Genomic DNA, 251999 nt, shown 5'->3' with positions numbered 1-251999 from the left:
CACATCAAAAAGGAATCAGCTCAGCAAAGTCACGATTATTTAAAAACCCTACAGACAGTCACAGCTCCCATTGAGCCTGCGGAGGAGGTGGCTTTCTCCTGTGCCAGGACCGGTTTCCCAGCTCACCAGCCCAGTGGGAATGAGGCTTTGCCTGCCAGCCCCGCTCTGTCACAAGGTCCCCACCCTGGCTGGCCAGGGGACAGGGAGTTGCAGTACCTACAGCCCCTGGACTGGGAGAAGTATGGAAATAGCCTGGAAACTGGCTCTGGGTGGATTTAATCCCATCTGATTTCCCCTTCTGTGAGCTTCTTCCAAGCTTTCTGACATTGTTTCCACTCCTAAATAAGTATGTTTCCAGCATGGGATATGCTTTTCTTCATCAAACAGGGAAGGACCAACCTTTTCATCTCCCTCTGCTCCAAAAGTCCTGAGCCTTAAGTTAAACAGGACACAACCATCCTTGGGTGGAGATGTAAATCCCACATTTCAAAGACCAATTTTAAGCAATCAAATGGGGCTGTGGGACACCAGCAGAGCTGTCAGTCCCTGCAACCATCCAGGGTGCTTGGTTGTCACCCTTAAAGGTGATGCTACCACCACCAGCTGGCATCAGTGCATCACTTCCAAGCCACTTCCAATTGCATAATCTTGTATAAAAGTCACATAAAATCAGGGTCTAGGGATGGAGACCCTACAGTCTGCATGGAAAGGGTTTCCTCACCTCTACCCCACATCTCTGCCATCCAGTCCAGCCCTGGATTTCTGCCAGTGGTCAGTGTGGCCATGGAGGACAAAATGGTCACTTCCTTCACACCTTACCCAGTTGTATCTCCTGTAACTTCTTTTCTTCATCCAGATAAAGGGAAACAGAGGCTTCCTGCAGCCCAAAGATACTGCAGATACTCAGCATGTTCTAGGGCAGGGGAGGCTTTCCCCAGCCCATCCCAGCTGGCTCTGCAGCTCGGATCTCCCAACCCACCTTCACCCTGCTCTATTTATAATACTTCACACCTGGGGGGCTAAGCACCAACAGCTCAGTGAGGAGAAGAAAAACAAAGATGAAAAGGGGTTTTAAACCCCTTCTGTCTAACTTTTACAAGCCTCCCAGCAGCTCAACACCTCTCAGCATGAGCCCTTGGTCCTAGGAGGATGTCATTGTCCCTCCAATGCAGGCAACAGAACCAAGCCACAAAATAAAAATACTCCAAGCCCCTTCTCCAGGGTTTTATTTTTCTGCCAGCAGCTGCCAGGAGGAGTCATGCTGCTCAAGGAGGTCAGAGGGTATTTTCTCCCCACGGATTGCCTTGACCCAGGGTTGCATGGGCCCTGCCCTCCAGCCAAACCCAGCTGCCAGCAGCCACAGCCGGGCCAGGCGCCCGCGGGGCTGTGGGGACCTTCCCCCGTCACACTGTTCCCACAGTCCCAGCCTTCGAAGGTTTCACCTTCTCCCAGGCGGAGCAGCGCTAATGACAAGTGAAGGATGGTGCCACACCTGCACAAAACCATTTTTGGAAGGACACCTGGGGAAGAAATGTTTCCCATGTCGCTGCTCTGTAATTAGCATTAATTACCAGGGCTTGTGAAACCTCTTCCCCATTTACTCCAGGCAGCATCAGACGGAAACTGTGGGAATCCCGTATGGCTGAGTCAGCCAGGAGCTGGGGAGGGGTCGATGAGCCCCCACGGGGTGCAGAGATGAGTCCCTGGGGTCCCTCCTTCCCTCTGTCCCCCAGCCCATGGGGACAGGGTGTTGGCCAGGGGGCTGCAGGCCTGGTTAGCACACCAAAAACCAGCTGATACTCATCCATCTCACCCTTCCCAACAAGGTGCTGGTGTCCTTCCCCTGCCAGGGCACAACCTGGGACATCCTAGGGCTCGTGGGTCTTGCATGCACTGCCCTTTAGAGCAGCCTTTAAAGCATGGCAGAGTGGGAAGGTCCCCAGCAGAACATTTCCTCGGGTATTTGCCTCTCCCTCAGCTCACTGCTGTCAGCAACACCCCAAGGTGTTATTACAGAAGAGGGGAAAACCCACCCCAAAAACCTAACCCCAAGCAGCCACTCTGTCACCACCCACTGGCAGAGTACTGCTGCCTGAGTCATTTCTTCATTCTATTATTTTTTTTTAATAATATTAATGATTAGAATGAGTCAGGATGTTTCATCATCTGGAGTGGCTTTGGAGTCATCTCACCCTGCCCCAGTGACTCCTCGGTGGCCTGGGGCTGGGGACACATCCAGCCTTCCTCCCCGGGGTGGGGTGCAGCTGCTGCAGCCTCACCCCCAAACTGGCAGCTTTTGGCTCCAAAATAAATTGATTAAAAAAAAGAGGAAAAACACCTTCCCCACCCGCAGGGGCTGTTTTCTCCATGGCTGCTTGCAGCAGCTCAGCGTGCTCCAACATGCTGGGGGGACATGTGACCCTAGCCACCACCCTGGGTGGGGGTCCCAGTGGCATTGGGCATCACGATCGGGATCCCAGGGCAATGCCCAGGTGACCCTCGATTTTCCACACACCATCGTTGCTCTGACTTCCAGGGGTGGTCACAGCTCCCAGCACCACGTGGGACCCTCATCCCTCCCCGGGGACCTGGGCGTCCCCTCACCCTCCCACTTGACCTAACCTCCTGTCCATAAATGGAGAGGTTTGAGAGCTGTCCCCGGGGTGGAGGAGGAGAAAAAAGGAGAATAATGCCAAGAATGCAGGACACAGCTGAGGAGCCCAGTCCCAACCCCTCGACACGGGCTGGGGGCTATGGGGTGGCCACCCTGGGTGCTGAGGCAGCCTGGCCAATGCCCAGTCCTGTCCCTGCAAGCCACCTCACTGTAGTCACTGGAAAAGTACTATTTTAGTTTCTCTTTCTCTGCATTTCTCACCAGCTGGGGACTTTCCGAGGCTGGGCTTTCCATCTCAGCAGCACAGAGCAGCCCTGGGGTGCAGAGCTGTGCCCTCACACCCGAGGAGTGTCCCTTTGCAGTAATGTGTCCCCTGCAATGCTGTCACCATACGGCAGCATGTCCCTTAGTAGATGATGCTCCCACCCCTGCAGCAGTGTCCCCTTCCAGTGAGGTGTCTCCCTGCAGAGACAGATCCCCTCTCACCCTCTCTCGTCACCCCAGCACCTGTGGGAAAGCCACACTGGGACGGATGTGAGATGCAGGGTGGCCTCAGAGGCGGGTGGCACGGAGGGTGCCAGCAGCCACGCGCCCCGGCTGGCACTGCGGGCCAGGCCTCCGCTCGGGGCAGGAGTCCAGCGCCTTAAAATAGAAAGTGAAAACATTTGGGTGCCCCGTCCGGATGGGCGAGGGGGGTCCATACCCGCCCCTACCAGCCGAGCGCCGCCCCGAGGTCTCACGACCCACCCTGCTCCCCAGCCACCCTTTCCCCAGCCCGGCAGTGCCCATCCTCAAGGTCAGGGTGGATCCCTTTGGGTTCTCTCGGAGAATTGCTCCAGCGGCTCGCTCAAATCCTCCATAAAAGGAAAAACAGCCAGCAGGTAGCACTGCCAAACTTAGTCATCCCCAGTCCGGAGCTCGCAGCTCCGTCAGCAGCAATTTCCTCTCCGCGCTCCCCTCTGCGCGGGGGGGACAGGGAGGAGCGGCTCTGCCCCGACCAGCGCCGTGCCGAAAGCTCCGGGCTTGGCCGAGGGCTCTGCCGGACACGCTGGACTTGGGAGATGCTGCCATGGTACCGCACAAGATCCAGGGGGGAAAGGCACACCCCAGAGCAAACAGAAAGTTTGGCACCTGGTGCAGTGGTGCCGCTGTTGGTCAGGCGCCAAAATCTCACTTTCTGCAAGAAATTTGCCCCTGAGCACGGATGTGTGGATGTAGCTGGGAGCACCTTGAAGCACCTGGAGTCTGCTGGGCAAAGCCTGTTCGCTGGCCATGGGACAGAGGCTGTCATTAATGTAAGGGATCTCCAGCCCCCCCAGGACACAGGGTCTGCATGCTGGGCCCTTCCTGGTGGTGGGATGGCTCCAAGGGTGACCCCCGAGCTGGCCCAGAGCAGGACATGGGGCATCCCTGAGTTTTCCCCATGCCACATCCTCCAGCCCTGGCTGAGGAAGCAGGGCTGGCTGCCTGCTGTGCCCCGGGGTACTTGAATGAGCCTGAGAGGAGTGCCCAGAGCCCAGCATGGCTCTGCTCATCCCGGCAGGATTGCCCACAGCATGGCACAGTCACCCGGGATTATGTCACAGGGAGCAAACGCCCTGGGGTGTGAGGAAGTGGCATTTTCTGCTATTGCCCCAGGAGACAGCCTGGGTGGCTGTGTCACCTACACATCCCTGTTGCCTCACCATCGGGACATGGCAACCCTACAAGGTTTGAAGTCTTCCCCCGACCAAGGAGGGGAATCAGACTGCTGGCATTCCCACTGCACGATAGGGTAAACACCTCAAAACACTCTCAGAGAGGCTGTGCTCAGCTGGCACCAGCTGGCACCAGTGCTCTGCAGACAGGCTGGCTGCCCCAGTGAATGATTCACCCCAGCAATAAAAGATTGGAAACATTCTGGTGATGTCTCACAGCACCACAGGGCCACGGGGTGTGCAGTGTCCTGGGCTGAAGGGAGTCCCAAGGGGTGCCCAGGGATGCTTTAGGGTACTCTGTACTTTCCCAGGGCAATTTCCCCACATGCTTTGGTGCAAGGTCTATCTGGGGGCTAGGTGCTCTCCAAGCCGCAAAGAGTGGTTAGTGAGGATGATGCCGAGACTGTAAGATGAGGTCTCTTGTCTCTGTGCTGGGTACCACGATGTGGATCAGGCTGTGATGGAGTGAGTGATTATACCATCACTTTGTGAACTCAGCGCGCGGTGAACCAGCCTGAGCGGACAAGCTGGCATCTGCTGTGAGCAGCACTGAGCCTGTGGCTTCACCAGCAGGGATTTGGTGGCACTGGGACACCCAGTTCTCCGTGCTGTGATGCTCACTGCCACCCTAAGCTCAAATCCCACAGCACCCGCTGCCAAACCTAGCTCTGCTTTGTGCTCTCAGTGATGCCCAAGAAGAACATTTTTCCTGGAGAGAAACACGACCCCAAGAGCAACGCTCCGGCGGGGCCGAAGCAAGCACAAGCTCCCACCCTCGCTCCCTCCGCGCTTTGTTCGTCTCCATGTTGTCCGTGCTGCCGCGGATGGCCGGGAGCCGCCGGCCCGCCCCGCTGCAGAGCGCGGCCGCGCTGCTGGGTGGTGCTGTTGGGATGCGCACTGCGCGCCGCGGGGCGGGATGCGCGCACCGGCACCGGCACCGGCACGGGCACCGCGGGGTGCGCGGGGAACAGGGGATCCTGCGTGCCACGCTGAGCAGAGCGCATGGGATCATCCGCGCTGCGCAGGGGATCGCGCTCGCCGAGATGCATATGGGATCCTGCATGGTGCACATGGGATTGTGCACACCGAGATGCAGAGGGCATATGGGATTGTGCATGGTGCACATGGGATCACGAATATACACAGGGCATATGGGATCGTGCACTCTGCTCATGGGATCACAAGCACCAAGATGCACAGGGCATATGGGATCGTGCACTCTGCACACGGGATCACAAACACCAAGATGGATTGTAGCATGTGGAATCATGCATGCCAAGATGCACAGAGCACATGGGATCATGAATGTCAAGATGCACAGAGCACACAGGATCATGCATGTCAAGATGCACAGAGCACACAGGATCATGCATGTGGCACACGGGATCATGCACACCAAGATGCACCCTGCATGTGGGATCATGCACGCCAATGCATGTGCTACACACAGGATCATGCATGCTGCACGTGAGAACACGCATGCTGAGGTGCATGTTGCACACGGGGCATGGCCAAGATGCACACACTGCACATGGGGTCGTGCTTGTGGCACACAAAGAGGCACAGGCTGCACTTGGGGCCACAGATGAGCCACATGCTGGTTGTGGGATAATGCACACCAAGATCCATGCTGGATGTGGGATCATGCATGCCAAAATGCACATGCTTCACACGTGATCGTGCATGCTGTGTGTGAGGCCATGCACACACCTAGGGTACAGACTGCTCACAGGCACTTCAGGGTGATCCCAACACACGTGGAATCATGGACCAAAACACACACTGCACATGGGTTTGCACACACCAACACACCTGATGCACAAGGAACTGCATGAATGACACGTGGGATTGCACACACCAACATACACACAGCCTGTGGGGTTGCACACACATGTACACTCCACAGGGGGTCAGGTACACTGAGGTACATCCTGCACATGGGATCATACATGCCAAGGAGTGTGCTGTGCATGGGATTAAACATGACAAAATGCATGTGCTACATGCAGCAACATATGTGTCACACCAGCACTTGCATGCACACGGCATTGCACACACCAACATGCACATCCCATGTGGCAGTGCACACCACCTGCACCCTGCACACGGATTGCTCCTGCCAGCACACATGTTCCACAAGGAGTCACAGGCTGCAGTGGACTGGCCACTGACCAAGGACCCCATCCAGCTCTGGCCCCCCAGTGCCAAATGTGCTCCCCACCAAAGGCCTTCTCTGGTCCTGCAGAGCCACAGCCATCCCTGTCACTTCTGGGGACCCTCAGGGTGGCTCTGCACAGGGGACAGAGTGCCTGCCCAAGGGTGCCTGGTCTCCAGCCCAGTTTTGGGGTACACACCCGGGTCTGAGGGCTGCTCTGCTTCCCCACCTCACATCACCAGGGTGTTCTCCTTCACCGTCCATTTCCAGCTGGGAATGGCTGGACTTAACTCCACCTGGGGGATGGCAGGAGGGGCTGGGGAGGGGGCTACCACTGCCTTCACTGCAGGGAGGGCTGGACAGCTGGGGCCCCAGCCCCAGCACTGGCCGCCCAGAGCCCAGGGCCTCCCCCCCGCAGCCGCCGGCAGGATGCCCAGAGCAGGGCCCCTGTGCCGAGGTTTTGGGTTTCAGGGCAGCCTCCCCGCCTGCATTCCTGCCTTCCCAGGGGCCTCTCACAGCCAGCCTGGCCAGAGCCCCCCCAGCCCCAAACCCTCCTTGTGGCCATTTGCCCAGGGATGAAGCCAGCCTGTCAGCCCTGGGGAGCAAAGGGAGCTGTGGGACAGTGGGGATGGAGGTGACAAAAGCCCCCCGTTCTCACTGCCACTGCTTTCACTCCAGCAACTGCCAGATTTCCTGAGCTGGAGGTCGGATCTGGCCCTCCTTTGCAGAGGACACAGGAAATCATGGAATCCATTCCCACTAGAATTACTCTCAACTCATCAAGGGGCTCCAGATTCTGGGACTTCCCCCACCTCAGCCACCCCTCCTTGCAGATGCAGGAAGAACACCTTCAACTTTCAGCCCAGATGTGGTTTTCCACAAAGCAGATGGCAAACACAGCTGGGCTCCTCATGCCTCAGTTTCTCCATGTGCAGAACTCTTTCCAGCCCCCCCTACAAGGATGCACAGGCGGCCCAGACACTGAAAGGAGGTGGGAATGGATGTGCATAGGGAGAAAAATGTGGGGCTGTGAGGACTCTTGGGCTGTCCCTTCCCTCCTGCCTTCCAGCAACCATTCCATACCAGCTGGTCAGTTAGTGTCACTGGGACAAGCAGGGCTGGAGGCTGCAGACCTCCTTATCCTGCTGCTGGGAGAGTCTGCAATGCCCTGAGAAAATGCAACAGGGAGCAGGATATGGAGTCACCTGGAGACTCAGTTCAATTCCTTTCACTTCCCACATTTCTCAGCCCAGTGGCCCAACTATAGTCCCATTCCCTTCTTCATCCAAAAAAAAAGAGGTACTGCAGTGCCCTTGCACCAGCACCCACAGGAATCAAGGAGGGCCAGGTGGGAGGTGCAGGGCTAATCCCCAAAGGCCCCGTTCCTAATCCTGACTAATGGACTCTTTTCACCATTGACAATGGAGTTATCCATCTGGAAGGGGATCTCCGGGCCCAGAAAGGCACAGCTGGTGGGGCCAGGGCTGGGCAGGGAGTTTGACCCCTCCCCCCAGCCCCAAACCGCTGCTTCCAGCCCCTTCCCTGGCCAAAATCCCACCTCTCCCCTGCAGGTAAGGGTGCACGCTCTGCTGCTGCCCTGCATCCCACCCCACGGTGTGCCAACACCTCCACCAAGGAGTCAAACAACACTCTCCCCTCCTCTCCAAGTCACAAGCTGTAAAAGCCCCCCTCTCATCCCTTTATAGGGATCCCCTGGGGCATCCCAGCTGACTCCTATTACTGTGACCTCATCCTTGAAGAGATGTCCCTCCTGCTCTGGGGGTGTCTGGGGGGAATCCACAGGTCCTGCTGGGGCTTGACCTCTGTTTCTCTCCGGGCTCAGCTTCAGCCCCCTCACCCCACCAGAGGGGATTTGTGCAGCCCCCGAGGGGCTCTTGGCACCAATCCCCTGCAACAGCATCCTGCAATGTCCACATCCCCTCCAAATCCTGGGAGAAGATGGGGAGATGGCAAACACGAAAACACGAGCTGTCACCTCCTCCTCACCCCCCATCCACAGTGGCTTGATCAGAGTCTGCTTGTCCCCTGTTGCTGACATCTCCCTGCTGCGCTCTGACTCATTCCCAAGGCTTCTCCATCCCTCTCGTGTGCTCTTTGGGATGTGCTGTGCTCCATCTCCAGGGGAGGATGGAACCACTGCCTGGTGTTGGGTCCTGGCAGAGGTGGGGATCACCATCCCAGCCATGCTCACTCCAGCTTTTTGGGATGCTGCACATCCAGAGAGCAGCTGTGCCCTGGCAATTCAGGCAGCAAACACCTGAACCTTCCCTGCCTTCCCTTCCTCTGCCCCCGAAACCCTCTGGCAGTCCTGGACAATGCCCTGAGCAGGGGCAGCATCACACACAGCGCAGAGGCTGCAGTGGGAAACATGGATCCAGGCGTGACCGAGTGAGGAAATCAGAGCAGAAAGGAGCTGCTGTCGCACGCTGAGTCACCTGCTCCGCCCGGCGCTGCCGAGTGCCTGGGCAGGGTTATTTTGGAGCTGCGTGGGAGACGCTGATAACACACTTTCTCCTTCCCTGCAAACTCCTCTGTGCTGACTCTGCGCTGCAGTAGGGAATTAAAAGTGGGGACAGGCAATAGGGCTGGCAGTGGTCTTTCTCTGGGCCTCCTGCTTGGGGTCTCATGGCTACAAAAGCTCCCTGGGCTCTCACTTGCTCTGCTTTCAAGCTGGCCAGCAAGGAAGAGATATGTTCTAACTTTCTTTTTTCCTGTTTTCTTCTTCTTCTTCTTCCTCTTCTTCTTCTTCTCCTTCTTCTTTTTTTTTTTTTTTTTTTTTTTTAAGCTGGAAAGCATCCCCTGGTAATTGATTATTTTGTCCCACAGAATGCCCTGTGTCCCTCGTGTCTTGCTCCTGGGCACTTGCATGGGGTTACAAGAGCCTCGTGTCCCAGCAGAGCCCTGGGGACCAGGCAGGGCATCGTGCCCAGGACAAAGAGCATCATCCCAGCCACAGAGGTTAATCACTGCCACACAAAAGGTCTTTTTCCTAATAAAATTCCTTCTCCTGCTGGATGAACCAGCCTCCACCCCACCTCCACAGGGTCCTTGGGGGAGACAGAGGAAGGGGCAGGTTTTCGCTTTAGTTTCTGCTAATGTAAAAACCACGCCAGAAAGCACCAGAAAATGAGCTGGGGCAGGAAGAGAGGGACAAATTCCCAGTGCAGACTGTCCGTGTGCTCTCATCCACTTCCTTCCTTCATTTGCCTGTGTCCTACATCCAAACTGCTTGAAACAAGGTGCTTCAAACATTTCCATCTTTTGCTCTCTGGATGCAATTAAATTAGGCTAAGGGGATAAATCCAGCTAATAGAGCTAAGCAAGCCACATGACCAGTGCCATGACTGATCCTGATGTCCAGGAAACACAGAAGCTCCCATAAAACTCCACCAGTGTCCCTTGCTTCCTGAGCAAACTCCCTTGGGGCAGCATCCTATGGGAAAACATCCCTGGAGCACAATCTGCCTCTCCAAGCCCCTCTCTTAGGGCTGCTCTTTGTTTCCCCTGGTGCTGCTGCTTTTTTTTAAACAGTGCCTAATACAATTTTAATGAGGCCAGAGCGCTTGCCAACTGTCGGGAGGGCCGTCAGAGAACCTCTGCTGAGCTGGCTGGTGGCATATGGCAGCGAGGCTGGGGCAGCCAGGCACCCTGGGGTGTCCCCATGGCCCCCAGCAGCAGCAAGGGACAATCGGGGACCTGGGGAAATGCAGCCTCCAGCCAGGGGGTTGGGTCTGCGCCTGTGACTTTTTCCCAGCCCCAGTCCAGTGGTCCCTGCTCTCTGGGTGATTTTGGCAGAGCCCTTTATCGCACTGGAGGACAGCTCGATGGCTGCACGAGGTCACCTCATCCTGCACAAGGGCTGCCCTTGTCACCAATCCTGTCCCTCATGGGATGGAGTGGCCTGGAGAGATGATGACCACCAGCAATGCATCCCCAATCTCTGCTGAGCCCCTCCCTGGGGTCAGTGGGCATCTGCATCGTGGAGAGGCTTCCCAGGCCAGCCTTGGCCACCTCACAGCCACTGCCACCACCAAGTGGGACATGAACACCCCCAGGATGTGCCTGCATGTGCCATGGACACTGCACAGTGTGTGGGTGTCCCAGGGAAAGCAGGTGGCCAATGTCCACTGCTGGGAGTGAAAACAGTCAAGCAGCCCCTCACAGTGAGCCCCCAAACTTGCCCCATCAAGGAAGGACAGGCTGGCAGCTGGGATGTGGCTTGAATCCAGAGGACAGATGTGCCCTGAGGGAGGGACCCAGTGACACCAGCTTTGGACACCCTGTGACACAGCTGTGCCTGAGGGTCTGTGTGCTCTGGAGGGCTCTGGACCCTCAGCCCAAGGCACCCCTGGCTGCTGTGCCCAGGGCTGGTGCTGCTGCCTCCACACTGCCCCTTCACCCGGGGACATCTCCCGCTGCCCTGGGATGGCTCCGCTGCCCTCCTGGGGACACAGGGCTGGAACAGCCCATTGCTCCCTCTCACTCTTCACCAGACACTGCTGCATTTGCTGTCTCTGTCCCCCCTGAGCCCCCGTGCCTGCCCTGGCACCGTGGCAGCGTGCCCTGCATCCCACCCTCTCTGCAGTGTCCAGCTCTGCCTTCCCACCATCACCAGCTCCAATGGAAATCCCGGGCTCGCTAGCAAACGAAGCTGAGCTGCCGCAAGAAGTGTCCAGGCAAGCATGAAAATCCGAGAGGGCGTTTCTATGCCTTCGGCAGGCAAGGCAGAGGTCACTCCATGACCGGGGCTCCTTTTCTCCTGGCTTTTCTCTCCTGGAGCTGGGATCTCTTTGAAGTCCCAGCGGGTGAGTCACAGAGCCCCTCCAAGGGGACGCGGCTCCGGAAAGCCCTTGTCACCATGCCGTGTGCCAGGGATTGGGTCTCCTGGAGGGCTGGGGGGATGACCTCAGAAGCGTTTAGTCACCGTGGCTTGCAAAGATGTTGGGAAACGCAATGTGCAGAGGGAAACCCAATGCCTTTCCTACCGCTCCAGCGCACCGGCACACACGGATGAGCTCGGGAGAGGAGCTTTGGCTGCTGCACCCCCAATCAGGGTGGCATTGGTCACCCTTTGCCACCACAGTGACATGTGGGGAGGTCTCAGATTGTGTTTGGGGCTCTCCCATGGCCCAGGAGCAGAGGGTGCAGGCACGGTGGGTGCAGGCAGGGTGGGTGCTCACTCCAGAGGGACAGGACCTGCCGAGCCAGGCAGTGCCATCCACCCACACAGTGCCACCATCCACCAGCGTCACCCATCCATGCCACACTGCTGGGTGGTGGGGAGAAAACAGGGTGGGTTTTTCTTTCTCTGCATAATTGCTTTCCTTTTTTTTTTTTGTTGAGGAGAAAAGCTGTTTCTTTGCTGGCCTCATCACCATCTGCCCGTGGCGGCCGGGGAAGGCAGAGCCCAGCAGCTGTGGGTCCAGGCAGCTGCTCAGCCTCACGGCCAGGTCCTAATGCAGAGAGGCTTTGAGCCAGGGCAGCAAAAGGGATTTGCTGGACAAATATGGATCTGCCTCGCTGGAGCTTGAGGGGGGACCTGTTTCCAACCCAGACAAGAGGCTGTGGGGTTGGCTCTGGTTGGAAATGACCTGTCTGGATTTGCAGGGCTGGGCAGCAAGGATGAGCACAGAGCAGGTCTGGCCAAGACTTCCAGGAAAACAAAGCCCATCCCAACCTGGCAGGTTTGCCCTGGAGCAGTTGTGCCAGTGACCCCCGGGCAAGGGCGGGCAGTGCTGTCCGGGGGTGGAGCAGAGGCTCTAACCAGTACAGCCAGTGCAGAACCAGTGGAGCTTGAAGGGCCTCGGGAGGTGGGGTGGGTTACCATCCTGCCTGGGTTGGATGAGCCCGAGGGAATTCTTTGTGCCACCCCTGAGCACATAGTGTTGTGCCCTTGCACCCGTGCCACACTCGGGTCTTCACCTCTCTTGCTTCAGTTCCCTGATCCAGCTGAAAACCATCCCATCTGTCCTTCCCATCATCCCTTTCTCCCATTTTCTGGTTCTGCACGTTCCCCCCAACCAGCTTCAAATCAGCCACCCCAGCCACGCTCTTATTTATTGGTTTGTGTCCCTGTTGTAGACACTAGAAATGTCCCTGTCCCCAGGGAGCAGTGGGAAGCACAGGCAACTCCCTCCAGGCTGGATTCTTCCCATCTGCAGGTCACCCCTGCTGTAAGTGCCACCAGACCATGGCCCCACAAGGACAGCTACACTGCCCACCCCGAGAAATGGCCTCAAAATGCCCCCTTGTGCAGGAGTGACTTGTTTTTCCTTCTGGAATTGCTGTTGGAGTTCAGTTCCCCAGGGCCAGGATGCTCCAGCTTCACTGGTGCCTGGCACAGAGTGCTGGGGTGGCTCAGAGATGGCAGGAGGCCACAGCATCCGTCACCCTTCTCCCCATCTGCCCCCAGCCCTGTGGCATGGCCAACAGCCCAGGAGGGACAGAGGGGTGCAGAGGAGGTCTGACAATGTGCTGGAGTGGGATGGGAATGTGCAATCAGAGGGATTGCAGGAGGGGGACTCGCAGCTCAAGTTGGTGCTGTGCAGTGCAAGGGGTGATCTCATAATGTGGGGCATCCTGCAATGCTTAGGGGGTTTTGCAATGTGTAGGACCCTGCAATTCAAGGAGGGGTTTGGTTTTACAGTGGGGGTCCTGCTATGTGTTTTTGGGGGTCCTGCAATTCAAAGGGCCTCTTCCTGTGCCTGGAGGGGTCTTTCCATGATGGACTTGTTCTGGAGGGGTTTTTCCACGATGGACTTGTCCTGCAATTCATGAATGCTCCTGAAATGCAAGGAGAGGTCCTGCCATGCCAAGGGGTCTCTCAGTGTGTAGAGGGTGGTCTTACATTTCTAGAGGGCTCTTGCTATGCCTGGAGCAGCCTTGTCATGAGGAGGGGACTTGCATTGTGTGGGGCTCCTGAAATGCAGGGAGGGGTCTTGCCATGCAGGGGATGTCCTGCAGTTCAAGGAGACTCCTGAAATGCATGGAGGGATCCCATTTATACACCGGGAGTCTTGCAACTTGGGAGGATCCTGCAATTCACGGGGGCTTTTGTAATGCAGGGAAGGGTCTCTCCGTGCAGGGGGGTCCCGCAGGAGGGAGGTGGCGGTGATGTCCTGCGACTGGAGGGGTCCTGCCGTGCCGCGGGGCCCCGCGGCGATGCGGGGGGCGGGCGGGGGTCGCGGCGGGGGGCGGCACGGCGGGCGGGGGGTGCGGGAGGCGGTGCCGCGGCCGCGGCGCTATAAAGGCGGCGGCGGCGGGGCGGGCGCGGCGGCGGCGGCGCTCGGTGTCGTTCGCTCGGTGTCTTTCGCTCGGTGTCGGTCGGCGGCGGGGCAGGATGACGGCGAACGGGACGGCGGAGCCGGTGCAGATCCAATTCGGGCTGATCAACTGCAGCAACCGGTACCTGACGGCGGAGGCGTTCGGGTTCAAGGTGAATGCCTCGGCCGCCAGCATGAAGAAGAAGCAGATCTGGACGCTGGAGCAGGACGGGGAGGACTCCAGCGCAGTCCTGCTCAAGAGCCACTTGGGCCGATACCTGGCGGCCGACAAGGACGGGCGGGTGAGCTGCGACAGCGAGGAGCCGGGCCCCGACTGCCGGTTCCTGGTGCTGGCCCACGGCGACGGGCGGTGGTCGCTGCAGTCCGAGCCCCACCGCCGCTTCTTCGGCGGCACCGAGGATCGCCTCTCCTGCTTCGCCCCCGCCGTCTCTGCCGCCGAGAAGTGGAGCGTCCACCTGGCCATGCACCCCCAGGCCAACCTCTACAGCCTGGCCCGCAAGCGCTACGCGCACCTGGGGCCTCGCCGCGACGAGCTGGCCGTGGATCGCGACGTGCCGTGGGGCGTGGATGCGCTCATCACCCTGCTGTTCGTGGACCAGCGGTACAGCCTGCAGAGCTGCGACCACCGCCTGCTCCGCAGCGACGGCCGCCTGGTCCCCGCCGCCGAGCCCGGCACCGCCTTCACGCTGGAATTCCGCTGCGGGAAGGTGGCCTTTCGCGACGGGGAGGGCCGCTACCTGGCCCCCTCGGGGCCCAGCGGCACCCTCAAGGCGGGCAAGAGCGCCAAGGTGGGCAAGGACGAGCTCTTCGCCCTGGAGCAGAGCTGCCCGCAAGTCGTGCTGCGAGCCGGCAACGACAGGAATGTCTCCACCCGGCAAGGTAAGAGGGGACGGGGGTGGGGGGAACGGGACGCCTCGGCCGCCCCGGAGTTTCAGGGGTGTAGCCGCCTCGGGGTGCGCCTGTGCTTCCCTCGGGAATCGCCTGCCCCTAGCAGCCCCCTGAATCCCTCTGGCATCGGCATCCATCGGGCATCGCTCGCCCTGAGCAAGCCTTTGCATCCCTCCGGCATCGCTTCCCCTGCATCACCTCCGAATCGCCACCTCGGAGTGCCCCCCCGCAGCCCTGCCCCCCAGCCCCCAACATCCGCTGCTTTCCTGCAGCAGCCACCCCACAGGATGCCCCCCTGCATCCCCCTGCCATCGCCCCCTTCGTGTCGTTCTCCCCCTGCTCAAACCCCTTCTCACACCCTCCGCAGGAGCCACCAGCGCCCCCGGGCACCCCCTGCACCCCTCAGCCCGCGGTCCCTCCCCCAGCGCCCCATCACCATCCCCCCGCACCCCTCCCACAGCCCTTTCCCTTCCCCCTCCCGCATCGCCTGCCTGGGGGCCCCAATCCCTCCGGCACCCCCATCTCCTCACCATCGCCTCTGCAGGGCGCCCTGGGGGGCAGGGATGGCGAGGGGCCTGCTTTGGGGTGCGGGGAGGGACAGGGAGGGGGCTGGGAGGGGTGGATGGGGTCTTCCCTCGCAGTGAAGGAGGCAGGGCTGTATCCCTCGCCTTCCTTCCTCTGGAGCTCATTGTTCGCCCAACAAAGCCTCCACCAGCCTCCCCCTTGCCCGAGCACGGGTGAGCCATGTGCCCTGCGGAGCAGGGAGGCTGCGGGTCCCCCCGGGGGCTCTGGTTCCCCCCAGAAGGCTGGAGTTGTCCGGGTGGGGGGCTGGGTGGCAGCGTTACATAAAGGGCTTTGCCCAAACTCCCGCATCCTGCATCCCCCCGCACAAAGGCAGCCCTCCTTCCGCACCGTCCCTGTCCCCTCCGCCGGTCGGAGTGGCCACGGTGCCACCCGCCTCGGGGATCCGGTCACACTCAGCTCCCCGGGCACGTGGCCTCGAGTGCCCAGCGAGCACCCCAGGCCGCACCCCACGGGTCCTAGCTGGGATATGGGGTCGCCTCTCTGCGGGGCTGGGATGCCCGCTGTGTGCCGAGAGTGCCCCGGGGCTCATCGCCAGAGCGCCAGGTCAGGCCGGAGCACGCCGGGTGCGGGATGGGTGCGAGCATGCAGCAAAGCCTGGAGGAACAGCGGGGGATTTTTGGTGTGTGTATGTTATATTTGAAGGTTGCTGCTTAACGCTGATCCGTGGTTGGGCAGCTCCGTGCAGGGAGCTCCCTGCTTTGCTCCTGTCCGAGGGCAAATCCTGGGCTGCAAAGCAGCCCCTTAAAAATTAATAATAAAGCCTGCCAAGATGGGCAGTGGGGATTGTTTTCCCAGGCGCTGGGATTTGGGGAAGAGGAGGAGGATGGCGGTGGCGGGAGGATGGCGGGAGGCTGCCGCAGCGCCGTGGGGGAAGGGCTGCTGCAGCCCTTTGTCACCAGAGATGGGGAAACCAGATGTGGGGCGAGATGAGAGGGACGGAGTGGTGGCCGTGGGGGACCATGGTGGCGAGGGAACCCATGGAGCGGGTGGGAATGCTGCCGGCCGACCCTCCGGCTTTGTCTGATTGGGAAGGGATGGGGGAGCAGGAAGGGGGGGAACAAATCTCCCCAGCAACAGAGGGCTCTGGGCTGTGCCCGGCCCCTTTCCAAGCAAAATACAGCGGGAAGCGCTGCGCTGGGGCTGCACATCCTTGCTCGAGTCCGTTTTGGCTGGAGAAGCCGTTTCCACCCGGTTTATCCGTCCCGATGGCTGTGAAAGGCGGGGAGCTGCCCTTTTCTGGGGCTCATCCTCCCTTCTCCCATTGTGAAAGGGCCGCGTCCCAAGGTTGGCCAGAAGGCAGCCGAAAAGCAGCCGTCGGAGGAAGCGGCTCCAGACAGCCCTTTCCCCCGCCGAGCTGATAAGCGCCGTGCTGCCGGCAGATGCTGCCATGGCCACTGGGGATGGGGGATGAGGGATGCGGGCAGGGAGCGACTGTAGCTCGGCACAGCCTCGTGGGAAAAGGCAGCTTGCTCCTGTGTGGAGTCAGGGGGGGAGCAGGGATGGCAGTAGCTGTGTCCCCTCTGCCCCAGGGGAGGAGCAGGGATGGGGCCATGGGGTTCTTCTGTGGTTCCCTTGGCTGGGATCCAGCTTTGGAACAGAGTTGTCCCACCAGTGCCAAGTCAGCTCCTGGCTTGGAGTCTCCTCCCTGTCCCGGGAGCGGCCCATGACAGCATCCCCTGCCCGCAGGGCGCTAGGGACCAGGGCACCAACCCCCCGGGGCAGGAAGGGATGGGTGCCAGCCCTGCCTCTGCTCCGGCACGGGGGCTGGGGACATCCCTGGCATCCCTCTCCTGCCTCCAGCCCCAGCAGGACAGGATTCCAGGGTTCCATGAGAGTTCCCATCTCCCCAGTGCACCTCAAACGGAGCGGAGCGGGTGCTGCCAGCAGCGAGCAGCCTCCTCCCCGCTCAATGGCTCCTTTCTAGCCCGGCTGCGGCAACAAAGGGCCCTTTGTGGGCGTGAGGGTCCCGGGGGCAGAGCGCTGGCGCCCTCCCCGCTGGGTCCCTGCCAGCCCCCCGCCCTGCCGAGGTGTGCCCTGTCCCCCACCCCCATCGGGGACAGGGTGGGCTGGCTCGGGAGTGAGGAATTCCAGGAAACAGGGTCTGGGGAGGAGGGCGAGCGAGCAGAGCTGTGCCTGGACATGCCGTGCTGGCAGAGGGGAGCTCTGCCCTGGGGCCAGGACCCCTCCCAGCATGGGCTGAGCAGGATTTTCCTCCCCCCAGTTCATCTTGGTGCCACGGCAAGGACGGAAGATGAGGCTCCAGGGCAGGGGGCACGAGGGCTTGGATGTAGACTTTCATCTGGAGATGCCAAGTGGCCTGTTGACACTTGGGGCACACCACAAAGCCACAGGAAATCCACAGGGAAGGAGGGGTGGGTTTTTCAGGAAATTCGTGTTTCACCCCTACCCGTGACCCCTTTGCAGAGCTGCACCCCCTGCAGAGGAGCTGCTGCTTCCCGGGGCTCCGGGCTGTTGGGTTTAGACACAAACCTGTTCGGATTTCTGCAGGGGTGCAGTGTAAGCCCAGCTGAAGGGCAGGGAGGGTGCAGGAGGAGTCTCTGAGCTCCTGTGCGGTGCAGGGCTGGGTGGAGGTGCCAGAGCCCCCGGGGAGGGAGCCCAGACCCGACCTGTGCTGGCATCCCAATCCCATCCTGAATCCTGCTGCCCTGAGGGGCTGGGGGCTCTGCAGGGTGGAGGAATCCAGGCTCGGGGGTTTTCAGACATAACCGTGGGGTTTTTGAGAGTTGGAAGATGGGAAAGGTGCTCCTCTCCATGGAGCTCATCCCACTGACTCTCACTAGCTTCCCAGGATGGGAGACATTCTGTGTGAGTTGAGTGCAGAGGGAAAGTTTTCTCCATGCCATAAATGCTCCCATGCTGGGTCTGCAGCCCCCCACGGTGGGGAGGTAGTCACAGCTACAACAAACTCTGCTCATTTAGCGGGAGAAGCTCGGCTCCGAGGGAGGGACAGGAGGGTGTGTGCCTGCTCTGGGATGGCCACAGGCCTCCTGGTACATCCACACTCACGGCTGGAGAGCAGCGAGGGCTCGGGCATCAATCCTGCAAACCCACGAGGCTGGAAACCTCGGCAGCCAAGGACTTGGGGAGTCCTGTCCTGACCCTCTGAGCCGCTCAAGCTCAGGCACTTGGCATTAGGAAGCCCTGGAGAGACAACATTCCTCAGCCTTCCCAACCTCTGCATTCTCCCCAAGATCCCTGTAGCAAGGCTGTTGCAGACGGAGCCGGAGGACATCCCACGCCAGGAATTTTGGGGAGCGCGGGCGTACCTCCACCCCCTCCCGAAGAGCCGCCGTGCTCTCGCCTCCCTCCCGCCTCCAGCTGTAATTAGCAGCTCCGTCAAGGTCAGGAAGAGCAGTGCCAGCTCCAGACTGTAAATTTACCAGGAGCGTTAATTAATCCGTGATTGCAGAGGGAGCGGCCGGGCCGGGCGCTGCGGGAGAGCGGCAGCGGCTCCCTGCCACAGCCCTGGGCTGCCGCAGCAGGGGGGTGGCAGTGGGGACAGCCTGTCCTCCACCGCGGGGACATCTCTGGGACCAGCCATGGTGCTGCCACCTCCAGCTCCCCCCATCCGAGCCGCCAGCTCTCCCTCTTCAGCCCTTTGAAGGCTCCTGCTGCCCCAGCCCAGCGCATTCCTTTGTGCTGAGTCGCTGTAACCCAACCCGCCGCTTTTGGGGAGGGGGCGGCGGGAGACCCTCCTGCTGCCGGGTCTTTCCAGGCACCGGGGAAAGGCAAAGCTCTATGCAAGGCGAGTGTGGAAAACGAGCTGGCAGAGGGGTGGGGAGGCTGGTGGGTGCACTGTGCTCCGTGCTGGGGGTCTCTGGGGAGAGGGAACAGGGTTTGGAGGCTCCTGGCACTCGCTGTCCTGTCTCCAGGCCACCCAGCCCTGCTCTGTGGCACACAGCATCCCCCTGGCTCTGCCCAGCCTGGTCCCTGCAGGTCAGCGAGTTCTTCCCAGAAAAATCAGCGAGGGGAAGCACCACCTTCACTCCTCCCCCCCAAACCACAGGGACCCACAGCTCTCACGGGTTTGGGGGGCCCAGGGGTGCTGCCGGCCTCGAGGGATGGGCTGTGTCCCCAGACACCACCTCCCCACAGCCCAGCCTCTCCGTGAGCCCCCGCAGAGCCCCTCTCTCCGTTTTACAGCTCTGGATTGGGGCTGGAGCTGCCTGGCGCCGGGCTGCAAAATCAAAACCAAATGTTGCCACAACCGCCGGCTCAGCCCCCGGCAGCGCTGGGAGGCGGCGAGAGTGGGATGGCTCTGGGAGCCGAGGACGTGGCCAGTGGGGCTGGGGATGGTGGCTGTCAGCGCCCACTGCCCCCTGGGCTGCCCAAATACCCCGGGGAGCAAAGCACCAGGGTGGCTGCTTGTCCATCAGGAGAGTCCTGGCATCGCAGAATGGTTGGGTTGGGAGGGATTGTGGGCAGAGACACCTTCCAGACTGGGCTGTTCCAAGCCTCATCCCAGCTGGCACTGAACACTTCCAGGAATAGGAGCTGCAGAAGTGCTGGAGGATGCCTGGTGAGAGGGGGAGGCTGTGAACAGAGTGGCAGCCATAGGCCAGTTGGGAAGTGGGAGATAACCTTATGGCAAACAAAGTGAAGCCTTCAAAGCCTGATCCCTTTGGGAACAAAGCCTGATCCCTTTGGGAACAAAGCCTGATCCCTTTGGGAAAGGTGGGAGATGGATACGCATAGCAGAGGCTGCTCCTGAGCACTGGGATGAGGCCTGATTTGAGACACAGATGTGTGATATGGAGCCCCAGAGAGCTCTGTCTGCTGTGTCAGGACAGCTGGGTGCAGCTGCTGGGATGTCCTGGTGGCTTTCCAGAGCAGCAGGGCCACCAAGACTGCAGTCCCTGAAGCCCTTCCAGTGACTGCACAGCACTACTTGAAATCACAGCAGCTGAGAAACTGGGATGCATCATGGAGGTGTGAGGGGCTGAGCATTTGGCCAGCCCTGTGCTTGTGCTCCAGACCCTTCCCCAGCTCCATTTCCTTCTCTGGACTTCCTCCAGCACCTCAATGTCCCTCCTGTGGCGAGGGGCCCAGAACTGGACACAGTGTGGACTTGAACCCATGACAGCCCTGCTGCAGGTGTGTTTGGCTTTGGGAAATTCATCCAGTTCCACTAAATTCCCATTTCACTCAGCTCAGCAGTGAGGCTGAGCTCTGCATCCCAGCTCTCTCCCCAAAACCCAGCACAGAGCTCAGCCACTGGCTTTGGCTACAGCTTGTGGCTTGCATCCCCAAAGCATTTTTAGGCTGAAATCCACCAAGCTGGAGAGCTCTGGAGCAGTTTTGGCCCCACTAGCCCTGACTAAGCAGGTTTGCTCAGGCTCAGTGCCTGAGGTGGATGCACACGTGGCTGGCAGTAGCCCAGGGCTGTGGCTGGTGGCCCCAGGACCAGCTGCATCCACCTCTGCCAGGGAATTGCTGCTTCTTCAGTGCAGGGATGGGCCATCCTGTCTGGCAGAGCTGAGGGACAGTCTGGTGCTGATGATTTTGGGGAGTTTGGGAATGGCAGGGCTTTCCCAAGCCTCTTGTTCCTGCACACCTCATTGGCACAGAGGGATGTGACAGTTGTGGATGAAAAACTGTGCCACGGTCCTTAAACACGCCATGAGCTGGGATTCATGGGTGCTGCAGTGGCCTCTGCTAATGGGCTGAGTAACCTGGCTGTCACCTTTGGGAAAAACTGCAGCCCTTTTCCCTATAAAATATCTATGTTGGTCTTTGCTTGATTGTGATGGAGCTGCTGAGGCAGGAGTGGAATCTCACGGCTGCCCAGCCCTCGTTTGTGGCCTTAACACCAAATAGCCACATGAAAACCTAGATTTGAAGGCAAAATGCCAGAGGGGAGATCCATGTGAGGGATTTGGGAGCCACCAAAGCTCACCCAGGAAGCAGGAGTCCTTCTCTGTTGGGTTTCCTGGGCTGCCCTCCACCTGGACCTGCAGGAGGTGGGTTGTGGTCCCACCTGCCCCATCTCCATCTGTCTCTGCTCTGCAGGGATGGACCTCTCGGCCAACCAGGACGAGGAGGGTGACCAGGAGACCTACCAGCTGGAGATCAACAAGGACACCAAGAAATGCGCCTTCCGCACCTACACCGGGAAGTACTGGACCCTCACCTCCAACGGGGGCATCCAGTCCACTGCATCCACCAAGTGAGTGCCCCTGTCCCTGATGGTCTGGGGACATGCCTGGGCTTCAGGGAACTGTCTGCATCTCCCAGGGGAATTCAAGGGGGATTTTCCAGTCTGGGTTCTCGCCCTGAACGCTTCCCAGCAGAGGCAGCGCATTCCCGGGAAAGCCAGGGTTGGGTTGGGGCTTGCCGCCCACGATGCTCTGGAAGTCCCTGGGGCCACATAATCCTTCCTGGCCGGCTGGGGCTGTCGAAATGCTTTGCCCTGCAGTTCAACCCTGAAAGCCAGGCGGAAACCCCAAAAGTGCCTTTGGCTGCCTGCCTGCCTCCTGCCCGCGGGGCGATGGCTTCCCAGCGGGATGGCCACCACAACACGCTTCATCCTGCAAAAACAGATCGAATCAGGCTCTCCTGATCCAGCCATGGCCCTTTCCAAGCCAGCAGGGTGGCAGTGCAGGGTCCCTCTGTGTCACACCCCGCTGACTGCCCTCTCTGCCCCATAGGAACGCGAGCTGCTACTTTGACATCGAGTGGTGTGACAAACGCATCACCCTGAAAGCTGCCAACGGCAAGTATGTGACAGCAAAGAAGAACGGGCAGCTGGCAGCCTCCATGGAGACAGCGGGTAAGGGACCCTTGGGGACCCCACACTGGGGTAGCAGGGGATTAAAAGGCTCCCCGCCAGAGCCAGGCTCTTCTTCCAAGTGATGCTTGGGTAATAAGTTTTCTAAGTGAGTGTTTGATGAGATGAGGGCACAGATGGGGTGGGTGAGAAATGGGTGTGGAGCTGCTCCTCACTGCTGCCTGCCAGCTTTGGGGCGGCTCTGTGTCCCCCTGGCTGCTCTCACAGCCTCTGTCCCCTCGGCGCAGGCGAGACAGAGCATTTTGTGATGAAGCTGATCAACAGACCCATCATCGTCCTGCGCGGTGAGCACGGCTTCATCGGCTGCCGCAAGGTCACCGGCACCCTGGACTCCAACCGCTCCTCCTACGACGTCTTCCAGCTGGAGTTCAACGATGGGGCTTACAACATCAAGGGTGAGTCCCTGGGGATGGCTGCGGGCTGGGGGGTGGTGGCTTTTGGGGTCCCTGTGGTGGCTCACGAGGCCACAATGTCCCCTGTCCTGCAGATACCACCGGGAAGTACTGGATGGTGGGGAACGAGTCGTCCGTCACCAGCAGCAGCGACACCCCCGTGGACTTCTTTTTTGAGTTCTGCGACTATAACAAAGTGGCCATCAAAATCAATGGCAAATACCTGAAGGGCGACCACGCCGGGGTGCTCAAGGCATCGGCTGACACCATCGACGCCTCCACCCTCTGGGAATATTAATGCACTTTAGGGTACCTCCCGTTGCCAACTTCTATTTCCCTTCCTGTCCTCTTTTCCTTTGGGTTCTGTTTCTCCTCTCTGTAACAGGATTTTCAGACTGGCTTGCCCTTCCCTCCTGCCGTAGAGTTGGTGCGTTAAGTGGGAGGTGGGTCTCCGTAAATCCCTGTAAGAACTGGAAAAGTGGTGGGGCTGCCTGCCTATAGCTTTGTAGAGGGGTCTGTCTCTATTCCCCCCATCCCTGCCTCCCTCCAGGTTTGCTGGGCTTGGAAACAGCTGTATCCCCCTCCTGGCCTCGAGCATCACCTTAGGTAGTTTATTTTCCTCTCCTCGATTTAAAAAAGGGAATAAGATCACCTCTGTGCTCGCTTCTGCCATATCAGCACTGGCACAGCCTCAGACTGTGCTGCCAGTGTCTCCCAGAGCATCCGTCCTGTCCTGCCCTGCTCCAGCCAGGGGCAGAGTGAAGGTGTTGGGCTCAGCCAGCTCCTCCTGGCCCACCCCAGCAGCTTCTCTCCCCTCCTGGATTTTGGGGCAGGTTCATCCCCAGCTGAGCTGTAAGAGGTGACCTTACATATCACAGCATCCCTGGGGACGGGGCTGGTGGGTGCCAGCATGTGTCCCTGAGGAAGGGCCAGCAAGCTGCCCCTCCCCAAACACCTGGAAATGATTCTTTAGGGTGATCCTGTCTGGAAAGCCTCAGCCTTTCATCTCATGGAGCCCCGTGCTCCTCCTGTCCCTCCAGCCCTCCTTGTGCTTCTGGCTCTGGAGGAGCATCCCAGACCCTGATGGTGGGTCCAGCCTGCCCCAAGGCTGGTCCTGCTGCTGTGCCTGGAGGGGAGAGCATGGGGAGACACAGAGCCAGCCTGTGCCAGGGTTGGGGCTCCATCCAGCCCATCTCCCGTGGGCTTTGGTCCTGCCAGGAGCCGGGCTGGCCAACGTGACCTCCCTGGGGTGGTGGCTGGAAGCATAAACTGCAGATTTTGGTTTACAGAATAGAAAAGTTCCTTAGCAAACTTTGCACAGTGATATTTGCTCAGTACCTTTGTTGTTGTTTTTTTCTCTCTCTCGTAAAATACTGGAACAGTGAAGCGAATCACTGAACACCTAATGCTGAATTAGGAAGTGCCCGTTCCCGTGGGCACCCCGAGGGGGCAGCTCCCGGTCCCACCACCCCCAGGGCACCTGGGCTGGGCTCTCATGAATAGCAACCCTACTGGAAAAGGAAAAAAGAAAAAAAAAAGACCAAAACAGTATTTTTGTTAGTCTCTATTTATATATGCTCTCCATGGCACTGTGTGACCAGCTGTCATCTGTACTAGGTCTGCATTAGAGTTTAACGCTGTCTGTAACGGGTGATGCTGCGTGTTCCTTAGGGTGTTGAAAGGCACTTTATCCTTTGGGGCCTTCCCAGGGCCGGTATCTGCTCCCTACAAACACACCAAGGAGCCTTTTCCCGCGTGGGCCCCCTCTGCAGAGGGGGTTGCTGGTCCCACCCCACGCCAAGGGTGCTCTCGGCCTCGCCGCCGTGCCAAACCAGGGCCAGGCAGGGGCTCGTCAGCCTTAAAGCCATGAGGAGGGATCCCTCCCCAGGAGCTTGGTGCTAAACTCAGCTGGGAGGGCGAGCAGCTGTCCCCAGGCAGGGGACAACTCCGGGCTGGGGTCCCTGGCAGGCGCAGGGGATCCCAGCCGGGACTCTACCTCGGCTCTGCGCTCACACCCAGGGGCTCCCGCGCCCCCCGGCACCGCCTGTCCCCCCGGGGACCACCCTGCCCCTGAAGGACCGAGTGTCTCGAAGCCCTGTGTGACCCTATGACTTGACACACACTTTCGCTGGCCTTCACCCCTCCCCGTGTCACCTCCTCCCCATCCCCGTCGCAGTCCGAGCCACGTAATTCCCGCTCCGGCTTCTCCCGTGTGACACTAGGTCAACATCTCTCCTGTTTCCTCTTATCGGGTGTCGTGACTCTCTGAAAACATCTCACTCTTGAAAATTTAAGTTTTGGGTTTGTTTTTTTTTTTTATTTTTTATTATTATTATTTTTTTGTAAGTGCCATTTGTATAACTTAAAAAAAAAATAGCTTCAAATGGAGAAAAGATGAATTAAAAAATAAAACCTGCATTCGGATTCAATCTGGTGTGTGGTTTGTTGGGGCAGAGAGAGGTAAGAGCCTCAGTGTGGAGATTTGGGGTGGTGGAGCTTTTGGGGGCCAAATTGACAAAGATTGAGTTGGTTCTAGAGCACTGAGGAGCTGGTGGGAAGGGAGTGGTGACCAAGAGGCTCCAAAGAGGTGTTAAGCCAAAGCCACCCGCAGGCTGTGTCACCTCTGGAGATGCTCAGAGGAGCCTGAAGCCACCAAGCCCATGGGCATGTAGGGGTGGGTGACCTGTGGATGGGTCAGGAGCACCTCATCTGCCAACCAGCCCCGCTGCCCTCGCAGCCAGGAGCAAAGCTGTGCCCCAAAGAGCTTTTTCTCCTCCTGACTCAGGTGTTTCACCTCCACAGTATGGCCCAGATGGGGGGAAGAGCACTGGGATGGAGGGTTTGGGTGCATGGTTGGGTGGAGATCAGCAATCAACTTCTACTCAGGGATGTGGAAAAGGGGATGATAAAGGACTAAAGTGGGAAGGGAAGCCCAGCCCAGCCCTCATGTCCTGCCAGAGGAGCTGCAATGTGCCTCCAGTCTGGTTGGGCATCACCAGGTTCCCATCTGGCTTTAAAAATGAAAAGCTGGTTTGGAAAAAGCAAAGTTTGGGAACAGGGGGCTGCCCAGCACCCCCCAAACCTCCCTGGGGGACAGTGGGAGGGGATTGCCTAGAGGGACCTTCACCATCAGCTGGGGAAGCTGAGCACTGCAAGGGCCAAAGGAAGGAAGGAAGGAAGGATGTTCATCTCTGACTATAAACAGGGAGAAGTCAGGGCCATGCAGGAAATGCTGAGCAGCTCTGACTGCTATGCTTGGCCTCGCTGTGACATGTGTGTGCACCAGCAAACCTGGCTGTGACACCCAGCTGTGACACCCAGCCAGGGGAGGAGGCAGCTCTGTCAGGGGGTGCTCACCCCAAAAAGGGGCTCTGGAGCTGTGCAGGAAGGACTCTCACCCTTCCCCTCTCCCCCAGCTGCCAACACTCATTTCCTTTTCTCCCCTCAAGGCTGGATTCTGCATTTACCATCATTCACCTCCACTCCAGCAAGAGGGGAAATCCCCTCAGCCTTCCCCCATCCTGGTTTCCATTTAAAGGAGTGACTGGAAACCATTTTCTATCCCATCCAGTTTTTCCTCGGGAGCACATGGAACAGATTAAGCTGTTCCAGGAGGGTCAAATGGGTTTTGCCTTGGGACCTGGGGAGTTTTCACCAGCACAGGCTGGGATCTGGCCCCACTCCCTGGCATTGTCCCAGCACCAGGCTGGCACAGGCAGGGTGGGAGGACAACATCTTGGCTGTAAGGAAAGCACACAGGTGAAAGCCAGAGTGCACAAATTTATTTACAAAAATTCAAATTACAATATAATACAGGAACTTTTTACACACAGAATATTAGAACTGTTTACTACCAGAATGTAAAGAAAAATATTTTTTTGTTTTTTCCTCCTTTTTTTTTTTTAATAAACCACCTATTTATTTTCAGCTATTGTTATACAAAGTTGCAGAACATGCACATCTTTACAGGTATTTTTTTTTTTCTTTTAATACAACGTTTTGCTAAGTGCAAATACTAAGTTTCTCTCTCCACCTTTAAGGCAAGTAAATGGACACTGCAATTAGCTGTAAGAAGTACCTGTTATGGGATCAGCCTGGGCACAGCAACCTCCTTAAGCAACCTTTGAACAAGTGGTTCCAAAGACTGTGGGGCAGGGGGGAAAATGGGATGCAGGACTTAGAGACCAGGTCAAGGCTGGATTGGGTGGCTCAGTAAGTTCTGAGCTCTTTTCTTTTGCTTTTTTTTAAATAAATCAACACAGATCCAGAAACAAGTTGAGATCTCCTGGGTTAGGGGGGAGAAGCTGGCACCTGCTTGGGCTGCAAATTTTTGGTGCAATGGGTGTTTCCTTGGGGAGAGCAGCAGTGCTGGGCACAGTGCATCTGCACATCACAGACCAGGCACTGATTTATCCTCTCGGACACAAACAAGCCCTTGGCTTTGGCAGGGGACACAGGGAATCCTCTCTTCCCCCATACCCTCCAGGCTCCTCCAGGGCCACAATTGCTGGATCACAGGATCACAGTGACAACCTCCCCTTGCCCCCTCTGCCTGACACCTCCCCAGCCTCTCTGCTCCACGTCTGCACTTCTCTCCATGAAGGCTCAGCTCTCCATGCCCACACATCCCTGGACATGCACACAAAGATGGGAATGGATCACCATTTTTTGCTGGGTGACATTCCTATTTCCTTCCTAGTTTGGGCCACTGGTTCAGCAGCTGAGCTGTGCCCTGGCTGCTGCTCCCCTGCACTGCCTGATCACCTCACACCCACCAGGTGCCTCAGAGAGCCTGGAGGGCTCATCCAAACCAGCCCTGGAGCCCAGAAAATCTCAGCTATTAAACAGGATTCCATTCCCATAAGGGAAGCCACCACTGCTTCTTCTGACCTGGGTCTGTTTTCTCAGCACCTGATGGGACAAAGCCTCCCTCCCCAAATCCAACAGGATTCTTGCTCCTGCCTGCCACGGGAATCAGTTGGTGCAAGGCTGGATTTAAACCTGGTCAAAGCCCAGCTGAGCAGCAAGTGATAAAGCTCCTGCAGCCCCCAGACTGCTGCTGGGAATAAACCAATCCCAAATAGAAAATTCCAGCAGCAAGGGGATAGCAGTTGGTTATTAATGCTAGAGACACCACGGCACAGAGGAGCCAGAGTGCTCCACATTTGACCCACAGGCAACGGAAAAAACACTCAGCTCCAAAAGGCATGGAAGGCCTCCTGTCTGGGAGACCTTCCTGGGGAGAACAGTCCCCAAATGCTGTCCCAGGCCCCTGTCCAGGAGCATCCCACCAACACCCCATAGCCAGCAGTCCCTGCATGCCCAAGAGGATCTGGGGTACTGGAATGCTGCACATGGGGCTTTGGCAGAAGCTGTGAGGTGGAGAACAGGGAATTTTACCTGAAAAAACAAATCAACCCACAAAACACCTGGATGCTGAAATACAGGGGGGAATAACAGGAGGGGAAATGCACCCAGAGAGTTCCCAGCAGGACAGAACAGGATGAAGGCCAGAACAAAACATTTGGAGAACAACAGCACAACTGGGCTGCTAAAAGCCAGCCCAACATTCCTGGGAAGAAGGTTTTTCCCCACTCCAACCATTTTCTTTTCTAGATGGGGCCTGTACCACACAGCACAGCCAAGGGCTGTGGAGAAAGGGCTTTGTGCCACCCTCCTCCCACAGCCCAGCCTGCAGCCCCCACTCCTCACAAGGAAGTTTTGCTTTTCCCTCACTTCCTAAGCCCAGCAATACTCAGGTTTAACTTTTAACACGCTTTTCCAAAGCCAATTAAGCTGACACACACATTTTTGTGAGTTATTTGGTGCTGTGGAAGCAGCCAGCTTTCTGCAGTGTGAGGCTACAGCTGCCCATTGGGTTGTGGGGGTTCAGACATGGGGGCTCCCAGTTTGCTGCAGCTTCAGGGAACATTCTCAATTTTCCTACCACAGGACACACCATTGCCTAAATGTCTATGTGGGTGTTTCCCGGGTAGTTTTTGCAATAAAGGGCAAGGCTTTGGCTCCAGGTGGTTCCAGCAGCTGCCTGAGCAGCTGGGGGAGGTTTGGGATGCCAGATGAGAATGGCAAAGCAAAGGCCACGTTTCAGAAGCTGAGGGGCTCCTACCTCTGGGGGGAAAAACTGAGCCTTTCAAAAGGGGCAAGTTCAGTCCAGCCGAAGATTTGGGTGCCCAAATCTCCTGCTACTTCCTAACACCCCCAAACAGAACATGGCTCTGGGCTTCCAACCAAAACTTGGCAATGAGATGGCTGCTGCAGCCCCTCGCTCTGCTTGGAGAGTGAGGAACACTAAAAATGCTACATTGACTTGCTTTTGAACAACTCATTTCTGCTGGGAGGTGCCAGCAGGATACAGGGATGATGGAGAACACAGGAACCCTGGCCCTGTGCCTCTCCACAGGCAGGAGGCTGGAGCAGCCACCTCCTGATACCTCTTTCCTGAAGGTCTTACTCGGATGCCAAGTGTCTCCTCCCTTCCCCCAAGGCTCACTCTGGCCAGTAGGAAGGCAGGATTTTTGGAAATTCCCCAAGGAACTGTAACCCTGTGTTCCACAAAGTCTCTTTTCCTCCCAACAGCTGCCTGAACAGGCTTTGTCAAAACAAAACATCTGGACGCCCAGCACAGGGGGGAATTCCACCCCTGGGAAATGTAGCACCAAACCCTGTTGCAGCACAGGTTGAAATGTTGGATTGCAAAGGTTTGGAGAAGCCCTAGAGGGGGTGCAGTGCAGGGACACAGAGTCCCCTGGCTGCTGGCTAAACCCCAGAGGGGCTGGAGTGGGCAGGGGGGTGACATTACGGGGAGGCTTCGCCCTGCAGTGACTCTGCTAAGTGCTGCTGGGGGCAGCTCAGAACCTGTGCCGGGGCTGAGGGCCAAAGTGCATAGGCAGGTTGTGCTCCAGCTGCACGTTGATCTGGGGAAAATCAAAGTTCACCCTCATGTTGGGCAGGGGGGGCACGTAGGGAGCAGGGATGGGGCCGATGTTGAGGGGGATGTTGTTGTACATGGGGCGCACGGGGGGCAGAGGGAAGGGGGGGTGCACAAAGGGGTAAGGGGGCATCCTGGGCTGGTGGAAGTTCTGAGGAACAGGCCTGGGGATGACTTCGATCCTCTGGATCTTCTCCACGGGCTTTTCCACGGGCGGGCCGATGCGCTTGAAGCTGTTCTCTGCACGGGGAGGAGAGCAAACAACAGTCACCCCACAAATGAGGCTCCCTGAGCTCAGTGGTCTGACATTTGCCAGCAGCATCCCCCAGATCATTCCAGATCATCCCAGAACATCACTGCTGGCCCTTCCCTTGCTCCAGGAGCCACAGAGAGCAGCACAAGCTCTCCAGGCTGGCTCCTTTCACCAACACCACCCCACCAAGGGGGAACATTTTGGGATGTGGGGCAGCCCCTGTGCCTTCCGTGATACAGCCCAGAGGGTTTGCTGCCCCTCAGCTGCTTTGCCAAGCACAGACATCCCCAACACCACATGAGAGCTGGAGAAATCTTGTGCCTGCTCACAATCCCAGCAAAAGTCTGCAGGCAACAGCACTTTAAAAACAGAGCATTCCCAGCATGACAGAACCCAGTGAAGGTCCAGAGACCCATCAGTAGTTGGGAACCCTGTGCTGTCCCATCATCCTCAGGCTGATCCTGACTGTGACTTACCCCCATTCTTCTTCCTTTGCTCCTCTTCAGCCTCCTTCTGAATCTCATGGATTATCTTCTCATCATCTTCCTAGAAATCAAGGAATACCAAGAGTCAGTGGGATAATTCCTGCTGCAGCAGCTTTCTGTTCTCTCAAGGCTGCTTTTCTTTTCAGCATGTGTGGCTGACCTAGAATTACCCAAAAGCAAGGCTGTGATGGAGGAGCTGCAGCACAAATAACCTAAAGAGAGCTGCAGCACTCTTCAGAGTATGACCAAGATGCTTGGATCAGCTTTCCAGGGAGATCAGCACTAAAATCCATTGACTTGATGGAAACCAGAGAACTTCGACCCAGCTCCACCCCTCTGAAGAGCTGTTAATCTTTTAAATGGCAATAGTCTATTAAATATTTACATTATACTAGCACTTGTAGAGTTTTTGGCCCAACAGCTGGAATTAACACAACTTAAATCCTGGCTCTAGTAGTTAAATGGTGCCATTTAGATCTTATCTGTAACTCTGAGAAGGGCATAAATCGAAATATGTTTCTTTAATGTCTGTCTAGAGGTTATAGCAAGAATATTCAGAGCTGCTGCTCACTGAGAACACAAGGACAAGCCAGAAATTGAAATTGTCCCTTTGCCTCTCATCAGCTTCAATTCTCTTAACTCAAAGGAGCATCAGGGAGATCAAACGATGCAGTGAAGCCTCAGGTGAGTTTCTGCAGTGCAGAATCAGCACAAATCAGCTCTCAGGGTCACAGACCCCCCAGCCCTGAGGACAGAACTCCCTCAGTGCCAGGCAGGTCCTGCTGTCCCTGCAGGGTTGAACTGCTGCTGCTCTGAGGCTGTGGGGATGCAACCCAACCTGGAGCTTTCAGGGAGAGCAGCTAAAGCTCCAGGACAGTGTTTGGAACCCCAAGAACCCCACAATGCACAAGACTCTGCTTGTTTTAGCCACCCTAATTCCAATACTGCCAAAACACAAATTTCTCCCCGAACGCTCTTAACAGCAAAAATATCCCTTATTTTGAAGAATGCTCTGGAACTAAATCCAAATTATGCTTCATGCATGCAGCTACACTGAAATGATTTTAAGCTTCCCAGTCCCCAGCTGACAGTCCTGCACATGAACAGCCTGGGAAGCTTGTGGAGAAGCCCCCTCCTCCACCACCAGATAAGGTTTCCCTGGGAGACTGAAGTTATCTTAATGTGCAGAAAGGCAAAAACTCAATACTTCCCTCCCTTTTATTATTCTGTGAGCCAATGGTTAAAATTAAGACTTTCCAGGACATGTATTTTTTTTTTCTTTCCCAAGCAGGCTGCTTGCATGGGCTGTTAATTACAGCCTATCTATCTCCATAAAAGCTGCTGAACAATGGCTCTTCTGAGCCTATATGGAATGCCTAACTACCCCCCAACTATCAGTTTTCCTGGCTGGAAAACCACCTGGGCATGCTCCACAGGCAACCAAACATTCCCTGCTCTTTTGCTGCCCCAGCAGCACTCTCAAAGCTTGGTTTCAAACTCTAGGACTTAATTTTTTTTTTTTTTTCCTTTCTCAGACTATTTTTTTTTTTGCCATGTCGTTGAAAATGGAATACACAGACACCACTCCTGTTTTATTACCACTTACTGGAAAAGATGCATCTGAAGGTTTACATGACAATAAATATATTTTAAACTCAGCTGAGCAAGATCACCCAGTATCTCCCTTCCTCACACAAAGGCATAAAGCTCACCTTAAAGCCTAGAAACGTGCCCTTCAACTTAAAAAAATGTTTTTACTTTAGTCTAAGTCTGTGATTACAGAGTAAACTTCCCTGAGAGGAAGTAAACTTCCACCTGGGATAGTGGAAGGTGTCCCTGCCCATGGCAGGGGGTGGAACAAGATGATTTTTAAAGTGCTTTCCAACAAAAAAAAAAAATCTATGATTAACCCTGTGAAATGGTGCTTCCCAGAGACACCCCTTCCTGTCAAACCCATGATGCTGCAGCTCTGCTCAGCCCTGCAGAAGGGGAATTGGACACACGAAATTTAACTTTATCAGACCCTCCTGCAGCCAGGGCTGCTCCAGCCTCCCCCTTTAAACTGCAGCTGACCTCCCTCTAATGGGGCTGGACACATCCATCTGCCCGGGGCTGCAGCCAGCTGCACTGGCCCAAGGTGATGCTGGATTCGATTAGTGCAGCTCCCAGAGCACTGAGGGAAACTGGGAACAGCAAACCCCATCTGCCAGACCTCCAAAGTGACCCCTAGAGCTCCCCAGGACAGCGTAAAACACTTCCCACAAGTGCAGCAGCCACAGATCCCCATTCAGCTCCAGCCCCTCGGGGCTTTCAAGAGGGACAGAGCTCACAGCACACCCTGGATGCAAAAACCTGCCAGGAACAGACCTGGATCAGGATGAGGAGTTCTGAAATCACAAATCACAGCAGAGCCACAACAAATCACATCTCCAAGAACAGAACTTATCAGCCCTGTTGCTTCTCTGCTGATAAAAGTCTGTTTTCCCATTGGAAGGTTAAGAAGTGCTTATACTTAATCCCACATACCAAGCCTGGGCTTGGAATTTTTTTTTTGCACCAGTATTTCTGAAAAACTGATATCCATTAATACCAAAAGAGCAAAAATGCACTGCACAACAAGCACCATCCTACTTAAGAGGCTGACATTAAAGTGATCAATACAAAGCACAGTACAATATCTGCAGTATTTAGGAAAGATCCACATCCCAGATAGAACAAAACAATTGATAATATGTAAACAGCAAGATAATTTTAGGATGTTCTGAAAGACAGCTGATGCCACAAGTTTTGCCGAATATATATTGTGCAGGTCAGAATTTAAAAAAAAAAAAAAGTCCTGGTGCTATTTTAGTGAATCTTGCAAAACATTTCTAATTCTTTGGAAGCAAAGGCTGGTTTTTAATACCACAGTAATTAGAGGGATGACAGATTCATCGAGGGGTAGAGCACCCACACCAAAAATTAAGATTTCATTAGCACACTTATGGCTGGTTTTGTGGTGAGAAACCTTTTAACATCACATGGGGTGGAGGCTGCAGAAGGATTTCAAAAGCTTCTTGTGTCCATTTCCCTGAGCGGGTTCAAGTCCCTTAATAAAGGATTAGATTATAATTTTAATGGCCTGTTCACAGGCTGTGTGGATTGAAGGCATTTATCTTGTCAAGTTAACAGTCATCTTCCTGTCAGCTGCCTTGCCTACAGCAAGATGAGAAAAAAAAAAAAAGAAATCAGAAAAAGAAAAAAGCAACCCCTCAACCCCGAGGGGGTCTCAGCACTGGGCAGTTTTTTTGAGCAAAGATGTAACTTGGTTTTTCTGCCAGAGAGGAAATGCAGAGCAATGCTACAACGTGGCCCTTCCCCACACTGTGCTCTGCTGCATCACGGGAGAAGGGAGGTGGCCAAGAGGAAAATGCAAAGGATCTCTGAGATGCATTCACCCTTTTTATCTGCAGAAAGCAGACGTGGTCATTAACAGCAGCTGTGTTTCCAAGTGATGAAACAGGACCAGGCTTTGGCCCCAGACCCAGGAGCCATCCCATCCCACAGCCAAGGCAAACAAATGCTCATCCCTGACCAATCTGGGATCCTGCCCTTGCCATCCCCCACCTGGGAGACGATCTCCATGGAGGAGGCTTTTCCTTTCAGCCCTCTCCCATTGAATCCAGGCAATGCAGCGAGCACAGAGCCAATCACAGCAGAACGGATGGCTCTGGCTGTGGATGGATTAGCCGAGGAGCTGGGCTGGGTTGCTAAGAGAGGCACCTTTTCATGGCAGGGAGGCCTGTTACAACAATGCTGCTGCAAAGGAGCCTCACCCAGCATCCACACAGGGCCCTGCCACCAGCAGAAAGAGCTGCTGGAGAAACAAACTGCCCTTGGGAACGAGAAAACACAGCGGCAAAGGAGATAAAAGCTCAGCAAGTCACACAGAGACAACCTCCCCCCAAATAAAACCTCCTCTGCCCAGAACAAAAGTGCCATCCAGGGAGCTTTTGAAAGCTCTGTTTTTATCTCCTGCGCTTCTCGTTATCTTTAATTATTAAGTGTCACCGGGAAGCGGCTGCCGCCTCCTGAAAAGAGGGAAAACAAGAGTCCTGGTGACTATTTCTGGGCTCTGCAGCCCCTCCCCTACTTCAGAAACTGCTTCACCACCGCTGCCTCCCCCTTTCTGCCCCTTCTCTGCTTTCTTTTTTCCACGTACGTGTGGCCGCAGCCGTTCCTAATAAACTTGAAATGATTTTTCACGACGGAGGCTTCCAAAGGACTAAGGGGTTTTGTTTCAAATCATTCCCAGATCAGCTGCGGAGAGCCTGAGCAAGAACAGGCATCGGCTGTCTCCGGCGTGTTCCTCCATGCAGCAGGAAGCAGGGATAAAAGCAGGCTGTGTTGTAACTGGAACAGGGCATCCGCAGTGCTGCAGGAAAAGGGGGGCCAGCATGGGGCTGAAGAACATGCTGGTGTTCAAGAAATGTAGAGTTATTTTAGCAACAGGCATTCCATACTGATGGCTTTCTGTGAATTCCCTGGATTAAGCATATGCTTACCATTGAGGCGTTTTATAGCTGTTAAAAAAACCCCCCAAACTCACCGCAAACCCCACATCCCAAATTTAGGGGAGCTTAGCCTCCCCCCCTTCCAAATCCTAAAGGCAGCACTGTGCACTTCATGCATTTCCTTGATGCATTTGAAGTTTTACAGAGTCTTCTCTCAACATCATCTTTTTATAACACCAGAAGGAGGGATAATTACAAACACCTCATGATGATTAGTCTTCTGCTTTGAACTTTAACGATGGGCCTTTGGGAGGGTTTTAAGAGTTTACTGAAAACATCTTAAAACTTTAAAGCAAAAAAAAAAAAAGCCTCTGTGCAATATTACTGATAGCCCAAAGATGAGTATTAAATTCAAAATAATACATTCGAGAGCAGAACCTGGTTTGGCAAAACAGCCAGAATGGATTAATCACATTGCATCCCGGGATTTGTAAAAACTGGATGAAATGCACCCAAGCAGCCTCAGGTTTGCTACAGATATTTAGAAATCAGGGCAAACACAGCCCTTGCATCCCAGAGCCAATTCACAGCATCATAAAATGTCCTGAGTTGGAAAGGATCCACAAGAACCATCAAGTTCAACTCATCACCCTGCACAGGACACTCCAACAATCCCACACTGTTCCTGAGAGCATTGTCCAAGCACTCCTGGAGCTCTGGCAGCCTCAGGGCTGTGCCCATTCCCTGGGGAGCTGTTCAGTGCCCAACCACCCTCTGGGGGAAAACCTTTCCCTGACATCCCACCTAACCCTCCCTGACAACTCCAGCCATTCCCTGGGTCCTGTCCCTGCTCACAGGGAGCAGAGGTTGGAGCTGCAGCCCCCATGAGTCTCCCCTCAGTCTCCTCCAGCTGGACAAACCAAGTGACCTCAACCACTCCTCACACAGCTTCCCCTCAAGGCTCTTCACCACCCCTCCTCTGGATGCTTTCTAACAGCTTTATTCCCACTGCTCCTTCCCGAGCTTTGTCTCCAGCAATGTTGCATCAGCCCCTCCTGCAGCTCCTGGGGAGCAGAGCCAGAGCCCACATGGACTGTGGGACATGAGGACTTTTGGCCATGCTGGGAAGCTCCTACAGGGGTGCAGGGCACAGATCACCTCCAGAAGAAACACAGGGATTAAACAATTCCTGCCTGGCCCCCCTGGAAGCTGCTCACCACAGCCCGACTGCAGCTTGTCTCAGAGCCAGCAAATATTGCACCGATACTTCTAAATCAGACTCCAGCCTGATTACAGCGTAGGGACAAGATTTTAACTAACCTTTAATTATGGGAAATTTTGAAGCCTCTGCTTTACTCTCTCAAGATCATTTGAGACAAAGACTAACAGATGCTGCCGTTCCTAGAGGACTGTCTTTAATTTGTTTTTAACCCAAGCGAATGAATAGGTTTACTTATACTTTCACAAGAATTGTTTCAGACTCGGAAAACATTAAACATTTGGAAAAGAACAAAGGTTCCCTATTTTAAAGAAACCTGAATTTTGCTGTAAATAATAGGGACTTAGACCCAAACCAGATCCTTCAAAGGTCATGCCTTGGATGGATGTTATCCCTGGCAAAGGACAGGACACTACTGATGCAATGGTGTTTTGCTCTTTCAAATATCCATGTCAAGACTTAAATTCCTTTTCCCTCTTTACATCTACCAGGATAACTCTTGTTTCCATGTCCCACGTGAGACACAGATCACCCTGTGAGGGTTGGGTTGGTGTCACTAAGCCCCTTAGGAGGGAGGACCATGCACACAGCTAACCACCACCATTTCAGCTTCAAGCCAACAGCTGAGTTTCGTGTTACTCTTCGCACTGCAGCAAGAACAGTCACCTAGCTTCACCTCCCCAGCCCACCAGCACTCCATCATCCAAAGAATAATTAAATAATAAAAGAGCAGGCAGTGCCAGCTCTGTGCTGACAGTGGGAAATTTTTCTTTGCCACAACATTGGTTAATTAGAGAGGTGGAAAGGGCCTGGTGACAGTGGCCTCTTTGTGCTGCTTATTTATTTATTTATTTGAAAGTACAGTACGAGCTTTTTTGAGAGGCCTCATGTTTTCTCTGGCTCTGAACAAATGCCATCCTCCAGCACAATCAGCAGCCTGACAGGAACAACGGATGCCAGTGCTGCTGAGCCCTGAATTGCATCCTGCTGGAAAATGGGGAGGAGTGGGACAGGAATCCAAGAAACTCAGAACCAGGTGTCAGAAACACCCCAGGGGTGCCTGCAAGGAGGTGTCTGTGTGTAGTTTAACAGCTCACATTGACAGGATAGTGCAGGGAATAAAAGCAGGCAAGCAGAGGATTTGGAAGCTTATGCTGGTTGTGACACTGCTGGGAGATCCCCAAGAGCCTGGAGGTAGAAGGGAGAGATTTAGAGTGGCTTTTCCCTGGCTCTGTGCAGATGCAAGATTGTGCATATTCCCTGCAGAAAGTGAGGCTGGGAGCAGCCTGGAAAGCTGCAGAGGCCCAAGACAAAGAACCACTAGGAAAAAGGAAGCTCAGGAAAGCCCTGGGAAGGCAGATCCACATTCATGTTGGTCTACGGCTTTGCTAAAGTCAGGAAATTCAACTTCTCCTCCTTCCAACACTCCTGGATTTCTAGTATTGAAGACCTCTGTTTACAGAGACTTACTTGCTGCAGCAAGTTTCCCCCAAGGCTGGCACAGACACGAGCTGTATTAAATTACTACAGCTTCTCTCACAGCTCACTCCATGCTTCAGCTCTCCCTCTGCAGCTGTTGACAGCAGCCCTGAGAATGGACCCAACAACAACTCCAAGCTTGTAGGCAGTTTCCCAATGGGTCCATCTCTATGATAGGATTCACAGCCAGCAGTCAGGTGATCTGAGCACCAAAAGCACAATTCCCCTTGCCTCCAGATGCCAAGCCATGCCAGCACCATGTCAGCTGCAAAAGTAGGAATGAATCCCAATAATCCCAATGCTGGCTACTGTGCATGGTGCCAGCACCAGCTCCTTCCACAAGCCTCGCTCTCCAGAACAGCACTCAGAACACTTCCAGCCAAAGCCCTTGTCTGATTTTTTTGAGCTGTTTTTTTCTAAAGCAACACCAGCTCCTTCCAAGCTGCGGTCAGATGCGACTCTGTGCTGCTGCAGGATCCCAGTGTGGTTTTTTAGCTGCCTTGGGAAAGGAAAAAAGTTGTGCTGGCTAAAACCATTTTCCCCCCATGGAATGTGTCCATTTCAACACACCGGTGTGGACGATGATTGAAACCGGGCTGAGAATCATTCACAAAAATCCTTCACTACTTACTGTGGGGTCTGTCCAGAGGGAGCACTTGGCACAGTCCTGGCAGGGTGCCCCAGGAGAGCGGGGGTGCTGGCAGAAGTGGTCGTAGCCGTTGATGGCAGCCCGGCAGAGGTAGCACATCTGGGCGCCGCAGCGGCACGACATGCGGTTACAGCCCTCCGACTTGATCAGGCCTGTCCCACACTTGTGGCATTTCCTAATCCGGGCAGCTGTCATCTTCTCCTCTCTGCAAGATGAGGGAGAATTAGCAAGGGGGTGTTTGCACTCACCAGCCTGTGGTAAAATTATTGTTACACTAGCCCAGTGAGGCTTTAACCCCCTCCTCTTTCCTCCTGCTCCATCCCCAAGTCCACTGCTGTTCCAAGGAGGTCTGGGCTCAGCTCCACTTGGAGCCAGCCCATGACAACTCGAGAACAAAGTAAGTGAAAAAAAGTCAATCACTGGCTGCATGCTGCAGCCCTGATCCTGGTTTCCATGAGAGACAAAGCACCAGGCTCTGGCTTGGGAGGAATTTGAGATGCAAGTTCAAGGGCCAAAGGGCACATGGATGCTTGAGTTGGCTGAAGGAAAATACATCCAGGGAGATAAAGTTCAGGAAAAGCAAACACTTGGCTGTCACCCCTTAGCTTTTATGTTTGCCTGTTACTCTGGCTACAAAGTTGCCATGACCATATATTTTTTTCCCAAGCTTGGCTGCTATGCCCCACATTTACTTAGTGTTTGTTAAATTTAAGTCAGTAACTGAAAAATAATCACATTTCCCCACAGAGGCTCTTTTCTCTGAGATTCCCTACATACATTTTCCAGAGGTTATTGCTTTAGGTTGAAGAGATGAGTTTTCATCTAACAGAGCACAAGTGGGAATCCAGGACAAAGCTCAATCCCTGTTCCCAAGGGACACCCTGGCAGCAACACACACTCCAGCGTAGGCTCAGCTCACAGCAAGACTATTTTGGCACAGAAATGAAGAAAGGCTTGGTCATTTAATTAAAAGACTTAAGGATATAAATTATCATCCTAAGGGCCAATTTTCTGACCGCTGGAGATCACGTTACACTTCAATTCACAACCTAGAAGTGAAATTTGATGACAGAAGGGCAAAGACACTGTGTTTTCATGGAGGGAAACACAATTCTCCTGGCACTGGGGAAGGATCATCCTTAGCCAGGCATCTCCACCCAGCTGCTTCAGTGCATCTGCAAAGTCAACATATGTTTGGGAGATGGCAGGGAGGGATTTTTGAGGATCACAGCAGCAAACCAGGCTACAGCACAGCCCCACAAACTGCTCCATCAGCACAACCTGAGGAGCAGGGAATGGTGAGGTGGGAACTTCCCTGCCTTGCAGCCACCCAAAGCTCCCACACCATTATTCCCAGCATGACCTGCACCCAGGCATGTGGAGATGTGCTAAGAATAGACACAAAACCCCAACTTTAGAGTGACTTTCCTCTGAGCTGCAGCTGCTCTTCCCTCTGCCACTCAACAGGATGCTGTCGATGCAGATTTTTTTTTTGGAAACTTTGAGCATGGCAGGAAGTTTGGCCTGAACTCCAGCTGTGTTTCCTTTTCCTTATGCAGGGCTTCAAAAGGAAGTTTTTATTGTATCAGGCAGTTAGACTCATCTATCCACAGACACAATTTGCTGAAGGTTTTGAAACTGGTATTTTTTTTCCTTATTAGGGACATACAACTCATTCCTCCTCCCTCTCATCCCTCTTTCCTACAGGGAAAGGATCAACAGAGAAAAAAAGTCATATCAAATCTGTAAAGATTTTTTTCTGAATTAGTGACTGTGGGATGAGCAAGCAATAGTCATTCAAATTCCAGTGGTGGAGCTTTCCAACCTCTACTCAAGCCAGAGAGACTCTAAATCAGAGAGGAAAGGATTGGGCAATGTGGGCAAGTCCCACTTGGCTGCACAAAACATTTAGTTCCACGGATGAAACTCCCCTTGTTTCCTAAAAGCAGAGGATTTTGTCATTTACTGTAGATAAGAGACAAATCAAACTGCAAAAGATTTAAGGGTAACAGTCAGGATTTACACCTGTGTATTTTAAAATGTGACTCCACTATGCAACAATTCCTACAAACTGGCTAGAAAGAGGGACAAGCTTCTGGAAGAAAACACATCCTCTCCCACAAAGCAGCAGCTGAGCAAACAGTGCAGGTCTCCACTCCAGATTTTCAAAGGGTAATAACGACCTACTGTGACTCAATCCACTCCTCTGCCTCCCTACACCACCTCCCTTCTCCCCCCCAGCAATGCTAATGGGGGTTTCTCACCTCGGAGAAGGACCAGGTGCCAGCCTGCAGACACTGGGCCAGCCAGAGGAGCAGGCTGGGCTGGTGACAACTTTCCCACGTTCTCAAATTACCAGCTGGATTTTCTGCCAAGTATCTTTCACAGACAGAAATCCCATCCTGGGAGCCGTCTGACCCCTCAGCTCTGCCATCCCCAGAGTGACACCCAGCAGAAACTGAAGGACAGTGTACTGTGATTCCCAGTTCATCCACCTCCCTGCTTTCCCCTGGGTGTGGAGTTTCACTCACATGGATGTCCTGTATTTGATGTCATCCTTTTCAGCCAGCTGCTCGCAGGTGAGGTTCATGTGCTCCTTCCACAGCCCCTGGCACTTCCGACATGTTTCCTGAGGAGGATAACAAACATTAAAGGAATTAAAAAAAAACGACCCAGTACACCACTAACAGCTTTAGGAACTGTAAAAATTCCCCCAGCAAGCTGCAGGTTCTCAGGTGAGGATGGGGCTGGCAGGATGGTACAGTGGTCTGCAGGTCTGTCCTCCACAAGAGACCAAAGTCCACAGATAATAGGAGCCAAGGGTCTTTCCAAGGCACAAGAAAATGGATATAAAATGAATCCATAAATTCTAATTCACCTAGAACTCATGGAACAGCTACCAGGTTCACCGATCACAAACCAGATGAGACTGCAGAAGTGAAAATGTGGTGCCAAAGGACATCAAGTTCAACTGTTTCCTGACCAAAATCCTTCACCTTCATATAGAGGGCTTCTAATTCCACTGCTGATTGAAACCTTGCAGTTTTGAACCTGATCAAAACCTCAGCTTCATCAGGCACACAAGCAAATATCATACATATATTGTTTTGTAAAATCTCACAAAATAAATGATTAAACAGCTGAAAAACACAGGATGTGGATAAACATCAATAAAACCAAGGTGGAATATGAACAAGTATTTACAGACTTAACCAGAATAGCTGGATTAAACTTATAGCAAGTGGCTGAACACTCTTGTTCTTGCAAACTCTTTAGCAACAAGGATCTAATTCAGAGATGGTAAAGCTGCATGGAGCAGGATTGCTGTGGAGACACAATTGGGAAGGGAGCTTGGAGCAACACTGAGGACAGAACTGACTTTTTGGTTGGCTGGCTGAAGAAAACCATTTTGTTTTGGGTCAAGGAAGAGATTTTCCTTTAGTTTGAGGAAGATTAAAAAACATCTAGATCAAACTTGAAAAAAAAGAAGTACAGGTTTCATGATCCAACTGTTTCATCTTCAGGATGGCTGGGGTTCAGGATCTTAGATCCAACTTCCCCCTGGCAGGAAAACCCATCTGGCTATGCAGCATCCTCTTCCCCTGCACACCAAAAAAGGTCCCAAAAGAGCTTTGCCCAGCCCTAGTCTCATCATCAGCAAAAGATGACAACAGCAAAGACAGATTTTACTTGATTGCATTACCTTCATTTTATTTTAATGAAGAAATTGGACGTTTATGTGAAATACGATAGAAGAAAATGCTTCAAGACACACGTAGGCAGCAACACTCTTTTGATCGTGAATCAGACAAACAGGATGGAGGCCAAAGCTTCCAAGGAAGCCACCCTAGGAGGGGGATGCAAAATGGGGACTTGTTTGTATCTGTGCTCGCTGGGAGATGCCCAACTGCTCGTGCTTTCATCTGGAGAATGAAAGGCTCCCTGGCCTGGCTGGTGAGCAGGATGTGTTTGCAGACAGCAGGGTAAGGGCTGGAGCGAGTGTGTGACTGCATCCCAAAAGCTCAGCAAAGGATTTTTGTGATCACTCACCTTGCAAATGCACCCCTTGGCAGGCAGGCACTGGGTTTAAGGGGCAGTAAATGCCTCGGGTTCTATTGATTCTCATGAATCATTCATCACACCCTGTGTTTTCCTGCTAAAGCTGTTAAAACAGGCACCATTTTGTGTGCATTTTTGGCAGGCCACATCTGGCTGTTGGAGGCACAGGAGGATCAGACCTGGAGCTGTTCACATACCTCCATGAGGACCCACCTTCCCCCTTACTCCCAACACCTGGCCACATGCCATTCCAAGATCAAAAGTGCCTCAGGTTTGGGTTTTTTTAAATGTTCACCAAGGGTTAAAAAGAGCCTTTGGAGCCCTGTAACACAGAACTGCTTCCACACGCCAGCAACAGCGATTTAACAGCTTTTTGCCAGGAGGGCTGGCACACTTTCCAGCCAGAAGCCTGCTATTCCCAATTACTTAACTCCAGGAGCCTCCTCTGCTGCCGAAACGATGCCCTTCTGAAGCAGATGGTGCCGCTTAGACCCTCATCCCAAGTCATTCCCTTTCACTCCTGCCTCCAGCCTGGCGGCTATTGGAAACAATGCTCTCCCCAGAGCCCAGGCTGCTGTTATTTGCCAAACAGTTGTCTCCTGCACTCAGGAAAAGGGATTTCTGTGCAGGCAAGGAGAAAGGGAAGAGGCACAGCCATGTAGATTCCTGGGACGGCACGACAGGAGGTATCCGGTTCTCACAGCGGGTGCCACCGCAGCTGTGCGCATTTCTGGGATCTCCCCCAAGTCGTGCTGTCCTCAAGGAGCTGCAAACCCACAGGCAGCTGTGCCTGTGCCAATGCACCCCATGAAGGGGACAGTCCTGTGGTTTCCTGACTCCCGAGTGTCACCTGGTGCTGCCTCTGACTGAGCCATGTCCTCTCCGTGGGAGGCTTGGGAATATGTGCCACACACGTGTCACTAGCAGAACTATTGTGATTTTTCCACTTATTCTACCCAAAACAATGGCACATTGTTGGGGGTTACAGGACCCTGTGTTGGATCCCTTCACACCAAACTGGGGAGGGAGGCCATGGGTCAGACAGCTCTGCTCCAGTGCCTTAACTGGAGTCACAGCTCTCGCCCAAGAAAAGTGACCTTCTTTAATTTTTACTAAGTCCAACCCAACCCACTTGGCTGATGAGGGTTTTGCACATCTCACACAATGACAATTCTGAACTCTACAATTTCCACAAAAGGTTCTTTTACTTCAGAAGCAGCTCTTTGTTTGATAATGGAACATATTCTGCCATTGCCATATTAATTAACCTGAACACTCAGTGGATTACCCAATTTTTTGCAACAAACCTAGATTATTTCCATGGAAAGAGCAGCACTTGGCACCAAGACTGGCTACACCAACATAAGACACCACCTAAACCCACAGAAAGAGCAAACCAGTCCTTCCCAGTCCTAAAATAATCTACTCCAAGTGTAGTGGCCAAAAAGCAACTCAGTCCACCAAAATAAAGATCCTTTCCAACTTCTTCAGCAAGTCCCTTAGCAAACCCTGCTGTACTCAGGTAGGGATACCTGTATTTTAGTTTTAACAGCACTTCAGCTGAATGCATCATTTCTGGATGGTGTGAATTCCACGTGCTCTCCTGCCTTCTCTCAGCCCTCTCCTCCTTGCAGACAGGTAAAACTAAGGCAGCTCACCCTTCAGCTGGGAGGGATGGTGGCTCTGAAGAAGCCTTGGCTTTAGGAAACAGCTCCAAACCAGGCATGGAGACAGGAGATTAAGTATCTGCTGCTTGTTACATCTGCCCCAGCTTGGCAGGCAGCCTGGGACAGTCCATTACTGCTGCGCTGGGCCGAGGGAGGATGTGATGGAGAGGGTGTTTAATCGCACCCTGTAATCTCCTCACTGTACATCTGTTAGAGGCAGTGGCTCTGCTTCCTCTCGCTGCCCGCCAGGAAGCAGCCAGGATTAACACAAATATGTTTGGGTTCAGGAGGATCCTTTGTTCCCAGGGTCAGCCGTGGATGTGCAGCTTTCTGTGCTCAGGGCCAGCCTGGCCAAGGGTGGACACTTTGCTTTTAGTGTGGGCAGAACAGACCTTCAATACCCTTGTTAATTGTACCAGCACCTAATGGAGGTGGCAGAGAGTGTTTTATAGGATTTACCATCTTCCTCAGCACTTCTGCTGGTACTTCCAATGGATGCTGCAGTTTTAAACACAGCCTAGACTTTTTTTCCCCACTCTATCATCAACTAAAAATAACTCTCCAAAGTCCATCCCACTCATCGGGGGGCAAAAACCTCAAGTAATCAACTTTTCCTTGCCAGTCTCCATGTCCTCTTGGCCACAGTCGGTGCTGTATGCAGAAACAGAAATCACTTTTCCTGACTGCAACCTAAACAAATGCCACATGGACAAAAACATCAGATGACCCACACAGATCCCAGCCCGACTGCCCACGGCATTCCCACTGTAGGAGTTTACACAGAGCCACTTACTGACTGAGCAAAACGCAGAGAGGGTGGAAGAAACTCGACTTAACATCAGGCCCTGGCTGTTGTCACCGCCCTGCGCTCACAGTGGTGGCTCTGAGCCTGGCTGAGAGTTTCCCTCAGCTCTCCATATGCTGGGTAATTAAATCCTTGTGCTGCTGTGATTCCCTGCATCCCCCAGGAAGGGTGAGGTGCACACTCCAGTGGTCTCTGCCGATGGCACACGTGGGGATGTTGGCTGAGAGGGAGGGAAAGCAGCCTGGGAGAAGCCCCAGTGATTGATTCGCTGCTTCCTCCTGCTCTTGGACACACAATAGCACAGGCTGACCCCAAACAGGCCAAGTGTTACCCAAAAGCAGATGTGAATGCAAGTGCCTCAGAACAGCACCTCAGGGCCAGTCCGTACTGTGCTGCTTTAATTAAAGAGCAGCAATTCCCAACCAGATGAGTTAATGGGAAAACAAAGAACCACAGAGTTTTCCTGCCCACAAAGTTTCACTATCCATAAAGCTGCACCGACCTTAACTAAAAATGGATGCAGAAGTAGCTAAACAAATACAACCTTTAAGCATGGATAAGCTCTCATGAACACGCTCCTTCAGGGTTGTTTCTGGGATTTCCTATATGCTAAGCTGGGATAAAGAGGCTGTAATCCAGCCCAAGACAATCCATTTGAGTGAGAGACCCCTCTTTAGAGATGTACAAACACCCAGCACAGGGAGGGGAGACACCAACTCCAAGGTCCCTGACTGCTCAGTGCAGGGAGAGCTCCTTCCAGCGTGAATTCCTGTGGCAAAATTCTGGTCCTGAAGCTGCACACAGCAGGCATGATGGGCAGCAGGTACCAACCCAACCACACAAAATCCAGGCAGAGGGCAGAAATGAACACCACGCCTTGTCTGGGTGAAGGAGCAAGGGGCTGGGAGGATATCCGTGGGTTTGGAGCTCCCCCGGGAGCAGGGCTGTTCCCCAGGCAGCGCTGCCGCTCAGCGGCGGCTGATCACACGGCAGGGAGGGAGAGCAGGAAGGGAAACCTGGGAAAAAATGAGATTTCCTCTCCTGAGCACAGCCATGAGGCGTTCGGCGAGGGGAGAGGTCACAGGGAGAAACAAAGCAAAGGCACAGTGTTGGACTAGGCTGTAAGAACGTGTTGGGGTGTAAAACTAGAGACCTAAGAGTGATCAGGAGCTTTAGCTGGATAAAGAAAACATGCATTTATATCCAAAACCCACCAAGAACCATAGAACAGAGTCATTACGGTTGGAAAAGATCTCCATCGAGTCCAATCTTTAAGAAGGGTGGTTGAAGCTCTTATATAGCCATATATTAAACCCATTATAAAAAATTATGACCCAAACCCAAGTCTTCTGTTTTGCCTGTTCTTGTTAAATTGAGCATATTTTAGTCCCTCCCCATCTCTCAGATACTGGAAATACTCAATGCCCTTCTTCCAGGCTGGTTCCCATGAAGGTTTGGGTCATCTGTGTCAGAATCCCAGAACCAGAAATGTGTGGCAACTCCCACCTCTTGCCTAAGTCAGTAGGGCTATTTTGTATCTGTAATTCAGACATTTCTGAAACACACAGACCAAACCAAAATAAGCTTTTCCCTCCCCAGAGCTTAGCTTTAAAAGACCAGAACAGCTGCTGGTGTGGGTGAAGTGGTCAGAGACCTATGGAACAAAAATAACTACAGCTTCACACAAGAAGTGCTGCTCAGCATCACTATGACCCTGTGGCTGGCCAGAGGTGGAAACTGCATTAGCACAAGAAATTGCTCCTTGATCTCACACTCATGATAACCAGAGTATGAGAAACAAGCTCTTTCACTGAGAAAGGTCACATTTAATTTGAACTTCAACAGAACTACTTTTTTTTTTTCATTATCTGGAATGTTTATAAAGAAGTATGTTTGTTTCAAAGCTACTTTCTCTCAAGCTCCAGGGCTGTAAGAAATACATCAAAAGGTGCAGGCAGCAGGTTGGCTGCAGAAAAGAGCACTGGAACATTTGCATCACACATCCATCCCACCAGGATGCCTTTCCCTGAGCTGAGGAACAAGTGTTTCTCACAAAGATAAACCCTCCTCACCAAATTTTTTTTTTTTTCTAGTTTTTTTTCAAAAGCTAGTACCCAACCCTGAGCAGTTTGGTATCACACACAGCACCTCTCCAGCTCAGCACACTGAGAAGTTTGGATACAGCCAGAGGGGATTGTGACATGCCCAGAGGTGGTCACTCACCAACCTGAGTCCACCTGTAGTGCAGGTAGAGGAAAACACTGCTTGACCACTTTAAAAATTGGTTAAATATAGTCTGGGACCTCACACTGAATATGTTGGCTGAATCACTCTACCTGAGGTCATATCACTCCTTCCCAGAGAAAAAAGTTAAGAGAAACTCAGCCCATGCTACTGGAAACACATCTGTAGCTGTCAAGCACAGCTTTGAGATCTGCTGGACTGATTGCAGATAACAGCTACTGCCTTCCCAGCCAAGGTAAATAATTAAATACTAGCAGAGGAGTTCAAAGCCTCAGCAGCTGCCCCTCCTGCTCTCCCCCAGTGCACATTCCCGAACTCCATTCAGCAGAAGAGATCCAGGAGGTTATCCACCTAATCCTCTGCACAATCTCACAGAAAAAGGGATGCTGCTTCCAATAGCTGCAACATTAAAGTGATGAAATCTGACTGTGGACCTGGTGGAAACAATAGAGACCTTGGGAGAGGAACAGATTTAGATTTCAAGATAAGCAGTTTGATTTTTAAAGGGTAGCTCAGGAAGGTCACTCCAAGGGTTCCACTCAAGAAGGTTAGGGCTAACAAAAGCAAGGTATCTTATTTGCAGAGGTACCTGCTAACGATGCATTGTGAGACTGAGAGAAGGAACAATTACTGAAGTTAATTTTGAAACTTCCCTCTTACACCACCACATGATAAACAAATTCCCCCATCACCCCGCCCCAGATACAAACCCTTTGGGTGGCAGGAACTGGAGAGAGCTTCTTCCAGACATGTCCTATTTTTTTTCATGGTTTTCTCTCCCCCTACAGTCTCCCAGATTTTGTTGTAACACAAAAAGATCAGCAAGAGGAACTCTGTTAGAGAGACGTCCTCTGCTCCATCAACAGCTGCATGGAGACCCAGGTTTATGTAACACACCTACAACCTTTTTTTAAGGAGCAATATAGCAATTTTGAGAGTAATTTAGCAGCATTAACACACTTTGTTTTTAATTTAAAGCCTTTTTAACTGCAATCTCTACCTACGACAGAAGTTCACACTCCAGATGATCACAACACCAGCAAGGGATGGGGAAAGGTGAACTGAGCAGAACAATGCTGGTAAATAGCCCTGGTCTGGGTACAAATTCACCCTCAGAAACTGGGCAAGCACAGCTTGTGTTGCCAGGGAAATTAAACCCAAACGAGGGGAAATCCCCAAAGTAAGGTGTTCCTAGCTTTAAATAGGTCAGAGTAAAACAAAAATAAGTAACAAAATGTTGGGTGACAAGGAAGGACCAAGAAAATAGAAAACAAAGGGATACCTGGCCTTCTTGAAAGCTCAGAAATTCAGCTGGTTTACTGCTTTAATGCCTGTGTGGTTCAGAGTTATTTTTACCTGCTGCTCCCCACACGAGCACTGTGCAGACAGGTCACATTTGCACCCCTGAACTGAACCACACTGCAGCCAGCCCCGTAACTATAATATTTATAGCAACAATATTTACCACAGAGCAATGAAAATGGCCCTGTGAACTGCTAACCTCCATTCTGCACCTTCACCAATGGGACACTGAGTCAGCTGCAGCTCATTTGCTGTGCTAAAACAAAGCGGTGGAGAAACTCAGCATTTGCTGGAACACCTAAAAAAGCCAAAACCACTGAGAAGTGCTATGTGGTAAAGAGTTCACACCTGAGCCCCACTGCAGAAACACACTGGATTTCCTCCTGCAGCATAAAATCAATTGTTTTAAACCGCTATCAGAATAACAAGAGCAATAATAAAATATATCAAGCAAATGAATATACACCAAAACAAAGCAGAAAACTAATCAGGGTGTCATTATCACTAAAAAGATGTGCTGGCAACTTACTGATTCCTCTTCCAGAGCCCCTGAGTGATGTTCCCATCCCTCCTGTACTTAAGCACCCACCAGCTGGGCCTGGGTTTCTGTTTGGTGCAGAAGTGGTGAAAAAAATCCTTCGAACAACAATTTGTGGGTAGTTTTTAAATTTCTGCTAAGGCTCTTTGGCCCTGCATGATGCAAAGTGCCATTCCAAGGCTGCAGGGAGCAGAGGGACACTGGGAAGGACCCACAAGGAGCAGGGCAGAGGGGACAGAGCCACCCAAGGCTATCGAGCCAAGTGGCTGCTGACCCCCAGACCAGCCTAATCTTGACCAAAGCCGATCAAGCTGCCTTAACTCCCGTGGGGGACAGGCAGGTTAATGGAGCAGTGCTGCAATGTCCTGCCAAACAAGGGTAATTCAGGACATGTTTTGTCTTCTAAGTAAAAAAATTGTTTAGCCTGTAATTTAATTTTCAGTTAAGTCATATAATCCCTTTCAATTCACTTTTTTATTAGTAGTGGAAAAAATGCGAGGCTTGGAAACGCTTTGGAGTAAGAGAAAAACCACCTCAGATCTGCAGACATTGAAGCTAAGCTGAGTTAGCAACTCCAAAGGGAGCCCCTGCACCTGCAGCAGCTCTGAACAACAGCTGGTAATGCAGCAAGACAAGCTCAGTTCCACACAGCCGCGTGACACCGGGCAGGAGGCCGGGAAAACGAGGCTGGGAACAACGCCTGGAAGCCCTGCAAGGTTTGTGGGGTCCCAGAGTTGTGTCACACACAGCCCTTCACAACAGGAGTGGGATGGAAAAGCACCCTGCAACCTCGGCGTTGTGAAATCCCCAAGTGAAGAGTTCCCTTTCTGCCAGGCTCACAAACGCCCATTGGAAAGACCGGTTCCCCTCTCCCCCTGCGCGAGCACATGAGTTTAATTAAGCACGCTGTTCAACGATTTGCATGGCATGACTTGTCTGCAAACCAGAGATGTCGCAAGCCTGTTATCTGCAAAAGCAGAAAAACCCTCAAAAGCCCCAAAAAGCACAAGTCACCTCATCTCCAGGGATCCGTTTGAGACCCAGCGCTCATTCCCAAGCAGCAACAGTAATTTCTGCCATGACCCAACTACAACGGCAAAAAAACCTGGAATATTGTATGTTAAACTGCTGATGACAATTCAGTTTTGAGGGGAGAATCTTGGCTAGTTCAGGACAAGGAAAGACATCCTAGCACCCCAGGCCACAAAGGAATGATGCTCCTGGTGCAGGATGGGGGTCCACTGGTCACCTTAACCACACACAAACCATCTCTCTCCTCCTACACCCATACAGAAGGAAAAAATACAAGAACTGCAAGTACAGAGAGCTTTGGTATGTCTGGATGTAGGTAAGGATCAAAACTGGTGTGGGGTTAGAGTATCCAAAGGATGGATTATTCAACTGTGCTGTACATGCAGTTCCTCTGAAAGGATTAAGTCCAACACCCTCACAGGGGTGCGAGCCACAGACAAAAATGCACAGGATGGGATACCCAAAGATTAAATCAACCATTTTGGCAGCACAAGTAAGATATTTAAACACAGACCAGCTTCAGCCATTTCCCCAGCCCCAGAGCAACTTCCAAATCCTGTTCTCATTTTCCCGGGATGTCTATTGTAAAGACAAGGAGAGGAAGGAAAAAAGAAAAAAGTGTGACTACAAACACACCATCGTTAACACAGAGTTGAAGAATATGCGGATGCTACTGAAAACCACTTCCAAAGTGATTCCCCAGCATGTGGGGAAGCATTTGGCTCCTGCTGATCAGTTAGTAACCCTGGGGAAGAGGCTTTCCATGGCAGCAAACCCCATTATCAACCACCAAGGAATGGGAACACCTTTCTCCAAGAGAGAAATCCCAACCATACCCCTGCAACTGGACATGGTGATCTAGGGAGGGGTGGCTGGAATGAAACAGTCCTGGGAGCATCATGACTCTCCTAACTAGTTACTGTCTCTTTTTTGTCCTAATTTCAGAGCTCAAGTGCCACATAAGAACCAAAACTAAAGAGTCAGCCAATAGGTTTTGCATAGAAGAAACACAAGCTGTAACACTTAAAAAAGGAGCAGTTTACCTGAGTGCCAAATGAGCCATTTGCATTAACCTCGTGAAACAGGATATGAAGCACTTTGTAGCAAGAAACAGGAGATTGACTTTATTAGAAAAATACTTTTAAGGTTCAAATTCATCAAGCCATTTGCAGCCAGGGATGATTTGTAAAAGACATTGTTGGCTGACAAAGCTGGCTTTTGGCTTTCCAAGCCATCAGCAATTACTACCCAGAGGGACATTACCTGTTCTCAGCTAATGAGTGACACCAGTGCCAAGCATTAGGAACAGACATTAACTGGGGTAGAAAATGGCTCTTTAGGGTTCAGGAAGAAAATTATTCTGACACATCCATAAGAAGCCAAGACAGTTCACTTGGTGTAAAGGAGATGGTAGAGAAGAAGTGTGTATTGTTCTCCTCTGCTTATCTAGACTCAATCAGAGTTATCTAAACTCAATCAGACACCAAAAACCATCCTGGGTTTGGACCAGATAAACCTCTCCCCACGAAATTACAGAGAGTCACAATTCCTAATTGCTGTCTTAAGCAACAAGAGGGAAAAATCTATGGCACCCTTCAAACAAACAAACCCATCACCTCAGGGCCGATGTTGTAACTTGGTTTATTTTAGCCTAGAATTTACTATGTTGCAAATGCCATCCCCACCCTTTGGGATCTGGTAAGACCAGCCCCTTCCTCCTGCCTGACTTCTCGCTTCCACTTGTGACCCAGGATTTTATTGCAAAGGGAAACCAGGGTTATTGGCCATAAAAGGAAAAGACCCATCTGTCACATTTCTGCAGAGAGGAGTCAACCAAGAGGAACTTCAGCGACTTCCTTAAAACTCCGGAAACACCAGAGGCCACTGCCGGGACCCTTATAAGGATTAAAGGGCTTTTCTCTGCTTCCGTCAGGGATGCACGTGGGCACCAACACCAGACAGTGCAGGAGCACAGATGTCTCCTTTTGAAGGAAGACAAAAGGGAAGGGAAAGAAAAAAAGCACAGTGAACAGGCAGTTTGGGGAGTTCTGCCCTAGGCTCCAATGCATGGTCGAGGGTCTCTGTGAGGGCACTGCAGATGTGCTCTTTTCCTTGGTGACCCAATATGCTCCTTTCCACACAGTCCTACTGATGCATCTGCTGGAAAACAGTGCTTAACAAGCTGAAAATTTCATTTACATCAAGAATGCATTTGGCCTTTTAGTTGTGGCATGTTTATGTTTGCTTAGTAAACCTTTATGTCTCTTCCATCAGATATTATTCTGAATTCCTGACCTCAACCACAGGCATGCTCAATCCAAAAATAAGAGGAGTCAGAAGTTATTTTATTCAGTAACATTAACTTTGCCTTTTTTAAAAGGAAAAAGCATTCTTTTACTTTCACACCACTAACCACAGCCACACTTAAACCTAAACCTACTTAACACAAAGATGAAGGTGAGATGCCCCTGCACTGAAAATCGCCTGCTGGACCTTGCATTTCAAATACATCAGTGACAAAAGCTGACAGGACAATTTAATTTTTGTTTCACTTTCGGAATCACATAAAACAATGCAGCGGTATTGGGTGGAAACCATAAAACTGATTATGAGCCCAGAAGTAAAAGTTCACCTGAGCTTGTTTGTCAGGTTTTAACAGCACAATGGTGTTTGGGGAGAAGTCAGTGCAGTGCTCATGGGACATGTCAAGATCCCAAGACATCATTTATTGCAGATTTTTTTTGCAGGGCAGATTAGGAAACTACACAGTTAGAGCTTTGTAATTTTAGGATAAGCCAAGGAATCACTGCTTTGTAGATGTAGTGGTTTCAAGTCTTTTCCTTACAGTGGTTCCCACATGCATGACTGGTGCATTGCCCCTTCCCAGCACCAGCCTCATAATCCAGAGGAGTTCCAGCCAGAATGGAACCAAACAACACTCAGGATGTTCTCTTCCCCTTTATACAAAAAAAAAAAAATACTGCTCTGTCCCACACCACACCTCAGAACAAACTGCTTCACTCTGGGCAAAGTCTCCCACTGATCTCCAGAAAAGTCCCACTAGTAGAGCTGATTCCAGTATTTGTCTTCAATTTCATTTATCCATGTTCAGGTACATAAGCTGAACCTTTGGTAACACATTCTAGAACCTTTCACCTCTGTGAAAGGGTTTGGTGTGGTGAGTTAGATGCTGCCCAGCAGCCAGGGTGAGCAGCTATTGAGATCCTCAACCCTCTCCCCTTTTTTAAATATATAAACACTATTGCCTGACTTCACATGAGCACCAAGAGGATATGTTATAACAGAAAACATACAAAACCTTCAGTTTTAGGTTTTGACCACCAACCTAGAACTTAGAACTAGTAGCTTAAAAGACACCTTGGTTTATAGCAGTCCTATTCTAGGACAGGAGAAAGTTCCCCTTCACAAGGCACAGTAAACTACCAAAATAAATACAGGTCAGAGAGGCATCACACAGCTCCAGGCTGCAAGATTTCTTTGGCTGTATTGTTTAAAACAGTCTTATTAAATCTGATCTTTACAACCTACTGTAGGGCCAGTTGGGTCCCACTGCTAAACCTGAGGCTGATGTTCCCTTGCCAAAAAGGCAGCAGCCTGTGTTATTATCCCAACAACTTCCAGTGCCAACTTATTTTATAAAGCAAGACCTTCAGCACAGATCTTACTCAGAGGAGAAAAAAAAAAAAAAAGCAGGTATAACATCTGACTTAACATCTGACTTCACTGGTTTTGAATGCAAAACCCCACAAGCCCCTTTTGACACGAGGCTCCTAAAAATAACTCATCCTTTAAAAAGTCCGGTTATTTTTATACAGTCACAAGAGTCACTGGATTGCTTCTAATTATCCCATCCTTCCTTGGAATGTCTATTTGTGCTCAACACAACTGGCTGCGACACCAGTGGAATCATAACACATCTTGAATTAGAGGCAACTGGGTAAGTTTGGTTTCACCTTGAGAGAAGTTTTGAGAGAGGGACAGTTAAAAAAAGCCCATTTTACTGTGGTCTTCAGAGTCTGTGTTAAAAAGGTGCCAATTTAAAGTAGAAACAGATCTTACACTGACCATGACTGAAAACTAAACCTGTCTCTAACAAGGATTCACAGCAGGATTAGAAATGTTCCACCTGAACAGATTCAGCAGGCAGATTCCTAAAAAGCCTCTACAGCTGGATTAGTCTATTGGAGTCCACTATCTTTGCTGTAAATACATCCTTACTGCCTCTGGCTTCCAGGAGACATTTGGAATTGCCTCTGAACTTTGCTCCAGAGAGTGGAGACACAGAGGAATCTGCTCAAGGCACAACAGAAATATGAAGTTATCCATCTGCACCATGCCCAACCATTCCAGACTGGCAGCTGGACCCTCACTGGTAGCCAGGCTATCACTGCAGGTCCCTGAGCCTCCCACGGTGCAGTCAGCACTCAGCTGTTACTGGAACTCATTGCTGAACATTCAAATATTTGCATGGAAAACTTGCTGGATGCTTATTCATAGGAGGCCTGGCTCCTGCCTGGTTTCCTTAATGCTCCTCCACACCCCGAGGGGAAGAACACTTCCAGAATTAGCACCTAGGACCCCATGTTCTTCTCCCAAGCTGCACCTCAAAGCTAGAACTCAGACCTTATCTTTCTGCTATTATTTAATGCTGGTTTTTTCCTCACACCATCTTTCGGCTATTGTTTCACACTATTTTTTTTTCTCCTTCAAAAACGTGATGCTTTTATCTGAAGAGTCATCCATTGCAATTTGTATTGTCATGGCAACAGGACTCCCTCCCCTGCCCAAAGCCCATCCCCAGGCTCATTGTGCTCATTACCAGACGGGCAGGCAGCATTCTGCATACAGATGAACCTCTCAACGTGGGCTGCTCTCCCTGCAGCTGGACTGACACAGCTCCTGCTATGGGGCGATGGTTGCACCAGAAGAAGGGAAAGAGTCTTCCTAAGTCAAATTTCCTCTATTCAAAGAAATAAGCTTTACTCAAGGCACTTTTGTAGTATGCACATTTTTGTTGTGCTGGGTAAGATGAAGAAAGCCAGGTTCATAACCAGTCCAAGCAGTGCAAGAAAAAATAAGAATATTTAGAGCAGGTGTAAGAGGGCTTTACTAAAGCAGCCTGGACATACTGATAAAGAAAAAGGGGAAGAACACTCCACAAAGGAACACAGTCAAGAACAGGGCTCTGGAGCCCTCTTATGGCAGCTCACTCTCAGCTTCCTCAGAGCAGAATTCCGTGTACGCCTCACAGTGTCTGTGAGAACAAGGATGCAATGCCATTGAGACAGAGTGGGAAAGAGCATCTTCTGGTTTTGACCCCACAGATATTAAAACCTCACACTCCCAGCTCCCTGAGTGGTCCTTCTGGGTGTGCAAAGACTGGACAAGCCCCATGTTTACAGTGGGACTGAGACCAATCTCCTCCAGAGCTAAAGTGCTGCTTCAGCAGCAGAAACATAAGGAAATGACCAAATTCACTGCTCCAGTGCTAACAACAACTCCATGGGGATGTCAACCTCACCAATGCCATGCAGAAAGGCCAGGCTGGTTTCATACCAACCCTTTCTTGACTTCTCCAAGCCAATAAGTTCTGACATAGCCACAGAGCTCAGTTCCAAAATCCCTGCCCAGCAGCCACTCGGGGAGCACACAGCAAGGAGGGGGCTCACCTAAAGCTGGGAAGAGCACAGCTGCTGGGCTCCGAAGGGGTTACAGAGATTCAACACCAGGGAAATATTTATGGAGAAAAGATGCTGAGCTGTGCATGTTTCCCAGGCTGGGGATGGTTTTAATTTACCTCTTGCAAAGGCTGTGATTATTCGCTGCTGGTTTTTGTTGAAAGCAGCTATTCGAGGCTCACCTACTCCCTCTGGTGTCACAGCTTTGCAGCTGAGCCAGAACAAAACACCCCCTAAACTCACACAAACTACAAGGAATCCTGGTTTTTCTTCCCTTCTGGAAAAGAGGAAGCCATATTTATAAGCATTAGTTATTACCCTTCCCAGGCACAAAGCAGTCTTTGACTATAGCACGCTAAGGACAATACAGACATCTTCTAGAGCTTAGAGCTACAGCCAGAAAGTTTCCTTTTTTCCAGCTCTTCCCTTCAGAGACTGATCTCTGCTGACTTTAACTGAACAGCAGCATTCACCACACTCCTCACTAGATTTTCCTCTGTTTATGGTCAGCATTGACATGCCTGTGTTAAAGTATTAGTTTAGATATTTTTACAAGACATTTTAAAACTGGGAAAGTATCCTCACCATTACTGGACTGGAGTCAGGCACCCAAGCTTCCTGGGACTAGCTGGACACTGGGGGAGGAAGCTGTATCTCACCAGCCTTCTCATTTCACTCCACAAATTCCAGAAACCCTTACAGCCCCACAGACAAAAGGGATCCAGTTTTCACCATGGTTAAAAACTGCCACCTCCCAACCAGTGCTGCTTCCCCAGGCATTTCACAGATGCCACCCTGCTGCTGCATGGCTCTTCTGCTTCTTTCTTCCAGCCTCAAGCTGCTCCTCCTCTGCTTTGTCTTTATGTTTCTTCTCCCTTCTTTCACTACTGAGCTGCCATAGCACCGAGAACAAACAGCTCCTTATCCTCCCTTTTTTATTTGCAGCTGCTTCTTTTCCCATTCCACTTGGGAATTTTGCATCCCCTCCTGCACTGTCTGCCCCACACCTCTTCCCCAAGCTGGCAGCAGCTTACCCAGCCTGGCAGAATCCCTCCTCAGCCCACGTGAGCAAGGTTTCCAAGCTCTCCTCATAAAGCATCTACTCCACATTCTCCGATTAATACATACCTCGAAGGGAACCATAAATATTTGCCTGGATTTTCTGTTAATCTTGCTCTGACACAGCTATTAGGATTACTGGAGTGTGGGTTGATAAGCAATGAGGTGAGTGCTGGAGTGTTTCGGGAGATGACAGCAACATCTCGCTGTATTTCACTGATGTGGATGCCTTGGTGACCTGCACTAATCCACTTGGAAAATTACTATGAGAGAACAAAGAGTCTTAAAATATGAAGCTAAGGGAGGTGGAGTGCTGCAAAGAGAAGTTTATTTCCAGACCAGCCTTTCCTAAATATATGCATAAACATCTGTATTCTGCGCTAAGTGGAGAATCACAAACAGAAACGAGCAGAGAATACCCCAGAGCAGGACCTCCCCACACACCCACGTGAATTGATCCAGCAGGAGAAATCCAGGAGCCCTAATTTATAGCATGACCTTTCTCTCAGTACACACACACACAAAACAACTACCCTCAGCCTGAACAACAGCCATTTAACAAAGCACTGTGCCAAAACAAAGGCTGTTTTGCTGAGTTCGGGTCAAAAGCAGAGTTTTGGACGCAGTGATGACCTACAGCCCTTTTCACACAGATATCAAAATGCTGCTTAGTTTCTCCACTAGCATAATCAGCATGACCCAGTGTAATGTCAGGAGAAGTTCATCCAGACCTGTGTTGTTTGGAGGGCAAGGAGGAAGCTCCTTACTGACAGGGCAAGAATGCTGCTCCTCACACTGCTGCTCTTTGTGGGCCAGCGACAATCTGCACCAGCAGTGGTACTTCATCTTATAGCTCTCTATAAATTCTTCTTTGAATTTGCACTGTGGCCTTTGAATCACAAGTGTTCTGAGGTTGTCTCTCCCCTGGCAGCACTAATTAACACACCACAGGATTCCCAGGAGAATGTTACCTCCTGAATTCAGGCTCCCATTCCTTGCAGTCCTTTGGCTGTGTGGCTGTCAGCCAGCCACATGTTCGCACCTAGGCTGGCTTAGCCTGGCCAATCTAGCTGGATCACAGCTTGAAATGGTGGGGCTGCAGCCTAATGATGCTACAGCAAGAGATTTCAACTCAGAATGAGCCAAAAGTGACCATTAAATAGGATGTCCTATAAAAGCGTCTATTCCCTTTATTCCATTTACAACTAAGTATAAAGTCTCTCCCTTCCCCCTTCTCAGTTAGGATATCCAACCTGATCCAAAAGCTCCAAGATGACTCAGAGCACGGGTTTTCAGCCTGCTCTGCCTTTTAGACTTTTAATACTATCTTCTCATTATCTGTTACATTTAAAATGTTACACACATCTCTGGAGGTGTACCCTGACACACTCATCAAGTGATCTCAACATTTCTCCTTAAAGACTTAGCTTTAACATCTTTCTGTAAGGCAGATTTCTAGACTGCAGAGAATAATTTTAAACTTTTTCTAAGGGTCTTCCTACCTTCCTGTCATTCTTGACTAAGAACCAGAACAAAACACTCGGTGCCACTAACATCATAATATAAAGAAAATGTGATCTGACTCCATATGCCCAACAAGTAAGTCCAAAGACTACAACAGCTTTCCGGGTAATTGGCACTGCTTGCTTTTACTTTTCCATAGTGATGAGGTACTTCAGAAAAATGATCCACTCCAAATTTTTGGGATAGCATGCCATCAGGGCTACAGAAAGCAGCAAGAAAGAAGGTTGGTCGATACTGCAAAGGCACTCTGCGCAGGGAGCAATCTGGAGTTACACATGCAAACAGATCACGGGAATTTTGCATATTCCTGACAAGCAGCTGTAATGATTCCATGTGGGAGACAAGTCAGAGGACTGTCAGAGGATTTCAGTCTGCTTTGGTATGGCTGTGCAGTTGCACAATTCATTACACACAAGAATGGTCCACCCAATGGGCTGAGTAAATGCCTTTTAGTTTTACATAACCAAATCAGCCAGGCCAGCCTTTCCCCCACACCCTATAGCTCCCCAGTGCTTCTGGGCTGTTTATCCAGTCTCACAGGCAAGGAAAATTTAGAGAATGGGCATCCAGGAACAGCAGGAGAGTGTGTCTGTGCAGGCACACACAGCACCCACACTCACACCAGCACTCACTTTTGCAGAGACTTCCTGGGCACGGGAGATGGCAGATATCCCATTTATCTAAAAAAAATGCTGGAGAATAACCCTTGATTTCAGAGTAACAACTGATCAGTGTCTTAGCCATGGCAACTTGCCACCTATAAACGGATGCAGGGAGGGATAACATGTCTCTTATTCAGCAGCTACTTCATTCCCATTTAACTTTCAGAGCTCGCAGGAGGGAACAGAAAAGCCAACAGCTAATGCACAGCAGCTCTCGCCTCATCAGGCCATCTCATTCCTGCTCACAGCTGGACCTTGAGGCTGCCCCTCGCAGCGACAGAGATTGGAGCCAACTGTAGTGTGAGAGCACTGCTACACACACAATGTTCCCAGGCATTTCCCCCTGTATGAACCACCATTGTTGGGATAGAGATATCTGATTTATACCACACGTTTTAATTTATCTCCTTATGGAGGTAAGGCACGAGGAAAGTCATTGCAAGCGTCACAGCAAAACGTGAGTTCCAGCGTCAGACAAGGAACCTGATCATGTGTTTGGTGTGTATCCAGGGCTTCCACCTGGTCCTTAGGGGATTCTCTGCATTTTTGCATTGCTTTTACTCATTTGCACACCTTGAGTTCACCATAGTGCTTGGGATGGAAAGGACCTTAAAGCTTAGCTCATTCCACCCCCTGCCACAGGCAGGGACACCTTCCACTATCCCAGGTTGCTCCAAGCTCTGTCCATCCTGGCTTTGGACACTTCCAGGGATCCAGGGACAGCCACAGCTTCTCTGGGCAAATATAACTACACACAAGGCACTGCAGTGCTTGTTTTTTTAGATCAGGGGTCAGCTTGGACTAGGTAAAGGGTGCTTTGCTCTCAGAGACCAGCTCAAACCAGCTGTGTTAAGTCTCCTGTGCAGAACACGGTTTAGTCTGGCAGATGGAGATGCTAAGTAAGACTCATTAATCTGTTAGCACTTTCACCCACCCACCGAAATCCCAGTGGTCTGAAGTCATGGTTTTCTGACAAATCTAGAAATCTATAGCTTGTACAACAGCTGCAACCAGAATGAAGTTCCAGGAAGGAAAAAATGTTTCCTTTAACTACATGGGCAGGTCAAAATTATTAAAGGGATCTCAGAGTACATGAAGTTTCTGAAAGTAATGCACCCTAGTTTGTAGTACAAAACTGGAAAAGGCAACTAATGACTCCTGCAAAGCACTTGTTCTTCACTCTGCACACCTGAAACACCACAAAAGGTTAAAGCTTCAGGATAACAAAACCCTCCAAAAGAGAAGTTTTTCTTAAAAAACACCCTGGGGTTGCTACTTGTAGACAGAACAGCTACAAAACCAACTCTTGTTCACATAAGCTCATCTCATAAGCTGGTATCTCAGACACAGAAAAGTGGAAGACCAAGGCTCCAAACAACAAATAAAGCTCAGAGGTTGGCAAGCCATGTTCAGGACTGGCTGGTGCTGTGCCTATCTCCATATCTAGAAAGGTTCAATGTGCTCATTCTGGGAGGCCAAGAAAAACTAAATATAGTAGCAGGCTACCAGCAAACACCCAGCCTGGCACAGCTTCCAGCTACCTGAAAAATCCATCCCTCCCTCTCTGCACAGCCCACTCCGATAGCTGCGATCCTTTCCCTTGTTTGGGGAGAACATGCCGTAAGGAGGCACTTCCAGGATTTACTTACATGGATAATTGAACAAACAAACTAAGGGATGGAGGTAATGCAATAACAGCACCGATACTTCTCACTCAGGGGGATCATCTGGCTCTTTCAGGTTGGGGTTTTTTATTAAGCCTGACATCCGCTTGCAAACAGGAGGGAGCATCCTCCCCTCACGTGCCAGGAGCCAAGGCAGAGACACCATCCAAGAGCATCTGGTTTGTTTTAACCTCTGCCCTTAAAGGAGGACCCAGAAAGGAAAAAAAAACCCAAACCCTTTAAGCTGCAGACTGGCTTTGTTGGTGTGTATGAGGTTTTCAATCACAAAAAGCCTCGGGGAGAGCTGCTCACCTCTTGGCTTCTGAATGGCATCACGGATGTCGTGTTTCAAACTGCAACCCTGAAGACAGACCCCAATTTTGACCAGGCTTTGAGATTTAGCTTAAAGGCATGCATGCTCCCTACACAAAAAAATGAGGTCAAAGAAGCTTCTTTTGAAAAAATAAATAGAGCAATAAAGCATTCTTTCAGATTGGCTTCACAGGGGATAAATCACTGAACAAATACAACCATCTTATCTCGTTGGCAAATGGCACATTACAGCATCCAGCTTCACGGGAAATGCGCTGCTTGGTCAGAGAGCAAACTGATTTCTCATTGTCTAGGAAAATGCTGCTCTTTACTTTTTACATGACTTGTTTGTTTTTAAAGAAAACACATGATCTCTAAGCAGTGCCAAGCCTGCTTTGCCTCCTGCCTCTCGACGCTTTCCTGGATGCCTCAGGACTTCCTAGCAACCTCACAGAAGAAACACGATCCATCTCCTCTGACCAGGAGGACAACTTGTTTAAAATGGTATCCCAACAATATCCTGGCTGCCCTCCTGCCATTCCCCACGTGGATGGGACACAGCAACCACGGGATCCCATGAACAATGAAGGGAAGGAGGTGAGGCAGGCAGGGCTCTCCCAGCACATAAAGTTTTCCCCAAAGCCTCCATTTTTAGCCTCTTTGTCCCTTCTAAAATCAAACACTGACACGAAGGACACCCAGTGAGGAACGAGAGCTCGTGGCTGGCTGTGGCACCCAGCGGCAGCGATGCCTGTTCAGCATTTTGGCACTGATTTATGACAAGTGTACTCGCATTTCCATTAGCCACAGCTCTCTCAGTTGACCCCCTGGGCTTGGAGAGGCAGCCTCGACATTAAACTCCCATCAGCTTTCAGTCCCACTGACCTCATCCCCAAAACTCGCTGCCATGTTTTACATCAGCCAGGGCCGACGCATTCCATTAATGCTCCCCTGGCTCGGGGAAACATCTGCTCTGTTTACACTGGTAGCAGCACAGAGACCACTTAAAGCATCACCTTTGCTCCCCCAGCCCACGGCAGGAGGAGCAGCCACGCTCAGGGCAGGCTCTGGACCTCCTGACCCTCGGCACTCCAACCTGGCCATTAGTTATTCAACAGGGCACAGGTCACTTAAAGCATCAAGGCATGGGAGAGGTGTTGGGTAGTAGCAAGGAAGGTGGATTCCTTCAGGCCAGAAGTGCAAGTTTGAGAGGGGAATTCGTGCTGACCCCAGCAGGAGATGAGCAGGCTGACTGGAAATGAGGACAGATGAAAGAATGTCGGAAAATGATTAAATGTTTAAAATCTCCATGGTTTTACAGATTCAGGCAGAGATGCAATGGATATGGATGGTTAATGGGCCACGTTAATCAAATGTGCACCTCTAGGGTGCTGCTGAATGCCAAAGCCACCCTCACACCCCTCCAGCTCCACAACCAGGGCAGGGGTACCTGCAGGGTGGTTTGTCCCACAACAACAGGGAGAGACAGGATAACTTCCTGAAAGCAAAGCACAATTCATTCAAAACAATTCCCCCAAAAGAACTCCAGGAACCACCATACACACCACAGTTTAGCAGCAGCCATCTGGGAAAGCCCAACAATTCTGAAATACCTGTTCAGGCAGGGGATGGTTATCTATCAGTACTGCATGCTGGAGGCTTAGGGCAAGTCTCCACCAGATCAAGGGGATGTTTCTACATATTTTCCCAAGGATTTCAGACAGTTAAGACCTCCAAAAGACAACCCCCCAACACTTGTTGCTGTTATTGTTCCAGTGTTAGGTAAAATTAAATTAACCCCCGGTGCCTTCTGTTGCTGCTGGAAGCTTCCTTTACTGTTAATCACACAGTCAAGGCTATAGCTGCTAACAAGGCCATTAGGACATAAAAACATACAGCAGCCTTGGAATATCCAACAGCAACTGCCACAACAGAGGCAGAGCACACCCCATACAGGACATTCAGCAAGGGCTATCAGCTTTTGTTACAATGAAGTCAGGAATAGGATGGGTTTTTCCCATCATTGGTCATCTCACCAGTCCATGAATTTGCAGACCCTGAAACTCACAGAGGGCTTAGATCACTATCCAAACACCCCTATAAATAAGCAACAAATCTCCCAAACCACCCTTTAAATTTTTTTTTATTTTGAAGCTGCACACTAATGAAGCCTGGTTTGATAGAGACTGTGCCATGCAATTCAGTTGACTTAATCCCACCAATCCTGAATGTGATGACAGCTATTGGGGAGGGAAAAGAATAAAAGAATCAAAACTGTATTTGCCCTTGATCTTCTGCAATACATTAGAGAAGAGTAACATAATCTGCACAAATGCTCCCTGTTTTTCAGCTCATTCCCAGTGTCCAAAGTATCAGCAGGTCACAGCTTTGCCAATTCTACCACAAAGCTGAAACACTGACTTAAGAAAGGATTTTTATCTAGTCCCCTTTCAACCAAAAAGATGAAAATTCAGTCAAAGGGGAAGATGCTGGCACTGAATGAGACAAATCAAATCGTCCCTTTCCGGTTCCTTAATTCACATGTTAGGGGACAACCACAGCTGGGACTTCCAATCTCTGGAGCAATTAAAGAAAATTAAATTCAGGGAATGAAGCCTTATGCACTCAAAGCTTCATTAACCCTCTTGCCTTTTAATTAAATATGTGCACATGAAATTTTGGACAGAGTACTTGCCTTACTGACAATGCTCAGTTTCAGTGGCAAATCAGTACTTGCCTTTTAAAAAAAAAAGAACACTGGGATTGTAAACTCTAGACCTCCCCAGCTTCACAATGGCTTTATTAAATACAGTAGAAATTATTGCCTATCACCAGCTCCCACTTCATGGGAATGTCTGCTCTCCCTCAAATGCACCAGCAAAGCTCTGCTTTGGGCTCACTTCAAGATAACAGGCAGCCCCACCAACACCACGGATAAAACATGAGCCAGGATTTAAGAGCCCTACACTTATTACGATCAGTAAGAGAAATAAAGTTGGCGAGCTACAGCAGGATAGGTTTTACAGCCCACGAAGAAGAGATTAGAGCAGCCAGCCTCTCTTTTAAATACTGCTCATCCTTACAAAAGGCTCAGGCAGGCGCCAAAGGCGGTGTGTGACTAGGACAGTTTAAAGGATAATCTTTGAAAGGGGATATTGTCAAGTCTGCCCAGCCTAAATATCGAGCTGGCTTTGTGTGAGTTACCATCTGACTTGTGGGGGAGTCACGCTGCTCCTGCGCTGGCCTCTCGCCTTCCTGGGAATGGCAGTGAAGCAGCTTCGAGTTCATGGGGATGTGTGAGCGCCTGGCAGGGACTGAGCTCCCACTGCTTTGATGCTTCCCCACATCCATCCAGAACAGGGGCTTGTAAGTGATGCACAGGCAGGCAGTCAATGTGCTGGAAGCAGCAGCACGGACAGGGAAGACACACATGATCCCTTCGTTGTCTCCAAGAGACTTCTCAGGAATCTGCCACCTCGAGCCAGACATTTCACCCTGAGATGTGCTCTCATCACCAGCAACCCAAGTTATGCCTCTGGGAGGGATCAGCCTTCAGTGTGTCTATTTTCTTTGTAAGCATGTTTTTGGGAGAGGGACTTGTCTTTTGCCAGCACACACTGATCAATTCTGGGTTTGTATTTTACTGCTGACCGATGCATTTCAGCTGTTGTGACTATTCAAAAATGACAGCGTGCGTTTAGAGATGACCTTCTCTGACTGTCACTTACCATAAGAGTTGATACATTTTACAGTCAGTGACACTCCCCTTTTCACACGTGCCCCCCTCTCAAGGGGAAAGCTAACACAACAGACAACTGTTCACACAAAGCCTCCAAGGGACGGCAGATTCCCAAGTGGATGCTCTGCCCAATTGAGTGAAGAGGCACAGCTCCATTAATCAGAAGCTGGCAATTCCTCATGCCCAATATTCACAGGTTAATTGCTGCATCCCTAAAATAATGTTCTGGTTTCATAGCAGCCATATTCTCTCACACAGAGCAGAGTGAGCTGTTTGCTGCTGCAGGATGCCCTTGGTGCTACCAAGGACAATCTGAATGCACCGAGCGTGACAGGCTCTCGCTGAATGCAAAAATAAACGCAGCCACTTTGCCTCCTCAGCCTTTGACACCAACAGGGGAAGGGGCTTCCTACTACAGCAACGAGAAGCATGTGAATTTTGTGATGCTTGAAGTGCTGCCAGGCAGAACACAACCCATCACTCCATTTCTCTGCTCCTGGAAATTACAGGTCCATTAACCCTTCTCTGCGTGTGAGATGCTTTTCCCATCTGCACGCAGCAAATAAGCAAAGAGGATGTGCATGGTGAGTGGGCACAGGTGTGCTCTGGGGTGAAGGAGGCATTTCCAATGCAAACCTGCTCTCCAGTTCTGGTGCTATCATTTTATGATGACAACATTTCCTGACCCAGTTTCTATCTTGCTCCCCGTTCCTCTGCTACAAGTAGTAATTAGTAATGTCAGTGTTCTGGCTGAATTGCTACAGTCCATTAATAATGCAAGAGTAGTAACAGAGAGAGAGCAGAAAAGATGCTTGAAGGTTAAAACCAATGAGAGAATGCATTTTGGGGGGCACTGGAAGGGGAAGGGAGGAGAGGAGGAGAAATGCTGGCCTACTGAGATTTTAAACCATACACTTCAAAACGTATCATTCCTTTCAGATGGAAGTGGTGGGTGAGTCAGTCATGGCTAATTAGAGGATAATATGCAAATAGGAATGACACACAGAGGTGATTTTTACTGAATTAGAAGTAAACTTGTGTTTCACCTTCCCTTTGCCCCTCTAAACTTGCTGCCTCACCACGTCATGTTCCCATTTCTCCGTTACTCATGTTCCGGAGGTTAATGGTAACCTGGGATTCCACACATGACACACACAGAAGTTTCCTCTCTGCAGAGGAATTCTGCAGAGACCAGCCTGTACCTGCCCATCTACAGCCAAACCTTTAATGCCTCTAATCCATCTGCTCTGGGCACACCTTAACCCCAGGCTCTGCTGGAGCTGTTTATGACATGTACTGTGACCCTAAAATAGAGCTGGGTTTGAAGAGGTAACCCAGCATCTCCTTGTGCTTCCAAGGCCAGGGAATCTTCCCCAACTGACAGCAGCTCCCTGGACAGCAACAGCTTCACCCCCACCTAAGGCACACAATCCTCCCCATTACACTGAATAAAACTGCTGGAACTACATCCTAAACTGCATCACCTGGCAACTCGGTTTTTTCCTTTTATTTTCTCCTTCTTTCCCTGCTAAGTCCAGCATAAAACCAAAAGCAATAAAAGAGCCTATAGGTTTGGTGGGGATTCCCTGGCTTTTCCTAGAATGAAAGGGCTGAAGTGTCCTGCATGCTGGGAAGGTGGCTGGTTTGGGGCTGACTCTGGTCCAACACTGAAAAGCAGGGATCTTCTACAGGAAGATTTGTAAGACAACTGAACTCATTCTGAAATATGTTCTCTCCTGGTTTTGGCATTTACAGCTTCCTACATGGTACCAGGCCTCTTGTGAGTGATGATGTACAAACCAACCCATGTGCTCTTTCCATTAGCTGAAATCACACACATCACTCCCTCTTGGAATATATATTTCAATAAATCAAGCTTATCAATGTCATAATTTAACTGCAGTACAGCTTGTTCTGACACTTAAGAGAACTACTCCAAAGTCCTTCAGCACAAAGGGCTTGGATGACTACCCAGAAAGCATAAAAAGCCACCAGGCTCACTGAGATTAACTCATGGAAGAATATGGCAAAGGAAGAAAAAAAATGGGAAAGATCAGCTTCAGAACTGCATGGTGCTTTGGGCCTTTCAAGTATCACTTCCTCTGTGGAGAGGAAGTGAGAGAAGCTGGAGGTTCTCAGATACAAACAGCTTCCCCTCCACGACAATGAGAGAAAAGGATGGGTGTTTTTAAAAAGAAAAAAAAAAAGAAAAAACTAAAGCAGGCCAGCCCTGAACACACTGTGACCAAATTAGGAAACAAACTCCACTGACAGCCTCCAGAATGGCCATGGTCTGCAGCAGCCTTGTGTTAGCTCAGGAAGTCTGATGACTGTGTCATCTGCTGAAATCTGTTTATGTGCAAACAGAAAGCAGAAGCAAAACACCTCCCCACACTCCCTGCTCCAGGTTAGGCCATCTCAGGCTCCTGCCCAGAGGAGTCATCAGTGCCCTGACAGGGTGCTATTCCAAACCTCCTCTGCTGACTCACGCCCCTCCAAAGATAACTCTGCCCTGGAAGCACTAAGGTACAGCAAAATGAGGTGTATGGGGTTTTTTAAGTGCATTTTTTAAGTGGTTAGCTGTGGCAGATGAAGCTGAGGTTAGAGATCAGTGATTACTACGACAGGAATGTGAGGGGGAGGAAAGAGAGGGAAGATACAGCTTCTTGAGTAAGGTCAGAACAATGTTTTTAATTTGGCTTGGGAACGGCCTCTTTTCATCCCCTCCAACATCCATTTCCACTGCAGCAGTGAAATGATAAACCTGCTCCAACACTCTGCAAATACACTAGGCAGGGTTTTAACCTTAAACTGCTCTAGAGGGACCTGTACTGAGCTCACAGCAGTCCCAGGACAGCTTGGTGGCACCACTACCTGCTGTGGGGACAGACAATTGACCAAGCAAAGTTGCTTCACTGTTTAAAAAAATCAAACAAATGAAGGAATCTGAGCACTCTGGTCCATACAGAGATTTAGGGTTTCTCCCTGATGTTAGGGCGACCATGTTACATTACTGCCTCTCTTGTTCTCTGCATGAGATGGTAAAAAATATCTTGTCCCTTCCACTTTCAAAGGGATTGAGGAGGAAAAGGCAAAGCTTCCAGCTCATCTTGGCCTGCAGCAGGTCTCTGCCTCAGCACAACCACAGCTTTCAAGGGTCCTTCAAGTCCCAGGAGTTTGGCTATGAGACCACTTGGCCAATTTTCCACATTCAAGGCAGCCAAGGGTCTTTCCCACCCCACCCAGGGTGCTCTTATCCAATTCCTTGTAGATTTCATCACTTATCTCCTAAGACAGTCATCACATCCCTGCACTAACCATCACAGATGTGCTGCTGCTTTCGGCGTTCCTTTTGCCTGAATAGCTGTAGGCAACCTATACCCAGGGACAAAAGACTAAACAAGATGCTGAAGCCTAAATTTCCATCTCCACATGAAGTTGTGCTCAGTTTATTACTTCTGGACCTTTCCCCAGCAAAGGACAAAGCTATGAATGGAAGGTAGCACTGCTACCTCGTATGGACCTGACACAGAGGCACTCACTGGTCAGTGAACAGCCTTTTCAATTGCCTTTTCACTGCCTGGATATTGCTGTACAAGGCAGACAGCAAGCACAGGAGTAAGCTTTGTTGCTTGAAATTGCACTGACTTACACAGTCCATTTTTAAAGGGACTGGTTTGAGTTCCTGCTTCCAGCAGCTTTTTTCTTTTTTTTTTTCCCCTCTCCTGCAAGAGACAGATACCCCATTTAATCTGACCTCTTTCCTCAGGTCCATTTCCAGGCTGGGCCTCACCCTCTCCTCCTCTGTCAGACTCATTTATCAAGTGAAGCATTTCCACATACCACTGCATAAATAGACTTGACCTTGTTAAAGCAGCAGCAGCACCTGAGCTCCCGCTGATGGAGTCTCTCCACCCCACCATGGCAATTAACTCCTACCCTCTTTCCAGGTGGGGTATTCTCAGAGCTTCTACAGCCCCTTCCTATGTGTCTCAAAGAGGGTGACAGGTATGGCAAGGAGTGATTTGGGGCTGATTATTGTGCCTCCTTCTCTGGAAAGGTGTGTTTAGGAGCAACTTACTGCTGGCACCACTCAATTCTTGTAAATGCTCCTGCCCAGTCCAAGCACACAGCAAAGATCAAGGTGTAAGACAGCACCACCAGCATGTGGCTTTCCCTTGTTCCCCTTGCAGTTCCTCCCAGGATAAATATCTTGCCCAGCATAAAGCTGGGGATGAGAAGATCTCCCAAACTCTCAGCACTCCCCAAGAAACTCTGACCCTCTGGTTTCAATGGGACAGTCCACGTGGTTCAGCGCACGTGCCTTTCCTCCACGGGACTGTTCTTTTAAGGTTTGCTGTACCACGAGCTCTCTCCTATTATCTACCTCCCTTTAGAACCCGGCAATAAAACCTACAGGGGTGTTATCTGCTGCCTACAATCACCTCAACCCCACCTTCGACCTTGGTCCCTCCCTCCGGCCCATCCCTTTGCGGAGATAGGGAATGAGCCGCGCTCGATAGCATCGCGCTCGCCCTGCCTGCGGCTCGGCATCGGCACTGCTGCTGCAGCTGAGCTTCAATGTCCTTTTATGGAAGAAAAATGAAAATCGCCTGCCCAGCCGTGGAGAGCCTGAGCTGGGCTGAGCTGAGCTGACAGACGGAAACTCGCCATTTGTTGTGGTTTTGGCTCCGAGAGAACCCAGCGAGTTCCCATGCGCGCTGCAAGTTTAAAAAGGGCGCAACTGAGAGCTCCAGAGCAGGAGGTGTCAGGGATGCAGTGCTCAGGAGGAAGATGGCAGAGCCATGGAAAGATGGCTTAGAGCATTCTGCTGGCACGGACATATGGGAGACAGGTCTCCAGATCAAGTGGACACAGGCACGAGTGCTCCATTCCCAAGCCCCATCCCCTAGAAGTGTCCAAGGCCAGGCTGGATAGGGCCCTAAGCAAACTGATGTAGTGGAATGTGTCCCTGCCCTGGTGGGGGAAAATGTGTGAGAAACTGGATGGTCTTTAAGGGCCCTTTCAACCCAAACCATTCTGTAGTTCTGGGAAGACATTCAGCAAGGACCTCCACATTACATTTCCTTTTCTTCCTCATCCCAACAAATTTTCCTAAGAGACACATGAGAATGGCAATTCAAGGAGTTGGGACCTGAGGTCATTGCCACCAAAAAGAAACTAGAGAGGGGTCTGCCACAGCAAATGCCACCTTCGGCTCTGCTCTGCATTAAAGCTGTGGGGCTAAGCTCCAAGTAACAATCAAATCCAAATAAACAGGCTCAAGGAAAAACATACGGATAACAGCAACGAGAATGTCTGAACAGAGAATGAGATGGGGCCACGGGACTTTCAAAATGTTTGCGCTGCTGTCAGGAAGCTGAATGAGACAGCAGACTTCAACAGCTGGGAAAACATGTTGCAAAACAAGGAGAATTAAGTAATTCTCCATATGTATATCCTACTCTGAAGCATTCTGGACAAGCTCAATTTCTCCAAACAGGACAATTTTTTTTTCCATGCTGCACGCTCACCCTGCCAGCGACAAATCCTGATACAGTTTAAGCCTAAACCCACAGCACATCTGGAGTTGGGCAGGGCAGCTCTGGGCCCAGCCTTTAGCACAGAAGTAATGGGCACTGTGGTATGTGTTGGATGACATCCTTGGACAGCTATGTCATCCTGAACACATCCCCTGCTGCTGGGTGCTGGATGACACAAACACTTCCCCCTGCACTCTATAAAACACTCCTAACCAGATCATCGGTGCGGCTGCCTCGTAACCCACCTCTGAACCACAAGCAGCAGTGTGTGCCTTGCTGCACCAGGTACAGGGTTCAAGGGTATCACACTATCCCCCATCACCTCCTTCTGCAACTTCAGGTCTTGTTGATCAAGCAATAATTTATTTCAGCAAGACCCCTCCCGTCAGAGCCGCGCAAACCGCACAGCACGACTGGCGCTCATCACTGGTGGTGGTTGTACCCTGTTAAGAATGGTTGTGTTCAGGCACAGCTCGGTGCAAGTTTAAACCTGTCTCACTTCCAACAGAAAATGAAGGCTAAAAGCAGCTGGGTGCATCTGTTCCTAGCCAGCACCTCCAAATCAATCCCGAGACGTTGAACAGCTTAAAAAGGCGTGCCCTAAAATGCGGAGTCTCAGTGCTGCAAATGAAAACACATGAGGATTGCTGGTGGCCAGGGAGGCTAAACTGAAGATGAAAAGCAAAAGAGCGTAGATTTTATCCATCTGAGATAGGCACATCAATGCTAAAGGCAGTCCCCAAACCCACTGTGGATGCACAGGAATGGCAGCTGCCCAGGCTGAGGGCAATGCCATCCCACACCACACAGCCACATGCCATCACCACTTACACCCAGCCAGCACTGAGGCAGACAACTGGCTACCATAAAGTAATAAAAGTTCCATGCTGTGAAAAGGAGTTTTAAGAAAAAGTCTTGGAAATGCAAGTCCCTGCAATGTGGCCTGGCTATGAAATGAGTGCTGGGGGTTTCGAGCTCTCCCTGCTCCGTGCATGCATTATTTCCATGGCAACGGCAGCTTTCAGCTCCCCATCTCTTGCTGGCTGAAAGCCCTGCAGTGCTTTGTGCTGAGACTGCAAAGAAGGGAAACCATCTCCCTCTCCCACAACATGGCGCCAGGGACGGCAGCAGCAGCTGGGAACAAAAGCCTTGTCTTCAGCATTGTGGGGTCTTGGGAGGAGGGAGGCTGAGCAGAGAGGATGGACTTCCTTTCCTGGTGAGAAACAGCACTTCCCCAACCATGGAGAAGTGCACACTCACCTCCCAGTGCTGCACAACTCAACCAGCAACATGTGCCTTTCCTTGTTTTACCACAATTGCCAGTTTTGGGTTGCTCTGTAACGCTGGGAGGAGAAATGTGCACCCTTAGACAAGAAATTTGAGTGCTGCTTCCATGCAGGGACCCCTCTAAGATGGAGGTCGAACAAGCAGGCTGGAAAACCCTCCTGTCCCCAGGCAGCCTGGCTCCATGTGCAGTCAGTAGCTTATTTTAGAGAAAAACCTCAACACTCAGCCAAATCTGAGTGAAAGATGCCTCTGCCCAGCACCAGCTCAGACTGCACACACACAGAATGCATCTGTAGGGTGGCTCAGACAACATTTTCCCTTGGCTAACTAAGCTTTTCCTCCACCCTGCTGTTTGTGATATTAAGATTCAAGCCCTGGCCACCTAACCAGGAGCCAAACTTGACGCCACACAGCTGGAGCCACAGTGGCCCTGGCAGATGGTGCCAGCTCATCTGCATGCCCCCCATGCAGCAGGGCACTCACAGGGGGCACAGCAGCTCTGCCTCTTGCTCAGGTTACAATTAGCCACATCTTGGTCCCTGCAAGGTGCAAATGACTGGAACTACAGGTGAGATGCACAAGCAGTGACCTGGGTATGCGTAGAGTTCTTACTGCAGAGCCCAGCACAGAAACACAGTCAAAGTGAAGGCTTGCAGATGGTTCACATCACTTGCTTTACAACATATCCATAGCTGGCCCAAATATGAATGAACCTCCCTGCAAGATTTAATGGAAAGCCTGAGGGTATCAACATGAACTCCCAAAGCAAGACAAAGGATCCAGGTGATGGAGCACAGGGATACAACAGGTCCACCATCTGGTCTTCTTCTCCCCCACCCTCAAAGAGCTCTGATGTTTTGGGAGAGACATATTTTGACCTTCCCCTTTCCACACTTCCCCTTGCTTTGAGTTCAGCTGTGTGAGTGCAGCCCTTCCAACGAGAGAGGGACTCCTTCCAGGATCAGTCATCACCACCACTGAGTCTGCCAGAGGCTCTGCTAGCAAAGCCAATGCATCCTCTCCAACCTCTGTGGAGTTCCCTAGATTAGCCCTTTCCTCCCTTAGGGCAACCATTTCCTGCAAGCAAGAGCATTAACTGAAATTCTTCATTTTGCAGAGAGAGGAGATAGCGGGAATACGAGGAACCACTGCAGCTGATGCTGTGAGACACCACATCCTGCTATCCAAATTCCTCACCCTCGACTTCAAATCCTAAAGTCGTTAAAGACTTCTAAGAAGAGCACAAAGCTACTCAGCAGATTTTCAGCTAATGAATCAACACAAGCTGTCCAGGAAACCAGAAATCCAGCCCACTGGAATGCTGTAACCCCAGGGAAGGGGGGAACAGGCAGTACGCTAGGAAGGAAATGAAACAGCAAAGCACTAGGAAAGGAACATTTCAGCACTGATCCCTCTTATCATGGTTACTCTGCTGCATTACACATTTTAGGGAAAAAGCGACTTCAATTCATTTTGCACATTGAAGGGCTCATGTTTTTCAAGCCCAAATTCTGTTCTGTAGTGCTGACATATGTACATTTTGAAAACAACTCGGGTTTTGCAAAAGCAGTTAGAAAAATTGAGATTTAAACGTGAATCAACATTGCCACCTAGTGCCTAGCAAACCTCCTTGCCCTGACACTGGGACAATCCATTGGCACTACATTGCCTTCCCAGTTGTGAAGGGTAGATGTTAACAAAACCTATCTGGAGATCAGGATCTAAACTAGAATTGTGCATCTTTCACATGTAGCTTTTTCTGCCCCAAGTAAGTTCAGTTTTCACCCCAAAATGCAGAGTTCAGTGCTGGCACCTTCAACTTCTCCTGACAACGGAATTTAACCTTCTATTAACTTCTCAATACAGGCAAAAGGTGACACCACATCAACGAGAAAACACAAAGCTCTGGCAGCTATAAGCATAAGGTTAATGCCCTCAGGAGGTATTTCAGTGATTAGCAGGAATCTCAAATCTCATGAGAATTCACTGTTGTGGCTACAGTGATGCAAGAGGCCTTGTAGCTTCGCACCAAGCACTGATCCTGCCCTGCCTTACTGGCATCAAATGTAAGCAGGGTTCTGCATCTGTTCATGAGACTGGGAAACATTTCTGTGCTTCTGTTTTCCCCAGAACTGATAGTGCAGATGCAGCAAGTTTCCCCCATTCCATCCCCCCCTGCTTGGCCCGGTGATTCTCCTGTTATGGCCACTAGCAACTGGGGAGAGCACAAAGATCTGCCCTTTGAATGGTTGACATTTCAGCCAGCTCTTCCAACAAGTTTTTTTGTCACTTCAAACCAGATCTGTATTCAAGCTACCCCATAAGAGAAAAATGCAGATACCAATTCCATCAAAGATAGCATGTAAGGTTGCTCCAGCTCATTCTCCAGAAGTTTTATTAGATAAAACATTAGAATTTGGTTTTGACTTACGAACACCCAGCTCCGTGTTCAACCAGAACATTTCTGTACATGCAAGACAACAACCTATGACATCCTGAAGTTTTTTAGCCTACATCTTCCAAGAAAAGACAGGAATCCTGCTCCTTTTATCAACAGTGCCCTAAAATTCATCTGTCCAGGCACCCAATTTTATAGAAGACCTTTAAGATCCAACAAGCACTTTGACTGCTGCCCTATGTAGTCCATGACATACTGCTACTAGGAAGGATGAATTGTCCTCCAAGCTCTCATGCCCAACACTCCAGAAGAGACCAAATGTGAAGTATCCCCCAATTACCTTTCTGCAGCGGGGATTGGGGCAGCTGAACCGCTTCACATCGCTGTCCAGCAGAGCTGGGAAGTTACAGAAGGGACACCTGTAGCCCAAAATAAGATGCCATTAATGCAGAGTGCCAAACATAGCTTTGCTGAAAGCTGATTTAGTCAAATAGCTGTGTGGAAGTTACTAAGGCTGCCAACCCAATGCCTGTTGCCAGAATGTGCTGACTATTGCCTTTTTGCTCATATTTCTTCGATCACTTCCCCGTTTGCAATCAAAATATTATATGCTCAGCACTGCTTTTAACCATGTAATTTAGAGGATCAGCATAGAGCTGGCAAGCAAGTCTTGGGGGAGACAAGCCTATTGAATTTTAATCTGCTCCTAGTCAAAGGCAGAATAAAAACAGACCTGGGAAGGCAGAAGTCTGAATTTATAATCCAGCTCTTTAAAAGCTACCTATCTCAGAGTCAGCACAAACGTAGGGTTTCAGGGAACAATTTTCTACAGCAGCAAGTGCAGCATTCTCTGTGGGACACTCACCTGACAAGCTCATCTGCACAGGCAGCAGCCACCTCCTCCTCGGCTTTCCGCTCGTAGTATTTAAAGAGGATGTTCTCTGGAAGCACTTTCTCTAGCTCACTGGTGGGGAAGGAACACGTGCAACTGCCTTCCATGCAGCTGAGCTCTGACTGGGGTTGGAAAGAGAGCTCAGGGTCAGTATGACTTGAGCAAAAACAACTCAGGATCCAGAACATTTCCAAGCAAATCAGTGCAGAGCCTTGCTCAGAGAGAGAAAGAGCTAAAGTCAGCTGATCTCAGAATGATTTGGGTTTTGGGACTTTAAAAATCATCCAGTTCTAAACCCCTGCCATAGGTAGGGACACCTTCCACTAGACCAGGTTGCTCCAAATCCTATCTAACCTGGAACACTTCCAGGGATGGAGCAGCCACAGCTTCTCTGGGCAACCTGTGCCAGTGCCTCATAACAAGAATTTTCTCTCCCCGGTATCTCATCTAAATCTGCCTAAGATGACTGCCAGAGAATGGGTTTGCTATGGAAAGAACAAGCCTAATTAAACAAATCAGGCCTCAAACAAACACTGGGCAGGAAGATGCTGTTGCCATAATTCACTCCAAGGCCACTGTGACCACGTATCAGTCTGTTATTATTGTACAGTCTCTGCAGAGAAGCAGCACTCCCATGGTGCATTATTTTCAACAAAGTCACAAAAAATACAGCTGCCAGTTTATACATTCACATGAAACGGATCCCAGAGTGCAACAGCATCCCATGGTTAGAGCATCATATCCTGAGGCAAAGGAGCACACACACTTCAGAGCAGGTTAATGACTTGTTTATAGCTCAGCTAAGTATTAGGATAATTGCCAGGTAAATCAGAGATTAAGGAGGTTAGTAGTACCATAGAGGAACCAACCCCCAAATTAAGTTGGGATCACAGTGATATTATGAAGGACAAACACTCTTAGCTAGGAGGAGACTGGCCAAGTCAGAGGTGAGTATTCTCTGTCCAGGTACCACTGGTTTATTAAGTAGAAAATAAAAACCAGACAAACAATTGCTGTTACCATGAAGATTCTAGAAAGTTCTCCAAACAATCAAATTGCTAAGCATAGAGCAAAAACAAAAAAAAAAAAAAAAAAAAGAGGTTAGTAACCCTGAAATCCTGTGCAAACATCCCATTGTGAAGTTGCCAGCTTCACTTGATGGCGAGACTGACTTGGATTTCAGGACACCACTCCATTCAAATACTTCCTGGGAAGCACAGTTACATCTGTTTTATGCAACAACACAACAGAAACAGCAATGTCATCTCCCAACAGCAATTATCCATTTCCCCCTTGTCCAGTGGTGAAATCCTTACCTTCCCAGAGCCAAAAACTGCCTCCTGAGCATATTTAATTAGGCACTCCTTGCAGAACAAGTGACCATCTGCACACTGAGTCAACTCTTCGAAGGCAAACTCCCCGTAGCAGCAGCGGCACTCGATCATCTGCCCGTCCTGCAGCCACCAGAGGAATCAGCATCAAAACATCAATATAGCAACACACACACAACTGCAAGCCAGAAACAACGCCAGCATTAATCCTAAAAAACAGCTACAGATATACACCATTCCATTCCAGACCCTACTGGGTGGTCAAAATTCCCTAAGTGCAACCAGAAACTCAGTTTGAAGTCACTTCATGTCTACATGTCCTGCTTGATAGGTTCCAAAAAGCTACAGAACGTGCAATGATTAATAATTCTTAGCTCACAGGCAGAGCAACATCTTGGGTTTGGGGAGCTGCAGTTACTGGGAAGCAGCTTGAGCGTACACACCACTCTCATGGGGAAAACCAAGATCAGATCTGTTACTCTCTAAAGGAACATTTACCATCTGCCTGGGCAGACCCTGTCTTGGCCTCTTCACTGTGGGGGTGGAGAAATTTGCCACTGCTGGAAAGTGAATATAGCCCACTTCTCCAAAGTTTGAAGAGGAAATGGGTACTGAGACCAAAACGTAACACACAGCTGCTGAACTTTTCTCCATTTACTGTTTGAAGTGAAAGAGCTGATTTTCAGGTTTTAAAGAATTCTTTCTGCAAACAAGGAAGGCCTTCCCACTGGCCAAGCTCCAACAACAGTGGATCTGTTTTAAACAGCCATAATGGTGGGAGCAGGAGCAAGCTGCTATTCTATTGCAATGTTTGTTCTGAGCAGCGAAGATACAAGCTGAATTACTAGAGATCATTACATGCATCAATACTGTCTTGCTGGCCTCAGCTCCTGTCTACCTTTCCTAAAAGCCAGCCAACACACATCACACAGGTTTTGCCAGCTCAGCAAAAGCAGCACAGAGAAATGCAGCTTCAGAAAAGCTCCATTCCAGAGCTAAAAGAATCTGTGAAGTAGGAAGTGCAAAACAGTGTCTGTGCATAAGCTGAACTCAACTTATTATAGATACTGACCTTCTGATACTGCTCCTCATTCATCTGCAGAGCCAGGAGGAAGTCTGCATGCTGCAAGAGAGACGTGCATCTGTATTTACAGAATAGATAAAGCAATTTTCCAAACTCTCCACTCATTTACATTATCTCAGGACTCACAAACCACCATAAAAGGCTCGCTGTCTGCTTGTAACATCACTCAGCCCATCCCTCCAATCCATTAAGCTATTTATGATTCAGCTGAAACAGATGGAAGAAGCAAAGGCAGCAAGAACAAAGAACCAAATTCTGTATTATGGAGGGCTGCTGGTTCAGGTTTCCATGGGCAGGGATGATCTCACCCAACGGGCCCCTCCAGAGAACACAAGCTTTGTGTTTCAAAGGAGACATTATCCATCTGCCTAAGAGACAAGGATCTTTAAGGAGCTGCTTTAGAAAGGACTGTGGGTGCAGAGCTGTGAATTCAGTCTTTCCTCAGCCTACGAGGGGAAGACAACACAGCAGTGGGTGTTGCAGGTTCTGCTTCAAAACACAAAGTTCTCAGCACAGGACAAACCGTTCTGGAGCCACAGGACTGCCAGCCTGGGGAAGGCAGAGTGAGTGGACACTGCCTTGGGCCTGGCCATTACTCACCACCAACACTGAGCTGCAATTACAAGCCCTAAAGCAGCAGAGAAGCCTGCTAACAATTAGAGGAAAGAGTTAATTGGTAGAGTTTTTACCACTTCATACCAAAAAAAAAAACCAAACCCCAAATGCCCAGAATGGTGTTTGCACAAGAAGCAGCTGCATATTTAAGTAAATATGAAATTCTGTGCTTAGCTTCTTTCCTTTAAAATTGAGCTTCTTGGGAAGAGACACAACTAATAACAGGTAGGGAAAACAGTCAGTTATTCAATATTTGGTTCAGCATTTGAATTTCTGTAAGAGGCAGATTTTTCATGTTTAGGGCCAAAACCTCAACGGTTGTTGAAGATTTGCACATGATCAAAGCAGCTCCTCTCACTCACCTCTGCCATCTCTTTCACTTTCTGCTCATAGAATTCCTGCTCCAGTAGCACTGGTGGGAGAAGGGAGAGCTTGTCATAGGACCTCCAGTGGCGCCTCTTGTTCTCCAGGAAGAACATGCGCTTCTCAATTTTCACATCCCCTGAAGCAGAGTTAAAGGCTCAATAAAAAGGGATGGAGCAGCCAGAAAAAAAGCTTAAATCCTCCTTCCTCCACACACATCACCAGCTGCAGACTTTCAGCAGCTCATACCAAGCAGAGGCACTAATGAAGAGCATCTCCAAAACAGATACTGGTGACAGAAACTCAGCTCTTTTGGGACCACATCCCCTTTCAAGAAGAGTTGCTTTCTGCTGTAAGCCAGCTCTGCTTACAATAATGATGCAGAGAGCACAATACACACAGCTTGGCATTTACCTTGCTCAAATTTGAAGTCTATATATGAATATTGATTCATTTCTTTCCTCCTTTTTCGTTTCCCGCTGGTTTCAGGAGACAGCTCCTGCCACTTTTTGATAGCATCTGAAAAGGCCTAGAAAACAACATACAGGTTTAAATCCTGTGCCTGGAAGAAAGCAGTAGCACTTAATTCAAGCTGAAGCACAGTGAAAACATGGGCATAGGACTGATCCAAAACTGGAAAGCCAAACATTTCAAATAGAGGCAAATATACATCTTTTCTTTGCTCATCTTGTTGATTTATGTACTCAAAGTAATTATTTCATAAAAACAAAGTAGGTGAATGATACTTCATAACAGCTCAGCTGTTAATGTAAGAGTGGGCACCAGCTGTATTAAACAGAGCTGGTTTGGCTCCTTTTTTTTATTGTTGGGTTTGGCTTTTTGTTTAAAAAGGTGAAGTTCAAATAGTCAGTGCTCCATCAATCAAGTGAAGAGAAAATAAGTTTTTGTTTTAGTTAAGTCCTGGAATAGTAGAGAAAGACATTCGAGCACGGGCATGTCAGAGGAGCAGAACTAAGTAAAAAATTTGAAGTCCCACTGCCACTGAATTTGCTGATACTTCAAACAAGTGTCTTTGCATCTCCATGACAGTGAAAGTCTCTTATAAGGAATACAGCACTGATGCCCCAAGTCATAATAAGAAGAAACAGGACAGTGAGACTCAGTCTTTTCATGCTTTTCAATTCCATGCAGTCAGTTAACCAGCAGCAGCAGTTAAATGTTTTAAGATTTAGCTAAATGTCTAGGTTTTATTGGCAATTATACTGCACTTCAGTGGCAATGTACAAGAACACTTCCCAGTTTAATGTATCACCCACCATCAGCCAGCTAGCATTTCCCCAGCTCTCCCATTAGGGAAAGTAAAAACTTCCTGCAGCATTCTGTCTGGCCAATAAATTTTGAAAATCTCTACTAAATGGATTAAAACTTCTCAAAAGGAAAGGAAGATTATTATAAAACCCCATAACCACACAGCAGCAGATGGTACAGCAAGGCCAAAGCCATCACAGTGCTCACTGCAGACACAGGAGATAAGCCCAGGAAAGAAAACAGACTTGAACTGGAGCACCTTTCGTGTGATTGCATAGTGTCCCTTGAGCTCGTGCAGTGCCCACTTGATGTCCTGGCTGCTCAGCATTTTGAAGTCTGCCATGAGGAGATCAGCTGCCTGAATAAAGCACCGCTGGTCAAGGGGGGCAAGTTTGGAAAAGTCAAAGTAGTCCACTTTAGGCACCTAAGGAGAAAATGAAAAGGATTAAAAGGCTGCTATAAATACAATCAAGAACAACACAAATTGCTCTCTCAGTGATCAGGACATTCTGCAAGACCACCCAAAATTCAGGTTATGTGGCAGCCAGCTCTGAGCACCTCTGTTAATCACCAGCTTAGAACACTGTGTGGGTGCAAAGCCTACTGGCCCAGGCACCCCTGCAGGTGACCTGCACAAGGTAAAATGCAGTTCAAAACTATGGTGTGTGGCTGCTTGAGACAGCAAGGAGAGGAAATATTTAGGTTACTATGAAGAATGAACAAGTTTACTAGCTCAAGGTAGAGAGATGCTTCCAAGAGTAGAAAGAGGTATTCAACATCTCTCCCAGGACACAAAGAGCTATTTCAACATCCTCAAAGCAGCTCAGAGAGAATTTTTTGTCAAATGGATGTTTTAAAACACAAATAAAATCAAGCAGCTGTAGGGAGATTTGCAGTTAGGAGGCTGCAAGGCAATGCCTAAAGGCCTCACAAGAGAGACCCGGGGGCCAAGGCCACTTCATGTGACAGAAAGATTGTGGAATTCTCGTCTCAGTTATCAAAATGAACACTTGAGATGGGGCAGTGACAGGCAGGCAGGGCAGAGAGGCTCGCTGGAGGCAAAGGAGCCAACACTGTGCAGCTCTGGCACAGCCAAACAGGAAAGGCTTGGGAGTCATCTTGCAAGCAACTAATTATGGCCATTTAACGTTGCCTTACACATACCCAGAGGCCTCCTGTGGAAGCAAGGCTCAGTCAAGCACTCTGCAAACACACTCTAATCAAAGCAGACATCCCAAGGTCCACTCAGGCTGAACAGACTGCCCAGAGGCAGCAGGAGATGAGGATACTCTCACTTGCCTTTGTCTCATCTTGGCTGGCAAGCAGGCTGCTGCTGGGGTTTAAAACCACTCTGCCTTCCTTCTTTGGGTAATCTGGATTTTCCAGAAGGAAGTTACAAAGTCTGAAAAGACAAATATAGTTACTTCAGGGTTGGGGAGCTCAGGTTCGTATCTCATTTGTCCAATTTTTAGTATCCTATAATTATGAGGCTACACAGGCAAGTCAAAGCCTGACCACGGGTGGTCCTGGACTAGAGCAAACTGCAAGGAAATGACTGAGAATTAAGCAGAAAATAATCAGCTGTGTGGCTGCAGAAGGGAAAGCAAATAGGTTTGTCTTTCAACAATTAAATTTACACACAAGAAGCTTGTATGGATGAGCTACTAATCATCTATGGAGAAAAACAGTATACAATCTGTAAAAAACCCATGAAAGGGTGATGTCTTCCTCAACAAACTATTATTACAGATTCAAATTTGAATCAAAGCCTCTATTCTCAGTCTTCCTTCACATTAAAGCAGCCAGAGCAACCTGGTTTAGGGGAAAGTGTCCCTGACCATGGCAGGGGGGCTAAAACTAGGTGACCTTTAATGGCCTTTCCAACCCAAACTATTGTGTGATTCCGTGATTAAAGCAGAGACAAAAACATATTTGAGCTGTGTGTACATGGAATACAAACTCTAAATACAGGTTTCATTGTAACAAAGACTGAAATCACACCAGCATTACCCAAATTCCACTAGAAACTAGTCTGGTGAGAACAGCACTTAGAAAATAATCACTAAAATTGCTGAAAAAAATTGCCTAACAGCCTGTAAATGCAGCATTCCTGAGGTCCTACCACAAACAGTCATAACTGTCAGGTAAATGTAGTTTAACTGAATATTTTAGCTTAGAAAAGACTCAGCAAGGGGTTTCCAAATGCCCTGTTGCTGAAGAGCAACAAATACTCGAGAAAGCCTTCTGAAAGGGCAGCCTGAATCAGGCTCCCACAGCTTTTTCTCAGCCCTCACCAAGCAGCTGTGCTGGCTGGGGCAAGTAACACAAGCTGTTCCTCAGTTTCCCCAGCTGTAGAATAAGATCCTTCTGAAAGGAACCAGGACAAGCAATTAACATTTGTCAAACTATTGGAATGAGAAGGTGCTAGGCTGCAGCAAAGACATAATTGCAGCTAATTTACATTCCTGATGTCAGAAATCAGTCCCTAATTAAGAAATCTGAACTGGCTTGAAGCATTAACCCACTATCAAGGCACGATTACTTTAGCCCTGCTTTCACATTCAAAGCAGGGGCATTTCTTTTTGTTTAATCAGGTATTGACATATTGAGCCAGAAGCTTTTGACTGAGTGTGAAAACTCCTGCACACAAAAGCTGAATAGATGATACCCTGCTAAGAGGGGCTCCCACATCTTATCTTTCACATCAGTTGAAAGTTTTAAGAAGATCATTTCAGGGGGGAAAACAACAAAATATCTTGGCATTTAATAGCTTCCAGCTCCCACCTCCCGCCATCCCTTTGGTAAAAGATAACTGTTTTAATCCAACAAAACAGAAACTTCAAGGAGCTCAGATGGTGGCTCTAACGAAAGGGTTTCAGCTGGGGCACGGCCAGGGTCCATTTGAACTATCCTGCATGTTGCCATTTCAACGCTGAGGATTTTGGGGGATGTTGACCTTCAGCGTGTGACAATTAGTTAAGTGGGTCCTGGCGCACAGCACACCCACACTCACGGCTCTGTTCATTAATATCTGCACCACAGGACACAGAGCTGGTTAAAAGCCTCATCCCTGCCCAAAACCAGCCACCCTTATTTATTATATTTCAAGCCTGATTCAGCTTGACACACCATGGAGATCAAAGAGACCCTGGCAGCGCGGCTGACCAGTGCTTTGACCCATTTGTTCTCACACAAAAGCTGCAGTGACAACTCAAAAGATAGTTTGGTTAAAGGAATAAAAATATGGAGAAGAAATCTTTATCATCCAGTAAGTGGGTAACGCACCGCTGAGCAGACACTGTAGCTGGCCTACAGGGAAGCCTGGAAGCACCTTTTCATCTCACTGGGTCTGTGGCACACAATGGGAGAGAAGAGATTTCGGGAGCAAAAAGGGAAGGAACACATTAAGACCGACAGAAGCCCACAGTGGGATTTAATTCCATCAGGCTTCGCTAAATCCCCGCAGGACACAAACCCGAGTTTTTTCACACAATCTGGGATGGTCCTGCAGCCACATGCACAACTTCAAGAGGCCAACTACCCCAAGGAATGGCTCTGCTGGTCTTCTGGATCCCCACCACAACCACCTACCCTGAGGTGCACCCAGTCCGTGGTGTGGGCACCCCAAAGGTCCACCACTGCAGGGAAAGCACTTTTAAAAAACCAGAAAGAAATTATAGTCTGCTGACTTTCTAACCAAGAGCCCTCCTTTGAAGACACGACTTCACAACACAGGCAAAGCAGCAGAATAGGAAATCTATGCCCAATGGATGGGATCATCGTTAGTTGCTCACCAGTTAACTTCTTTATGGCCCAATGACTAATTCTAAGCCTCACGCACTTAAATGCTGCTTAATTAGTGCCCTAGTTAGCTGAAAAGGGCATTGGATTTGTACAACTGAATACTCTGGCAACCAACACCTACTCCTCATTCTTGTATGACACAGTAACCAGTTTGGACATGCTGGAGATAAGTGACAGTTGCAGAGAGAGAAAGAGAGGCCACCAAGCATCAGACACCAATCACAAGTGATTTACTTCAAACCATCTCCCCTCGGTGCTGCTCGTGCCAGCACACGCAATCCTTTGCTCCCCAGCTCTGCCCAGAAGGGTAGGGAGATGATGCAACTCAGCAGTAAGGTTAATCACTTTTTTTTTTTATGACTTCCAGATATCTCCAGTAGGATGAATATTATGGTATTCCTGAGCAGTTCATAGAATTTGGAAAGCAACGCTTCTAACATTGATTTTCCTTTTATTTCATTTTATTGGTCATGTCTCTACTCAGTTTGACCAAAATCAGTCCCTCCACAGATCTCCAGAACCAACCCTACCAGCCCTTAAATGTGTTTGCTCTATTCTATTCCCAAAAAGCGATGTGAGAGAATTCAAACAGCACTGCTACTACTTGAGCAAGTAAAGGGGATAAAAGCCAACATCATGACACTAAATAATGGACTCCAATCCAGTGTCAGCTTTACCTGAAAAAATCCAACCCATGAAATGGAGGGAGTGATTTTCTCCAGCTCAAAACTCAGCAACCCACCTCCATACTATGTTTTATACCTTAATCCTGACACTCTTTTTAAGAACCCTAGTTATCAATAATTTGCTTGAAGATATAATTATGTCTTATCTTAAAAGCAGAGAAGCTACAGCACAGCATCAAAATAAGAGAGGATTTAAGAACAGCTCTATTAGAAGAAGAAAAAAAACTCTATGCTCTTTAAGACTATCATGGCATTGCTGAGTCCCAGCCTGGATGTGCTCTAGAGCAGCATCCCTGGCAAGGTGGGAACATGAAAAAATGCAGTTGTATGATACACTGTGGTTCTTGGCTCTGTACTTACACATTTAAGTCATAGCAGTTCTTGATGATGATCAATTCTTCGATATATTCCTTCTTCACATCTGGGAATCTTGCTTCCTACAGCAGGAAAAGCTAAAGGTTATGTAGGTATTAGAGGAGCTGTGTAACACACATACTAACAGCTGCTGAATTTACCAAAGGATGAGGAGTGTCCTTCTTGGTGGCTGTTGTCACAGCCAGTGTCCCTCAGGCTAAGCTTCACACATGGAGCATGTGGAATTAAACACAAGTCTTCATGCTGCTTATGCAGTTATTCCTTGGTGCTACTGCTTGGAAATCCACACTGGTGGCTTTAACAGGGGCATAGACCAAACTCTTTTAGGGGCTGAAAGCAGCCCTGGCTCTCAGCCATGTGTCTCTAAGCTTTCTCCACCTCACCCTGCATCCCTCTGCCACTGTTCAGTGTCTCAGGTTTGCTCGTTTAGCTTTACATCCAACTCTAAACCAGCTCTACAGAGCTGGGTTAAGAATCAACCAGACAAAACCAGATGAGCAGATCCAAGGCCTTTCAGGGAACAGACCCAGATTATTTCACCTCAAACCAAAGTTCTCCAAGACAGCTCATCACATGCTCCTCACCTGGTGCACGGCTGAATCTCAGCCAAACAAAGAGGATTTGCAGCTGTGTGTTCAGAGCATGTGAGACTCCACACACCTTGAAAAACCTGTCTGAAAACATCATGCACACAGGAGGCAGAGGAGCCCTGGGAATACTCACTGTCTCTCTGATGAGCAGTGCAGTGAGGTCCTGCTCCTGCCCAGCAGCTCCTTGTTCTGGCACATCCCCCGAGCCAAGTTCGTGCGAGCCCTGGGCGGGGAAGGCTGGCCCTGGCTGCTCCTGCTCGTTGTCTCTCCCTGCCTGCTGACCTGATTCCTCGGGGGGATGTGCTGGCTGTGGGGAGGCAGGGCCTGGAATCCCATCCTGCTGTGGCTCTGGCCTAGGGAAGGCTGGCCCAGGAGCCTTCTCTCTGTATGCCCTCAAAGGTCCTGGATCTGCCTCTGGCTGTCCTTGCTGAGGAGCACAACCATTTGCTACAGCCTGTGGCTCATCTTCTGGCACTGGGATGTGCTGGGCCTCTGGCTGGCTGTTCTCCTGGATCTCCTCCTGCTTCTCCTCCTGTTCCATGGTAGTTTTAGCAGCTATTTCTTCAAGTTTCTGCTCTGGTTCCACGTCCTCCCCTTGCCCTTCCTGAGCTTCCATCTTCTCCTCCTGTTGAGGTGGAAGGTCTGCATTCTCCAGACTGATGGTTTCTGTGTTATCAGCAGGCTGTGGACCCATCCTTACTGGTGGCAGCAAACTTGGGCCAGGCTCCTGGTTACTTGTGAGTTCAACACTGGAGCCATTCAGCTCAGATGGTCCAGGCTGCTGCAGGGCAGCATCCACAATCCCATCCCTGCTTGGTCCAGCAGTGCTCTCCACCACGAGGTTATTCCCATCTCCCTCACAGGGCAGAGCTGAATCCTGCTCATCCTTCAGGTCTGTGCTCATTGAAGGCTCCACAGCACTTTTAGATCCTCCTTCTCCCACGGAGTTTGCACCTTGCCACGGAGCAGCAGGTCTGATGACATTGGGACGCAGAGGCTGCTGCTGCTTTGGGGTCTGGAAAGGACACAGAGAAAGTAGGAATTCTTGTCTGTATGTCAGAATCCTTGCTCCTAAGAAAACTTCTGATGGGAAACTGATAAACAGTCTGTTTAGCAAGACGCTTAATAAGGCAAAGAACTGCAGGCTGTTTCATCAGTCTGTCCCCAGGTGCTATGAGAACCTTTGGCAGAACTGGGGATGCACAGGACTTTCAAAATGGAATAACTTCCTAATCTCACCTCAGTACCCACATCCCTTCCAGTAAAATAGTCTGGGAAGGAAGAACTAACTGATGACATATTTGTGTTCTCACCAATTTATTTAAACAGTCAGGAACTAAAGCTCAAAACATTAATCTCTGGCCTTGCTCCTGCCTCTGGCAGACAGACTGCTGTATGCCAACAGAGCATGAGTGTTCTCTGCTGCTGTTTTCAAGTAAGAAGCAGAAAGGTCAGCTTTGCAACCCATTTTCTCAGTGCTTCTGGTTAATTTAACAGAAAAGTGGACTATGTTCTTAATATAAGATAGATACGAAATGCTGCAAAAATCTAAGTGCCTGCAACAGCCCAACATGAATGCAAACAGCATAGAGGAATATAAAGCATACAAAGCATGTATATAAATCAAACAAGGCATGGTTTGAAAACACCATCTATGGAAGACCAAGTCCTCCTGCAAAGCACTCTGCCTTTCTGGATTCAGACAGACAGCTTTATGGGAGCTACAACCTTTGTCAAGTAGAACTTTAACTACACAATGCAGTTTACAGTCTGGTTCTCCCCTTCTGTTTCCAAAATATGATTAAATTAAGCCAGCAAAAAGCCATCATTTTACCATTACTTCAGATATCCTAAGGAGATTGCGGTAACCAGGCAGGTTAATCAAAGAAATGCATCAGGTATTTGCACAAGACTTGGCTGTACAGGCCATGAATGAAAAATTACCTCTGCTAAGATGACTACATCATCATCATCCTCTTCCTCAGTCTGCTGCTTTTCTGGCATTTCCAGCAATAAAGGCAATTCTTCATCTGAGGAATCCGATATCGTGATAAGACTTTCATCCCTGTGGTTTATCCAGTCTGCAGAACAGTAAGTAAAGTTAGCTATTGGCTCAAGGTAAATAACTGGAATTACAGGGCACATGTAGGAACATCTGAGAAAGCAATTTCCCCGTTTGCTCTGCAGGAGGGAGCATTCAGAGGTCACCAATTCCTCTGCAAGGCATTGTTACAAGCACTCCTGCATCCCTCAGCCTCCAGCAAAACACCTGCACAGCTCCAGCTCATCACAACAGCACTGCAGGGACAGCCACTGACACTCACACAGAGTATTCTACCCCAAACTCCAGCACAAGTCAAGCTGCTGCAAAAGTTATTACAAACAAGGCATGTAGGGAATACTTTTGCAGAGAAAGCCTGAACTTTCAGTATCTCAGGGACATTACATTTTCTTTGTTAACATGCAGTGCATTCTAGCAGAGAGATAAGGGTCTCCGTGCAATTCAGCCTTTTCTGAAAGAGTGGGACTTTGCAGGAGCACCTTATGCAGGGCTGAGATAAAGCCTGTGGCTGTGGGTGTAGAAGATATCCTGCTATTAGATGACAGCCTTGTCCCTCAAGGTTTGTCAAGAATGGAATATAGATGCTGCTGGAACACAGGAGAGATATTCAAGGCAGAAACAGAGGGTTTCTGTACTGCACAGAGAACACACATTTTATGCTTTCCCTAAAATTTGACAGGTTTTGGCTTATTTTTTTTTGCATAAATGCTCATTTATCACCTTTCAGGCACACAGAGAAAGCATAATTTTGAATTCCACTCTTGGAAGAATGAGTGCCAACGCACACAGCCCTATGAGGGCATGGATTTAGAGTCAGCCTCCCTCCTATGGGATCCTCAGAAGGATGGATCCTCCTTGGATCTGCTGGAACAATCTACACAGTGTTCCCAAGAAGTCAGCAATCTCCCTTAAGGCAGTACAACATGAGAAAGGCAAGAGCCAAATACTTTGCATGCCTGCAAAACATGAAAGAGTTTCTGTAGGTGGCTAAGTCAGTGTAACAGAGCAGTGTGTGACATGACAGAACAGACCCCCAGCAGTTCCCTGGAAGTTCAGTGCCTGTGAATGCTGCTGCTCATAAGCAGAGTTTCACAAGAGCGTTTTGGAAAAAAGGCACAGATCAGTACTCACCTTTCCCTCGGTGATTGCTGAAGCTGTTCAAGTTAATCACTTCTTCATTCCCACCTCTCTCTGCCATTTTAAACAGCTGTACCCAAAAGTGTCAATGCCCCAGCATGGCAGTCAGGCTCACATGAGGAGCTGGAAGATAAAATAAAACCAGGAGGGAGTCAGGCAAACTCAAATGCAGCCCGAAGGGGGCTTTTCCAAGACTTAGCTGCTAGGGGTTCTCCAGGGTCTCTCAGCAGTCTCTCCACATGAATATTTTTCTGTACCCCTTTCTCAGTACTGAAAGGAGATATTTGTTATCTTGTGTTCCAACAGTTAAGACAGACAGACAGGAGACATAGGGATTCTTACAGCTATGCAATCACAAAAATGGAGGATAGATGCAATTCTATCCAAGCAGGACTCAAACCCTCCTAATCTGGGGATCTTGTCTTGTTTCCAACCAAAATCTGATGCACCAACCCACATAGTGGTGTTTCTGCCACCATCAACTGTGAGAGGGACAAAATCCTCTTGCCTGAGCTGTGCCAGGGCATCTCCACATCAACCTGCATCTCACACCCCAGATGATGCCACTACAACCATCCTTCTCACACTTTATGCCAGGGAAGTCACACACAGCCCAGAGGGGAACAGCCAGTGGGGACACCACCATGCCAGCCTGAATTCCCTGAGTGCTGCCAAGCTGAGGCACAACTTCAGAGCCACCAGAGATGCTCCAATCTCACTCCCACAGCCCCCATGTTATTGGCATGTCAGGAGGAAGCTGCACCCTGGGCAGGGCAGTGTCAGTGTGTGGTTTGTGCCTGCACTGTGAAGCTGCCCAGGAATGAGACACATTCCAGAGAACACTTTCTTGCCACCATCTGCCATTTTAAAGAAGAGATTTCCCTGATTTACAGCGAGGATTTGGTACAAATTCCAGGAAACACCATCTGCTCTCAAACCAAAAGGAGAGCATGACAGGAATCAGGTTCCTTCACAGGACTGGGCTTTTTGGAATTAAACTTTGCTACCCCCACCTGTTCTCAGAGAGGCACAATGAACTGGCCAGAGGCTCCCAAACAGGATTAGGGGGCCACAGAAATCACTGCAAACTAAACAGGAGGTTTCCATTTTATGCTCTGTCAGCTTCTAGCTCTCAATTCCCACTATCACAGAGAGGCTGAACACATACAGGAACTCCAAGCACAATTTGCTCACTGGAAGGAGAAAGGAGGTTTTTTTATTGGAAAGTATTCATCTCCTTATTGCAGCACAGAGGAATCTGTACTATTAAATATTTACTGATGCATAAGTTGGAAGAAAGTGGTGGGTCTGCTATAAAATCCTGTTTGCTAGTCCACATGAGCAGTATAAATTCCCCCTCAGTAATTCTACTTAACTTCCTCTGCAGGGAACAGGATTTGCAGCTAGGACAGTAAAATGAAGAGATCAGTTCAGATGCACAAAATACAACAATAAAAATTAAAATATATAATTTAGCACTTCAAAAAGCCCAGCAGCATGAGCTCAGTGCCTGAAGGAACCTTCTCCAGAGGGAACCTCCAGAATAAAGGTTTCAAGGCTTGGCTACAAAGAGCCATGCTCACCTGGTCCCTGCACTGCTCATTGTCCAAATTGGAGGGAGGCATTTGGTGAGGGGAAAAAGCAAGATATTGGGAGGTTTTCCACTGAATTCTTCATCTTCTGCCTTTTAAGGAGAAATAAATCTTTCTTTATTTGCCAGAGTGGCATGAAGGTGCTGTTCCACCATCACAGGCAGGTGCTGGAGCTGCAGCTCAGGAGCTGGGTCACTGTAAGTGCACTTGGTGCAAACCCTGGCCTTTCTGAAAGGTCACATCCACATTATTACACTTGTATTTTCCCTGGTACTCATGAATAGCAATCACCTAGTCCTGCATAGCACTTTTCCATCCTTAGCTGCCTGACTCCTTTAGCAAAGAAAATCAACTCACTTCTTGACATTTAAAAGGTGGAGAAATGGAAGCAGGGATAGGCTCAGCATGGCCAAGGTCACCAAACAAACTCGGCAAAGGATCGCTCTGAGACTGCCTGGGGAGGAACAAGGACATTTGTGAAAGCCACAAATCAGCCCTTGCAGCATCAAGTGGTGCAGACAGGGGCAGGACAGGTGTCTGCTCAATCTGCTGCAAGCAAAGCTGAGTGGTTGGATATTTCTCCCCTCTGGGGACTCTGGTGCATTAGCAGGGCTGGCTACGTGAGGGTGGAGTGACACTGCAAATGCTCAGCAAAGAAAAAATAAAAATCTTCTCCCAAATAGCTCAAATGGTGCTTTGTCCAATGCTGGCTAAACCCCAGCTGTTCACATCCAAGAATGATGGATTAGCCACAAGACTAACATCAAGGTCATATTTTCTACAGGCCACTCTGGTTCCTGTAGAGAGGAACTTGCACACTTCAACTTTCAGCAGTGAGAAGGAGGTACAGGGAATAATCTGAAATTAAATTTGGGATAAAAAACTGTCTGCACCTCTGTACAAGGAAGTGTGCACATATCACCGAAAGACTGAGTGGTTTAAAAGCAGGAATATAATAAATAGCATTAACTGTAATACATAGTCAAGGCAACAACAAAAAAAGCCAAGCTGGAAAGAACTGGCAATTCTTCCTACTTCAAAACAGACTGAATAAAAACTCAAGCAGCTTAATAAAGCCCTGCTTTGAGGGTAAAAGCCAAGCTTCCACCAAGAGCTAGCAATTCATTTTGTCAATACTCAATACAGAGTTGAAGTTTAAACAAATATCCATAAGCATGGGCCAGTTCCATCTAGTGGCATGAATAAGAAGTTTATTCATGTTTATAGCACTAGGCGTCCAAGAATGTGAAGTAACAAGATCAAAGCCACCCTGGAGTCTTGCCCTACATAAACAACAATAAAAAAGCAAGGAAGACAGATGGAAAGAAGCTACTCCACACTACCTCAGTGATTTCAGTGCCTATTTATAGGCAAAGAATAAGGCTACCTATAAGCAAGCTCTAGCATGCCCATCAGCTTTTCTGCAATACAGTCAAGGACAGGAAACTAGAACTGTTTTAACAGCAAAGCAGTCAGATAAACACTTTGCAAGCTTCTTAGTTTTTTGGTTTGTTTTTCTTAAAAGGCTCCCACCTGCACTGCAGCACATCAAGCTGGATTTGGGACTTGAATCCCTGTAACAGTCTCCAGGTGACAAAATTCTCATCACGATTTCTAAGACGCCCACTGACTGTGCAGTGAAACCCAACACGCTGAAGATGTGGTCCCACCCCATTTCACCTCTATATTGCTCCATGTACTCATAACTCAGTCACAGATTATCCAGAGTAGGAAAGGATCAGAACCTTACAGACACCCCAACAATCTCACCCTGTGCCTGAGTGCTGTCCAAATGCTCCTGGAGCTCTGGCAGTCTTGGGGCTGTGACCATTCCCAGGGGAGCCTGGTCAGTGTCTCAGCACCTTCTAACACAGCACACCCAAGTTGTTTCACTGTGCAGACAATAAAATCCTCCCCATTATGGTTTATCCTACAGCAAATTTAGAGGAGAAGAACCCATTAACAGAACAGCTACTGGGAAAACCAGAGCCCATGAGGGACTTGGGTTTAACAGTTCTCTGAGCTGATGAGACCTCAGACTGACAGCTGAGGTCACAGGGACTTCCCGGACAAGCTCCTCAAACATGCAAAAATATCATCCACAAAACCACTGTTTTCAACCACTACTGTGAGGTAAGGGATCAGCTGCTACGAGGTGAAGCAGGTCTCAGGAGCACACAGAATGCTTACACAAGGATTTCCAAAACCCATTCAAAATCCTTTCAAACACCACATGACATATTTTTAGCCTAACCTAAAAATAGCCCCCCATCGGTGCTGTGCATATATTTAATCTCCTGATATATGAAGGCGTTTCTGGACTGCAGTAACTGGAGCAGAACTCAAATCTGCTCCCTCCACCCCACATTTGTGCTGTGATGAGCATCTTCAGATGGTGCTGGAATTTAAACTGACAGTCAAGGGGAGACATCCCCCTTCTCAACACAGTGTAATGTATTTTTCCCCACCACTTAGAGCATTTGAAATCTTGAACTCCCACATACCCAAGATGGGACTAGACTCAAAGTGGTCTTGTCTGGCTCCAGCTCAAGGCAACAGGACTAGAGAGAAAGCAGGGGAGGTAGGAATTGAGATCCCAAACGAACAGGGGGGAGGGGGGGAAAAAAAGAGCAACTTGAAAGAGATGTCAGCAACATCAAATCACTGTGTTTTAGCCTCTCCCCCACACAGAACACCACTGTTGCTCACCTACATTGACAGAAGAGCATCAACTCCTACTTTGTGCCTGCGGGCACCAAACGTGTCTGCTGGTAGCCTGCGAGCAAGGTGAATTTCTGGCTCATTTCAAGCTGCTAAAACAAGCTACTTAAATAATGCAGGGCTTGTGACAACCAGCAAAATGAAAAGCTAAAAATTCAGTCCTTAAAATAAAAAAAGCACAACAGAAGGGAAATAAACCAGCCTGACTTACTGTCAAGCATTTCAGTGAAATATTTCAAAGGGTTCACGATGTGCTGGGGGCTGCTCCTTGTAAAAGGCACTGAGCAAAAAGAAGTTAACAGTGGTTGATCATGTTAAGCAGCATCATCCCAACTGAAAATTAGAAATCCCCTGATCATAAGCCCAACAAGAACTGCTGGGCACAAACAAATCCTATTTGCTATGCACAAGGCAGCTACTGCCACTGCCTCACACCCTGCAAAGGGATAGAGCCAGAGGTCAACACGTGGGGCTGCAGCAGGGCTCCTGCCAGCAGGTTTGCTCAGTTCCAAGCCCGGGAGAAGTGGAAAAAGCATTGATCCCAGCCCAAAAGCCTTCCCCTGGCCTCTGAAGGGAGGAATGTGTGGGAAGTGGCTCGCAGGAAAGACAACCTGGTTTCCAGCAGCACAACCTGCTACAGGTATTGGCCAAAAGCTCCTCTCAGGAGCACAGACCAGGGGTAGACTTATGACAAGAGCATCCACGCAGTTCTGCCACCAATATTTAGACACATAGCATGTGCTGAAGAGAAACAATAAACCAGAAGATCATTTAATAACAGAACTGGCTGGTGAGTTACAAAGTATTCCCAAAGTGTTTCCCACATTAACAGCTGGCTTGGTTTACCAAATGATTTTAAACATGTACACTCTCTGAGAAGACAGGATTCCTGAGATCTGTGAAAAATCAAGGAACAAAAGCTGAAGTGAACAACAAAAAGAGCCAGGTAACATTTCTAGGGCAGAAAGCCAGACAATTGATTTCATCACACTAAAACATAAGACAATACAAGAAGCATTTTGTGGCAAGTAAGTCCAACCTGAATGTTCACCTCCTCTGACAGACAAGACACTCAACACACACAGAGTTCAGAAATTATCCCACCAGAGCAGCCACTATTTCCAAAACCATGCCAGCCTACAACTGGCTCTGGCACAGGACATGAATGAAGATGGAAAAGAGGAAAGAATATGGCAGCAATCACAGCTTCTAGTTACCCCCCAAAGTTCCCTGTTCCTCACCCTCTCTTACCCATGGAGAAAAGCACTGAGGGGAGTGATGCCCTTTCCTGCCAGACTCACCACTGGTGACTGCAGAGTCAGCAGTGTGACCAAAAGCACATCAGGAGATGCTCCAAAAAGAGAGGCTACAGATTAACACAGCACGGGCTACATCTCTGTGTCACTGCTCCAGGCAAATGAAAATTGCTTACTCAGGAGCAATCAAGAGAGCAGATATTTAAGGCTTACTTGGCTTCAAATCCCCAACTAGATTTTTCCCTACTTTCTAAGTCCATTCAAGACTTACAGGAAACATCTTGGCTGTCTGTACATCATAAGATTTCTCATCAGCCTTATTTGCAGTTCATTCCATCAAGGTCACAGTATCATAATTATTAATCATAATTGTTTGAAGTACCCAATCACCATTTTTATCTGAAACAGGAAGTACAAGAGGAATGAAATGAGCCCAGTTTTACCTAATTCACCTAATAGCTAGCCACATACATTGGCATAAGTTTTCCTTCCTAAACTACTTGCATTTCCCTAGCAAAATATCTGCTCTGTGAGCTACTCTAAAATGTACAACTGTTTAGGAACAGTTGCATTCATTTTTCCAAAACTAGGCAACACAAATGAAAGTTTCCCATTCCTTTGAGCTATTCCCTGGTGACTGGCATCAAGGTCAACTGCTGGACACTTCAGTCACTTCCCACGACCCCCATCAGTGCCTCTGCTAAATAACAGGGCTCCAGATCATCACATCTCCCTGACCAGCACGAGACTCCTCATTTTGATGCATGCAAAAAACCACTCTCTGCACAAGAGGTGGAAAGCTTTGGATCTGTCATTTCCCCCTGCCTCTCATCCAACTGAGTTCTGAAAAAAAAAAAAAAGTAAAATCTACAAATTCTGCTTGGAAAGGAGAGTTAATGCCATTACCTTGAGCAGCTCACTTGAAGAGTGAAGTGAAAATTCAAGGTTTTGAGGGAGGAAGAGGCATTCCTGGAGTTAGTTCCTGTAAAGGGCAGTACCCTGCCTGCCTCAGACTTCTGGCATGTGCAAGATCATCCAGTGTAATCCCCTAAATCCGAAACCTCCCTCCCACATCACAAACACAGGTGCCAGTTTGGCATTTCATGTTCAAGCAACAATTCAGACCCCAGCAGCTCAGCACTTGGCTACAGACTTACACACAAACCCAGCCTTCCCAGGCTCACAGCCTATCTCCCAAACCATTATTTTAGAGAACTGACTTGGTCTGATTTTGTGGCATAAGGGTGGGGATGAATGGGAGAGCATGGAAACCACGTGATTTGCAGCTTTGTTGCATCCAGAGTGAGTTTTACTTCCAGTTTCCTTTCCCTGAACTCACACGTCCTTCAAGGGAAAAGCCAAAAGCTGCTTTGAACAGCACTGAGATTCAGACACCAGTGGGTTTAAAGAGCTGGACTCCACAAACCCCCAGGTGCTGCACATACCTGTCACAGCTCCACACAGAACTAACTGCAGCTGCCTTCTCCTCCCCATAGGCCCAGCAGCCACATGGAAAAGAGCAGGAGAAAAGTCCTGTGTGCTCCAGGATATGCAGCAGAGTGCTCCTTGGTTACTTGTACTCCATAGAGCCCTCCAGGAGAAAGGACACAGCATTTCCTCTCCAAATCCTCAGTAGTTTTCCTACCTTTTTTCTTTTCTTTTTTAAGGGATCCTGAATGCCACTTTAAAAGGCTTAACAGAACAAAGAAATCCAAGTGCAACCTTTCAAGTAGTTATTTAACAAGCTGGATGCATGTCTTCAGGAGCATTCAGGTTCCCATCCTGGCACTGTTTTCACTGGAGAGGAAACAGAAATAAAGGATTTAAGGTTGCTGGGACAGGCTGTGGCACTGGCATTCACACTGATGAACAACCAGCAGCCTGCTCAGCTCACAGCCCTGGTTGCAGGGGCACTGAGAGCAGGGAGAACCAGGCTGCACACAACCAGCAAACTGCTGTGAAAAGTAGCAGAGGGATAACTAGACCAAAACCAGGAGGGCTGGAAAACACAAAGTCAGGTTTAGCTCCAGTAGGAGCCAGAGGACTTGAAAATCACAAGAAACTGATAGGCTCTGATGGGATCCTGGATGTTGAGTAGTTGCCCATCAGGCCAACTCTGGAAACCACCTAAGCTGCACTTGGGAAGTTGTGCTCCAGAAAAAAATACAAGCATAATGCACCACCAGGAAAAAATGTGGAAGGGTGTATTTTTGTATTTTGTTTTAAATGTGACCTGAACCTATCACAAGAGACTTTTCTTTCAAGCACAGCACACCTCACCTCGTTCACAAAGCTGCTGACAGCACAGAAGCTGAGACTTGACCTTGAGGTGGCACAAAGGGAAAAAAACCTGACTGACTGCAGCAGCCCACCTTGGCAAAAAGAAGGTCTCTGTCAATCTGCCCAGCACTTTCAGAACTACTGACTTAAAAGCCTGCCACCAACCATTCCAGGTGTCAAACATCCCAAAGTGAGGGACTTCCAAAGAGAATGACTTCACAGGTCAGATATTCTGGTTATAACAGCTGTGCCCTTTCAGAGGGCCACATTAAGCACCTGCACTTGCCACAATTCCAAAGGTCAGTGGCCAGAAGCTGTGGCTTCATGTTCAGAAGGGTTTCACTGCAATACTTAAGGATGGTCATGTTCCCATACCACAGCTTGTTTCCTCATCTCCCACTGAGCTCCTCCAGCATTTCTTACAGCTTTGAAAGGAAATGTCCTGGAAAACATCTTTTGTAGGATTCAGATCAGATATCCTCCACATATCCACCATGGTGGAATTGGGAGAACAGAATTAAGGTAGTAAAATAAACTGCAAGAAGGGGGAAGATGTTAAGCTGCAGCCTAAACTGAAACTATGCAGCCACAGCCGATACCTGACTAAAGCTACACATGCTCCTAGTCCAAGGTCAGGCACTGCCTTTGAAAGATGCTTTTACACAATCAATTAAGGGTTTAAATATACACAAGAGCCAGTTTAGAGCCAGACTGGGCCAAGAGGCCAAGCTCACAGTGATAAGTCTTAAATGGCCTTACCTACTGGGAGTAAAATACTGACAGAAACCTTGTTAGGCAGGTGCAGCACCTGAGCAGCAAGTCCATGCTCTGCACCAATTTCTACTGGAAAGAGTAAAAAATAAGCTGCCTCTTGCATCCAACAACTGCTGCAGGAGAAACACTGCCACAGAAAAACTGCAAGTACATCCTTACTGCTCCAGCATTGCAGATCACCAGTTGTCAAAAGATTTTTCAGCCAGCCAGCAACAGCCTTTGTAAAACTGGGTTTAGTTTTGTTTACAGCCACGAGTAGCCTTGTGGCCAATTCCAGCCCAGCAAGCTCTCAGCAGTGAAAACCCAGGGCAGCCTTCCAGGCTCATGACAGTTGTCCAGCCTGACTTCATCCACCTCACGTGGCAGTGGCCACTGTGGAGTTTGAGTATGTTAAAACAGCAGAAAAGCAAAGAGGATGCACTTGAGGAAAGTACCATTATATCAGAGCAGAAAACAGTGAAATTAGATTGTGGCAGGATTTAGAAATGCTCCACATGCAGCCTGAGTCCTTTCTGAAACTACTGAAGTTCACAAATGAATGAATGATGAGCTAAAAAGCAAGGAAAGAAGAGCTGCACATTAATTCTCCAGGTCCCCAGTCCTGCAGATTAATGAGACTGTGAGGCACCCGCTAATCTCACCCCAAGGCAAACAAACATTTCCCAGGCACAGGACTACAAAAACCACCAGAGGCCACAGCCAGGAGGTCACACAGGCTGCACTCAGACCAGTTGCTAAGGACAGACTGTTTGAGGCAGTGAATCCTGTGTCCACCCTTAGTCACCACACTCGTGTCCAACACTGGGTGAGCCCTCACAGCGGAACAGAAATTCTCTTCCTGGGTGTTGCAATATCAGACAGATTATTTAACCACCTGGTTGGAGGGACAGTAAAAACAGCCATAAACTGCTCAATGAACACAAACACATTGAGCTGAGGAGCATTCTCCAGACAGTGTCCAAGGCAGAGGTGCGTTCCAGCCGTTGGGAGCTGGTCTGTGCTAGTCCTGGCAGATTCAAGGGCACCTCCCAGTTGATACACAAAGAAGCCTAAAGCACAACAGGATTCTGCTTTAACAACCTACAGAGAGGGCATCAACTATTTACATTAGCCAAGTTACTGCTCCCAGGTCTTGCTCATCCGTAGCTAGAAATCCCAGCAGCACAGGAGGTATGAAACACCCTATCCTGCTGATTTCCTGACAGAAAAAAAAAAAGAAGCTGCTTCCCTGCCTCCCCATTATGCTGCTGCTGTCATCTCCCTCAAATTGCATTTCAGCACACGACAGCAGAGCAGGGAGAGGAGGAAAGTCCTCAGCAGCATCGTGGCTGTGCTGCAGGCAGCTGTCAGCACTGCTGTCCCTTTCCTCTGCCATCCTCCTGAAATGTGTTTGCCCAACAGAGCCTGTACTTGCCAGGGGTACATGGGGTACTGCTCCTTCCACAACTGCCCTTCAGAGGCCTTCAAGAAAAACAATCCACAAGAAGTATCAGGGAGAGGTTTTCTTTCCCCTTTCATCACACAGAAATGCATCCTGAATTTGGGATGGGATTTGGAAGTAGAAGTATAAATCTGTTCCTAACTCCAGTTTTGCAAGGCCTGCAGAAAGTCAAGCCCTGCCTGCCTTCCTCCAAGGAACAGCAGGAGCAGTGCCCACAGCTTGGTAAGAGCGTGTCAGGCTGGATAAAGCAGCACAGGAGCCTTGTGTGGGGAGTGCTTTGGACAAAACATATTACTTGAGGCCATTTTCTGTCCTTACATTCCCCCAAAAAGAGATTCTAGCTAGTGCAAATCCCGACCACCTTGTACTGCAGAGCAGCACCACGTGATGCCTCTACAGATCCCATCCAAATGTTTCTTTGAATAATGCAAACAGTAGCTTGGCCTCCTTGCAGGGGAGAGCAGGCTGAGGGTGAGCAACACCATGCTTGGCCTCCGAGGCCAGCTGAAAACATTTCAGGTCACCCTGACACCCACACACACTCCCAAGTTTTATTTCAGCTCATCAGCTTCGCTGCTCATTACAAGGAGCAACCATAGCCTCCAAAACTCACCCTGGGAGCAGTCAGGCACCACCAGCATCAGCACAGGAGTGGGGCTCCCTAAAGCCAGCAAGGAAACCATGTTTAATTTAAATTCCTGCTGACCTGGGTCAGGAACACCATGAGGTGACATCGTGGCTCAGTGTAGCAGCTGCCCCGTGTTGAAATCCTTCCCTAAAGCCCAATGCTTTTTCCACTTAATCAGGCACTGACAGTTCCTCTCATGAACGCAGGGAGGGAACCACAGCAGGGCTGGTAATTAGGAGAGAGGTGTCATTCAGAAGGAATATCATTTCCCATCCTCAGGAATTAAGGCTTCTCGAGGATCGTTACGAATTTAAAACCACTGCAAGCCCTTAAGCACTGACCCAGAGGAAAAACATCACTCCTGAGATGGTCCAAAATAAACCTGAAATTCTATAAAAGTGACATGAAGGCTGCTGAGAACGAGATTATCCCAGCTCAGTGAGACATTCCTTATTATCTCTCATCTCAGTGCTTTGGCAAGGATAACTTATTCAAACCACCAGGATGCTGCTAAGTGGCTTTTTTAACCCTTTTTCCTGTTTTCTCTGCCTACCCCTCCCCAATTCCCCACTTCCAGTAACCTGCTCTAAAACAAAACTACTCCAGACGAATGTTGACCAGCTCCTCATTCAGCTCCATTTCAAACACAGGAACTCCCAGTCAGTACACAAATAACCTTATCTCCTGGGCTGCTACTGGCAGACAGCTGCTGTCCCTAGGCAGCTGTGTGTTTCACACCTTCTGCTGTATTTAAAAAGGCACCTATCCCACTGGGATAGATCCTATTGAGAGTAATCCCAGTTACACGAAGCAGCTTGAAACCTCACCATCACTTCACTGCACACACAGACTCAAGACTATTAATGCCTTGCCTTTAACTAGTTACAATGATGTCCAAATTCAATAATTTAAAGGGAGTCTTAAAATATCTCCAGATCAAATCCATCTGCAAAATAACAAAAACACAACCCCAGACTTCCAATGAGAGGAATTAGTGGTGCAGTTCTGACTGTCCCAGAAAGAATGCAGCTAGTGGCAAGCCCTAACACCCAGCACCGCCGGCACTCAGACACAGTAAACCACTCACAATGCCTTTAGAAAGATATAAATAAAAATAAGACACCCATTCCAAATTAATGAATGGGAGCTTCTTCCAGCAGGCACTAAACAACACCCAAAGGGCTCCACATCTCTTGCACTTGGGTTTGTGCTACTACAGGTTGCTAACCAGCTCCTGGCCCCTGGGATATGCTTCCTGTCTCTCTCCAGCTGTGCCGGAGCCGCCGGAATTGTGTGTTTGCCCCACCTATTTTTGCCACAGGACTTTTTAGTGATTTGTGTCCAATTTCAAAGCACAAGTCTCGCCGGCGGCAGGAACGCCCACTGCATTCTCAGGCAGACAAAGCACTGGTCTACCCAGGAATTTGGACTTCCGAGGCAGCTCCTGAAACCCCAGCCCGGGAACAGGCTGCCAGCACCCTGCTGGAATCCACACTGTACCTTATCACCACTAACACCTGTCCCAATGCTCTTCTAGGAACTGCTGTTCCTGCCCTGACTGCCTGCAGCCAGGCCAACCAGCAGGAAAACATCCTAGGAAGCAAGAAAAAGAGATGGAAGAAGGCCTGTTACCACAATGCAGCACCTCCAAGCAGGCTGAGTGTCTACAGATCTTCAGGAAATGTGTCTGAGTCCTTTCCCAAGCCTTAGTGTTCCAGGCACAGACTCCTGTCAAGATGATTGTTTATTAACATCCAGTCACACCACGAAGACACCCAGCACATGAAATCTATTAACATGTTTACAATTGCAGAAGGCCTGATGTCAGGCAGTGGAATTTTTGCACAGCATTCATCCTGGAAATCAAAAGCACATATTAAAAGCTGTAAATCCTACAGTTCTGGAATTAAAAGCTGTCCCTGCAATCCTACTAGTCCTAAAGAAAATGGGTTCTACCACATGGTTGAGCTGCACATTCCTGTGGCCCTGCACCTGTTCAGGGATGTTCCAGAACCTGCTCAAGATTTGGGTCTGCCAAATGATGGGTCTCAGATTTCCTGCCTCACCTTCCAAAAAGGTTGCTGGAGGAAAAACCCTCATGTCATCCTCTCTGAAAGCAGGAGAGGCCACTTCAGCTGAGCATGCAAAGGCTGTCTAAATGCCTGATGGGGGACACCTGCCTTTCCCTCCATGCTACCACTGGAAAGCTGCAAGAGGTCCAAAGCGCATCAGGTGGGAGAGCAGAAATTGTTAAGAAAGAGGAAACAACCACCACAGAGACAGAACAGAGAAACAGAGATCTGCCCATAGGTCTTAGCACCAGGACTGCCTGTGCCTCTCAGCCACCAAGGCACTGAGTGATTGCCTCTAGAACTGCTGCCTGAAGCAAAGCAAGAGCTTGCTGTTCCATAGGGCAGGCACTGAGCTGGGAAAGAAACACAAGGAATGCTCTGAAAAGCACATGGACATCAAGCTTCAGTCCCTCAGCATCACACCTGGATTGTGGAAATAAAAGTGCACAGCAGCAACATCAGCTTTTCTCTTTCCAGGCATCAGAAGTCTCAGGACAGTGACCAAACCACAAGAAACTGAACAGAAACATCAACAACTAAACTTATTTGTATCAAAAGCACTAAGCACCCGTCAGAAATATTCCAAGGTAAGGCATTGGAGGACACTCAAAGACAACACTCCAGGTCATAAAGCACGGGTGAGATGAAAGGAAAAACCTCCCAGGGGGACTCACAGGTGCAAGCAGCCGTTATCCACCCAGGAACACAGCTGCAAAGCCAGGGGATACATAGCATGACAGCAACTCTTTAAGCCAACCTACATTTTGCCCACCCCAAAGCACTGCCCCGGGCGAGCTCACACTCTTCACACACACACTGGAATTCCCCACAGCTCTTCAGCCTCAGAAGACTTCGGTGGGAGCTTGGCCTGCCTCCAGCCTTTGGGGGGAACAAGGTCAGCTCCACAGGCAGAAAAACCCATTACTTAAACCCAGTGTACATTAACACTTCCAGGCTGGGCTCTGCCTACCACGCCGAGCCGGCACTCGGATCAATAGAGAAGGAAAGAGGAGGAGGAAGAGGAGTATCTCTTACACTGATCCCTCAGCTCCGAGGACAGCTGTGTTTGGGGTTTCTTTCCCGCAGCGGCTCCCACAGCAGATGCCTGAAATGTCGTGATGTCCCAACGGCACCGACTGCTCCCACACTGCACAGGGGTCACAAGAGAACAAGCTTTTACCCTCCTCTCCCCACCAGCTCCGGCTTATCCCCGACACAAACCCCCGGCCCGGGGTAGCGGGACAGCCGCCAGGAGCCCCCGGAGAGCAGCGCCTGTCCCCGGGTGTCCCTTGCCGCTGCGGGGGACACAGGGCTGTGCAGGACCCCAAGGGACCTCCTGACCCCGGGGAGAGGGAGAACGGACCGGCCGTGAGGGGATGGAGGGGGAGGGAAAGAGCCCAGTGCTGAGGGAAGCTGGAGGGGGAGCCCCCGATCCTGAGGGAAAGCGATTCGGCCCCAAATGAAACTCGAGGGGAACGGGGGGAGCCGTCCCTGAAGGAAAGCGCTGGGCGGGGGGAACGAGCCGTCCCTGACGGGAAGCGAGGGGAAGGAGCGGCCCTGAAGGGACGCGGGGAGAGGGGAGGAACGAGCCGTCCCTGAGGACAGGCCCCAGCCGGGAGCAGCGCCCGACCCCGCAGCGAGGGGGTCCGGCGAAGCCCAGGGACGCCCCTTGTGTCGGCGGGGCGGCGGGGCTGTCCCGGCACTCACCGGCCTCCCGGGACGGGAAGGTCCCGCGGCACTCACCGGCCCGCCGCCCCTCCGGCCCCGCTTCATTTAACCGCCGCTCCCGCCGCTTCCGCCCGGCCCGCGCCACGTGACCGCGCCGCCCCGCACCATAGAGACACAGCGAGGGAGAGACAGAGCGGCGCGGGGGGACAGGCGGGCCCGGCCCGGCTAACCTACCATAGAGAGAGGGGGCGGTCGGCCAGCGCCGCGCCACGCCCCCTGCCGGGCGGGCGGTGTTCCCCAGGGGAGGGGGCGTGGCCCGAGGGAGGGGCGGGGCTAAGAACCGCACGTGCATGCGGGGCGGGGCTGAGGTAGAACTTTTTGGGTGTTCAGTTTTTGGGAGGTGCGGGACCTTTCCGCGGGATCCCCGCCTGTCCCCCTCAACCCTGGAGGTCAAGCGAGTGACAGGGACCCCCCGGGACACGGTGTGTCCCTCTCGGGTAATTCCTGTAGGACGAGTAGAAAATTGAACTGGGGGATTTAAATGAGTTGCCACGCAGCCAGAAAAGAGGCAGCCGATTCCTTGAGCTCTGTAAGATTTCCTGAGAGAAATGGGAACATTTTAATTGTGCTTTCAAGAGGTTCGAGTCGCAGAGAAGTGCTGGAGCGGCCCCTCTGCAGCACACCGGAGCAGGTTACAGGGATCCTCCTCTCCCTTAGCAATGCCTGGGCACCAAAAGGAAAGCAGAAACCGGGAAAACTTCACAAAAAGTGCATATTAAAGAAAACAGCAGGACCAGTGTTTGACAGAGCACTGAAGGACGGACACGATTTCCTGCTCCAAGTCATGACATTGCTCAGTCCCTGCCGCTGGCTGACACGAGGGGTGGGCGACAGCAGCTCGCCGGTCATTTGTTCACATTGTGAAATTACTCAAAGGATAAAAAGCATTTTGTTTGTGCTCCCTCCTTTTAATTTTTTTTAAAAACCAAATTATGGTCGGAAGAATCTCCAGCTTTCAGCATCAGCACACACCAACACCAAGCACCATCCTCACTCCCATTCTTCTCCACTTGCAAAACAGTGGTGATTAGGAAAAAAACACCAAACAAGAAAGCAAGGATTCATCAACATTAGTGAATCTTTCTCCAGCTTTCATTAAGAGACAGATTATAATTCTTTCTGCAAACTGAGGTTTTGGAAAAGTATCAGGACAAATAATAAGGTAAGAAGGGGAAAAGGTTAAGGTAATTAATCAGCTAAAGAATGAGTGAAACAAAGTGTTCTCCAGGCAGAGGAGGACTTTCATCTGGGCAGTCCATACAGATCTGTTACATCAGCTGGATTTCTATACCTTGTCCACTCTTTTCCTCTGATTCCCACAAATATTTTAACAAACCAAAGAGTGGCTACCAAGAGTTTAAAGTTGTGAGTTTATTGCATATGTAACAAAAATGAACATGACCTCCTGGGTCCAGCCTACTATACAATCACTGTTTATTCCAGCTGGTTCCATAACCACATTAAATAGAACTAGTATTTCTTTAAATACTTTGATTTAGACATAAAATGAAACATTAGTGTACAACTTTCATAAAATAAATCTGCAATAAAAACAGTGGGAAGAATAACAAGGATAGCAGCAATACTTAAACATGACATTACAAAATAATAAATTAAAAAAATACATTATAAAGTGGTTGAGGAACAACAACAACAACAACAAAAAAAAAATTAACAGATTAAAACCAGATCCATACTGTGTTTCTGGGAACTTGCTGTGCCACACGGCCCCAAACCTGGGCACTGGCTCCAGAGGGCCCGGTGGCTGGATCAGTAATTTACAAAATCTGTTGGATTTTACAACCACCTCAACTTGAACTGAGGACAAACTGCTGAGCGAGCGCCGATCGCACCGTCTGGAGCTTCGAGCAGCCTTTTTTTGGAGCAGGGTCTTGTCTAACATAATGCCCAAGTGAACACTCACACCCATCCAACAGTCTCGCTTCTTCCCGCTGGAAAACACGAGCAGAGTGGTGGTTTCCTACATCCCTGAGCGTAGAGTATAGGCTGAGGAGCAGTTATCAGGGCACTGCAGGGCTGTGCCGATGGACCAGCTGCTGGCTTTGCCGTTGGACAGGAACAACAGACAGGCTGTACCTTGCATTTCCTTCAGGTCAGATCCAAGAGTGTCCGCGCACAAGGTGGAACGTGGAATGACGAGATGAACACGGGACTCGATGGTATTCTTTGGGCAAGTTTGAGAAGTAACAACCAAGTTCAAGTGCTGGCAGACCGAGTGGGAATGGACACGCAAATTCAGACAGCTGAGGTTATCCCAGACCTCTGAGAGCCACTGGCTCAAGCCATGCAAACTCCTGGTGGCATTTTGTTCTTCCCTGGCCTTGGAACTGGGCACAGGAAGAACAGGCCATGGCTCCAAAGCCATTCTGCCTCACTTCTTGCTGTTCCTCCATCCACCCAACCAGCTTTAAGGCCTGCCTCAAATGCACGTACAGAACAAGACAAAAAATGTCTTCGTCATCACTGAAGTGGCACAAGATTGCAAAGACAACACAACGGGAGAGGTGGTGAAGCTGTTGAAAAGAGAACTGAAATAATTAAAAAGACAGTGCCCTATTCTCGTTACTGTCAGCACGGAGGAGGTACCTTGACAAGGGCTTTTAAATACAGCAAAAAACAGACGGACTTTTCGAAACAACAATCCTTTCCTATTCTTATTTTGTGCATTCAAAAAAACACTGACCTAGCAAAGACATTAGGAACTATCGTATGTCAACTGGGTTGCTGACATAAAGCTACTTGACCTAGAGATCTCCAAATCAGGGGCCTTTCCCTTCACCTCACTTGGTTTGTACTGAGCCAGCTGTGCTGCAGGTGTGATAGGATTTTTGTTAGGGGTGGGCTTTAGCATTTGGGTTTGGGGTTGGTTTTTTTTGTTTTTACACTTTTTCAGTGAAAAATCCACATGAGACTGCATGCAAAGCTTTTGGGCAATAATCCATTTTGCATTTTTCCTATCTGACTGCTTTATTGCACATTTAAATGTACTGAAAGGATTAAATACACTCTATGAACAGGTTTGACTTCAAAGCCTTTTGGAAAATCCAGGGATGTGAGGACTCTGCTACTCAGCCCAGGACTGCAGGGATGCTGTTGCATTTCCTCTCTTCTCTGCAAGAGTTGTGTAGTTTCATTTACGTCCCAACAACCAGAACTGCAGAAATTGGTCTCCAAGGGCCAAAAGATCCCTACAGAACATGGGGCTGAACGTGCCTCTCCTGTACAGTCCTGTGGGATGAGCATCTTTAGCCACCCTGTGCAAATCTCACAATTTTACACCTCTGATGCAACTCCCAACAATGAATCACAAGAATTATGGTCAATGGCAAAAAGAAAACCACAAACAAACAAAACAGAGAAAGATGCCAGGGTTTTGACAAGTGTCTACTTTCTGTCCTATCACAGTTTAAAGCTATTATCAAATTCAATTAAAAAAAAGACAAAATAGAAGTATTCCAGTAGACATCTCCTAAGGACAATCTCTTACCCACAGCTGAATTTCAATGCACTATTCCATAAATGTAACATCTGTTAAGTGTTTCAGTCATGAATCTCTCTAAAAATCAGGCTTGCCAAACAAAAAAAAAATCCTATACAAGCAAGTCTGCTTAAGTTTAGACATGTTTGATAGATAACTGGGTCTCTCTGAAGCCGTGTTATTTGTTAAAATACTGTCTCATCTTGGTGTGCAAACTGGAAAAATGTTAGTGATTCAGGTATTGGATTTGCTTTTGTTTCCCCTGTGTTAGAGAACAAACCTTTTAATATTAGTTTCAGATATTGGAAAAAATAGCCTTATATGGCTCTCTGGAGAAATTTTCATCCCTACAGAACTGAAGTCATAAATTCTTCCAATAGCTTTCTGTAACATTTAAAATGTATTCACTGTATAGTTCCCCTTTTACCTCAATCTCCAAATAAACCTTTCCCAAGGCCAAAAAATTTGAAGCAGGGGTTTGCTCTGTTAACTTGGCTTTTAGTGATTTCCATGTGAGTCCTAGAATTTAAAAGTTACACAAACACACCTTGGTAAAACAGTGGCACAGAAATCACAGCTTTGGGATTGAATGGATTTTTATCCTCTGTCTCCTCCTCACAAGGCTTCTCTGCAAGGTACTTACATCTGAACAAACTATGGAAAGGAATTCTGCAGGAGGAAAGAATTGTTTTTATGTGCAAAACAATCAGATTTCAGCCAGGACAACCAAAAAGAAATCATACAATACCATTTAAGCTGTCCCAGATTCCTTCACTTTTCTCAAGGTGAGCCACAGCTTCCACTGGGAGCTTCCTGCTAAGGCAGAACTTGGATTTCTATCCCTTTCAGTTAAGTGTTCATATGGAGGTATTTTCTGCTAGAAGTTTAGTTTTTAAATAGATGTTTAAAATGTGCAATGCAAATTCTGGTGCCAGTCAGACACTCTGCACCTGCTGGACTCTACAAAGGCTCAAGCTTGATTTAAGACAGACTAACCAGGTGCACCTACCAGTTGCAAGTCCTCAGCAAATTAAGCTCATTCTCAAATACACTTTGATTCTCCTATTAAAAAAGCCCCACAGGTCACTGACCCTATCACAATATGTGTTACAAATCTAGCAGAATATCCTGTGTAACCAAAGCCAAATGCTGAACTTGGCTGCATTTCATTTCAGGGGGGGATGGAAGAAGAGGGAAGGGGTTATTGTAACAAAGGGGAGAAAATAGAGTTGGGAACCACCAAGAAAAGCCCCGACCCCACCCCCCTCATCCACCAGCGGTGGAAGGGAAACAGCCCCATCTCTAAGTTGTCAGAGTTCAGATGCTTCAGACAGCTTAGCAGGAAGTTCACAGCAAGCTTCTTCTAGCTTTTGATTTGGTGGTCCATGAGCTAGCATCTGTTTCCTTTGGTTGCTTTTTCACTCCACAGCAAACCCACATGTCTCTTCCACAGCTGTCAACAGCTTCTCATAAAGCTTCTCATATGACTCATAAGGCGGAATGTCGATCCGGTTAAAGCTGCAGGGAAAGCAACAAAACATTGATGGATCTCAAGTGCTTATTGGGGAAAAGACGTGAAGAAGCTACATATAGATAGAAATTGTAAAAACTCAGCTGCCTCTGTGGCCAAAGGAGACAAGATGAAAAACAACTATTTCTACAGCAGGAATGCACAGCTTAATAGGGCAGCGTTGGGGAGGAGGAGGAGGAAGAGGCAGATGCAGGAGACTTGCAAATAAAAGCAAGACATCAGGCAGGCCCACTCCCTGCCCTGCCTGCAGACAGTCTGTGCTGCTGCTGAAACCATTTCCTGCCTCTGATGGAGTGACATTTCCGTGCAAAGGCTCAGGCTGTGCCTCTACTGCACCAAGAGCACGAGTTTCTGACATTTGACATCTGACAAGACTTCTTTGTAATAAAGAAATAAACTTACAAACGTCTCACTAAACAGAATAATCACCTCTGGAATAAACGAAAACCACAGATAGTACAGAAGACAAATCAAGCTTTAAGAAAAGTAAATTACTTTGCTGGCTGGAGAATACAGATATATCCAAGCTAACAGAGCAAACTTGAGATCATCCACGTGTTCCACATGCCTAATCCCCGCCCAGGACAGACAGAGATGACTCCCTTAAATCAAGACAAAGAAAGAGGTGCAGGGTGTTTCCATCTTACCAAGTGTGGGCTTTTGGAAGGTTGTCTGTGTTTGCATCTATTAAATGGATGGTAAACAGTCTGGGTCCTGCAGCGCCTGTAGAACCTTACACAGACATTCTAGTTAATGCACTTCAACAAAGCATTATTCACACACACACATTTTGCTGCTTATAAAAAGGCAAGAGAGGAAATTACAGTTCCAGCTGCAAGCCTAAGTATGTCCTAGGCTAAATCTGTTGAGATATTTGCAGCTGATGAAGGGATGGCAGAAGAGATAGGGCTGTTTCTGACAATCATTTTACAGACTGGTATTTTGGAAAGCTGCTAAATTTGATATTAATAAAGCTGCACCATCAAAAATGAAAATGCTTTAGTGCAAGAAGATTTTTCTTGTAAAACAGAACTAGTATTTTAATTTTGAACATCAGTTTACTGTCAGCCAACAAATGGAATGTGACCAGGAGATCACAACAACCAAGGACACTGTCACCTTCTTGATAAAAACCTGCAATTTTCAGAAACTTGCTTTAAAGCCTAATGGTTTGTTGCCAAACACTGAAGGGAGTACAATTTTCACATGAAAAAATTCTTTATATATATGCCCTATATCCCTGTGCATGTTTGCATGGAATGATTTGAACATCAGAGCACAGAGTTGTAGGAGATTGATGAGCCAAAACTGACAACAGTCAAAGCACTGCACAGTAACAGATTTATCAGCTCCCATCACTTTCAGCAACAGCCAAAGTGCTCAGCAGCAGCTGAGCTGCTGACAAATGTAAAACTGCTCTCAGACTCTAAAGTTTTCAAGTGCTTGACTTATCCAGTAATACAATATTTTACAAGAGGCCTGTAAATACCACACCACTTTTTCTCCAACCCCAGATTAACTCAGCCTCCACATCAGTCACCTTGTAAAGCCTTGAAACCTTGAAGTGGGACACGTGTTGAACCTGTCACGAACTGCAGCAGCCTTGCTCTTCTTTCTTCATCAAATGTTTCCACTGCTTGCCAGAACCACTTGACAATGTTGCTGTCAGCCATGCAGTGCTTTAGGCGGGTGTTGGACTTCCAGTCATTCAGGTCTATCTTATCCAGGCCTCCTATGATCAGCTGTTAAAAGATTAGAAAGAGATTTAAAGTTCAGTCATTTCAGGTTTGCAGTTTTTTATAAAAAACACGCCCAACCATGTCACAAAGCCAAAACCTCCTCACACTTGCAGTGTTCTCCTTCTCAGACCACCTGCCTTGAGCATTAGTTCTTGGAGAGACACTATGGTGTATTTGTCTTTTCCTGTTTAAGTAGCTCTCTCAGTAATATCAATCCAAAGAATGTCTAGAATAAACCTAAAAAGGTTTGGTATAAACAAATACTCAGCTTTCTGGTATGTAAAATGGAATAAGTTTTGTGTTTTGTTTGTTTTGATTGCTTTGGTTTTTGTTTGTTTTTTATATCAGTGCTTGACTGTGGATCAAACTAATTACAAAACAATATTCCATGTGGATAAAATATACCTCAAGTTCCTTCTGGTCAAAAGGCTTAAGGAGATGTTGAGGGATGAGTTCATTAAAACCTTTCTGCAGAGCCAGGAATTGTGCCTCTATTCCTCTCATGAACCGCCAGTTCACATACAACCTGTGGGGGAGGAGGGAAAAAGTCAGGGGTGATGAGCTGGACAGGACTGGGATTTTCATAGCAGAGCTGGAAAATGCTCATTTTACAGAAGACCTTTTTAAATACACACATTTTGTATTATGAAAGAAGTGCTTGTCCATTCCTTTTGTCATCAATAATTAATTACTGCACCATCAATAAAAATCAAAGCACCATTCAGAACTTCATCTTCTCAGGTCTTCCAGTGAAAAAATCATGTCATTTATGATTCATTTATGAAATTAATGTCATTTATGATTCAGGTATTTCCACCCAAAATACTTATCTCATTAGTTTCACTATATACAAAGATTCTGTTTACTACCCTCTTCCCACTACATTTGCAGGATATATTTCTGTTAGCAATACCTGACATATTCCTTCTTGTTCTCTTCTGTCACTGGAATATTCCTGCCATTTGGTTTGAGTTCATGCTGTAAAATCCTCCCGAAAGCGTTGTGTTCCACACAGAACGTATGGTCCAGGACTGGTGTGATATCATTCTCTCTGCCAACGAACAGAGGGTAAACTCAGTATTTTTGGTATTTGGGTAACTCTCAGTGGTGATGCTGACAGTTATCTGAACACTTCGGCAGTCTTCAGGCTAAACCTTAGTTACCAGCCACCTGCGTTTCACACACTAGAGGAATATTGCCACAATCACCAATTTCTGTATGATTTAGTGCACGTTAAAGAGCCTGATCAGATATGGGATATTTGTCTAATTCTCATAGGATCAGGATACTGAATTAAACCCTGTATATAGAAATACACACTCATGTAACATATACATATAAACTCAGCAATAATCTGATTTTCTGTAACATATCTGTGAAGCACAGAAGAGATCACATGTAGGCAATTTTATCACCAGTAGTTTTAAATACAAAATTCAAATCAGCATTTAGGAAAAGAAACTGAGATAATCCAAAGCAGTTCTGAAGAGTCCCAAAGCTACAGTGAACATTGGATCTTGTTCTGTAAGCATGCAGAAGCCCAAATTACTTCCATTTATTTTCATTTTAATCAAAGTTGACTTTCTTTTGAAGAAGGCTGCACTTACCCTCAGAGCTCTGTCCTGAGTTTGGATTTTGATACTGTAATAGTCTATCATACCCATGCAATCTTCAATGATTTAGTATCTACTTTACTGCTAGGAGAGTTTGCAATGAGAACTTTTCCTCAAGAACGTTTGATATACTAAGCATAGTTTGATGACTATGTACAGATTGCCACCATAAAAAGTTTTTTGCAAACTCTTTCTCTAAAGCATCTCACTTTGCCAACAAACTCTACCCCATTTCCTCTACAGCGAGACGATTGCTAAATTCAGTACTTACAAGATCCAGACTAAACTTTTGTGTAATTCTGGGTCAACAGATTCCAGATCGGAGAGCTGGATGGGCTTCCCCAGCAGCTGTTTGTAAAAGGGAACTGTGAACCCCCCGTTGATATAGTGTCCATGGAACACAGCCAAACCCATTATCCGACCAACAAAATGGAAATAAGACAAATGGTCCTGCAGGGAGAGAGGAAAATCAGGCTTGGGAAGACACTGACATCTTGTGGCACCCTTGGTGGTTTGTTCATTGTGAATTACCTGCAGCCCTCTGGGCAAGAGCAGTCACCACTTTTCCTCATAACATAACCAAAACCAAAGCACTTAATGATTATAAAACCTTAAAAAAGTCTCTGTGCATTACCTGATTAATGAATTTGGTTCAAGTTCTCTAGACCTCTCAAAGGGCAAAACTTGGAAAAAGAAAATCCCAGTGAAACCCCCAGAATCCAGGAAGATAAGGATTCCAAACATTAGTTTATTCTTTGTTTAACCATCCAAATGTATCTGCTCTTGAGGAAGCAGGGCAGGTGCTTGTTTCCCTCATTTCTTTCATGTTCCTTTTAAACTAACTTTTGAAAACTGAGGTGTAAGTCCTATGGTTGACATTCTTCCAATCCATCTCCCTCATCTTCCAGTGCAAATGTCAGGAAATGTCATGTCAGGAAGAATTCCCTCTACTAATACAGAACTGCTGCTCCTTTTAGGGTCTGCACCAATACAAATCCTCCAGTAAGAAAAAAGCAAGCACAGGAACGTAGCAAGCAAGGGATACATCCCTGAAAGTCATGGGGTGGCACTGCTGGGAATGTAATGCTGTGTGCACAACCACCTGTGCTCACAGTGAAGATGAATTTCATCTGCCTTGTCCTCCCAGAATCACTGGGCAAACCAATCACTACTGAGGAGTCTCAAAGAAATCAGATATTTATGAAAGGATATCATGCTTTTAATTTCTGAACAAAACCCCTCTGCTTCGTACTGTATCAACATAAGACATTAACACCTTCTTATTCTGATTTACCCTGCAGTTTAGACTCTCCTTGTGGAAGAATGGCTATAAGAAACTGCAGAGGACATCTAATAAGTAGGAATATTGCTCAGAAATTAGTACTTACGGGATTGATAGAAGAGTCTGGATTGATTTGCAGCATGTAAATATTATCTGTGGAGTACTGGAAAAGTCCATAGTAAGGATTCAACATTTCATGGCACAGTAAATACAACCACTCTCTGCCAAAAAAAAAAAAAAATTTAGAAGGGTGCACCTTCCACTTAAGTTTTAGACAAAATAGTATTTGTGAATTATCAGCTATGAAATGTTTATATCAAAATCAAATCATCTTGTGCTGCCCTCCATTTGTAGACAAAAAAGGTGTGATTAAAACCCCACAGTATCCTACTCCACTCAGGGCAGACTTGGTTTAGTTTAGAAGCACTGAAGGGATTAACATCAATTAGAGAAGCTACAGCAAGCTGATAGGCAATGCCATCAACTAATTGAGTCTAACAAGCCATGCTTCCAAAAAAATCCTGCCTTTGTACAGAGTTCAGCTATTTGGAGCCTACAAGATCTGCTCCTCTGCAACCTGTACAGTGTAAAGAAATATTAAAAAAATCTGTTGATTAGAATCAGCTCAATCACTGAGGATCTTTAGAAAAGCTGGTTTTCTGCCAGCTTGGTGACTGCTTTCAGCAGAGACCAGAAAGGACAGAGACCAAGCGCATCAAAAGGAGGTGTTGGGTGAATTCTCTCACCTCACTAACACACAAGGATAGGAGCAGAACCAAAGCTATTTCTGACTTCCCAAGTCACCATGACAAATACCCTTTTGTTGTTAAATTTGGACACCCTTCCCAGGTCCAAAATATTCTGAGAGAACTCTCAATTGTAATGCTTAGAAGTGGAGCTGTACTGATCTGAAAGGGTCAGTTGCAACTAATGGGCAATTTTGAAAGACAGCAGAGCAACAGGATGTCAACAGTGGAGACACCCAAGGTTGCCTTGGGTAAGGCAGCTCAGGATGTTCCAGCTTCTTTCCTTTGTCCAGGGATTGATTACTGAAAGATACCTAAGTGGGCAGCCTTTGTGGATTTGAGAAATTTCTCAGTGAATTTACAAAACTCTGAGCCACCACAAAGGTGAGTGTTTTTTCAGTGATGCCACAATCAGCTCCTGAATTTCAGTTCTGATGCGACCCACAGGGAATTATTGTCATTTTTAAGAGGGAGGTAAGTCCTTGCTAAAATTTTAGCCTTTGTTTAGGATTAGATCATCTCCACTCCTGCTCCAACAGATCAGAGAACTCTCCTGAATGCAGCTGAGACATAACAAAAAGGAACCCCTACCCTCCCACAATCCATTTGTGGGAAATCAGAGAGGTGTGTTTAACAAAACTGTTCCTGTGATGTGGATCTGACTTCAGGGTCTGTAAATTCTCTGAGAGACCTCACAATTTGAGCTGATCACACTTTCCAATTCCATAATTTGCAGTGGGACAACTGTTAAATCACACTCTTCTACTTTCCAATCTACCATATAAAGACTGAAGCTACCAGCCACTGTCCGTAAACTAGACCACAAATAATTAACACATAGTGTTAACAGATAACTTGAAAGGGAATGATATCAACCATGGGGCACTTAAAGGACAATTTTACACTCAAGAGGTGTCAGAAAACTCCCAGAATCTCACCTTGCTACTCCTCCATAGTCCAGGCCTTCCTCACCTCGGAATTTCACCATAAGCCTCTTTTTCAAGTCCTTTGGCCTCATCTTCATTATCTGACGATAGGATTCCTGTATATGCATTTGTACAATTAGATATTTTATTTCCTTCCTATAATTAAGTCAGTTAAGATTTCTGCATTTCTGTAATACATAGATTGTTACTGAACTACAGAAAACATGACCCTGTTCAAGGGCTAATCTGAAGCAAATTCCAATGACAACTCTATGAAGCAAAGTTGTTACAATCACTGATCAGTTTTACGGAGCTCTTCAGTGACAAAAGCTGCTGTTAATAGTAAAAAATTCAATCAAATACCTCAAATATTTCCTCTCTGGATACTTCAATGCGACAGTGACCAGCCTGAGGTTGCTGAAGAGAGAGCTCATGTCTAAGAACTTTCAACTTTTGTACCAAGTCTCTTTCATATCTCTGTGCAGGCAACTCCTCACCCTCTTCCAATGATCCCTCATTTGGAGCTGGCAGAGGCTGCTGGCTGGGCTCCTTTAGCTGGCATTGATGGCTTTGAAAAAAAAAAGGAAAATATTTATTCTGGATACATAACAATAAGGAATATGTAAAACAATGATGGAAGAAATGATTAAGATTCTCTAAGAGGAACGTGGAGTGAAATGTGTATTCAGCTGGGTACTTTTGTACCACAATTACTAAATTCAGGGATGTAAGGAACACAGATACTTAAAACAAGTTTCAGCATTTTTGAGCTGTTTTTATGTGGCAAAACACTGTGGAAGGCTCTGGAGCATGATCACTCTGACTGAGCAGTAATTAAACTTTGTGTGGTATTCTCCCATATGGAGACAACTTTCAACAGTGTAACATGGAAAGAGATCTCTAATGAAACAAACAACAGCTTCATAAAGGGAACTCTCTCACAACTGCAACTGATTTTATTCCAGCTCCATGCAAAATGAGGCTGGGGATTCCTGACACAGTAAAAATATTGCATCTGTGGTTGTTAAAAGAGAAAGATGTACTTGTCCCAAATAGTTGCAGCTTTATACACTCAACTATCCTTATCCATCAGTGCTTTATTTGGGTTGTGGAGCAATTATTTTTTAGATACAGAGATTCCCCAGCTGGCTTCAAGCACAGGAAAAAGTCTGATTTTGGGCACAAGTAACACTGCCAAGCTGCTTCCAGGGTCAGTTCCACAACAGTTCAGCTGCCTTTGCATGATGCAGAGCTTGAGCTTACTAAATCCTGCTAAACCCAAACTGGCTGTGCACAGCACCCGTTGATCAGACTCCAGCTGGCTTTATATTCCCATTGTCTGGAGCTCAAGGGAGCATGAACTTAGTCCAGATCCAGCAGAGCCAGCACAGAGCTCGAACTGCTCACCCAGACAGACATGAGCTGACTGCTGGGGACTCCCTGGCAGACCCTCTACCCCACACCCCAGCAATTCCAGAACTGTGTAATTTGCCCCAGCACAGCTTGGGGCAATTTTGTCAATCCAGTTTAAAGAGATTAGTGTTGTGCTAATAAGAAGCCCTTCCTTAAGCCTGAGGACTGCAGAGGAGAGTAAAAACCCTTCTGAAGAGTCTCAGCAAAAAACTTGGATTAAACCAGCACTGAGAACCAATGCCTGGACCCTCACTACAGCACTGGTTGCATCTGTTCCCCAGTAGCATTCAGGGTTTCAGCCCTTCATGACTCTCAGACCTAACAGGATTTATTTATCAGGCAAAGCTCTTACTTCATGATGTGATGTAGTCGTGGGTCTGTGAATTGTGTGGTTCTGTTGTTATGATCTACAAAATATATTCTTCCTGAAACTGTACTTCTGACTTCCCAGCCTGGAGGCAAAGGTCCCAGTTCATCACAATTCACACTGTTAAGGTCTCTAAAGTGAAAAACAAAAGATATGTTAATGCACATCTGAAGTTAAGATGAAATTAGTTTCCTCAAGACCTAAAAAAGTTGAAAATACCTAAGGCTCCAGCCACCTAACAAAGGAAAACACTAAGAGTGGCAATAAAAGGAAGGAAGGAAGGACACCTGAAGACTATTTTTAGGCAGAAAACCTATTGGAAAGTAAAGCATTCTTTAGACAGCTGGCATGGATTCAGGGTTGAAGGCACCACTCAGGGGGAGGTATTTCCTCACCTAAATCTAACCATGCAACATTTGTATCAATGAGTTAACTGAGAGGCTTTAGAAAGGTAGAAATGCTTTGTACACTGAAGGTGCTTAAGTGTCAGAGTGAGTATAAACCAAGGGGACACCAAGGCAGACAGACAAGCCCTTGTTAGGCTCCTTAGAGGAGATTATGGTGGGGACCATTTGCTGTGATCAGCTGTGCATCTGAAAGTCCTGCAGAGATCTGATTACAGCAAGTTTTAACCTACATCTCTGCTGCTTGCCAAGGTTAGGTTTTTGCACCACAAGCTGGTGGCATGGAAGTCACCTTTAACTAAAATAGGTGGGACCTGTGACTCACAAGACACTGCTGTGTCCACCTTCCATTGCTGCTCCTGAAACCCTGGCTCTAGGATTTGGGGAGAGAAGCAGCAGGACCTTTCATTAGGGTGACCAGCACGACTGGAAGAAGACACAAGGTTTTGGGCACACGAGCCTGACACGACTGACACAAATGAACAACCACTGTCATTGCTTCTTCCAACAATGCCAGCTAATCTAACATCAGCTATTTTCTCTCTCTCAGCTTTATTTTTCATTTCCTTCCATACACTGTGCTTTTATCACCACTTTTGCCTGCACTAGTTTATATCATTTTTCTAATATCCTGTATCACATTCCTGTATTATCCAGGCAGTGCAGCAGCTCAGAGTTACAAACTTCACTCTTGAATCTGGTGTGCAGGTGGCCCATGAAACAGCCCGGACTCAGAGCTACTCAGGAAGAGCACCAGACCTTACTCACAAAGACCTGGATTAACTGCAGGTTAAGGTTTAAAGAGGCTTTACTAAATTAATCATGTGAAGGATTCAAATTTTCTAGCTGCAAATCACTGGCCTAAAGCATAAAAAACATCAAACCATTTCAAGTTTAAAGATAACAAGTAATCTCTCCTTCAGTTATACATAAGTGAGCACTAACAAGTTACAAGCTGAATACTCAAGAAACAATTATTTTAAGGAAGTAGTCAGTTTTTTCTTCAATTTGCAGTCCAAATTGTTTTCAAACAAAAAAAAGTAGGGAAGATTAAGAAATTTGTAGCTTCACCAAAAAACAAAGTCACATCAGCATTTTAGGAAGAATTTGCCAAACAGGAATTACAGGAATTACTGAAGGCGACATATTTTTTCGCTTTTTGTTTTACATGATTCACAAATAAATAATTCTTTCTTTCAAAAGGAGTAATCTTAAATGTTTGGTGAAAAGGTAATTAGAAAGACCCAAAACTATTCCTCTACTGGGAGCTCTCCCTTTAAATTCAGACAGACCATTTAATGGATTTTTGCTTTTATAAATCCAGCACTCAGCCACACAAATACACACCAATCCCCCTGACTTGTAACTACAAGTACATACCTTGGTATCCTTGGGTCATGCCACGTGCTCACTCCAGTCTGTGTGTGCAAAAAATAAACCTGTCCCTGTACCGTTGTTCTTTGCTCTGTAAAATAGGAAAAAAGATTAGTCTAAATTACAAATCTTAAAAAAAAAAAAATCTGAATAAACAGTTTAGAGACATTAGAATATTTTCTTCCTAGGAGAAAGTACTGAAGCCATCACACTGATCTCTTGCAGCATGGACTGTTTTGTCCTTGACAAGTTTACTCTGACTACACATTTCAACATTCTTTTGAAACTCACAGATCCCTGCACCAGCATGTTTTAGTTTTTATTTTTATTGTTAGATTTTGAGACAATCTAAACCCCCAAACTAGATTTCTTTACTCCTAGATTTGGTGTGCTCTTTTCTAAGATTTAAGTTCCCCTTATCTCATCCTCCCTAATCTTCCGTACTATTGGTTTCTTTGTTGCTTTTATATATTTTCCTGATCTTTTCTCAAATGTGGGCTCAAACCTACACAACATGCCAAGGGGGGAAGGAATAAATAGCATTACTGCTCTAGTTTAAAGAGCTCTTTACATTCGTTCTCCCTAGATACACAGCCAAGATTAGCAGTGAATTTTCTGTAACAGCATCATACCACAACCTCATGTTTAATTTACCATCAACCCCTCAGTGTATCCTGGCGTAGCCAACTGCTAATTAGCCAATCTCAAACTCCCATCTGCACTCAGCTCCTTTTCCAAAATGCAGAACGAGATGCACGTGGATGCTGCCTGTTCCAATGGGCAGAACACCTCGATGTATTAAAAGAAGGGAATTTTTTGGTGATGTTTTTGGCAAAACGAAACCCTTCAGTTCCACCGCGGTGGGACACTCACCGTAGCCTTCAGGTAGCTCAGGTGACTGGTGGCCGTGGGGTCTGTTCTGAGGGGTCTGGACGTGAGCTCTGACCTCGGGGGTGCGCAGCCTCTGCGCCTGGAGCCTCTGGTCCTGGCTGGGAGACTCCAGGAAGCGACAGCCACCTCCTCCCGCCGCTCCCGTCGTGTCTGTGTAGGGCGCCGGCTCCTCCATGAAGCAGCTCAGCGGCCTCCCCGGCCCGGAATCTTCATAAACCGTTCTGAAAATGGGGAAACTTCAAGAGTTTCCATCACAAGAGAAGTGAATGCAGAAATAACTGTTTCTCTCTCCCCACAACTTCATGTGCTGCAATTTTTAACCCAAGATGCGCCGTTTTCTTAATGTTTTTATGCCCAAATTTCTCAGCGTTGGTAACAAAACAAAATCAAGTCTTACCCAGTTTAGCCTGTTTTCTTCAAGCTGTTATCCAGTTACAACCTTACCACCTGATACCCATTCCCAGAAAATAGTCACGCTGATACTTAAGTTTCTAATGTTAGTTACAGTCTTGCCATTATCCTAATTACGTGTAAAGAAAACAATCCTTACCCTTCATTCTCCAAAAGTCCTCTGCAGTCTACTACAGAACCTCCTGTGCCTATTCTGTCCCGTGTCTGTAAACTGACTGAAATAAAAAAAACACATACTCAGGTCAATAAAAGGAACAATGCATTCTTAAAAACAGCAAAAAGCCAAAAAATCCACATTTATACAGGGTAAAATATTAATGAAATTTCTATCTTACACACAAGAACATATCCCTTACCAAAATTCCTTTTATTCCCTTAAAGCATTACTAATTTTTTAAAAAGGAGAAGAGAAACTAGAAGGTCATCCCCTCAAACCTTGAGTTTTATTTCTGTAAATATCAAACATGTCAGGTTCTACATCTCGGTTTCATGAGGACGCAGAAAGGGAAGCCGGAAAAAAATTGCTCACCACTAGATGTCATCTTAGGGTGAGAATTTGGAGTTTGCCAAATATATTTATATATCACTGAAAAGCTGGGGTTGGATGGGGGCAGTATAACATGGGGTAAATTTGCTATAAAACAAGCACAGCCTTGTTGAAATTTGGAAATGGCTTGCATGAGTCAAAGCTATCCAACCAGCAACTTGTAAAACGCCTTTTAACTCCTCCAGATCATTTTTTAACACCTAAGATTCCCTTTGCCTGTCACCTTGGCTAAATTCATCATTTCACAGTGACATTCACCCCTCCAGAGCTGCAGCAGAAGCTTTGCCAGATGCAATCCCTGTTTTTAATGTTGTTTCCCATCATCAGCTGAGAGGAAACAAACTCCTGCATAGGAGTGCAATGAAAATTTTCAGGTTATATAATTTAATCCCATTAAAATCAGAAGAAACAACACAGAACAGGCACAGAAGCAATGATTAGAGGTTTCACTTCTAACATGACCTTTGTTCCCATGGATATTTACCAAGCAGATGGAATTTAGCTGGGATCATTCTTACCCACTATTTGGCCTCGGACAGCATCGGTGTCTGTGGGGTTGAGTTTGCATAGATCCAAACGCTGGTCTGGAAAGGAGAATTGGAAAAATCAACACTATTCACTACTCAGGTACAAGGTATGAAGGGTTCTTGGTCACACCAGGTAGGAATTGCTCTTACATCCAGTATCTTTTAGCCTGCTGATGGCATTGGAGAGGAGTCGGACACACCCCAGGAAGCCAGCTCCCTGTTTCTTATGGATTTTTTTATGGTTCCATACACTGATGGTTATGGAATCTGTTTTCCCAACATATCTAGAAAAATACATATTAAAAGAGTCATTTTAGAAATAATAAGCTCTTTTTACTCCACAGAACTGATGCTGTAATTGGTACAAATTCTGACACATTTTAGTACATCGGTCATGCCTCTTTATTATAAATACACAAGTGCTTATGCCCAAAATGCTGTTATTAATGAATTACTGCACTGTGATTTCACACAGCATGGGAAATTGATATTGCTGCAGCATGAATTTAACTACAGCCAGCCTCATTAAAAGCTAAACAACAAGTCGATTAACATGCAAAACTTTAGAATTTATGGTTCTCATAATTTGAAGAAAATAAATCATTCCAACAAGGATAATTTTCTGTAAAAGCTGGATGGCACTGCTCCAGGAGAGCTCACTAAGCCCTTGTGCTGTGTACCTGCCACACAAGTATCTTGAAATTCAAACACCTAAAAGCAAAGTACCCCTCCTTTATTAACAGATAATTTCTTCTTGAAAAAAAGTCAGCTTTCTGAGAGGGCAGGGCTAGATGGGATAGTGGGAAGAAATTCTTTCCTGTGAGGGTGGTGAGGCCCTGGCACAGGTTGCCCAGAGAAGCTGTGCTTGCTCCATCCTGGAAGTTTAAGGCCACCAGGATGAGCTTGGAGCAACCTGAGATAGTGGAAGGTGTCCCTGCCCATGGCAGGGGGTGGAATGGGATGATTTTTAAGGTCTCTTCCAACCCAAACCATTCTGAGATTCCATGAAATGTGGCTTTTCTTGCTAACACAAAATGAAACTGCAGTGCCACCCTTGCATTCCATTAACTAGATTAATCTCTGGAATTCTGTTTATTTATGACCTTACAACCAACTCACAGATCGTAATGCTGGTTCCATTTGGGGTCCAACGTGTTCTTCACAGTGTCAGTGGAATGGCACTGACCTGACCCATCCACAACTATTTTAGCAAAAGGGTCAGGAAGTCCTGTGGATGGGAAAAGGTGCTGTTAAACACACTCCTTTGCTTTGCAGCTTCCAAGAGAATGCAATCAGAAACTCTCCCCTCAAAAAAGGCAAGTTGCCATTATCCTAAAAATATTTAATAAATCCTGTGTTTGAGATGGATGCTCTCAGCACCCCCCAGCACAGAGCTGTGAGCAGCAGCCTGCCTGTGGTTCCATCAGCCAGACTTTTGGGTGGAATTTGTGAGCCCTTAGTGTTTCCAACCCTGAAGTCCAAACAATCTTCAACTCAGAGTAACGTGTACTCCTGTAGTAATGCAGTGCTGCTGCGAGAAAATGACAGAGCAAATGACACACACAGATAAGCCTCCACAGTAATGCACCATCTCCAAATAAATCTGATTAATCCAGAGAAGAAAGTTACACAATTAGGACATACTTACTGAAGAAATCTTTCTTTGCGAGATTCTTGGCACATAATACTGCAAAACAAAAAAGCAGATAAAGAAATCTTAAAACCGTAAAAAAAAGCTTTCTGGTAATCATATAAGCTAAAATAGTACCTGATCATAATTCATTAAAAAACACCAAAATATTAAATGTGAGCATTATTTTCTTTATCTGGGATTGGAATATTTACATATAAATATGGCTTTATATTTGCTGCTTTAATTCTATTGTTACAACACACAGAAGATTTAATGAACATCCCTTTGCATTAAAACCTAATTTTCTTTACTTCATGTTTACAAATGCTAAACCAGATTTCTGTTGTTATTTCAGAATCCAACCATTTTAGAACAAGGGCTAAACATTTTCTGAACAAAGAACAGTTCTGGGATTCCTGGAAGAGACCTCTCAGTGCAACCTCCTGCTCTTTGCACACAAAGTAGGAGATACATGGGGAAATAAAGCATGGGAGGAATTCTGCAACAGCAGAAGCAATCTGTAAATACACAAAGGTTTGGGGATAGGTATGACAGGGCCTCACTCAGGAGAAAAATAAAAATACTGAAAAAAAATCTGCATCAAGATGTTTTCCTTTGAAAGAGCCACAAATGAGACATCATTTCCCTCTCTCAAATTCTACTCACCAGCACAGCAGTTTAAGAAAAAATTAGATCAGGAAATTCACATCAATCTCCATTTCTAGCAGGTCTATTACCAGCTAGAAGTCTAATTTTGCTTTTCCATAAGGAATGCTCACTAGGATCTCAGCAATCCAAGTTGTTTAGTATCCATTAAACTCTTTTAACAGGCCAGGAAAAACAACTCCAGAGCCAAAGAGGAAAATATTAGAGCTCTAACTTATCTCAAACTAAGATCCAAGAGAGGAAGGTAACTATAAAAGACCTAATTACTTTTGAGGGAGTCTCTTTTCTCCAGTGGGAAAAAAGGAGATCTTTCAGCAGGAGAATGGAGGCTCAGAAGACAATCAATAGCCAATTCCCCTGGTATGGACAATTTCTCCTTCTCATCTCCATCTCCCCTTCTTCCTAACTTCCCCTTGGTCTCACTGTAATTCTATACTGGGGAAAGGGAAGGTGCAAAGGAACAAATACTTTATTTATTTATTTTTATATATTTCTACTAGAATTCCACCTCTCAGTTCCAGAGAAACATTCCCTACCTAACACAGGCAGCAGAGTGAAAACTGTCTCACCTCACGTGTCAAGCAAACAGACCAAAGAAATCCACTATTTAACCCAGAAGCTCATGGAAAAAAATACACAAATCCTCCGCCTTAGTAATAATTAAGCAGCCGCACCAGGAAAATATTTTTAGAATGGATTAAAAATTACTTATTTCTTACACTGGCAAGCTGTATAATCAGAGAAAGCTTCTCTTGTATTTTTTTTTAAACAGCTGACTGAAAAGAGAAGTCTGCAGGACTATAGTAATTCAGTTTGAAACAAAACAGGATTAGAGAATCACCATCAGCTGCTCTATGGAAGCACGACAGAACAATCTTTAATTTCCTCTTCCTGCTGCCAGCGTTTCAGAGGAAAAAATACCCCAAAAAAGAGACTAAGTACAGGTAAAATCAGAACTTGAGCGTGTTAGTACCAGCCAAAAGGAATTCTGAAGTTCCTGGGAGATTTTTAAAATCAAATAACTCTACTCTGCCATTCCCAATTTTAAGAATAATTTATTGAGCTGGGGAAGGATGACATCTGTAACTTTCTGCATATGGTCTGTCCATATAATTATTACCTTTATTATATATTTCAGGTGTGCTTTCAAAATAGCAGTATGAATTTCTAAAGCTATTATTGAAGAATTATATTTTTCATTTAACTCTTTTCCCTCTGCCACAGCCTTTCAGTCTACAGTAGATGAGCACAGCTGCCAATTTTCCACTCACAGCCTGTGAAACCCTCAATTTTAGGTTGCAAAAATTATTACTCTTTCTTGTAAGAAAAATATTGGCACAAAAGCTAATAGCTGAAATAAACCTTTATGGAGCAATCTCCAAAATCAGGCTGCCCGAGATGGACCATTGGCTCTGTTCCACTATTTGCATATTAAACCCACTAGAGCAAAAAATATTTGCAAGAGCTGTATCACTTAAAAACCACAGAATTTCTAAATTCCAGTAAAAAAACAGGTGGCAAAGGTCAGCAACGGGAGACTTGGATGTGAACCCTTGCCAGCAGCAGAGCAGACAGCCCCTCCCTGCTGTGCAAAGCTGGGAATGTGCCACATTTCCTCCCAAAACACATCGTCTCCAGTAGGAGAGGACCTGATGGCTGCTGCTTCAAGCCCAAAATTCAAGGACTCGGGTAGGTTTAGCCATAAAGGCTTAAAGAGTTATTAATTTTATCCCTGGTTCAGAGGTGGTTTAGGAGAACAGGACAGAGCCTAAACTGCAAAGAAGGCACTGAGGTGCTCTTTGCCCAAATCTCGTCTTTGCCCATTTTCCAAACTGCTTTTTCTTTTGGTTTTTCCTTCTTTTCAACAAGAAAGGTTCTGGGTTTGTCAGCAAGAGCGATCTCCCTGCATTTGTTGCAACATTCCAAAAGGTACTCGTTCTCCTGACTTGGGTATTTACATTCTGCCTTCTCAAAGTCAACCAACTTGTTTCAGCCTGACACAGGATTTGTTTATGCTCCGCTCCCAATTGTTGCACGGCTCTGAAGAACTTTTTTTAATACAACAGAGCCCAAACAACACCGAAACAATGTCTTTACATCTAGATTGTAATATTTATAAAGGGATGGGAATGTTTTTTTAAGTACCTGGCATTATTGAGATAATTTCAAAGGCCAAATTAGCCAGCTGGGTGAAGTATTAGTGTGAAAGCATATTTGGCAGGAGGTGAAGAAAGGATGAGCCTTAGACAAAGTCAGTATTCACCCTGGGGATGTAACTTGAGTGAGCTGAGAGGTTCCTCTGCCAGGCCCTGGTTGTCCACCCTGCTTCCAAACAGAAATGAATCATCTGCTGTGGTTCAGGAGGTGCCGCAGGAGCAGGATGGGTGTAGCGAGGAGAGCCCAGAGTGGCACCAATGTCTGAACAACCCAGCTGAGAATTGCATCAGAAAGCTGCTAATTCACCCCGAGACACCATCCTGCAGCAAGGGCAGCACTTGCAGGGAGGCAAAGAAAAACAGTCTGGGAGAGGATTCATTTTAAACATTCCCAAGTAAACAGAGCCTGACTCTCCATCAGCACCAGATTTATTCACATACAGCACAGAATGTCGCAGTTTGGAAGGGACCCATAAGGATCACAGAGTCCAACTCCCAGCATACCCCATCCCTGCTAAGAGCACTGCTAAGATGTTACAAGTGTTTCCAGCTGCAGTGTACAAACAACAGAGTTTCCTGCAGGGAAAAAGTAAAATAAATAAGGCAAGTGATGAAAATATTCCATAGGCCCAGCCTGTACCAATGCAAAACAGCAGGCAAATGTGCACCTGGGACTGCATTCACTCACACTTTGCAAGTTAAAGGCAGGAGCCTCCATGCTCAAATTAAGGTCCTTTACATGTGGATATGATCTGAGCTAACCACGGCCTTCAATTTAGTATCCAAGTTAATTTTGGAGACAAGACAAACCAGCAGTGTGTCCACATCTTCCTCAGGAAAGGTGGGTGGGGGGAGGTCCCAGTGAACCATGCTGGCAAATACACCTTTCAGCCATCTCTGGCCTTCCCTTGGATATTCCAGGTTAATAATTTATGCTTGTACAAACAGGCAGCCAGATTCCAGGATACATTCGTTTTACTTTGTGACAGAAGATAAACACAGGCCAGCAGGCTCATGACACAGAAAGGACTTCACTTAATATTTCCTTCTGTGTGGACCATCTTTAATCATAGAGATATGCAGCATAATCATTACAAGCAGCAAAGGCTGGTTGGTTTGTTCTAAGATAGAAGCAAAGAAGAACAATGAGGCTTTACACGAGAAAGTAATAAAGATCTTGACATAAAATGAAACCAAAGTTATTGCACACCACTGAAAAATGAAAAAGGTTGCAAAGCAGGTCAAATTTGATGCACCCAATAATGGAAATATCTCTGCTAATGCTTCAAAGGCTGCTTAGGTTTTGACTTGTGAAGTTGGAGGTGCCCCAGCAGGACAGTCCCCTGTGTGTGCCAGCTCACAGGCTGGTTTCCACAGCAGAAATCCCACCATACTTAAAAACAGTTTTGGGAAGGCTGCATGGCAAAAATAATGTGCACGAAGTGGAAAAAAACTTCCCAAAAAAAAAAGGAGAAAAAAAGCCAAGATCAGCTATTCACCACACGCTGCTCTAACGCCCCAAAGCTCAAGGCCCACAGTTAAAATCTTTGCTGAATCTGTTATGTGAAATCATGTCTCGTCCAAACAGACCAGTGGATTTTGTGGAAAATACTCTGAATGCCACAAGCCACCCCTTCTGAACTGCCCTGAGGAATGACTCTGCTAACAGTTGTGTTCTCTGCACATAACCTTAAATGAGACTTCACTGCAGATAAGGGCTGGTTTTATTTCTACTACCAGACAACCCATGAAGGTTTTACATGTCTGGTTTTTTTAAGGGTGACAATAATTTATATGTGGATGGGTACCAAAAAATGGGTTTTATGGGAAAGAAAAGATGGCTGAAGTGTGTAAAAGTGCAGTCTCTCTATGGCCAGCCACAACACTAAACTGAAATACACCACTTTATTCACAAATTGCACTTTAAATTGTTACCACAAAAGCCAAGGTTTCTATTCTAGTCATTTTTTTGTTTGCTTTAGGAATACTTTTGGTCTCTCTCTTCGTGTGCTCGAGACTGAAATGAATAAATCCAGACTGCTTTAACTTCTCAGTAACCGAACCTGAACCACTGCAGTGCCTGCGAGCACAAAGAGATAAACAAACCCACAGCCTTCCCTTACATTTGCCAAATAAGCCAATTAGCTGTATGGAACTAATTTCATCCTGACATGCACCCTGAGTGGCCTTCACTAACGATCTCAGCGTTGTGGTGCCAATGAGATTTGCAATCTGAGACACAAGCCAAGCAAAAACCCCCGAGACCCCTCTGACTTCAGGCCCTGCATTCATGCCCTGACACTGGAAGGCTCTGCCTGAACTCATGCTAAACCAGACCTTGACTACCAGATTAAAGCAAGGCTTCATTATAAAACCCTCAATTCTCAAAGAGTTGATACACGAAGCCTTTTTGTGGCCCTTTTGTGTAGGCTGCAGTAAAAATCAAAGCCTCTTTTCAAGGCATGCTCTCCTCGTGGGTTGGAACTTGGCTTCGTGTAGCCAGTTCCAAACACTAGACAACTTTGAAGAGATCTTCAAAAAACCACACACCCAGAAAAAGCCATTTTTATTAGTCCATTAACATGCCATTAAAGAATCTACTTAGCCAGGAATCAAAATTCCATCCTACCTAAGCAGAAACCAGTCACAAATGAGAGGCAGTTCTACTGCAAACAAAACCAAGCTGACAAAACACAAGAGTTTCATCTCCATTCCTAAGAATTACTAAAACTGAAAAATTCTCCAATATTTAAGTCTTCACATACAACTAGCAAGGGCTAACTTAGCCCTCAATGATATAAATCATTGAAAAACCTAGCACAGGGCTGTTGGAAGAACAAGACTCATTAAATTCCCCGTTAACTGAGACTGTGCAATGCAAGACCAGTAAAGCAAGTTTAAAAATTAACTGACTGAGATGTAAAACTTGGAGAAACATTGAAGAGTTATGGAATCAGCTGAAGAACTTTGCTGGGGTAAAAAAGGGTGATCAATAGGAAGCTGAATTAATGTTGATGTACAGAATCTGAGAAAAGCACACAAATCAGAGGTGGGAATAAGCTTATCAACTATTCCTCATACCATACCTCTCTTCTTCCACCTCTGCTCACCCTTAACAAATACCTGAGATAAAGGTTACCCCTCAGATTAAATCTTTCCCTAAATCCCAGATATTGCCTCCATTTTCTTATGATTTTGCAATGCTTCCCTCTAGTCCAGGCCAAGAGCCTTGTCATACTCTCCAGACAGTTCCCTATTTCCTAGATAGCCATAAACCCTGGGTATCCCTGATTGCTTAAGGCTTCCAGACATGTCCTCAGCTCTGAAAGCAGAAGCTGCCCACAGTGTTTATCTGTCCCATGTACCCTCAAATTGCACTTCCATGGGTGCTTTTTTTTTTTTAAGTTTATTTTTAGGGCAAACCTTTTGTAGAGTGCTGTTTCACCACCTCCAGCTAATTGTTCCTCTTGGCCCTGAAGTGCTTTCTCAGCTGCAGGAAATACAGCAGAGATGCTGGGGCAAGAGGGAGACCCTGACTGGTGACACCTCCTCTGTCACCAAGATGCCCTTGGAGCTCTGTCTCCCCTCACGTGCTTCCACCTTCTCTTTGCTGTATCCAAACATGTCCAAAGCACAACCAGTTTCTGTGAGAACTGGAATTTAAGAGCTAAGTCAGTTATTACTATCACCATTTTACAGCCATTCCCAAGAACACCCCATCAATTACACAGCTTTACCAGGAAATATGTTAACAGAACATAATGTAATTTATACCCACTGTATGGTTTCTAAAACTCAGTCTTCCACCCCCACCAATACATCTGCCAGGACCACAGCCAAGAAGGATAATAATTTTGTGAGGAGAGATTTCCCAAATTCAGTCAAGTTCTTGTTTTGTTAAAGTGTCCACAAATGGTCTCCCAATTCTCTGAAAACAAAGGATACACTCAAGCTTCAGCTACAGCATCAGCTTCTGTACACACAGTAAAACACAGGAATATCTGTAAAAACCTCAAAATTGCTGTTAAAACCACACAGAATAATATGCTGTTCTCAGGGCAAATGCAACCTCTTAGCTGAGAGCTAAACAAAACAATTTCAATGTAAAAATTCCTGCTGGAAACACAAAATGGACTTTTCATTTACTCCACACTTCACTGTGCAAGTTGTAGTTACTGAGATCAACACAGCTCTGGAATTCTTCCCTTATTCAATCTCTTGCATCTCTAACCACGTGCACTTGCATTGAATAATTCATATTTCCAAGCAAGTGGTGTCTATCCAGACAGACTTATCTGCACGCCTTGCACATTCTTGTGCTCACACTTTGGATCAGACACAACGAGAGCTGTGCGACATCATCACCAAAATAAAGTTAAAAACACACCAGGAAACTATGTGGCTCAATTTTCTTAAATTGCGTTACAAGTAAGGAATAAATCCATGCTGAAATCTCAATACTTTGCTTTTACAGTTACCCAAGCACTGCAAAAGCATCTGGAAAAAAATTCCTAAAGCATGAAAAACATGTTCCTCCACCCACATGCACTCATAACTCAGATTCCAAATGAAATTTTACTAAGATCGCCAGAAATATTTCATACTTTTAACACCATGGAGTTTTCAAAGCATCTTTTTCAAATACCTACAAATGTCAGCACCTAACGGGACTATGTTCTCCTCCCAACATTGCTCCCAACAGGTCCCAGGCAGAGCTGGGGATTGAGTTTAAGCCCAGCCCTAATCCCAGAGTCCCAGCAGCAGAAGGTCCTCTCCAGGAATTCTGTCCAAATGCTCAGATGTATGAATTTGTTTCCCTGGAAAATGTGAGCCGAACAACAGCAGATTAAAAATCAAATATAGAAAATAAACCCTGAACGCTTTAAATATTGCTGAGGCATAAATTAGGTATGAAATAGTTGACACTCCTGTAGCGGAGAACAGTGCCTGTGCTCAGTCAGCATTTCAGGGAGGTGTGTTTCATTTAAGGTGTCTCTGATCTCCACTTTCAGAAGTTCAAGGTATAAAGCCCTGAACGCCTCATTTTCATTACCAAAAAGAAGACTAGAAGGACTCTCCCATGCAGCTGATCATTTGCTTACTAATTCAGTACATAAAAGGCTTTTCCAATAAATATTATGTTCACTGTAAAACACAGAAATTTAGATTCTCCTTCTTCCCAGATATTCTCCATGGGGCTACCCAGACCACTACTACAACTGCATGTTTTATAAGCAGTTTGTGAGATTCGAGTTACAAGTACATTTCTGTACTAACAGCAGTGTGTTTTCCCCCACAAAACACCATCCAATTAATGGACTTCGAACTTTTTACAAGCCATTCATTTCCTAATTCCGTGAGGAAAACCTGCACAACTGCTCTCTGCTGGTTTATAACGGAGGAGAAAGTGCAGACCAAGAGACCAAAACCAGAAGCAACACATTTGCGGGTGCTTACCAGGGCACTTCAATTAGTAGAAAGCACAAGCACTCACACCAATTAAACCAAATCCAGCCTTGGGGTTCTGTCCATGGAGCAAAACAGCTTTGAAATGTCAGGAACACAACACACAACTTTTGTGCTTTCTAACCCATTACTATCTCCAGCTCAAGATATAAATGTTGCCTTGCCTCAGAGGATCTGGTTGTTATGCAGAAAGGAGTCTGACCTGCTGCTGCAGAACACGTGAAACCTGTGAAAGAAGAAACCTTGGTACAGAAAATCTTGGCAAAGTTTGAGTAGATACAGCCAAGCAAGAGTTCAATAGAAACACTGAATTTTTGTCTAACAGTAAAAAGTCTGCAACTTCCAAGCTAAAATGAAGCAGATTTCTCAGTTTAAAACATAAAACATATGTTTTGTATCTCCAAAGAGTGGCTGGTATTTACATTCCTTCACATACAGGTAGTGTCAGTATTTCAACAAAGCAATTTGAATGTTAAGCACTATTGTAAAGGAGGAAAAAATGTAATTTAACACATTCTCAATCTCAATTTAAAACTGAGATTTGTTTTTCCAGACAAAAACAGTTTTTGACTTCTTTGATATCTTATTGCAATTAAATAAGGTATAAAATCAACTTTAAAAGGAAAAAAGTTTCCAATGGGGGTACTTTAATAAACAGTGCAAAATTAATGTCTGGTTTTCATCAAGTGCTAAGTAGACTGCTCAAAAGCAAGAACATTGTTATTTAAAAAATGAATGGCGTTAAGTTATGTGTAAGTTATAAACTATGTAAACTATTAGTTCATCCCATGAGGGCTTAAATGTAGCAGTAGAAGAGCTGTAGTTAAACAATCCACATGGAACATTGCCTTAGTGCTCAATATACAAGTTTGGCTCTGGGCTGCTCAATTCAGTGTTCAACTGAAGCTTCCTTGAGAACCAAGAACAGGAAGCTGGCAAGGGAATTACTCCAGTGACCCAGCATGCTGCTGATGTTGAGATTAACTTCCAGCAAAATGAAGAAGAATCCCCATTTTAAAAACATTGAAAATACAAACCAACAAATTTTGCCAGAGTAATTTTTAGAAGTCATAAATAAAAGTATAAAACACTGATGACCACTGTGGTCACAATATTCAAGAATCCACGTTTCTTCATTCATATTGAAACACTGAATGAAGAATTTTCAATAGAGAAATTCCACATGAAAATTTAGCCTATGGACTACTACACATACAGAAAGAAGAAACCTCAGGAACAGCACAGTGGACTTAAATTGTTTCACTATAACCCAGACTAATTTTGCATTTCTTTAATAACTGGAAATCTTGTAACAAGCAGTTGCTCAAAATCTATCGCAAAGAATGACACTTACCAAGCACCTCTTCTGGCACTACTAACTTCAGTAACTGCTACCAGAACAAATTCCACCAGGTACTGGATGACTTCTCAAGAGGCACAGTCAACACCCCAAATTTTTTTGCAAGTAAATGCAAAGCATTCTTTCTTTCAAGTATGGCATCAGCACCCTATCACTGCTTTACCACCACATACCTCAGGTTAACAAATGCCTCAGAAACTTTCCCTGATTTGCAGCACATCTCGCTGTTTTCCACGCTCAGATTTGAACTGAGGTACGCCGAGTGCTTTTTGGCATGTTTGGATAGAAACATAAAAAGCCTCAAGTCTTGTCATGTAAAGCTTTTCAAAGCCATGGGCCTCACTGCCAAAGAAAGTTTTTTATGCTCTTACAACTTTTGCCTTCCTTATTCTCAGATCTGCTGTTTGCTTTGCGGTCAGGATGGTAACAAACACATGAGATGGAGCAGCTCTTTTCTGAACTGACCCAGAGCGAGCTCTGACTTAAAAATCAGGGCAGTGAAAGTCCACATTCAGTGAAGAGTTAAGAGAGCACAAAAGCCCAGAGCCATGAGTTCATTTTGTTCTAGGCTACTTAGAGAGGGGCAAGCCAAAAACTGAACCAGCTGGAATTCATTCCGAAGTACTTCTTTCTTCCCAGAGCTCCCTGGGCTGTCGTTATCAACCTGAGGATAACAAACATATGGATCATCAAGATGGAGTTGGTGCTGGAAAGAGGTGGCAGAGCCTAATGGCCCATAATAAATGAAGTCTTGATCCTAACTTGGATCTTAGTACTGAGGTAGAAATGCTTTTAATGTCTTAGGGGGAAAACTGCCCACACTAGATGGAATTAAACATTCCACTGACTTCTCTTCTTGATGGTTTCCTTGTTACCAGCTTTTGCACACATCTATTTTTGTCTTCATTACCATTCCATATTCAAATTATATCTATCAGATTCCAAATGATTCAAGGGGCATGTGCAAAAAAATAGGAAAAATGACACCTTGACCATCTAGGTAAAATTTAAAAAAATAATTCAGGCTGATTAAGTGCTGAGCTACAAAATGGAACAATTACTTAAATTTCCTATACAAAAGCTAAAATAAAAGTGCGAAGTTTAAAAACAGGAAGGGAGAAGAAAAATTGTGCTCACCCAAATTAAATTCTTGGCATCATTTCTCATTTTGAATAAGGTACATCAGCTGTTTTACAATATTGTTCTTAACTCCTGGAAATTTGTTCAATCTCCAGTAGCTTGTGATTATTCAGCCCATTATAATCCCTCTCGACATCCACTCAAGAGGTTACAAATCTCTCTCCACTGTGTGTGTGTCTATTTTTTAATTTGGTCAGAGAACTCAGCTCAAGCCCTCCTTGTTTACAAATGAAAAACCCAAGGAAGCCCCACATTTTAGAGGGCACTAAAGCTAAAAGGTGAGCAGCCACCTGGACACCTGCCAGGGAATCAGCTTGTCTGGGTTTATTAGCCTGGGCCTTGTGCCAGCCCTGCTGAACTACGGGGGGGACATGGGGAGGTGACAGCAGTGGCACTGGGGAAGGAGAGGGACTGTGAATGGATGTACAGGAATAAGGAAGCTGTGGCAGAGGGGAAGGAGAACGGGACACAAATGAGGCTTGTTCCAAAAAAAGACTGCAATTACAGAGGTATTAATAGCTTTGTGAAGCCAAATTTTTATCATTTGTTCACCTACTTTTGTTCTTTTATTAACCCTGGGACTGAATCATTGTTTTCTTCTACAGGACATTTGTCCAGCTGTTGCAGAGAAAACACCCCTATGTAACAAACTTTCCAAGGAATTAGTATGAAAGCTTTTTACGCAGAGGAAGAAAATCTGATTTAATAACCAGCCCCATTTAAAAACTACAATGACAGAATGATGTGTAAGAGACTTTTTTTGGTTCTGCCATTGTTACAGGATAAGTCTTGTCTGCAAGAAGCACGTAGACACCCTGCCTCCAATCCACCTAATCACCTATTAGTCACACAAGTGGTGAATTCCTAAAAGCACTTTGGCCCGGGCCGTGCAAACGCTGGATGAACTGAGTTACATCAGTTCTCATCTGATTTCCTGGCAATGAGCTGCACGTGACTGCTGCTGTGCCTGAGGAAATGTGGGTCAATCCGTGTGTGTCCCGGTGCTGAATGTGAACGCTCTCGAGGGACAAGCAGCACTGTGACTCAGGAGCACCGGGCTGGCAGGAAGATTACTGCTGCTCCGTGCTGGGGCATTCACACGGCACTGCCCATCCTCTGCAATGAGATCTCGGAGCAGTCCAGAACTCCCTCAGCAAAATGCTCCATCCAAAGTGTTCAAATGATGTAGAAGGCTGTCAGGCACATGGCACGATAGCAGCCGCTAGAAGGAATTGTCTTCCTTCAGAAGTAATTAATCACCCGTTGTGTTTGGGTATAAACACCCGGATCTAACAGCCGTGTGTCTCTCAGCTGAGCAGCAGTGAGATGGACAATCACACACTGCTGCTGTTTCAGAGCTGGGGGCCTGGAGACAGAGAACTCCTCCCAGGACATGCCCTAGCTGGATGTGGTTAACCAATAACTTCATGGTAGCACCCCCTTCTTCCAAACCTGATCACCTATTAGTATCAAAGTTCAGCAGATCCATCTTATATCCGTGTTATCCCTCTCTCACACAAGCAAAGCCACCCTCTTCACTTTAGGTATTTTAAGCAAAATGTCTCATTCTTGCGTGACCTAAGGGAGGCACAAAACTGGGAGCTGAATGGCACCAAACAAGACTCCGTGAAAAGAAGGCTTTTATTCTGAATAAAGCTGTATCAGCCTATGTGTTACTCCCTTGTTCTAATCATATAGGCCAGCATCTATTTAAACTGCCAAGCTAATGACTTCAAATTTGATCAATAGTCTCTGTTTATTCAGCCAAGTGCTACTGACAGTCACCAGGGATGAACAACAAAACAAACACACTGGTCAGAGCCAATCCGTGGTTGAGCAAGAAAATCCAATCCATGGCAGCAAATGCCCTTCGATTGGATGGGGAGGTGAGGAGGGAGGTATGTTGCCCACGGACACAGACATTGTCCCTCTCCTCTGTGCCCACAAAACATTTATCCACATGATTCTGCTAACAGCCAACTCGTGAGCTTGGTGAACTCAAGCAGAATTAACATCACAGATACAGAGTGGCTCCAACTCTTATCGTGTGCCGCTGTAGCTATGCTAAAGTATTTCCATTTGTTGTCAGATTAAGCATGGCAGGACATGACAACAAAAAGAGGATGTTGCTAAGCCTTTGGACCATAAGCAGTGACTTCCCTCGTTGTCACCATATCCAATACAGAAGGAAATTTCCTTTGGAGAAGCTTCAAGAAAGACTGGAATAATCTTCTTGAAAGCAGGACAAAAAAGTCCCTGACTGCATCTCCAGCCAAAGGAGGCTAGGAATGTTTTAGCTACAAACTGGCTGCAGAGAACAAAATAAAAATAGATTCTTTCAAAACAAACAAACATTTTCATTGCAAAATCAGTTTCTCAACAGTGGCTTAACAATAATGTATGTGGACCTTCCTCCCATGGGCAATTTTGATTAACAACTTGCAAACTACTCACTAAAGGAGCCTCCCTTTCAAATCCCAAGTGAATCCATAGTCACAAAGACTGGGATCTGGGTGAAAATGTTTTAGTGCATTATTCTAACCAGGATGTTTGGTCACAATTTTCTCAACATTATACATTCATCACTTTGCCTGTCAACAGCACCTGTTTGCTATTTTCCTTGCACAAAGTGTCAGCATCCATTACATCAATAAATTACAATCCCACTGCTGCTCTGAGATACCTTGATCAAAGGTATTACATAAATAAACTGGAGCTTGAAGAAAAAAATATGATGCCTCTTCCTATAAAACCTTAATGCATATTCAGACACAGGATTTTATGCAAGTGACACCACTCGGTTGCAGGAGCCTGCAAAAAAAAGAATAAAAAGAAAGTTCTCTTAAAGAAAAAGTTCTTTATCAAGTTACTATATTAGCACATCCAAAGCCCAGAATTTAACATCTAAAAAACCCAATACATGAGGACAGCCGGTTCACTCAAAGCCTAAGATGTTTGCTTTCCACTTTAAATTGATTAAATAGATTGAATACATTACATTTCGCATGGATGGTTAACAGTGCTAATATTCCAGATAAAATGAAATGTTGTATGAGGAAAATTCTCACTAGGGCTACCTCCCCCTGGATATATTCCTTGCTCTCACAGTAATTTAGTATAACGGAGGCCTAACAATTTCACTGAACAGGATTACAAAAACAGCTCTTCACAGTTCATGGCACAGAAGCTCCCAGAAATATCTCTTTCCTCACTACCTTCTCCACACAGGGAATGCACTTGAAAAACAGGCTGACACTTGCTTTGTGGGAATCATAAAATAATATGATGTTGTTTGCTTTGTTTTTATGAAGAAGGTGCTTCTTGTTTATCAAATAGTTGAGATATTAAAAGCCAGCCTTTTATTTGCATTCATATCACCGAGAGGACTCGCACACCTTGGAATCGGATATTGTCCAAGCACTGAATGACAAACTACTGATAAAACCAAAAGGGAGCAAATTTTAATAAAAAATTTTCACGAGAGAAAAACCTTTAAACACCATTTCACTCCTTACTCCAATAAGCTATGTGGCACTAATTTGAAGTGATAGTCCTGTTCTTTTAATTAAAAAATGCCAGTAGGAGGTTGATGCAGTGGCTGGTGCTGGAAGCGATGTGCTCGCAGGGCGCAGCCGAAGCTTTGTGTGAGGAATTAAGGCACAATTTCAGCTGGGTGAAAAGGCAAAAGAAAACCCCTAAATCCAAACAAACATATAGGGAGTGTTATTACAGGTGCTTGATAAAGCCATCTGGATGTTTGCCTCAGAGAATGTCGGTATATTCTGTGGTGAAAAAAAACCAACAAAAAACCAAAACACTCTCACTGTAGTTCATGAATCTTGGTTTGCCTATAGGTGTGTGGGACTTAATTCATATATATGTCTCTCCCCTTCCTACCTCAGAGCTCCTCTCCCACATCTCCCCTGCACACAGGTTTGGGTCCAGGACCACTCTGCCAGACCATGGGAGGGTGGATTTGCTCTCCCAGGCTCCTCATCTCCATGAGTCTTGAGCCTTGGTATGCTTAACATCTCTCCCTTTATCAAATTTGACTGAAGTCAGATGAAAAGCCAAAAATTAGTTAGAGGAGAATGACAGGTGAGATCCCTTTTCAGCCTGGTAATTTTTCAGTCTGGAAAAAAAGATTAAGCTTGTCCTGTAAGTTTATCCATCAGCCTGATGGTCAAATAAGGCAGCACTTTTTCCTGAAATGCGTAGACAGCTTCCACATTCCAGGTTTCACTGCTGATTTGTGAAATACCAAAAGCCTAAAAAACTGATTAATCTAGAAGAAATCCCCACAAAAAATATTTGCTGGATCATTTTCCCCCCAGTCTTGCAACATCTTAATTCCAACAGCCCAGAGGAGGCTGGTAACCACATCCAGGACATAAAAGAAGAGCTCTACATCAGCATCTGGGAACATGACAATGCTTAAAACCAGTGGCTGCTCCTCCTGATACAGCCTCTCTGGGGAAGGAACATCCCAGAAACAAGCAGGACATTTTGCCTTTACTTGGCATATGGAGCAGCAAAGAGAAGTCAGTTTATCCAAAAGCCTCTGGTATATTTACTCACCACTCCTACAATGACTATTTCAATCACGTTTACACTACCAGCATCATCTCAAACATCACAGATAAATCTGTTTTCTTCAGCTGTTTCAAAGTCTGTTTTCTCTCTGCACACTTGTAGGATTTGCATCCTAAGGCAATGAGAAAAAAACCTGTTACTACTTTCCAACTGGGCTTTATTTTCTTCCCCCCCCCAAAATCAAAAATAGCTCTCATCTACGTTCTAGTTCAATTTGGAAGTAGCACATGCAGACTTGATAAGCATCCTGCAAAGGAAATGCCTTGAATTGCAGACTACTTACAACACATTTTCCCAAGCAACTTTTTATAAATCCCATTTGATGGCTGGTTTGCTAATTTCTATTGAAACTTATCAAAACATTGTTTGTAACAACTCAAATTACTTCTGTGATTGCACAAATTATAAGAATTATAGAAGGAATTACTGTGACTGGAAGTCCAAGCTGCTGGGTTCTACTGAAGTGTTATTCACCCCGTTACCAGCCAGACCTGGAACTCCGAGGAGGTATTTTATTTTAAACTAAAGAACACAACACTGAAAAGCACCTATTTACGTGTTTCTTCTGTTTGCCAAAGTCTCCTTCTAGAGCTGGTGACAGCACAATTATTGGAGCAGATTCCATTCCCCTAAGCAGACCCAGGGGTTGCAGGACAGAGTCAGGCTGCCTGGCTGTCTCACATACAGCTCGACAAATGAGCACACACACATTAATTAACACATCTTGAAAGAAGTCTATTAACATTACATTCCCTAAAAATCTCGGAAAGAGGAATAGAAGATGTAGGTGCTTCCATTATGGGACATTAGCTGCACACATAGCATGCTGTATTTTAGTTAATTACTGCTCAATATGCAGAAGTCATTCTTACAAAGAGCCAGACACTTTCTCCTACAGCCTGGGCTTTTCCAGAGGTAAATTTAATGTTGCTTTATTGAATGAATGACAGGATCTCTGGGAAAAGATGCAAAGGCATAGATTTAAATCCGAGTGTGGTTACATCACAGAATTTGGTTATATCACAAAATTACCAAGTTGTATAAAGTCATTAAAGCCTGAGTTCAGCATTGAAGCCCTTCTCTGATTCCAGAACATTCAGAGGCTGATGGAACCATGCTGGGTTTCAAACAGTTGAACCATTCTCTGGCACCTACTGGCCTCCCCAACTTCACTTCTGCCTTTTCACCTCATCTCACCTTATTTCACCACTCATCTGTGCATGGGGGACCTCAGCACAAATATTTTCACTCTGGTTAAAAACCATTTCAGGGGTGGGTTAAATGCATCAGCCGATCACAGCATAGAAATGCTTTATGTAAGGGATAGCTGGGAGATGAAAAATTAGATACACAGCAATTCCCTGCCAATACCAAAAGCCACAACATTTCAGGCATTATTTTTTTTTTTCACCAAGCCATTTCTGCTCTCTCTGATCTGCTCAGTAGGGTATTTACAGACATATGAGATATGAACATGCCCACTGCAGTACTTAATGCGGCCATTACCTGTCTGCAGATGTTTTTAAGAAAGAGATACGAGAGACACTGCTCGGAATTCCTTGGAATATAAAGCACTGAAGTAAATATCACTTCAAGAGCCCAGAAAATTCACCCAATTTCTCTTTCAAAGGCTGACATCAGACCTTTAGCTTACGCTCACCCACTCAGTTGCAAAATCAAAGTTTACCAAATGTAACAGATTCTCTTCCCATTAACATTAAAGAAGCCCTTTCAACAATGAGGTATCTGCTAATTAGACTTACACCTGTAAAATATGATATTTTAATTCTGACTTGAAGTTCCTACATGGTTATACAAATGTCTGCACATGGGAAAGGAACCAAAACACATCAGCTGCAAGGATGAAGAACAAGGATTCCCTGGGAAGTGCATCAATCACTGCAAGCCTGAATCAAATTGAAATTCCTCATTTTTCTAAATTCTGCACTTGAGTAGTCAAATTATGTTAAAGCAGCAATACAATCCATACACTCAGTTCATTTGCAGTCTGGAGTTTTGGGGGTTTTTTCCCTTTTGCTCTTCAGGAAAACAGAGCATTTGTATTTCTAAAGATGTTTCCTTTCCAATAAACTTTTCAGGTCATACACCCCATGTACTAAAGAATGTAGAAACACTGACCACAGGGACTGAATTTTCTGCTGCAATGTCCGGTTGGCTTTGGGGTGCAACACAGACCAAATCCGGCGTGTGAGAAAGAGAGGTCACGGCCATGAAAAAAAAAAGTCCAGACTGACGTGAGGAGTTGCCAAAATAAATAAATTATTTTCCAATATAAATAAAAAAGGCAACTATCTTCAGTGTTTCAACCTTTTTTTTTTCAGAAGAAAAAGTCAAAGGAGAGCTTTTAATATTATCCTGGAAACATCAGGGAGATAAATTAGAAGCCTAGAATTTAACACATGCAAATTGAATTAGCTATTTTGTGACGTGAACAAGATATGGAAACTTTAAATTGATAAATACATAACCATTTTATTTTAGTCTAATTATTAGAGGAAATGGGCAGATATTTAAGGAAGACAAAGCTGTAAACGTATTAAAAGGTAAAAAAACCCGCTATTTTTCCTAATTCACTCATCCAAAAATGCCATTTTACTGCAAATAATGAAACATATTTAGAAAGATCTCATCAACTTGGAGGAAAAAAGATTGAATCCTATCAAAAATATTTCTTTTCCTGCTACTGGTTACCAATGAAAGCAAACACTCCCGCAAGAGAAGGATAATAACCAGGTTATGTATGAAAGGAAAAGAAACAGATTTTATTTTCTTCAGCAGAGCTTCTTCATAATAGGTTGGGAAAGAAACATCCACCATTCAAACAAACCAGCCACGGGTAAAACTGCACGTTAGTGAGGACATTCAGGGACACTCAGCACTCCTGGAGTACAACAGGCAGTGGTCAATAATCCTTGCAGTCGATAGCGTGGTTTAACACTGCCCTTCATCCCCAAACTGCTGTACAGCCTCAGGAATCAGGACCCCGAGTGTAACATGGGAAGCTGTTACAAACGTCCAATTCCACAGGATTTTCCGTCGTTTCTTACGCTTTAGGATTATGAGCTTAACCCATTTGAACTGCTCCATCACACAAGAGCCAAGGCACAGGGCTTGGCTGTGCTCACCAGGCCGTGCTGCTGGAGCTGCTGCTGTGCCAAGGGCAATTCCCTCCAGCTGTGGCGAGGTGAGCACAGCTGGAACGGCTGCCTGCAGCACCGCGAGCTCACTGCAGGGATTGTGCATTATTTTTCCATTACTCCCAAACAATAATGGATTGTTTTACCCACAAACAGATGAACAAACCTTCCATTTAAATACTTGCTGTTAAATTGTATTAGTATGCGGAATAGTGCCCATATCCTCCAAAAAAAACCCAGGGAAGAGGATTTTTTCCGGGGGAGGGGAAGACGAGTAAAGCAGGCTCTGCCAGCTTTATCTATCTATGCTGGGAATTGGGTAGCCTTGGGGATTTTTGCCTGCTGTGCTTAGTGTCCTTGACAACAAGCCAGTTTGAGTTTTGGCCTTTAACTTGACAAAAATGACTTACTGAAGAGGAAGGCATCAAGCTATTACAGCCCTGTGGAGAGATTCTTTCTGAAACAGCATGGATGCTTACTCTGCCAATTCAACTAGAGCATCATCAGATTTATCATCCTACACCCCCAAATATTCACCATGTAGCTGCCAGTTCATAAAAGAGTATGTCATAGAAAAAGTTTCAGCTTTTATTCTATGTCCTCCCATTATATTTTATGACTTTCACAGACATGGAAAACTGTAAAATATCCCCAGGGATCCCCTCTCACAAATTACTGAATTTCCCCTTAAACACATGTGAAAGGAAGTTTAAAAACATGTAGCATCTTCATGCTGATGGACTCACTAACTCATTTAGCAAACCTACATGCAGCTTTCTTCTTTTATCACATTAATACTTAGATAATTAATTTTAAATTGAGATACACACACTTGCTGTGTGCTTCAAGAAACCACTAAAGTATCTTCTGTTTTTCTCTCCCAAAAACTCCCAACACGTGCACACACCTGAGCTTTTCAGTGCTCAGCATCTTAGTCTAATCCTTGAGCTAGATTTACACAGGGAAGCTGAGTTTGCACTGAAGCAGCTGAAGTGTGAGCACAGGTTTTCCTCTGCCAGCTTCTCCACGGCAGGTGACAAATTTTTGGCAATGGGGGTCAGCAGACCAAGAAGGAGATAACATCTTGAGTTACTGCAGCAGTATTGCAGGAACTCATTTGTAAGCATCTGAGACATCACAAAGGGAGAGCAGCAGCTTCCTCACCACCAGCCATAATACAAGTGCTCCATGTCAACCACCCGCAGGCTTAACTGCAGTTTTGCCAACAGACATGGTAGAGAATGGGAGGAGATATCAAGGTGAAAAGAGCTAAAAGTGGATCAACTGTGGTGCTGTCCTCACAAAGGTACCCTGGGATGGCAAAGCATCAAGGACCATAGTGAGACCCATGAAGACATTCCCTAAAAGCTGAGCAGATCCACAACACAATGGTTGTCAACAAGTACCTCGAGACTCAAGATCGCATTGACTCCTCTCTGCCCTGGCAACTGTTGGTACAGGAAAGAACAAACCACTTGCAGTAACAATTTATTTCACTCTGGGAGAATAAATCAGCATCTGTTTCCATTAAAAACATGAAAGTATCAACACTCTTAGTGATATTCCAGACTTTAATCCTTCTCATAGTAATATTTTGACTATTTTCAGAGGAATAACAAAGAAAGAAGACTCAATTCCGAACTTAAGGAAAAAGATGGCAGATGAAATGTCTCTTCCAGCCTCCTTTTTTAATTTTCTCTTCACTTAAAAGTCTTAAATGAATTGCTCTGCTGGGTACAGACCTAAACTCACACCCAACTGATTTAACCACATCTTGTCCCAACCACTCTGCTCTACCCTGCTGCCTCCACCAAGACAGCCCAAACCAACAGAGCAGTGAGTAGTTGATTCACGAACCATAAATAGCAGCAAGTAATCCAACCAGATTAATCCAGCTCTAAGCATGGCAACTGGACTGGCTTCAAGGTGGGCAGCAATCCAGGTAAACCTCCAAAAACCACACACTTGGATGGTATTCCCATGGTATAGTTCTCCATTCTGTGACCCACCAAGCAAACCTCCAGCCAGCTCAGAAACAACCAAGGAGGCTTGTTGATCTTTATTTACAGTGGCAATTTTGCTGTCAGTAAAATCCCTCTACAAGCACATAGAACATCGTGGTGTAAGAGCAGCTTCCTCACTGAGAAATTCAACACTGCTTGTATTTCCCCAGAACTGATGATTAATTTTGAAACACAAACAGAAAGGATGATGCTACTAAATTTTAGAAATGTGATAAAGCTGTTTCAAGAAACAGATGAGAAAGCTGTTCTTAGACTGGTGGGCAGCATGGAATAAAAAAGAAATCATGAACTGCACAACCACATCCCAAATTGCATTTCTTTATATGAAGACATTCAATTTGACAAAAGAAAGTTTCAAGTCAGGAATAAAGTAGTTATTGTTTCTACTTTCCCTGCCTGAGGGGGATATTCAAACAAACTCCTTTTGGTGATTTAATTTACTTCCACCAGGACAATGGTGCTGGCACAGCCTTGACTTACTGGGAGAAACAGAAAAGGAGACTTGCTCCCCATAGCCTGCCCAGAGGAAAAGGCTGCTCTTTGGATTCCCACTCTGGCAGCCCCAAAATGTCAGCTGGCCAACTGCAAAGGCTGCACTCTCTCTTCCTCTCGTGAAAGATTTTTTTTTTTAAATGTCCCCAGAGTTATATGCCCCAAGCTTCTTTGCCATCTCGATCCGTAGGGCTCTGAACAGCTGCAAATTTACCTTCACCAAAACGCTGCTGCTTCCCAAGGCAAATGGGGAAGGGAGGCAGAGGGAGATTAAGTGCCTCGCTCAGCATCACACAGGAAATCTGCGGCCAAGCTCTGTGCTGAGCTCCAGCCCTGTGCTCCAATCACAGCCTGGCCGCTGCTCCCAGCAGACGTGGGGAAGAGAAAATCCTTACGAGAAGAAAATAACGAGACGCGGATTTCGACACACTCCCAGATTACCACACGAAAAAAATTTGGAACTACCCAACTGCTGCTTCCCACTGTGTCCCCCATGGCACAAAGCTGGCTCGATATTAAATACCAACTGCCAGGGAGGCTGGGATGTGCAGCCAGCTCTTCCTGCCCCAGTGCTCTTCACCTGGAACCTGTGGTGATACTCAAGCACAAAACTACAGCCAGCCCAGGATGTATTACCATATCTGACTGGGAAATTCCTACATAGATATTCATTGTTCCTGAACACGGGACAGAAAAGTGTACAGGTCACCAATATTAGTGTTACCATTGATCAGTCAGTTAACTCTGCTGCACTGATCGATACATTAGTCATGAAAGGCAAACAAAACATGCTGACATTTGGGACATGCTTTAGCCTGTGCCATCGTAACAATCCTAAGTGAATATCGCTCTAATGACAACATGATGTTTTATCTTCTACTTGAAGTCACTGTATTCTTTTATGGATTCCTTGAATTACAAATGCAGAAAGTCCCAAAGCCATGCATTTACCAGCTACCAACCAGCCAGGCTTTGTGGCTGGGGCTTCCCTAAACTGGCTGACTACAGTGAGCTGGAAGTGAGTGCAGGATACTCATCTGTGTCACTTCTTCCCTATTCCCCTTTCTTTGCCGCTGCTAAGCACCACCACCTTCCCTACAGGAAGCAAACTTATCACCTCCAAACTCCCTCTGGCTCTTCCCTCACCTCACAGCAACCACCTGCTTCATCATCATCTTCCTCACTCCTCCCCAGTGCTTCTGACACTGCACTTTCTTACTCCTCACACCAGGGTGGATTTTTACCTACACCCACCTTCCAAAATTGCCACCAAAAGCAGCTCAGCACCTTTCCAGGCCAGGTTTTCCAAGGAGAATTTGAGGACTCCAAACCACAGTGAACTGAGGTGCTTGGAGAAAATTATTTGGATCCTCCTGTTACACCAACTCCAACTTCTCTGTTAAAGAAACTGTTTTGCCATCAGTCCTCAACATGGTCATCTGACCATGTACATGAGATCCTCCCCCTTCCTGCTCCAGCTAGGAAGTGATCCATAAAGCTTTGCTCAGTTCCATGATGGCCCCAGAAGCCAGCCAGCTGAGACCCTGCTGAAAAAGCCAGAACTGACAAAGCCAGAACCCAATTTGCAGATTTTTTTTGTAGAAACATTCCATGATTAGTCCATTTCTTCCTGGCCTTTGCCTACAAGCTACCCGGAACAGGGTGTCTCCGATACCCAGCACAACATGACTGCAGCTTTCACCAGTACTTGTGGGTGATACAAGTGTGAGCAAGGCGTGTGTAAGCCTTGGAGATGATGAACCCTTTGGAACTTCCCCAAGGAGCAGCAGCAAACAAAGGCTTCAGAGAAGGGACATGTGCTCTGTGAAGGTCCCCTGGCCTGTGGATCTTGTTCCTCCCTGACCCTGCAGACCCTGAGCACATTTGGCAAGGACATGCACTCACAGGATGACTTGATTTTCCCATCCTTGCGCTGGCAATTCCGCCGCTGCTGTGCTGCCCTGATGACAGCACAGATAGAAAAGATCACAGATTGAACAGGAAGTTTTCTCTTACTTTGCCTAGAACTGTTGCAAGGGGCAAGAGACAAGGCCAGAGTATCTCTGGCTCTTGCATCACCAGCTGGGGTGAAGGCTTTAGGGGAAATAAGAGGTGAAACTGAGATATGACAAGAGATTAGCATATTTGAGATCCACAGGACACAATGTCATTTTAACCTTTCATGCAACTCATTGTTCCATTGAGGTTTTTAGTATTTCTGCACACGATGCATTATTTGCCATTTTATTTCATTACAATTTGCATCAGGCTAGGACTGACATCATTCTGTATAAGCTGGGAGATCAATTCTGGTAATCATCAGAGGATCAAGAACTTTTAGATATATTCACATAAATAACCCCAACATTCTGCTAACACAAATACCTTTCCAACAGATGAGGAAAAAATTGTCTTAAAAAAAAATCACAAGATATTCAACCACTTTTCCCTTCCCATTCACCCAGTGACACTCACAGGCATCCTCAGCCTAAGTGGTATTTACACTGCTATTTTCAGTACTGCAAAACTTAAATAGAGCCTAATCACAGGAAACACAATGCAGGTAGTAAATCATAATCAACTAGGCCCTCTGTCTTGATTTAAATGTGCTCAAATCTCCCAATAGCCAAAGAGATGAGAAAACAACAGCCAGGCTGGCTGCAGCTATTTGAAACAGGTAAGTCAGCACCCCAGCCCCAGCCAAGCCAAGAACTCAGCATTGCCCAACAATTCCAGAGCTAAACCTCTCCCAGAGAAATTTATTTGTTGATTAAATACAGCAATTTTTGTCACACCACCCAGGTTTCCTGCTCGTAAAAACAGAAGATGTGTTTGAGCAAGCAGGAGATTTCTTCAAGACAGTTAAAAAATGGAGAGTAATAAAAAATAAATCTACCAAGTTGCTCAATAAACTGAAACTTCAGTCTCTTCCAGGAAGCATTCCCAGCTCAGAGAAAAGACTAGTGTATGCTAAAAGCAAAAAAGCATTTTGCTGCAGCATTCAGCCTTTAAAATTAAACCAAACAGCTTCTCTCTGTTATTTAAATTATCTCCTCCAGCTCAGAAGGGCTATGACCATGGCCTAAGTTACTTAACTCACATTTTTATTGACTGACTTGCATAAAAATAAGCCACATTAAGGACTGAGCTGACATTTGGTATACATCACCACAAAACTCATTTCAGATCAAACATCATTCATACAACCTAAAAATATTTCCAGCCTTCCTTCATCCAAGAAAAGGATTTTCAGATTTACATTATCCTCACAAACTTTGGCCTTCTGAAGCACAAGCAGTGCAGAATCAAAGGATTAAAAGAGCACCAGGACTTTTATTTTCTGATTATCTGCCTCTGAGTGTGTTATGTGCCAGGAGCAAGTTAACCTGTAACTGCAGTTTAACCAGCACCGTTTTCTCATTATTTGCCAATGTTTTCTGCACTCACACACAGAGGATCCCTCACCAGGGATCAATTCTGGTCACTCAGAGCAGCACTGTGGCTTCTCCAGCCCAAGTGACCTCCAAGCATCCACTTGTTGCCTTTGAAAGACTGGACTGGACTTTATTTTTAAATAATTCACACAGCAGTCTCGACAAGCAGGAACTGTGTCTCTTCCTATTAAAGAAGCAGGCTCGGCATCGAGCAGAGCAGCTTCCAAAAGACTTAATCCAGATCTTTCAAGGTCCAACATAAATTGGTTTATCCATCCATGAACCCTCCAGAAGCCTCACACGGAGGCAGGACAGACACAGCTCAGGGTGTCACCTCCTGCACGGGGAAGGAACTTCCAAAGCTGAATGGCACAATGTGCCAGGTGAGAACAAGTTGTGAGGAAGGAGGGAAAATTAAAAAAACACACTAAAAAAAAAAATCCAGCTAAAAGAAACTAAATGGGTATTTTCTCATTAGCAAGTGAGTTATCCTCCTTGGCACACAGGAGGTTGGGGGGGTTGTTAATTAAAGTGAAGTAAGGCAAATTGTGAAAGGCTTTGCTGAAAGCCAGGCTGTGGGAGAGGTGGCCCTGGGAATCCTCCTGGGAAAGGGGGAGAGGAGACCCCATGAAGGGGTAGGGTGGTCTGGAAGGGAGCAGCACAGGGATACCTCCATGGGGGAGAGAAGAGGAAACCCAGAGAAAGGGGTGGGAAGGGGGAAAGGTGTCACAGGGATGCCCACAGACAGGGAAGGTGCAGAAGAGACCCCAGAAGGGGCTGGGAGGGGGAAGGAGATCACAGAGACTCCCACAAATGGGTAGAGTGTAGGAGAGAGTTATCAACAGCGATCTCCCCATTGGGAGAGTGCAGAAGGGAGCCCAGGAAGGGTCAGGATGCTGGAGGGGCTGGTGGCTGTCACCTTCAATGGGAAAAGGTGCAGGAAAGACCCCAGGAAGGAGCAGCGTGCCCTGACCTGACAGTAACGAGAGGCAGACAGTGACAAACCCCCGCCCTGCCCAAACTGATGTCACCCCAAAGGGGTTCAAGCACCCCACGCCGGAGGGGCGGGAAAAAATAGAAATAAACGAAAGCGCGGAGAGGCTCCGTCGGGCCACGGAGGTGGAAGCGGAACTGAAAAGCGGTGGATAAAAGTTCAGCAAGGCAGGGAGCTCGGGCCCGGCCGGCCCTCCCCTCACGGCCAGGCCGGGGAGGGGGCGAAGCGCCAGGCGAGGGGAGGGGAGGGGAGAGGACCCCGGGCCCAGCCGCGGCTGTGCGGCCACAGCACACGGAGCCGCCGCCGCCCCGTTACCTGTGAGGCGGATCTTGATGCTGGATCCGTTCCGGCGGGTACCGGGATTCGACATCGCGCCTGCAGGAGGAGGAGGAGAAGAGGAGGAGGCGGCGGCGGCGCCGTGCTCAACCGGCGGCCCCGCGCACCCCCGCCATGCGAGCCCGCCCGCTCCTCACGATGCCGGGGATCCCCGGGCCCGCGTTCCGGCGGCCGCCGCAGGCTCTGCGCCCTCAGCCCCCTCAGCCGCCGCCGCCGCCGACGCGCCCGCCCGGCCCGGCCCGGCCGCGGAGAACCGTGGCCACGCCCCCGCCACGCCCCCGCGCACGGCGGAGGGCGGTGACGTCAGCGCGCAGAGCGGCGTGGCCGCGGCCGGACGCCATGAGGAGAAGGTCGGAGGAGGGAAGGTCGGGGTATGGCGCATGCGCAGGAGGAGCTAGGGGGGCGCCCCCTGGCGAGGGGAGAGGGAACAGGGGAATGAGGAATGAGGAGTGGGATGGGGGAACAGGGGAATAGAGCAGAATAGCAGCGGGGTGGGGGAAAAAGGGGGGAATAGGAGTGCCTCGGGCTGTCTTGGGGTGAAAAGGGGTGGCTGCAGGTGAATAGGGGCAAATAGAGGTGCCTGGGTTGAATAGGTGTTGTCAACAGTCGAACGGGGGTGACATGGGGGTGACTAGGGACTGTCACAGTGGCATGGAACATGTATGGGGGGATATTCTGGGTGACATGGAAGGTGTGCAGGGGTGCCTGCAGGTGGCATAGGGGTGTCAAGGTGTCTTAATTTGGGGCAAACACGTCACCCTAAGCACTAGCAGTGCCTTTTCCATCTCCAGAACTGATGCATCACCTTCTCACTCTCTACAACTCCCTGACAGGAGGGTGCAGCCAGGTGGGGAATGGTCTCCAACACGAGACAACGTGACAACACGAAGGTAACAGCCCCAAGGTGTGCCAGGGTTGGAGATAGCTGCCATATCCCCTCCCCTGGGAGAAGGGGGTTCCTGCAGTGCCCCAGAGCCAAAATTTCCGTTGTGGCTGCTGCTGGAGCCTGGGGCTGGCAGGGAGCAGGGGAGGGCAGCTCCCCTGGGCCAGGCAAGCAGCTGCCTGCAGGTCTCTCACACACCCACACAGCAGCCTTGGTGATCCTTCAGGCTCAGTTCTCCAGCTGCCACAGGAGACAGGAGACAGCAGCCACCTCCTAACGCCCTTTCTAAGGGGGGCACGTTGTCCTCACCCCTGCCTTTAGGACAATATTGTATTGTTAATTACAGACACAAGGAAGGAAAGGAGGAGCTCTGGGGCCACGGCTCTGTGTAACACCATCTACTGCACCTTTAGGTCCAGCACATGCAGGAAAAAGAATAAAAAAAATATTTCCCATTTCTCCTTTTATCCTGCGTATTTTAATCAGAGCATCAGTAAAGATCAGCTGTAAGGGTCAGCCCTGTCTGGCCATGGGAAAAGCCACCTGGGATGCTCCTCACAGGATCACAATCCAAAGTCAAGGCAGCCACACAGGTTCCAGCTCTGTCTCTGTTTACACTGAGGAAACAGATCCATTTTACCCAGGGAGATGTGGCCCTTCCCAGGTGGCCCATCAGCCCTGGACGCAGTGGGAAGCACACACAGCCCAGCCAGCACCACCCCTGTTAATAATCCACATGTCCCCAATCCCTGTGCATGTTCAGGCATTGCTTTATCATGTTTTTAAGTCCACAGAAGCACTTTGCATTTCATCAGATCCCAGCATTTTAATAATAAATAAATGATACTCAGCCCTGGTACCCACAGCTGGAGCTGCACAGCTCCTCCCAGAGCACAGAGTTTACTACCAACTCCCTTTTCCCTGGGTGGCCTGCAGGAGAAATGCATAAATCCTCTGATGAACAGATGCAGGGCAGAGGGAGAGTCTCTGCTTCCTGAAGAGGAGATTTTCCCTTTAGATTAAGCTGCCTGTCACCTCACCTCCCACTGCACCTGAGGAAGCAAAGCCCTGAGCCCACCCAGGGTCATTTTGAAGAGCCAAACCCCACCCCAAAGCAGGGAGGAAAAGCTGCTCCCTCATCTTGCCCCGAGCAAAGCTTCTGAGATGCTTCAAGGCCCAGGGAACAAAGGGTTGGGGAAGGGTCTGCTGGGAACCATCAACACTGCAAGGATGGAGCAATGTCCAGCAGCTTTTTGTGAGCCCACAGCACAAAACCTTTGTGCCATGGACTCAACTCCATCCTCACCTTCTGCTGGAGACCACACTTGGAGGGCTTGGAGAGAGGGAGGACAAGGGGCAGGGACACACCATGGAAACCTGAAATACAGGTCCCTGGAATTAAAGGGCAGAGCCAGATCAATGGGCTCCAGGCTGGTGGATGGCAACAGGGAAGCTGCAGCAGAGGTGAATCATTCCTCCTGCACTACCTTCAACAACTTTCCTTTCAAATGACCAGAATTTACTCAGCAGCTCCCACATCCACACTCCAATGCTTCCAGGTGAAGTAACACAGCTAGGACACTGACCCACCTTCCCGTGGCTCATCTCCTGCTCTGCTCAAAGCATCTCCTTTCACACAGAGGTGATGCTGCCTGCAGAAGGGTGAAACACTTCTCTAATAGCTTTTCAGAGCTACTTCAGCCACTCCAAGTCAAGCCTAGAAGTTTCAGCACAAGGATTGGGTGGTAAGATGCTGCTCTCCAGCAGTTTAATGTACTCAGTTTTTACCCAGAAAACGTGCCCAGGGCCTCCAACACAATTCTGCAAGGCCTTAAGATGCTATTGGAAAAAATCAAGTTATATCATTTGCAGAAGCAGATACAAGGAGGGGAAAAATAATTAAAGGCAAGAGATACAAAGCCAAAAGTGCAATTTATTGACAAGTTTCAGAAGTAAAAAGGCTCAGCACCTCTGCTCCTCGTGGTTTGGATGTCTGAGCTCTTCCAAGGAACCTCCACCCACCAGTTTAGAACTGTGTTGTGCTTCATCTTCAGAAGTTGAAGTCTTGCTTCTCCACTGAGAAATCATACAGCCCATCTTCACCAGTCTGGGGCTCTAGGTCTGTTTCCTCCTAAGAAGATAATGATAGCAATCAGTTATAGGGACTGCATTTGAATAAAACTAAACTTTTTACAGCAACTCTTTTATTCTTGTTTTTAAAATCCAGCTGCTAAGCTCAGGGCCAAGCCTTCCTGCTCCTTGCAGCACCCTGAAGCTGTCCCTGCAGCCCACACACAAAAGCAGCCAAGCCTCTGGGCTCAGACACCAGAGACAGAAGAAAAAATAAATGGCTGCAGTGGCAGAATTCACTCAAATTAAATGGCCTGCTTGGAGCAGCAACAAACCAGGACTGCTTAAGGAGATGCTTCCCTGGCATCCAAACCCTCCAGCAGGAGCTGGTGAGGAGAACTTCCTCCATATCCTCTCACAGGGACACCCCACAGACCCTGCTCTGGCAAAGAACTAAACCAGACCTTTGTCCCCTGCTGCAGCTCACACCCAAACTGAGCCACAGCTCCGAGGTCTGCCAGACCTCTAAGCCTCTTCCCTGATGTTTTCCCATCTGCAAGCCTAAGGCTAGGACCTAACATGGCATCTGTGACAGTCACTGGACTCTTGTAGCTCCTAGCTGGTGTCCTATCCTCTTTTTCCACAGATTCCTTACCATGAGAAGGGTCAAGTAATCCAAATGCAACCTGAGCACTGTTATCAGCTGAGTAGGAGGCTGCCATTCATAGTGACAAGCCAGCTCAGCTCCAAAGGAGGAAACTTCTCCACATTTGGTATTCATATCAGTAACTGCAGTAACTCCAGCTGATGCCAGTTTAAATTCCAGCAGCAAGATGCTATCAAGGCATCCATGTCTGTTGTGCAACTCATTGGCTGACAACTTGGAGTTTTTGCAGACCTTTAAAAGCAGCTGAAAGAAGCTGCAAGGACTACTCTGGTCACGTGGAAGTCTCCTCCAAAAACCTTTCTCAGTATCCTTAAACTCTGTGCTTCATTCCAGTGTGTAACAGCTTCAAATTTTCAGCTGAGAAACAGCAAGGGCTCACATACCTCACCAGAAAAGTATTTCTCTATGATGTTCACAGCAGCTCTGTAGACCATGTCATTCTCATGGTTTTGCAAGTCTTCAATTTTCTCCAGACCATCAAGTTCTTCTACCAGCAGACAAAACTTTTCGGTCTCTCCCAGCTTCTCAGCTGCCTGTAACATTGGAGAGCAGAACATCAGTAACAGGTCTGAGATGGTCTTTATTGTGTTTACAGCCCTGATCTACAATTCAGAGGATCACAGTCCCAGAATTTATGGTCCCTGCCTGGTGCCAGGGATATAACTCTGGTGCCTATGGAATAGCAGTCCCTGCTGGGGACTGCCAACCAAAGCAGTGAGCAGGGGATGAAGGACAGCACTTTGGGAACTTAATTGTGCCAAGCCCTCTAGACAACCCAAGAGCAATTTAGACAATCTGAAGTCTCTCTCTTCCTCCAAAAATCAGTCATTGGTCTAACCACACAGTGCAAGCATTTGGCTCACTCCTTGATGCTCTTTTGGAGAAGGAAGATAAAATATAAGAGATCTCATCAGGAAGAGATTGAAAAATAGCATCCAGAGCAAGCAGATCTTACCAGGAAGAAATTTGAAAGGGTATCCAGGATGATCAGGATGGTTTTGCTGTCTTTGGCCATGAGCAGGTTGAGCAGAGGTTTGAGGACCCCAGAACGGACAAGCTCCACCACCTGATCCACTGTTCCTCCAGTTGTGAAGTTGGCCACTACCCACACAGCCTCCTTCTGAGCCTTGAAGTCACCCTGGAGAAGCAGTACAGCAAGACATTCCTAGAGCTTTAGCATTGCTCTAGGATCAGTGTGAGGTGAGGATAGTAATTTCCCTTATACTCAGCTTGGGCTGACCCCTTTCCCAGCCCTTTGGGCAATGCATGGACACCTGGCAGAGCTGCCAAGAGCAGCTCCAGGATGTGTTTCCAAGCAGGTGTCCTGACAAATCAGGATGCTCAGGCTGCCCCAACGATCTCAACAGCTCTGAAACAGCCTGCTCAGGTGGCTCTTGGGCTGAGTGCTTCACAAATGAACCATCCCAGGCCCCCTGAACCCCACACAATCCTCCCCCAGCAGCACTGTGCCCATCCCTTACCTTATCTAGCAGCTCTGCCAAAGGTGGCAATAACCCACAGGTGATGATCTGTTGGATCTGGTGGCAAGGCCCAGCTGCAATGTTGCTGAGAGCCCACGCTGCTTCCTTCTGGATCACTGGCTTTGTGTGCCTCAGCAGCCGAGGCAGGACAGTCAGGACACCAGCATTGATGGCATCCTGGGTCTGCTGGTCTGTGCCTGTGACCACATTGCCAATGGCACGGAGAGCTGGAGTCTAGACAGAGATTAGAGGAGATGAGGAGAGTCCTTACCTCGAGGGATACATGTCAGAAAGCCCAGCAAGATCCCTCAACTAAGTGCTTGATCCTCCACACAAGGAGAGCATTGTGGGTGATTGCTTGCTTGCTCTAAGCAGCTTTAGAGTCTCTATCCAGCCTCCAGCCACAGCAGGCAGAACAGAGCAGTGGCTTGACAAGCAAGCAGTCAGTTCTGCAGGCTGAGGGGACAGCACACCACAGATGCCACACAGAACAAGGACATGTGCCTTCCCTTCTTAATTTCTGCATTAAGGGACCAGAGGGTGGAGATCACTGATTGTTCCCTACCATAACAATCAAATCTGGGCTGTCCATGAGTTCCACAAGCCTTGGGAGAATCCCTGTGTCCACCACAACTTGGATGCGATCGTTGCAGCCATCGGTCAGGTAGGAAATAGCCCAGCAGGAGTCAGAGATGACATCCTTGTCCTCGTGGTGCAGGAGGGAGATGAGGACTGGCAGTATCTTCTTCACAGCATGCAAGGGAGGGCAAGGGTTCTTGTTCCTGCACAGGTTTGACAGTGTCCAGGTGATGTTCCTCAGGAAGCCAACCTGAAACACAAGGCAGGTGTAAGAGCCTCACTGCCCCCAAGAGCTTCTCAGTCCACATTATTCTGTGAGGGTTCTTATGCACCAGAGACAGAGAACAGTGGGACAGGAACCATTGCAGAAGGTTAGAGATTAACCACAAAGCAGCAGGAGGAAGCTTGAAGGGCAAGTTCAGCCCTTCCACATGTATATGCAAGTCTGCCTTGCACCAGTCTCACCTTATTCCTAGCCTGAGATAGTCAGAGATGGATAAGAAAGCCAAGGATGGAAGAGATTGAATTGACTTGGAGTGTCTGCTTGGCATCCCCAGCTTTGTGCATAGGCAGAGCCATAAAAGCAGTTTAGAGCAGGGTAACATTCAATTATACAAACAGTTTGTTGTGTACAAGGCAGACAATGGGCTCACCCATCACCCAAGGGATTAAGAGCTGTTAAATCAAGAAAATGAATATTATTTACTGGAGTTGCAGGTGACACCAGAGCCAGCAAGGGAGAAATCACATCACGAGCAATAAGAGCATCCCTGTAGTAAGGACCATCCCCTGGACAGATAAAAAGGGTTGGTCATTGTCTTGTGACTTGAGCAGATGCAATCAACATCAAACAGCAATCAGACCTGCAGGGCCAGGGCTGGGTGACCCACCAGACACACACCATTAGGCATTTCCAGATGGGAAGTATTTACTGGAGTGCCAGCATGGCTGGGTGGTTGCAGGACAACCAGGCATGATCAATTCGGTTCTCCTCATGGTGACATTAGTGGGTTAAATCACCCAAGCAGGATGGAGCCTTGCCCTTGGATTTGGCCAAAATCCTCTTGCAGAGCAAACACAGGGTTCAAAGACTGTCAGGCCACACCAAGGGGCTGAAGGGTTACAGAGTTCAATAGGGGCAGCAGCTTGTAGACAAAGCTGCAGGGAGAGGAGCACCAATGCTTTATCTCCAACAGGATCACAGAATATTCCAAGTCTGAAAGGGCCCACAAGGATCATCAAGTCCCTGGCTCCATCAGGGAGCTCCAAATGCCCCTCCAGGTCCCCTCACCTGCAATGTTGCCCAGAGCCCACACCGACTGCTCGCTGATGTGCATGTGTGGGGAGGACAGCAGGGAGATGAGGGCTGGGATGGCTCCTCCCTCCACCACAGCCCTGGTGTGCTCCGAGGTGCCAGAGGCAATGTTGGTCAGTGCCCAGGCTGCTTCGAACTGCAGGGCAGCATTGTCAGCACGGCCCAGGAATTCCACCATCCTGGGGATGATCCCCAGCTCGATGACCTGATTGATGGGGGGGTCCTTGTGCTTGGACAGCATTCTCCTGTGAGAGAGGATGCAGCACAGCCAGCCATGAGGAACAGTGTGGGGTCCCTCAAACAGGAACTGGTGGCCTTTTGCCCCAGTGCAGTTCCAGCAGCTGGATGCATACCTGGTGGCCTGGGTGGCAAGCAGCTGCAGCTGGGTGTCATCCCCATTCACGGCTTCCACGATCTCCTCCCAGGACGGCTGAATAATCTGTGTCACAGGGAATGATTCAGAGTCAGACAGGGAGCTGGGATTCCCTCCGGTTTAATCTCAGCAGTCAATCAGCCGTCTAGACCCGACTCAGTCACCACTTCATATCTAAGCACTGTCTATTCTTTATGCAACACAGTTTCGAGATGAGGCAGAGGAAGAGAATCCACAAAAGCCTTAAAGGCAATTAATGCTTGTAATCAAGCACTGAAAGAGTCACTGACACCATAATGGGCCTGCAAGCTCAGTAATTACCCCTGGCTGTGCAGGGAGTCAGACAGGAGCTGCTCCCAGCAAGCCGGAGCACCAGCCTGTTCTACCTGCCATCAAGGGAGGCCAGCAGGACATGATCACCGTGAAAAATTGCACACAGACAAAGGCCAGGCAGTCTGAAACACTCCCCAGCACTGGGCATGGAGATGAGGAACATCACCAGCTACATAACCCAGGTCACCTCAGCTGGAGTTGGTAGTGGTCCAAGCAGGAAATGATGCCTGCTGCACTGATCATGCCCAGGTGCAGAGCACCAAGCACTCACCTCATCTGCTCCGTCTTGTCTCAGAGAGGGGTTCCCATCCTTCACATGGATGGAAATGTTTCTGCGCTTCAGGATCTGCTCATCCTTCTTGGCCTTTCTCAGCTCGATGCTCACCTCCACTCTCTGCCTCCTCAGGGTCTGGGGGGAAGGAGGACACCATCCCACCTGTGTCTGCAGCACCCCAGTCCCCAGGGAGCTCATCCCTGCCACCCTCTGCCCCACGTTTCCCATGGGAGGAGTGCAGGGACAGGATCTCCTCACTATGGCCTGGAGGGTGATGTGGGAAAAGGGACAGAGGAAACCTCTCCCTCAGTGCCTCCCAAGGACATGGGCTGCTGGATGAACCAGCAACCAGTGGGTGTCTTTAAAAGTAGATTTTCTGAACCTGAAAGGCAAAGCCTCATCTCCTCTACTGGCTTAAATCAAGCTGACAGATCCCACGTCTGACACCCCATACCAGCCCCAGCTCTGCAGGGATAACTGCTGTGCAGAGCTCAGCAGGCTGGGGTTGAGCCATCTCCCTTCCCCAGCCCACAATCAACCACCCAAAACCCACATCCCCTTTGCCTGTGCCACCACACTCCTTGCAGCCCAGCCAGCCCCACACCACATCCCAAAAGCCACCCAGACATCCCAGCTGAAGGGATCCAGAGCCATTTCCCTGCTTCCTCACACAGGTGGATTTAGGGCCACAGACCTTGAGAAGCCTCCCCATTAGCTCCAGCCAACAGTGGGCTTTGCTGAGTCCCAAAGGGGCGGCACAGGTAGCTGGGTACTCACAGTTTCATCCTTGCCCTTGTTCTTGAACAACTTCATGTGCTGGCTGTGCTTCCTGATCGGCATCTTGGCAGGGTTGAGAGAGATGCTGAACACCCTCACGTGCTCTTGGGAGTCAGGACAGAGCAGAGTCAGGTCACAGTTGCCCAGCAACGTCCACTGCTGGCCACTGAGGGGGGTGGGACCCCCCAGTCCCACCAGCAGCCTGGGCCACACATTTCCACCCCACACTCCCAGCAAGGGAGCTACTGGAGGTCCTCTGCCCCAAGCAGGGCTTGGTAGGATCCTCACACACTGCAGCTGAGCCTCTGAACCAAATACAAGCACAAACTACCACTTAATATCAGGCTACAAAAATTACAGCTGCTGCAATCCCAGGAGGAAGCCAGACAGACTCCCCATGATCACAGGAACACCCCCTTCCTCCAGCCCTGATCCTGGGGCTTTTGCAATTACTTTGACACACACCACAAGCCTGGCAAGGTGCCTTGCCTCAAAAAGGGGCAGCTCAGGGTCTGATCTGGGACATGCAGCCACATCCAAGCCTCTGTCAGTCCATCACAGAGCTCGACCTGGCTTCCCCCACAAGTACCCCCAACTAGGAAAGACCCACAGTCACATGCAGTGGCATGAAGTGACCAAGTTCAGCTGATAAAAAAAAAAAAAAAGAGTTCTGGAAACTCAGCAAGTAGTATGGGCTGCCAGGTGAGCAACATGAAATAGGGACAGATAAAAATAATTTAGAAGCACCGCCTAGTAAAAGCCAGAGACATACACACAAATAAACCAAGAGCTGGCCTTAAGACAGCTTTTGCCAGAGAAATCAAGGCTCCTAGCCAGCAGGAGGGGAGATATCTTCAGACCAGACACCATCATGGGACCCCTAAACCCTGGTTGTGCATCAACACATTCAGGGGCTGATCCCACACAGATGGTGCCTCCTCTTCTCCCCTCCAGGCTTACAGCCAACACCTGCAGCTCAGAGCAGCCTCCAAGGGCTCTCTCACACCACAGTTTTAAGTTCAAGGTTTTGGTGGCATTTTTAATCATCTCTCCCCCTGCTTCCTGCCCCAGTAACCAAGGCCAGGCACCAGCACAGCTCTTATCCCATCCACCCACCTGCAGACCTCCTGCAGCTTCCAGATGGGTCAAGCTGAGCCACTTTTTGGCTCAATCCAACATCCCCCAAAGCCTTAATCCCTACACTCAAACCTCAGGGGCTCCTCCAGCTTCCCCTCCTCTGTCCCCCCAACAAAGCCAAGCACCCCAGAAAGCTTCTTCTTCTGGGAGAGCTTTCCCCACCCCAGCAGAAGGGACCACAACCCACCCACTGCCAGCAGCCAAGCAGGAGACCCAGCACAGCCCCAAACAGCCAGGAGAGCCCAGCCAACAACCTCCTTATGGGCTATAATGGAATAAACAACCACACCAAAGGGGAAGAAAACCACTTACCCCAGCTCCACCTCATGCCCCACTACCCTCAACTGCCCCTTTTATTTCCCCCATGGGGCCACAAACCCCCAGCTCCCCTCCATGATTGGCTCTTGCCAGGACAGCCCCCCATTATCTGCACCTGGCTCCCTCACCTGGATTCACCTGCAGGAGGATGGATGGTGGGAGCTGCCTTCCTGCCTCACCCACCACCCCAGATCTCCTCCATGTATTTATGCTTTGCCAGCTTTGGTCTTGTTTTTGGCCAAGACCCTCTGTGGGTGATGCCAGCCTGTACCTGTACAGTGTCCTGGGCTGTGGGGGACATTCTGGACTCTGCCATCCCATCCCTGTGCAGGGCTGCTTCAAGTCCTGGGGTCACACTGATTCTGCACTGCAAGGCAAATCAAATGAGTTGTACACAGCTGTATGTGGAAGGTGATAGGGGAGGTTTGAGAAAAGGCCTTCAGATAAATCTGTTGTTTGTAGGCATTAAAAAGCCAGTTGTGCTAATCCTGGCTGCTGTGATTTTAAGCTTCAAGTGCCACTGGTTGCATTATCTTGTTTCTTGGCTGCTTGAGACAGGAAAATTACATTTCAATTGCTTTTTAATTCAACTTAATCTGGTGCAAAAGTTAGCGTGCACCCTCTAATTTTGTTTTCTGAGCGGTTTGTTTCCACTAATTCCTAATCAGCCAACACTAAACCAAAACAGGCCTGGCTCAAGCTGAAATAGATGAGTCCTTGCAACCTTGCCAAGCAATTTAATTAAATTGGCTTAAAATCACACCCCAAGGTAAGTGGGGGCAGCCTCCTGCACAGGCCAGCCCCCAGCTTTTGGTCCCCTGCCTGGAGAGCTCTCGCCCAAGGTGCTGCAGGATGTGAAACAAGGCTGGGAGAAGTTCATGGTTATCCTGGGCTGCTCTTTTTCTCCCTGCTCCTTCCATTCCCTCTCCACCTGCCAAGCACAATCAGCTCCATCCTGTTCAGTTCCCTGTCACTTCCAGCGCACAGAGGGAGAGGATGGGGAGAGAAAAACACGTGTAATGGATGAATGTCCCCTCCTTGTCCTTCAGTCTGGTCCCTGATCTCATGAGAGGTGGCACTGCCTCACAATCAACCCCAGGAGCAGGCTGAGGATGAGGGGGGTGGATTTGAACCCACGCTGAGGACACAGAGAGATCAATATTTGCCAAATGGGGAAGGGAACAACCACTGGAGGAAAGAAAAGTTTTGGGTTTCAGCATAATAAGAAGGTATCACAGCTAATGGAGAGGAAAGGAGATAAAACCCTAAATCTACATGACAGTGTCCCCTGAGCTCAGCCTTGTGTGCTGAAGCTGAAAATCCACATTGTGACAGGTATGAGAAGCTGTAGTTTCACTGTAAGGGCTTTTTTGAGGCTGTTCTCCCCCACTCTGCCACCCTTCACCCCACCACTGCACCTCCATGAGGCTCTGACTGAGGTAGATCTGAAAACACTTGTTTTAAGCCCTGAGAGAAAAGCCCTGATTTTCCTTCATGTAGTTTTCATGCTTCTTGAATAGGTTTACCCTCACTGCATGCAGGGAACGGTATGGGTCAGGAAAGGTGTCAGCATGTGGCACCTCTGTGGCAGGGTGAGATGAGGCAGGGACATCTGGGATCCATCCTGGGATGCTGCACAGGCACAGCAGCTGGTTGGAGCAGCCCCTCTGTGAGAGGAGAGCCTCAGCTGGTGGAAGGGGATCAGAGGGAGGGGTCCCTGCCAGCCCCTGAAAGGCTGCTCTCACACAGCATCTTCTCTGTCAGCAGCAGTGTAGTTCCATTAAATAAACATCAACAAATTAATTTTGCTTATTAGTTACACTAACAGCAAGGAAATATCCATGTGGGCTCCTGAAACAGCTGATGATGTAACTGCTGGTGGATTACAGAATCATGGAATATCCTGAGCTGAAAGGGAACAACAAGGATCATCAAGTCCAAGGATCATCATCCAGAAAATCTGGCCTTGCACAGACAGCCCAACATTCCCACCCTGTGCCTGAGAGTGTTGTCCAAATGCTTCTGGAGCTCTGGCAGCCTTGGGGTTGTGCCCATTCCCTAGGGAGCCTGTTCAGTGTCCCACCACCCTCTGGGGGAAGAACCTTTTCCTGATATACAACCTAACCCTCCCTGACACAGCTTCATGCCTTCATGGATGTGGGGCATTCCTAAGTGTGGCAGGGATGGAGCCTGGAAATTCCTCCCTTTTCAGTTGGGATCCATCCTCCCAGCACACAGTCTGTGAGGGAGGCAGTGCTAACTCCACAGGCTGCACTGATCCCTCCTGGGGTGGCAGAGGTTGGGCAGCTTGTGACCTCCCCAGTGCATCCACCAGCTTCTTGTCAGAGCTACTGTTGGTGCAGGGCAGGAGCAGGAGCTGGGATTGGAGCTGCTTTGTGCCAGGCACAGAACAGGCAGGGAATAATAACAGCCCCATCCACTACAGTCTGTCTAATCAGGACATGCAGAAGGTGGGAGAAGGGATTTATTGTTATCTCTGCCTTGCTGCTGAGCCACAGGCAAAGCTGAGCACTGCAGCTGGATTTTCTGAGGCTGAAGGTGCAGCTTGTTGTTTTCTTTAATTTAGTGGAGCAGCCTCCAAAATGTGGTCCTGCTTTTCTGCCCCTGTTCCCCTGCAGCCAGGGAGCCATGGGGATATGTCAATTCAGAGAATCATGAAATTATTTGGGTTGAAAGGGACCCTAAAGCTCATCTCATTCCACCTTCCTGCCATGGGCAAGGACAGCTTCCACTAGCCCAGGTTGCTCCAAACCCCATCCAACCTGGCCTTGGATACTCCCAGAGACGGGGCAGCCACAGCTTCTCTGGGTAACCTGTACCAGGGCCTCACCATCCTCACAGAGAAAAATTCCTTCCCAATATCCCATCTAACTCTGTCCTCTGGCAGTGGGAAGCCATTCCCCTTGTGCAGTCACTCCATCCCTTGTCCAAATTCCCTCTCCATCTCTCTTGGAGCCCCTTTAGGCACTGGAAGGGGCTCAAAAGTCTCCCTGGAGCCTTCTCTTCCCCAGCTGAACAGCTTTGTCAGCCCATTTCCACCGGAGAGAAAAGAAGGAGGAGGAAAAAGAGGAGGAGGAAAGAAGTATGGTTTTCCATCAATTCAGTTGAAACAGCTCCTGCTGTGGCCGTGGGACCAACTCTGTGGTGCTTTTCAAGGCAAAGTGTTCTCCAGGTCCTTTTTCCAGCCAAGAAACGGGATCACTGTGACATGTAGGCGCTGAAAAACAAAAAGGAAAAGAGTCATGTTGATATTATACAGAAGAGATTTGTATTTATTGATAGAGGCCTGGGGGAGCTGGGAATTCCCTGGGAATTAAGGGAAAGGAAATCTGTGTGCAGGAAGACAGCTTGTGAAGTGTAACACCAACTGATTATCCCATCAGCTGGGCTGGGAGCTCCTGCTGAGCTCTGGGAGAAGGAGAACAGCAGCAGGGCTGTGTGAGTTGTGGGAGCTCATTCCCACTTCCCAAAGGCAGCTGTTTATGTCCATTCAGCTCCACTGTAAGCGGATGCCCCAGAAAACCAGGACAGCCCTGGAGCGCCTGTAACTCCACACCAGGCTGAACGTTAAGGAACTAATTTTAACTTCTGAGCATCCTCCTTTCTGCCAGCCACGGAGGGATTAGAGTAACAGTTTTTGAAATTATTTAAAAATAACATCAGACTTACTCAGAGTTATTTATTAAATCCATTATCCTCTGTCAGTTATGGGACACTGATTCAGCTGCAGAAATTATAATCACCTATGGCCAGAAAATCTTACTTTTTTTTTCCTAACAGGCCCCAGAAATAATTATTTCTTTAGTCCCTGACTTTGTAACTCAAGGAATGAAAACAGAGAAATCTATGGTGATTTTGGGATAAGGCACAACAGAGTGATGAAGAATCCTTGGAATTAATCAAAACCCCACAAAATTTTGTATAAATCATGCATGGCTTTGCTCCACAGCACCTACCAGAACAAAGGCTAAGGTGCTCTCTAAAGGAGTGGAGTGCCTTGTAAATCATGCAGGGAAGAGAAACTCCAGGAAATCCATATAAATCATGGGGTCTTGAGCCTCCGGATGCCTCTTTGCTGTCAGGGAGTCCATGTGCAGCTTAATTAGAGGAGGAGATGAGCTTTCCTGCTGCCAGACGGCTGCTCACCTTGCTCCAGCGCCTCCGATTATCCCAGCTGAGGACAGCATTTCAACAGAAATTAGTGTCTTTGTTTAAAATGTGTATTTAGGGGCCTTCCTTTGAAAGCCATGCTTAGGAAATGCTAAAAAGAGGATTCGACATGCATATTCCACCTGATCCGAGAGCTGCAGATAATGTTTGCTAAGCCTGGAGGTGATGTTCATCTCTGTTCCAGCTGCTTCACGTCTCACACAGGCTGAATTGGGAATGAGCTTTTGGGGAGCCCCCCCCCTTGTGCCACCTCCTTCCTGCCACTCCACTGCTTCGAGGGCTGTCCTGGAAATGTGACAGTGTAGCAAATAATTTGTAAAAATGTAAACCAAATTCTGCATGATCCACCCGTGTCCTGGGCTGATCCCACAGCATGGGCAGCAGGGAAGGGAGGAATTCTGCCTGAGATCCCACCTGAGACATTGTATCCAGCTGTGGGGCACCAAACACCACACAGATATGGGGCTGCTGGAGTGCCCAGGGAAGCTGTGGATCTTCTGGATCCCTAGAAGTGCCCAAGGCCAGGTTGGATGGGGTTTAGAGCAACCTGGGATAGTGGAAGGTGTCCCTGCCCATGGCAGGAAGGTGGAACCAGACGATCTTTAGGGTCCCTTCCAACCAAACCATGCCATGATTCTCAGATTCTATGATTCCTTGCATTGAGTGCTACAATTGAAAATCTGAGCACTGAGAAGTTGGATACTGAGAAGTAAGGAAGACAGACTTTCCCGTGTGTACCCTTCCCTGAAGTTTTTGATCACAATGCACAGACTGTCTCCTGCAGGCTCCATGACTCACTGAGCACCTGGTGGGATTTGAAAGGCCTTGGCATTGTCCCCATCAGACCCTCTGTGCCCCACGAGCAGCGATCTGCCCTTGTTTGGTTAGAGCCTGCTTGTGTCTCTGCAGAGACAACATCCCTGCAGCCCTCACAGGAATACACTGATCCTCCCCAAGCAAGCACAGACAACAGCTGAGAATGAGGTTGCAGCTTTCATTATTTTCTAAATGACTAATAAATGCAAAAACATCTTGCAGTCTCCTGAGGCAGATCTTTATATAACCCTGTGATCCTTCAGCAGGGTTTTCCGATCTGGATTCCGTTCCTCCCTGAACCACAGAGATCAGTTTGCTTCTGCTGCTGAAATACAACCCCAAAATGCAGCATCCAAACCAAATTCTTTGTTATTCTCAGGATTGTCGCAACAGAACAAAGGCTGAGGCTCTACAGTAAACAGTCAAAAGTGGTTTTGTTCTCTCTATTCCTCACCTTCTCCTTTTCCATTTACAACCTCCTTCTTTCTAATTGGGAATGTCAATATGGACACTTGCACTGCTGTGTTCAGCCTGGGATCCCTGGCAGCACTGAGGAAGAGACAAGAGCCTTTCTTACATGTGGTCTCTATCATATAGGGAAAATGTAGGTGAGGTATGCACAGGAAATCCTCCCCTGTGAGGGTGGGAAGGCCCTGGCACAGGGTGCCCAGAGGAGCTGTGGCTGCCCCTGGACCTCTGGAAGTGTTCCAGACCAGGTTGGATGGGGTTTGGAGCAACCTGGGCTAGTGGATTCTGTCCCTGCCCATGGCAAGGGGTGGGACAAAATGAGCTTTAAGGTCCTTCCATCCCAAACCATTCTGGGATTCTACATGGGCTGACCTGCCCCTTATCTGAAGGCTATTTTCCAACCTGAAACAGAGTTATGCTCCACATCCCTTCAGGCAAGAGGGCTGGACTCTCAGTCTCACTTTACCATAATGAAGGAATCTGTGTCAGGGTGAGAAATTGAGCCCACACCAAAGGCAAACATCCTGCTTAGCAGACAACTCCCTGCACGATCCATGGTCTGCAGGGCTTGCTGGGCACTGCTATCAGGACACGTCACTGCACAATCTCTCCTCTATTCTCTAAGGGAACCTTTCAACTCCCCCTGCCCAGATAATGGAATCACAAGGGGACATGGCTGGGGGAAACCCAGCAGGTTTTGAGGGTGGTGATGTGTTGGAGCAGAGCATGGCCAGCAAGATACAGGACAGGGCCTGGGCTATGGACACTGCTACAACACAGCATTCTACTCAACAAGAGGCACCCTTGGAAGCAGCTTGGTTGAATTCTGGCCCTTGCTGATGTGTCCATGGGCTGAATGGGCCAGCAGCTGTTTCAGGTTTGCCATTTTGCCTTGGATCACTACTTGGAGAGATCCAATTGCTGCCTTTGCAGCTCTCTCCTCCTGTGTGGTCAAAACATTTATTTTTTTTCATGTTACACATGAGCAAACAGGTCAGAACCCGTTATTTATTTGATATATTTCACATCCTTCTCTAAGATGTTGGGCTGAGAACTGTTTACAATCTCCATTCACAGATTCTAGGTTTGAAATAATTACCTTAAAAAGCCCAGAAAATATGACTTGCTCTGGAGAGATTCCTGAGGAGTTAATCACAGTTCTCAGCATTCAGGACTCTGGCTGTCCATGGTTTCTGTGGTATTATTCTGCTCCTGATGGGACATGCTGAGTTCCTAGAATCAGATTTTCAGGGTGAATAGTCAGTTACAAATTCAAGAGGTGGGTGTAACATGAACTCTCTAATTTTCACCTCAAAGCGGTTGTTTATCTGAATCTTCCTGCTTGGAAACTCAATCTCGAGCGTGTTCACCCGCAACACCCACAATGGCAATCCTGGCAGGGTAACCACATCCCAAACACTCCAGCTGAGGCAAATATAGCAGAGAAATACTTTGGGCTGATACAGGAGCTGTTGTCTTTCATGTCTTTCAGGGCAGTTCATACCCACTGAGCGACTGAAACAAGCACGATGCTAACACAGCAACAACTTTATCCTCTCTGCTTGCAGCAAACACACAGGGTTTATTCATCATAAATATGGGGCACAGAAATTATTTTAAAATGAAACTTCAGCTCCATCACCAGCGTGGCTGCTCCTGTCAAGGGTTCAGCCTGAGGTTTGCCTGCCAAAGATCAGGTCAGATGAAATCTGCTGTTCCACCTTGGCGACAAAATACAGCCAAGGATGTGACTCTGCATGGAAGTTTCTTTAGGTGATCTTTTCATTTCAGCCTCTTGTCCCTACACTTCAGCAGCTGAGTGAATAGAACACTCTGAAAGGCAAGACAAGAAGAAATTGCCACAAAACAAAGCATTATCTGATCTTTCCTGAGAGATTAAAGGTTCCCAATCAGGCTCCCAGCATTACCACCCCGCTGGACTTAGGGATAAGGAAAGTGTTTTCTCTTTTAAAATGTAATTGCTGGATCAGACCCTTCAGACAGCCCTGGAAGAGCCTGGCCATCCCTTGCAAACACACACCTTCCAGGACCTTGGGTTTAACCTGGTAGGTACCTGCTGTGTGTGGTGGCTGGGAAGAGGTGTGGGATGGAGAGCAGGAAGAGCCATGTGGCAGCAATGGGAGGCAGAGGCAGAGGGAGAAAAGGATGGTGCCTGCAGGTTTATGTGGAACCCATCTGGATTTATATTCACTGTTTTATATCAAGTAGACTTGAATTCACAGGTATTTTAACCATGAGTTTATTAAACTCCACGTGATCTTGAGGAAATGAAATCTCAGAGTTTTAACTCACCCCCAGCTGTTGGCATGGCCTTGCCCCTTCCTTGACTTTTGAGTTTACATTTACACCTAAGCTTTTAAAAAGGTAACTCCATCTGGCTTCAGACTGAAAGGTCAGAACAAAATAGACTTTTGTAGGTACATTGTCTGCTAAAAAGCGGGTTGACACTGGGTGGACAACTCTGAAGGTCTAAGTAGTCATCATGTCCTGCCTCGGTTTCCCCAGCTGTGAAAGGGCAGTGAGGTATAAAGAATTTAAAGTTCCAGAAAAGTCCGAGATCTGCACCCCAGAAACTCTGTTTGATGAGCTATTTTGTCTCCATACACTTCCTTTCTGTCAGTGTTTGGTTGAACATTTCATTGATCTGTTTCAGGGACTGCATTAGTCCCTGTGTTTCAGGGAGGTGATGGATTAAGTGCAGACCTGAGCCAGGGCTCAAATATACATTGCAAATCCAGGCATCCAAACCCAGCCAGTCTACAGAGCTAGCTATGTAGACTGAGAAGGGAAATGATTGCTGAGCTGGTTCATTCCTTATCTCTGCCTGATCAAAGCGGAAATGGACGGAGGAAATTTCTCCTTCCTGCTTTGTGGGTGAAATTCACCCCCGAGGAGCAGATTGCAGCCAAGGGTGTCACACCAGGACCTTTTGGAGCTGGAAAACTGTTTTCCAAGGGCGCAGCTCTGCCGCCTTGGAGTCCTTGCACGCGTATATTTTTAGCCCATCAAGGTTTTCAGGAGGATGGTGGGGAAATGAGATCACCAGGACAGCCAAGGCCATCGCTGCATCCGACCAGAGCCAAGCTGTCCTGACTTCAGCCCAAGCAGTGGCTTCTAAACCCAGACCCTGCTGGCCAGAAGTCCCCTCCCCAGCCCAGGGGCTTCTCCCAGCTGTGCCCAGCCTGACTCCTGAGCAGGCTGAGTCACAAGGCTGGCGCCCAGCGTTGCTTGGGGCTGCAGAGGTGGGACAGAGAGCAGCCCTCGGCCTGGGCAGTGTGTCCCTTCTGCCAAAGAAAGCCACAGCACAGCCCCTGTTCCCTTTAATCATAGCAATGATGAAATCAGCTTCTCCTCTGCAGGGAGCAGCAAGCTGAGCAGGTAGGGCTGGTCCCCGGGGGCACATCTTTGGGTGCTGGACATGGACACAGCACTCACCATCAGCTGCTGCCTTGGCAGCTCTAAAGCTGGTGGAGATGTGTGGGTGGGGGAAGGAAAAGTGCCTGGAGTGTGGGACACAGTCTGCTCCCAGCATGGAACAGGTCCCAAGAAATGCAAAGCCTTGGGACACGAGCCATGAGCTTGAATTCCCCTGCTCCCTCCTCTGGGATGGCTTTGCCTCAACTCAGGTTGTGACAAGAGTGAAAACCACCACGGGCCATGGGAAATGGGTGTGCTGTGGACTCTCCTGGTGGTTTTTGATGGCTCAGGGCAGGAGGTGATGAACCAGGTCCTCCCTTTCAGTTTCCTCTGAACCCACATCCCAAAACTGCTCTCACCAGAATTGGTCTAAGAGTTTTCAGGAGAAAAAGATGGGAGAAAAGCTCCCTGTTCTCAGCCATAGCAGGTTCCCTATGGCCTGTCACTGGATAGTGAGGAAGGCCGAAGAGAGAGTGGGAATATTCTCCCTATTTTTTCCCAGTCAATCTCTCATTTTCTGACCCCTCTTAGGAGCTACCACCCATATTTGGGATCTTCCTTGTGCTGCATGTTCCTATTAAACAGGAAGGTATCACTGGTGTGAAGAGGACACCATCACAGAAAATTCAGGTTTCTTCAATTTGCTTGTCAACAACGTGGGAAGCATTGCTGTCCTTCTCTTTTCCTGCCAGTTTTACCTTCTACCCAAAAGAGAAGCCAAAATGACTGATGGTTATAACGAAGAGGGTATGGATGACACTGAGCCCATGCAGCTCCTGGTTCTGCCTGAGAAAGGGAAACCTGAGGCCATGAACAAGCCCTGGGACAGATTTTTCCTTCTGGGTGAAGAGAAGGGTTTTCCTTGTTAAAAGCAAATGACAAAACAGCAGAATGTTTGAGTTCTCTGCTTTCCTCTACCCTCTCTTTAAATGAATTCCCTGCATTTCTTTTGGCCCATTCATAAAACAGGGGGGAATCTTGATCTGTGACTGCAATGAATCCACAGTCACACAGAGCTCTAGGGGCTCCCAGGTGGTCTGGAAATGGGAATAAATAGCAGTGGGAGGAATAATCACAGTGTTTGCAGAGAGCAAGGAGATTCCTGAGAGAACAGTGCTGTAGAGCAGCCTCAGGGATTCTCAGCCAGGTGGGATTTCCCAGAACTTTATTTCCTGCCACCTGCACAACCAAAGCACAGTAAAAAGCGTTTTATCTGGGTAAAATATTGTGAAGAGCAGGTCAACCAAATAATAAAGGAGACATAGGCATCAATAACCAGGGAAGGAGACCTCTTTTTCATCATGATGGCAATGAGGAAAGCTTTTGTATCAACTAGAAAGATTCTACTATGCTGATGGCAGCTCCTCTCCTCTCCTCTCCTCTCCTCTCCTCTCCTCTCCTCTCCTCTCCTCTCCTCTCCTCTCCTCTCCTCTCCTCTCCTCTCCTCTTTTCCCATTTCCTTTTCCCATTTCCTTTTTCTTATTTCCTCTTTCTCTATTCTTCTTTCTCTTTTTCATCTCCCCTCAGACTCCATTGTGGGGGTCAGTAAAACAATTCTGAATTTAAAGACAGGAATAGCAGCTACACTTGGCCGTGCAGCAAAAATCCTGTTATTCAAGCCTCGTGGGATTCCTTCGGTGGTTTCCTATTCCTCTTTCCAGCTTCCTTACCGCCAGACCTCTGGATTGTCAAGTCCCAGCTTGTCCCTGAGCGCCTGTTTCCTCCTCCACAACTTCTCCCCTCAGGCTCTCCCTGTCCCACACGCATTCCTAGCCTGTCTTATGCTGCCCTCTATCCTTAAAACAACCTTCCTCCTACTCCAAGCAACAAACCTCGTTCCTCTTTCTCAGCTTTCTGCCTGCAGATCCCAGGGTTTCCCGACCATTCCCTGTGGGTCTGTCAGCCCTGGAATACCCCAAAACCTCTTTCCTAGAACACCGAAGTACTAAGCCCTGCAGTGCACTTTGCATTTGGCGTTCATTCTTGGAACTGGGATTAGCCGCACTCCTGCCTGCCCCAAATCCACAAGGCTGGACTCCTGTGGAGAGCCTCTGGCAGGGCTGAACCTGAATGGAATTCCTGCTCAGTGCAGTAATTCAGCTTTTCCTGGGAGCTGACTGACAGAAAATCTATTCACCATGCTGGTTTGGATGGTGAGGGGTCGTTGTGCTCAAAGCCTAAGGCTTCAGCATTGAGCATCCTGTTGGTTTTTGCAGGAATCCCTGGAAAATCAAGTCACCCAGATGAATCCTCTTCTGGAGACCCTTAATAATGCTAAAAATAGGAGGAAGAACAATTCCTTCCATTTGTAAGTACCAGCCCTTCACTGGTAGGTCACTGCAGATCATACAAAGATGTTCTCTCAGAAAAAAATAAACCCCAAAACTATCTGAAAACACTTCCTCAAGCAGTAAGGTTAATTTCTATTTATTAACATTTCCCTCTGAGCATTATTGGTTCCTGTTTTCTTGAACTGAGTTTGTCACTTTCATTTTGCCTTCCTATTTTTAAATGTCAAATTTTTATATGTCAAATAAAAAATTAGTTTTGAACATCCCCTAGAATAAATGCCCTTTCAATTGATCCCTGCTGCAACGATTCAAAATGCAGATTATTTTTAATTTTACAGTTTTTTTAGAGATTATTTTGCAGATTTTCTGCAGTTTATTTTTAATTTTGAAATTCTCCGTGAACACGTAAAACATTGGGGGTTTCAACCGAAGCCTCATTCCTGTTTCTGTGTGCTACATACTTCTGCCATATGCCACAGAGAAAGGAGGATTTCTTTAAGCTCTAATACAGAATCCAAGAAGAAAGAGGGTTTTTTATAGATCTGATCTTTGAAAAGATTAAATTTCCTCTCACTGACTTGCAAATTTGCCCCTACAGGCAACTCTGTCTGTCCCTGATGAACACTCAGAACCTCTCAGCTACTTTCTGTTTTCCTACAGATATTGCAATCTTGATTAACAGACTCATCTTTTATTTTCTCATCCAGGGCAAATTTATCTGAATTCACTGTGGTGGCACAGGGAGGCTGGCTGGGGTAACACTGGGAGTTGTAAGTAAGCAGATAATTCTCTATATTAACTTCGCTTTGGATTTTTTCTTGTGTTGAATGGGCCCTGTTTTGATTAAATGAGACACGAGCAAATCTGAAATGAATTCTGTGAACTGGAGGGCTCTGCGCTGCTGTAAATGAAACCAAACTCTGTCTCTCCTTCCACAGTGAAGTTACATGTTTTAGATGATGACAAATTTATTTCCTCTTTCTTTACTTGCCTGTGGGACTCTGTGCACAAAAAGGACACAATGCCTCCCCCAAAAGCTGTACACTTTTCACTCCACAATTATATTGCAACCATTACATTCATCAGCACAATACTGTCATTGTCTTGCAACCAAGACCCTAAAAATAGCTCTGCAGGGAAGGTGCATTGTTCTGTGCTTGCACACGTGCATCCAACACTACATTGAGAGCCACAAATCTCAGCTCTCAAGGTAAAAAACCTCACCACGTTTCCTGACTAAAGCCCTTTAACACACAGCAAAAGGAGAGAGGAAACATATGGACCAGTGATTCTTTAATGTGGGATTGTCTGCATCCCTCCGACTTTCAACTCATCCCAGATTTGCATCACACCCAGCAACCATATGTTGGATTTGCCTCCGTGGACAGTTCAAGGCCAAGGCAAGTTGAGGTTGTTTCCTGGCAGGTTTCAGCCTCTTCCAGCCTGGCATGGCCAGACCTTTGCTGGGCATGCAGCAGCACTGGCCAAGGTCCTCCTGCACCTTGGCTGGAGCTCTGCAGGCAGAGGGGATTGTAAGTCCTCCCCAAAGTCACTTGGACTAACTGAAAGTGGCAATAAAGGTGGTTTGAGTCAACCTAAACTTGCCTGAAGTACTCACATGACGGAGCTCACAGCAGAGTTATATGGAGAGAAGACTTCAGCTGAGAGGAAAGGATGGAAATGCCCAGGCAGGGCTGCTTGCAAGGTCTGGTGATTTGGTATCCCTTTGGGGATTTTGGAGTGAATTGATGTGGTGAGGTCCAGAAGAAGATGGGTTTTGTGGAGACCAAAAGCCAAACTGTGTGGAGCCTGGCAGATGGCATGGACAGAGAGCTTACAGGGTACAAATCACCTTCTCCAGAGCTCTTCTCTGAAACAAAGGGCAGTGTAAGAACACAATTCACAGGACAGCCTTACAAACCATGCACTGGCAATTCAGAGGATACTCAGAAGCAACATGAGTTATTCTGGAAAGCCATTCCTGAACCCAACAATGACATAGCTGGACAAGCAATGGCATCTTCTGCCTCTCTTTCACTTGCTGCTAAAATAGCAGTACTAAAATTTGTGCCAGTGGGAACATGGTGAAGGTTAAAGGCATGTTCTGGGAGCATCACTGAAGGATGCTGTGTTCTTGCTGCACTCCCAGGGCTTCCAAAGGATATTGGTGAAATACTGCTTTCACTGATATCAAAAGCAAAATTCTCACTGACATCCATGGGGCTGTGATTTTTCAATCTCTGGCTGCTGGATACATCTGGATATGTTCCCCTCTGTGTTCCAGGCCTGGAGAAGTCACATGTCATTTCCCAGAAAAAAGCTAAGAGATATTACAAGTTCTTCCTTGAACTTACTGGTACAGCACTTCACCTGTGTTATTCACTGCCTTTAATGCTCACATCCCTGCTCAGTCCTCTGTTTCTAGGATAAAAAAACCTACTCACCAGAACTGTGCTTGGTCAGAGATTGAAATAGGTTCCCTGCAATGGGGGGTTGTTACTAATTACCCAGGAAGAAGAGGATTGCAAGTGACTTTTCCTTAGGCAGGCCAGACTGAGAAAGGAAAGCTGTCTTCCCTTATCTTGATCAATGCATGCTGAGGTCCCCCTTGATCTGGCAGGGCTGCCATGAAGGTAAAAATGATCATTTTCAAACTGAAGTCTTGAGCTGCTTCATGCTAAATGTTTGCATCTCCTCAGGACAGGGAAGACAACCAGGGCAAGCTTTTCAATACCCTTGAAAAGGTTTGGGTGCTCAATCCCACTCACTTTGATATGGCTGCTGTGACAAAATCTCCTGGCCAGCCTGAGCAACTCACCCCACAAAGGGCTTTTTTTTCCCACTGATACACTCAAAACATGTCACAGAAGGTGGGGGAAAGCCACTTTTCACTGAAGTCTGAAGGAACATTAGTGAAAGTGGAAATACAGCAAACAGGATGCTTCCTCCTTGGCCCGAGATTCCTGTAGGAATAGAATTCAGCTTCTTCAACCTGAGGATAAATAAGCGACTGAGGAGCAGCTGGGACAGCCTGAAGATTTTTTTCAATTGTCTGTGAGCTGAAGCCTGAAGTTAAAATATCTGCTCCAGAGCAAGTGAGTGTGACGTAGGAGTGTCTGGTTAACATTCAGTGGCCTGGAGTTTGTAGGACTTCAGACGAGCTATAACAGGGTTTGTTTGAAGCCTGAAAACTGACAGATCTGAAAGCTGCAGCAGAGACCATGGGTTAAAACTGCTCATCTCGCATACATGTGTAATCTCAAGGAGCAGCTTTTGTGAGAAGAAGACTTGACCCTTTGTCTGGTTTTGACACACATTTTCCTTTTTAATATCATTTTGAAGAGTATCTGTTGCTGAGCAGAGCTTATTGGGAATATCTGCTGGCTTCTGAGACTATTATTATAAGCAGGACTTGAGCTACAGAGAGATCAAACAGTCTCCAGCTGCTGAACTTCCAGAGCCCTTTCCAGCAGCTGTTGGTATTTCACAGCTCCCAGGATTTATACATTGCAAACAAGCCTTTTGTACAAAGCAGATATGATTTTCATAGGCCACAAAGACAGGCAGTCTCAAATCATGGCTCACAAGTAACACACTGCAGGATTCTCTGGCATGTTCAGAGCTCTGCACTGTCACTGCTCTGGGCAGGATGGGAGAGCAAAGCACAGTGCTGGTCTGATGGGACCTGACTGCTCAAATCCCAGTGGGATGGAAAATTATTTTAGATATTTGACACTGTGGCCTGGCTTCCAGTTTATGGTGCAGATTAAGAATTCCCTTTTGGGGGGGTCTGTGTCCCTTGTACCCAGTGTCCTTTGATGTCCTGGGCTCTGGGCCAGAAGAAGAGACCCCTGACTAGGGATGTAATGGAGAAATTCAAGCAGAAGCCAAGGAGGGGCAGGCAGAAGTGGACAACATGGACCTGGGTTGAGATCTCACACTTGGTGACAGCAAACTAGGACAAAGCCAGCGTGCTACAAGCCCAGCCAGTTCACTGAGATTGAAAAACTGCTAAAACCAGGCTCTTGTTTCTGGGAGATATAGAATGACCTTAAAAAACACACTGATTTTTTTTTTTTAATGAACAGATGTGCTATTGAGGATCTGAGCTGGCATCCACAGCTGCCACAGGGCAGCAGGCCTAGCAGATGGCTGAGCTGCCAGCTAAGGACTTGATCCTGCTTTGTCCAACAGCCCTGCCTTGCTGGTGAGTTTGGAGCCATGGTGGAGCACAGAGAGCCCAGGCACAGCAGGTGCTGCAGCACCTTGTTTGAGGTGTGTATTACTGCTCTGCTCCAGCCAGCCAGCCCTGCTGAACAGTGTGTGTGTGGAGGGATGGAGCTGACAGCTATTTTTCTTCTGTCCTTCCCAGTTTGCTCCCAGCAGGGCTGGTCTGCAACCATTTTCCTGAGTATGCAGCAAGGGACTGGAGACAAGAAGGGATTTTCTTCCTTTTAGTCGGATAAACATGTTCATCGTCCCTCCAATAGTGGCTGACAAAGTTACTCAGCTCACGGGTCTGCAGTCTGGAGAGTTCCAGAGGGGTCATCACCAGGCCCAGGGGAAAAGCAGGGCACAAGCTGGAGCAGAAGGGCATCATCTCAGCATCACTGTGCCAGAATGGAGGGTTTGGCCAGCAGGTCACTGATGGCCATAAAAGGCTGTCACTAACAGCCTCTGGGCAAACCACCCAACTTCCTCAAGCCCAGGGGAAGAGAAGGGAAACATTGGCACAGGCAGTGCAGAGCAGTTCTGTTTCTGCCATGCCTCTCCTCTAACCCTGTGTAAGCTGGAATGTGCACTTAGCAAGGTCAGAGATCAACCCAAGCTCTCTGCATGAGTAGATCACCCCAAACTTCCACAGGTTTTTCACATACAGCAACACTGGAAAAAGTACAAGTTGGTGCAAATTAACGTGTCCCTGCTGCCATAAAGGCAGAGGGTGGCTTTGCCATGCTGAAATGTGCATCTCAGAAATCCTTTCCAGTGACAATTAGTTGAAAACACTGATTATGCAAACGTCTGACCAGTGACACCACAGTTGAGTGTTTTAAGGCACAAAGAACAGCAAGGCTGTTCCATGACTCCCCAGCATGTTGCCACTGGCTTTGATTAAAAAGATAATCCTTACAGATATTCTAAAAAGGAACAAACCCCAAAAACTCACGGCTTGTTTCTAGTAACACAGAGCTATAGGAAAGCTACCTAAAAGGCACATCAACCAAAGATTAAATCAATTTTTGCTTCCCTTGCTTGCATGTTGCTGGAAGAGCCAGAGCCCTGCAGCTCACTGCAGCCTGTCTCGCCTTTCCTGGTGGCTGCCTCGCCTCTCTGCTGTGCTGTCACACAGCCATGCTAATGCTTAGCAGCAGGAACAGTATTTAAGCATATTATCAAACTCCACCAGTTATTCATATACTCCACTGCACAGACACACTGACAGAACATGATCAGAGCATGAATCACAGGCCCTTTGGTCTATCTTTTATACACTCAGCAACTATTTCCTTTCTTTGCTACCAAGCAGGTTTTTGAAAGTGACATTTGACTGTGCCAAAATATGTTCTGATTGTGCTTGGTTATAGCAGCCTATAAGCCACATTGTCCTCTCTGTCACTGTATCAAAGTACGAGCCCAAAAGGTAAAAATATAATCTCTCCACAACATGCTTTCCTTTGGCAGTGCTGCAGAATAATTTATTCAGGGCAAATGGGTTTTCCATGGAAAGGACCCCCTGTGAGGACTGAGACTGTAAGGAGTGCTTTAATGCTATTCCCATGCCAGCATTAGCTCGTTTCCTTTCCCTGTACCCACAGGGAGGATTTCTCCTTCTCTCTGCACCGGTTAACAATCATAAATCTGCTTTCTCATGCACTACCAGGTTGTTCTCTTGCTGTATCTGAACTGGTCTTGCCTTTCCTCCCCTGCTCCTTTCCAGGTGTGACAGAGCATCACAGGGTGGTAACAGAAGAACAAGGATCCCATCAAGCAGTGGTGGATTTGCCCCAGAAATCCAGCATGTCCCTGCTCTGGAGCCTCCTTAAAGCAGAGGAGGCTGCAGGTAGAGTGAACATCAGGGTACAATCAATTCTGTCAGCTCGATGTGTTGGCACGCAAATGTCACTGGTTCTGGTGCCCAGCGCTTCCCCATCATTCCTTTGTGGAAAGGATAAAGCCTGTCACTGTAACACTCCCTTCATCCAGGTAACAGCCTCTGTCTGCCCCTGTATCCTTCTCTTCCCTGCTGAAAGACAGTCTTGCTCTGACCTTGAAATTTCTGCCCCTCCAGCCTGAGAGGCAGACGGTGTGCGCAGTGTTTGTGAGCTCTGGGAGGGCACCAGGAGCACTGCTCCAGAAACATTCCTACACAGATGGAAGCGTGAGTGCAGTCCTGGATTAATGACAGGCTACATAATCCCCCCCTGGCAGTCAGTGGCCTTCTGCTGCCCACACAAATGTCAGGTTTCGATCAACCAGAAAAACCCGCTGCCTACTAGGATTGTCATCAACTCAGCCCAGCACTTCACTGCTGAGAGGTGAATGGGAGAGTTGGGGAAACTACATTTCAGATTTTGAGCTATCAAATGGACAGGGTTGCATCTTACATCTACTCCCTCCTTGTGGAATTCCATCTTGGGCTTTGCTGAACTTATAAAGTAGCACCAGCATAAAAGGGGAGACTGACTCTTGAGATGCAGTCCAGCACCCTGAGGATGTGATGTTTCTTTCTGAGGCTGCTGTCACAGCACTTCCATTAACTCCCAGGTGTGCTAGAAACAGGACAGGAAAGCTCCAAAGAATCCTGTTAGTATTTTGCCTTGAAAGTCACAAATGAAGATGGGAAATACATTATAGGGGAAGGCTTGTGTTTCTTGTCTGTTCTGTCAAAGCTAATGCCAGTTGATATGGGGCTGTGATTCCATTTGGGAAATGCAAATGACTTTATAACCCAGAAGGTTTTCTCTCTCCAGCCTTGATAACTCCTGCTGGCTCTTTCACTTCACTCCTCTTTGCCTCATTCCAGGAGCAGCTGGACTAACTGCTGGCTGCTTTGCACAGCACATCCCTGCATTTCACCCACTGCATTGCTCCAAATGGATTCAAACAGTCTGGTACAGCAATCCTCAGGCAAAGCACACAGTGCCTTCTGCACAAGCTGGGGCTGGCTGAGCAGATCCTCATTCAGGAATGAAAGAGGTTTGGTCATCACTTCACAGGTTACCTTGTGCCCAAGGGAATGTTAGGCTGAGAGAGCGTCAGGGCCAGAGACAGGATGTCTAATAAACCTCTCATCTTGTGAGAGAAGCACAAAGAATTAGGAAATACACAACCTGGAACTAGACAAATTGGCACCATTTTTTATTGGGCTGTATTGCCTTCTGTGACCCTTTTTTTTTTTTTTTGCAGGATAACCACAGAAACAGGGAGTTGCATAGGGAGAAGAGCAACCTAAGTTTTCACCTATGACATATATAATAAAGTGGAAGGGCAAGTAAGGGAAAGCAGTGAACAGCAAACAAATGTGCTACAAACAGGCAGTTATTCATGTTGTTTGAATTCCAACACCATTACTGAATGCACATCTTCCACTTGCACATGTCAGAGGTCTGCATCCTGTGCAGAGACCCTGTCCCTGATGGGAAATCACAGAGGGAGTGGGTAGAAATACCTCCTTCCATTGCTTCTCCTTCTTCCAAGAACTTTCACAAGTAGGAATATCCACAAATTTCCTTACAGCAGTATTTCAGTGCCTGTGGGGCTGAAACTACACCGGAGAAGATCTTAGGCAGTGATGAGGATTCTGCACTGCTGCTACCTGAGTTCTTACATCATTATATCTGCCTTTCCACGTTAGATACCAAAATCTAAGTCTCAGCTTAATCTCTCCAGGGTTTCTGGACAATAAGAAGGCACCAGAGTTGCTGCTTGGCTCTCCTGACCTGGGGGAGAAGGAGTGCAGAATTGGATATGAAAGGATACCGTTTGCCCTTACCAAACTGGGCTGACTAAACTGATGGCAGTTATGACTCAGGATGCCTTTGGTGTAGATAGAGCTGCAGAGTTTGAGTTTCTACAGCAACCCACTTCCTCATGCATATAATGTTCTCTCTTACACACGCTCCTGAAACTGACTTTTAATCAGACAGTTCAGTTAATAAAATGCAAATGAAGTGCACCTTCAGCTATGTGATAAATCTCACTTGCTCTTTACTATTCCTTAGTCAGGCAAAAATCCTACTAACTGATCATTTATCCAATTTAAGACTGGAAAGTAAAATGGAGAGAGATTGTTGTAGTCATCTAATATTAGCAGCATGCATCATTAATTTTGCACATATGTTTTTCTCATAACATAATGAAAGTAGCTGTTGTAACAACCATGTAGAAGGGAGCATTCTGTTCTTTCCAAGAACCTAAAATCTGCATTTCCCAACTTTTATAATAATTACACAATATTCATCACTCCTCCAACCTACTCTATCCTTGGATTTCAATTTTTGGATGGAGATTACTGCTTCAATATTACTTTAAAGCCAACAGCCACAAGATTACTAGTATTATTTTTTTCATTACTATTAAATGTGCATTTTCTGTCACAGGACAGCACAAGGTATATTTTGGTTTTATTAAGGACAAAACCTCCATCCTTTTAGTTGTTTCTAAGCCCCACATGTTCTGTTTGCCACAGGCTTGGCCTGATGGCAATTCAGAGAAATGGCCACAAGTTTCTGTAGCTGCTTTTCTGGGAGAAATCAAACATTAGGCTGAGGGAAATAAACTGAGGTTGTCCTGTTCTGCAGAATTAAACAGTGGCAATTACAGGCACTGAGAACCTTGGGATGTCTGGGCAGGAAAGATAAGGGCTGGGAGAAAAAATAACAGCCATGTTCACTTAGAGACACGGAGCAAGTCAGTGACTTTCTTGTTAATTATTGATAGGGCAAGGGGCCTGAATGATTTCTTTCCAAATCAATGCCAGAAAAGTTAGTAAATGGAGAAAATCCTGAAATCTGAGTCTAAGCCTGCTGCCTCTAGGGAGTGGAAAGAGAATGTCTTCGAAATTCAAGGCCTGGACTTCCCACTTCTCAAACCAGAACAGAGAGGGGGTGAGGATATGAGCATGGAAATACAAGATTTCACTATTCATTAACATTCAAAAGCTGCAACAAAGCAGTTTGCTTCACTTCTCTTAAGCAGGACCACATTGCCATCACAAAGGCCGTGTGAGAGCTCCAGCTCTCTTCACTTAGTCTCACAATGGATAAATCAGTTTGGTTTCTGATAAGAGAGGAAAGAAAGTGCTGACCGAGATATACAAGTTTAAGTGGAACAAAAAATTTAAAGCAAATATTCCACATATAGGTGAACAAAAATCTGGCTTCTTTATCTTGGGACACACCTTCCCAACTCCAATGTGAGCCAAATGAGCCTCCACAGCCTTAGAAAGTAAAAGCTTTCAAAGGGTTCTGGTCCCATTTGGACTGGTGTGAATCTAGATCATGATAAAAATCATTCTGCATTTATATCAGTTCAGAATTTGGCATACAGTCCTGACTTCTGTGCTGGCACACAGATCTGCTCCTGTGCTCCATAACAACCTTTTCTAGGAGCTGCATTACTCACACCAGAGATATGAAACTTTGCACTAAACAGGCATTTCAGGAAACACCAGGCTTCCCACTGGTATGCAAAACCTACTAGGATCTGATAATAAAATGACCACCTCAGGGCTTTCAGGGACCATTATAGTAGAAAAGGCTTGTTTGGGGAATTTCACTGCTTGAACTCCATAATTCCAGGTGAAGCTGCTGCTGAATGTGGCCCAGCAGGAGGAGGAAATGTAACTGAAGGAATGGAAGGTGAGAAGCATCATGTCAAAGACTTGGGAGCTCAGAGGACACACGAAAGAGGAGCTGACAAGCCACCTTCAGCCAGGAGAAGGATGACCTCCCCATCCAAGTGCTGTTTTCCTTGGGGGATAGTTAAAGGCTCAGGATTCATCCAGGCAGGCCATTGGCTCCCTCAGGTGACTCACAAGAGGCTCCCTTGCAGAATAGGAAATGAATAAAGAGCACATGGGGATGATGCACGAGCTTCACAGGCAGCCTGACTGGAACTCAATTAAAGTCCTTAGATAACAAAGGAGACTGAAAGGCCTCGTGGTTAAAGCAAAGGAGCTGCTCTCACAAGTCCCAGGGTCTGTTCCTGGTCCACCACTGATGCTCAGGACGAGCCACAGCAAGTTGGGGTGGCATCTTTTTGAAGTGCAAACTCTTCTTTAGGGACCTATGTGAGTGCAAACAGATTTTTTGATGCTTAACTTCAAGAAGCTGCGGCCTGAGTCACAGAGATCAACTACAATACAGGTATGTTAAGGGAATCTTACAGCAGCCTTTCATAGGATGAACACTGGATTTTCAACCCTTCTTCCCTTCAAGAGAACTTGTTGGATGCTGAGGAATGCTTGGCCCAAATGATGAAAGGAAGGATGGGCCTCCTGAGGCAGCTCCTGGATGTGAAGGAGCTGACAGGAGGGCCAGCAAGTGGATGCTGGAGGATCAGCTCAGCCATTTGAAATGGCACTTGGAAGGGCTGGAGAATACCCTGGCTAAAACCAAGAAGGAAAAGTAGATATGAAGCATAACAAGAGGTTTTTTTCTGCCTTATTCTTCAGGGAAATGAACCCAGCCAACCATTACAGCTCTTTCACTCAGAGCACCTTTTGGGATGCTCAGATTTACTCAGCTCATCTCCCCCACGGTTTCTTATATTGTCTTCCAGCATCTCATACAACCTGGGATGGATTTAATTATTCACTTCACCCTCCCACCTGATAGCAACAGTCATTTCACTGCAATTTTTAGGGATCTCTCTACATAAAGACATTGCATTTCCTTGACATTCTTTATTAATTAGATCCACTTTTACATAATGATGCTGGTAGGCCTCTGCTTATAACATATCTCCCTCTGCAGCCATGTAATTCCTTTCCATCCAGCCTTGGGGAATGCTTCTCCCTCTCCTGCACCTGAATTGTTTTTTATTTAATGTAACTGGAGAAGTTTTAAATCTGCACTGGAGCAGCCATGTGGCTGTCTGCTGCTCCTTCTGAAGTCAGTGTTAACTTCCACAGGATGTTAAACTCACAGATGCCTCATATGCCTCAGAATTTATTAACTGAATCTCAGATTCCTTCTGAAGAAGCACAAGTTTCCAGTGACATTTTGTCCTGCTGCTGCTAACGGCTTGTGTGATCCACAAAAACCTTTTCCTGTCTGCAGGCATTAGACCACAGGGTTCAAACTTAGATCTCTGCTCAGAATGACTCAGTCACTTAATGCCAAAAGGAGAAGAGAGCTTTGGAGGGAGTTCATCAGGCAGAAATAACCATTTCATTTTTCTTTATTCTCTCCCATTCTCATTCTCCCGGTCTGCAGAAAGGAAAAAAACTCCACTGTCTACTTGCCTCAATGCTGTGAGACTCCAGTATGCTGCACAAACAGGAAGGGGCTGTGTTTTTCTAGGTATTAACTCATGGCAGCACAGTGAGGTGTTGCCCACTTGTGCCACTGCCCAAAAGAGCTCTGTGAATTCTGAGGATGCTTCAGCACAAGTCACTGCTGGACTGAGCTCCTGTGGGCCCATTGAAAACCACACATGGAGCTCGTGCTGCTCTCCAGAAGCACCTCAAATTAATTTTTTGGGTTTTCAGTCTGTTGTCAGGGCAGGGTTTAGCTTCTCACCAATCTCTGTGCACTAGTCTTGGCCTCTCCCTTCTTGGAAAAGTCCCTTCCACCCCAATCATTCCATGATTCTGTGGTTCTATGATTTTTGTTACAAAGTCCTTTTTCACAAATGCAGAGCATGACCTCAAAATGACAACTGCCAACCTAAATAAGATGAAATGAACCAAACTTGGAAGATGTTCTTAGGAATTTTCATGGTTTAATGTGTCAGGTGGAATGGAATTTCCCAGGGTACAAAATCCTACTGGGTGCAGCTGTGCTACGTCACAGTTCTGACAGCATCAGCATCAGACTGAAAAGTCCCTGGACCATAAATTCAGTGGGAAAATCCACAGTCATACCCTGATCTCTTCAGCATTAACCCAATGACAAGCACAAGTGCAGTTCAGTAATTTAGGCAGGCAGAATCAGAAATACAAGATTTTGTTTCCTAAGTCTTTCTCTGACTCATTGTCTGATATTTGTAATTCATCTTCCACACTCACCCACATATAAAATATGTATAATCACCGGGAAGTTATGAGGCTTAAATGATTCATGTTTATGTAAGGCCTTCTGATCCTCAGATAAAAACTGTTTTAGAATTGCAAAATATTATCACAAATTAGAACTTTATTTTAGTGTCACTATTGACTACTTCAGTGATGGGTCTGCCAGCACTGCTCTGAGAAACCTCCCCTTAGAAATTAACTTCCTGGAATACAAATATCCAGCTCTGTATTATCCAAACCACTAATTTACCTAGTTAATGAGCTAAGTAGCAAAGGCAATGTGTACAGTCATTAATACATACTGGCAAGCTTTGCTAATTCAAATTCTCCCCAGGGAATACAAGATCCTTGTACTTCAGAGCAAAGCCACCGAGACACTTAAGTGACAGAAGAAAAATTAAGTGTTTTAGTCCTTCAGAGCTGCAAACAGCCTCAGCTTCCCAGGCTGCTTGAGCCTTTCTGTGCAGACCAGTTAATGATGGAGTAAGAGGAGCTTCCACAAAAGAAAAAGGGACTTAAGTGCCCTGCCAGTCCCACTAAGGAGACAGGACACTGAATCTCAGCTGTTCTCTACAGAGCAGAAACCCTAATTTGGCTAAATTCCTTTGCTGTAACATCCTACCTTTGCCACCCCAAAACAGGCAGCAAATTGTGCAGCTTTGACTTTTTGGTAAGACTCAGTTGGCATAAAAAATTAATACAGCCCTTTAAACCTATGGTTTAAATGGAGTCTAGAGCCTATTACTCTTAAATCCTTAAATAACAGAACCAGCTGAGATCTACTATTTATTTTTCCCCAGGCAGATGCTGATGTTTTTTCTACAGCAGATTCTGACTTCTCAATGAGTCTGTGAAACCCCTGGGCTTGGAAACATTTGCCTTTTAGCCAGTGACTGAACAGCTCAGCCAGCTCTGAATCCAGCTTGTCTTGTGTATTATCCACTCACTGGAAACCCCACTGTGAAGTCTGGGGAACTGGGTGCTCACTGAAGATCTCCTGCCATGCTGCTCTGACCAGGAGAAAGGTGATCCTCCTCAGACAAAGATGTCTGATAGACCTTTCCATGGACTCTACTGTCCTCCAAAGCTCTGTCCTTCTCACTCTGGAAAGAAAGGTGGTAAATCAAACAAGAAATGAGGCCACAGTTCACAGGATGTGCAGTGTTACCATTCTGAATTCAAATATTTATTTTATCCAAGTATTTCAGTGCTCAAATATTTAACTAAACACTCAGCATTTCAACAAAAACATGACCCACAGACCTAGATTGCAGCTATTTCTATGAACAAGCCTCTATTTCCCTCAAGTAACCAAATCAGCTTGATTATATTCCTGAAGGCCAAATTCCAACATCCTACAGGAAGCCAACCATGCTGCAGATAACATCAGCTGTCTGCTGAGACACCTGGCCAGGCATTCCTGCTTTCTTGGCTCAGTATTCCCAGCTGTAGATCTCTCCCAGGAAATAAAATTCAGTTAAGCTGACAAACATATAGAGAAGGGAGTGAAGCAATTAAGATTCTTGTTCATATTCCCACAAATTTCTCTCACATCTCCTGCTCACAGACATCACTGTGCTTGTGTGTGTACTCCAGGCACTCCAGATAGTGAACACCTGGAAGATGACCTGCAAGCTGAGGTTACATTTTAATAGAATGCTCTGAATATGTTCTAGTGACTAATAAAAATGATATCATCAATAATAAGGAACATTTCCATTTCAATTCACTTTAGAAATGTGAGCTAATTAAATTCTCATCCATATCAGGAGATAGGATGTTAGACACCTATGTTGTTAGACATAAGACTTCCCTTGCAAGTGGGAAAACAGTTAGAGGAGCTTGTCCAGTGGCACCAAAAGCAGCAAGGACAGTTCAAGCATGACAGAGCCACAGGAAGAACACAGTTGCCATGGCTGAGATGGCAGAACTCATGGAGAAGCCCCAGAGTGACAGCAAAGCTGGAGATGGACAAACAGCTCATGAGAGCAGAAATGGCTAAGCTCAGTGTGAGCATGGACTCTGCAGAAAGGCAGGGGGAGAGACCAGCAGGGAATTCCTCACGAAACCAATGCAGCCACAAGTGCAGGCACCAGCAAGGCAGAATCCAGCTCTCCAGTGGGAGCTGCTGATGCCAGGAAGCAGCTGTTGGCAGCTGATGCTGAACATTGCCCATCCTGGCTGATGGAGCAGGCATCTCCCTCACAAAGGTCAGCACACTTCGCACTCCCCCGGGCTACTACAGTCATTCCAGTGCAATTACCAACTGGAATAAACTGAGTTTGCTGGGGAGGGAGGATATCTTGGCCCTTGAAGCCTTACTCAGCATCATATGACTGACCTCTCTCTTCCAGCTGAACTCCTATGCTCATGTTCACCGGCTGGAAGATAACCTGGCTGAGGCCAATGCCCAGCTGGCTGTGGTGGAGGAGAGCCAAGCTGAAAATAAAGCCATCAGGCTCCAAGGTAAATTCCTTGACAGCTTTGTGCAATGTTATCTCCCTCGGATCCTCCTCTTCCCCTACATTTCATCCAGCTCTGGCAACCCTGCCCTGTCTCCTCTTGCACATCTGCCCAATCCTTCTCTCTCACTCCAGTCAGATTGAATTAGTTCTTCTCCAGCTTCTGTATGCAGTTTTTGCTCAGCCAAAACCAGCCAGCTGAGTTGGGAGCACCAGGAAGCTCAGAGCAGGCTTAGCCAGACTGTCCACTGAAGACTTCTCTCACCTCACAAGCAGATGACTTGAGGAGGCAGCTGGATGAGGAGCCCAAGGTGCTGGGGAACACCAGCTGCCTGCAGAGGCTGCTGCTGTCATGGGTCATACACTGCCTGTTCCTTTGAACATTGCCCACTTCAGAGTAACAAATCTTTTGTGTTAGCTCTCACAAAGGAGAACTTTCCCATCCAAGTTAGTCTCTGGGCTTTTCACCAGCTGATCTTGGAGGGGATGTGAGGGACATGAGCCCTGTACGGTCTGCCATGAGTTGGCAGGAGAGCAAAACACACTCAACCTCCTGACTCTCAGTCCACTGCCCATTCAGTGGATTGTGCAGCAGTTTGTTTGCACAGATCACACATGTCTGGCTCAAAATATATCAATATTTCATCTCCCTGTCTGACACCTGTGTCTTGGAAACTTTTACTTATCTCCAAAGAGTAATTCTAGAGATGCACCTGTATATCACCAGTCTGGCAAGGATTCTGTGCTCAGAACAATCACCAAATGGGTTTACTGTCATAATTCTTTGAAACACTGTTTGAGAGAAAACAGTGATGGTGACAAGCCAAGTTCTGTTTTCAGTTGTTTGAGCTCAATTCAATTCACTGCAATACAGCAAAAACCAGGTAAGGAAAAAAATACTTGGCTCCTGAACAGAAAAGTATTTTGAAGGCTGAGATGTTTCTAGATTGTCCAGAACTAAGTGGTTCAAGCAGAGCTTGTGTTGCCTTGAGTCCTGTGGGAGCTTAGACAATACCAAGCAGGATTTGGACCTAATGAAAGATCAACTGGAGGAAGAGGAGGAACGCAAACTCCGGAGCCTGGTCTCTAAACTGAATACTGAAGTCGCAGTCTGGAGGACCAAATAAAGGATTGATGCCATTGATAGAACCAAAGAGCTGGAGAAAACCAAGTGAGAACTCAGCTTTCAGGGAGTCTGGGGCTTAAGGCAGTCTCATTATTTAGTTTGGCTGCTGAGTCACAGCTTATGGATGTGATCTGTTGGGATGTAATTTGGTAAGAGAAAGTAAAGGGCTCCAGCCAAGAGAAGGAAAATAATACTTGCAATAACAGAGACTATTGAGACCTAACACTGTTGGTACAGTGACAACAGAAAACAAACCTTTCTGACAGAGGCTTTTATTTGGTTAGCCTTTTTAATTTTAGCAGGACTTTGCTCTTCCATTAGCCCTACAAAAACCACTATAATTTCCTAAGGATAAAGCAAGCACCAAAGCTTTTTCCAGTCTGTTTTCTGAGACTGCTGCCAGCATGCCACTTTTTCCATGGTGAAAACAGTGATAGTGCTCTAGGTGATGAGGGCTGCTGATTCCACCACTCCTCAACTCCATGAACTACTCACCAGGATATTTCTGCCATCCTTCCTTCAGGACTAAGTTGGCTGTGAGGCTCCAGAAGCAGAGGAGACAGTGGGATCTGTCCAAGCCTGGATTGCCAACATGGAGAAAACTAAGCAGAGGCTTCAGAATGAAAAGGAAGAACTCACTGTTGACTGGAGAAGGCAGGAAATCCAGCTACCCAGGAGTGTACTCAGCCTGACCACCAAGATCTAAGAGCTGGTACCAGTCTCTCTGTTAACTGAGCTCAGCTTTGATCCAGCCCCTCATTTCTTAAGGTCTCTCTATTAAACGTCAAGCAATCTGTATGACCACGAGAAGCAAGGCTAAGACTTCTCACATCAAGAGAAAACCCAGATGAGAGCCACAGCTAATTCCTGGGAGCACACAGCATGCTTCTCATAAGCTCATTAGCTGACTTCCAGAAACAAGAGTACAGCTAAAGCAAAAGCCCTCCTTTACTGCAAGGCAAGGTATTCATCTTCCTTTAAAGGATAATGATATCCTGCTTTGAACTTTTCAGTGTTGCAGTACTAGTGGGTTGGCCACTGGTTATTAACTACCAAACTCAAAGCAGACCTAAACAACACAGTTTAAGCACCAGCTCCTTCATTAAATTAGTATTTCTACTCTTGCTCGTGTTAGTGTAAGAGCACAAATAGTAGTGCAACTATGGGGTATTTGAATAAAAATGTTACTTAAAATAGGCACAAAGGCTGCTCCAAATCCACTGAAGTCCTTGGGTACCTGCCAATGTCTGCAGTTGGCTTTAGAACAGATCCCAAGAGCCGAAAATCCCACATACAGCATTACATTACTGAGCTGAAAAAATCTGTTTCCCCATCCCTTTCTTTAATGAAGCAGCTCTTTATTCTATGGTTCCTGTGGTGTGCTTGTCACCATGGTATCTGAACACATGTGTGGATCATAAGGATATGTAGAATATTTGTGATTAAAAGCTCCTAGGAAAGAAAAATGTACCTTTATTCTTTCCCTTCATGACAAGCAGTTAAACAGAGTCTAAAATAGTCTTGAATAACATCTTGTTTGTAACTGAATCTGCTTTGAAAGAGTCACACTGATCAACCCAGGCAATTACCAACAGCACATCTGCACAAGGAACATCTGAAGTGGAAAACATTTGTTTCACAGCAGCATCATTATAACCATAGGAGCAAGGAAGACTATCACACTGATGGGAACTGGGTGATCTTGTTAAATTCCTCATGGGGAGGAAAGAAAGCCTCATAAACATTTTAATCATCCATTCAGAGTGACCAAGAGAAACACTGGCAGTCTTTAGAATGGCTGCCAATTTAACTGTGACTGGCTGGCAGGACATGCAGAGAAGTGAAGTGTGAAGAAAACTTGTGTCCAGTGAATGCTTGGCTTTACTTTTCCAGGCCAATGCTGCTTGTGCTGCTCTGGACAAGAAGCACAGAGCCTTTGGTAAGATGCTAAAGGAATGGCAAAAAAGGGCAAAGAGTTGCAGGTGCAAGTAAATTCCCAGAAGGAATGTACACAACTGAAATTCACTTGTGGGGGCTGTTTACAACAGCCAGCTTTACCCTGGGAAGATGACATTGCCTTTAACCTCCATGGAGAGGATTCATCTCCAGCAATCAGTTCAAAGCAAGTCAGTCAAACTCCTCTCAGTCTCCCTCTTTGCATCCCTTCTCCCTCCTGGCTGTTCAGGGATATGAGCTCCCTTTTTTTTTTTTTTTAACACTTCTGTGAATACAAAAATTGATCTCTTATAGGAGGCTGGAAGATGACACTGTAAACATTTAGAAGATGCTACAGTCCCCCAACCCTTTGCTCCAGCCTCCATCAGCTGGCAGAGAGCCTCTCTCTGCTGCAGGGAGATGATGTGGTGTCCTGTGCCCATTTTGTGAGAGCAACCATCTGAAAAGGGGAGAAGGGAAGGCCGGATAAAAACCGGGAAAAAAATTATCTTTATTTAGTGGACTTCATTCTTCCACCTCTGTGAACACATGCAGCCAGCAGGGCTCATTCAGAAATCCAGGATAATATTTAGCAATGAAAGGAAAGGGCAGCTGATATAAAGTGACTGAAACCATTTCATGCTATTTCCAGTCAAAGGATCTGTCTGGTGCACTTGGTAAAGTTCATAGTCCTGAAATAAACCTATCACATGAAATATCTGTTTTCTTCCCTAGAGAAAATTAAGGATCTAATCAATCAGCTGAGGAAGGGAGGGGAGAACACTCGGGAGCTGCAAAAGATGAGGCTGGAGATTGAGAAGGACGAACTGCAGGTGGCACTGGAGGAAGCAGAGTCTTCCTGGGAGGTATCAATGCTGCAGATGTGAGAGATTCCTGCCAGCCTGGTGCCTGCTGCCCACGTATCACCAGGTGGATTTTGCATGTATAACTGGATGGATTTTGTATGTATAATCACGTAGACCATAATTACATTGTGTACATAATAAGGCTGCAGCATGGAGGTTTTAAGTTAGACATTAGGGAAGTTTGATAATCATTAAGGGGATTTACTCCTTGGACCAGATTGTCTAGAGGTTACAGGCTCTGTTATTGGAAGTTAAGTGCAGTCTGGTCACACATCAAGTGGGACTGGTTTGGCAGGAAGTGATCCAGATTTTAGGCAGTACATTTTTAGGATGACCTCTTGAAATCTCTCCAGCCCTGTTTCAAAAGAAGTTATTCATGAATGGCTTGGTACAAAGTCCTGGTATCTCAGCTTTAACAGGTTTGAAAACTTACTGTATTTTTATTACTTGGTGGGCAATAATTTGATACAAGGGCTGGATCAGACTCAAGATAACAGACTGCTGTACCATATGCTTCACTGGAGTCCACAGAAACACTCACCAGCATGCAATTGAGTCTCTGCAGGCGAGTCTGCAGACTAAAGTGCTGAAGCTCTCTGCCTGGAAATGATGGACACTGACCTGACCAGAATGGAAATGCAGCTGGATTGTGCCAGCAGGAACAACACTGAGCTTGTCTGGACCTGAAAAAACTGCAAGAGCATGTCCAGGTAAACTGGAGAGGCTGGATGCAGTCCCTGGATGGAAAAGAACACCAGCTCTGTTTTATACTTAAGCAACAAAGCAGTAGATTATGTACTCTTGTTTAGACAGACATCCTGAACACACTGAGAATTTATATTCAAAAACCCTGGTTCTCCCACTCACACCAATTTCAATCTGCAGTAGTTTCAACAAATCTTATAAAAGACAAGCATTACTACCAGCTTTCGTCAAACTGAAAACACAAGAACTATTTATATGTAATTAAACCGAAAAAGTTCTGTGTTTAGGAGAAGTTGTGATTGCTGTTTGAACAGGATAGCCAAGAAATGGACTGGAAACTAACAGGGATGTTAAAGTAGAGAGCTTCCTTCAGCTCTTCATTGCTAAAATAAAACTAAGTAAGCAAAATAGTAAAAAGCTGTCTCTTTGTTGGAATAAAGTGATACAACTGCTGCCAAAAATCCAATTCTAGTAACTTAAAGACTATCAACAAAGACTCTATCTCCCTATACACATCTATACACATGCACACACTCAAACCTAACTTGGCCTCAATTACATCAGCCTCAATCAGAAACAATTTTCTTAAAGTCAGTGTGGCTACAATAACAGGCAAACATGATGCTGAGGGGTTTTCATGGGGTTTAGTTTTAAGTTTTGTTTTTTCAAAAAAAAAAAACCCGCTGGAATCACCTTAAAGAACAGCTTTGCAGAGAGACCTCCCACCACTTTCAGCATCCTCTCCCTTCATTATTTACATTAATCTTTCATCTGCTTTCAGGACCTCTGGGTCCAAAGGGATGAGGATGCTCACCAGCACGAGGAGCTGCAGGAGCTGTGAATGCTGCCTCTGCCCATCTCAGAGAGAGATGGAAGAAGTGCAGGCTGGCCTGGAGGGCAGTGAGCACTCTGGAAAACTGGGAGCAGGCAGAGGTCATGGAGAAGGCATGATGAAATCAGTGTCCATGCAGACAGAAAACAGAGTGATTTACACAACAGCTACCTCGTCAGAGAGTTTATGTGTGTGTGGTTTAACATTAAATCTTAACTCTGGGTAAGAAATGCAGGATTAGGCCAACAATGGATAAATATCAGTGGTCTACAAGGCAAGTCTGATAACTCTATGGAACATGAAGAGCTCAGACTTTAAAGATATTACACTGATAGCAGGATTTTCACAAAAGCACCACCTTGGCCCAGCTTTGCTCCTAGCAAGGCTTACGAAAAGACTTTTAGCAAATTTGGGGGAACAACTAAGACACTGCTGAGGGAAAACCCATCCTAAAATGGACAGCATGAAACTCTGCCTCCATTGAAACCAGAGTTTTGCAATTGTTTCCATGGTACTCAGATTTCTTCCGTGGACTGTAGCTCCCAGTGAGATCCACTGTAGAGAAATTTGAAGCCTCCTTGCATTACAGATTGCAGTATGAAATAACATACCTGCCACTTGAGTTTGTGCACAGATTTATGAAGCGCCTTTAACATTTACCATTAGAGTCTGCAGTGCTTTTCCATAAAGACCACTCATGATAACATTTCCAAGGAGAAGAGTGTAACTTCTGGAAAGGACTGATAACCCAAGAAGCATTTTTCAGCTGCAATTATGGGACATTGGTTATAAAAACTGAGTTGTAAATGTGGCTTTTATTCGAATAGGGTAAAAAATTACAACCAATACATTCCCCTCCAATTGACCGATAATAAAAGGATACATTTTAAGCAGGTGAGCTGCTATCTCCATCCTAAATTGGGAGTTTAAAAATTATTTGTTCTATAAAACCCACATGGCACTGAACTTGTGTAGCATTCTGGAACACAATGGCACATTTACATGATGTTGTTTTACTGAAGAGCAGCCTGTGTTACTAGAACGCAATTTTTCTATTGAAGCCTTTGTAGCTCTCCTTCCATAGAGTGTTTTTATTATTATTATTATTATTTTTACAGCAGCAACAGCAACAGTCCTCCAATGATTCATATCAGTAAACAGTAAGCACTAAATGAGCTGCGGGGCTCCTATTTTCCATGAGATAAAAATACACATCCATATCATAAACTGTGGAGCAGAGACTATGTTTTTTGAGAAAGCAATCAAATACAGCTTCAGTCGGGTCTAAAGCCAGCTGCTGACACTGCAGCAGAGCTTTGAAATAAATAATTTTGGTATATAAACTCAAATCCAACAGAAATTCAGTAAAATGGATGCGGACTTCAGGCTTTGGTAAACAACAGGGTCTGTTTCTGCCTCAGCGGTATATCATTGTACCATTCACAAATCACCTCTTTGGCAGCTGAATGGAAGAGAGAAGCAGATAAGAAAGATGTTTTGGGTCTCTAAGACTTCTTTCTGCCCTCTAAAATCAGTTTGTTTACTATTAAATGAAAGCTGGGCCTGACCTTCAACACATTACTAATGAGCAAAAGGAAATCATCAGTGAGCACTGAGCAGGTGATGAGGGAGCAAAGAAAGCTGAGGCTGATATAAGTCATCTTCCCATCTTTCTGCCCTTTATGGTGTTAGCTGGAAACGTTAAGGTATACATTCCATTATTTCTCTCCAGTGCTGATTTGAAAGCACAGTGTTAATAATAGATGTCAGCACTTGCATTGCTTTTTATGGTCCTGAAAGGCAGGATGCATGTTAGCTCACTGATTGCAGCCTGGCAGAATTAATCCACAAAAGAAGAAATTCACTTTCACTCTGCCTCCCTGGTAATCTGCATCACAGATGGCACCCTGAGGAATTCCTCCATTTCCTCTTGATTTGTCCTTTCTTTCACTTATTACACAACTCCACTCCTCACACCTATCAGCCCTCCAACAAAGAGTAGGCTGGGTTCCCTCTCCAGCGAGTCAGTGGCATTCGGAATTGGCAGAAGGGAGCAGAGCTGCCAGCACTGAGCAGATTGCTCCTTTGGCACTGTGCTGACAACTGGCACTTCCCAAATATCACAGCTAGCTGGGGATTTAATGCACAGCATTTCCTCCCAGACTGACACTGAGCCTTCTGCCACCTTTGTGCTTTCTGCTACTGCGTGCTCAGACAATGTCTTCACCCTCCACCTACAGCCCACGCTCTGCCACCTTCTTTCCACTGAAGGGTGGAAATCAAAGCCTGAAGTATCACTAGAACAAAAACTATTGATTTAATAACAGGTAGGGATACCACCTTTGACTAGTGTAGTGGTACAAAACAAGCACCTCACCACCTGGTTTATGGTCTGATTTAGAGTCGTCTAAATAGTCAGGGATTAATTCCAATGATTTCAGAGAACTCTGGATCCAGCCTTCAGAAAGATAGCCTGTGATACACAGAAAAATTAAAGGCATGGCAAAATTTCTCAGAAGATAACACACAGATTTCAAATCTACATATTCTAGCTTTCCATGAGCTGTATAAATAACTGTGCTCTCAATCGGTTTCATACCTTCCTCACAGCCTTCCTGTGTGGCAAAAGATCTGTGTCAGGAGCAGGATCATTACATGCACCTGGAAAAGATTAAGAACCACTATTAAATTGCAATAAAAGATCTGTAAGTCAAGATGGAATAGGCAGAACAGTTAGCCCTGAGAGGAGGGGGCTAAAAACCACCATTATGGAACCACAGGGTATGAAAAACACGTACAAATATATTAGAAAGATTATTCCAACAGAGCAGCTATAAAACTCTTTCCTGCACCTGAGCTTCCACATTCAGCACAAATACCTGAAAAGGAACATTTTCATTTAACAACTGAGATGTCCCAAAGGGAATGCACTAATTCAAGGAAATCCAGACTAGGCAGAAAAGCTGCATGTGGGATATGCTGGACCCACTGGAGCACAAGGGAATCTCAGCACTTTGCACCCTGTGCAGAACTCATCCATCAGAATCTTTATGGTGCCTGAATGCAGCAGTAACAAGCCACTGGTCTCAGCAGCTGATCTATACCCACAAAGCAGAATTTGAAAGGTGTGCTGCCATCAGCACTTGTTTTTTATTTTTTGACTGCAACAAAACTCCAGAGCACAAGTAACTTCAAATTCCTGGGGTAGACACCATCTTCCTATTTCTGAGCCTCATAATCAATTGTTCTTCTGCTCCTCTTCAGATGAAGGAACTGGAAACAGCCAGACACCTAGCAGAAACACTGTATGGAGACTGCAAATTCTGCACAAGAACAAGAGGTCTCCAAAGGAGCTGGTCTTCCACAAAAAATGGCTACAAAACCAACCAGATGGGAAAGATGCAGAACAAACTGTAAATGAGGAGGCTGTAGGTATTCCCTGCTCCAACTCACTGTTTAATCACTTGTGAGGTTGACTGGATGAATCTTATGGGTCCCTTCCAGCTTGAGGTGTTCTGTGATCACACAACTGCACCTGGTGCACACCATGGGCATTTTCCCTCTCCAAAACATGCTGCAAAAAGCACATGTTCAGTTCATACTGACAGCATCCCTAGATGCATGGACCTTTGTAGGATGCATCTTTTGAGAGAGTCACTGGAATGTGTGCATCACTCTGTACAAAGGATTCTTCTCCTCTGCCTTCTGTGCAGGCACTTCCTGTCCTCAAACACAGTCTCTGATGTGTGCACAGAAATGAACACACAATTTATAAAATACTTATTAACTGCTACTCTTCAGGGTCATGCCTCTTCTCTTCACCTTGATGTCACTGTGCACAAATACCAGACATGTTCCAGGTCAGTTTTTTCCAGTGCAAAGATTTCTCTTGTTAAATCAAACCATTTCTGATACAGGAACAGAGCCTGGCCAATTAAAGGGAGTCCATACATGAACAGGAAAAAGCAGAGGAGAGGAAGCTGGGATGGCTCCACTGGCTCTAAACAAACTGCACCCTTGTGTCTCAGGCTTTCCTGGGGAGGTTATCCAGGGTCTCAATCCTCTTCCTCTGTCAGTGGCTCAGGGAAACTGGAGCTTCCGTGTTTGAATCCACCTGCCATGAATTTATTAGAGCAGAAAAGGGTGTGGGATGGAGATGAGGAAAACATAGGTGTGTTCTCAACACCAGCTGACTCACGCAGCTCCCTGTGAAAGGGAACAGAGATATTCCACAAGTCTCTTCAGGCACAGAGGTACTTCTGGAACACCTAATGGATAGTACAGATATTTTCACTAATGGTAAGAAAGGGGAAAAGAGCAGCATCCCTCTACTCCCAGAACGGATGCACAGTAAGGCCTAAACAGTATAGCATTTTTACCTTCTTTCTTAACAAGCTTTTGAAAGGTAAAGATGATATCAAGGCAACACCACTTCAATGTCCTCTTTTCTTCCAGAGTACTGCTCCAAAGAGTTGCCCATTGAAACATTGCTATAGCATGGAAAAAAACAACAGGTTTGAGATATCAAGTGGCCTGCATGAGAAATAGACTAGAAGACAGTAAAAATGTGAAATAATCTGCAGACAGAAGAATTATCTGTGTGTCAGACCCGAAAACTTGCAAATAATACATTCCTGGTGTATCTGGAAAGATGGAACACATCCAGTTCACTATGTGAAGGACATGTGCTAACACAGATTTAGGATTTTTCAAGTCAAGGATGGGATGTGTGATCCAGATCATATCTTGCAAATAATTCTTCTCATCGAGAGCCTTTATTAGTAGCCTTATTAAGGATTATTGTATGGGGAAAACTTGAATTTGTTCACAGTGAGAAAGCAGAACATCGTATTCTACTCAAACTTAAGACATAAGGCATCGCAGGGTGCTGTAACAGGAGGGTAGAGAGCACAGAAAGAGCAAATTCAATCGAGCTGCGAGGCAAAAACAGTTCCTGTGGCAATGCACACCTAGAATGCACTCAAAGCATGGCTTTTCATCACCAATTACCTGCTTCTAAAATACCTCTTTCCGAGTAGCTGCTACCCTGTAGCTGAATGAGGATGTCCCAGCTCAAATCTTCTTCATATATACCTTAAGGTCAGATTGCATCTAAACCACTTTCACTAAGATCAGTTCAGCCTTGTTTCTGAGGCTTTAATCTCAAAAACATCAGCATCCTTCCTGGATTAGCACAGCGCAATTGTATCAGCTCCACAGCAGGAGCAGTGGTGGAAAATTCTTCAAGAAGCTTCACTGGAGACAGGGTCTTAGCTTTTAATGCTTAAAACCTCTGCAGAGTTCCTCATTTTCGATGCTCTCCCTCCATCTGGTCAAAGTCATTTCGTAAACATAAAGCCGTACTTAAAACGTAATTTTGTTGCTGTTATGTAACTCTACTCGGCCTAGTTGTGTGTTTTTAATCCCTGCAGCTGAGCCCGTTTTATTGTTAAACCAATAAGGGCTGCACTGATTACACATCTTGCAGCCACAGAGCCACAGGACCACTGACAGAGGCCATTGATTCTCACCTCCTTCCTGAACACAAGACCTTGTATTGCACTTTTGCCACCCCGACAAATATTTCGGATCCATTCTTAAAAAACTTCTAGAAGCTGCCCTATATCCTGTCAAATCAGTTCCTAACACAGGGCTTCACTACTTCAAAGCAGTCACTGGCAATTTTTTACCCAGATCTGCCCTGTTGTCATCTTAGCTTATGACTTCTTGCCTTACCCTGTGGACATGAGAGAACAAACTGTTCCTTGCCTCAGAGCAGCAGCCTTTTATCTGTTTTAAGACTATGCACATCTTCCCTCAGTTTTCTGTTCTCTGAACAGGCTCTGCAGAAGTCATGTGTTCAAAGACCCTGATCATTATTGCCACCTTTTCCTCCAAATCATCCATATTTCTCTGGTGCACAGGACTGGCCACGTTCTAACGTGGCTCAGCAGAGCAGGATTCCTCTGTGTGTGTTACTTGTATTTTCTTACCCACATGGACTTTTGTGGTGTTTACCTCATCTGCAAAAAGATATTTTTTTATTCCTGTTTGGCTTTTGACCCTCAGCAGCCCCTCCAGCCTTTCCTGCTGCACAGGCAGCTGCCCCATTCCCCGTGGTGTAAATCTGAAGTTGATGGTGCTGAAGTGTACAGCAGTGCACCTGCTGCTCAACCACATCCACTTTTGAATCCTGGTTCTGCCACTGTGTTTATTCTGAGCTTGATCTCAGCTTCAGATGCAGTAATTGCATTATTTCATCACAGATGAGTAATGCACAGGTAATTCCCTGTACAAGCACTGATACTAGTACTTCTTCCCTCAACCAGTTCCGCAACTCCTTTAGAACAGTATCATCTAGACTGGTTTCCTAGTTTATTATTAGAATATCCTGCAAGCCAGTGACAGAAACTCTACTAAAAATCAAGATATATGACATACACTGCTTCGCCCTTATCTGCAATCCTTGTTATGCTGCCAGAAGAGGAAATTAGATTGGCTCAATTCATTCCTGACAAAGGCATACTAGCCAGCATTCACCTTCTTTTTTTCCTTTGAGATGCTTATAAATTGTTTATTTTCTCGCAGACTCAAAATTAAACTCTCTACTCTATTGCTCCTCAGTATATCTGGAAGTCACTTATCTCTCTCCATTCTCCCAGATTTTTTTGTTCATTGTTGCTGTACTTGAGCTCACAAAATCTCACAAGTTTGAGGGAGCGAAACCATGAGACTCCAAGGAGAAAGCAATACCTCAAGGGGATTAAGAGCAGGGCAAATTATTGCTAGAGCACTTATTTTGATATTCCAGGCTTTTAATGATAAAATCATAGAATGGTTTGGGATCACCCAGATCCAACCTCCTGCCATGGGCAGGGACACCTTCCACTATCCCAGGTTGTCCAAATCCCATCCAACCTGGCCTTGAACACTCCCAGGGATGGGAAAGCCACAGCTTCTCTGGGCAACCTGTGCCAGTGCCCTACCACCCTCACAGGGAAGAATTTCTTCCCAATATCCCATCTAACCCTGCCCTCTGTCAGTTTGAAGCCATTCCCCACTGTCCTGTCACTTCATCCCTTGTCCCAAGTCCTTCTCCAGCTCTCTTGGAGCCTCTTTTAAGCCCAGGAAAAGGCTCTAAAGTCTCCCTGGAGCCTTCTCTTCTCCAGGCTGACCATCCCCAGCTCTCCCAGCCTGGGGAGATGGTCCTGAGTGCTGTCCCCTCCAATGGCATCTTGGCCAGTATCAGGGACAGTGTGGCCAGCAGGACCAGGGCAGTGATTGTCCCCTGTACCTGGCATTGGTGACACCATGCCTTGAGTGCTGTGCTCAGTTTTCGTCCCTCATTTCAAAACAGACATTGAGGTGTCCAGAGGAGGGCAAAAGGCTCATGAAAACTCTAGAAAACCTTACGAGGCATGGCTGAGGGAACTGGGTTTGCTTAGTCTCCAGAAGACTCAACATTGATTTATTTGCCCTCATATTTGTGGCCTTTTGTCTCCATTATACCAGTGACCCCTCACTTGCAGTGCATTTTCTCTGTGATGCACTTTGTAGGATGGGTTATGAGTGTTGCATCTAATGTATTTTGTCCAGTATTGTGGCAACTCTGTATTTAGGGAATCATTTAGTGGGAACAGTAACCAGACCTTTGGTTTTTTCTCCTCAGAAAAACAACCAGGGAGGTGTGATACCTTCCTTTTTTCCCCCTTTTCCTTTTTTTGTCCTCCAGGCTGACTACAGCAGTAGACCAGAAGGGAAGGCGTATCGAGGTTAATCTTTTCTACCGTGCCTGCAGTTGGACGACCGGAGGAAATGGCCTTAAATTGAAGCACTGGAGATGTTATATCAGGTTAGATGTCAGAATTATTTTTTTCCACACTGTTTGGGTGGTCAGACACTGGAACAGCTTGCCCAGGTATGCAGTGCCCTCACCACCCCTGAAGGCGTTCAAGAGGCGCCGGGGTGATGTGGTTCAGGGGGTCACACTGGCCGGGGTGGGTTTACAGCCGGGTTTCACCACCTCAGAGCTCTCTCCTCACAACCCTTCTCACCTCAGCACTCCTCCACTCCCAGCCGCTCCCGCCCCGCCCTGAGGCGCCGCGCAGGCGCCGCTCCGCCCTTTGTGTGGGGCGGCGGTGTTGGCGCAGGCGCGCAGCGCGTTTCCTTCCGCCCGTGTCAGACCGGGCCCGCTCGGCCTCTCCCGCCGCCGGAGCGGAGTCGCGTTGACTGCCCAGAGTCCGCGAGTCCCGCTCCGCCCCGCCGCCGCAGGTGAGTCCCGGCCGGGGCGGCGATGGGCCGCGGGCGGGGGGAGCCTGCGGGTGTGCGGGGAGGGCGGGGGGGAGGCACCGCAGCATCGCTGCCCCGAGGGGCTGGGGACGCCCTGCTGAGGGTGTGAGGCGATGGGCACCGCGCACTGCTTGGCCCTGAGGGGCTGGGGAGAGGTGGGGCCGAGGCGGTGCTCCCCTTATCCCCCGCCGTGCCCTCATACACCCCGCTGTACCCCCAGAGCCCCGCCGTGCCCGTGTGCTGGCAGGGCCGCAGCCACCATCCATCCCTATCCCCGAGGCTTTATACTGCTAACGGTGTTGTGTGTCAGGAGGTGCCCCAGGAGAGCCATCCCCCGGGAAATCTGCGCTGAGTGACCTGCGAGGCAGTGACAGTGGCAGCACGCTGTCCTTCATCACAGGTGCTTCGAGTCCAGGTGCTTGGAGGTGATGGGGGTGCCCCGATAAGAAGCTAGGATTAAAAGGTCGCTTTCTCGCTGTCACATGCACACATGCTATCTTCACTTCTGAGTCCTTATCCTGGCTGGCTGCTCGTGCAGGGATGGCTTTCACATATTTCACTGAGAGGTGACAGCAGCCAAGTCCTCTATATCCCAACCTCGGTCCTTTAAGGCCTTGAGCTGAAAGAACACCTGCTCTGCAAAGGTGCAAGGTTTCCCTTATTTCATCCATTTGAAAATATTGAAACTCAAAGCCAGTTGCTTTCCGTTTGAAATAAAACTCAGGGAGAGCTGTGTTAAGTATTGGTGACAAAGTCATGCTGCTGTCTTCCCCACGTGAGATGCTGAGGTTGGATGACAGGAAGGCACTGAGGTTATTAATTTGTCAAGAATTATAAAGCCAGTGGGATTTTCCCTAGTGAAATATGAGTTGGATTTTGTATGTGTATTGTAAGGAATAAATATAACTGGAAAACTGCATTAAAATTTAAATTCCAAAAGAAAATATCATTGTAGCTACCAAGGGACAGGAATAGCACTGCTTTTTGAGATTATAATCACTATTGTGTTTTATGGGTTTGCAACCAAAGCCAAATGGAAAAAGGTCACTTCTAGCCAGTTATGGAGCTCAAGTAACTCAATCAATGGGAAGGAATGGATCATACAACTTTGGGTTGATTTTGGAAATAGCTAAGTAAACATATCTGAACTGGGAGTTAGGATGGGACCATATTTTATTTGTAATGCCAATCTGTGAATAAAATACCACAGCTGTATTAGAAATTGTTTCAAAATAGCTGCATTCCTTGGGGAGGGGAGATTGGATATTTTTACATTTTATTTCGGAAAGAGTAGCAAAGGCTGAGCATTCCTTGTTGGTGGAACAGCTCTTGAACTTTTCCTGTATATGGAAATGTGCTGCTACTGAATGTTGGCATGAGCTAAAGCAAGATCCTGGAAAAAGCACTTTGCCAGTTGTGGTTTGCTTATATCCACGTGTGGAATCTCAAATGGTGGATGTCCAAGGGCAGAGGTAACCCAGATGATGTCAACATTTTTTCACATGAACAAAAAATAATTCATTATTTTGCTTTGGACTGTGTGTATTTAATACTTTGTTTGATTGGTAGAATGTGATAATTATAAGAACCATGAAAATCATGCTGGTTAAAATAGTGAACTGGAGTTATAAAAGCTGCATTTGAAGTACATTTGAAATGCACCCATAATTTGCATATTTTTAGAACAGCAGTGCTTGATTTCCTTAAAATAAATAAAATTAAATAAAATAAAAGGTCTCTCCAGTTGCTTGCAGTGGTGAAATACTATCTCACCTCTACTCCAAGATTCAAGTTATTTGATAAATATAATTACTTCCAAGTTATTTGTTCAACTGGTGGTGTGATAGTAATTCCTGAGGCTCCGCAAGAGCAAACTCATCCTTCTTTCACTCCTGAGTTTCTGTTGGATTGCCATTCATTTCCTGTTTGCTTCCAAATTCCTACCTTGTCCTGAAGTCTCCACCCTCTGCTAACATGGCCATACTTGGGTATGTTGTAATTCCAGGCTGTAATGGGTGTGGATGTCTTGGAATGACATCACGGAGATAGTTCTTTTCAGATGGATGTGTGGAGGTAAAAACGCTTTGATCCATCAGGCAGTGGTAGATTGCTGTGAAAATTAGTGGAATATATGAAAGGGGTTGATAAATCTAAGTTGGATGTATTGAACTGTGCACGTTTTTATTACAGGTGACCTTGAGTTTTTAGGATGTTGTCTTCCAGCCATTTATGCTGCCCTGGTTAATACGAGGCACAGAATGCTATATTTTAATACCTAAAATATTTTAATATCCAAGATGTTTTGCTATCTAAAATATTTTAATTTTTAAAATATACTATTCTATGTCCTGTAATAACCAAGGGCAGCATAAAGGGATGGAAGATGATATAATAAAAACATTTTCAACAACTTTGTGTCTGTGGATGGATGTGCCTCCAATTGCAGATGTTCAGCACTGTCTCTTGTAACAGCCATAAGTGAAAAGAAAAAAAGTAGGTATTTAGCCTTCTTTAAACAAAATACTCACAAACTATAATGGTTCAGCTTGTCCTTTTAGAGTTTTAGTCTCATGGGGCAAAAGCCTGATTATCAAACAGTTCAGTGCTATAATTAATTTGAAGAAATTACTAATGAGTTAATTACTAATCTTAGTAATTTTTCCCTAGGATGCATATAAATGGTTTTATCAAATAATATATCAGCAGATCACAGTTACACATCAGTCTGACCTCCTGAAAAAAGATTTTGTTGTAGTGCTGCCTGTGAGCCTGAGAACTTGTCAGGATTTTAAATCAGTTTACTGAGCTTTGGCCTAGATATTTATTTTTTTAATTGTTCTGTTTCCATAGTAAAATTAATAGGTTTATTAGATTTCTTGAGGACCTGCTCCCTTGTCTGTGAGGATACACTAAGAAGCAAGTGTGTCTGGCTTTTAGGGCAATTGCAATTAGCTAAAGTATGCAGGACAATGAAAATCCATCATCCTACTGAAAATATCTGGGGGTGTGACACAGGCAGCTCTTGAGCAGCCTTAACATATTTACTGAATAAGTTGTGATCTGTAAATAAATGGTAACACTGAAAGATGCACTGAAAGATGCTTGGAAAATGTTGAACTTTGTGGTCTTAATTCTCTCATTTTGAAGTGTTTTGTTTTCAATTTTACACCTTTCAGCCTTTTCACTTTTTACAATATAGGAATCTCTCTAACTCGGAATGTCTCTGCATCAGTTCCTGCTGGAGCCAATCACCTGCCATGCCTGGAACAGAGATCGTACTCGTAAGTCATGAATTATTTTTAATTTTTTTTTTCAATTGCTGTTTACTTTCTGCTGTCAGTTTTTGATCTTGTGATGTTCTGGGTCACATTTAAGGAAGGTATGGTCAGATACATAGTTCTACCTGTTAAATGTTCCACTTATGATCCTAAAAGCACATGTTGTCCAAATCTGAGCTTTTCTAAAGCCATTGCTGGAACTCTGGCATAGGAGATAATTGAGTCTTCCTGGGGCTCCACAAAGCTTTGCCTCTTGGCCAGTTTTCTATAAAATGTGGATTGTTGTACTCCAAATGTGTTGCCTTCCTGTGCAGAGTACTCATGACCAAGTATGTGTACCAATATCAAACTGCCAGAGGGCAGGGTTAGATGGGATTTTGGGAAGAAATTCTTCTCTGTGAGGGTGGTGAGGCCCTGACACAAGTTTTCCAGAGAAGCTGTGCCTGTCTCTGAATCCCTGGAAGTGTCCAAGGCCAGGTTGGACAGGGCTTGGAGCAACCTGGGATAGTAAAAGGTGTCCCTGCCCAGGGCAGAGGGCTGGAACTGGATGAGCTTTAAGGTTCTTTCCATCCCAAATAATTCCGTGATTCTATGTCCATAATTATTGGAGATTTTCCTGGGATTTTGGCTCTTTGTTTAGAAATTCCAAAATACAGCATTTGGTGTCAAAAAGCCTTCTGTACAATTGGATTGTTTTATTTCTTTTTTCAAGAGATTGCCATTAGCCCTAATAACCATGAAGTGCACATCTACAAGAAGAGTGGGAACCAGTGGGTGAAGGCTCATGAGCTAAAAGAGCACAATGGACACATCACAGGTGAGTTTGTGCTCAGCCACACTTGAAGTTTTCCATCCCCCCATGTTTTCCCCAGTTGAGATTCTGAACAGGAAATCTGCAAGCAGTGAGTAAATAGATCTTTTTATAGGTTGACATTCCCACTTAAAGAGAGCCTTGCAGCAGTTTTCTGGACTGCATGCAGTGAATGTTAGGAAGAAAAGCCCTATCTCATTTCCAGACATTTCAGTGGAGCTACTGAGCCATTTTTTCTTATCTATGGCTTATTTTTCATCCATAATGACATAATGAGAACACATTTTCAGTCTGCTGAAGTAATCTGGTTGTGTCACAGTGATGCATGTTGCTCCCTTTCAAGTGCTAGTGCTAAAATTTCATCAAGTATACGACTGTAGAGTTGGTTTGTGGTTTCCAACAACAATAAATACCCTTTTTTAGGGACTGTATAAACATTTGAAGTGGTCAGTTCTGGACTTAAGACCATCACTGAGCACATTTATTGAGGGCCCAGACAGTCTGTACAATGAAAATTAGGAACTGCCATGATGAGTCACACGGTGTTATTTTAAAAACGTGATTATCCTGTGGCAGTCTTTTATATTGCTGGGAGATTTTTCTAATGGTGATATTTTTAAAAGGGCTTTATTCTCTAAGGAAATGAAAGTAATTAATACAAGCACTTGCCCAAAGCAGCAAATTCTGTTCTCAGCTCACTAATGGGCAGAAATATCTGCCCAACAGCATTTTGCAGGAACTTCATTCAGTTTTTCCAATTCTTGCTGTCCAAGAGCACAACTGTCCCTGCTCCTTTGTGAAGAGCCACTTGGGCTGCATTTACAAATGAAATGTGTCCCCCCAAGACATTTTACTTGTACCTGTTAGTGTTAGAAGCCAAATATTCATGACTTGGGAAAAGAGCTCTCCCTGCTTTCCTGCACAGTGTGTACCTTTGGAATACGAAAGGCTGAGGTGGTTGTAAAGAGTGGAGTTAAGCTGTGGTTACACAGAGGAGATCCACTGATCAAACTGCTTGTAAACCTTGACAGGAGTGAGTCAGCTGCTGCCACTCCAGCCCCTGATCACAGGGGACAAGGTCTTCTCTTGACTCAGATTTGTGGTGAGCTGCCTCTGCTCACTTACAGGAAGAGCTTTTATTCACTCTCTGGGCTTAGTTTTCTTCTAAGATCGAAATCTGAACTTGACATAGGTCAGAACAGCACCAGTGCTGGTGGGAGGAGATGGTGGGCAAGAAACGGAAAGAGAGGCAGGATGGTCTCTCTTTCAGCAGCAGTGCTGGAACTCCTGTAACTGTGGTTTCAGACTACCAAGCTCTTCATTTTTTAAGCATAAACCTATTTTGAAATAAACAGTATTTGAATAATATGGTAACATTAGTACAAGTTCTTTCCATAGCTTTTATCCCATTTTCAGTTTGTGAGCTTAAGAGATGTTTTTAATACTGAATGTAGTAATGGAAAACCACTGACATATAGTTTGTGGCAGGAGAGTTGAGAATTGCACTCTGCATCCCAAAGGATGGCAGAGAAAGGATGAAAAATAATGTTCCCATAAGACTTTCCAGTTGGGAACGTCCTTCACTGCCTGGGAGGGGAAGGAAGCAATGGCAACCTTATCAAAGGTTTTATTTTATTCTTTGTTATCTTTTTCTTGGTGAACCTTTCTTATGGCACAGCTTAAACAGGCATGGAAAAAATGTAGGGATTCTGTCAGTACATAAAGATTGATGATGTCTAACCAAAAAAACCCCTTGTTATCTAAACTTTAGATCATGGCTGCAGTCTGGCGGCAAGCACTCAACATTTTTAGATGTTGTGCAGTTCTAGAATTGCTGGGTTTCAGCTGTTGAGAGGAATCTCGCAGAAGTCAGAGTTTTGGAGGGTGCTGGTGGACAGGCCTTGGCCAGTCTGCAGAGCTCCACCTGTTGGCCAACTCTCGGAGCTTCCTCAGCTGGCAAACGCTTGAGATCTTTGAATTTGGGATCTGCAATTTTAATGAAAGCTAGAGGGAGAAGCAGGTATCCCTAACAGCTTGAAATGGCTCCTGGAGAATAAGAGATGAAGGTGAATAACATAACATTGATAACTGTCTCAGTGATCAGTTCGTCAGGAGCTGCAGTGTCAGGACAAGGAGGGACAGTTTCAGACTGAAAGGGGAAATTTAGGTTAGATCTATGGAAAAATTCTTCCCTGTGAGGGTGGTGAGGCCCTGGCTCATGTTGCCCAGAGAAGCTGTGGCTGCCCCTGGATCCCTGGAAGTGTCCAAGGTCAGGCTGGACAGAGCTTGGAGCAACTTGGGCTAGTGAACAGGAGTTGGCACAGAGTTGGAACTGGATGATCTTCAAGGTCCTTTCCATCCCAAACCCTTCTGGGGTTCTGTGACAGCAGGCTGTGAGGTGATCACTGTTTTGCCTTAATGTAAAGCAAACAGCATAAAGGGAAAATTAATTCCTGTGAGCTCTGTGCTTGCAGGGATTGACTGGGCTCCCAAAAGCGACCGCATCGTGACGTGCGGCGCTGACCGCAACGCCTACGTGTGGAGCCAGAAGGATGGAGTGTGGAAACCCACCCTGGTCATCCTCAGAATCAACCGTGCTGCCACCTTTGTCAAGTGGTCTCCCTTGGAGAACAAATTTGCTGTGGGAAGTGGAGCTCGACTCATATCTGTGTGCTACTTCGAGTCTGAAAATGACTGGTGAGCTGGTTTTGTATCTTTAAGGTCTGCAGGGGAAAACTGAGCCTGGTGTTTGATGCTGGTCACTGGGTTTCTATTTTACTAATTCCTAAAATATTAAGGGAATGTAGAGGGATGGCCTCATCAGTTCTTTTGTGGACTTTTGCGTTTTGGGGAAAAGGTTCTCTCTCTTCTTCACTAAGCAGCACCTAAAGGCCTTTGACTTGGCATATTTTCAGGCAATACAAGTTGGTGTGGATGTGTTCTGCCTGACTGCCATAAACATATGTTGCTTTTCTAAAAGTGCAAGAATTTCTGCAGAGTAAAAATTTCTTTACTACAACTGTGTGGTTCAAAAAAGATAAATATTGCCTTCCCCCACCTCGTGCCAGAATGAATGAGGAAATCTTCAACTGAGTCTTCCATATCTATTATTTTGGGCCATTTCTTGTCATTAGAGGTTTGAGTCTGTCACATCTCCAGGGTGGTCTGTTAGAAGGCGTTTGAGTTTGCCATCAACCTGTTCTGCATTTTGTCATATACTTTTATCACAATTTATAGATCTCACACAGGAATATCACAAAAATATTTCCACCATTAAGGTTTTTCTCGCTTTGGCATCTAAACTTAATGCTTCTGATCTTCTCCCTTTGTAGCTGCACATGTTGGAGCTGCATTTGCTGTGTCATCTGTAGGTGAAATCAGTATGTAGAGAATCTCTCACTTACAAACAATCAGAAAAACACAGGTGTCCTGTGTGCAATCTGTCATGTGGAGATGAAAAACAATGACAGCATCTGCAAAATACATTTTAAAGATTGTTTCAGACTTTTATGCTTTCCAGCATATTCACTTATCAATATTTTCTCTGTCTCACTTGTCTGCAAAAGAATCAAAACCCCATATGCTAAAGAAATATAATTTTAAAAATGTGATCCTTAAAACTTGTGCTTCATGGAAGTAAAACCAAAGAAAAAGCACCATTATCCCAGAAGCCATCAAGTGAATAATAGATTTCATTACTATTTTGTAAATAGTTCAGATAAACTAAATCTGCTGAGACATATTTAGGCCACTATTGATGCATTCAGCAGCAGGACCACTTTGCACTGCACTGCAGATAATTGAGATGAATGCACTGGTTGGATCATTGGCAGTCCTCCCCCCCATTTTCTTGCTGTGTTTTATAGTTATTGTATTATTAAACAGTAGAAAAGTCAATAGGCAAGAGATGTGACTATAAAACTCGTTGGAAAGAGCTGGAGAAGGACTTGTACTTGGTGATCCATGAAAATGGTGCTGCTTAGCTCAGTGTCACAGTCACTGTTGACCTCATGTTCACTGAGAGGAAGAGACCAACAATTCCTGTGCAAAATTCATATCAAGGAGTTCTATCTGATGCATTATAAAAATTAGTTTGAAGGGGAATAGGACTTAGATGAGGAGATACATATTTAATGTGTTTGTTCATAATATTTAAAAGTTTAATTAAGCTAACCATAAAGTTCACAGATTGCACAAGAGAATGTGAATGATTTGAACAGGAAGTTTTTTTCAAACTTGGTATGTTTAGTCATTGACAAGGAGTGATCTTTTTGAGGAGTCCTTCATGGATTTGTGGGGATCAGGTAAAATATGTCCATAATAAACTTTATACCTTCCTTTGGTTTGTTTTTATTTTAGGTGGGTGAGCAAGCACATTAAAAAGCCCATTCGTTCCACTGTCCTCAGCCTGGACTGGCACCCCAACAATGTCCTGCTGGCTGCAGGATCCTGTGACTTCAAGTGCAGGTGAGAGAAACTAAATCATCTGTCTACAGTTTGGGTTACTAGATCAAATCAGTAGCCTGAGCACTTTGATCAGGCATTTACACTTGCTGTTAGAATAAAATATGTCTCATTTTATAATGTTGTTGGCACCAAAAAGAGATACCTAGCTTGAGAAATGTTGGCTTTGGTGCTGCTGTGTCCTGACTTTGGACTACCAGCATGGATCTGCTGAGGGACACACTTGAATTTATGGAATTGGTGTGTTCCTTCCCAGCAGTACACAGCAGTGTGCACTGGGGCTGAGAGCTCCTGGTCCTTAGGCTGCAGTTAGGTTAGCAGGTGTCAGCTTGTAGAGCACCAACACTGCTAGTTAGAGTTTAAAAACCAATATCCTAATGGTGCATTTCCAAAATTCAGAGTAACTTGCCACTTCCAAAGGTGTTATCCCATCTTTTTGTTCCCTGAATTCCTTGTTTCTTGCCCTCTGCCTGTGCTGGCCTTAAGTTCTCACACCCCTGTGGTGAGCAGAGTCAAGGAATTGATCCACTGCAACTCAACACAATAAAAGAGATTTTTTGAACATCATTTTTTTAAAAAAGCTGTTAAAAGGCAGATTGGCATGAGAGATGGATGGGGTAGACTTTCAAACTGATTGTGAAATTACAGCATGAGGGATGGGTCCTGCAAACTGCTCTGTGCTGAGTGATTGGGGTCACTGCAGGGAAGTCTGCATGGGGAGTCTGCAGGACCTGACTTGAATTCACACTGACTTAATCACTTGTACCATAAATGATAATGAAAGCTTCTTTGCTTAAATTCTTTATGTAATAGGGCAATTTTTAAGCTTCAAAGTGTGTACTAAAAATTACTAAGGAGGAGTGGGAGGGGGAGGTGGAACTGACTATTACAGTCCTTATTTCAGAATGAAACCTTATTTCAGAATCTAAACCCCGTCCTTTGATACCTTTTCATGTAAGGAAAGATGTTAAATGGAAGCTGGGAAGGAGGGGATAGTGGAAAATCTTTTAAGTCCCAACCCAAACCATTCTGGGGGTCTAGGATTCTATTTCTTCCCCAAAACAATGAAAAACGATTCTCTTGTAAATTATTAATACAGATCTCTAGAATTCCAGTTCTAGGGAATATTCAGTTCCATATTAAAAATAATAAAGATACCTGAAGTGTGTACCTGTTCTGAGGGAAATTAGGAAATGGATCTGCCAGAACCACTGCCAAGAAATAAGTAGCTAAGTGGGAAACATTTGGGGAAAAGAATGGAAGGCAGGAGACTGCAAATTGCTGGGTATTGAGCAGAGTTTTTGCCGCTTGGCAAGATAAATGAGCTCCCCTTACATTTATCTGAAATACATATATATACACATATATAGGTAACAGCACTGCATAGGTGTGGTTTTATATTCTTGCTGGAACAAGGTTGCTGTGGGAATGAAAGTAATTTCCCAATGTTCTTTGAAGGCTGGGGCCTTCAAAATGAGGTGATTTTGGTTTTAAAAGATAGGGAGACTTTAATAAGGGAAAAGACTTTTTATTTTTTTTTAACTAACAGTTAAATACAAGGTCTTCCCTACTTAGGTATGATTTTCCTGCCTTGTGTCAAAGGCTGTTGCTTTAAACATCTTGTCCTATTTCCATACATTAAGAGAACCATCCTTTTAGGTGGCTCTGTAAAATTCAGTTTTTTGAAGGATTATGATTAGATTATATTTAAACTGATAGAGCCAAATATACATTCATACCTAATTCCTTAAAAAGCTGTACCTAATATAGCTGCAGTTAAACCCTTCTCATTCCAAATGAGCAGCTTTATTGGAATAAGCTGAATATAGGTACCTTTGGAAGTGCTTACCCCACGCATACAAAAGATGTAAAAAACAGGGAGGGGGGCAGCTACATTTCCTTAAACTCACTATAAAATAATTCCTTTCTTATGTGTGACTGCCACCAAGAATATTTTATCATACTTTTTCATTTCTACTGATTTTTTTTTTCCTCTGGTAGTAGCTAGCTTGTTCCTCCTGTTCAATGGACTCAAATCCTATGGTTGTGACGTCCCATTAAATTCCATGGTAACAGTCAAGAACACCATATTGTGGCATGTCTGAATCATGCAGAAGGAATTTGATGAAAGGGGGAGGCTTTCTATTTAAACATATCTTGAAAATTGTAGTGCTGGGGGAAAAAAAACCTATAAAAACATTGCGGTATTTCAGGTTTTCAAGGCATTTTTGCAATAATGAGCCGGAAGAAGGTGGCTCAGAGCCCCTTTGCTGGCATTGAAACATCACATTTCTTTCTTTGAAACCCTGCTAAAATGGGAATGTTCTTAAAAAGTGGGTAATTTTGTAGGTGTTTGTATTAGCTTCTAATTATACAGTGCCATTCCTGGGTTTTCTCTGACTAAAGGATTGACTCCGGAGAGCTGTTAGCACCGCAAAAGGATGAAAGGGAAATCTTGGCACAGGGAAAAATGCACTGACAACGTGTATTTTTGTGCCATCTTCTGGAAAAGAAGGGAGAGGGCTACAAGAACAGCATTTATGAGAAACCTGTGTGCTTTTCACCCTTTGTACTGCTGCTTTCTCTCTGCACACTGCTGCTTCCAGGCTTGTTGTTTAAAGACACCAAAATATTTTATTTTGGGAGAATCGGGATGAATCTCTCTACTTCCAACATGAAATGCATCCCATGCTCCCAGGAGGTTTATTCTCACTTTGTTCACGCCAAAATCTTTTCATTTGCAGGGTGTTCTCTGCTTACATTAAGGAAGTGGATGAAAAACCAGCCAGCACACCCTGGGGCTCCAAGATGCCTTTTGGGCAGCTGATGTCGGAATTTGGGGGCGCAGGGAGCGGAGGTTGGGTGCACAGCGTCAGCTTCTCCGCCAGCGGGAACCGCCTGGCCTGGGTCAGTCATGACAGCACTGTGTCAGTGGCTGATGCCTCCAAAAACATGATGTGAGTATCCCCTTGCTGGCATTATTAGCTTGGTGATCCTAAAGGTCTTTTCCAGCCTTAATGATTTCGTGATTCTGTGTGGAACGTTGTGCTCACAAGATTGCGCCTCTGTTGGCAGCTTTACTGTAGATTCCAGGAGTCTCTTTAAGGCTAATGTAAATATTATATAAATAAGGTTGGTTCTTAGCATTTTAGATTATATAATTTAAATTATTTGTAAGAATCCTTCAGTGACATTTTTGGGCTATTCCTTTTAAACTCTTGCCCCTGGTCACACGCAGTTTTGGTAATTTTAGCCTTTCATCAGGAATACTTCATTTTGTCATAAATCTTCCAGCACACTTTCATTAGGCTAAAAATTTTTATTACAAATTACAACCTTCTGGTGTCACCACAGGACAACAGAGCTACCCTGATTTTTCCAATAATCCTTGTGTAGGAACAGTGCCTATTTTTCGTTAGAGCTGAAAATGAGAGGTTTCAGTGAATCCTTCTAACAAATGTTCTTGTGCTCAGGGTTTCGCAGCTGAAAACAGAGTTCCTCCCACTCCTGAGCGTGTCCTTTGTCTCCGAGAACAGCGTGGTGGCAGCTGTAAGTGTCTGCTATTTCCTCCTTGTAGAGCTTCGTTGTATTTTGGAGAGGGAGAAACCCCATATTTTGCACAGTTAATAATAACAATAAACAAGCTCTGCCACAGTATCAGCGTTTGCATTTTGGAAGGGCAGGGTGGCAATACTGAGATGGTGTTTCCTGACAGCAGTTTGGTTGCAGGGCCACGACTGCTGCCCAATGCTGTTCAACTGTGACGACCGTGGCTTGCTGACCTTCGTTTCCAAACTAGACATTCCCAAACAGAGCATCCAGCGCAACATCTCCGCCATGGAACGCTTCCGGAACATGGACAAAAGAGCCACCACGGAAGATCGTAACACCACCCTGGAGACACTGCACCAAAACAGTATAACGTGAGTGTCCTGCTGCCAGGGTGAGGGTAACCCTAACCCTAACCCTCTCCATATCCAGTGGGTTTCCCAGGATCCCTCAGATTTGCTGTACCAGAAGGATTTATCTGGTATCTCTTTTTTCTTGTGGTCTTTCCATAACAGCTGTTTCTGGGACTTACATGGGTGTTGGTGAAGTTAATCATTGACATGGCTGCAGCTGTTTGCTCATGGTTAATGTGTTGTGTGCCTTGGACACAGCTTATCTTATCAAATATGTGGATAGTTCCCAAGAGGCTGGTGGCACTGTGCAAAATCCAGTCAGTAAAATCCACCTGAAACAGGAATTCACGTCCCAGCTTCCTATTTCAGAGATTACTGCCATGTGTATTTATTTATTATGTATCACTGTTTTCAAACTGAAAGAGGAGAAATTTAGGTTAAATATGCAGAAAAATCCTTCCCTGTGAGGGTGGGGATGCACTGGCACAGGTTACCCAGAGAAGCTGTGGCTTCTCCATCCCTGGAAGTGTCCAATGCCAAGTTGGACAGGGCTTGGAGCAGCCTGGGATAGTGGAAGATGTCCTTGCCCATGGTAGGGGGTGCATCAAGATGGTCTTCAAGGTCCCTTCCATCCCAAATCATTCCATGATTCTGTTAATCAAAAGGATTGATTAAGGTTGTTTTGGTAAAATACTTTTGCATTTAAAAAATTATGTGATCTCAAAGGATGTTGAGCAATTTCTCCTAATTCAAGGAAAACAGTCTCACCAAGCCATTAAAGAGCTTTCAGCATCCTTTTCTTGGCTTATTTTTCTGAGGCACTCTACCAAGAATCTAGTGTAGGCTCTGCTATAGTCATGTCTCCATCTGAAAGAGTAGGAGTAGAATTCAACCCAAATTCCCCAGTTTTTTGGCTCTCTGGAATGGGTGTTAGAGCTCTCACTCTCTGTTTGCAGCCAAGTGTCTATTTATGAGATAGACAAACGGGATTGTCGGAAATTCTGCACCACTGGCATCGATGGAGCAATGACCATCTGGGATTTTAAGGTAAAAATGTGCTTTTACTACCATGTTTATGTGAACTAGCTGGGGAGGTGGTTTGGGGTTTTTTTTTGGATCTCTAGTATCAACTCCTGGGGCTCAGCCCCAAGCCAGGTTTTATTAGCAGCAGGAAATCCAGTCTGGAATATTCAAAACCATTAGTGAAGTTTATAGAAAAACTGATCCAAGAATCAGCATAAATGCAGATGCAGTTTATTTAGCAGATGGTGCTAATACAGACTTAATTTTTTAATAGAATTATTTAATGTCCCTGTAGGAATACCCCTAATTCTTTTTTCTCCAGCCTCAGCCAGTTAGGCTGGAACAATTCATACAACACAACCCCCTGCCTCTTCCTGCTCCCATCCCTTGGGACTGTGATCATTGTCCTGGTGCAGAACATGGTCCTGTCCTCTCAGAATTAACTTAGCAAAGGAGTAAGAAGTTGCCTCTCGCAGCTGGAAAATACAATATTGAAAACGTAAAAGGATGTAATAATGTCTGTGCTTGCTTTGCTTAGGCCTGGCCAACAGAGGTCCCTGTTGGTCTTCCCAAAATTGGAATATGGGATTTGATTTAGGGAAAGAATAGAATGTGTTCCGTGGTGTCAGAGTGCTCTGGTGGGACAGGAACCAACCAAGAAATTGGGGTGATCTCTAAGCTCCTTTAGTGCAGTTTCAGGTCTATATCACTGGTCTGTACATGCCTGAGTTTGAAAGGAATGACTGTTATTGTCTGTGGCTCTAGAATTAGGAAGAAATCCTTTACTTTAAGGTGAAATTCTTCCCTGTGAGGGTGGGGAGGCCCTGGCACAGGGTGCCCAGAGAAGCTGTGGCTGCCCCTGGATCCCTGGAAGTGTTCAAGGACAGGTTGGGTGGGGCTTGGAGCAACGTGGGATAGTGGAAAGTGTCCCTGTCCATGGTAGGGGGTTGGATGGGATGAGCTTTAGAGTCCCTTCCATCCCAAACCGTTCTGGAATTCTGTGACTGTCTAATTTCAAGTATTTGTGGTTTTTACTTGTTTTTGTCAGCATTTACATTGAATTATTTAACCCAAGCTACTGCAACAGATTGTGATTAAGATTTTTTCTCTCATTCAAGACTTTAGAGTCCTCCATCCAAGGGCTACGAATCATGTAAAGATGGATTTCCATGATCTAGCAGGACAAACTGCTTGACAGAACGCAGCTCCCATATCTGCACAAACCTGAAAAGGGAGGAGGAGGAAGGTGAAATATTTGGAAACACTGAGGAAAAAATACAGCTTGGCAGATTTTCTTTTGAATCTAAATTTGGTGAATTGTGTTGGTTTCACAATCAGCTGTGATTGTTCTTTTTTTTTTTTTTGGTTGGTTGTTTCATTCCATTCTTTACCAAAGCTGCTCCTTAAGTAGTTTATTGCAGGAAGTTATGAATCACTAACTTAAAAGGGGAATTTTATGTAAATTGTCTGCTAGAAGTAATAATAATAATAATAAAAAAGAGAAAAACTGATTCTTTGTTTTGGTGCTTATTGGTGGTGATTAAAAAAGGGATGTTAAGGGAATTAATTGGGGGAGAGACACACAATGAGGAAAACCCTGCACTGATATTTTATGGCCTTAAAACAGGAAAAGTTCATCTTAACCGAAAGGTTCTCAGAGTTGACAGATGAAGAACCTGGAGATCTGAAGGTCAGGATGTGAAAATACAGAGGAGCTTCTTCCATGGGGATTGTTACCTCGAGGTGATGATTTTGGAAGATGAATTATTCTATCCTATTACTCTTAATTCTGTCTGTCTTGCATTTAATCCATAACAACAGCAAATTAACCTGAATGTCTTTTTTGTTGTCTGCTCAGTGGGTCACAGTTTTCCAAAGGTGAATGAGCAGAATTATTTGTAGTTACATTTTGGGATTGGTCCCAAGCCTGCTCCCTGGGCAGTGCCCAGGGGATAAGATGGAAGGCTCTGTGTGGACAGTGAGACAAAAATCTGCTGAGCTTCGTCTGGGGAAGACAAATTGAAAGCAAATCACTTTGTAAGTCTGTGAAGCTGCAAGGCTTGGGAGTCACCATCCCTGGAGGTGTTCAAGGAACAACTGGATGTGGCAGTCAGTGCTCTGGGCTGGTTGACAAGGTGGTGATCGGTCACAGATTGGACTTGGTGAACTTGGGAGGTTTTTTTCCAGCATCAATGGTTTTGGGGTTCTGTGTTCTGTCAGAGCTGAGCACTCAGGCTGTAAAATCCTATATTTATAACAGCTGGTGGGCAAATGAAGCACCAGCCAGAGGTGTCAATGTGGTCTGGCTTCTGTGCTGATCCTTTGTCTCCAGGTAACTTTTGCAGTTCAGCTCCAAGCCTCAGGAGCTTACAGAGGCATTTGCACATAACTTATTTTACTCACAGGGTGTAGTTCCTCCTCCCTGCCTTGCTGTGCTCCGAGGGGATTAGCTGGCTCATGGTATTGCTTTGCAAAGCTTAAGATGGTCATTTCTGCTGAAAATGCAGAAGTGTCTTTAAAAAACTCTGGATGACTAAATTTACCACTTCCTCTGGAACCAGAGTTGCTTCATAGCTTGCTCATTTCTCAGCTCGGGGGGGGCTGGAAGGGGAGGGTGGAAGATCAGCTCTGAGTGGCAGCCACTGTTCTCCATCCCAGAGCTGGATCCTGCTCAGGGGCAGTGCTGGTTGCCTGCACAGAATTCACTGTTTTTCCAGTTCCTCCTGGTTTCCTTATGTCTCCCACCTTTTTCCTTGGCACTCAGGTGTGACTTTGAAATTTCTTCTCCCTTCTAAACATAAAATAGAGAAAACCTCACCAGAAGCATCCCTGTGTCCCCAGTCCTGTGCAGTGGGACAGTTCCTCTACAGCATTTTTGAGGATGTGATGTGCTGTGGGGGTAGGAGGATCTTCCCACTTCAGAAACGGAAGCAAAATCAGGTAAAGGGTTGGGGCAAATATGAACTGACTCAGCAGGGCTGAGCCTCCACAGTGCCAGATTTTATCCCCCAAGGCTGTTGAGCCTTGGAGAGCCCTGAGAGTGTTCCAAAGCAGTGGAGGTAGCTCATGGCTCAGGCAGGAGCAGCCTGGAGATGGGAGGGATGAGGAAAGGGATGGCAGGCAAGGAGCAGGGGTCACACTGTCCTCCCCCTTCCCTTAATAACATAGCCCAAATCCTCCCAAAGTTAAAACTGATCCACAGTTTATTCCCATCCCTGCCTGGGAGACATCTCAGGATCTCCCTCTGTCTGCAGGGATCATGGCAACTCGTGTGAAAGGAAGCACAGCTATGGATGAGGACCAGGAGTGAGGGGCTGCCTGCTCTGTGCCCCCCTTTACCTATAGCTGACCCCTCATGTGGGGATTGATTCTGCAGCTCAGCCAATACCAGGTTATTGAATCCCTGAATATCAGTTATTGTATCCAAATCCTTCAGCTGAGAAGAGATCCTGCCCTCCCTGCACAGGACCCCAGCGTGCTGCTGTCCCAGTTCTGTGACATCACTTAGGGAGAGAAGGGTAAGTGCATTCCCCCATTTGGGGAAGGAAGGGGTGCGTGCATCCGGGTGGAAATGGGATGAAAATCAGTTGCTCTGAAGCAGGAGTTGAAAAAACCAGAGGGGTGGATGTCTGGTGCGTGGGGGTACAGGCATGGTGACAGCAGCCAGCCTGGGATTGGGTCCCACTGGGCTCTGTGGGATGCAGGAACCAGCACCAGCTGCTGCCGAGGGCGGCCAGATCCAGGCTCCGCGGGATCCTGCGGATCTCCCCGCTCGTGGGAGGTGATGCCGACGGGCGTCTCACCCCGGGTGGGCTCCGGGCACGGCTGTCCCCTGCTGGGGACCAGCACTGCCATGGGGGAGTCCCCATCCCTCCGAAACGCATCGGGGACCGGCGGTGAACAACATTCCCTCTGCAGAGGGAAGCGACGGGGCTCCTTCCCTTCTGTTCTCCTGGTTGCGTCCTTCCCTGGCGCACCCAGGGCGAGTTGCCCACATCCCACCGAGCGCCCGGGAGCATCCCGAGCTTGGGGCTCTTCCACGTGCGGCGATGCCGGAGCGGCCTGGCCCGCAGGCACAGGGGCAGGGCGGTCGCAGAGCTGCTTTGCGCTCCCCCAACGCCCACGTAAGGAAGTGGTTGCATTTCTCGGAGAGGAAAAGGGAAGTCGGGCTGCCTCGGCGGGGCAGGCTCAGCTCCCGCCGCTCGCTCCGGGCTCCGTTCGTGTCGACTGCCCAGAGTCCATGAACGAGCCCCGCCGTCCGGGAACTGAGCCCAGCCCGCCCTGCCCGCGCTGCCCGGCAAGGTAAGGACGGGCAGGCAGCTCTGCCAGCCCCGCCAGGACCTGGGGCTGTCCCCTGGGGCTGTGGCTGTCACCGCTGCCGGTGCTCACACCCTGCTCGAGGGTTCGGGGTGCCCCTCGGGCTGGGGCCAGGGGGGTGCAGGCAGCCCCTTGCCCCGTGCGGGTTTTGCTGCCCTTCGTTTCGGACGTTTTGGGCTTTTCTCCCAGCTTTGGCAGCAAGTTGGAGGGTTTTTTCTCTTGCCGGCGGTCTGACAGCTGTGAGAGGGGGGGAAGAGTCCTCCTGCTGGGGTCCCGTCGGGGTTGGGCAGAGCCAGAGCTGCCGCAGTCTGTCCTCTCCTCCTCGGGAATCAGCTGCTTCCCGCTTTCCCCGGCGCGGGGAAGAGGAGGCTCAGAGCCACCCTCCGTCTGCTCCGGGACGGGGCTGTCCCCCCCAGAGCCAGGCTGGCACATGGGGTACCCCCCACCATCACTGGGGACTGAGGATCGGTGTCCCCAGCCTGGCTGGCAGGAGCAGGGGGGTGACACCCTCGGCTGCCGCAGGGAGCAGAGGGGTTCCCGGGGGCAGTACTGGGGTCTCGGCGGCGCAGGGGTCCAGCACAGTGTTCGGGGAGAGTTTCAGGGGGTCCCAGCTCCCCGTGGGATCCTCACTAGATGCAAGCCGACCTCCCGCCACCCCGCCAGGCTCGTAAAACCCAAACTCCAGCTCCTCTGGTGTGTGTGGCTTCCTCCCGGGACTGGGAGGAGCCCCCGGCGCTCGGCTCTGCCAAGGTTTGGTTATCTCCTCCGAGAATGTTTCCGAGCTGCTTGGACTGGCTGGGGAGATAACGGAGCTGCTCCAGCTCCCAATCCCGCCCTGTCTGGCCTTCGGAAAATTCCCATTTTCTTCCCTCGAGAGCCCCTGTGTTGAGTCTGTGTGTGGGGATAACCGCAGCTCCTCTGATGCTCTTCCCGGCTGGGGAAGGGGCAGCCGAGTCACTGCAGGGTGGGAGCAGAACTCAGCCAGGAGGCACCAGTAGGGAAATGGTTGTAAAGGGGTTGTGGGGGAAATGAAACAGCAGCAGGGAGCGGCTGAGGCTCTCGCAGCCCTCGCTCCTTCCGCCCCTGGCACGGCAGCTGAACTCACCCCTCGCACTCAGCAAGGGAGCAGCAGGACCCCCAGGACGAAGGGTTTATGCCTCTGAGCACCCAAACCACCTGGAAAAAGCAAAAGCATTGCCGGAAAGCACCTTGGTGTGTCCTGCCTGCCATCCCTCCTCCAGGGAGCCATTTCAGCGGGGTGCCCATTTCAGCCAAATCCCTTTTTCACACATTTTCCCTCTCCTGGTCTTTTGCAATGCCGACAGCAGTGTCCCTGTCGCTGGTGATTTTGTCCATCCCTCATGGTGCTGCTCTATCTGCAGGGCTCGGGGCAGAGGCTTGTGTGGCAGCAGCTTTGCACCGTCCTTGGGTCACCCTGTGCTCCATCCCAGGGGGATCACTGGGGCTGGGATAGGGTAGCTGCTTCCTCATCTGTGCCCGTGTCCTTGGCCATGGGGTGTGTGACAGCAGGGCTTGTGCCCTGCATCAGCACTGGAATTTCTCCACTTGCAGAAGGCAGGTGATGGAGCTCCTCAGATTTTCTTTTCCCCAGCCCAAGGACGGAGCTTTGCTAGGAGGGACTTTTTTCCTTCCCCTGTAACGTTTTTAGCTGCCAAAGAAAACGGGACGTGCTCAGGGAGTTCCCAAAATAGCCGAGAGCAGGCTGTGAGTAATCCCTGTCTGCCACGCCCTGGCGAGGTGTTTCCCTACATCCCTGTGTTTCATCGGCTGGGTAGCCAAGGGGCTGTGGCACTGCTTGGAGCCCTTCCCTGTCCCGTGGCACCTGGAGGGGGCTTGGGGGCAAACTGCTCCATCCCATGACTCCAGAGCAGTTGGGGACCAGCAGGAAAGGATGGAGTTTAGCCAGGAGAGGGGATTAGTCATGGGCTGAGTAGTCATGAGTAGGGATGGGATGGGATGGGATGGGATGGGATGGGATGGGATGGGATGGGATGGGATGGGATGGGATGGGATGGGATGGGATGGGATGGGATGGGGGTGCCTCCATGAGGCTTCGGCTCATCCTAAATGAGAGGTGTGGAAGGAGCAAGTGGGTTTGGCCCTGTTGGGGTGGAGAGAGGAGGTGCTGCCCATTCTGGGACCCCAGGGATGCAGGTGGGGCTGCTGGCACCACCAGGGTCCCCGTGTGCCCAGCCTCACCCAGCTGCAGCCAGCTGGAGCAGGATGACAGCAAGGTTTAGAAGTTCCTGGAAATGGGCAGCTCCTGAGCTTGGAAATCTTCAGGAAAAGCCTCTCCCCAGCAGAGAAGGGATGCAGTGGGCTGCCACACAGGGCTAATCCTAGTGGGAAGGATCACTCGGTGGGGCTGGGAGCTGGGATCTTGTCCCTGTGGCTGGAGCAGCATGTCCTGACAGCCTGGATCTCTCTCCCTGTCCCCAGCCTGTGAGCCATGGCCTACCACAGCTTCCTGCTGGAGCCCATCAGCTGCCATGCCTGGAACAAGGACCGCACCCGTGAGTAGGGCTGGGGCAGCCTGAAATCCTCGGGGACATCCCAAAGCACTGACTGTCCTGGCTAAACATCCCTGTGGTGGGCGATGCTCCCGGGATGGAGCAGAGCTGGGCTGGGGCTGGGTTTGGGGACAGATGGACAGATTCGGGGGCGGGTTCAGCACACATCCCACTGTGTCCCCTGGTCCCCCTGCCGGGACAGAGGCTGGCACAGCGTCCAGCCCCGAGGCACCGGCAGGGGAGGGACGGACACGGAGCAGAGCCGGGTGATTCACGGCCGATGGCATTTCCCGACCACGGCCCGGGGGATGAGGGAGAACAAAAAGGGCTTTCTCTGCTGCGGCCGGAGCGCCGGGCAGGCGGGGCGGGATGGGGCTGGATTTGGGATCTGTGCTCCTGCAGCCATCCCCTTCCATCGTATCCCATCTCATCCCATGGCACCACACTCCAGGGAAGGGAGGACACTGCGCTGTGGGGTCCAGGGTTCCCCCTTCCCATAGGGACGATTTGCTGTGTCAGGGCAGTGCGGGACCAGGGCTGGGGGGCTTGGTGGGAGCCCAGTTGGGGTTCAGTGGAGCCCAGGAAGGGGTGGGTGGGTGCTGGCTGGCCCTGCAGAGCCCATGACCAGGGAAGGGCTTTGCCCTGGCCACTGTCACCCCCAGAGATCGCCCTGTGCCCCAACAACCATGAGGTTCACATCTACCGCAAGGATGGAGCCAAGTGGAGCAAAATCCACGAGCTGAAGGAGCACAACGGGCAGGTGACAGGTGAGTCCGGGCTGGCAGAGGGGACAGGGACACCAGTGGTGGGTGGCCCTGCCCTGGAGCTGCTCCCAGCTCTGCTGGTGATACTGGCATGCTGTGTAGACATCCAGGGATGGGATGGATGGAATGGCAGAGATGGAGAGCGATGAGGTGGAGGGAGGGATGGGAAGGGATATGGATGCATGGGAGAAATGGGGTGAGATGGATTGGGAGGATGTGGAATGGATGGGAAGGGTAGTGAAGGGATTGGATGGATGGATGATGGATATACAGGGGAGATAGGTTGGGATGGAATGGAATGATGTGGGAGGCATGGGAAGGGATGGGGAGGGGTGGAATGAGATGAATAGATGGGAGATATGGGGTGGGATGGGTTGGCATGGAATGCTTTGAGGTGGGAGGGACAAAAAAGGACGGTGTGAGGCAAAGAGAAGCTCTGGAGCAGAGACCACCCAGAACAACCAGACCCTGAGACATGCCCCAGCCCTGAGTGACACATCCCCCTTCCCATGGCTCCCTGGGCCACCCTCACCTCCCTCTGCCTTCCAGGCATCGACTGGGCCCCAGAAAGCAACCGGCTGGTGACGTGTGGGACTGACCGCAACGCCTACGTGTGGACCCTGAAGGGCAACGTCTGGAAGCCCACCCTGGTCATCCTGCGCATCAACCGCGCCGCTCGCTGCGTCAAGTGGTCACCCAAGGAGAACAAGTTCGCTGTGGGCAGCGGCTCCCGCCTCATCTCCATCTGCTACTTCGAGCAGGAGAACGACTGGTGAGGCTCCAGCATGGCCTTGGTGGGGATGGATGGATGGATGGATGGATGGATGGATGGATGGATGGATGAATGGGAGACAGAAGAGAGATGGATTGGGGGATAGACTGGAGGAGCTGGAGGTGGAGAGAGATGGGAAGATGGAGCAATGGACTCCCCCATGCCCAAGCTGATACCACAGATGGTGGCCCAGGGCAGCTCCTGGGGTACTTGGAGCCCTGACCACCCTCAGGCAGCCCCCCAAAAGCCATGGGGGCTCTGGGGGTGGTGATGCCTCCCCTCTGCTGCCACCCCCTCTCCACACAGGTGGGTTTGCAAGCACATCAAGAAGCCCATCCGCTCAACGGTGCTCAGCCTGGACTGGCACCCCAACAACGTCCTCCTGGCTGCTGGCTCCTGTGACTTCAAGTGCAGGTGAGGAGCAGGGAGCGGGTGATGGCAGTTGGGCCCAAGGATGGGCTTTACCCCTCAAGTGCTGCTTGGAGCAGGGAGTGGAGCACAGAGGAGATGCAGGGAGGTCTGGGGACCATCCCAGGGATACAGCACCCATGGGAGGCAGGGGGACACCCCACAGGCTCTGCCAGGGAAATTGAGTCACACAACAGTGGCCAAGGGGCAGGGGTGAAGGCAGCACAGGTCCTGTGTCCAGGGACACATGGCAAGCCAAGGCTCTCTCCTGGCAGGATCTTCTCAGCCTACATCAAGGAGGTGGAGGAGCGGCCCAGCCCCACGCCCTGGGGCTCCAAGATGCCCTTTGGGGAGCTGATGTTCGAGTCGAGCAGCAGCTGTGGTTGGGTGCACAGCATCTGCTTCTCAGCCAGCGGCTCCCGTGTGGCCTGGGTGAGCCACGACAGCACCCTGTGCCTCGCTGACGCCGGCAAGAAGATGGCGTAAGCAGGGCTGGGGACAGGAGGGGGCTTGGGGGTTTGGAGGGGTCGTGCTTGGGGTGGCAGTGGGGGGTGACCCCCAAAACCAGCACAGAGATGGAACTATTTGGGTTGGGTAGGGCCAAGAGCAATCCCACAGCATCCCTGCATGTGGGTGGGGGAGATGGAAAAGGTCAACCCAAGGAGCTGGGACATCCCTGGAGCATCTCCAGAGCACCACGGCTGCAGGAGGTGGTGTCTCACCTTGTGGCTTCCATTCCTGTGATGAGCTGTGCCAGCCTCAGGCCAGAGGCTGAAGCTCAGCTCGTTGCTCACACCTTGCAGTGTTGCCTCCCTGTGCACTGAGACTCTGCCCCTGCTCGCTGTCACCTTCATCACCGAGAACAGCCTGGTGGCCGCGGTGAGTCTGGTGGGACATGGGGTGGGTGCTGTGGCCAGAGCTGGCCAGAGGGTGCTGAGCAGGGCGGGATTGTTCCCCAGGGCCATGACTGCTGCCCGATGCTGTTCACCTACGAGGAGAGCCAGGGCACCCTGACCTTCGGGGGGAAGCTGGATGTCCCCAAGCAGAGCTCCCAGCGTGGCCTCACCGCCCGTGAGCGTTTCCAGAACCTGGACAAGAAAGCGAGCTCGGACACGGCCAATGCCACCCTGGACACCCTGCACAAGAACAGCATCAGGTGTGGGCTGGGGTGAGGGCAGGGAGGGACAGGCTTGGGGTCACCTCTGGGGCTGCTTGGGTGTGATGATCCCTGACCATCCCTGGGGTGTGCTGCTGTCCAGCCCAGGAGCTGGGACAGCTCTAGAGCATCCCTGAGTATCCCCTGGGTGTCCCCAAGCATCCCTGGGTATCCCCAGAGCTTCCTTGCATGTGGGTAGGGGAGACAGAGAGGTCTAGTGCCAGGAGCTGGGACAGTCCTGGAGCATCCTTGGAGCATCCCTGTCTATCCCCAGTGCCTTCCTGCACATGGTGGGGGAGATGGAGTCCAGCCCCACTCCCACCCATGGCTGCCAGGCAGCTCCAAGGGCTCAGCAGGGACCCAGGACTGATTCCCACTCCCTCTTTGCACCCACAGCCAGATCTCGGTGCTGACAGGAGGGAAGGACAAGTGCTCCCAGTTCTGCACCACGGGGATGGATGGTGGCATGAGCATCTGGGATGTCAAGGTAAGGAATCCTCATGGACCCACCCTGAACAGGGACTAGCCAGCATTGAACCATCTTCCCTCCCAGTTTCTCCCCATTTCAGCTCCCAGCTACCTCCAGTTTCTTTGGGAAGCAATAAGCTGATGAACACCCTTCTGTTTAATTTCAGAGCCTGGAGTCGGCACTGAAGGATCTCAAGATCAAATGAAGGAATCATCCAGGAAGAGCATCCTGGCTCCCAGCTGCCCCTGCTGTGCCCCTGCCTGCTTCTCTCTGCCACCTCCCTGTGCCACACAGCCCAGCCACGATGCCACCAGTGCCTGTCCCCGCTGCCAGCCAGCCCTGGCGGCTGCTCCCAGACAAAGGAAACCATTTTTCTTACTATTTTTGTTACCATCCTTCCCGATGCTGGTCATACATTGCTTGGAGAAATAGCTAATAAAGTAAGGATTTTCCTGGATAATTCAATTTTTTTTCCCCACTTTTTTAGAGCAAGTTCAGTGCAAACACAGGTGGGATCAGGGCAGATCAGTGTTGTGCCACATCTCACCACGGGTGGTCACGTCGTTTTTGCCACCAGTGCTGAGGGTGAATTGGGACTGTGGGGATGAGAATGTCACTTCTCTGTTCTCTGCTTCAGCACCATTTCAAATTGGTGTTAGGGAAAAGGGAGGGGAGAGGATGGAGGTGGCAGGGAGCAGAGTTTTCCTATTCTCGGTTTCCCTGGTAAAGTCCCACCAGGTGAGCAATTCCCAACCCTGGAGCCAGCTGAGACCTTGGGCTGCCAAACTAATCCTGCCCCTTTCCAGTCCGTTATCACAGGAACAGAGCAGTCCCAACACCACCCACGGCCTGGGAAGGAGCACTGGCTGGCAGAGGGACAGTGACATTTGAGTTCTGCTCTGGCCCTGTTAGTGTGAGGTGTGTTACTGGGAGATCTTTCCACCCATTCCCATGTGTTCACAAGCCTCAACCCTCTCCCCCTGCAGCTCCTGCCTCACTCCATCCCAGGCATCATCCCAAAAACTCCCACTGTCCTGCCCCATCCACCTCCCTGTGCTCCAGGATCACCCAGGCTGTCCCTACCCTGTCAGTTCTTCCCTCTCGGAGCTGACAGCACAGAAACCTCTCCTGGTAGCACTTGCCCATTTTCCATGCCTCTCTGAGGGTATTTCCTATCCCAAATCATTGCTTGGTTTGAGCCAGCAGCTCACAGTGACATTCCCTGCGCCACAATCCTGTGTCACACTCTTGTGCCCAAGTCCCTGCAGCCAGGCACGGATGGGGTGACACGAAGTTGTCATCCTTCACCTCCACAGCTGTAACACCTCTCCCAGTGACCTGCAGTGCTCTGAGCCCTGGGGCTGATCTCCTCCAGCCTTTGGGGAGTCTGGGAAGCACTGGTGTCCCTAAGCAGGCTGGCAGCAGGACTTCCAGAGCCCCTGGGGCACAGCAGGCTGGAGCATCTCCCCTCCAGAGACATCTGAGAGGGGGTGACAGTTCAGTGACAGCCCTTCTGACACACAGACCAGGCCAGACAGCGGCCTGAGGGTCATTGTTTCCTCCACCGTGATAAACAGATTGTGCAATATATCCATCAGAAACAAGAGAAAAAGCTTTTTCCCTTCAGGCTGCATGTGCTGACCAAGCTCCTGAAGCCAGAGCCCAACTCCACACCACAGCCAGCAGCCCAAAACTGCAGCTGTGCCTCCCCCAGCTGTGCCCTTCACACACACACAAGGCCACAGCAGCTCTGATAACTTACAGTTTAATCAGCCAAATATACAAGTTCTCTCGGTGGTTTTTAAACTTGATCAAGTTTTTTTTGTTTTGTTTTGTTTTTTTCCATCTGGATCTGACACAATAAATGTTGCTTGTTTTTCTCCTTTAAACAAAGGATGATGTGGTTAAAAACTGGCACTATCCCTAATAAGGAGGAGAAAAAGAAAATGAAGAGGAGGGAAAAGGGGAGACTGGCTGCAAGAAAGGAGGGATGAATCCGGGAAGGAACGGCACTCCAGATGTCCATGAAGTCAGGCTCCCAGCTTATACTGCAACGCCCTGCAGCAAAATTTGATGGGCTCTTTGCCAACTGGATTCCTCAGATACATTATCCTTTGGGATTTCATACCAAGTCAGTTCCCCACCCCATGCCCCACCCCACAACGACCCCACGATCTATTTTCTTGCAATCTAGTATTTGAAGCACCTTCCCTCCCACACAGCTCCCTCCCACCCTGCCCTACCCCCCCCCACCGTCTAGGAGTTCTTGATCCTAAAAACAGCAAAAACATTCATGTTTCCGAACTGTTACAGGGAATTGCTGTCCAGCACAGCTCTGCACTGCAGAGAGCAGCTGCCCCTAACCCCAAATGGAAATCTGTGCCAGGATGAGGACAAACACATCGTCAGTGTCTCTTGGGAGGTGGAGGTGAGGTCGATGCTGCAGGATGCCCTGCGTGGCATCGATGGAAGGCGACACGGCAGAGCTCCTGGCAGGACCAGGCACAGTTCCCTGGCGTTTCCTCCTCTTGCATGGCCTGTGCTTACTTGTTAAGGGATAGTGACTGCAGTCTTTTACCTGCCATGGCCGCTTCGTCTTTTGCTGGGGAGGAAAACAGCAGTTTCATCATTAAATGGTGCATATCAGGGACTGGGGGTGGATTGGCTGCCTCAGGGATCAAAATCCTGCTAGTTGGGTAATGGAAAAAATCTCACCCTTCCCACCAAACTGTCAGAGGTAAGAGGCATAGCTCCCTTTGTAGGTTCCTTTCTATCCCTGGCCACTTTCCACATATCCAAAAATGACCTGATGCCCAAATTTCTCTGTGGAAGCCACAGAGGAGCCGTGCTCAGACTTCTGGTTCACACCTCCCAGGGAAAGGCCAGGAAGGGAAGGAGTGCTGTGAATTCCCTGGGCAGTTCAGATCCCCACGTGCAAAGCAGATAAATCACCCAGCACAAGGAGCCTGCTAAACCCCAAACTGGGAGGCAGAGGATAAGATGGATATGAAGGGCAATTCCCTTCTCCCTTTCCCTGCTCTGGTGTCCAAGAGCTTTATAAAGCAAGAACTTGAAGAAAGGGAAACAGCTGAGTCTGGTTTGGCTGAGGGGAGCTGATGACACTCAGCAACACCACACAGGCTGGATGAGGGATGTGTGGCATAAGCAATTGTGCCTCTTGGCACTGCAGCCATGGCATGGAGAGGTAGGAGAATATGATTAATTATTCTCTAACCTTTTCTTTCTTCTTCTTTCTTTCTGGCAGCTTCTTCCCTTTGCTTCCGAATGATGGCTAGTCGGGCAAGGTCTGCCTTGGCTTGCTCTGTTTTCCCAGCTAGGTGCATTTTCATGTATCTTTCTTTAGCCTTTTGCTTCTCTATTTCCTCTCTGCTCAAGGGAAACACACCAGTCACCAGAGTATCCAGGCAAGCACATGGGAACAGACAGAGTGGGGCTTTGCAACCAAGAAAAACCCCAAAACTGGTGGTCCTTCACCAGTTTTAAAGCACAGGTTTTGTCTATTTGCAAGGTTTGAACCTTGCAAGGTTTGAACCTTGAGGTAAGAGATTATTTCTACCTTCCTTCAGCTAAATAAGGACATGGACACATGAGGATGTCAAATGAATTAGTCCCACACCACAAGAACTGTGACATATTCTTCCCAGCCTTACCCTCAAAGATGTCCTTCTGCTAAAGCAATCTCTGCCAAATTAGAAAAGCTTAAATCTTCCCTTCCAAACCTCACCATTGCTAATTGAAACTAGAAGATTAAACTTTGGTTTTCAGGTTATTCATTTGCCCAGACAAAATTTCACCACGAAATCTGGGAAACTGCCACCTGTCACCAGGGCACTTTCTGCAGTGAGACTAAAGTGGATCCAAGGTGACCTCTGGTTAATGTATTTCTCTTCTGATTTTTGGCATAAAACTTCAGGAAAGGAATGGCCAAAGTCCCTTTCTCTCAGTGCCCCAAGGCAAGCTGCCTGGCTTCAGGATGGCCACAGACACTCCCAGAAGACAGATAACTCCTCAGAAGTTTCTAAGGAACCACATTTTGAAGCACAGTGAGCCCAGTTTAGTGCCAAATTTAGGCAAACACGCTTTAAGGGCCTCCCTGCAACACTGACACAGAGCAGGGGAAACACCTCCCTGCATCAAACTGCTGCCAGCAGCAAGGCTGAAATCCCAGGGATGCAGCAGGGAAGACTCACCTCTCTCGTCGTGAGAGCTCCTTGGGTCCATCCAGGTCCAGCTGAGTGACTTTTTTGGTTGTCTGAATGACACGGTTGGGGTTCTCTATGTCTATCAACCCCTCCACTCCTTTGCGCTTTTGCTGAGGGTTGAGAACAAGAGGAGGTTAAGGAGCTCTCACCACCAGCACTGGTTGTACCAGAGCTCTCCACACACACTGCAAAGCACCCAAAAGCACAAATCAAGGTTGTACTACCAGCTAGTAAAGCCATTTATGAACCAAGGCACCCTCAGCCCTTTAAAAAATCTTGTTGCCTTTGTATTTCATTTGTAAATATACACAGTATACATTCTGAGGGCAAAATGAAGAGTTTTTGGCCTCTAAAAATAGTTCTATTAAAAAATATACTCTAGTAGCTCTATTCAGAATCTGGACTGTGCATCTTGCCCTGGCCCAAGAATTAGGTGCATTAAATGCCCTGAGAATGCCAGTACCTGATAATCCTCATCATCTTCATCGCTCTCATCTGAATCTAAAGATTTCTTCTCCTTTTTGGGGTCCCCTGTTGCTCCTTCCCCTCCTTCTTCTTGCTCCTCCTCTTCCTACAATATCAGAGGAAATGTATGTCACTAAAAATTCCAAATAAAATTTCCAGTCAGTATTTTTATTAACAACATGTAAGCAGAGAACACTCACACAGTTTGTGAATGACATCACACTGGTAGGAGTTGGAATTATTTTGGAAAACAGGATGAGGCTCAGAAGTGGTTTCAGAATTTGGAAATATGGCATGAAACCAAGGTGGTGGAATCAGAAACTAAAACCAAGAGGAGTTACACTTTGGAAAAAAAAATCCAACATGAAGCTGGAATATGTGGCTAAGCAGCAAACCAAACAATCATCTCAAGTTCCAGCTGGGCAAAACATTAAAAAGGAGTCAACACTATGGCTTAGAACTGCTTGAGAGTCATCTCAGACGTATTCATCAGGATTTCCTACACAGGGTGTAATTATCCTCCTGTGGTCAGTGCTGTGAGGCCTCAGCTGGAATTGTGCATTTGGGCTGAGGCAGCACTTTTAGAAAGTCACAGAAAAATACTGAGGTGTCACCAGAGCTCTGATAATTTGGGAATAAAGAGCAAAAAGCAGCCCTGGGTTTTATGACACCAGTCAGGTCACTGTGGAGTAGGGGGAGCTGTTACAGTCCAACACTGGGACACAGAAAACACACCCAAAAAAGGCCCCACCCCAGAAAACTCTGCTATCTCTCCCTACAAGTCAGAGGCAAACAAGAAAATCATGCGTCCAGGAAGAAGTCAAAGGAGTTTGGTCCATAAATCTACAACACAAAGAGGGCAAATACAGTAATTTCAACATGTGGCTCTTGTTCTCCAAAGCCAAGCTGCAGAACACGGGTAAAAAATAAGCTCACACTGGAGACTGGAATGATGAAATATGGGGAGAAAAGATCTCCAGAGCTGCTGTGTAATCAGCTCCCCCACCCTTTAACCTTCAAATGATGCAATGGGTGGTCTCAGGAACCAGACTGGGTGACACTCTGCAGCCTCCCCAAGTGGAGATCTTCAGGATCCATACTGTCACCACTGCTGGAATGATCTGCAACACTTGGCTAAGCTGCCATTGCTCCTGAACAGTGAAGAACCAGGCTGGGTATGGCAGGAATTAGGACAGAAATCACACAAAGGAGCAAACACATACCCTTGCCTTTTGCTTTTCTGCTTGGAGCTGGGCATCAATCTCCTCAGGACTTGTGTACTGCCTTGCTCGGCCTTTGTGGCCTCCTTTCCTCCCTGCACAAAACAATAAAATTAACACATGGTTTAGTAATAGATCACTTCCAGAAAGGTCTGTTCCTCCTGCAGCACTCTGGATTTGTGGTGTGGATAGGACAAACCAAAATAGCTCTGATAGAACCTAAACAACAAAACCCCACATTGAACCTGGAGAAATGCTCCAAGATTTTTGGGTGAGATGCACAGAGAATTGGGATTATTGATACCATCCTTCCCTGCCTGTGCTCATGGTCTCTCCAATTCCCTTCCTGGGCTGGCAAGGGGTGCTCAGTCACAGTGTGTTCCTGTGGTTACAACCAACATTCCAACAAATTTGGCTCCTTAACCATTCCCACTGTGCCAGGAGAAAATAGGAAGCTAATTGGACAAAAGCTTTGGGAACTAAAATGGGAGCTGAAGTTGTACTAAAAGGAGCCTCCATGTCTTACTGCTTTATGAGGAAAAATAAACACAAGCTCTGGGGATCAGGAAGGGAAGTCACTGTGGCTGGGACTGCCCCAAGTTCCAAATTCCATTGATAAGGAACTGCTGAAGCCATTAATGCTCCCTGCAAGCCACTGCTCTGGCTATGTTCTTCCAGCCCAAAGAACTGGGAAGCAGGTTGGGAAGCAAGTTGGATAGAGCCAATCCACAGATTGCCAAAAAGCAAACCACTCTGGCAAGGGAGCTCTCTGCCACTGCAGGAGTCCTGAAAATCCAATGGAAGGAGCAGGAAATTCTGGTCCTCTCACCCTCCCCAGTTCACCTGCTGAGGACAATGGGAACCTTACAGTGATGGTGAGGGACAAGGGGATTGTCCCTCCTTCCTTGGCACTCTGTGGAGTCCACAGGAGATCTGCCACTGCTCTCCCACTGTGTGTTGTTGGACTGGAAGTTACTGGGAGCACCAGTGAGCAGCGAGCCCTAGAGATCCAATATTTTCTGCCCAATCCCCCTGGCTCAGCACATAAAAACTCTTTGTATCCCTTAGCTCAGTAAAAACAGAGCTGTGGAATAAATTATCCCAAAAACTCCACAGTGAAGCTTTACAGATTCCTGAGATGTTGGGGAAATGAAGAGGTGCAGAAACCAAAACCTTCAAATCTCCCTGAATTCAGCTGGGGAAGCTCATGGGTTTTTAAACCACAAAAGCTTTGGTGCAGCCACAGACAGGTGTTTTCTGTTTGTCTGTTCCCAGCCATCCCACGTGGGAACACTGACACCCTCTGGAATATCTGCCACAGGAATGCTCCTGGGGACACATTACCTCACTGCCCAGCACATGACATCACTCCAAATGGAACAGCAGTGACATCTGTGACACACCAAGCCCCAAATAACCAAACCCCTGCTGTGCTCCCAGCTCCTCATCCAGCTGGTCCAGAATTCCACACTGGGCTCAAGACCAAGGAACATAAAACCCTCCTGACTGCAAATAAACAGTGGTGATAAGGGGGGGGAAGCAAGTTGGATGCAATTTGAGAGAACTGAGAAGCAAGTTGGAGACAAACTCAACTAAAGAGAAATTATTTTATGTTAAAAGCCTAAAAAGAAGCAAATGGAAGAAAGAAGCCATGGAAGCCCAGCAAGGGCTCAGCACAGTGCAGGGATGGAGTTCTGCTCCCACAGGGAGATCAAACCTCACGTGAGACACAAAGAATTAGTCCTACACCAGCCACTGACCAGCTCTGTGCCTCAGTTTCCCCATTTGTAAAACAAGGATAATGATTCTTTTCCACCTCTCTGAAGCACTTTTAAAATAGAATCACCTCTAAATTTCACCTGCAGCAAAGCCCAGTGGTGCCCAGGCAGGCCCATGTTCAAATACATCTGTCCTCAGCTGTAAACAGCCTAATTAAGAAATTTAGATGAAAGAGAATGGATTGAAACTGATGGAATCTCTTATTTTTTAAATGAAGGTATTGGGGGAAAAAAAGGAAATTAATCAGAAATAATCCTGTAAAAATTTATTAGTAGCTGGTTGATGCTCCTCCCTTTTATATTGAATATTGAGTATGAAAATCCACTCTTCTGCCAACAATTCAACAACTCCCACTGACTTGGGGGGGAAAACGACTAAAGGCCCCTTTTCTTCCAAAAAACAAGAGGTTTAAATCAAACGTTTAAACCTGTACAACGAAATAAAGAGCAGAAAATCCTGAGTCACAGGGCATTTAAATAACAAAAAATGGGTTATAACCCACCACCGTTCTTTGCCTTCACAAAAACCAGGTGAAAGCTTCAGCCCCATCTCCTAGCAAATGGACACAAAATGAAGTGGTTAAAGAAAATCTAAGCAAGGAATCAGTTTTGCTGCTAAAGCCTGGAAAATGCTGATGAAATACAGCAGAGGAGGAAATACATTAGAGCAACGAGGAGGGCTGTGCGCGCCCGGGGTTTGCGAGAGCCAATTATGCAGATGGTGCATGTGGAGAAGGTTCTGGGTGGATCCTGCTGACAGTGCCTCACCGCCGCTCCTGAATCACACGAGGAGCAAGTCGCTGCCCGCTCCGCAGCACCCAACCCGCGGCGCTGCACATCAAAGCAGCCGCGCTCGGAGCCCCCGAGGGGAACGGAACGCTCTGCCCCCCGCTCCGATAGCCGCCAGCTCCCCGGTGCCCCCGGTACGGCCGTGCCCAGCTCCCCGTGAGCCCCCCGCCCTGTCCCGGGGGAGCTGGCCGCGGCTCCCGGTCCGGCGGGAGCACATGGAGCCCAGCCGCTCCCGCGGGAGGCACCGGCAGCCCCGGCCCGGGCAGCGCGGGGGTTCGGGGGCACAGAACGGCCCCGGCTCCGTGAGGGGAGTGGGGGGGCGGAGAGAGGCACCGCCGAGCCCCCGAGAGCGGGATGGGGGGAGAGAGAGCCCCAGACCCCCCAGAGCCCAGTACAGCCGTGGGGAGAGCCCTCCGCCGCCGCTGAGGGGGAAACGGACTCCCGCAGGCTCCCGCAAGGCGGGGCGGAGCAGGGAGAACGAGCTCTCCGCGGCATCTGCACAGCCGGGGGCGAACACGAGCCCTGCCCGCGCCGCTGCCGGGGCGGCCCACGCACCCCCTCAGCCCCTCCTCTGTGTCCCCCGTGTCCCCCCGCCGCCGTTCCCCGCGGGGGATCCCCGGCCCGGCCCGGCCCGGCCCGCACCACCTTTCGGCATCGCGGCGATGGCGGCGCGGCCCCCCCGGCCCGAGCGGCGCCCGGAACCGGAACCGGAACCTCCCCCACGCCCAGGCCCCGCCGCCGGGCTGCCCGCAGCGCCGCTGCTCCCGCTGGCCGCGCCGCCCTGCCGGTGCTCCTGCCGGTGCTGCTGCCGTGCGGAGCGGGGAGCGCGGCCCGTTCTCTCCCGGTGATTCCCTCCGCAAGCGGGGCGGCGGGGAGGGATTTGCTCAGGCAGCACGCAGGGCAGCTCAAGGGGAGGGACCACGGCGGTGCGGCTGCGGGAGGCCCCCGGGTGACGGCGGCGGCGGCGCGACGGGACGGGCGGTGAGCGGAACCGGGACCGGGATCGGGATCGGGATCGGGACCGGGATTGGGATCGGGATCAGGACACGGACAGGGACTGGGGCCGGGACAGGAATCGGAACCAGGGCCTCTGGCTTCCCTTCAGCCCCGGGTTCCGCTGTGGGGCTGTCGGGGCCTCGTCCCGGTGTCGCGGGGAGCTGACCGGAGCTGTCGCCTGAGGGGAGGAGTGGCTGCCGCGCTTTGCTGAGGAGAAAAACTGACTCATCGTGCAGCAGTCACAGAGCTTTCAGCTCTTTCACGAGCTCCGTAAAGCTCGTTTTTATCCTTGAAGTGGAAAACGGGAAGGGGGCACAGAAACCTTAGGAGAAATGTATCTGACAGCTGTTTTCCTTTTGTTTTTCCCAGTGATTCTTAGGGAGTGCTGGCAGAGCCTCGTCCCCTTGCCTTTCACTCCCCTCGTTCCCCAGGCAATGCCCAAAGTGAAGAGGAGCAGGAAGCCTCCCCCGGATGGCTGGGAGCTGATCGAGCCCACGCTGGATGAGCTGGATCAGAAGATGAGAGAAGGTGAGTGGATGTTCTCAGGGATAGGACCCCAAGACAAGTTCACAAGAGCTGCTTCATGAATACAGAGGGATCCTTTCTGTGTCTGTGCCTCCAGTAGTGCTGCAGGTTGATCCTGGGCCATGCTGGTCCCTAATTTTGGGGTGTGCACAGGTTATGGTGCACAGAGCTTTGGTTACAGCTGGTTTAGGGATGAAGTTCATGGGTGTGTGGAGGAACTGGTAGTTCCTGTTTGTGTTGTTACTATGGGCATGAAGTCACCCACCATCCCAGTGTGGGTCATGTTATCCCAATGCCATTGGTTTTATATCCTAAAGGAGCTGTTCCAGGCCAGGTCCCTCACATTTGAGTCTCCTCCCATTAATCCCAGTCTTATCCCTGCCATGTATTAAAGTTTATTGCAAAGTGGCTGAGGGAAGCACTCGGTCACCTGGTGTTTGTGTTCCCTCCCAGCGGAGACAGAGCCACACGAAGGAAAAAGGAAAGTGGAGTCCCTCTGGCCCATCTTCAGAATCCACCACCAGAAAACACGTTACATCTTTGATCTCTTCTACAAGAGGAAAGCAATCAGCAGAGGTGAGATGGGCAGGGGCTTTACCTGGGGCAGGGGAAAACTGGAGTGAGTGAGGAGTTCACCTGTGGATGCCCCTGAATTGGGAGTTGGTGGGAACAGGTTTTTGGGGAAAGAGGAAGGGAAGGCTTGGCAGCTGCCTGGTTTGACTGCTGGTTACTACAGCTGGTAACTCGTGATAGTGAGACTTGTGACAGTTCCTGTTGACAGTGTCTGTTCCTCTGCAGAGCTCTATGAGTACTGCATCAAGGAGGGCTATGCTGACAAAAACCTAATTGCCAAGTGGAAGAAGCAAGGCTACGAGAACCTCTGCTGCCTGCGCTGCATCCAGACTCGGGACACCAACTTTGGGACCAACTGCATCTGCAGGGTCCCCAAAAGCAAGTTGGAAGTGGTGAGTCTCCAGCTTTGTCCTCTGCTCTGCAGTGCCTGTTCTGACTTTTCCCGGCTCAGGGACAGCAGAGGGGGTAGTGCTGTTCTTGGTGATTTCCTCTACTGTAGCTGGTAAAGTTTGTGTTTAATGGGTTCTAAAGTTCCTGTCAGTTTTGGTATTCATTTAAAGTTGTCAAAGTATGGGAAATAACACCAAACTATGGAAACCCTTCCCACCCAGAGCCACTCCCTGGCCTTGAGGTCTGAGCCTGCTGCTCTGGCTGTGCCTTGGCTGAAACATCCTCCTCATGTTTGTTTTTCAGGGCAGAATCATTGAGTGCACACACTGTGGATGCAGAGGCTGCTCTGGGTGAAGCCTTTTGCCATCAGATTTGTTTTTTCAACTCTGAGGGACATCCTCCTCCTCCTCAATGGACTGTGAGTGCAATGACAGCCACTTTCTGTGACAGGATATTTCTGTATAACGATTAAAGCATAATCACCTGGATCGTGCATAAATGGGGGTGCTTTGGAGTAGGGTTTTGTGTAGCCATTTATTTTAAAATAAAGTTTGCCTTCCTGAGAGAGTGGTGTGATCTTCTGGTGAAACATTCCTGTGCCACTCTTCTCCTGTTGGATGTGTTCTGGCTGCTTGAAGGTTGCTCTGCACATTGTGAGCTGTTCTGGGTTTTGTTGTTTTTTTTTTTTTCCTTCAACTAAGTCCATTTAAAAGGTTGTGTGGAAAGGAAATATAGTTCCCAAATATTCAATCTGAGCTCTTCCCTGACCACATGCAGATGGAAGCTGAGTTTCACTGGAACTCTGTGCTGAGATTCTCTGCTAGAATTAATGCACAGATCCCTTCAGGAATGCCAGCAGTCTAGAGTCTTACAGGTCACATGTGAAGTGACAACACAGGACAGAGACAAAACCAGCACTGAGCTAAAGCCCTGTTAAATCTCATTTTGCTTCTTCCTTGTTTTGCACAGGGTTTGCTAAACTACAGCCCATCTAATTCTTGGCAGTTGAAGGAAATTCACTGAAAACGTATTTGCTCCTCCTTAAAACAAAAGGAAATATTTTATTATGTAGCTATTGCAAGAACTGGGGCTTGGGGAAATACAAAGCAGCTTTACTACAAGCCAGTTTAAAGAAGCAAGTCATGCATCTTCCTTGTGCTGGAAGAACTTGAAACTTCAGCATCCTGTTCCTTGTTCCTGCCCAGCCTCTTCCTTGCTGTCCTGCCCCTCAGGCTTTGCTGTCCTGTACTTTGCCCAGGGGTGGGGGGTCTCCTCTCCAGCCATAAATTTTAACCACCGGTAGTAGTAGCCACGGAAACCATCAATCTTCTCCAGGTATGGGTTTTTGGACTTATACTGCAAAGAGAAATCCAACAGAACAAGGTTCTATTAGATGAGAGCACCAGCCTGCAGGAGCTACCAAGATGCTACTGAAGAAAGAGCAATCGAGTAACCATCAGCCAGACCAGACAAACCCAAAGGACACTGAGGCAGACATTTATGCTTCCCCTGCCTTGCTGGTGTCCTTTGTGATGCCTTCACACCCTGCCAGTCCTGGCTCCTTACCCTGTCAAATTTGGGAGGGTACCGTGCTGCAAACTCCAGCTGCCGGATGATCACTTCATTGGGAGGCACCTGGTTATTCCTCATGTCCCGCAGGATCTCCGTGAGGTAACTGTAATCCAGCTGCCTCACAGCAGCACCAATCAGGGTGCTGTAGATGTACTTGTTGGGAGTAATTCCAGACCTCTGGAAAGAACAAATGCTACAGTTAAACAAGTTTATCTTGTGCCAGATCTCGCAGAAGGAAAAGGCAGAGAGAGGCACCTTTTACACAAGGAGCACGGCAAGGTCCTTGTGTCACCATGGGACCTGTGAAGCAGCTTTAGCAGTGCCAGCACAGGTGTAGGACAGACCACCTGAGCTCCAGCTACTCTGGACATGCATGTTTTTGGAGAGAGAACACAACCACTCACCACAAAAACCTCAGCAGGTCTTTTAAAAGCAATAACACTTCACTTTGGCTCTTCCTGCAGCTCAGACCCCAAGCAGCAGAGGATTTTTCTTTGATTACCTTCAAATCCGAGAGCAGCTGCAGTCCATCCTGCTGTTTGTGGCAGGCAATTGCCAAGCTACAGAATGTCTGCAGGTTAGGTGACAGTCCCCTCTTCACCAGAGCTGGCAGCACGCTCTGCAAGATACAAGTGTTGGCATCACTTCCCAAAAAAATCTCACCATAGCTTTCCAGACAGGGAGCTCAATGTGCTAGAACAGAATCCATGAATACTTAAAGATTAACCCAAGCACCACCTTGGGGATAACAGTTTGAGATCCCAGTTTGTGTTGTGGACAGGGAAATGGGTCTCAGCAAAAGAGAGGCGTGAGACAAGGTAGTGACAGGGCTGGTTCTGAGGTTTTTCTCTCACCTTTGCTCCCTCCAGGTCTCCCTGTTTACTTCTCTTCCTTATTAAAGTGTTAAAGAAGGTCACATCTACTCTTACTTTATGATCATCCAGCAGTGCCAGCAAAGAGGACTCTGAGGGGCTTTGGGGTTCCACCAGCTCAGCCAGTAACGTGAATGTTTTAATGTTGGGCTCTGCATTATCCTCTTTCATTTTGTTCAAGAATCCCTCCACATCCCCCATCAAAGCCAGTCTATGGGATGGTGTGGCCACTGTCCCCAGGGAAACCACAGTGTCAGGCATCCTGGAATCCAACAAGTTGGGAAGGTTGCAGAAAGGCAGCTTCTGGCTTGGGTGTGCCTGTTCCTGCTCCATCTCACTCTGGGCTCTCCTCATCAAGGCTCCAGCCCTGCTGTGAGCAATGCTGGGGCTGTCAGGAGCAGCTGGTTCTGCTTCAGCCCGAGTCACATCTTTACTTTGTTGTTGGATCAGTTCCTCAGGCTGCACTGAACTCTCCTGAAATAATTGCTTTTCCATAGCTTCCACATCCAGCTGGACAGCAGCACTCTTTGATCCCTTCTTCCTCTGATTTTTCACCTTTTTCTTCTGCCTCCCAGGTGGCAGCAGTAGCTGAGGTGAGTTCTCAGGGGGACTGAGAAGGAGTTTAGAGGCCACAGCAGGATTGCCAATCCCGCAGTCTCTAGCCGCGCGCAGCATCAGGTTGTAGGTGTGGCTGTCAGCCTTTATTCCCAGTTTATTCATTTGTTTCCAAACCTGAAGAGGAGAAGATGAATATTAAATAATAGGAGCATTTCTAGAAGCCTGCAAGCACATCTGTTAATGGGATCTGTGTGAGAAGGAGTGCATTTACAGCGTGACAAGGACAGTGACCTCGAGCTGGAGAGCCTGTGAGATGATCCAGGGCTGTTTACTAGTGTGCCAGATGTCCTGAGCAAAGCCCAGTTTTCAGAACTTGTGCTAGGAGGAACTGAACTCCTCCCATTTCAACACCCTGCTGCCTTCCATGTGTTCAAGTGATGAGTTACAACACAGCAGCACTTTCCCCCTTCCCTTAGAACACGAGGACAAACCTGCAGGGCAAATCGGAAGCCACTTTCGCTGTCTTTTATGCAGCTCATGAGAAGGAAGCTGAAGGTCTCAGCTGTGAGGACATGGCCCTTCTGCACAATTTCCTAAAAGAGAAGAGGAGCATTAAACTTCCCAGTTATCCAGCATGGTGAAGCTCAAATACCACTGTCATCTTCTGGGGAGAGATGTAACAAAGCATAGGGTGAGCTCCAAGTGTTTGAACAGGATGACTGCTCCAGGAAAGAGCCCTGAAACACCTACACAGATCCTGATGGGAATCTGGGGCAGGAACAGCAATCCTTTTAGCTATTTCCAGACTGGTCCTTCTGAGAAGAGCTGCTGTAAGAGCTCTAAAAGGAGACGTGGTATCTGTGAACTCCACGAGAACTCTGATAAGTTTTGGACACAGACAGCCAGATTTAAAGCCAAAGCTGCCTCCTTTTAGGTAATTAAACTTAGAGTTTGGTATGTACAATTTCACTGTATGACAATAAGGATCAATAAAATAAAAACACATGATCTATATTTATCTCTGCCGGAAATGAAATTAAAACCTGATGCAATGTGACAACTTCCAGGAGCCTTAACCCCAACAGATTAGGAGGAAAAAGTAACATATTTACCTTGAGTACATCCAAGCACATCCTGAGGTCTGAGCAGAGGGCACAGACCTTCAGCAGGGCATGGTAGGTGATGAGGTTCAGCTCCTCATTTTTGCTCTGCAGCTGCTGCCGCAGCTTCAGGGCACTCTGCAGCCCTGAGTCCTTCCATGGAGACTCAGCACAGGCATTGAACAGGGCTGTGTAAGTGGCCTCCATGGGGATTAACCCTCGTTTTTTCATCTGAAGGACAAGAAGAAGGATTTGAAGTGGCTTTTTACAAAAGGCTATCTTGAATTTTTTAAGTTGTTTTTTAAGAGTTTCAGGCTAAGAAGGTGCCAACACTAACTCAAACGCATTTTGGAGACAAAGTAACATGACTGAATGCTTGAAACAGTTTTAACTTAGAAAATGTTTCCACGGAGAAGTCAAACCTACATCATTGTAGAGCCTGAATGCCTTTTTCACATAGCCAACCCGGCCACAGCCACCAATGAGAACGGTGTAATTGCTTTCTTCTGGCTGGACACGCTCCTCCTTCAGCATCTGCACCTCAAACAGCTCCAGAGCATCTGCCAGCTATAAGGATGAGAAAAATCCGTCACGAGGCAGCAAGAGAATCAGCTACAATGGGTATTAATACATGCAGCGGTGGGCAGATTGTACTGCAAGTCCTACAGCCTGTGGGGTTCCTCACAAGAAGGCTGGAGAGGGACTTTTGACAAGGCCATGTGGTAACAGAACAAGGGGAATTGCTTTAAGCTGAAAGAGGAGAGATTTAGGTTAAATATTGGGAAGAAATCCATTACTGTGAGGGTGGGGAGGCATTAGCACAGGTTGCCCAGAGAAGCTGTGGCTGCCCCTGGATCCCTGGGAGTGTCCAAGGCCAGGCTGGACAGGGCTTGGAGCAACCTGGGATAATGGAAGGTATCCCTGCCCATGGCAGAGATGGAACTGGATGAGTTTTAAGGTCCCTTCCAAACCTAACTGTTCTATTATGATTCTACAAAAAATTCTTACTTTAATTCTTTCAGTAAAGATACCAAGTGATAGAGACTGGTCAGAGCTGCATCTTTCATCAGTGCTATTAAAAACAAGAGAAGAGCTGGGCTCAAACCTTGTCCTCTTTGATGAGGGCCTTGCACTGTAGGAAGTACCAGTATGGAGTGTTCTTAGGACCACGTCGAGGTTTTCTTTCTGGTTCTTCCTCTCCTTCTTCTTGAAGCTTTAAATCCCGAAAGCGCGCTGTGGTTTTGTGGTAATATTTTCTAGAGGAAAATTTATCAGACAGCGTCCCGAACTCCACGCCTTCATCATCATCCTCATCATCATCCTTCTCCTCGGTAGTTCCAGTGGAGCTGCCAGCACTGATGTCCCTCGGGTCGCTGCCGGGCAGTTTGCAGGAGGCCTGGGAGGAGCTGCACGTCCTCCAGCCCGGCAGCGAGCCCTGGCCTGGGGGTCGGGGCAGCAGCGGCGCCTGCCCGGATCCAAGCCCGGGGGCTGCGCACCGCGCCCGCAGCACAGCGGGAGAGGCGTAGCGGCACCAGCGGGGGACGAGGAGCCGCAGGGAGCCCATGATGTGCCCGCTGTCCCCGGAAGCGAGCGGCTCGGGAGCGGGAACGGGAGCGACAGCGGTGCAGGGACGGGGAGCGCGATCGCAATCCGAATCCAACCCCACTCCCACCCCGTCCCCTCACACCGCCCTGACCCGCCGCGCCTGCGCGCACGGAAGGGGCGTGTCCCCGGCCGAACCGGCGGTCTCTGATTGGCGGGTGCCCGCGCGCTGCCCGCCGGGCGGTGGCGTTCCGGGCGCTGATTGGCCGGAGCGCGCGCGCTGCCCGCCGGGCGGCCGTGCCCGCCGTGGGTCCCGTCATTCCGCGGGCGGGCGGCGCGGGGCGGCCACGGGGCTGCCGCCGCCGCCTCCCCTCACCGGAGGCGCTGCCGGCGCGGAGCGGAGCGGGCCGGGCCGGGCCCGCCCGGGCCCGCCCGCCCGCCGCCACCAACACCGCCACCATTCCGCCCCTACCTTCCCGTTGTCGGCGGCCCCCAGCTGCCACCATGCAAGAGCTCATCGCCAGCGTGGACCACATCACGTTCGACCTGGAGCTGGCCGTGGAGCAGCAGCTGGGGGCACAGCCGCTCCCCTTCCCTGGAATGGACAGTGCGTGTGGGGTCTCTCCTCCGCGGGGTGCTCGGGCCTGGGGCAGGGGCCATGGGGCCGAGGAGGGTGGGCTGGGAGGATTTCAGGGATCTGAGCATCTTCCTCAGGTCTTATTCATAGATTCACTCAATTTCTGCTTTCCCCGTGAGGTTTCTGTCTTCACCCAGGTGTTTTTATTTTCTAACGAAAATCTGTAGTTGGTATCCAGCCAGGCTGGAAAATTAAAGTTGAGGTGTTACCGTGAATAAAAATCGCTCTCTTGCACAGTACTTTATATTTCCTTTTTAATTCCCTTTTGGTAGATGAGACATTTCGATGGCAAGAGTCATCATCTTTAGGTATATCCGTGTCTGACTCTTTAAATCCTTTCCATCAGTCTGACACAGGCTCAGGAGACTTGTAGTTTGCAGATTTTTTTCTGGCTGGGCTACTAAACTTGTGTTTAACTCCCCTGAACGTTCCTGTTGGTTAGGATCAGCAAGGGATAACACGCTAATGATTGTTTCAGGCAGTTCTGGTAAAAGAATATGTCTGTTAATGCCATGACTATAAATACAGCATTCAGGAGTTGGACTTTGATGATTCCATGTCCCTTCCAACTCAGGATATTCTGTGATATGACTGACTTAAGAGAGAAAAACCCAGTCAAGAACTTAAATAGATGAAAAGCAAAACAAGCACCTCTCAATCTCTGCAAATTCCCCTTGGTGTCCCTCAAGAAGAAAACAGGTATTTTTGAGGTCCAGGCTTTAACAAGGAACTCCTGCAGGAAAGCAAATTCCTCAAACCAAAATTTTCACTTTGCTACTTTTCTCTTGATGTTGGAGATCAGATTTTCTTTCTAGGGCAGGAAATATTTAAAAAGTTGCCATGAAGCTTTGTTATAATGAATGATGTTTCCTTCTTCTCTCCACAGAATCGGGCGCGGCTGTCTGTGAGTTTTTTTTAAAGGCAGCATGTGGAAAAGGCAAGTTGTATGGAATATTGGAAAATGCAATTATCCTTGCAGGGTGGAGGGGTGAAAACAGATTTTCTAGCACTTTATAGTGCTCTTGCTTTGTGTAAAGCTGAGGGGATGACACAGAGGATAAAACTGAAGAATGTTGGAATATCTGCAGCAATTGGGAAATAATGGTATTTTTTAAGGGAGCTGGGAAGTAAATAAGCAAAGCTGCTATTAAAGGAAGGTTTGAACTCACCACAAGCAGACTTTGCCGTGGATCTGCCTCTTAGTTGCTGTGGTTTGTAGTTGCCAAGATTAAGATCTGGAGACTTTGTTGTGAACCTCGTTAGAGGGTAACACAAGACTATTTTGGAACTCCCTGTTTTGCTGTTATAGCTTAAGGCTGACATCATAAGCGATGCCTTCTGAAAGCCCTCTTGCAGAGGGGAACAAGGTGCTGCTGTTGCCCTGTGTGACACATTTTAATGGTTTTTTTTTTCCCTTCTTGCCCCATCCGTCCTTCCACAGGAGGCATGTGCCCGTTCCGACACATCAGTGGGGAAAAGACAGTTGTTTGCAAACACTGGCTACGAGGACTGTGCAAAAAGGGAGATCAGTGCGAGTTTCTGCATGAGTATGACATGACCAAGATGCCTGAGTGTTACTTCTACTCCAAATTTGGTGAGTAGCTCCTGCTTAGCCTTCCTTGCTGGCGTGGGAGTCTGAAGAGGATCCTCAGAGCATTACATTTCATCTGTGTGTGATGTTAGATTGACATTTTTCCAGACCTGCTTCACCTTATTGTCCACATAAACTTGTGATGTATTGTAGATGTCTTCACTCTTGTCCCTTTCAGGAAGAGGGGGGAAACACTGTTTTTACTGCTTTTTTTGCCTTATGCTCTTATTTTTTTGGTATGAGATGAGTAGGCTGAGCAACTGGTCTTTGCATGACTTATTTTGGGGAGCTGATGAGTAGCAGAGGGCATGGGGGTGCAAAACTTTTATGCACTTGCTTTCCAGCTCTGGAGATCTGGACATAATGAGGCAACTTGGTGCCAGAAACTTACAGTCATGTAGGTTTCCTTGGATTGAGGTTAGTGAGCAATTTGTAGTTTCTCCACGCTTCTGGTGCGCTAAATGTTTGGTTTTTGTTACCATGACTGGTCTTTCAAATTTAGATCCCCTGTTTTTTTTAAAAACACACATAAATAATCCAGTCTGGTACAACTTGGCTCACCAGGGGTGAGTCCTTGGAGCTTTTCATGGAGGTTAAGGCCTGCAGTGAGAGTGTTGTGCCTGAATTTATGAATGTTGGTAACAGCTCTGTGGGAATTACAAAATCCAGGTAATGTTTTGAGAGTAATTTTGATCTCAGACCTGCACAATTGACTGAGAAGTGTGTTTGTGTTTGGTACAGGGGAATGCAGTAACAAGGAATGTCCATTCTTGCACATTGACCCCGAGTCGAAGATCAAAGACTGTCCCTGGTATGACAGAGGCTTCTGTAAACACGGTATGTACCTCCCACAGTCCGTTTTTCTGTGGCTGGAGATCAAGGGTAGGGTGTTGCTGTTGTCTCTTTGCATGATTTGCTGGTGTATGTGCTTCTGGGATATGGATGTATGGAGTGTCAACTGCTGAGCTTTGTGTTGCAGGTCCCCTCTGCAGACACCGGCACACTCGGAGAGTCATTTGTGTGAATTACCTGGTAGGATTCTGTCCAGAGGGGCCTGCCTGTAAATTCATGCAGTGAGTATGCTCCAGGCCTGTCCTGCAGCTTTGTGTTTCCCTTGTGAGCTGCTGTATGTCAAATGAGGGTGCTCCCGTGCTTCCCAATGGTTTGGAGATTTGCCAGTGTTTAGTTGGGCCAAATTTTTACTGATTTGAGGACTGAGAAAGTATTTATAATAACATGTAGTGACAGGGCAAGGGGGAATGTTTTCAAACTGAAAGCAAGTAGGTTTAGATTAAGACATTAGAAAAAAATGCTTCCCTGTGAGGGTGGGGAGTCCCTGGAACAGGTTGCTTGGAGAAGCTATGGCTGCCCCATCCCTGGGAGTGTCCAAGGCCAGGCTGGACAGGGCTTGGAGCAGCTTGGGATAATGGAAGGTGTCCCTGCCCATGGCAGGAGGTTGGAACTGTACGAGTTTTGAGATCCCTTCCAACCCAAACCATTCTATGATATGGAGCAGGGCTTCTCCAGGGAGTTCCCATGAGACTGCTATGATGATTAGATGTCATCAGTGCAGTGGAATCACAGGAATTTATACTGCAGAAGGCAGAGGGGTTTGCTACACACATGCTGAGAGAATTGGGGAGGGGGAGGTCTGTTTCTGTTGAGCCAGATTTAATTGGCTGAATGTTTTGTTGTTTGGAGTTACTTGACTGAGCTGATGATAAAATGTTGGCATATGATTTGGGAATCAATTTTCTTATTTCCATCTAAACCAGCCCTCGGTTTGAACTGCCAATGGGAACCACAGAGCAACCACCACTGCCTCAGCCGACACAAACCCAGCAAAAGGTACCCACATCCCCTGCCTCCCCACACACCCACCCTCAAACCTGTCCCACAGTGCTCTAAAATAGACCAGATTGTCTGCTGGTCAGAATTGGGCACCCAGGCTCTTGGGTCTGGGAGGGAGAATTAAGCTGTGAGCACCCCTGAGTGTCATTATAGTGATGAAAGCCCCACAATTGTTCCCACTTTACATGGAGATCATGTCACAGAACACTCCCACGCTACACAGAAGCACATCATATGTGGTTGTGCAGCAGTCTGCCAGGTTTTGTAATCAGGGTGACATCCCTCAGTGATGGCAATGATATTTTAGCAGCCTAAACCTACTCTCCAAATCTGCTTTCCAGAGAAAAACAGGATCACTGGGCTTTATGAAGCTCAGTGCTTGATTTCTTCTCTCTGGTGCTCCAGCTGGCAGAGCACCCACACACAGATTTGGAGGAAAATTGATCATTTGACATATGGGGTGCTCTCTTCCCTTCTTAACAAAACAACAACCACAAAGATCTTTATCCTGGATGCACTTAACAAGTCAGAACTCTTCTCCTACCCAACAGAGGACACCCCAAGTCATTGGAGTCATGCAGTCTCAAAATAACAACAGTGGGAACAGAGGACCCCGGCCATTGGAGCAGGTCACCTGCTACAAGGTAATGCAGAGGGGATGGTTGAGGAGGGAAAGCACAGTGTAAAGAGGTTCATGAACTCTGAGCTCTGCTCAGTGCATGTTGTGTGGTGCCTGGATACAGCTGTGGGAATTGGCCTTGAGTTCTGAGGTTGCTGCCTTGGTGTGGCAATGAAGGATTCTGTAGGACTTTGCTGTCTGCTAATAAACAGGAAACCCTGCCCTAAGAATAGAGAAAGGAGACTGCCAAGCTGCACATTTCAAAATAAGAGTTAATAGTAATTTTTTGTCTCATAAGCTAATTTGTGTACACTGGTGGGTGTAGATTCTCTTCTTCCCTGTTAGCCTGTGAGGTCCTTGAAAGTAACAGAAATTAGGTGTGCAAAACCTGCTCAGTATTTGAGTTGTAAGTGCATCCTGTGGTGTCAAACCAAGGAATGAGTTGTTCACCTTGGACACTCACTGAGGAACACCAGGAAAATTTGGACACAGTGAAGTTTCCATCTCCTTATTTTTCTACAAAAGACCCAATCACTAGAAAAGGACAAAGAATTCTCCTGTCCCATTAGCCCTGACAGTTATAACATTTTACATGTCAACTCTGTGCCTTAGATGCTTGTTTGGGTGAAAATCACTGTGATTGGACATGGATATTAAATAGCTGAATCCATTTCACTAAAAACCTTTAATAGCTGCCTATTATTTTATCTGCAAGTAAATTATAGATCTGGAGAAGGCTGTTGGGCCAGGTACTGGCATTTCTCTGTGTTTGAGTAGCTTTAATATGCAAAGTCATGAATCTGACTTTCTCAAGTTCAGAGGTGATTTTCTGTGTTTAATTCAAGATTGCTGATCAGGAGAGTCCCCATGGATATGGTGCATATCAGATGGATATGTCTCAGAAGCCTCAAATATTGAAATCCTCCTTGTGTGCTGAGGGTTCTCTCCTTTGAAATGTCTTAGAATAACATTGCATCAGGTTACTCCCAGCATAGAAGCAGCTTTTGCTCCAAGGAGTGGCAGCAGCCCATAAATCCTCTCCCTTCTGACACCTTGTTTCACTTCACCTGCTAAATGCTACATCTTCCAAGTTTTGACAACCTTCCAGATGGCAACAGTTGCTGCGTGTCTTAAAAAGGCAGCTAGAAGGAAAATACTGGAAGTTTGCAATAATTCCTGTCTCTCTTTCTCTTTCAGTGTGGTGAAAAAGGTCATTATGCCAACAGATGCACCAAAGGACACCTGGCCTTTCTCAGTGGACAGTGAAGGAGCAGCAGGAAGGTGCAAGGGAGATGTTACCACTGAGGAAAGGTTTCTGCCTAGCACAATGTCTGGAGCTATTAATCAGGTTGTTTTTTTAATGCCATTACTGAAAGAACAGGTCAGAGGCTGGCTGCTGCTAAGCAACATTTTTGTAATTGTCCCCAACTTATTTTTTTAAGTTTTAACCTTTTTAAAATCGATTTTGGCCTCTGTCTGTTTTCATTGAGCCCTGATGAAAGGTAGATCTAAAAGCCAGTAGATAAACCAAGCCCTTACTGGTGCAGCACTCCACGTAAACACATCTTAGGCCAGTGTTTCTTCAAAGTTTTTTCTTTCTGCCACTTCTCTTTGGAGAATCTGCAGCATTTCAGCCCTTGCTGTGGAAGCAGGAAGACTGACTGGGAAAACTTTAACACTTGCAATGCCTTCTCCTCAGTGAGGAAGCAGGGATTCTGCTGTCCTGTAGCTCTTCAAAGGCAAAGTCCTGTTTCCAGGTGAGCCTGGTGAGCTTGCCCTGGTGGCTGACGTGATCCCTCACGTACATCAGGCAGTAAAACCCGTGTCCACTTGCTTTGTTTCTGTGCTTCTTGCTGTACTGAAGGTTAGAAATCAAATCTTCTGGGAGAGAACTGATCAAGGGGAGAATAAATTGGCATCTCTGTGGTTAGCCAGACAATAAGGAACAATGATTATAGGATTATAAGCTGCATCTGTGCTCAGTTCCCATTTGCAGAAATGGGGGAAACGAGCATGGCTTGGAGTAGGAATAGAAGAGCCTTGTCTCAGCCCCCAGCTCACACTGAGCAGGTATTCCCACACTCTAGAGACCAGGAAGTGTTTTAAAGTGTTGGTAGAAATTCCTTCTGAGAGCAATTATTTTTTTTCCAACCCAAACCCCATTTATTTTGATTCGACTATTTCAAAAGGGCCAATGACAAAATGTGAATTAAAAAAAAAATTGCCCACAATGTGAGCCTTATTGATTCTACCCCATGTCTTCATTTGCTGCCTGCCTTTATACTTTGTTTTTATTGAAATGTACTGATGGCAAAAACTGGCTGTGAATTTATTTTTCTTTAAGAACAAGGTAATGTGGCTGGATTAAGAGAAGTGACCAGAGCCTGTGTTGGTGTCCATGACTGCAGTTATTTCACTGTGGAAGTTTCAAGTCTGAAGTCACAGACCATCAGACACTATCATAACACTTTGTGCTCCCCTCAAAGTGAGCTGTGTGATCTGTGTGTAACTGGGTATGTGGAAAGGGAACCAAAACACTCCACTCTCTAGCCACCTTCCCCATCAAGTTCAGTTTTTGGGCTTCAGTACCAACTTTCCATCACTGAAAACCTTCCTGTAACCACTGAAGCTCTTTGGAAGATTCTTCATGTCCCTCAATAAGTGGTTTTCACTCTCTGCTGTTCAGACAAGCATGGTTCAGGTGGGCCTTGCAGTGCTGGTGTGACTGTGGGGTGTGAGGAAGCTCAGAGCTGAGGCCAAACCCACAAATGCTCCTTTAAGCTGCATTTAAGTAAAGATGGAAAGTTTTCCTTTAGTTTATTTTAGTGGATTAAAAGTCTGAAGCTTATTCCCATTCAGAATGACCTCCCAGCTTTGGCAATGAAAGTAGTAAAGTTTAGACAGAAGTTTTTGGTCATCTGAGGCAGGGACAAAAGGGGAGCTGCAGACCTCTCTCATCTCAGAGAGTGCTTTGCAATGATGGAAAAGTGTCCAAATACCTCCAGTCCCTGGTGACAGCCTGACTGAGAACCACAAACATCAACAGGCCACCCAAAGCTCACATATTCTTTCAAATCAAAACACATCCTCACAGCCCCTTGTCCAGCCTGTACATAATGGCCAGGAAGAAGCAATCCAATGCTTTTATTTTTATCAAACATAAATCACTTGCAACAGTTCCCCCAGTTCATAATACAACCCAAGAAGCAGTTGCATTCCCTCTGAACTTACCCTGAAGGGTGAAACTCTCAGAAGACAAATTTATTTGCACATTACAATTAACAATCAGAGTGTCAGCTCAGGAAGTGTAGAGTGTATGCACTTTATTATTGGTCACAAGAGTACAGATTTAATATCAATAGCTCTGATGTCTTCTGTCAGAGCAGCTGTGCCAGGAGCTGCACCTTCACCGTCTGATGGTGCCTCAGTGGTACTTCCTCCTGCGCTCGTGCTCTGCAGCAAAGCACAGCAAGTTAATTCTGCTGAACTCATAAGGAAAAAACCCACCACACCTGAAATTACAGGCAAGAAAGCACTCTAAAAAAACCCTGAGCATGTATTTTATGAGTGCTGTCAGGTCAGACAAGCACCAAGATCTAAACCTTCTTCATTACTAAGAAAATACTCAGTAAGCACTCAAGTTTTCTATGGCTAAAAGAAGTTTGTTTGTCGACAATCTCTCATTTTATTTCTGAAAGCAGCAGTAGCAAATAGTTTTTATTCCCCAAGCAGCTGCCCAAGCTGCCCTGCACACACTCAACCGTGGTTTTTACTTACTGATGTGACTGTAGCTCCACATGTAGCTGAGGACAATATACCCAGCGAGCACCATGGAGATACCCCCGAGGCCTCCCTTCTTCACATTGATGTATTTGTTGTAGTATCTGGTATAGCCTGTGGAGGAGGAAAGTTTTCAGAGCAGCCAGAGAAGCTGTGTGTTACCCTGTGTGAGAAAGAATCAGCCTGGATGCACAGAACTTCAGGAAATTTTTTCTTATGAAACATCTGAAGGTCTCAGAAGCAAGTCAGGGAGGAGGCAACCTGTGTGTTTGTTGAGCAGGGTGATCTCAAGTTAACAGCCCTAAGCCTTCAAAAAAAAAAAAAAGGGGAAAAAACCCCATTTTTCATTCTTTTTCTAAATATTATTGTGACTTTCATGACCTCAAGCAGCTTTGGAATTACCTAACTCTTCCATACCATTTTATACATGCATATGTGTATTATCAAATGCAGACACCTGCATTTCACATTGTTTAAATGCACCTGAATGAGATCTGTACCTACAGCAAAGGACATTGGTCCCAAGTGATCCATAAGAGCCTTGTTTCCCCTTCTACCGTTTGTAGGGATCAACTGCTTTTAATTATTTTTTATTTACTCGTGATGTTGGGAAACACCGAGATTTTCAGCCAGCAGATTCGGGACTAAGGGCACCCCATTTCCCTTTTATACAAGAACGAATACCGAGAACAAACATCCACTGGATAAAGCCCACCCACACAAGAAATACATTTACAGATGGAAAATCAAGATGTTACAGGAGAAACTGCTCTGGGAAGGTAAAGAGCTCCTGCGCTGCCAGACACCCCTCCCGCCCCAGCAACGTCCATTCCTGGGCAGTCAGAAATTCTTGTGTGCTGCTCTCCCTGGCTCCGTGAGGAGAAGGGATCCCTGCACCCTCCGGGCCTCCCCGCAGCCCCTCACCTCTCTGCATTGCCCCCAAGATGCCGCCGGGGGTGAAGTCCCTCATAGCCAGCCAGCTGCCCAGCTGGCCCAGCTTCACGTCCATCAGCTTGGTGTCCTTGAGGAGAACTGCGGCAGGAAGAGGGAGAGGGAGAGAAGGCGGTCAGCGCGGGGCTGAAGGAGGGAGGGAAGGGAGCACCGCGGTCACCTTGATCCCCACAGACTCACCCGGCGGCTGCGCCATCTTGGTGTGCCCGGAAGGGATGGCCGCGGAGGCTCATGGGAGGAGGGAAGGGCGGGAACGCGGGTGGCGAGCGGGGCGGGGCCGGCGCCATGTTGAGTGTGTCACGGCGCCATGTTGGGTGTGTCACGCTCCCCTCAGGAAGGACCGTGGTGGTCCCTATGCCGCCTTGAGCCTGTCCAGCCTGTCCTAGTGACGGCACAAGGAGTCATGGGTACAAATTGAAAGCGGGAGAAATTTCTGTTGGGAAAAAATTCCTCCCTGTGAGGGTGGAGACCCTGGCACAGAGTGCCCAGAGAAGCTGTGGCTGCCCCATCCCTGGGAGTGTCCAAGGCCAGGCTGGACGGGGCTTGGACCATCCTGGTCTGGTGGAAGGTGTCCCTACCCATGGCAGAGATGATCTTTAAGGTCCCTCCAACCCCTTAACATTCTGTGATTCTGTGATCTCCTCTCCAGGGGTTAATTCCCCAGTGGGGCTGCACTGTGCCCCAGATGCCTCAGGCACTGCCAGCCTGGCAGCAGGCTGAGGCACCTGAGGGATTTTCCATTCATCCACACTCCAGCAGGTCCCTTCAGCATCCGAGCCCCTCATCAGCGGATGGTAAACAACCTCCTGAGCATGTCCTTCAGTTCCCCAGGGCAGCGCCTCGCACCGTCCCACGTTACGGGGTATCAGGTGCCCTCCTTGCAGTGCTTCAGATTGGGAGAAAATATAGAAAAATTCACACGTTGTCATCGGCATCTTCACACGTCTCCATCAGCAATCCTGCCAGTGTCCCACAGATGAACCTTTTCCAGTGTGTTCTCAAGTTGCAACTCTAACACGGTAAATGTGCACTCACTGGCAGTATATACTGCAACATACATTGAAATTGTTGTCGCTTATTGTACTGTAAGAAGTCCGTTTTCAGTGCCCACTGAGGACCTTTCCCTGTGGGAATACGCTGCATTCTACTACAGCTCCTCTGGAAAGGTGTCAAAGGCAAAAGGAGAGGCTGGGTTGGGGTACACAGTGTAATTAAACCCACATAACCAGAGTGGTGGAGCAGTTAATGTGCAGATAAAGACAAATTTTGCCTTCCTGCAACAGGAATCATAGAATATCCAGAGTTGGATGAGACCCACGAGGATCAGAGTCCAACTCCTGGCCCTGCACAGGACACCCCAACAATCCCACACTGTCCCTGAGAGCATTGTCCAAGCACTCCTGGAGCTCTGGCAGCCTTGGGGCTGTGATCATTCCCTGGAGAGCCTGGTCAGTGCCCCACCACCCTCTGGGGGAAGAACCTTTTCCTGATATCCCACCTAACCCACCCCTAACACGGCTCCAGCTATTCCCTGGGTCCTGTCCCTGCTCACAGGGAGCAGAGATTGAAGCTGCCCTGCGCTCCCCAGCAGGAGAAGCTGCAGCCCCCCATGAGTCTCACCCCGGTCTCCAGCAGAACAAACCAAGTGACCTCAACCACTCCTTGTTTGGCTTCTCCCCTAGACCCTTCCTCATCTTCATAGCCCTCCATTTAATTGCTTTGTATCTTGTATTCATGTGCTCAAAACTGCACCCAGAACTTGAGGTGAGGCTGCACCAGCTCAGAGTAGAACACGAAAGAGCCACCCAGATTTATTTCCTGTCCCCCAGAGCCTTTCTGGGGGGTTCAGACCCACCCTGAGCATACCTGCCCCCGGGTGGTGGCACCAGGTGGGACTCCAGCAGGTGTCACTCGCAGGCAGCGGCTGCGGCTGACGGTCCCCATGTAGTGACCTCTAGAGGCTTCAAATCCGCTCGTGCAGGTTCATAGCAGTGTCAGGGTTTGTTGTTGTTTATTGTGCTGAAGCTGAAACGCGAAGTGCTGCAGCGGTAAACAGGGAGCAGCAGTTCCCCCGCTGCTCCTGGCAGGTCAAACAGCACCCCGGGATTCCTGGATATGAAATCTCCATCCCACAGAGGACTGGTACAGCGGATCAGAGCTGAAAACTAAATTAAGGACGCTGAAAGGAGCCCACAGGGCTCCTACATAAACACTAATCTCTGCAGCTTTTACTTCTCTCAGGTTGCAGAGTCTTATTCCACACTCCTCCCTCCTGCCACTGCAGGATTCTTGGAATCTGCAGGGTTGTGTTACCTGGTATTAAATGAGGTGAGAAACCTGTGCTGTATCAAGATATACAGAACTGTGTCGCACATCAGAAGCTGGTCTCCGTGTCTGGCTTCATCCTCTATTTTACCAAAATTAATTTATTTACATTGAATAGTAACATAACATAACATAACATAACAATTAAAAAAAAGGCAGAAGGAATACACTGCTGCCTGATTTTTAATTTTTTTTCCTTATTAACAGAAAGTAAGATTAGGAAAGTATGGTGTGTCTGATCACCTGAAGAAAGGGTTCCAAATTTAGACCCTGTTAAATGAGTTTAAAATCCTGTTATTAAATTATCCTTTATTTTATTATTGGACTTTACCGGTAACTGTCATTTTATGGCTGAAGTGTCCCCTGATGAACTACTATGTGCCCCTTTTACAGTACTTGCAGAAAATCATGCTTCAAACTTGCTTCCCTCATTCTTGCAAGGCAACCTATTGTTTTAAATAGGATTACTCATGCAAGGCAGATTAATTCACCTACAGGAAGAAAGCCAGTGGCGGGGGCCTCATTTTAAGGAGTTCCCTGCAGAGCAGAAGAGCACATAAAGCTGCTCAAACTGCTTATGGCAAAACCTGGGGAAATTTGGATTGCTAGGGTAGGAATGGAAATCCCTAATGAGGATCCATCTCCAGTGGAATTAGAGGCAGCAGTGAGTCAAGACTTGGCCTGAGCTGCCCATGCTGGCAGGGTGAGAGGAACAGGGCTGTTCTCTTTATGCCACCTTAACCTGACCCAGCAGGAAGAGTGAAATGGTACAGATGTGCAGGAGGTTTTGCTGCACATTTCCTCCCTTTGACCTGTGCTGCTGGCCAAAATTCAGGGTCTTGTTGGTTGATCCAGATGGGAGGAGGAGTGACAAAGAAAGGTGTCTCTGATGTATTTCTATTTGCTTACAAGAATTCTCTCAGCCCTTCTTTCCTGACCACACAAGAACTCACACACTGAGAGCCAGTCCCTTGCTTAGAGCTCCACACCTGCTCCAGGCAGCAGTGTGACCCCAAATCCTTGTATTCAGTCCAGGTCTTATATCAATGATTGTTCAGGCTCTTTGAAGTTTCCGTTCTCTGCTTGTTTCCACACTCTGTGTTTCTGTCTCTTCCTCCACCTGAGCCATAGCATCCACATGTAATCTTTCCTTTTAATATCTTACTACAAACTGTCCTCCCAGAGCCTTCAGGTTCTTGAGCAATCTTGTATTGTGGGTGGAAATAGACTTAATGTCTCCTTCAGCTACCCTAAATAAAGGAACGCAGTGAAACCTACCAATTTCAAGAAGGTTTAAAAAAATAAAAATAAAAGCCTAATGGAGTGTTGCCCTGAGGTTCTTATCTAAGTGAAGACCTCTCTAGAAAATGCTGTGAAGTTTGTAAATAATGGCATAGAAATAATAGAAGTAGAAATAGAAATAAATTCAAAAAACACAGAGTATTTTGCAAAAGACGTCAATGGATACAAAAAATATTTCCTTTCTCTAGTAACAAGGATAACACATAATATTGCAGCTTTCAGTCCAAAAATTCAGTCATGGCCCAAAAAGTCAAGTAACACTTCATTGGAGTTGCTGAAAAGGAGGAGTAAAAAGCACAACAGCCTCCCTCAGATGCTGGGATCATTTTTCCTGTTCCATCCTGTTTCCTGCCACCCTTTGAAGCCTCAGGGGCTCACCTGGGTGGTCAGTGGTACTGTAGGAATATACAGACACAATGTCTGTAGGTGTGTGAGGCAGCCAGAGTGGCCTTCAAGAAGGTCAAGAAATGAGGATTCACCTAAATGATCCCATGCCCACTGAAACTGATGACAAAGCACGCAGTGCTTTTAATAAAGGATCAAACCTTCAGTGGTTTGTGGACCAGATAGGGTTCTGAAACATGTGGTTTGGCACAGGATGCCTCTTGGCTCCAAAGCACTCATTTCAATCTGATGAATTCCCACCAGCACAGGTTAAGGAGCTGCAGCCATCAAGGAGAAAGAGAAATCACAGGCTACCAGCACTTGCAGAAGCTCAACAGAGAGATTCATGTTCTATCAACCAGTAACTTGGAGAAAAGTTATGGCCCCAAGCTGCTTTATTCAGGCAGTTGTTTTTTAATTGTAGGAACAGTTTGGTGTGGTGAGAGCAAAGCAGCTGCTGAGGTCTCAACCTCATTCATCTAAAATTGTGCTTGCAGTGGAAACCAGACTCCAGCATTGAATAGGATAAGAAAAGGGTGTGGAGTTTGAAATCTCTTCCATGGCCAGACTTCCTCAGGAAAATGGTGAATTGCCTTGCAGAGATAATAATACCTAGGGATTGACATGGCAAAAGCAGTTGAGAGAATGAACCTGTGATTGCAAGCAGATTGCTTGCTCTGTGTTATTACAAAGCCATTTTCCTTCATCAACCTCAAAACACTTTGCAGAGGAGATCACTTACCAATGATTAATAGTTTAGCATGTACATAGTTCTTTTCTCCTTCACAGCACTTGAGTATTGATGCATCTTCGTGTTCCTCCGACAAAATGTGTACATTAATGTTATGATTATCTTTTCAAGCGGTGAAATTTGAGCTCTGGGTTTAGGAGTGGGGAGGGGAAATTCCTCCCTCCTCCTTTGGCCCCCTCTTGCTGGCCTTTGCTTGTATCTGGTGTCAGTTGCAAAAGTACCTTATTTTATAAGTCTTTGATCAGCCTGGTGGTTAGCTAAATATATACCTGTGGGGAGGTAATTACATGCTATCAGTAGTAAAGTGTACTAAAATAATGTACGTTAATTAAAACACTTGCAAAACCAAAGCAAGAATTTTCACAGAGATAAATCTGCTGCAGCAACAGCTGTATCTGAGGCTGCTTCCCAGAGACAAACATGAAAATAAAACCAGGGACCAGTAAAACCCAGTTTTTTCCTGCTAAAAAGAAGAAAGACATGTACCCACTGGGAAAGGCACTGTGGTATCAGTCCAGAA

General features: G+C 47.6%; 11 protein-coding genes and 2 long non-coding RNA genes across 21 annotated transcripts; 5 read left to right on the top strand and 8 right to left on the bottom strand.

Moving 5' to 3' along the window:
- Positions 1-13748: 13748 nt before the first annotated feature.
- FSCN1 (fascin actin-bundling protein 1) lies at positions 13749-24872 on the top strand. The gene is made up of 5 exons (XM_085074498.1): positions 13749-14649; positions 21274-21430; positions 21912-22033; positions 22279-22446; positions 22539-24872. The coding sequence occupies exons 1-5, from the start codon at positions 13827-13829 to the stop codon at positions 22739-22741; spliced, it is 1473 nt and encodes a 490-aa protein (XP_084930624.1). The 5' UTR covers positions 13749-13826; the 3' UTR covers positions 22742-24872.
- Positions 24873-26203: 1331 nt separating this feature from the next.
- Positions 26204-102368, bottom strand: RNF216 (ring finger protein 216). 4 transcript variants are annotated; one of them, XM_085074491.1, is made up of 18 exons: positions 102220-102368; positions 101512-101623; positions 87707-87835; positions 86458-86594; positions 84647-85528; positions 83909-83985; positions 80358-80460; positions 79318-79482; positions 78204-78318; positions 77789-77928; positions 76800-76850; positions 75713-75850; positions 74370-74518; positions 73845-73923; positions 40502-40599; positions 37953-38175; positions 30122-30191; positions 26204-29632 (listed from the first exon to the last, which is right to left on the bottom strand). In XM_085074491.1, exons 3-18 carry the CDS (start codon positions 87771-87773, stop codon positions 29313-29315), a joined length of 2814 nt encoding a protein of 937 aa, XP_084930617.1. In that variant the 5' UTR covers positions 87774-87835; positions 101512-101623; positions 102220-102368; the 3' UTR covers positions 26204-29312. The 4 variants fall into 4 exon arrangements, with proteins under 4 accessions (XP_084930617.1, XP_084930616.1, XP_084930619.1 ...); XM_085074490.1 differs by having other exon boundaries at positions 102184-102345; XM_085074493.1 differs by lacking the exon at positions 101512-101623.
- A 1192-nt stretch (positions 102369-103560) lies between these two features.
- SMURF1 (SMAD specific E3 ubiquitin protein ligase 1) lies at positions 103561-147167 on the bottom strand. 4 transcript variants are annotated; one of them, XM_085074494.1, is made up of 18 exons: positions 146906-147167; positions 121123-121161; positions 120594-120702; positions 119625-119758; positions 119466-119531; positions 118540-118615; positions 117972-118225; positions 117105-117189; positions 115306-115452; positions 113904-114108; positions 113553-113656; positions 111975-112089; positions 110858-111036; positions 109887-110024; positions 109379-109499; positions 108775-108976; positions 107882-107966; positions 103561-107221 (listed from the first exon to the last, which is right to left on the bottom strand). In XM_085074494.1, exons 1-18 carry the CDS (start codon positions 146958-146960, stop codon positions 107122-107124), a joined length of 2214 nt encoding a protein of 737 aa, XP_084930620.1. In that variant the 5' UTR covers positions 146961-147167; the 3' UTR covers positions 103561-107121. The 4 variants fall into 4 exon arrangements, with proteins under 4 accessions (XP_084930620.1, XP_084930621.1, XP_084930622.1 ...); XM_085074495.1 differs by having other exon boundaries at positions 107882-107957; XM_085074496.1 differs by having other exon boundaries at positions 117972-118210.
- Positions 147168-149722: 2555 nt separating this feature from the next.
- Positions 149723-155807, bottom strand: KPNA7 (karyopherin subunit alpha 7). Its single transcript, XM_085074488.1, has 10 exons — positions 155679-155807; positions 154899-155036; positions 154275-154360; positions 153898-154166; positions 153313-153395; positions 152593-152856; positions 152028-152261; positions 151502-151684; positions 150930-151079; positions 149723-149940 (listed from the first exon to the last, which is right to left on the bottom strand). The coding sequence occupies exons 1-10, from the start codon at positions 155739-155741 to the stop codon at positions 149860-149862; spliced, it is 1551 nt and encodes a 516-aa protein (XP_084930614.1). The 5' UTR covers positions 155742-155807; the 3' UTR covers positions 149723-149859.
- A 3709-nt stretch (positions 155808-159516) lies between these two features.
- Positions 159517-191167, bottom strand: LOC146430655 (uncharacterized). Its single transcript, XR_014855062.1, has 6 exons — positions 191101-191167; positions 163708-163841; positions 162595-162689; positions 161447-161609; positions 161111-161328; positions 159517-160371 (listed from the first exon to the last, which is right to left on the bottom strand). It is a non-coding gene; the product is annotated as an uncharacterized LOC146430655 (long non-coding RNA).
- A 5449-nt stretch (positions 191168-196616) lies between these two features.
- Positions 196617-211779, top strand: ARPC1A (actin related protein 2/3 complex subunit 1A). Of its 2 annotated transcripts, none has more exons than XM_085074487.1 (10): positions 196617-196772; positions 199990-200071; positions 200781-200885; positions 203354-203576; positions 205239-205346; positions 208088-208300; positions 208817-208892; positions 209073-209266; positions 210202-210292; positions 211387-211779. In XM_085074487.1, the coding sequence occupies exons 2-10, from the start codon at positions 200008-200010 to the stop codon at positions 211423-211425; spliced, it is 1113 nt and encodes a 370-aa protein (XP_084930613.1). In that variant the 5' UTR covers positions 196617-196772; positions 199990-200007; the 3' UTR covers positions 211426-211779. The 2 variants fall into 2 exon arrangements, with proteins under 2 accessions (XP_084930613.1, XP_084930612.1); XM_085074486.1 differs by having other exon boundaries at positions 199967-200071.
- Positions 211780-214404: 2625 nt separating this feature from the next.
- On the top strand, positions 214405-221145 carry ARPC1B (actin related protein 2/3 complex subunit 1B). The gene is made up of 10 exons (XM_085074478.1): positions 214405-214570; positions 217046-217119; positions 217779-217883; positions 218430-218652; positions 218959-219066; positions 219336-219542; positions 219864-219939; positions 220020-220216; positions 220613-220703; positions 220852-221145. The coding sequence occupies exons 2-10, from the start codon at positions 217056-217058 to the stop codon at positions 220888-220890; spliced, it is 1110 nt and encodes a 369-aa protein (XP_084930604.1). The 5' UTR covers positions 214405-214570; positions 217046-217055; the 3' UTR covers positions 220891-221145.
- A 1289-nt stretch (positions 221146-222434) lies between these two features.
- PDAP1 (PDGFA associated protein 1) lies at positions 222435-229830 on the bottom strand. Its single transcript, XM_085074483.1, has 6 exons — positions 229806-229830; positions 226597-226688; positions 225372-225479; positions 224897-225018; positions 223921-224072; positions 222435-223287 (listed from the first exon to the last, which is right to left on the bottom strand). The coding sequence occupies exons 1-6, from the start codon at positions 229813-229815 to the stop codon at positions 223229-223231; spliced, it is 543 nt and encodes a 180-aa protein (XP_084930609.1). The 5' UTR covers positions 229816-229830; the 3' UTR covers positions 222435-223228.
- A 167-nt stretch (positions 229831-229997) lies between these two features.
- On the top strand, positions 229998-232209 carry BUD31 (BUD31 spliceosome associated protein). Of its 2 annotated transcripts, none has more exons than XM_085074479.1 (5): positions 229998-230141; positions 230526-230684; positions 231135-231257; positions 231480-231646; positions 231948-232209. In XM_085074479.1, exons 2-5 carry the CDS (start codon positions 230591-230593, stop codon positions 231996-231998), a joined length of 435 nt encoding a protein of 144 aa, XP_084930605.1. In that variant the 5' UTR covers positions 229998-230141; positions 230526-230590; the 3' UTR covers positions 231999-232209. The 2 variants fall into 2 exon arrangements, with proteins under 2 accessions (XP_084930605.1, XP_084930606.1); XM_085074480.1 differs by lacking the exon at positions 229998-230141 and adding an exon at positions 230402-230426.
- Positions 232210-232685: 476 nt separating this feature from the next.
- On the bottom strand, positions 232686-237465 carry PTCD1 (pentatricopeptide repeat domain 1). Its single transcript, XM_085074477.1, has 8 exons — positions 236852-237465; positions 236173-236313; positions 235759-235977; positions 235138-235239; positions 234071-234820; positions 233719-233835; positions 233211-233393; positions 232686-233000 (listed from the first exon to the last, which is right to left on the bottom strand). Exons 1-8 carry the CDS (start codon positions 237308-237310, stop codon positions 232821-232823), a joined length of 2151 nt encoding a protein of 716 aa, XP_084930603.1. The 5' UTR covers positions 237311-237465; the 3' UTR covers positions 232686-232820.
- A 131-nt stretch (positions 237466-237596) lies between these two features.
- CPSF4 (cleavage and polyadenylation specific factor 4) lies at positions 237597-244373 on the top strand. The gene is made up of 8 exons (XM_085074485.1): positions 237597-237895; positions 238812-238862; positions 239367-239519; positions 240258-240353; positions 240496-240589; positions 241292-241364; positions 241919-242011; positions 243184-244373. The coding sequence occupies exons 1-8, from the start codon at positions 237793-237795 to the stop codon at positions 243250-243252; spliced, it is 732 nt and encodes a 243-aa protein (XP_084930611.1). The 5' UTR covers positions 237597-237792; the 3' UTR covers positions 243253-244373.
- A 921-nt stretch (positions 244374-245294) lies between these two features.
- Positions 245295-247025, bottom strand: ATP5MF (ATP synthase membrane subunit f). Its single transcript, XM_085074484.1, has 4 exons — positions 246898-247025; positions 246691-246798; positions 245764-245880; positions 245295-245439 (listed from the first exon to the last, which is right to left on the bottom strand). The coding sequence occupies exons 1-4, from the start codon at positions 246911-246913 to the stop codon at positions 245411-245413; spliced, it is 270 nt and encodes an 89-aa protein (XP_084930610.1). The 5' UTR covers positions 246914-247025; the 3' UTR covers positions 245295-245410.
- A 2085-nt stretch (positions 247026-249110) lies between these two features.
- On the bottom strand, positions 249111-251744 carry LOC146430647 (uncharacterized). The gene is made up of 2 exons (XR_014855231.1): positions 251471-251744; positions 249111-251340 (listed from the first exon to the last, which is right to left on the bottom strand). It is a non-coding gene; the product is annotated as an uncharacterized LOC146430647 (long non-coding RNA).
- Between the last annotated feature and the right edge of the window lie 255 nt (positions 251745-251999).

This window comes from Lichenostomus cassidix, chromosome 14, assembly GCF_008360975.1.
Source record: "Lichenostomus cassidix isolate B80296 chromosome 14, HeHo_3.0, whole genome shotgun sequence".
Lineage (NCBI taxonomy): Eukaryota > Metazoa > Chordata > Aves > Passeriformes > Meliphagidae > Lichenostomus > Lichenostomus cassidix.
Note: the sequence above shows the minus strand (reverse complement) of the source record. Positions and strands in the feature narration are given on the sequence as shown.

Coding starts and splice junctions, on each gene's coding strand:
- FSCN1 (XM_085074498.1), top strand. CDS start 13,827: ATGACGGCGAACGGGACGGCGGAGCCGGTGCAGATCCAATTCGGGCTG. Junction 22,034..22,278: donor AGCCTCCATGGAGACAGCGG/GTAAGGGACCCT, acceptor CCCTCGGCGCAG/GCGAGACAGAGCATTTTGTG. Junction 22,447..22,538: donor TGGGGCTTACAACATCAAGG/GTGAGTCCCTGG, acceptor CCTGTCCTGCAG/ATACCACCGGGAAGTACTGG.
- RNF216 (XM_085074491.1), bottom strand. CDS start 87,773: ATGGCAGAGAGAGGTGGGAATGAAGAAGTGATTAACTTGAACAGCTTC. Junction 86,595..87,706: donor CAGCAATCACCGAGGGAAAG/GTGAGTACTGAT, acceptor ACTGTTCTGCAG/ACTGGATAAACCACAGGGAT. Junction 80,461..83,908: donor AACTGCTATGACTTAAATGT/GTAAGTACAGAG, acceptor TTGTCTTTTCAG/ACTTTGTAACTTCCTTCTGG.
- SMURF1 (XM_085074494.1), bottom strand. CDS start 146,960: ATGTCGAATCCCGGTACCCGCCGGAACGGATCCAGCATCAAGATCCGC. Junction 119,532..119,624: donor CAGGCTAAAAGATACTGGAT/GTAAGAGCAATT, acceptor TCTCCTTTCCAG/ACCAGCGTTTGGATCTATGC. Junction 117,190..117,971: donor TGAGCTACCTGAAGGCTACG/GTGAGTGTCCCA, acceptor CCTATTTTACAG/AGCAAAGAACAACGGTACAG.
- KPNA7 (XM_085074488.1), bottom strand. CDS start 155,741: ATGCCGATCAGGAAGCACAGCCAGCACATGAAGTTGTTCAAGAACAAG. Junction 152,857..153,312: donor TGGTGTCACCTGCAACTCCA/GTAAATAATATT, acceptor CTTGTGTTTCAG/GTTGGCTTCCTGAGGAACAT. Junction 151,685..152,027: donor TGGCAGAGCTGCTAGATAAG/GTAAGGGATGGG, acceptor CTGCTTCTCCAG/GGTGACTTCAAGGCTCAGAA.
- ARPC1A (XM_085074487.1), top strand. CDS start 200,008: ATGTCTCTGCATCAGTTCCTGCTGGAGCCAATCACCTGCCATGCCTGG. Junction 200,886..203,353: donor GCACAATGGACACATCACAG/GTGAGTTTGTGC, acceptor CTGTGCTTGCAG/GGATTGACTGGGCTCCCAAA. Junction 205,347..208,087: donor TCCTGTGACTTCAAGTGCAG/GTGAGAGAAACT, acceptor TTTCATTTGCAG/GGTGTTCTCTGCTTACATTA.
- ARPC1B (XM_085074478.1), top strand. CDS start 217,056: ATGGCCTACCACAGCTTCCTGCTGGAGCCCATCAGCTGCCATGCCTGG. Junction 218,653..218,958: donor TTCGAGCAGGAGAACGACTG/GTGAGGCTCCAG, acceptor CTCTCCACACAG/GTGGGTTTGCAAGCACATCA. Junction 220,704..220,851: donor TGAGCATCTGGGATGTCAAG/GTAAGGAATCCT, acceptor GTTTAATTTCAG/AGCCTGGAGTCGGCACTGAA.
- PDAP1 (XM_085074483.1), bottom strand. Junction 225,480..226,596: donor CAGAAAAGCAAAAGGCAAGG/GTATGTGTTTGC, acceptor CTGATATTGTAG/GAAGAGGAGGAGCAAGAAGA. Junction 225,019..225,371: donor AAGATGATGAGGATTATCAG/GTACTGGCATTC, acceptor CTCAACCCTCAG/CAAAAGCGCAAAGGAGTGGA.
- BUD31 (XM_085074479.1), top strand. CDS start 230,591: ATGCCCAAAGTGAAGAGGAGCAGGAAGCCTCCCCCGGATGGCTGGGAG. Junction 230,685..231,134: donor GGATCAGAAGATGAGAGAAG/GTGAGTGGATGT, acceptor GTTCCCTCCCAG/CGGAGACAGAGCCACACGAA. Junction 231,258..231,479: donor GAGGAAAGCAATCAGCAGAG/GTGAGATGGGCA, acceptor GTTCCTCTGCAG/AGCTCTATGAGTACTGCATC.
- PTCD1 (XM_085074477.1), bottom strand. CDS start 237,310: ATGGGCTCCCTGCGGCTCCTCGTCCCCCGCTGGTGCCGCTACGCCTCT. Junction 236,314..236,851: donor CCCTCATCAAAGAGGACAAG/GTTTGAGCCCAG, acceptor TCATCCTTATAG/CTGGCAGATGCTCTGGAGCT. Junction 233,836..234,070: donor GAGACCTGGAGGGAGCAAAG/GTGAGAGAAAAA, acceptor TGTATCTTGCAG/AGCGTGCTGCCAGCTCTGGT.
- CPSF4 (XM_085074485.1), top strand. CDS start 237,793: ATGCAAGAGCTCATCGCCAGCGTGGACCACATCACGTTCGACCTGGAG. Junction 241,365..241,918: donor CGACACAAACCCAGCAAAAG/GTACCCACATCC, acceptor CCTACCCAACAG/AGGACACCCCAAGTCATTGG. Junction 242,012..243,183: donor AGCAGGTCACCTGCTACAAG/GTAATGCAGAGG, acceptor TTTCTCTTTCAG/TGTGGTGAAAAAGGTCATTA.
- ATP5MF (XM_085074484.1), bottom strand. Junction 245,881..246,690: donor CTTGGGGGCAATGCAGAGAG/GTGAGGGGCTGC, acceptor CCTCCTCCACAG/GCTATACCAGATACTACAAC. Junction 245,440..245,763: donor GTGGAGCTACAGTCACATCA/GTAAGTAAAAAC, acceptor GCTTTGCTGCAG/AGCACGAGCGCAGGAGGAAG.